General features: G+C 39.2%; 4 protein-coding genes across 11 annotated transcripts; 3 read left to right on the top strand and 1 right to left on the bottom strand.

Moving 5' to 3' along the window:
* Positions 1–19,056: 19,056 nt before the first annotated feature.
* ZFC3H1 (zinc finger C3H1-type containing) lies at positions 19,057–62,182 on the top strand. 6 transcript variants are annotated; one of them, XM_080393832.1, is made up of 35 exons: positions 19,059–19,822; positions 23,653–24,072; positions 27,018–27,076; positions 27,333–27,531; positions 27,737–27,963; positions 29,534–29,657; positions 31,292–31,389; positions 32,366–32,569; positions 33,233–33,397; positions 37,048–37,185; positions 37,593–37,711; positions 38,049–38,195; positions 38,768–38,942; positions 39,134–39,265; positions 39,965–40,513; positions 40,597–40,706; positions 42,017–42,148; positions 43,277–43,398; positions 43,982–44,083; positions 44,451–44,567; positions 45,457–45,640; positions 47,346–47,532; positions 47,958–48,149; positions 50,136–50,373; positions 51,510–51,615; positions 51,693–51,891; positions 52,365–52,459; positions 53,411–53,521; positions 55,877–55,981; positions 56,082–56,247; positions 56,949–57,049; positions 58,255–58,356; positions 58,944–58,983; positions 61,143–61,205; positions 61,331–62,182. In XM_080393832.1, exons 1-35 carry the CDS (start codon positions 19,078–19,080, stop codon positions 61,466–61,468), a joined length of 6,111 nt encoding a protein of 2,036 aa, XP_080249958.1. In that variant the 5' UTR covers positions 19,059–19,077; the 3' UTR covers positions 61,469–62,182. The 6 variants fall into 6 exon arrangements, 3 of the variants coding, with proteins under 3 accessions (XP_080249959.1, XP_080249958.1, XP_080249957.1); XM_080393831.1 differs by having other exon boundaries at positions 27,012–27,076; XR_013929166.1 differs by adding an exon at positions 57,620–57,902 and having other exon boundaries at positions 19,058–19,822; positions 27,012–27,076; positions 58,255–58,983; positions 61,143–61,454.
* A 20,920-nt stretch (positions 62,183–83,102) lies between these two features.
* On the top strand, positions 83,103–95,400 carry LOC308066498 (uncharacterized protein; the record flags this gene model as incomplete). Its single annotated transcript, XM_080393864.1, has 5 exons — positions 83,103–83,275; positions 83,418–83,487; positions 89,067–89,119; positions 90,972–91,182; positions 93,094–95,400. The coding sequence occupies 5 exons, from the start codon at positions 83,103–83,105 to the stop codon at positions 93,172–93,174; spliced, it is 588 nt and encodes a 195-aa protein (XP_080249990.1). The 3' UTR covers positions 93,175–95,400.
* On the bottom strand, positions 83,483–209,897 carry LGR5 (leucine rich repeat containing G protein-coupled receptor 5). 3 transcript variants are annotated; one of them, XM_080393837.1, is made up of 19 exons: positions 204,247–209,897; positions 176,600–196,716; positions 138,457–138,528; positions 125,015–125,086; positions 123,354–123,425; positions 112,380–112,595; positions 109,538–109,609; positions 106,868–106,936; positions 103,510–103,581; positions 102,656–102,727; positions 102,479–102,547; positions 102,258–102,329; positions 99,288–99,353; positions 99,005–99,076; positions 98,051–98,122; positions 95,403–95,528; positions 90,428–90,573; positions 89,340–89,423; positions 83,483–87,524 (listed from the first exon to the last, which is right to left on the bottom strand). In XM_080393837.1, the coding sequence occupies exons 2-19, from the start codon at positions 176,827–176,829 to the stop codon at positions 86,434–86,436; spliced, it is 2,745 nt and encodes a 914-aa protein (XP_080249963.1). In that variant the 5' UTR covers positions 176,830–196,716; positions 204,247–209,897; the 3' UTR covers positions 83,483–86,433. The 3 variants fall into 3 exon arrangements, with proteins under 3 accessions (XP_080249963.1, XP_080249965.1, XP_080249964.1); XM_080393839.1 differs by lacking the exons at positions 176,600–196,716; positions 204,247–209,897 and adding an exon at positions 142,885–143,559; XM_080393838.1 differs by lacking the exon at positions 112,380–112,595 and having other exon boundaries at positions 176,600–209,897.
* A 48,763-nt stretch (positions 209,898–258,660) lies between these two features.
* TSPAN8 (tetraspanin 8) lies at positions 258,661–277,850 on the top strand. Its single transcript, XM_080393862.1, has 8 exons — positions 258,661–262,435; positions 267,206–267,268; positions 269,949–270,077; positions 270,719–270,793; positions 270,879–270,986; positions 272,669–272,815; positions 274,900–274,983; positions 277,559–277,850. Exons 1-8 carry the CDS (start codon positions 262,376–262,378, stop codon positions 277,610–277,612), a joined length of 720 nt encoding a protein of 239 aa, XP_080249988.1. The 5' UTR covers positions 258,661–262,375; the 3' UTR covers positions 277,613–277,850.
* Positions 277,851–288,358: the final 10,508 nt, after the last annotated feature.

Raw genomic sequence — 288,358 nt, 5'->3', positions numbered from 1 at the left:
CCAGCAGAAGGCTACGAAGATCATGAGGAGACTGGAGCATCTCCTTTATGAGGAAAGCCTGAGAGAGCTGGGCCTGTGTAGCCTGGAGAAGAGAATACTGAGAGGGGATCTTATCAATGTCTAAAAATATCTTAATGCTGAGTGTCAAGAGGATGGGCCAGGCTCTTTTCAGTAGTACCTAGTGACAGGACAAGGGACAATGGGCACAAATGGCAACACAAGAAGTTCCATCTGAATATGAGGGAGACTGATGGTGACAGAGCACTGGAACAGGCTGTCCAGAGAGACTGTGGAGTCTCCTTCTCTGGAGATACTCAAGCCCACCTGGATGTGATCCTGTGCAACCTGCTGTAGCAGAGGATTGGCCTAGATGATCTCCAGAGGTCCCTTCCAACCCTGACCATTTTGTGATGTTGTGTCTTTTTACAAGGGCATGTAGTGATAGGACAAGTGATAATGGCTTTGAACTGAAAGAGGGTAGATTTAGATTAGATCAAGGAAGAAATTCTTTCCTGTGAGGATGGTGAGACACTGGAACAGGTTGCCCAGAGAAATTGTGGCTGCCCCATCCCTGGAAGTGTTCAAGGCCAGGTTGGATGGGGCCTAATGGAAGGTGGCCCTGCATGTAGCAGGGTGGTTAGAAATAGATGATCTTTAAGGTCCTTTCCAACCCAAACCATTCTATGGTTCTATAATTCTGTGACTGAGGAAGGATCAGCAGAGTGTCCAGAAAGAGTTGAGAGCTGGCAGCTGAGGCAGATGCTCCTGTGGCATTTAGCTCTCTAGAGTATCAGATGGATCCACAGTGTTAGAGACCTCCGCCCTGCTTGAGAACTTATTGGCATTTGTTAGGTACATGCTGCAGGACTTTGCAATGGCATGGTTCACGTGTGGGGTCAGACCCCCTTCAAGCTTTTGAGCACATCTGGAGGGAAACTGGGAGGTTAGGCTCCTCCAAGAGGAATCTAGCTCATGTACACCAAAACTGCTTTGAGAAATGAATGCTGACATATGGTGGATGAGAACAACCATGGGACTGGCGTCAAAGCTGCATCGTTGTTCTGTATCACTGTACTAGGTAAAACATAGCCTATGTTGACAGAATAATAGATATGCAAGGGAACAGGATTGGCTGGCTTTTGGCTTTAGGTAACTTCTAAATGATTCAGATTAAGTTACATAATCTAAATTATTAAATTACATACATTTTTAGCCTGTGAAAACACATATCCTTCCGCGTCTGCCTCAACACAAGTGGGTATAACTTGTCATACATAATGATTCAAACCAGCAATTTGACCTGTTTAGGCAGACTGAGCAGAAGTGGTGGAACTATGCACATGTGTATTTTCTCTACATAGATCACAGTTAGATTTTAAGATTTTCAGCAACAGAACTACATCAACTTCCCTTTAGGTTATTTATCAGAATTTGACAATTCTAATAAATACAGCTAAAGATTTAAGATTACTAGCTTTTTACTGTGTTTAAAATAATTTGATAGAGATACTGGGGGGGGGGGGGGGGGGGCGGGGGGGAGGGTATGAACCAAAGCTAAATCTAGATATGAAATAAAGTCTTAATAAAAAATATTGTCCTGCAGCTTATTAGTGACTAGGCCTGGATTCTTACAGGTTTGCCAAGCTCCTATTGATTTTAGTTGGAAATGGGTGTCCAAATATCTGTGAAGATATAAGCTGTAGTTCTTTAAAAGGAAAATACTTGAAAATAGAGTCCAGAGGAAGGGCAGATGGGAGCTATGAAATTGTTGAGCTTCATGTAAAACAAGATTGGTGGCTTCAGGTAAAAAAAAAAAAAAAAAAAAAAAGGAGGATTGTAAAGAAAAGAGGCGCAGACAGAATGCCTGGGAAACACTAGTGGAGATAAGCTAGAACATGGCAAGAACCCTCAAGCAGAGTAAGAGGTAGAAAAAGCTTTGCTGAATGACACCAGCAAGAAGAAACACATAGGTAGGAGGGTGGAGGTGGTAACGTGATGAGTGGGTGTACACATGCAAAGTGGATGCTCCAACACACCTCAACACCAATTTTCAGACTTAAATGCAAACAGAGGAAATTCCTTTATTCTGTTTTCTTGTCAGTAAGATAAATGAACTGAGCTCAGAAAGAAAAGAGATTTTTTGGCTGCAGACATGACAGTTTTGTCCAAAAAATTAAATTGAGTGCCTTCACCTTCAAATGATTAAATGGCTTGGAAATCACTGGGCATGTAGAAGACCAGTGTTTACTGGTCTTCAGTTGTCTTCACAGAACTAAGCAGAATAAGGATTTAAATTTGGTTTACTGTTTTTAACTGACAACTTCAACCATCAGACTACTGGCTTTTCTAAGGGATGTCCTTATTGTAAGAGTTTTGTCCATATTTTCTCCTGACTTTAGGAGCTTCCCAACAAAAAAATTAGTTGAAACTGGTATGTTTTGATTTTAGCAGAACAGCACTTCTCAAAAGGAATAAAAAAGTTGGTAAAATTCCTAAACATCTCTTCCTGATAGAGAAACCACACCAGCAGGCTATCAAGTCCAACTATTTGTTGAATTTATGTTTCCTTGTAGAGGTTCAAAAAGTAGAGCATTCTATAAGCCATTGGAATATTAAGAGCAACAGGGAAATATGTGACTCACATTTAAAAAATAATCTCCTAAATAGGATGGTACACTACGCTTTCCTTAGCAGTGGCTCAAGTATCGAAATGCTGTGTCTATATGAATAGCATTTAACTAAGACTTCTGCAAGCAGTTGCTCATCATGCCTATCTGCATCTGAAATAAACCAGCACCGTACTACACAGTGGTTGTCTGCAGGGGTAGTTCTGCCAGTGTAATCAATGGGTGGGTGGTAGTGTTTCACCTGCCAGGTCTCCAGCCAGGGCATGACTTTGTATCTTCTTCTACTTCCTTTCCAACATTTTTTCAATTGCTTTAAGCTACAGTGACTCCAGTTCTCTCCCTTCGCATATGAAGGAAGACAGGATGCTTTTGTAACAAGCCAGACGTACATAAATCACATAAATCGGGGATGAAACCTTTGTGGCTGTACAATGCTGCAATGCCACACAAGTCAGTGAAGATGGGGTGATACAATGTGCAGATCTGACCCAAAAACTCAAAGTAGATGAGGTTAACACTATTAAATGGATGTATTTTCTCACTATTATTTTAAAAGGAGATATACAGTGAGAATTGCTTATTATTAAAGGAGAGAATAGTTCTTGAACAGCACTTAAATGCATATTTTTTTGTTGTTGTTCATTATTAAATTTCCATTTGACTTTTTTTTTCTTCCCAGTTGTCCATGAGAAGTAAATATTTTTTTGTGGTATTTTCTATTAGTGACAGATGTTTTCAGAGTGGTAAATCACAAAATGCCTGGGGTTTAGGTTACCTATCTATCTTGTAGATAGAGCTCCTTTAAACCAGCAGAAGAATTATGCTTAGGAAGACAGCAAAGCTATGGGCCACAAAGCCAGCCTTTGCTGAGCTGATAAAGACAACAGTGAAGAACAGATGACGGTGGCACTGTCCCTACTAGTGTATTTTGCTTTAGTTGCCTAAGCCATTACAGTTTTGACTGTTATTAGATGCATGGATAAAAGTGCTACAATTCATATTTCCAGTGATAAGCGTGTTCATTTCGGTTGAATCGCATGATGAATACTGATGTGCTTCTGATAGTTCTGATAGAAGAAATAAGTAGTTATCACTTCATCCATTACTGAATGTAGTCTTCATTTGTATTTGCTTCAGTTGATTAAAACTAGAGGTACCATAGAGGTTACTGCGTATGTACTAAACTCAGGTCTGAATAGGGAAGTATAGAAGAATAGCTTTCACAACTATTTTCTGCAGTTAGATAGTCTTAGCTTAGATTTATAATCCATTATATAAAATCTAGTGAGGCATGTAAAATGCCTCTTAAATCAACTTCTAAGCAACTTTATTTCACTTTTTTACGTTACTAAAAGGATGGGATAGTGGAAAATGAAGTATCAAATCAATGTGAATTTTAAACTGCATGAATTATATTATGAAGGCACTATTAGTGTAACAGTATGGCTGGATGTTATATGCAACTGAGGGGCAGGAGCATCAATTATGAAGACACAACTTAAGTACTGAGGGTATTCTGTCTTTTTGAATTAGTAACACATACTTGGCATTTCTATAGCAGTTCAATTGTAAGAGGTTAAAAAACTTCACAGACATTACATTTTGGGGAAGTTTAAGGAAGGGAAATAATATTGGTAAATGTCTTGTTCCAAACCACATGGGAAACTTAATCAAGAACAACATAAAACCAGATGATCCACCAGTTCTTTCATACAAAACAAAACATTATATTGAACATTTTATTAAACATTTGTAAAAGATGCTGTGAGCCCTAAGCAAAGTCTCTGGATCCTGTAATAAAATAAATGATAAAATCACCCTTCAATGCTTACCTGTATAACTAAAGTTTATGAGGGAATTATCCTTCTGAAGGCTATACATGAATTCAAATCCACAGCCCAAAGGGACCTTCCACACATTTCATACATTGTACAAGCTTTGTATTGATTTGGTTTCAGGACACAGAAGACCCTACACGTTAGTAGTAGGCTATTAAAAACTACTATAAACAGCAGTGACGTCTCGTGTGTTTTTGAGGAGGATTATTTTTCTTAACTACATTGCAGCATTATTATAAAGAGATAAAGTTTATAATATAAATTAAACCCCATTATTCTTAGATTTACAGTAGATTGTACATAGGTACTTGTAAGGTTATATCTGAAAAAAATTTATCTGTTAAACCAGATAGATATTATTTCCTTGGAGAGATATATATTAGAGAATAACACACTTGTTAAATGCACTACAGATTTAGCTACATTTTGCAGACAGATGAAAGCAGCAAGTTCTCTGTGGCCAAAAAACTGCATTTCATGAGATTTTTGTATCATTAAATACTTTACTTATGCAAGTACAATACTTCTGATTTTGGCAATACAGAATTTTAGTCCTGGTTCACTCAGGAAAACACCTGCAAATCTAACTTTAAACATTGCTAAAGAGCTTAAGACTTTTTCACTTTAGAAACTGGATAATTAAGTACAAAATGTGAGGACACCCTGGAAAACTAAAACTACAGAGTAAGAAAGGAAAGTTTTACCTAAAAGAAGTGTCTATAACAAGGTGCACTCAAAAGTTAAGCAGAAATATCCCTTACCTCTCAAGACTTCTGTTCAGTCCAGATTTAGTAAAACTGGCGTAGAAAAAGTATTGCAAAAGCAAGATGAGTTTAAGTCCAATGACGAAGAATTGCAGATTCCCAATGTTTTCAGCAACAGAAATTTCTCATGAGAAATATGCCTATTCTGCTGCTTTGCTGTGGTATTTTATTCCCATTTTTTCACAAACAGTAAAGTGCTGCCACAGCAAATCACACCGTCACAAAGCAGATGAAAAATGGAGAAATCAAGACGCTAACAAACAGGGTGGAGCCCAATCCACTCTTCTCATGCCAAGAAAGTGTCAAAGATTTGTTTTCTTATTCTCCTGACTTCAGAGATCCACCCAGTGTCATAAATTGGTATTAAAGTTGCAGAGCACCCTATCACTGTACACAACATTCTGAGGTACCACTGTGTTAGTCTCAGAAAAGATTGTATTTTTGACTAGCTGTGAAAAAAAAAAAACAGATGCATTCTTAATCTGTGAAAGGAGTCTGTATTTATTCCCTAGCATGGTCATAACAAAAATAAACAAAATTTGTTTCTCTGCTTTTCCACATAAATCCAAGATACTGCAGTTTTGGGAAGTCTAGGACATCACTATAACAACAAGAAGTTATCTCATGGCTGCCAAGTCTTACTACATTTGGTATTTTTTTCTTGATGACGTAGATGTTAGGTAATACAAAGGCAGAAGAGAGAATGACTGGGATTCAAACAAAATCTTCTCAGGATAAATCTGAAGATATAAATAAAAAATTAATATTTTTAACATTCACGACCATTTTAGTAGAAAGGATTGTTATTTTTTTTGGTACACTTCGCATTCTTCTGTCTTGAGACTTCACCCGGCCTGCTTTTATATTAATTGTTTGAGCCTGCCACCTGTAAGTCTATTCAGCTATCTGGAATTCATCTTAGATATTTAATTTCTCTTATGCCAGTCAGAGTTCGTTGAAACCTTAGGCACACTGGAGCTGTTCCAGTCTTTGTGAGCAAAGTAAATGCAAAAAAACCCTACCCCTTTTTTTGCCTAAAGATTCAAACCCAAAAGAATTTTTGTGAAAGGCTTTGGGTTTGTGTCTTGCTAACAAGGAACTCAAGAACTCTTCCAGAGTCAGTACTGCCACACAGCGAGCTTCTAAATTATTTTTTTTACCTGGAAACAGATCTTATAGTTTCATTAGAAAATGCTCACATCCAAAATATAATATAAAAACAAGTAATGAAAAGTTCTCTATACAATAACCAGGCCACTAGAAGCTTCTGGCTGATGTAAAGTACTGAAACTTCTGCAGAAATGGCTCATGGTATGATGTTGAAGGTTTCATTGTCTTACGACGCTCATGCTGCATACATAGAAGTTACGTTCAGCCTATGGAAGCCACTGTCCTGCCATTAATTAACACAAGATTTCTGCAGTGTATCCCCTCTGTGAAGTCACTTGACATTAAGTAAACTGAAACAACCAGTAACTAAGTTTTTCTTTGTCCATTAACTAAGAGAAGACTTTGACAATAAATTTGTACTGTTAAATAAATAAATAGCACCTGGGTGCAGCTCAGACAATGACGTCTCAGTAATTGACACTGCTTAATTGTAAACTTACTCTCCAGCTGCGTTTGCACTGGTCCAATAAGCTGTTCCCAGGAGATCCCTAGAGAGTGGTCTGGTCCTGAGCACCAGCTGGCCTTGAGGTCAGAGGCTGGACCCAAGCCCACTTATTTAGCAGCACAGGCAAAGTCAAATATTCATCTTATGTGCTTTAAAGTGGGACCTTTGTGAATATTATACCCTCCCACTTTTGTTTTCTTGTTGAGTTATGGCTCCTGAGCTTTCCTGAAGATAGTATAAAGAAAAGATATTTGGAGCTGGACAAAATGCTTCAAATTCTTCAATTTTCCTACACATTCATGGTTCAGATGAAGCTGAAGAGTAACAGTAAAGTGCTGCCAGAAAAGCTGAAAAAGTTGTCCTGGCACTGAGGGTCATGTCACACCTCTTTACATATTTAATTCTCCAGGACTGCAATACCAACACTTTTCAAAGCTACCAACTCGGAAGTAACACGCATACTGCTTTTTTTAATATAACTTTTATAAGGCATTGATTTTTGAAAGTCTGGCTTCCTTGTTGATATGTCTAATAGTATAAATGATATACCTTGGGCAGCTTGGTGGCCCAGGGCCAATGGGATGTCTTTTTCAGCTGACGTGAAAAGACATCCAATGGAAAAAACAAAACCCAAAGAAACAAAATCACATAAAGTCACTGCTGCTGGTTTTGATTGAAAAAAAACAACCACCCAGCTACTCTGGTCTTAGGTCATCCCCTAACTGTTGTTGTTGCCCACCCTGGTGCAGCCCTCCTTTAAAAAGAGAAAACCCAGCATATTTCCAACTCACACAAATGTATTTTCCAACAAAACCTACTCCTGTCAGCAGCCAACATTTCTCTTGCTGTTCTGTCCTTAAGCCTGCAGCATTATGTCCTGCCCCTGCCTATGGAGACCGCCACAGCTGTCTTTCTGTCACAGAACAACCCCTGGCACCCCTCCATGGCATCAGAGATTTTCCCCTACAGAAGCCAGACATAATCTTTTTTGTAGATGGGTCCTGTCCCTGTGGCTCCACAGGGCATCCAGCTTCAGGGTGTGCTGTGTACTGCCACCAAAGGTCTAGAAGCTTATTTATTGCCAACCGTCTCTTCGGTACAAGCTGTAGGACCTGCTGTCCTGACTCGCAGACCTGTACTTGCATAGGAGAAATCAGCTCCCCTGAAGCAATCTGTGTTTACGCTGATTCCTGATATGCCTTTAGGGCTGTGCATAACTGTGGGCAGCTCTGGAAACAGCTCAGCTTCTAAACATCACCCTGTACTCCTATTTGAAATGGCTGCGATGTCAACGCTCTTCTGCAAGCATTGCTATTACTATCTCTTTTAGCAATTGTGAAATGCTAAACTCGTGTTTTTCCTTATGATGATATTGCACAAGAAAATGCCTTAACTGATCAATCAGCAAAGCCAGAGGGCCTTTTGGCCAGCACGCTCCTCAACACACTCTCATCAGCCTTTCCACAGAGCAGTCACCGCCTACTTCTCTTTCAGAACTGCCTGTTTTACAGGACCCAGCCCCAGGAGATGAAAAAGCTGTTTGGCTGTGCCAGTTACACCTCGATTCCTTGTGGCAGTCCCCAGATGGCCACCTTGTTGCAGCTCAGGTTCTCCTCCCTTACCTGGCTGGTGTGACCCACCTGGTGGCTCACACCAGCAAGCGGTGGGTGTTTGCAGCAGTACGACAAGATTGGTTTGCCCCAGATTTCTCTGTAAGGTCAAAACCAAGGCTGCAGCACACCCAAACCCATGGGCTTCCTTTGTAAATTTGTACATGGATTTTACACAGCTGTCCAAATGCTGTAACTAGAAATACATACCTGTAATCATAAACATTTCCTCAGGATGGGTAGAGGCCTACCCATGCAGAAACGCAAAAAAACTTTTGAGACAATGCCTCATTTTGGAATACCTTTTGTACTACACAGCAATGAAGATATTCATTTTACAGGACGAGTTGTCCAGGGGCTCTGTAAAGCCCTAGGAATCTAACAGCATTTCCACCATGGAGCTGCTGAAAGGAAGAATTCTGTTTAAGAAATATACTGGCCAAAATTTGTGAAGAAACAAAATGGCCAAATGCTTTACCTTTGGCCCTTATATACATCAAGAGCACTGTGAATAAAACCCACACACTATCTCCATATGAAGTTGTAATGGTAAAACTCGTAAGGTTATGCATACCCCACCTAAGCCACCACATAAATCCAAGCTATAGATAACCGATGATGTTACATTGAATTACTGCGAGACTCTAAGGAAATGTGTGAGGACTATTCACTCACAAGTAAAAAAAAAACTTCTAGAACCTGCCTGTGAACACGCCACTACTGGGAACCTGTGGACGTGGGTCTACACTGAGGTGACACACAGATGACTCAAGATTAATAGAACGGAACCCATAAAGACAGTCTGTCCTCCAAGAGCAGGAAGTTTTTACATCCTCACATAAAATATTAAAATATCTTTCTTCAGTTGGCCTACCGTTATGCTAAAGACTTAGATGTTTCAAAATGTTGGGTGTGTTCCCATATCCCTCATCACTCTAGTGAAGGTGTCACCATGCTTCCTATAGCATGTCATTTGTCAGTAAAAAGACCAGTATGGAATCTCCAGAGGGCAGAAATTCCTTGTCCAAGGGTCCTGGTTCCAGATGGGATAGAGTTAATTTTTCTTCTTAGTAGCTGGTGCAGTGCTGCATTTTGGATTTAGTATGAGAATGATGTTGGTAACAAATTGATGTTTTAGTTGTTGCTGGGTAATGTTTATAATAAGTCAAGGACTTTTCACTTTCCAGATGGCTGGAGGGGCACAGAAAATTGGGAGGGGACACAGTCAGGACAGCTGACCTGAATTGGCCAAAGGGATAAACCATACAATAGAACATCATGCTGAGTATATGAACTGGGGGGAGCTGGCCAGGGCCTGCGATCGCTGCTGAGGGATCGGCTGGGCATCAGTCAGCGAGTGGTGAGCAGTTGAATTGTGCATCACTTGGGTTTTTCCCTTTTGATTTTATTCCTCTCTCCGTCCTTCTCATTACAATTGGTGGTGGTTGTTGTTATTATTATTATCAGTAACAACAATAATAATAATACATTTTCTTTTGTTTCAATTATGAAATTGTTCTTCTTTCAACCCATGAGTTTTACCTTTTCCCCAGTTCTCCTCCCCATCCCTCTGGGACAGGGGGGAGTGAGTGAGTAGCAGCATGGGACTTAGTTGCCAGCTGGGGTTAAACCACGACACCATGGTCATCCCCACTGACAACAAATGGGAACTGATCCAAGTTGATCCAATATAAATGTGCATGAAGCTCCAACTTCTACCCACCTGGGATTAGTTGCCCCTGGGAACAGTGGTTACTTAAAAGCAAATGCAACATGCTACATGGGACAGAATAATTGAACCAACACTATCAATTTTCAGAATGATAGTAGACATTTATTTGATAACTTACAGAACTGTGAGCTGACATTATCTTCTATGCATTCTTCCTTGGGAGCCTATTTAATTCATGGTACTTTAGCATACCTGTGGCTCCCATGGGACTGGTTTGGATCATGTTATATTTGGTATATAACCTCAGCTGTTCAATATTTGTCATCTCTCACCTGTGAATATTCTCAGAAAAGGCAAGCTATCTCAGACCCTGAAAAATATGGGACTATTATGCTTCCCATGTATGAGGTGGCAAGAACCATTAAATAAATTAGGTTTTAGCTATTATTTGAAGCAAATAGGTAGTAACACTGCAGATTCTTCTTAGAAATAATGACTGAAATGACCTCTAATTGTACAGTCACCCTTCAAAACAGGTTAACACTTGACTTTATGCTGACTCCTAAACATCCACCTTAACTGGAAAATAACGTTTTATCTCTATCCCAGACAATTCTGAAACCATCTGTGATTTGAGTGAACACATTAAAAGAGGCAGCCAAAGCAAAACAACCCAATAACTGGAACCTTTTCTTAAATATGTTATCACAGAGGTGCTACCAACACCACTCAGCTCTGGCCAGTGGCAGGTCCATCTTGGAGCCAGCTGGAATTGGCTCTGTCTAACATGGGGATGGCTTCTGGTATCTTTTCACAGAAGCCACCCCTGCAGCCCCCCTCCTGCTGCCAAAACCTTGCCACATAAACCAAATACAATGCAACAACAGTGAAACTGGTTTACTTGAAATGCTTTTGTCAAAATACCCATGAAGTGAGGTAATACATTCTGTAGTATTTACACTTGAGAAATTGCTATTTAGGTAATATATGGAATTCACTTAAAGTAAGATGGCAAGTAATTTATTTCCTAGCTAACAAAATGCAGTCTCACTTATCCAGAAGTACTCACAATTCTGAAGGACACATTAAGATAAACTTTCTGTCATGGTCAAAAAGGAGGTTATTACTCTTATGTCCTGTGTCTCCAACAGCTCAAATCTTCACTTGTGACAGTAGAAGTAAACAAGCACCTCTTGTAACCCTTCATCCAAAAAGATGTTTTATAAATGCTGTTTTTAAGGTTGCAACAACTAAGTTGTAACTTGGTGTCCAAGACCAATTTTGTTATCCTCTGTTCTAAGTATAGGCTGTAGGAAACACTACTTTAAAAATGTTTATATTGAGGAGTTTTAAGAACTGAAGAACACTGCAGGACATGGTAGGATATTGCTTCTGTATGTTTCTAAAGTGCTTTTAACAAAAAGAAAGGTATTGTACCTTGATGAAGATGAAAACACTATAGTACAGTTTTACCCACCTCATCGGGGAAAAAAAAGTCTCATGAAATTAATGTGAGGTTTATTTTTTCCACTTCTTTCTCCCTCCAACATTTTGTTTGCAATCCAACCCATGGCAGTATTTACTTGCCAAATATGAAAGGTACAGTGGCTTATATTATTTTAAATCATGCTAATTTGAGCCCTTAGTTTCAGATTTTCTGTTTTAAGGAATATTTGAAGTATTTAAAAAGCATTTAGAAAAAACATGAAATGACCAAAATAATGGAACATGTTGCACTTACTCATCTATATATGTAGCTGCTTATCTTTCAAAGTGTAAAACATTACCACAGACATTTGATCTGTTAAATATCTCTAACACAAAGTTGGCTGTAGCATCCACATACTATAAATAATGACTGTCTTAATCTTTTATATCAAGATTAATTAAACTCCAAGATATTTTTATCAGCAAAAATACATGCATATGGTAGAACGGGAAATTAAAGGAAAACACTACAAGATCTTTCTAGTTCTTTATTTTGTTCAGCCATGTACATAGTTTAAAGAATTAAGGAACACCAGTCATCCCATCAATGGGTAAAAAAAGCATTACATACCACAGTCTTTGGGGTTGTTCTGATTTTGGATGGGATAGAGTTAATTTTCTTCCTAGTAGCTGATACAGTGCTGTGTTTGGGATTTAGCATGAAAATAATGTTGATATCACACCAATTTTTAGTGGTTGCTAAGCAGTGCCTACCCTAAGTCAGGGACTTTTCGGTTTCCCATGCTCTGCCCAGGAGCAGCTGCACAAGAAGCCAGGAGGGAGCAGAGCCAGGACAGCTGACCCGAACTATCCAGAGGGATTTTCCACACCATAGAACATCATGCTCAGTGTATAAACTGGGGGGAGTTGGCTGGAGGCTGCCAGATGCTGCTTGAGGACTGGCTGGGCGTCAGTCAGTGGGTGATGAGCAACTGTATTGTGCATCACTTGTTTCTCTTGGATTTCATTCCTCTTTTTTTTGTTATCTCCCTTTTCACTACTACTACTACTATTATTATTATTATTATTAACTTTATTTCCATTATTAAACTGTTCTTATCTCAACCCATGGGTTTTACCTTTTTCCAATTCTCCTCTCCATCCCATTTGGGGGGTGGTGTGGGGGGTGAGTGAGCGGCTGCGTGGTACTTAGTTGCCAGCTGGGGTTAAACCATGACAGGTTAACTTTTGGCTAGATGTACAAATACAATAAAAGCACAAGCTTCAACTACAACACCAACTCGACAGAAAAAGCCAACAGTCGTCTTTGCTTTAAAGAGGGCATGAGTTCTATGGTTCAGTTTCTGACCTTGCTTGCTTACTTCTCCTCAACATGCCATTCATTTCTGTGAGTCCTTACAGAGAGGCTTGTGTAGAGTCTCAAGTAGCAATGCAGGATCCTCACTTGTAAGTGTCTGGTGATAAAGGGTGCTGAGGTTCCCTAGAGGAAACTGCCACAAACATATAACAGGAGGAAGTTAAGTGCTACTTGAGTAAGTGTGTTCCATCTGAAGTTATGTGCAGTGATTGTGTTCCTAAAAATAAAGCCTCTTCCAAAAGAAAAACACTTCTTGTGTGGACTTCGGGAAAGACAGAACTCACAGAACCAGCTCTTCCATCAGACACTATCACTGCCTGAGATGAAAACCTAAAATCACATTTTAACACCTTGTGGATTTTGAAGAAGTAACTTTTCATTAATAGTAACTAATGAAAAAGTTACTTTTCGTTAGTAGTAAAAGAAAAAGAAGTAACTTTTTCATTACTAACTGACAGGTACTGAATAATTAAACAGATTTTTCTCATCGCTGATGTGGATGTCTGAGAGCACATCAATGTGACTAATTCATATTTTATCATTAATTCACCATAAATACCAAAATAAAGATTACAGAACATTTTTGATTTGAAAAGCTTTTATAGTCTTCTGCAAAATACCTCATTTTAATCTCCTATTTCATATAAATACCTCATACTTATATCTTGTATTTTTAACTCATTCAAGGGAAGATTCCTTAAAGCATTTAAGATAATTTGCTCAGATCTATCTCTTGGTGAAATATTATTTGATTTTAAGCTTCTGATGAGGCAAATATTTTGATCTATCATTGTGCAGCTCTGCCTGCTGTTTGTGTGATTCATTGTTCTTTTTCTCAATCTTACCATCTCCTCTAATTTTTACTTCATTTTACTTCATTTAATCCCTTATGTATTTTTTGACACCCCAACTGCAAGTCATGGAGTGTGTTTACAATCCTCCTTGCCAATCTTCTATTATTTTCCCACAACGTAATTCTCAGGAATTCACATACAATCTATACTATTTCAGCAGAATGCCTTCATCATAAAATTTGATGCTCTCAAAACCTATGAAGAAGCGTTTCACAGTCACACACTTTGTCCTCACCATTTCCCCCAATTCAATTTTTAACTGCTTCATGTTTTCTTGATTAGAAAAAAAAAATTCCTCATTATTTAGAGTCCATAGTATTTAAAATTATAGTTGCTTGAATACCGAGAAGGTGACAAACAACAAAAAAAGGTATTGAAGTCTCTTAGTTCCAGAAAGGTTTATTGTAGTGCCATAAAAAAGTTATTGCAGTTCAACCTGTCAGAAGTTTGGGTGGGAAAAACCAGGGAGTACAAATAAGCACTAACTAGTAGCACAGGTATACATGGTGCATATAGTTTATGTATCCAGCTGTGCTGGGTTGGCCCTTGCCAGCAGCTAAGCACCCACACAGCCACTTGCTCACTTCCCCCCACCAGCAGGATGGGGGGTGAACAGGAGGAACAAAAGCGAGAAAACTCATGGATTGAGATAAAACCCAGGGTAACAGGTGAGGCAAAGAGGAAAAAAAAAAAAGCATCGCAAAAGGACTGACTTGCCACCTCCCATAAGCAGACTGATGCCCAGCCAGTCTGAGCAATGGTAAGCCTAAAGACAACTCCCCTACCATCCTTCTTCCTCCACTGATTTCTAGTGCTGAGAATACATGGTTTGGAATGTCCCTTTGGCCAGTTTGGGTCAGCTGTGCTTCCCCATCTCCTGCCCACCCCCAGCCCACTCATGGGGGAATGGGCAGAGTCAAAAACAGAGCGAGCCCTGAGGCTGTGCAGTCAGGGCTCAGCCACAGCCAAAAGAAACCTAACCCTGGTTTAGCCACAGACCCGAAACAGAGCACCATATGGGCTGCGATGAACAAACTCCATCGCAGCCAGACCAAATACACCAATACAAGTTCAATTTAATGTAAAGTGAATTAAGCTTAAACTTGGCTAGCTTGTCTTGTCTTGGTATCAGATAATTGTAATTGACACTTAAAAAGCAGGAACGGAATAAAAATAATCACATATTTAGCCTCAGCCAAACATTACAGTACCAAAAGATGCTGAATGACTTTCATGTTCTGAAATGTGTCCCAGTCCTTAAAGCTCAGATTGTGCTGCTGAAAAACAAGCACACTTGTAAGCATTTAATTTATGTGGTAAACATGGTACTAATTTTCTAACTCAGACTTTGAAAATGTGATTTTTTTTAATGTTTTATGGACCAGAAATGAGGTCACCTAAAGAAAAAATGTCACTGAGACCACTAACTCCAGTATTGTTTTACAACTCTGGATAAAGAGCCAGAGACACACATCATGAGGGAATGAGAATATGGTAATTTTTTGTGTCAGGGATACTCAGACTTTTACAGAAATAATACTGCTAGGATTAAAATAGCTGCACTAATGTTGTAGTTTACGTTTGCAAAATATGCAGATGAGTCTTAGTTGCATTAAAGTTGTGTGACCACCCTGTGACCTTTGGTATTTATTTTTAAATACAGAACTTGTTACCAACTGCACCAGCTGAGTCCTGAGTTGCAGGAAGAGATCTTGAAGATACCTTTTAAATCCAGGAGTCTTATCTGCTTACGTACACAAATATCAGTAATTCAAGTACATCTTCACAGACATGCTATTTCTCTAGTGCCTTTTTGCCCATGTCCAGAGGTGCAGGTAATATGCAGGGAACATGATAAAGAATAAATCAAATTCTGTACTCCAGTATTAAGCACATGCTTTCCTGTATTTTAAATTATTCCATTTCTACTTTACTGAAAACATATTCAGTATTTGACACAAAAATTTGTTCTCCAGCAGCAATACCATCTCCTTTAAAGGCATACAGTGAAATGCAGCCAAGATTTTTTTTTTTACTTTGTCTTAAATTTACACCTTGCAATGAAACCTCACAAAAACCTCTTCGTCTATTACCCATGCCATAAGGAAGGAAATTTCCTAATGTTTTCTCCCTGAATGGCAGCTCCCTCACAGTTTTCGAATGCTTATGGCCTCTTGTTCAAATGTGTAGACACCAAAATCACCAGATCAACACACTTTTTACACATGACATTTTACTCCCTTCACAGAAGAGAATTTAACACTATTAATTTCCCTGTTTATTAACAGTGATGAATAGAGTTGATGATTTCTCTTCTTCCTGAAAATGTAGACATCAAATTACTTCCCTGATAACCCTAGACAAGAGAAAAAAAGCAGGCAGTATCAGATGACTGAAATAAAAGAAGGGACATATGATACCATAGGATATGCAAAACCACTGGAAGGTTCTCAGGATCTTCTTTTGTAGATGGTTAAGTATCTCAGCCAGAAATTTATAATACAGATCATATAGCATTGTTGAATAAATTCAGCACACTTGTTGGACGAACTGTAGGCAAACACACAGTAACAATCTAGAGTGGGAATACCCACAGCAGGTTAATTTCCCATAGAGCTGCTGCTTTTTTGCAAATGCTTTACAGTTCTATAAACATTTTCCTTCCCACTCTAAAAGATGCGGATACTTATTTCCTACTGGTGTGTGAAAACACTTAGAAATAAAGGTAACTGTACAAAGGAAACTGGAACCAGATACATCCGAGGCTCTGGGATGTCCAAGTAGGCAAATGTCTACTGAGAGGGAAATTTCTGCAGCTTAGATGTAGTGATATTAAAAGTTCCTTATAACTACAGCAGGTCAGATTTCAGACACAGACAGAGACATCTAGCATTGTTTAAGAAACCTGTCTGACCTCCAGTTGCTACTTCAGAAAGTTTTCGGTAGGTTCATGTTCTTGTTTCAGCTGGGATAGAGTTAATTTTCTTCTTAGTAACTGGTACGGTGCTGCGTTTTGAATATAGTATGAGAATAATGTCGGTAACACACTGATGTTTTAGCTGTTGCTAAGTTGTTACACTAAGTCAAGGACTTTTCAGTTTCTCAGGCCCTGCCAGTGAGAGGGCTGGAGGGGCACAAGAAATTGGGAAGGGACACAGCCAGGACAGCTGACGTGAACTAGCTGAAGGGATATTCCACACCACAGAACATCATGCCGAGTATATGAACTGGGGGGAGTTGGCCAGGGCCTGCGATCACTGCTCAGGGACTGGCTGGGCATCAATTGGTCAGTGGGTGGTGAGCAGTTGTATTATACATCACTTGTTGGTTTTCCTTTTGGATATTATTCCTCTCTCACTCACTCTCCTTTTCATTACAGCTTTTGTTATTATCCTTGTAATATTTTATTGTAATTATTAAATTTTTCTTCTCCCAACCCATGAGTTTTACCTTTTTCCTGATTCTCCTTCCCATGCTGCTGCAGGCGTGGGAAGTGAGTGAGCAGCTGTGTGGTGCTTAGTTGCCAGCTAAGGTTAAACCCCGACAGTTCTGTGTCATATTTGTCGATGTTTTTAATACTGTGTGATATGTAAAATAGTGTAAGCCACCAATGAAGCATGATTTCTAGAGATAACATCTATTTGAATAGAATAATTGATACAACACACTATTGTAGTATGTGGATACCTGTAAAAAAGGAAAAAAAAGCAAACTTGTAACTTGCTTCATTCTTCTTCATAAATGTTAATAGAATCCACACAGTTTTAAACAGAAGAAATTAGAGAAATTTAGGATGTGATATACAAAATCTGTTACTCTAACCGGAGTTTTGTATGAAGTCAAGTCACTGGAACAGTATCTGTTCTAAATCATGTTGTTTGTCCAGTTAGGTCAAAACAAGAGGATGCAAAGCGTTTTGAGCAAAGAAAAGTAGGTTTGTTTAGCACAAGTGATGCCTTCTAAAAAGTTCAAATCAAGTCTTACAGGGTTTTTCTTCGTGACTGACTTTACAGTATCACATTTTGGACTTTACAAAGCATATGCATTATAGACTCTCCCTGTTCTTGCTGGAAAATCTAGAGAGAAAGGCAAAGAAGAAAAGTAAATAGCAGTATGATACTGAATTTTATTTTTGGTATTTGTGCTTTTGTAGCACATTATTCACAGAAAAAAACCTCCTTCATAATTCACCCTCAAGAAAGGCACAGAAAAAAACCCCTTCATAATTCACCCTCAAGAACAGCACAGAAAGACAGTCTATCTCCGATTTGGACATCCATGGCAAGTCTGCTGGTATTTAGCACACATGATAATTGCAAAGAAAATCCCAGGAGCTGTGCTAGTTTTAGAAGTCAAGTTTTAGGTGCTTTCCAGGACTTTGAAAGGCTTTATTTAAAATAAGGTTTCTCCTTTTCCCCAAGAAAACCATTGGTGCTCACCTGACAGCACCCTGGTATTATGTCCCTGAAACAGACAAGGTAGCACCAGAATACTCAGGTGAGTGAAACGAAAACAAATGATTTAAGCAGTTTATGTCATTGCTTTATCCCCTCTGATGCTTTCACTCGTGTCACAGAAACCGTTAGGGCCAATCTGAACTTCAAAGCAATCACCTGCCAGGAGAACTTCCCAGAAACATCCCTCTTTAAAATTTTCACAGCAGTTTTAACTACTGGGAGGGAGCTGGTGGGTTAATGATGCCTACCAGGGTGCTGGGCACCGCCAGAACACCCGCTGCCTTTCCTTTAGAGGCCTGTGCACCGACTGGGGGGCAGCAGGACACGCCCCCCCCAACGGAGAAAGCGTCTGTGGCTCGGGGAAACCAGCACCCCCATGAGCACCTGCTCCCCAGCAGCGCTGTCGTTGGCTTTGCGCCGGGCGATGCTAAAGGAAGTTGCCATTGCCACTCGTGTTCCAGAGAGCAGCGTAGCCCGCCGACATTCAGCCAGCCACCACCGCTTTACCGCCCCGCCCCTCCAGCCAGCTCGCTTCCCTTCAACAAGATGGCGGCCTTCCCACTCGCCTCCTTTACCGACATGGCGGGTCGAACCCCCATTGGCGCTCGCCCCCGCCCCCGCCCCGCGATAGGCTGAGCCACTGACTTTCCCCGCCCCCTGCCTACACAGCCGCTTCCCGAGTTGGGAACTACATTACCCAGGATACCCCGCGCGGGGGTGTTGCCCCGCCCCCCTTTTTCCCCCGCCCCCCCTTTTTTCCCCCCGCGTAACGCGCCTTCTTTCCTTGCCTGGGCAGAACAGAAGAGACGGGCCGAGGTCTCGCGAGAACTCGCGATGGCCGGGGCAGAGCCGAGCAGCGGTGGGGGGTGGGGGGGCGAGGCGAGGCGCGGGGCCGCCCTGCGCAGGAAACGAAACCGCCCGAGCGGGCGAGGCGGGCCGCGTTCTGCCTCGCCGAGACCCGTTGGCCTGGGCCCCATGGCGGCCGCGGAGGCGGCGGCCGCGCCCGCGGAGGCGGCGCTGGATCCTAGCGGGCTGTCCCCGAAGGAAGAAGGGGAGCTGGAAGACGGCGAAATCAGCGACGATGATAACAACGGCTTCGGGCCCTGCGGCGGCGGCGGCCGCGGCAGCTCCGCGCCCGGCGGCGGCCTCGTCAGCAGCAGGCCCTACTCGAGGCGCAGGCCGCCTCCCGGCCTCCGCGGGGGCATCTCCCTCTCCTCCTCCGGCCGGCCGTTCCCCCGCTCGCGGCACCAGCCCCCGCCGGAGATGGGGCACCTGCACGGCCACGGCGGGTATCGGCCCAAGGACTCGTTCCGCTCCCATCCGCCGCCCATGCCGGCGCCGCGGATGCCGTCGGGCTCGCACTCCGAGACGGGCCCCCGGCTCTCCTTCTGGGAGCGCAGCCACAATGCCCTGGACCGATTCCGCTTTCGAGGCCGGCCTTACAGGGGCGGAGGGCGCTGGGGTGGGAACCGAGGCGGCGGCGATCGGGGAGGCAACCCTCCGGGGAGGCCGCCCGGAGGGGGAGGCGGCGGCGGATTCAGTAGCAGCCAGGGCTGGAGGGAGCTCTCGCCTCGAAAATGTATCCTTGAGACGTGAGAGGGAGCGGAGGCGGGGAGGCCGTGCTGCTGGGGTGGGCCCGGGTGTGTCAGTGCCGCGTTACGTGGCCGAAAGCCCTGGGAAGGGACGCTGTTCCCTCCCGCTCCGGCGCTGGGGCTGCCGTAGGGTAACGGAGAGGGAGGCTCCCCTCCCGGCCCCGGGCGCTGGCAGGCACAGCGGGCCCTGCTGCTCAAGGAGAGGCTGTTGGGAAGCCGGATTACTGCCGCGACCTGGCTTGCGACCTGGCCGATCTGCCCCGTGTAGGGAGAAAGAAAAAGCGTAGCCTGAGACAGAGCTTTAGTCGATTGGATTCCAGGTGGCTGCTTTTTTAGCCCGAAGTGTGAATATTGTGAAGCAGGGTCAGTCTTTGGTGTGGCGTTTTTCGTGTATGTAATTAGTGTCACAGTTGTAAAGCTAAAACCGTAAGCTTGTTAATTTCCCTTATTGGGCAATGAAGGATCCACAGGTTTTTCATTTTCCCTTTCAGCTCTTCAGGGGCTGTTACACGTAGCTAAAACGAGCTTTAAAGCTAAACCAAAGTTGAACCGGGAGTGTATGCACAGAATGTGATTTATATGAGAGTCTGGATAACATAGGAAAGCTCTGTTTCACGGGAAAGCCATATGCAGCACTTCTTACAGGATGTTCTCTACTGATTGCTCTTACAGTTGCTTAGGTGACTTTTAATGGAGTTCTAGTATTACCTCCTTGTAGGAGTAGGAACTCTGGAAGTGATGGAAGAAGCTGTTCTCGTTTTCCAGGTTTGCTGTAGAGAAACATAAAGAATGGACTCCAAATGTAACTTACGAGCAGCCTGGTACTGAAACTTGAGGCAACTGCATTGTTGCCGAACTGAAAGTGTAGGCAAGTAGAAAAAGCACTGAGTGGGAGAACTAGTGGATAAAACCTGTTCTCCAGAATCTTGCAGTGTTTTGTTGTCTTCCACACCAGTAGTCAAAGAATGTGTGTCGTTGGCTTGACTGTGCTGTTTGATCCCAGGAACAGGAATTTTTCCTACTTGTGCTGGCAGTTAGGGCTTTGAAAGCTACTCATTGGATCCTTACGTTATTTTAGATGCAAGATTATTTATCCACGTTACTAGTTTAAAAAAAAAAAAGTGAATGGAATATGTAAGCTAGTGGTAGAGATGCTTTTATATAATCTCATTTGTTGAAGCATTACTGGAGTAAGAACTCTTCATGCAAGGATCTTCTCTCGAGAGGCAGTAAGTGATGATGTGGCTTGCCCAGGGTCGCACAGTAAGATGGTTCTAGTGCTGAAATAGATTTTAAGTCTCTTAATTTGCAATGTTGCTGAGTACCAGAAAATGGCTACTTTCTGTGTAATGAGTAATTGCCAGGGCAAACATATTGGTCATCCTAAACAGACTTGCAGTGCTTGTTGGTATGGATAAAGAATCTCCTTTGTGCTTTTAATTAAAAGAACATTCAGAAACTGGTGATTCCATTTTCAAACCAGAAATGGAAAATGAGGAACTCTTTCCCCTGATACTTTAAGATGCACTACTTAAATGTGGAGAAAGTTCTAATACTGTTGCTCTTTACTAAAGTGGCATTCAGTTGTTTATGGGTTGTGTAGTTAAGGATGGCCCAAGGTTTTCTCTCGATGTAAGGTTTTTTTTCTGTATTTTTCATATCCTTGCCACCTACAGGAGTCTATATTACAGTATTCCTAAATACTAAGGTACCTCCATGTTGGTAATACTAATGAAGTAGGGGTCTAGTTCATGGATGTGTGACTTCAGAAGGGACCTTCTCATCAACTGGTGACAAGGAGGCTTGTGGCCTGGAGTGGTATTCCCCCAGGAGAGTGAAATGTTTAAGTGTCTACTAAGCTTTTTTTATTTATCCTTGAGTTATACATACACTTCTACAAAGCACTGTGCGAAGTACTAAATGGAGTAAATGACACAGTGGAACACTTAAAGAATTCTTGTTACTTTTCTTTGGGCGTTAGCTTTTCATAGGCTTTTCTCTTTTAATTCCTAGCAACTTTAACATGAAGCTGTTGGATAGTCATTCTGCAGAAATTCTTGCGTAGGGAATTGTGGAATTTTGAGTCTGAAATATGGGGTCAAAATATGATTTTCTGTTTCCATTGAATTCTGAACTCTACACAGTGTACATTTTTTTTCTTCACTTTTAACCCCCCCAGTTTCTTCAGTTGGTCTCTTTCTGGTTGTAGGATGAATTTTCACTTGAACTGATCGAAGAAATAACTTATTTTTATGTATATATGCTTGTCTGCCTTTCATAGCACTTCATGTAGTCTTGCAATCTGTGTGTAGAGCCACATAGAAAAAAATTTCTACATATGTGAAGCACAGAATTTTCTGATTAATACCGTTGTGGGAGCTCTAGGAATTGTATTATCCTGAGCAAAAAAATCTCAAAGCTTTGTCTTGTAACCCAACTCTAGATGACTCTAGTACTAAATAATAGTTAGACTTATTTTTATAAATGCTGTTAAATCACTTAATTAGCTTCAGATTTTCCTGTGACTCACAAAATCACTAATGTAGCTGTCTTGTTGGAAGCAGAAATGTGTTGGAAGTGAATTTGACAAATACGTTTATTACATAATTTAGTGTTATACTGCACACAGCTTTTAGTATTTTCAATGTATTTATAGATTGTTTGCCTTCTGGCAAAATATGTAGTTTATTTTTACTAGTTTCTGCTTTTTGTACTGATACCTAAGAAAGTATTGTATAACAAAACTGGTAGTACAGAAGTTGCTTTTGTAGAATACATACCAAGATTCTTTATATTTACATTAGAAGTTAATGTAGCAAAATTAAACATCCGAGTTATTGATACATGTGTGAGCAGAATTCAAATATAAAGTCAACATCCTCTGGATTCAGTATGTCTGCATTCAGAGGATACCTATTTTAGCTTTTAGTTTTACTCCATTTATTGTTTTAGGAGGTGATGCTGATGAAAATGCATAACTGGGTGTGAGTCAGTTGTTACCACAGTGAGGTTGATACTGATGGTCAAGTGAATCAAACCTGACTCGGTATCCTAAAAGATTTCCCCTTGAGCATGATTATTTTACAGGATAGTTTAGCTTTTTGAGTGTCAGGTTAAGGTAAGAGGAAGTGAATCTCTTAATAGTGATATGTTTTATTTTGGTTGTGGTTGTTTAAGAATATTTCCATTGCCTGTGTTGGACAACATGTTGTCAAGAAAATCTATCCCTTGGGCATCCATAGACAACCTTTTCTGAATAATTAGTAATTCCCAAACCACTTTTAGTGTTTTTTTTTTTTTTAATGTTTTGATTACAAGTCTTTTAGCCAGTGTGTAATTGTGCTGTGGCTAGAGTTGGCATTTTATGAAATGATAAAATGAGTGAGAATTAATTTAACCTCCCTTTTTTCAGAATGTCAGATGGGGAGTCAGTACTTGAGTTATGAACTGTGGAACCCTGACTCGCTGTCTGTGACAGCAAACATCTGAGCATTGCAGCTGTTGTTTCTGGGAGGATGGTGTGAGCAAGAAACAAAACTTCACAGCAGTTCATGAAATTCTTGTCACAAGTAGCATATTTTAAATTGCTTGTTTGAGAAAATGTTTAAGCGAGCTGTCAGTATATACCAATGGATAAATCTTTTGCATGCTGCTCATATTTATAAGGGGTATTTTTCAAGCTAGCCTTAAGGTAAAATTAAAATAGATAAGAATGATCTTCAGTTCTATTTGTCATAATTTAGTCTTCAGTGGTAATATCACCACTATTTTAAGGTTATACATGTTCTTGTCTTAATTTTCTTGACCAGTAATTCAGCCAAAACTTTTGGAAGGTCTCCATCTAGAAAGCAGAACTACTCTTCTAAAAATGAAAATTCTGTGGAAGAAAGTTTTGAAGATCTGCTATTGAAGTATAAACAGATACAGTTAGAGCTTGAATACATTAATAAAGATGAAAGACTAGCTCTGAGCAACAGGGAAGAAAACGAACAACAAGATGATAATAGAACAGTGGATGCTGAGGACCAAATAAATGTAGAAAATGACAGTATTACAACGGATGCTATAAAAGAAGTATCTCCTGAGGAGAAAAATCCAGTTATAGCCTTTCAGGCATTTGAACTGAAACCTCTCAGACAAAAACTGCCTACTCCAGCTGAGAGGAGCAGATTAAAAAAAGGCAAAGAAGGAACAAAACAGTCATCACAAAAATCTGAAGTCACAGAATCCGGCCAAGGTAAATACTTGTAAAATTGTTATAGCTTGTGAAGTTATTTTTGCTTGCTATTATCTTTCACATTTATTAGGTGTTGGGGAAAATTTTACTTTAAAATACTAATTTTAGTTAAAATGTCAAATGTTTTAAGTTACAGATTTAATGTACTTAATTCCTTGAATTACATACATGTGATTGGAAGCATATTTTTTGTTTGTTTTTTAACTTACATGGTTTCTTAGACTAACTGATAGTTTGGTAGAAAGCACAGAAACAAGACATGATGGTTTTGATTGCGGTTCACAACACAAATCATTAGCTTTCACTGAAAGTTTTTTCCCTTGTTTTATGCCGAAGCAGAATGTGGGTATTTTGTTAGATGAATGGATAACATTTAGAGACATCTTTTTCTGCGTTTCGCCATTGTTATGTGTTTTCTTCAGTGTAGCAAGACTTCATGAGATATTTTCACCAGAATTATTTTGGTCATTATTGATATTCACAAATAGTGAAGAAATCATGGGCCAGAAACAGAAAAGATTTGTAGAAGAAATGTAGCGGTAGAATAAGTATCTTGTTCAGCTAGTTCTGAAGTGCAGGCTAAAGAGCATAATTGCTCAGATGCGTGAGCCAGTTAGCAAGAAACAAGTTACTGCATCCAGCTGAACCGTGGTAATAGCCCTTGAGCTTACTTTTAAGTTTGCATCAAAATAAGGCAACCAGCTCAAACTGGTTGTGCTTGAGCCTTCATCTAGTTCTAATAAGAGTGTGCTTGTAGATACGGCTTATCTTATGTTAGCTAATTAGTCAACATGTATGAACTATCAATTTGAGTGGGAAGTGACAAAGTAGTAGATGGATGGATTAAGGATACAGGTGAGTAAGTAGTAGGAATATGAAGAAAGGTAGCACTAGAGCACTCATTCAGAATAATTTATACATGACTTCAGAATGAGAATTTAGAAGACAAAGTCTGTAAAACTGAAAGAAGAAACTGATAATTAGTAGCCAAACAACCTTAATTCTAGGTATTTTTCCCCTTCTATATTTCCCATTAATAGAAAAAAAATAGGTTCTGGTGGTGTTTAAGAGGTAATGTAGTTTTTAATGGGAAATATGAGGAATATGGACAGATCTTGACTGTAGAAGAAAAACCAGTAGCCTGCAGGAAGAGAACACAGCAAGACAGGAGTAAAAGAGCTATTAAAAAAGCAACACAATCTCTAAGTAAATCCAACTTTAAAACTTAGAAGCACTGAAGTTGAAAATAGATGGTATAGTATGCACATCAAGAACATCTTAATTTTTGCACACCACTCAAATGTATGACATAGGAATGATCTGGAAGCAGAAGTTAAGTATGAGTGATGGTTTATGATAATGTAAGACAGGCTTCCAAGGTAGAAAAACCCAGCTGATTTGAGTTACTGCAGATCCATGTGTAGCAAATGAATGTATACTGCTTAATTAAGCATATATCGATAAACTAGCAAAACTTGGTTTTCCAATTATATTTATTTTTAAATGGTGTACTGGATGTTTCTCCAGACCCATTTAAGTTGAAGAACTTGTCTTAAAACTCGGGGAAGTTTTTGTCTCTTTCTAGAACTAACTCTGTGTGGTACAGAGGCTTCACAGTATTCCCTGCTTTCCTTACCTTGTTGCCCATTAGTCTGTTCAGCCTGTACGATCCCCTTCTGGTTTGAAAGAGCATTTTGGTTTGTGTAATATGTCCCTACATATGTCTGCATCTCAGAAACGATTGTACCATCCGTGTCTCCTTACTTTCATCCTGTGGACTGGATGGTTAGGATCTTTGCTTAGTGTAAGAACTTTTCTGAATTTGACTTTAGAACACTTTTAGAACAGGTATGGTATTAGATACTATTTTTCTTCCTTTTGTATGTGTGTTGTTAAAAAATGCATGCATGTGCAAGCAGGAAGATCTTCAGTATTTACTACATACCATTTTTGTGGAGGTATAAGGTTTTGGTATATTTTAAACAGTGCCTTTCTGAATGTGGCTTTTCATGAAATGCTAGGAAGAGCTGTATGGAGTACAAACTTATTTTCGACCAATTTGAATTGTGGGAAGGAATCTCTTTGAAGAAAAGGTAATATAGGAATAGGTGTCCAAGCTTCTCACAAAATTTCCTTCCTTGTATACAGATAAACACTATAGATGCATGGTTATATTTAAATAATATAGTTATAATTTTTCCATCAACTATATTAATGGTTATTAGCTAGAATCAGTACATTATATTGTTTATTATCAATAATTAATTGTATAATATACATTACTATGTGTATTATACACAAATAATGTGTATATATTTATGCTATGTGATAATCAGGTCGATACGGCTTTTGGGCAGTCTTAAAAAATTAGTATGTCAACATCTTAATGTTTAGTGGGAAAGCATTACTATTTACTATTCCTTTCCATAGGATAACTATTTTCTGTTTTCCTTTGACATCAAATAAAGCAAGTATGTTCTTGCTACAGCTTTGGGCCTTTATATTTAATTCTGCAGAAGATTGACCAGTTACTCAAAATAGTTGCCAGTGGAACCTGAGATGCTCAGGACAACAGCTGATATGAGATGGTAGCATAAAACAGATGGCAAGAAGTCATCTTTTCCCCCTGTCTCCAAAACTGTTTTCCTCTGCTTCTTGGGGAAGTACCTGTCAACCCTTAAGGCAGAGAATTAATAAAAAATGACAGGTTGTGCCTTAGGATTATGGCATAGTGATGATGTGGATTTCATCAGACATGCCAAGTTTATATTAATGTTTGTAAATGTGATCTTAAAGATGCAACTGCTATTCTGTTTTATACAAGGTACCAATGATACTGATAAAATATGTTTGTGTGGAGTAAATTCTGCACATAATTTTAATGTAGCTCTGTCTCATGAGAAACAGCTCCCTCAAATATGTTATTTTTCTTTTGGAAGGTACAGAAGATAAAGAACAAACCTCAGGGCGAAAGCTTAGCAGTTCAGATGTAACATTTGAAAAGGTAAGAAAGTATTCCTCTGTAGATGAGGCATAATTACAGTACAATACTGCGATGGCTTTTTCCAAATTGCAGTCCAGAAATGTTTCAGTAGTAGAGTCAGTCTGTTCTTAAGGAATGACACTTAGCAGTAAAATAGGATTTTTAAGCTTTCTCTTTGTGAAAATTTTGGGACTGATGTCAAAAGACTTTATTTAAAAAAATAGTTAAATGATGTTTCTTGAGGTTTTTTTGTCTTATCCTTTCTTCTCTTCTGTAGAAGCTGCTTGATGATGAGGAGGAGATGTCTGAATTGCAACTTAGGCTTCTTGCACTTCAGTCTGCTAGTAAAAAATGGCAGCAAAAAGAACAACAGGTGATGAAGGAAAGCAAGGAAAAACTAACAAAAACGAAAAGTGTAACACAGAAAGTCAAAGCCAGTACAAAAGCACATTCAACAAAAAAACCTAGTGCTACAGGTAATAAGTTTAATGTTACTGAAATGTTTATCAATGGCATGACTACTGAAATAAAAAGAAACATATTATGTTATGTGTAGCCTTGGGCAATGAGCCTTTAATCCTTTTAAACCCCCGTACATCTACTTAAGGCTCTTGAAGAATCTTAGGAGTAGGGGGAACAGTTAAGGTAGGGTGAAGTTAATCACAATCTTTTTATTTAAAGCCAAGCAAGGACTGAGGAAACAACAGTCGAAGACATCAAAGAAGATGCAGCAGCAAAAGGAACAAGATAGGCGTCAGAAAGAGGAGGACCAGAGGAAGCAAGAAGAGGAAGAGGAGAGAAGAAAGAGAGAAGAAGAAATCAGAAAAATTAGGGACCTCTCAAATCAGGAAGAGCAATACAATCGGTTTATGAAGCTAGTTGGAGGAAAGAGGAGATCGAGAAGCAGGGTAACAATTTTTTTTACATGGTGTTCAGGTGTTAATTTGGGATTCATGAGTGATTTCTGTCTTGCCCCTCCTGGTTCTAGATTGTGTTGTCTTCCCCCTGTCCCCCCAAAAAAGAAAAGCTCAAAGTATTTCAGTGTTGACAGTGTTTTAATCCCATGCTTGACAGGCATCCCTTTGTGTTTGGTAAGATGAGTTTTATATGAGTTGTACATCTACAAGTCATTGGTAAAACGTTTTCTTCCTAAAGATGTTTTGAACATTGTGATGAAAGAGCAATCTGTAATTTAACAGAAACCTATCAACCAAACTTTCTTGGCTTTCTTCTTTTAGACTGTAGTTTTGTCTCCACACTTTCAAACCTTTTGTATCTATATAACTTCAGTGGCCTGCTTCTTTCAAAATGTCATCTGAGGTTTGGTTTCTTTGTAGTGTTTTTTAACTTGTCAAGGTACAAAATACATTCAGACATGAAAGGAAGATAATTACTTCAGCCTCATTACAAGATAACAGGATTGTGTCAAATTCATGAAGGAATAGAGTTAGTGCAGTGGTCATCATGCTGCACTTGTATGCTGTCTTCACTCTGTCATCTTGAAGCTAGCAAAAGGCACTTGAATTGCTAATGTTCTGTCTCTAAAACATTGGTATATTACAGAAAAAATACTTAATTCAGCATTAATTCTTTCATCATGGAAGCAGTACAGCTGCTGCAGCTAGGTGCTTCAAGTGCTTGGAGCTACTGATGGTATAGGGAGAAATGAAGCTGCAGCGAAGGGAATTGAGACTCCCTACTTGAGGTCATATTATAGAAATGTCCCATTTGTAATGATGAGTTGAAAATTTAAGCTAAAAGTGTTAAACTGTAAAAAGTAGAAATACAGTAGACACTGGTAGCTTTTAGAATGCCTCTGAAAGATAGAAATTGAGGAGTCTAAGAAGTCATACTTACTTGTTGTGCATGTTTTCAGTGTTTGCTGAACATTGATTGGCATCCATATAGCGTTAGGCATTCTCTAAACAATCTATTAGTTGACAGTCTCTGGCATGTTTCAGTTGGTATGTGGCTCTTTCTGGGACAGTAAGTGACTTTTACACCTGAAACATCAGCCTTAGCACAATCGGAACAAGTTTCATGTAAACACACAGTCTTTGTCATAGTGAAGGTGATCCTTGTGCAATTCTGTCTTGGTAACTGCTGTGACAGATTAACAGAAATAATAAATCATTTAATTCTCTTTCAGTGTTTCAGAAATATATAACCATGGCAATCTGCCAGATAATGATGTAAGAGTTGTTTAAAAATTGTTTCTATGTATGATGACAGCCCCCACCCCTCCTCCCCAAAGAGATCCAGTTTTCAGACTGGTAGTTAATTTGTCAAGTCATTACCTGTAATGGATTTGATTAAAAAGCGATCTTCGGTTTGCTCTTTTTGTACAAGTAAGTTGTATTATAAAGCAATTGGAAGACCAAATTGTAAGGGTGTGTTTCTGAAATTTACTTTTAATTGGCTTGTTCTGAAAGAATAACATAGGACCAGCTACATAAAATACACTTTTTTTGTGTTTAGTCTTCAGATACAGACTTGAGATGGTCTTTGGATAAGCAGTCTACAGATAGTGCAGGAGGCATATATCAGTATGATAACTATGACGAAGTTGCTATGGATACAGATAGTGAAACTAACTCTCCAGGTAAGACTTATTTAGTTTTCTTATATGGTGGTTGGTAAAAATAGTTAAAAAGTAGGAAATGAGTCATCATTTTAGAAGGAAAGTCTTCCTTTTGAGATATGGCAGTTACAGAACTAACATTTTAAGGTAAGTTATTCTGTCTTGGTTAAATGCTGATTCTCTTTCCCATCTTTGCTGGAGTTGTATTATGAAGGTCTTAAAGGTTATACTGTTCAGAGTACAGACTTTATTCTTTATATTACCAAGCAGCTGTGTAGAAAGGGCCCCAGGGTGTTGACTGGATAGACAGAAGCTTTGCAAAAAAGCTCCTGGGAGTCCCAATGGACATGAAGAGAAAAGCGAGTCAGCAGTGTGGCTTTGGGTGGTAAAGGCAAACTGCATCCTGGGTTGTAGCACTGTAAATATTAATGGGTGGGTGGGTTTATTAAATACTGATGAGACTGCATCCGTCTTGTGGTTTCATGGTAGGAGAAAGTACATACTACGAATGTAGCAAAGGACCTTCTTGACTAAGTCAATCTGGTTCAGGTCTGTTTTTCATAAAGTTCATTGGTGACTGGAGCAGTTTATTGCAAGATACTGGGAGAGCTGAGTTTGTGTTGAGAAGGCTGAGGAGGGCTTTTGCTGCTGTCTTCAACTGTCTAGTGGCCAGTTACAGAGAAGACAAAGCCAAACTGTACTGTGTGCAACAGAAGGACAAGGCACAGCATTTAAATAGTAGCACATAAATTCTAGTTAGATACAAAGGAAGACTTTCACGGTGTGTGGTCAAAAACTAGAACAGATTAATTAGAAACATTGTGGAACCTCCATCTTCAAATATACTTGGAACTTGACTGGACGAGGTCTTTAGCGATCTGACTTCAGGGGCAGCCCTTCTTTGAGCACCTGTGCTGGGACATATGCCTTCCAGAGGTGTCTTCCAGCCTAAATCATTTACTGACCCTCAGTTTGAGGTGCGTTTAAGGTATTCAGGTTTCCTTGTTCCATCTCAATATTTGAAATGCTGAGAAAGCTTCGTTAAGCATACTGCTTTATTGGCCATTTCTATTCTCTTGCTTTTTATCCTCCATCTCTTTTTTTTTCTTTTCTTTTTTTTTTTTTTCCTTTTTCTCCTTTCTTGTCAGCCTTCCTCATACATTAATTTGCTAGAATACTGCAGCTGCTGTTTTGGACATGTAAGCTACGTGAATCTTCTCTTGATGCAGCATCTCAAGCTCTGGTTTTATGTATCAGAATTCAGTGTCACCTGTGCATTTGGTGTACTTCTCTCCTGATCTGTATTGTATTTTTGGTAGCCAGGAATCAGGAGACTCTGTGTTCAGATACCTAGTTTAAGGTGGTAGATTGTTGCAAATTAAACCAAATGAGGGCTGAGTCATTACCTTAGTAGTACTGTTTGGCTGTACTTAGCATTTTGTATGTAAAATAGAAAAATGACAAGTATCTGCTCTTTTTATATAGATATATGTAAGAAGTAACACCAGACACGACAATGCATTTACCTTTTGAATTGGTGTATAGTAAAAACATTTATCTCCTGCTGCTGCATTAAGTCAGTTGAAGTATAAGCATGAGTTGGTGTTCAGTGAGAAATCTGGCAGGTAATTACACTCAATTTTTTTTAATTACAGCTTCTTCTCCAGTGCAGCCTCCTTTCTTTGAGTGTCCAATAGGCTATTTTCCACCTTCAGTACCACCAATTTCCTTGCCACTGCCACCTCCAGTTCCAGTAAGTAACCTTGAAAGGGTGTTTTTGAAAATGTAGATAATTCTAATTTTGTATGTTATTTAAAATGTTAAAGTTAGGATTAAATTTAGATTCTGTTTTTGATACAGTTCTCTATTTGGTGGTTCCCTTGAACTATCTGATAGACTTGCGGTTGCTTTTCAGAAACTTTTTCAGCTATTTTTTGGCTGATTCAATTCCTGTTTACTGAAAATTCTCCCCGTTGAACTAAAATTTTCTCTTCATTTAGAGCTATGCTGTTTCATAACGGAAAGCAAAAACTTACTGAAGCACGTAAGAAAAATAATGAATTGGCATTGTTAGTGCAGGGCAAGTTTGCCTCTTATCTCTAGGCCATGTATGCAGATATGCTTATTCTCTGACTTGTTACCTGGATGTGGGGAAACAACCAAAACAGTAAGCTCATCATGGTCCTTTTTTCAAACTTTGGCATTTTGACTATATGCTGTCTTCTCATCTAAGAGTCCACATGGAAATTTAATTAGCATTTTTTTTCCCACCACTTTTCTTCACTGAATGATTGTTGTCCTTCTTAGTAAAGCAGTGGAAAGTTGCCACTCTGTGCCATGACATCCTCTGAATTTTTGGCTAAGGGAAAATGTAATTTTGTTAGCTATGACAAATTCACAAAACTATTTAAGGACTGTTTTTTTCAAGCACTGTAAATTTATCTGGCCAGCCATATTTCTGTGGCTAGACTGTCTCTGGTTCTGAATTCTCATTTATGTTTAGTTTGTATGTTTGGATTACTTTAGTATCCAAATGTAACCTTGTTTCCATTATCATCTTTGAGTAATTATTGTTTAGCAGCAGCCTTTGACAGTGATCTAAATCCCCTGCAGTTTAAATTAGTTTTAAACCATGAAATAATTTAGGTCTTGTCCTCTGCTAAATAGTCATAAAGTAGTAATAACTGTCAGGTTTCAGCCTCTTGTGGTTTTGTTTTTTTTCATCTCAGCCTGTACCATCTTTGAGCCAACTTTATGTGGAGGGTATTTCTTGTGTTTCTCTTGAGCCACCTCCACCTCTTCCACCTCTTCCCCCTGAAGAGCCAGAACAGCCACCAAAACCTCCATTTGCCGATGAAGAAGAGGAAGAGGAGATGCTCTTAAGAGAAGAATTACTCAAGTCTCTGGCCAACAAACGAGCTTTTAGATCTGAGGTACTACATTGGTTTTTTTAATGTAAACCTCTAGATGGCAATATTGACGAAAACTTCAATGTGATCTGTTAAGTGAGGCTTTTTTATGCTGCCTTCTGATCATTTTAAAAAAAAAATCAACCAACTCAAACTTTTCATTACCCTTTGCCCTTGCCCCCACAATGAAACAAAAGCTACCCTTTGAGTTATACCTTGCAGTGTCTCTTATTTCTGAAAGAATTATGAAACTTCAAGGTACTGAAAATAGAGTATGTTCAGGGGAATAGGGATTTTATTTTCTGAAGAAAAATGTTTTATCAGCTGTCAGAAAACAAGATGCTTAACTTTGTTTCAACCTTATAGCAAAAGGCGTTAGAGGTTAACTGTTTTCTTTTTTTTTGGAGTGAGAAACAAGGTTTGTGGTTTTGAAAATTCAGGGTGTTTTTGACCTCATTAAAAGGTTGCAGAACCTTTGCAGTTGACTTGTGAGCGACTGGCATATTCTTGTGTGCCTTTTTTGGTATTACTGCAGAATTGCAAGATTTGTCTAATGCTTGGATAGTCTGCCTAAATCACAATTCCAAGTTCTAAAACATGTATGGAACAACCTTATTTATGTTTATGTCTTTTAAAGTAACAGTATATAGTGTGTGTTTTTATGACTGTATCTTTGTTTTTTGTTAGGAAACTTCAAGTAACAGTGGTCCACCTTCCCCTCCTGTTCTGGATAACTTTCAGTCTGTGCCAAGAAGCAATCTGTCTGCTGTCAGTATTAATACTGTGTCTCAGCCACGAGTACAAAATACAAAGTTCATTAGAGTACCAAGGCCTCCACGAGCAGTGATTACAGTAAGGAAATATTGGTGCTTTTTATCAATAAGACACTGAGTGTAAGTTGTCCTCTGTTCAAAAGAACAGCAGACTTAAGATTTTCTAGTGATACAGCACAGAATGGTGGAGCTTCAGCTAAACATGTGAATTATTAGTGACTTTGATAATCCATACGCTCTTATAGAAACAATTTGATGCTGAAGTAAGAATTTACAGCTTGAAAGCATCAACATATGCCAGCAGTAATCTGAACCAAGAGACATATAATTCAACTAATTTCTTTTTCAAATTAGCGTAGACTGAAGGGTGCTATCCAATATTAGCTGAGCCAGTCTAATCACTGTTGCCAAAAAAGGGGTGATCTTGCTTTTTCTTCTGCCTCTGGTCAAATCTCCCTTCTTTTAAACTGGGGTCTAGAGCATCAGTCCTGTTGCTTACCTTACTTAACGTGCTTAACTGGTTAGAAAACTAACTTTGGGAGGTGGGAGGTATTTTGCCTTCTAGGGGGAGTTGAATTTTTTCAGTGAACAGTTTGTGAGCATTCGGAGCTAGCACAAAAGTAGTGGCAGATGGCGTGTCTGTGGGTGAGGGTGGAAGACAGTATTCTCTTCAGGCAGCAGCAGACTTCATTACGTTAGCTCAAGCCATATTCTGTAACTTGACCGAATGGTCATGGGAGGTATGCGCAGCTTGCTTTTGATTTGTGATAGCTGCAGTCTCCTTGGATTGTTGGAAATGTGTTCTAAAAACATATTTGCTTGTGTCATGCCAGACTGGAAGCCCTCCTAATTTATGGCAGTGAACCATACACAGGTGGCCAGTTTGTGATTAACAATGCATCTTACAAAGCTTAGCTTGTTGTAGCTCTTTGCCATGCAGTTTCTCTAATGAATAGTATGATTGAGTCCATACCTTTGCCTTTCTGTCAGTGGAAGCTGTCTGTAATAATTTTTTACTAAAATTTGGAGGAATATATAGTGTCTGTGAGTCTGTTATGGCACTGTCAAGTGTAATTGTAGCTGGCTAACAGTTTTCTTGCTCATAAATACAGACCTTATGATTGCTTGGTCACCTGATGCCATAATGAAAGAAAAAAAGCTTGAGATGGTAAACATGAATGTTCTTTTTTTGGGCATTCTGAGGCCTGCTTTCCTTTCTACAGGAGAATTGTGCTCTTAAGCCTAAAGTGGACATATCTTTTTTTGGCTATACTCATCTTCACGATCTACTTTAAATTCTAGATATAGCTGGAATTTATTGTTCAATTTGGATATACTTATATCCTTTCTATAATAATTATGTTCACTTACATTTTTGAGTGTTCTTATGTTTAAATACTAAACATATTCTGAAAAAAACCCTTAAATTACCCACATATTCTATTGTCCTGAGACTTCATTAACTGCTGCTGCATGAATGAGGGAAAACACGTTACTGGGGAGCTGTTGGTTTGTTTTAGTAACATAATAAATATCTCTTACCAGCTATGCTGTTGAAAGGCATTATGTAAATGTTAAAAAAAACCTACAACTGAAATTCAGTACCTGCTGCTAGTGATAGTTAGCTTAGTTAAAGGTGACAGATTAATACCTTGTATTTGAATTGGCTGTCTTGGCTAGTGTCTCTTTTTACAAGAATGGTTATGGAAACAAAGTGTTTTGCATTTGTTAATTATTTATATATAAATATTCTATTTTAAAAAATTAAGTGTGTGTTTTAAGGAACTTATGGCCAAATAATGTTCACAGAAGCCTAGTCACAAGCTATTTCTGTCCTCTGTGAAAGCAATTTGATGTGAAAATGAAACCAATTACTCATATTAGTTTAAGCTTTTAGAAGCAATTTGTATTGAATGCTTAGGTTTTCTTTTAACTTTTGTAGTATTTGGTTTTTTTTACTAGAGCCTAAAGTGAACTCAGAATATCAGTTCTTAAGTTCAAAACTGAAGTTTTTCTGTGAGTATTTTTGGATATATGCAGAAATCTTAAAATCACAAATGCCTAATAAAGGCAAATTATGGAGGCTTTTGAAATTAATAGTTTTGGGGGCTTGGTAGCTTTTGAATGTTTTGTGTGCTGTACTATATTTCAGAAGAGGTTTTAAATTTACAAACCTTGAGATCTCTTATGTGGAGTTGAGGACCTCTGCATAGTGAAATAGCCTACAGATAGTGGTTTGTTTTTTCAATGACATCTTGTAACCCTTTTTCAAAGTAGTCATGGACACTCAGGGGTCTTTTCACCATGGCTGGAAAATGACTTGGAACATTATGGGGAGATCCTTCATTACAGCTGTAGCTATGGTTCCCCTGCAGTAGCAGCTGATCTTACTGAAGGCAGTGTGATGGTAGTCTGGTGTTCCTTTACTGATTGTTAAATGTTTTGCTGAATCACTTAAAAAAAAAACACCCTAGGAAAAAACACCTGGAGAAAAGCTGACTGACCCTGTTATCAGCTTTTCCCCTAGATGAAAAATGGGGAAGGCAGGCAGTTAGGGACTGTTTATCCTACAGAACTGTGCCAAAAGCAGCTTTGGCCTTTTAATACCAAGAGCCAGTGATAGGCAAGGGTTGTATCTGAAGATGAGAAGGGTGGGGTGCCTTGCCTGATTAATTTGGGTTTCCATGGAGCTACAGCTGGAGAATATTGGTGAGGCAAGGACCAGTGCCTTGTTTTGTTTTCTTGCACCCATATAAGCTGGAGTTTCACCTGCCTGTGCTATGGTGGTGCAAAAATAATGCATCTGTAGTATGTTCAGTAGTAGTAGAGGCAATCCTTCTTTTAAGAAGTCTACAGAAAGAGAATAACAAAAAGAAATGATCATGGAAATTAGGTATTTTTAACTTTTAAAAGTAGGCGATTTTAGTAGGGTGTGTGCTCTAAAAGACACTTAGAGCACTGAAGAGGTCCTGTCCTGAGGTAAAAGTTAAATGTGTGACTGTAGTTGTCCAGACCTAAACTGGGAGATGGGAAGAGCAGTCCTGGAAATGTGAACTGAGCTGCTTCTTTTTGAGCCGTTAACTCCAGCGCATTTGAGCTTGATGTCGGCTGTCTGCTTGTTTCTGCATCTTTCTTTGTGCTGGAATTGGCAGTCATCTGATCTTCAGTGAGCTGTTTCAGTTAGTGATGTTGGCAAAAAGTGGTTAATGTTTCACTTGCTTTTTATGTGCTGTCGGTGTTCTGCCAATTTAACTGCCTGAGCAACTCACTGTAAGGTCAGCTAAGTATAACTGTGGGACAAGAGGCATTGCAATTGTGTGGCTTTGTCTGCCACAGCATTTCTAATGCAGACTTGATTGTTACCTCAGTTATTTAAAAAAATGCTTGCAAATGTCACATAATTTTCATTACAATTGAAATAATTCATGAAGTATAGGAATAAAGGGTTTAAGATTTGTGTGCTAAGGCGGTGGAAATGTAAATATGCTGCAGATACTTGGCAATAGGTTGAAAATGTTGGAGTACCTTTCATGTTGACAGTATCTATCTTGTAGTGGAGGTGCACAAATGCTTAGGTGTGGTTTGTTTTTTTTTTTCTAACAGTGTGGAATTGGTGTGTCATGATAACAAAAGGAGTTAGCCTCCTTTTTCTCTTCTAGTAAGTATGTGCTCAGTTGTATCTGTCTTTAACTTTCTCTTGGTATAAAATGTTTTGCATTTTCCCCACAGCTTCCAAAACACAAGTCTGTTGTGGTTACATTAAATGACTCTGATGACAGCGAGTCTGATGGAGAGCCATCTAATTCAACTAGCAGTGTGTTTGGAGGACTGGAATCTATGATAAAAGAAGCAAGGAGAAATGTTGAGGTAAACACTATCAGCATTTAATAGTTTATTTTATAATGATTTTGCTTTGTATATGGAATTTAAACTTCAGAATTTGGTCAAGAAATTCTGGATTGCATCAGAAATGGACAAGAGTGAGTAGGTTATTCCTGTGTTGACCATTACATTGTAATTTGGATTGCACAACCTAATTCAGATGGTTTTTTTGGTTAAGATGGCATCCTGAAGACAGAATTTGTAATATGTTTTGGTTTAATTTTTTCAGTTAAAATTCAATGCATCTTTAATTACTACCAAAAAATACTGGTGTAAAAGATCTTACTAGGCTTGAACAGATTTAAGTTTGTGCTGAAATGGCTCTTAAAAATAGTCATTAGTAGTATTTTAAACTAGTGTGACTAGTATTGACTTCAACCTCATTGTAACAGGCATCAAAAATCAAAGCCCCTCCGAAATCAGAAAAAGAAAATGATCCAATGAGAACTCCAGAGGCTCTACCAGAAGAAAAGAAGATAGAATACAGACTCTTAAAAGAAGAGATTGCCAGGTACAACTGAGTTTAATTGTTAATGTAAAGGACTATAAAGAACATACATTTTACTAGCCTGTGTTTGTAACTGGAAGGAAATTCTGAGTTTGAAAGTCTTGCCATCATTTTCAGGTTTTTCCCCTGCTCAGTTTTTAGGAAGACAACATAGAAGTCTAGAGAAAGTCTTTGGATTTGAACTGACTTACGCTAGTTGATAGCAGTTGTGCAAAGTTCTTTTTCTTTTAACTTGAAATGTTGTCCTTGTAATTTTTTGAAGGTTTTAAAACCTGGGTGTACACATCAAAATGAATGTTGAAACTACTGAATGTCTTTGCTTTTGACATCTCTGTTTTAGTCGTGAGAAGCAATGCTTAATTAAGTCTGATCCACTGAAGAACAATTCATCTCCTGCAAATTCTGATGGTGAAGTTGATGGAATTGGGAGAATAGCAGTAGTGACAAAGCAAGTCACAGAAGCAGAAGCAAAGCTTAAGAAAAACAGGTGTGCATCTCACTGTTGTAATTCTTACCTTGTTTGCTTAGTAGGATGAAAATAGGAAATAATCTTGTTGAACGTGCAGTATTTGAATTTCAGGAAATGATTGGTTTTCTGTTGTCTGGAACTATTCAGTCTTGAATTCTATTGCTGTTCAAAAGTAATTGTGTTGTAAGTGCCAGTGTGGTGTTCAGTAACTTGAGTATTTGTCATGCTAACCATTTTCAGCTGGTTTATGTTCAGTGACTAGAATATCATCTGTCACCTAACATCTCTGAAGTATGAAAAAACGAGTATGCTTTTCACTACTCAGTACACTTTGAGGGTAGCACATTTCAGTGGGGTATGCCTGACGCATGTAAAGGAATGAGTGCTTCTGCAGAATAGGTATGCTGTTTGAAGCTTTTCCTGTATTTATAGTCTCATGAATGTTAAGACTATCTGGAGAAACAATGTTGTTTATTGATAAGTAAAAAAAGAGCTGGGTTCTTAAATAACTAGGGTTTCGAAAGAACAGCAGTAGCTCTGAGAAACTTACCTTTGGAAAAGATTTCATTATGTGGCTTTTCTGCTTCTAGACTGCTGTTGATGAAGGATGAATCTGTCTTGAAACATTTGTTGCAACAAGAGGCCAAGAAGAGAGAGAATGTTCGAATTGCTGAAAATAAAATTAACAAACTGGTTGAACAGCTACAAGCAACAGAGAAGATACTGAATGCTAACAAGATGTTTCTCAAGAAGCTTCAGGAACAAGTAATTTTAATTTTGAAATGTTTCAGTTTCCTGGAGCTGGAGATCTTGAAATGGGAAGCCTGATTTTTGGAGGCTGTAGGCTTTCTTTGAGTTAATCATTAATTAATTCCCATGTCTTTTGTGATTATATTTTACTGTGTATCCATATCTGAAAATTTGTATCTTACTGTATTATTTGTTTTCTTTTTCAGATTCATAAAGTTCAGCAACGAGTTACAGTAAAAAAAGCTCTGGCATTAAAATATGGGGAAGAACTTGCTCGAGCAAAAGCAGTAGCAAGTAAAGAAATTGGGAAACGAAAACTGGAGCAAGATCATCTTGTAGTAAGTCTGCATGCTTTTAAACCATGCTGTACTTGAAAAGTACTAGTAATTTTGGTTAGGAAACTTAGTTCAAATGGGATTTCAGGAAAATGTGAAAAGCACTGCAAGAATCTTCCTATTGATTTCCTATATTTTTGAGAATTCAACAGAACAAGCATTTATTTATAAAAGAAAACTTCAAAGTCTTCATTTCTGTGCCAGGGGAATGCAATTAATAGATAAATAATAAGAGGGAGCTATATGCCTGTGAATGAATGTAGGAAATAATTTACTGTCTGTAGACGTAGGTGATCTGGTTAAAACTACCTAGCAAAGATGTTGAAGTGGAAGTCTGATCTTGCTTTGAAAAACAAAATAGAGAAAAACAAGGCCAAAATATTTTTGTAAATTATTCTTTCCCGCACCACATGCCTCCCAACGCTATTGTGTATACTTGTTCTATAACTTGCCTTTTAAAACGAGCCAGAACTTCTGTTGAAGCCCTGTACGTTGTGTAGGGTAACTTTTATCAAAAAAATCTGCCATTTGCATTGTGGCAAACACTTGTGGGTTTCCTGCTGTCTGCTGAAATTTTCTGGCAAGAGTTTGAAATTTGTTTTTATAAACTCTGAATTAAATATCTTGCCCATGTTTCATTTACCTCCTGTCAATGGATCAGTAAATGTGAAAATGAAATAAAGGGAATTCTTTTCTTTCCAGCCAAGCAAAATGTTGAAATTGGAGAACTCCCCTGCATCAAGTCCAAAAAAGCATTCAGCAGAATTGATTGCACTAGAGAAAAAACGACTACAGCAACTAGAGTATGAATATGCTCTAAAGATTCAGAAATTGAAAGAGGCCCGCGCACTTCAAACCAAGGAACAATCAAATACTGCACCTCACACAGAAGAGGAATCTGAGTTTTCATTACCTCAGCCATCACTTCATGATCTTACACAGGATAAATTGTCTTTGGACAGTGAAGAAAACTACTTTGATGATGAAGTTCTGTCTAATTCAAACCGAGAACGAAGGAGATCTTTCAGAGAATCTAATTCTTTCACTAAACCAAATCTTAAACACATGGACACTCCAAAACAAGAAACTATAAACAAACTTTCTAAAAAGGCATCAGAAGAACCTGAGCTGTTCCTTGGGTTGAATATCGATGAACTGAAAAAACTTTATGCTAAAGCTGACAGCTTGAAAGAGCTGCTACTGAAAAGTACTGCCTTTGTTGTACCTAAGGAAGATCTGTTGTGTGGTCAGGTAAAAGTTTTAAAACTAAAGGTGAAGATGGCCTTTATTAGCTGGTATTGCACTTACTGTGTATCTGTTTATCTGTTTCCTAGGAAATTTCAGTGGACATGGATTTTGTTACATCTCAAAATAAACAAAGTGAAGTGAAACCATTTCCATTTGGACCGTATCATAGTCCTCTTCTAGTATTTAAATCTTACAGGTATGAAGACTGTAGAGCAGCTCTTTGACTTCTGCATATATGTGTTCTTGTTCAGGTATTCTTTACCACTCTTCTTTGGTATCCAGGCGTGTACAGGAAGACAGGTTCCTCTGAGAATCTTTATTATCCTGAAACAGTTTTGCCTATTGTAGGGAATGGAACAATTGTAGTTACTTTTCCTGGTATGCACGAGTCCCTTGCTTTTATGCAGTTTGCCGCTTTTACATAGTATTGCAGACTGTTCCCTGCAACTGGATTGTTGTTCGATATAGTAATTTAAAAAACGATAGTTAAGCATTTGAAAACAGGATTTTTATGTCCAATATTAAGCAGTCTAAAATCCAGGAAAAAATTAATAAGTGTATTTTAATTATGCAGTCTTTAAACTTGGTTAGGAGTTACGTTGTCTTGAGTTGAGATTGAGCCAGTCATCTATTTTTTTGGATTCCTGCTCAGTGGAAAGAGGCATAACCACATCTTAAAGGAGGCAGCTGCAAGTCTAATCAGTTTGACACATCTCTCTGCTGACTAGAGAGCCATCTAGCTCTTAGCTTCAAGAGTTACCATCACATGTTTGTTCCTACCCATTAAATTTTAGAAAACTAAAGTCTGGAATTTAAACTGGAGCAGTTGAATCCTACCGTGTGCTTTGAGTTTTTTATTTCTATACTGTTAAGTAGCAAAAGATTGAGGATGCTAGTTTTACAGGAGTATTCATTTTAACTACTTGTAGGTTATGACTTCAATTCCTTAAGGAGCTAGACATTCCAAAATTGATATAGTCGAACTTCAGCTAAAGATTTAAAACAAGCATTAGTCTGCTCTGCTCGGATTGGTTTTTGTTTGTTTATGCGTTCTAAAACGTGATGTGAATTTTTTCACTCTTGTTTTCAGGTTAATCTTTAATGGTTCTCTTCATAACTTTTATTTGATATTAATCCTATGCTGACTAGGGCATGAGTGCAGATTTCCTAGAACTAAACTGAAATTCAGTTTTATTAGTTTGCTTTCCCTACTGAATTGTTACTATGCTTTCTGTTTTTATATGAATGAAGATCTGCGCTTAAGGCAGAAGAGAACGCTAGAACAGAATCTGTTTAGATTGAGAACTACTGTTTTATTCCCTCCCTCTCTCACTGTTTTCACCTTCCTCTTAACTCATAGATCAGTGATGGTTTTGGTTAGTAGTGGGGTGTTGGAAATAATGAGATTTAATACAGAGGTAGCGATTATTTATAGAAAGTTTTGTTTAGTAAAACTGATGTCTTACCATGTACACTGTGTCTTAATAATTCACTGTTTCATTTTAGGTTTAGTCCATATTTTCGAACCAAGGAAAAACTGTACCTCAGTTCAGTAACGTATAGCAATATGATTGAGCCAAAACAGTGTTTCTGCCGTTTTGATTTAACAGGCACATGTAATGATGATGACTGTCAGTGGTGAGTTTTTTAAATTTTGTTCATTTGAACTAAACGTCTCTTCTAGGTGTCTGATTCAAAGCTGAAACTACGCATGTTTTTAATTTCTTCAAAAGGTCTGAGTTTATGATCCTTTGCACAAATTCTAGAAAAGTTATTTTTAATGCCTTTATTGCAGATATTTGGTTGGCAGGAAAAACTTTTAAGCCTTGAAGAAAGGAGGCTCTTTAGATGTAAGTTTAGAAAAGCACTTTGGACTCTTAGAGAATATTTCACCTTTTGGTTGCCTTGTAATTCAGATGGGACTCCTCTTGCTTTATAGTCAGTGAAACTTCAGACCGTGATACCTCAGGTAGTGACTGATACTGTTAAGCAACTGAAGATGTATCATACTGCTAACTGAGATAAAGTGTATACCAAATACTGTGTGATTATGTAAAAACAAAACAAAAACACAAAACCCCCCAAATCCTCCCCACCAAAAACCCAACCCTCCACTACTGTAGTAGTTTAAATATATGTAGTAGTTTAAATGTAGCTGGCTAAATGTTGTTACTTTGAAACCTGGTGTGGAGTTACATTAAAAACAGTTTGTTATGTTGAACAGTATATTTAAAAAGCTGGTACAAGAGCAAATGCATGGGAATTGGTCAGGAATAAACTCAGTTTGGAAACCTAACTACTGAAAAATGTAATAGGAGTGGACTTCAGCTCTTTTTTTTTTTTTTTTTTTTTTTTGCTTTTTTCGGTGGCAGACAGCTTATTGGATCAGCTTTTAGCTGTTACCATCAAACCACAGTTTGAATCTTTTTAAATGCAAGGTGATACCTTAACTACCTTGTTGGAACTGGAAAGTTCCAAATACTGTGTTTTTGTGTTGTATGTGAAATGAGCGTGTAAAGGTTTAATTTAAAGAGTAAGGCCATAGTGCAGTAATGAAGACTAGGATTTAAGATACTGATGCAGGCGTAAGTTTAGAGAAGACCCAGATGTATTTAGCAGAAATTTCAAAGTGGGCTATTGTGTTTTTTGTGGGTCTAATTTTCTTCATGCTTCATCCGAGTGTGTACTGAAACCAGTTTTCTAGTTATAAGCCTTATTAAATTGTTGCTGTGATAAATACATTAATTGCTTCTTTGTTTGTTTTAGGCAGCACATGAAAGATTGCACTCTTAACCGTAAGCAGCTGTTTCAGGATATTCTGTCTTACAATTTAGAACTGATTGGCTGTTCCGAAAAAAGCACTGATGAGGAAATCAGCACTGCCACAGGTTTTTGAGTCTTCTGTTCACTTTTGTATGCAGAGATTAATTTCTGAAGGGAATGGCTTTTAATAAAGCTCTGGGTTGCAAGGACTTTTATGTAAAGCAATGTAAAAGATACAGCTACATGAAAAAATAGTTTCTGCAGTTGTCCAATTCAGTCCTTTGCAGTTGGTAGTTACCTTGGTGTCTACAGAAAGGAAAAAAATGATTGACCTATGGAATATTTCACTCAAAGCTTTTACTGGATTCAGGGGATTAGGGAGCAATGAGCATTGAATCTTACCTTCTCCCCTTCCTCATTTCTTTTTATAACTACTGGGCTTGTCTGTTTCAGTGGAGCTGGAATTTTATAACAACACTATTGTTACATATACATATATATATATATACACACACACTATCCATGTAAGCAAGTTACCAAACATAATTTTTTTAGTTTTTAATTTCTTTGTTCTAGTATGTTAAATTACCATACTTCCTGAAGCTGTCATGTTTCATGAATTCAGCATAGGTTGTGCTAAATTGGTGTTAAGTTCCCTATCCGTTTTCATGTAGGTGTTTACCTAAGGTATAAATATTCTTGTTTCAGAAAAATATATTGAAAAGCTTTTTGGTATAAACAGAGACCGTATGTCAGTGGATCAGATGGCTGTTCTTCTGGCCAGCAATGTCAATGAGAGTAAAAGTCACAGTAAGTAAAATGGTAGATTAAATACAATATAAACTTTTTCAGTTATATAAGTATCTTGATGATTTTTGTAAACCAAGATTGTGGTTTTTTGGGTTTTTTTGTGCTTAGTTTATTTATCTCAGTATTATAAATTCTGCTTATGGTAAACTTAAGGCAGCAGAGTTTGTTTTAAGGCAGTAATAGTTTTGGAGTCCAATCTGGAAAAGTGACTTATGCACTTGAGCACAATGGATTTTAAATAAGTAGCATTGAAACTTACACACTTGTGTTGCATTCACAGAATGTTTTTATATAAAACTTTCATTAGCAAAGATGTTTTAATCTTGAATACAGAAAAGTAAAAGAGTTTTTACTACTTTGTTTACAGCACCTCCATTTACAACATGGAAAGATAAAAGGAAATGGAGACCAAAGTACTGGAGAAAACCTCTGTTAGATAGTAGCAGCAGTGAAGAGGAACAGTTGATTGGACCTATTAAATATGGTAATCTGGATGAAAAAAGTACTGCAGGGAAATACCTACCAACCTCTTTCCAACACCTAACTTTTAAAGTTTTTCTTAGAAAAACCAGTTCTTTTAATAGCTCTCTTGGCTTCATATTTCCTGCATGAAAACTTTATAAGAGTTTGGATAAATTTTGATTTGAAGTTGTTGTGTTAAAAGGGGTGTGGAAAAAAACCATGCTAGTATAAAAACCCGTGCTAGTATAATGTGTGACTGGAAGCTAAGGTGAAATTTCTACTTACCCCTTTCTGAAAGGAACATAAGGAACTATTTTCCTAGAATGTTTAAGCTTTGCCCATAGATCACTGGGATTTTTTTTTTTTTAAATTTTCCCTTGCAGGTCTTCTAGCTTTATGTGTTCGGTTATCTCAAATTTGTACAGAGTTAGTATTTAGTGTTGAGGTCAGGAGTTAAAAAAAGCTGCTCATTTGAGACTTGGAAGCTTGCTAGAGTATCGGTAACCTGACAGTGTTTCACTTGTGACTCATGCAGCTGGGAGCTTTAGGGTATGTTGGTGAAGCCAGTAAAAAGGACTTTCAGAGACTCAGAATTGAGATAAATTTTCCTTTGTCAGATATGTCTGTTTCCTAATGCTGCCTAATGTACTGCCTTAATTGGTATCTGTTGATCAAAGCAGCCTTTTTTTACTGCTGTTTATTTCTTGCCTTTGTATTTGAAATGTAACCAGTTTTCTACAGACTTTATGGTTCTAACTTTTAGAGGATATTGAAATAACTGTGTTTTGCTCTGGTCAGTGACTGTACTTGAAATATATAATGCACCCTTTTTGTGAGTTCTGATCTTGCAGGTCACTTGCGTTTTTGAAAAGAAACACTTAAATCCTTTCTTCTTTTTTTTTTGTTTGCAGCTCATCCCACAGAACATAAAAAAAGAGCTCCCGCTCTTGATGCCGTGGTGACTCCAGATGATGTCCGGTATTTTACGAGTGAGACTGATGACATTTCGAACTTGGAGGCAAGTGTCCAAGAAAACCCCTGTGATGTCCAACTTTGGATTAAACTTGCATACAAATACTTGAATCAAAATGAAGGGTAAGTCTGCTACGTTTTATATTTGGTTTTGTGCTTTACCCATGCTGCTGTGATCGAGTTTCTGATGATGTTTCTTCAACAATGCCACAAATAATTTATTACTTGAAACAGGTTAAAAAATAGATTAGATTCCTACTGTATGTGGTCTAGTATGCAAGTAATAAATTACAATGACAGTTTATCTTTAGGTAGGTTCTGATTCAGAATGAATGTTCAAGGAAAGTAGTGTGGGAGAAACTGTTTGAGAAGTGCATGGCTTAATGCGTTACCAAGATTACAGTGGAATATTGTACTTCCATTGATACACTGGACCAATAAACTTAAATCAGTTTCTCCTATACAGAGTGAATGGTTAGAATTATGTTTGAAATTACTTTATTCAGAAAGCTTTCTTACAAGAACCGCTTTGTGATGTGGTTTTATCTCTGTAGAAATGGTCTAGTTGAGCACTCTGTTTCTTGTTTTGTAGTTTTTTAACTCTTGGATTTCTCAGGTTTTCCAGTTTCTGTTCCTTTAAATTATTCTGCAGGGTACCATGTTTTTATTGGCAGTCAGGTAATTTCAGTAGGAATTCTGCCATGATGGTACTGGCTTAAGTAGCTGCAGCAGTGAGAAAAGAGAATGGGGAGGAGCAGGTTTCTTTTAAAAGCCTTGTGTAAATGTGGATAATGGAAAATATTGCAAAAGATAAATTTAGCTCTGTCAGTAGCTGCCTGAACACTAGAAGGTGTAGAACTAGAAAGATCGGTACTCAAAAGAAAATGCTACTAGCAAGGGGCAGGGTGAGAAGAGCACATTTTCTAAATATAAGCATACTTAGAAAAAGACCAAGAGAAGAAGGGGGAAAAATCTAATGGAAGGCAATGCATCTTAAAACAGCCACCTCCTCTCCCCTCCCCTTCCCCAGTACTCTGAAGTAACTGAGTGGTTTAGTAGGTGGCAGTGGTGATAGAAGGGGTTGGGAAGGCATCAGCCTTCTACATGGTTAACTGTGTTATTTGGGATGTGTGGTTTTTTTCCTCTCATAAATATCTATACAATTTCTAAAGGTGTTCCCAAAATAAACATGACCTCAGAAGCTTTCTATGATTTTATCAAAGTTTGTTTGTGAATTAAAGCTCAGCTCTGTGGTTTGCAATATAGTCGGTTATTTCAGCTGATCTTGTGTTACTTTGCTGGTATTATGATAGTTATCTCAAAAAGTAAAATAGCCTTTTTTTCAGTGGCTTAGAGGCAGATAAAAACTGCATGACATGCACAGAATCCTGAAATAAAAGCTTATATGTAGTGGCTGCAGAAAGTAAATCTAATACATAACAAAAATATTCTAACTTTATTAAGCTTTTGAAATTTCTGCTTAAATTTTTTAGTCTGATTTAAGTGCCTTGTATGATGGTAGCTTGAGACTTTTGCTTACAGATGAATCTTATCCTTTTTCAATTAAAATGGAATCTTATTTGAATTGACACTCTTCTCCTAGAAAACTTGTTTTTCCGTGCACTGTGATGATTGCGCCTAATAATGACCTTTGAAGGATGAAAACTTACTAAAACTTTAAAACTTTCATGGTAAAGGTCAGCATATGTGAAAAAACCTGATTTGACTGTATGTCACTTCCATTCTAGTTATAAGCATCCATTTTCATATTTGATATTGTGTGATAATGCTAACACAGTTGATGTGACTACTTTTTAAATTTTTACAGCTCATCATCTGAGTGTTTAGATTCCACTTTAAATGTTTTGGCTCGAGCCCTTGAGAACAACAAAGAAAATCCTGAAATTTGGTGTCATTACCTCAGACTCTTCTCAAAAAGAGGAACCAAGGAGGAGATACAGGAAATGTGTGAAACAGCAGTGGAATATGCTCCCTCTTACCAAATCTGGTGGACTGTAAGTTAAAAAAAGTGTCATGTGAAATGTGCGGTTTTTACTGTTGAAAAACCAGTACATATGATAGGGAAAGTGTGAAATTCAAAGCGCTATAGCTTTCTGAAAAATCCTAAGTTGATCAGAAGATGAAGCCATTTGAAGTTCTGTTTGCAGGGTATTTGTAGGAACCATTGCTTTTCCTTAGGCATTATAAGTTATTGGAAAACAAGGTGCTACATTTCTTATTTTTTGTTACTTAAACTTGCAAAATTTAACTTCAACTATTTGATCTTTAATATTTAAGCAGTGGATTTTGAGGTTTAATTTGAAAAATTGGTGTGAGAGAGGGAAATACAGTTCCTAAAGTGGTGAAAGATGTCAAGCTTAGAATCACAATCTTTGGATAACTAGTATTCTTATTATTAATATGAATTATTTCTCTCTAGTTTTTGAATTTGGAGAATTCCTTTGATGGAAAAGACTACATATGTGGGAGGATGCTACAGTTCCTAATGAAAGTGACAGAGGGAGAAGAAAACCCAAATCTCCTGTCTTTTCAGCTGCTGGAGACTCTCCTGTACAGGGTTCACTTAAGCCTGTTTACTGGAAGACATCAGAATGCTCTTGTTCTGCTGCAGGTAACTTCTAGGTTACCACCCCAGGAATTTTCTTCATACCTTCACTTTTCTAATACCTGTTGCTCCAATAGTGTCAACTTCAGAATAACTGTTCCTTCCCTTATTTGCTGAAGGAATTCTCCTGGAGCCTTCTGTTTTGAAATACGATGCCATTGTAAAATTTGGATACACTCTAGGGGGCTTGTTACCTTGTTTTGCTTTGCTTGTGTAGCTAATAGCCTAGACCACTACATGTCAAAATAATTCCAAGAGAATTACTGTACTACTTTATTTCTGGCAAGCTGTGTAATGCTTTTCTGCAAGGAAGGGCCTGTGAGGAATGTATTGCCTTTGGTACTCAAACGTTTATTGCTACAGAAATTATCAACCGGTAGCTCTTGGGGAAGGACATAGTATGTTATTTATCTAGGAGTGTTGCCCTCCAAAATCTGGAAGACTGTTAAATCAGGCTCTGTTTATCCCATCAGACTGTATTGATCCCATGAACTCCAAAATCTTGGAGTTATCTCGGGCTTTTATTACAACTGGAGAAAAAATTTAGGACACTTACTGTTCTGTGAACGGTAGAAATGGTGAATGAAGGTGAGAGAAACGGAGTGCCGAGTGCTGTTGTGGTTTGAATTAAGGTTGGTTCATTCCTACCAGCAGGTGGCGCCTGTTGCTTGCAGCACCCTAAAACACTTTTCTCAGTTGTGTAGTTCAAGGCTGTAATGCTTTTTTTCTAGCTCCAGTTTAAATAGAAAAATGTAATGCTGTGTTGATTTCCTCCAGAATCTATTCTAAACACAGCAGTGCATGTAACTCTGAATGTTTGACTGAATGAACAAAAAGACAGGGAGAAAAAACACAATTGTGTCAAATTGATGTGGAAATCCAGTGTATATGGGAGAATAACATACACTGGTTTCCCTTACTTTCCACAAAGCATCATTATAAAAGCAAACATATTACTGTATACATTCTGAAATGCATAGTTGAAAAGAATGTTTTGGGGAGATATTATTTAACCATATTTAAGAGAAGTTAATTTCTAACTAAATGCTAATTCAGAGTAAGTAGCAACATGTTGCTCAGAAGATTTGCTTTCAAGTTTTCAGAAGCAAATATTTTGACGGGTGAGTAAGTGGAATTTTTGAAAATTCAGGTTTTGCCCATTACAGGACAAGCGTCCTGCTGAATTTTGCCTAACTTTCAAAGGAATGAAAGTACTTGCAAATTACATTCTTTGATTGTACTGCATTTATCCAGAAAAATGTTGGCACGTCACTGGCTGTGAGATTCTGTTCTGTTTTAGGAGCAGTTGTAATTAGGCTTTGTTTAATTGTATGCTCTAATGATTTTATTTGGCATCTGCCAATTTACTGGGCTATTGTAGTTTTGTATATGACTGGTAGGAAAATTTGAAGCAGTATCCTTGTTTTCAGTAATGATTCCAACATTTTTTTAAACAATATGTATACAGATGGTGGTGCTTTCAGTAGACCTGGATAGCTCTAACTTAGTAGCTGTAAAACTAGAACTTAATAAAAAAACCCAAACCCCAACAAACAAACAAAAAAAAACGCCAAACCCACAAACCCCAGTAGGGTATAGCAAGTTGAATCCAGTTTGTTAATGAGTTGTCGCTAGAGCTAACTTATTATTTCTGTGCAACTGGAAGTAATTGCCCAAGAATTAAGCAGAAAAATGGAGCACATGTTGGGGGATGCATGTCTTCAAAGTCTTACCTCGGTTCACTTTTCCAAATAAAAATCTTCTATACAGTTTTTCTAAACCTTTTATTAGAAATTACAAATATGATTTGAAAACAGTCACACATTTACATAAGGCAGATATAAAAGTGATTGATTTAAAGAATTAGTTCCTGTTACTTCTATGGAAAAGATTTGAGAATATTAAAACTTACTTTTCCTGTTTCCTTTTTTCATTGTTAGATCTTAAAGATTTTATGGTTGAAATACAACATACATTTTTTGATCTTTACAGAATGCTTTAAAATCAGCAAATGAAAAGATAATATCGGAACACCTTACTGCAAGTGACCGGTGCTTGGCTTGGCTGGCTTACATACATCTAACTGAATTCGGCATTCTCCCAGTCAAGTTCTATGATCCAGCTAATGTCAGTCCTTCAAGGATTGTGAACAAAGAGCCATTTTTAATACCATGGCAGACAGTTCAAGATGTGAAGACCGATCCTGATACGCTGTTAGCTTTGTTTGAAGGTAAGATGAAGGGGGTAAACGACTTAATACGTTACTTGCTTTTAGAATTTCAAGGCAGCGCAGTATTGCCAATGACTGTGTTAAGCCATTGGGATTCATCCAGTGAATATTTCACGTTTATTTCAACAGAGCAGTTCAGAAAGTCTGTGTTCTTGGGTAATTAATACATACACTGAGTTTTTCATCTATGGTTCAAAATCATAGCCTTTTCTTTGAACTATGATATTCTATGAAGATAAAGACCAGTGGCTTGTGACAGTATGACATTGCTTCCATAAACCCAAGAAAACTAGCTTTATGGCAAGCCAAGCTTCTGTTGTCATTCTCTCCCTTATCCTCCCTCCCTCCATGGGATATATCTACTGGAAAGTTTCTTTCCTGGAAGATCAGTGTTGCCTTAGAAGAGGCAGGAAAATCTATGTGTTTGTATTCATTCAAAGTTTAAGTAAACTGAATAGTTTTTTTAAACATGTAAAATGAAGATACTAGGAGAAACTGAATTCTTGACTTGTGGTGCTGCCAGAGGTGGACTTCGTAATAGCAATGTATAAATGTCAGTACTTGGTGTGTTAGCCAGCAGTAATATTGAATTGCCACTGAGGCTGTATCTATGCTGCAAGTGGTAATGCAGTGTGGAAATACTCAAGGATAGACTGAGTAGCCCAGCTGTGGGAGTGAAGGTGTCTAGCCATGATAATGGGGTGTTCATTGTTGGGTAGCTTTTTATTATGCTGAGAAGAAATACAATATCCTATATTAGCTTTTGCCTTAATAACTTTCAGCAGCTATGCTGGAAATCCTGGAATATAGTTTTAAATATAGTGATACGCTGCTATTTGTAATATGGCTTTAACATTTTGTTGGCAGGATGTTTTCTGTTTTTTACATGAACAAAGGATGAAACTTGTGGAAGACTTTGGTCTTTGCACTTTGGTGATAAGTGTTAAGAAAGCTTTTCCAAAGATTATCAGCTTCCTTTTTTTAATAATTTGCAAAAGCAGCACTCTTAAATACCTTTCCACACTTAAGTATTTTCATTATTTTAAATGAGACTTTTTTTATTATGTTAAGTCTTATAAATAACTTTGACATTGCTTCAGGTATAAAGGTATTGATTTTATACTTTTGTTTTGAAGATGCAGTCAAAACATGTACTGATGAAAGCCTTGAGGCTGACAAAAGAATAGCTATCTGCTTTCCTCTCTACAGAAACATGATAGCTTTGCTGAAACTTCTTGAAAGGTAAGTTGTTTCAAGACATTTTTAATTTGAGTACTCAACTTTGCTGTCTTGAAAACTTACCTTTACTTTTCTTTAAGGTGGGAGTCTGCTACAGAACTTTGTAGATCTTTATTGGAGCTCTGCCCTAACAACTGTCAGCTCTTGGAGAGTTTGGCCACCTTGTATTTGCAGATGGAGCAGAGTGACAATGCCTACAAAGTGTGGATTGGAGCTTTTGAGAAGAATCCTCAGAATGCAGAAATTTTTTATCAGTTCTGTAAATTCCTTGTTTCACAGGTAATACTCCACTCCAAAACTCACTTTGTTGGTCTATTGGCTTTATAAAGTTTGGAGTTTGTGTGTTGTTTCAAACACTTATCAAATCGATTAATCTTTTTGATATTTTTTGTAATATCTACTACTCTTTATATAGATGGGAAAAGTACAATTGGCAAGATTAGTGACATGACTAAAGATAACTGGAATTAGATAAAATCATAAATATATAGGTCAGATTGTTTTAATCCAGTGTTAATATCCTTAAGCAAGAATAATAGACTTTAACAGTAAACGCTTTAATATGTTTACAGCTTTTTTTCTGCTACCTGCTGACTCACCCAGTTAATCTTCATTCTTTCAAGAATGAAGACAATGGAGCACTGCAGAGATAGACACACCACTTGTTACTTATTGTGCTTAAATTGTTCTTGTCATTTTCAGGTTAATGTTTAATTTTTATTTTATTTTTAAAAAATAAAACCCCAAAACAGGAAAGGTCAAGCAGTATTCTTCCACTGTTGCAAGATTTTGTGGGAGCTTTCTTTGAGAATACATGCCAACAGCATGGTCCCATGGATCTCTTAAGGTACACCTAGAATATTTTTTTCTATTTAAATTTTGATAATACTGGCATTTTTTTTGGAAAAAAAGACAGTCAAAAACTTTTAAACTCATCTGGTTTTAGCTTGGCATGTTTTTCTAAAACTTCAGTGAATTATGATTTGGTAGTTTATAATATTTGTACTTGTTGTTTGTGTATATACACTGAATTGTAAAACCAGAAGGATTTGAAGATGAAACAGCCAGCAGGTTTGAAGTCTGGATTTGGGCAATGAAAATCAATTGTGTGTGCCAAAGTTGTGTTGTGTTGTTTTGTTTTGTCTTCCAAAGCTGTGAGCCTAAAATTGCATCCCTAAAAAGAGCTCAATCCAGCGTTTGAGCATGCTGTTAATCAGCAGATTATTATTACTGCTGAAAAGGCACAGGTTTGTAATTAGCCGGCTGATTTTCCGCTTGACTTTTAGCACCTAATTGGGAGACTTACTGAAGTTTTGAAATATGCAGCTTCCCTATAGTCAAAACAGATGCCTTTGAAGGCCTTCAAAGGAACACCTACTTTGATAAAGCTTATGCAGATGTTTGAAATGTTTTTATTTCCAAATTAGGTGTTAGATTTTATTTGTGCTTAACACTCGTTTACATTAAACTTAGTACTGACAGTGCAGCTTAGCTGATTGTATATAGGTGATTGTACTTGATTTATTTTATGTGGGGTTGGGGAAGTCTGAGATATAAAGCAACATTTAACTTTGTACATAATGAGGAACTACGTGCTTTCTGTATTCAACTATTTTTATATTTCAGTATAATGCTTTTTATATAAATTGTATCTGGATGGAGTTAAATGAAAATCTAGGAAAAGTGCATGTTTTTTTAATGTCCCATGACCTGGACTTCAGAACTAAATGTTACTTCTGCACAGGACTCTTCCATGTAGAGGGATATTCCCGTTTACTACTACTTCTTTCTCTTGTAGATATCTCTTGAATTTTCCAATGCCAATTGAATTTACATCACCTCTCTATAAAGAACATCTTACAGATGATGTTGTAAACCAGCAAATCCCATTTCTGTGGCAGATCTACTGGTGAGACTTTATGAAGTATTTCTGAGAAGCAGCTATTGGGTCTCAGTAAATTGCATTTTCAAAAGCAGAACATTTGTTACTTGCTTAAGGGTATATCACTTTGGGTTCTCTCAGTAAATGATCTGCCATTCCTTAGAGAACCTACCTGCCTGCTGCACGACAGAGACAATTTTATGGAACTGTGAATTGCACAGAAACTTAAATTTTCCACTTGAGAAATCTTTCAGAATTTCTGCCCTATGGAAACAGTAATAGGTGTGTTCATCTCACGAAATTTTCTTTGTTGTTTTACTTTTGTTTTAGGTTGCTACTGCTAGTAGTGTTCCTTTTTTCTCCTGGCTTTCAGTTGTTCCCCTTATATTTTACAACAGTTTCCCCCACTATGTTTAACTTAGTTTAGCCCTGGTCTCCCCACCTTTGCTGACCTACTCTTTCAGCTGCTTGTGGAGCTACTATTAACAGACTATAAAAGTTGGAACTAGCCACTGTAGCAAATACAGCAAAGTGACCTTTTCCTTTGCAAGGGACTGCAAAGGTGACAGATCTTTGTCAGTTATATGCAGGTTTTTTGTTGGTTTTTTTCCCCCCTGTTTCTCCCACCATTCCTTTTGATAGCAGCAGTATCCAGGATTGGCAGGCACCGAAGTATTGGCCATTGGTAACTTCCACTAGTATAACTGTGGTTGCTGAGATGTTGACTTAAGCTGCTTAAGTTTGACACTGAGGTCTGGGTTTGTCCATCTTCACAAGTAGCTATTTGGCTTTTCAGATCAGTAAAAGGGCAAAGATGATAATACTACAGATACTGAGTGAGGATTCCTCAGAACTGCTTCAACACTGTTGCTTATAGTTTTTAATTGGTGGACAGCTTACAAACAGGTAAAATGTGTGGTTTTCAAGAATTCTTATATAAGGTTTAGATTAAGCTATCTTAATGTATTCTTTTTATATTGTCCATTAATACCAATGTAAATTATTTTTTTTATAGAAAATTTTTTCACAAGTTCAATTTTAGGTTTGGTAGTTGCACAGTAGAAACATTGTTAGAAAGACACTTGAGGTCACGCTTAGTCACTCGGGGACCTTAACTTAAGCTTAGTCACTCGGGGACCTTAACTTAAGCTTAGTCACTCGGGGACCTTAACTTACTTAAGCTCAAATGCTCTTGTATTTTAGTATGTGCTTCTAAGGAAAATTAGTGCTTTTGAAGTAAGTACCTAAATTACTTTCAGAGCTAGTAATCGAGTGTCTTTTGTGGCTGAGTTTTGGTACAGTGAGTGCCTGTGTATTTGGGCCTATGTATCTATCTTTCATTTTTTTCAGCTACAGAGGGCAAAAGACAAGTTCACTTTTACCAAGTGAAAATAGAACGAAATCAGCAAAGCCTCAAAGCTCAAGGAGTGATTTTTTACTTGAAAAGATTGCTGTATATCTCTTCATATATGTTTGCACACACATACACATATGCACACGCTGTTCTAGAAACAGTAGCAAATGGGTGATACAGCTTGTGTTCCTGGGCAAAGTGGGAGTAGAATCAGGCAGTCTGATTATGTGACCATAGTCATGGAGGGTTCTGTGGCAAGGTAGCTACATCAGGCCTATCTTATTTTATATTCATGTATTCTTCCTCTTCGTGAGGTGTGTTTTTCTCTGTGACTTACTGAAAGTCTTACCTTTTTTTTTTTCACTGTTACTTTACATTTTGAAATAGGGATTATTCGCTGAATCTTGGTCAAACAATGTGTCTACTTCTCTCTTTGAGGTCCTATATGTTGGTCTGACTATGTTTCTTTGAGGAAATGTGGAACAAAATTAAGGTTGTGGGTTTTTTTTAAACTGTTCTTGTCAGGGCTTTTTCCCTGACATGATTAGCATAGTTCTACCCCAGATCTCCAGTAGTATTTGTTCCAGAACACTTATTTTATTGCAACAGTTTCTGATACCATTTCTCAAGTGGTTTTAATCCAGCTTTGAAATTTATTGTTCTGGAGCTTTCCAAACTCACTCAGGAGTTGTCTCCGTTCTGTAGCAGTCAGAGCCATCTCTATTAGAAGGCTTAATAAATAAAAGGGTACTCTACAGGATTAGAGGACAATTCATAATATTTCATTTCCATTTAAGTTGAGCTGCATTTTAAATTACATGGTTTCTGTGTTACTCCTTACTATCTGCAGTTGAGACTTACCCATTTTAATAAGTTGACTGATAAATCAGTCCATAATACTGCTAAACTGAAAACACTGTTTTTTCTTGCATCTCAGAATGGGGAAGTTCTTCATTGTTTCTTACTCTTAATATGTAAGAACATCCGTTGTTTTTGACATAACCATTTTCAACTTTTAATATTAACAGTTTGTGCCAGTCTCTTCACGCGAGTGTTGGTGAAGCACTGGATGCTTATGAAGCAGCTCTGGGGGCAGTGATGCAGCAGGAGACTGTTCAGAACATCTGGCTGGAGTAAGTTCTTAAGGGAGGAAGGTAAATTAATTTCAAAACTATTAAGTGAAGGCTACCAGAACCATCTTTTTTCTTTTTTTTTTTTTTTTTTTCCTTCCAGTTACCTTGTTTTTATCAATAGCAAAGTTGTTGGATCCAACAACAAAGCTCAAGAATTCAAGCTTTTCACTGACCTAGTGAACAGATGTCTGGTTACAGTCCCCACACGATACCCAATTCCTTTTAGTACTGCAGATTATTGGACCAATTACGAGTTTCATAATAAGGTAAAAAATGTGTCTGTGGACAGTTTTTAATTAGACTGATGACCTTTTAGCAGCTACCCGTATAACTTACCTGTTCAAATACAGCACTAGTAGTATATGAACACTGAGAGACAGGAATTATTAGAAAAAGAAAAAAGTATGAGAAGAGTGGTGTTCTGAGCAGAAGAGTATCTAGCAGTGACCTTTTGAATAAAGGGTGTGTAAGGCAAAGAAACTTTATTATGGTATATTTTAATACTGTGACTACAGCCATTAATGGAAAGAGAAAACGTGTAAGGGAGGGAAGAGGTGGTCGAGCAAGATGGGTCTGCAGAGCTATAACGCTGGCAGATGGAGAACAGTTTTTAAGCTGTCAGTTTTGATCATAGAGATTACAGTGGTTGAGAAACAGAAGAAATAAAGTAGAAGTAAAACCTAGTTGAGCACTTGTACAGACAGAAAAAAATTTTTAGAAATCCTGGGTCCCAATATGCTAACATCCAGTGCATTTCTCTCACTAAAAGCAGGCTAGAAGGACTAAAATATGTGGTGTTAGCAACTTGACACTAACTTTTTATTACACAAAGTGATTTCTGTACTCTTGAGGGATAAGGTTTGTAGGTAGTAACTTAGTCATAATGTTTATGGTTCGTCATTCCATTATTCTTAGCAAAATCAGACAGCGATGAAGTAGATTAATGTTTGTAATTCAAATTCTGCAGGTAATTCTCTTTTATTTGAGCTGCATTCCAAAATCTCAACATTCCAAAACCTTGGAACGGTTTTGTTCTACCATGCCTGCTAATCCTGGACTTGCCCTGAGGTATGTAAAAATACTTGTAATAAAGACAAACAGCTGTTTAACATAACTACTGGGTTTTTTATGCAAGACATGCATGCTTTGCTTTCTACTATAAAAGTAAAACTTCCTCTATTGCTGCATGTTGCTTGAGGCACATTGTGCCTTCTGACACCATCTCGGTCTGTCTTCTGTTTGACAGGGTTCTGTTCTATCTACAGAAAGGTTATAGTTATACAGGAATTAACAGCATTTTACATGATGAGTACAGATGGTCAGAATTTCAAGTGTGTAGAGAAATGTCATATATATATTAAAATCTTGTTGCTACTCCATGATGTATTAAAAGTATAGTTCCAGCATAGAACAAATGAAAACGGATGCACCAGTGCTACCTTGTCTTAACTTGACATTTATTTAGCAGAGAGAACAAATGAAAACGGATGCACCAGTGCTACCTTGTCTTAACTTGACATTTATTTAGCAGAGAGAAACCTACCTTTATTTTGAAAAAAATCGTACAGGAAACAAAGAGTTAACGTAAGATTTGCATTGATTCTTACTTGAATGGTATGTCCAAATGTACTCTTCCAGGATTAGAGTCCATGTTTTACCGTATTCAGCTGCAGTGAACTCACGAGCATTTGATTGAATACTTTTGAAAAGTCCCCAAACACTTACTGCTCATCATCAACAGTGACCCCAAAGAATTCCAAGCAAGACTTGAAATAAGTGTGTGTGGTTGGGGGCATGGGGAGAGTATGACACACCTGCCTTTGGTACATGAAGTTGAATGGCTGCATTTTAAACCAAGTTGCGATTCTGTCTAGATGGAACTTGCAGCTCCCTTAGACAGTGTTGATACTACATGAAATGGGTGAGCAGAACTGACTGAACAGTATCTTCTAGCCACATGACTATAAAACTAGTTAGCCTCCTTTCAAATATGCAGTTACCTTGTGCATGCTGAAAATGGATCTTGTAATGTGTCAAGATGATATTTCCTCTAATTTCACGCTTCTTCATTAGTCTTTGAAAGTATCTTTTTTGTTTTGTTCTGAGAGTGTGTTCAGTTAATACTGTATATGGTGGCTTGGTTTTTTTCCTACTTGGAACTCTTGGCTCAGATTAGGTATAATACACTTTGCGTAATGTGTTTGTATCTTTGGATTGCTTTTCTGTTCCCAGTGATTAGAGCAGTGTTCCTTTCTCATGAATGCCTTTTACAGACTGCTTCTGCGATACTGGGAGGAGAGCAATGTTCAAATTCTGAAACTGCAAGCCAAGATGTTTACATATAATATCCCAACATGCCTGGCCATCTGGAAAATGTAATGCAACAGTCATACATCTGTTTTCATAGATATTGCTTTTGTTTATAAGGTTTACATCACAAAGGTAAATCTGAAACGTCCTTCCAATTGGGCTTGTACTGGAAGTCTCTCTTTCATTAGCTTATTATTTAAACAGTAACTGTTAGAACAGACAGAGGGACTGTCACTTCTTTAAAATGAGAAATTAAATTCCCTCTTGGGGAAACTTACGTGAATGGATACTATGCAGATAAATGATTGATGTATTTACAAGTTGCCTTTTTAATTCAACTATTGACTTCTGTCTCCCCTCTCTACCCCCCCCTTTATATATCACAATAGCAGTAATCTTCATTATCCAGTGATGCTGAACTGATCTTTTTCTTCAGTGTTTGTTCATAATGGGGAACCACTGAAATGTCTTGCTCATGTAAGGTTGTCTTTAAAAAATGGCTATTTTTATCTTTTCACTGTAGATTAACATCATTGGAAGTTAGTCAAGTTTCTTAAGGAATTTGTAATTCCATTCCACAGTCAGTGTTCTGCCAGTAATGGCATTTAAAATAATTCAAGAATAAATATTTTTATATATTTCTTTTCCTCAGAGCCATTGCTGCCGAATGCTTTCTAATGGGACAAAGAGAAGTAAGTCAATACAGCTTACTAAAATGAGTAATTATAAGATTTTGTAGAACTTTTCATACCTTGGCTTTATCTGAAGCAGTGGTTGTCTCTTAAACCCAGCGTTTCTAGACAGTTGTAATACTCCGTGTATAAACACTGAAGCATTTGCCTCAAGTGTAAGAAATGTCTTTGACAATCAAGGTAGAATGGATTATATTGCAAGTAATTGTGTGCACTGTTTGTGTGTATCTTTCCCTTACTGGGGGGGGGGGGGGGCTGTATTCTTCTTCCGCTTTATTTTTCTTCTTACCTGGAGGAGATTGCTAGCACTTCAAAATACAGTAGAGTGAAGGAAGCATTGTTGTGCTGGAAGATGTTAATGACTGTTTTTACAACTAGTTGGAAGGGTGGGTCTGTCAAGCCAGTGTATGTAGAGAGTTTGAGTAGTTCCTGACCTCAGCAAAGACATCAGTTCTTTTTCTCCCCCCAAAATAGCAGGCTTGTTCCTTGGTACTTTGGGGAGTGAAATATTTTTATCGCTCTATATACAAATACAAGAGGTTTGTGGCACAGCAGCTGAGTCGCTTTTCAGTTCAAACAGAATGGATCTTCCTGGTATTGTTGCTGTCACCTTCAAAATATCCTTCTGCCTTTGGAAAGATGGTGTATTGGGGGGCTTACAAGGCCCTGGGTTTGTGACTCACCACTGCTTGTGGTGTTTCTGAGCTGCTACTTTGCTGTGTCTTGTTTTGTGTCATTCCCGTAGTGGCTGATTCTCAGCATCCTTCTCTTCTGTCAGTAGTCTTTTTTTTTTTTTTTGAAACAGTATTAAAGGTTTAACTGAGCCATAGTTAATAGCATGGCTATTGTTAGACTGACGTATGAAATCTTTTCTGTCCTTTTTTTACTGTCTCCTAGAATGTTTAAAAAGAACATCCCCTAAGCAGACAGTCATTTGGTTTGTAAGATCAAATAGTTCAAAGTCAGGAGATATCAAAGGCATGGTTGCCTATTCAACCTTAATTCTGTCTCTGTGTTGATGGTTTGGTGTAATCTGTAATTAGTCGCAGATCCCTGCTTCAGTCATTGTATTAGATGGACTACGTTTTAAGGCGCTGCCTATAGCGAGGCTGATGACTTAAAAAGATCCCTGCTTTGTTTGGTTAGAAAGTTAGAAAACATATTTCAAATGAATCAGAAACAGGGTCCTTAAAGTGAACAATTAAAATGAAGGCATTTGTAGTACATTGTAGCTGGATTACACCCAGAAGAAATCTTGTGAGTTTCTTCTGCAGCCAGTTGACTAACTATACAGTGTGGAATAAAATCACTGAAGTAGGCACACACAGTGCAGTTGAGGTTTTTTGTGGCAATTTAGTTTGGGATGTAGTGAGCACTTACAGCTGTTTACACAAATCAGTGACTGCATCAGATAACTGGATTTTCTAGTAAACAAATAGGCTATTGTTTAAAAACTTACTTGTGATTCAGATTCTGGATTTCCTGTTCCCGGAGAACCCATCATTTTTCCTTGCAGAGGTCATGTAAAGGTTTGCTAAAATAATGTAAAAATGGGTATGAGTATTTAAAATGCCAACAAATAGCTCCCCTAATGACTTTTTGATTAAAGTTGGTACTTTAGATACCAATAGTTGAAGGAGACTAGAGTCTTGCATCCAACATTTTTGTCCTGTTTCCAACCATAAAGTAGTAAAACAATTTTTTTCTTTTTATGAAGTTGCAAAGATTCATAATGATTGTTAAAGCACAGATAGATAGATGCTGAAGGAGAAAAGCCTATGAAACAGTTACTTTCATTGCAGGGTTGGGATGGTAAGCAATAAGCAAGACCTTGAGACTACATAATGAGTGGTGAAAGGAAAATATTCAATAAGCTGCTTCATTCCCTGAGCGTGTTCCATCCTGTGCAATGAATGAGGCAAGAATCTTGTGAAGAAAAATAGAATGTCCTCGTGTAGTTAATCGTGTGCATACAAGGGTCAGAATTAAGGTCAGATATAAACTTGCCTTTGCTTTTAGTAGTGATTTAATGCTTGACTCTTAAACTTTTTTAAAAAAAAGATTTTTAAAAACTATTGCAAGACATTACTGTGCTTCAAAATACTCATTTTGAGTGCATGAAATTGTGCTGACTTTTAATACTTGTGTTTATTTTACAGGTTCATCATTTATATCAGAGAGCCCTTCAGAAGTTACCTCTATGTGCAACACTGTGGAAAGATGTAATGTTTTCTCCTTATGATTTAGTTTGAGGTTTCATATAAATTTTCTGCATATCCCATATCCATAGATGTGGTGATGCCCAAGCTTTGGCTAAATCTTATGTCTGCTTCCCCATCTCTTACAGCAACTCTTGTTTGAAGCATCAGGAGGAGGTAAAACTGATAACCTGAGAAAACTAGTTTCCAAGTGCCAAGAGGTTGGAGTCAGCCTAGATGAGCTTTTAAATTTAAACACTTACAGAACAGAAAGCAAGAATCACTGAACGCTGGGTACGGTCAGCCATAAGTCCTATTAAATGCCAAAATCAGTTGAATGATTCTTCAGGCTGATCCATGCCTAAGATCTGTGTAAGGCAGATGAGTATTGCTGAGCATATCGAGTCTCCAGTCTGCTTTCCTTGAACCTGGAAACAATTAACGTGACCCTCCTCTGGAAAAATGAACTCCCTGTCTGGCCTTGCTTCTGGGCCCTGCCAGATTCTCATAACGTCATCTACGTAAGTATAGTTAATCAAAATGACAGACATTATTTTTTTATGTTTTCTTTTTGTTTTCTGTTTTCTTTATTTTGCTGTTCCTGATTCACTTGACACTCTCGCTGATGCCTGAGAGATCTGTGTTTGGGATTAATTTACTGGGCTGTGTTTACAGTAAAAAGCAAGTAGTCCATTTTGGGGTTTTCCTTTTTTAAACCTTTTTTGAGACTTTTTCATTACAGGATTTAAAACAAAAGCAGCCGCTCTTAAGGAAAGTGTAACTGCCGTGGCCACAAGTATGCTTCTTGCACTTGAAGGCTCTAAGAGGGTTGCTTACTGCCCTTTTCTGCATTGGACTCACGGCAGAGACTATTAAACTTGAAGATTAAAGAAACTATTGCAAATGCCAGTGCATCAGAACCTAAGAGTGGTCAATTATGTGCAATTTTTTGTAAAGAAATTTTAATTTATAATAAAGTTTAACAGTTTAAAGAAATTTAAGATTGATCTGGTTTGTATCGGTACTAACTTACAGTATTACAGGTGTTTTTTACAGAGATATTTTCAATACAAGCTGACCTTTTTATTTTTATTTCTTAAAAAAATAAAATAAAAATCTGTTGTGTTTTGTTATTTTGACCAAAAGGTAGGTGAATGTGGTTGGGCTGCCTGTTGTGGATGCAGAGTAACAATGACTGCATCTTAATGGGTTTCTTCTTCCCCTTGCGTCACGGACACCAATGTTTGTCATGTAACTGCTATTCCCGTTATTAATACCACTTCCATGATGGATAGGACATTTTACATTTTGGCCTTTTCACCTTTAATGAAATGAGGCCCGCTTCCCAAAGTCACTGTGTGTATATTGCAGAGAGATACTGCCAGCCTGCTGAACCAGTGGTGGGGTGGCTCACATGAGGTTGGTTTTCCACCTTCTTTTTCTACCTGTGCGAAATCATATAAAAAGATGGTTGTAGTACCTTTTGTGTAGGTTTATGAAGATGCTACAAAGACAGGGAAGGAGTGGTCTTTATGTTGGAGAATGAGGCAAGGTGGCTTGTGACATACAGTTGGAAGTAAGTTTCAAACCCCTTACGTTAGCTGAAGTTACGTGACAGAGCTGTCGTTAAAGGAAAGTGGGAAATACGGGGTTTCGTCTAGGGGAATGGAAGGTGATTCTGCACATTAAGCCCTTTTAGCAGACAACTGTTACTTACTTTATAATTCATGCTTAAATATAAAACTTCAAATACCCACTTAAATGGGCAACTTTTCCTGCAGGCTACAAAACCAGTATCAGAAAAGCTGACTTTTCTTTGTTGTAATGGAGTGGTATCCTCATTTCTTCAAACTTCTTATGTGGTACAGCTCACTGAAAAAGGTGGTGATAAAAGTGCAGTATTTAATTTTTTTAATTAAAAACCTCAAGTATGGTAAATACTGGCTTACACATTTGCCCAAATATTTTTTCAAAACTTGTCTTTAAAACTTTCCTGATAAACAGTTGATATTTCTTTGCAGCAACACCTGGACACCTGCAGTGTTTTAGTGGGGTACCATTTTACCTATTGTACTGTTAAAAATTAGACAAGCTTAATGCTGTCGAGGGTTACAGCACTCTGTGCTCGTACACATTCCCTAGCTTAGGCTTGTCTTACACTTCGGACTGTTACTTTGCTATCTTTCTTGCCTTGCTGTACAGTGACTTTATAACAAAAGGCAGTGTGTCTTGTTCTAAGGAGGCCTTAAGCTTTACATTTTTGTCAAGGATTAATCGTGTGTACTCTGCATTAATGACTTCTTACACACTTGGGAGATAAGGGGAGGGGGAACCAAACCCCCACAATAATCTGTCCTCTGTTGACCTTAATCCATATTGTTTTAATTAAAATACTCCTGGTTTATATGTGGCGTTTTCACCCAATTTTGCTTGGCCTGATGGTATGCTGAAGTGGCTAATTGTAACAGGAATTGTTCATTCAGGAGCTGGAATGAAGAAGTATGAGGAAGCTGTATAGTCTTCAGAGCAGCAGAAGCACTTTTCACAAAGCAAGAAACAAAAAATACACTGCTGTGTGATGTAGAACTGCCAGGAAGGATTTAGTGCTTCCACAGGGCTGCAGTTACCATTGAATCCTTTCTGTGCTCCACTATTCTGGTAGCTGCAAAGAGAGCATTCTGTTTATGAAACTAACAAGGGGGTTTCTTTGTCATTTGCAAAACTGCATTAATTCATCACCAGGTGGAATGAAATTTAACCAAAAGTATTAAATCAAGCTATTAGTCTCCTAAATTAGTAATCTCACCTGATCGCTAAATAAATTCAGATGATGGGCAATAGTGGTGAATAACTGGGAATAAAGGATAGCTCCAATCAAGCAAAACACTAGCTGCTTAAGAGAAAAATAACTTTAGGAGGAAAGCACGTTAATTTTTAATACCAAACTATGTTGCTACTTGTTCTATGCTCAGAAGGACTGCTTCATGAATAGCGACCTGATTATTTGGCCTTTAAGTCTTTCTGGAAACAGAAGTCTAGGTCTTTAATAGTACTGCACCAAACTAGTATTGCTACAGTATTTTCACTTCCTGGTTATTGCAAAGACACAGCAATGTGAACAAAAAGATTGAGCTGCATTTATTAGGAAGAAAAATACATGGGAATTATGTATGGATTAGTATATTCAGTGAAGATCTACATGAAGGTAATCAGTTTTAGTAATTTTTGTGCTCGTCAAGATAATGATTGATTTATGGGAGGGCATGCTGTTTACTTTTCACAAAAGTTCTGTTTTAACCTAGTTTTGTTATAGACTTGCTCTCCACAACTACAATGCGAAGGCATGTTGGAAAGTAAGTTCAGAGGGAAGCAATAAAGGGAAGTAAGCAGAAAAGTTCTAAAGAATTGCTTAGGTGAGAAGGTAGTTTTAACCTTTCTGAGATTACTGAGACTTGTCTTTTCCTAACTTTTTTTTTAAGTTTTGGGTTAAGAAGTAGTATTTTTCTGCAAGATGTCCTCTTTTTGCTGAGTTCAAGGATGAGCCTATTTGTTCTAGGCCCATTGGTTAATTGTATTGTATATAGCAATATTTATTGGGAGTTAGCAACTCTTTAAAAACAGATGTGGATTCCCTTTCATATTCTGCAGGCCCTGTTTCAGGTGAAAGATTTGAAAACTTGTGTGTTTTGTGTTTCTGTGTAAAGCATTAAAAAGATGCAAGAATTTTCAGTGTCACAGGGATGTTACCTAAAATGAGTGAGCAGGTTTACCTGATCTCAGTAGTAGCAGAGGTGTAAACCCTTTAAGAGAGGTAGAAGAGGCTGGCAAACTATAGAGTTGCAGCGTAAGTATACAGGAAGGTGAGGACGTGAAGACTGAAATGGAGAAGGCTGCTTCAATTGGACAAGGGCGGTATAAACTGAACCACACGCAATCGGCCTGCTGGCTATAGGTGTCAGCTGGGCACCTCTCGTTCTGCTGCTGAGCTTGTGAAAGCTTTTCGGAAGAGCACCGTAGTCGTGTTAAGAAACCTGATGTACTGGCCAGCTTGCTACTGGCTCTAGCTGTTGCCAGCTGCCTCTGGTAAGTCTTGGTGTTCTGAAAGGTGATGGGCAGCTGATGCTCTTACAATCAGAGGTCACTGCCTGGGGGCCTACTTGCCCACCTGTAAATTAGATAAAACAAGAGGTTTTACACTGATGTAAAACCTCTTCTGTGTGCTTCTAGTAATTACTTGTTTTCATTGATTTGTTAATTTCATTGATTTACGTTAATTTCATTTCTGTCATGCTGCTTGTGCTTGGGTGTCCTTGTGCCTCCTGGTATCCAAAGTGTAAAAAGAAGAAAAGGCTTGAACTGTTCCTAGTGGCTGGGTTTGTGAGGCAGGACCCTGGGATGTCCCTTTCCCTTTACTTAGTGAGTCTTCAGTTCATCTGCAAGTTTCTTAAACTTTTGTAAGGGGAAAAGAGGAAAAGGAACAGTGAGTAAGTCAAATGAAAAAACAGGAAGAAAGATCTCACTGTGAGTTACCTCCTTGTAAAGAACATAAGGAGCATTTACTCCTTCCAGCATAATTTATGACAGCTTTATTTTTTCAGCAGTGCATGTTCTAAGGTTATTCATAGCTTCAATTCCACTCTCCGATTTTTCTTGGAGTGAAGCATTGTCAGGTGAGTTATCCCTGCCTCTTTTCTGTTTCACTTTTTTCGAGGTCCCGCTGAATGACTGGCTTTGCTCTCAGCTTGAGGCTGCTTTTAAGCCCTTACTTTTCTCTGGGGTTCGGAATAGAAGGAATTTTCTCCAAGGTCTCAGCTGATCAGTGTCTCAAAGCTAAGCAGCCTTCAGCCGTGAGAGCAGACCTGCCAACAAACATGATCTTCATCACATTTGTACAACTAGTGCTGTTCTGAAACACTGGGCTACTACTGGGAGGCCCAGAGGTGGATGGCTCTGTTGGTGTTGCATGCAGTCGTTCTGGATAACTCTGCCGTGGCTTTATGGCTCTGGAACATTTGGCATGGGTATCTGTGGGTGCAGAAAAGGGATGGGCTCCCATCTGAGGCAAATCCCTAGTTAGCTGAGTGGACAGATGTTCCTGTGGGCAGGGACATCTTTGACTAGATCAGGTTGTTCAAAGCCACATCCAACCAGACCTTGAACGCTTCCAACAATGGGGCAGCCGCAGCTTCTCTGGGCAACTTGTTCCAGTGCCTCACCACCCTCATCGTAAACAATTTCTTCCTTATGTCCAGGCTAAACCTACCCTCTTGTAGGTCAAAACTGTTGCCCCTTGTCCTGTCGCTACAGGCCTTGGTAAAACGTCTCTGTCTTTCTCATAAGCTCAAGTTCTTAAGCCCATGTCAGATGTCAGCGAGACATCTTAACTCCCAGCTGTTGGCCTCCACATGTAGCAAGTTGTTTTGCAGCAGCATCCAGGCTTTTGAATTGAGGTCATAGGTCATATAATTGCACCTACCTGGTTTTTATTTCTGCTCGTAGCCCTGAGTTAATGCTGTTCCCACATGATTTGCATTCTGTGCTTTGATGGTAGATCCTTGAGCTGCTTTATCTTGCCCTTTTCATGCTTCTAGGACATACTGTGAAGACAGGGACAAGCTTTTTTATCTTTTCCATCTAGATTACAAGCCTTGAGTGAGGAGTGGAGGGAGGGAAAGCAAAGCTTTGGCTTAAGTCATTATTTTATTGACAGCTTTTCTTGGTTGGGTTATAGAAAACTGCAAAGATACTAAACATGTATTCACAGAAAGAATAGGACTCTTTACCCAATTAATCTGTGCTGACAGTTAATAGCCTGCCACCTTTTTTTTTTTTTTTTTTTTTGGAAGTACTGATTAATGTTGAGAGTACAAGAGGTGTTAGAGCTGTATATCAGAACCTGAGCAGTACTTACAAGCACGAGTGAATACTGGTATTCAGTATTAAAGATTTCATAACCAATTTCTCTCATACCTGACAACCCACTTAACAGCCACTGTGATGTTGCCCTCTCGTACCAGGTTAGGTGTCTGTAAGGAAGCTAGGCTTGCAGGGGTTGAAGTATGGGCTGGATGAGCAGACAGTGAGGTAGGCTGAAAACTGGGTCCAGAGCGTGGTGATCAGTGGTACAAAGTCTAGCTGGTCAGCCACCGGTGGCGTAGCCCTGGGGTCAGTACTGGTATTTAACATCTTCGTTAACGATCTGGATGATGGAGCAGGGTGTACCTGCAGCACATTCACTGATGACACGAAATTGTGAGGAGTGACTTATATGCCGGAGGGTCATGCTGCCATCCAGATAGATTTTGACAAGTTGGAGAAATGGGCCAACAGGAACCTCATGAAGTTCAACTAAGGGAGGTGCAACACCCTGCACCCAGGGAGAAACACCCCCAGGCACCAGTATAAACTGGAAGGCAGCTTTGTAGAAAAGGCCATGGGGCTCCTGGTGGAGACCAGGTTGAACATGAGCCAGCAATGCTACCTGTGTAGCCAACAGCCCCCTGTACTCCCACCAGGAAGAGCACTGCCAGCAGGCTGAGGGAGGTGATCCTTCTCAGCGCTGATGAGGCCACACCTAGAGCGATGTGTCCAGGTCTTGCTCCCCAGCACGGGAGAGGTATGGAGCTACTGGAGAGAGCCCACTAACTGGCCACAAAGATAATTAAGGGACTGGAGCACCTCACGTATAAGGAAAGGCTGAAAGAGCTGGGACTCTTTAGCTTGAAGAAGGTTTGGGGGAAGATCTTCCTTTTTTTTTCCTCTTTTGTTTTTTTTTCCCTCCCTTTTTTTTTTTCCCCTCCAGACTTTGACTGTGAAGTCACGAAAGATCTTATGCAGCCTTGAAGATTCTCCATAATTATCACCCTGAGGGCCTGGGATTAAAATCCTTTGAAGGATTCTTATTTTCTAGTCCTAAAGATCTGAACAACAGCTACACGGTGAGAAACATGCGAAGCAAATCCAATGAGAAATAGCAGAGGTCTTCCTTGATGCCATTTTTTCCTCATTCTGCCTGTTGTTCATCTGCTGATAATAACTCTAGCATTTGCTAGATAAATTTGCTGATAAATACTCTAGCATTTGATAAATATAGTGGCCAAGTCTCTGTAAGTAGATGCCACAACAGCCTGAAACTTTTGCCTGTTCTTCAGCCCTTACTGCTGGAAAGACTATCCATGCCAGACAAAAACTGCTGGAATTTCCATGCCACCTCTTGCTGATGGCATAATCTGCATTTATCTGACAAAACTGATGAACTACCTAGCATCCTTTTATTTTTTTTAAAAAGAGTATAGCCTCGTTTATATTTTGCTTACTAACTGTAACAAATTGAACGTTCCCCCTTCACCCCAGACTCTAGGTGTGTAGCCAGTGCCAAAGGAAGCCTTCCTGAGACAAGCAGAAGTGGTCTCCTGGGACAAGCAGAAGTGATCAGGTTTGGTGCACTCTGGAGCTGGCTGTTTTAAAATTGCAAACTGTGATAACTGTTACAGAGGTGAAATTATCCTAGTAGAGTTAATGATCATGAGCATGTTTCTCCTAGCAATGTATGGACAGCGATGTATGGATGACTTAAAATGTCCTTGATCAAGGAAAATTCACTTGTAACATGTTTGGGGAAGCAGTTGATGGTCCTGATAGGCAAGATAGGCAAACTCTTCATTGCCACTGCAGTTGCTGTGTTGGTGGTAGTCTTCAAAATCTGAAAGCTGCAAATCTCTAGAGAAATCTTCCCCTCTGAGACACTCTCACAATGATTAAAATGGAGGAGCCCTTCATCCAGAGAGAACTGCCAGAGGCTGGCCTCTAGTGAGGAGGAACGATCGGAAACATGCACAGCAGGGAGCAGTCACAGAAAGCTGCCCCATGGAAGCAGGTAGATCAATGAAGGAAGAAAATTATCACAAAATAAAAGTCTCTTCCTTGCAGAAGCTGGGTTCTTTGTTCCTCAGAACCACTCTGTTAGCTCTTTTACTCTTCTCTAGCAATTTTGGACATTGCCCAGTTTTGGTTTTCCTTTGGTCCATAAAGAAGACCACCTCAAGATTTTGAAAATCATCAAAATATTATATTTATCAAGTAGAGTATTTAATAGGATATCCTTGAATTGAATTTTCTGATAGAAGAAAAAAAACCTAATTCTTGACGTGCCCATCACTAGATCTTTGGGATGGGTTTGTGTCCCTGTTCACCAACCTGCATCTCTCCTTGAGCTGGTCAGACCCTGACTGAGCGCCTTCCACCTCAAAGGTCATTTGAGTTCATGTCCCATGAAATGTCATTCAGGATTACAGGGCAAGAAGGTTTCTGGTTTATGTGAATAAATAAGTCTGATCACCCAGGTTTAAGTCATGGAACAATTCAGCCGAGGAATGGGTGCACTGGTTATCTGATCGACTCTTTAGGATTATGAGCAGACTTCTTCCATATGAATATGGAAACCCAAGCTGATTAATAACGTCATTTCTCCCCACTAGTAATATTTCTGTGAATTTCAAAGACAGGGTTCCCAAGTGATGGTCAGCTAGTCAAAGCAATTGCAAACCGGTTTCCCTTTGCAGTTTTATGTTGACTGACTCTGGTCATATCTCTGCTAGGTAGCTTTCTGTGTTTTGGTTCTGCCTTGGTTTTTGTGCCCTGACAGCCATCAGCTTCCTGAACTGTTGTGGAACAAACAAAACTCCATCCTCTTGGTTCGAAGGACATAATTTGTGTATCGCAGAAAAGCACAGGCTGTTTTACTGACACAGATTTTGGTGGGATAGGAAGAATGCATGCTATTTATATTGTTTTTGGGAATACAGATATTTTTAACAAACTGCATGTAATCAAGCCCATTTATGTTTATGGAACTTCCTTGTAAGTTGTTGCTTAAAACCTCCTTTTCAGCATCTGGCTAATGAAGTAATTTATTTTATTGGTGCTGAGAATCTCAAAAGGAAACAATCTGAATAATTTTGCTAGATGCCATGTCACATATTTGCACCTGAAAGATTTCAAAGATAGTTTCTAAGTAAGTTGAATGTAAGCATCTCTGTCTTTGTGGTATTTAGTTACAAGATAATAAATATGTGGGTTATGTATCCAATGAAAAGGCTGTTGGCTGACTATCTCTACCTCCTTTATCTAACATATTAGAGATACTAGTTATATATCTATCCCGCAATGGGAGTGTAATTGTAGATGTGGTGATGCTCCTAACTAGCCTGGGTAAAGTACAAACAAAGATGCAGCAGCATTGACTTCAAAATTTTTTAGCATTTTTCAAGTCCTTTAGAAATGTGAAGTAGGTTACTGAGGTAGTTACAGTGCATAGCAGTAATGGATCTGTACCTTTCCTGAGGAATCAAGACTAAAACGAGCAGGTGTCCTTACATGTCCTGCTGTTTCACCTGAGACTTGGGATCATCCTACCATTGGTCTCAGGAAGCGGTCAGGAATGAGATGAGAGCAGAAAAGGTCTGTTTTCCAGAATCGGCCAGTATTTCATGTCAGGGGATATCTGTTGCTTTGAAGAACAGTGCAGGGGTGTTAGCTTATCCTTATCTGTAAGGTGGCTTAATGTTTGCAAGGGATCCAAGATCAAAATTTGCCTTAAAAGAGGATATAGACGTTAACTGCTACTTTTCTTTTTTATTGCATACTATTATTTGTTGTCCTACCTGAGTAGCAGATAATAAAGCAGAATATGGCTTGTAACTGAAACTTAACCTTGTAAAATTGTTGGCAATGAATTACCTATGTGTCTGTTTGCTCTCTGTTAATGGGAACATAAAATGCAACCATAAAGTTTGCAGTGCTGCACCTGGGGTACTGGCAGAAGTGACCATGTCATGGCTCAGTAAAATGTTGGCAGAGAGTAAATGGGACAAGCCTTTCAGTGCAGGCAGCATGGCCTGGTCTAGCAGAAAACAGCACAGAAATTACAGGGATGCTGTTGTGTAAGTGACTTGCTTCAAAGAGTCTTAGCTGGGGAAAACTGCAGCTTTGGAAAAGGGAATGATTTTTAACTAATTTCTCACTTCTACTACAGCATCTGATGGCCGTAGGTGATCTGTGAGGAACATTCACTCTTTGAGATGATAATCCTCATTGATTTCTGTATCTGCTCTTTATTTTTGTGACAACTGTGAATCTGTCCCCCATCTGTGATACTTATAGTTAGGTCAGTCCCTTTCCCGGTCAGTTTGAGAAAACTGTGTGGCTGATGGAAGGAGCTCGGGGAACTCCTAAGTACAGGTCTCGAGGGCAAAAATGTTTTGTCTTGTGTTGACCAGAGTTAATATAGCACCAGAAGGAAGGCAGAACTGCTCCTACAAGCTTGTGTGAGGAAGTTTCAGTTACGGTGATGTGATGTGGGAACAGCCCCGATTTTTCAGCCCATCCCCTGTAATCACGTCTGCCCTTCCCACCTGCTTTCACCTTTCCTTCCTGAGGCTTCCTTCTCCCTCTGAAACCTTCTGTGAACTCCCTGTCTCTTCTAGAAGAGACATTAAGGCACCTTTTTCTGCCAGGAGTGGTTGGACAGATTTTGGTAGGAAGGTCACTGCCAGACCTGCACTGTTCAAGTCTCTGTACAGTCAAGAAAAGCCAAACTTTCTCTTCTATCTCCTGCTAAGGCAGCAGGAAAGGGTGGCCGGTGTATTCCTTATGTGGCCCTAGACAGACCAACAAGGCTGGAGCATGCTTTCAGAAGGGCAGTCGCTCTAAATGGTTCGATTACAGACATGATCTGTAATCATCGTTCCTGTAAAGCGATTGAGGGAGGATCAGCTAAAAATCTGCCTACACGAAGGACAAAATCAGTGGCTTAAACGATATGCCCCAAAGTCTTAAGATATCTGAAGCTATGCCTAAAGACACCAGTGCAGGGTATGCCGAAGGTGTGATGAGATGCAGGAGGTGGTGTACAGCAAGACCAGGTTCTGTGGCAGTTGCATGCTCCAGTTCTGTGCAGACAGCACAGACACCTCTGCCTCCTAAGCCAAAGTCTTCAATAGAAGGTAGCGGGCAAGAAGACCGATGTTCCTGGGTACTCTGAGGCACCTATTAAAGAATAAGAATTGGGCTTCCTACTGAAATGATTCTGTTAAAGGAGCCTGTGTGTCTCTGTTACTAGAGAATGAGCCTGGAAAGGTCAGCATCTGTGCCTCAAACTAGCTTTTGGTGTCACCAGTCAATAGGACATTCTGTGCCGTCTTTGAGAGGAGCATGCGGTATGGACGCAGAGACCTATGATAAACTTCATAATATATAGACCAGCGTTTTCAGATACATGTGCAACACTGGGAACTGTCATTCACACCAGCCTTCAGCTTTCCCTCTCCACTGGCAAGGGCTCAGCCTATTTGTAGAAGATAATGTGCTTTTTCTTATCCAGAGGATTTTGTTGGTCTTTGTGGTGCACTCATTCCCTGTCAGTCTGAAACCAAAGGTTTTCGTGGTGTGTGACTGTGCTCCCTACAGCACAAATATATGATAAAAGCATTGTTGGCTATACAAGGCCCTATACTGGAAGAGCATTGTGCAGACACATATTTAAGCAGAAGTTGGACAGCATTATAAAAGCAAGCATGGGTTGGTGACAGTAATTCTCTCTCAGAAAAGGTTAGGCTCTTTTTTTCTTTTTCTTTCCCCCATTCCTTCCTGGATACAGAAAAAACAAGCAGGACTCTTGCCCTTAAACCATTTTTCAGCCAGCCATCCATGGCATATTTTCTGCTAAATTGTCAGAAGCCAAACGTGAGAGAGCTGGATAAAGCTGAAGACTGGATTATGGGCAACAATCTTGTTTAGTATGCAAAGAACTTCTGCTCCTTGTTTTTGTAGTGGGTCTGTTTACTCCAGCTGAGCAATGTCTAGGGGCATGGCATCTGGCACTCACACACCAACTCTGAACGGAGGAGTTTTGACTCGGTAAATAGGAAGTACAGCTTCCACATGTGTTCTGGTTGTAAAGCCCCAGTATAATCTGACGGATTGTCTGGAGAATAGTGTGGAGAGAGAAAGATATCGCACCATAAATAATGTAAGTGGATTTATAATTGCATGATGGGAGATAGGGAAATGACCAGTGGAATTCATCTGGCAGGCAAAAAGGTCAATGTTTTTGTCTGAAATGAGCATGTGAGTGGCCCAGTGTTTGTAAAGTGCCAATGAACACAAAGCCTGTGCTTTTATCACTTGTTCAGCATAATCCTTCCCAAGTGCCATGTTGAGTTATTTTTGAAGGCCCTGTGCCAGGGCTTTAGCAGATAGACCTCAGTCAAAGTTAGGCTCGATTGTTATATTTGTGTGCCTTTCTGCCTTTTTTCTGTCCAACCCTACTGAGCAGTCCAGAGGCTTTCAGTTACGAAAAGTGTTTTTTTGAAATGGAGCAGTGAGAAGCGTTCCAGCCTGGCCTTCTCTCACCAACATGTGGATGGGTGGAGAACATGGAGGTACAATGCCAGGACCCAAGCTCACTCCTGGTGTTGTACACACTCTGATTTCTGGTGTAGTGGAAGTCTTAAATCATGACTGGGACAAATGGCTCCATAGAGAGTCGTCCATAGAAACTTGGAGTCAAGAAGCCTTGATCCAGCCACAGAGCACCCACTGATGGGCTACTGGGCCTTATCCAGGAATGTTTTTTATGTTTGCTAGATTGCAGGCAATTGGACAACGGAGCAACTGGAGTCTCTAAGCAAAGTCAGAAATTCACCCAGCTGCCTGCGATATAGTTCTTCCAGATCTGCTGGACACACTCATAAAATGCTAATCCTAAACCCTGGCCCCTATCCCTCTGTACAGTCTGATTTGTGCCAGAAACTCCAGAAACGCTGGTTGTATTAATGGGATTGGGCAAGACAGGGACCCAAGTGCAGGCTAACAGTTCATCATGCTGTTAGCAGGCTCCCTGGCATGGTTCTGGCTCATACAGCATCTACATTAGTTCACCAAACAGTAACCGGGGCAGATCAGACACTTCCCAATATGTTTTATGGACAAGGAAAAGGCGGCAAGAGGCAGCAGCTGGGCCGCTGGCACTGCCTAAGCCTCTTCCAGCTGCAGCCCTCCAGTGCAGCTCACACCTCCTTTCCCTCAGGTCCTCTGAGCCAGCGTGAAATGCCAACCTTCTCAGGACTGTCGTGATTAAAGGGCAAGTTATATAAAGTTACACAGGGTGAAAGAGGGGATGCTTTCCTAATAAAGTCATTATTTTTCCATATGGCTTATAGAAACTGTTGTAGTGATGGTAATGAAGATCCCAATTTGACTACGTGGTGTTTGCTAGGACACTTTCACTCTTGAGGACTGTACGCTTCTTGTCATCCATCTCTGCTGTAATTTGCGTGCTTGCTGGGCTGCAGTATTTAGGTTGTGCACATGGGCTGCCAGGGGGCTGCTGTACTGTTTTCTCAGCTTCTCCAGCACGCTTTCTAATGCCCCACCTGCCTTCAGATTCTGGAATCAGGAACTGTAATACTTCAACAGGTTCAGGACATCCCTGTCCCGTTTCTACCCTTCCGAATACTCTGGGTTTAAAACTTACCTTTTTAGATAGCTGAAGCAAAAAGAAACGTGCTTTTTGTAGAATAACAAATGCATAAATAAAGTATGAAAAAAGTAAGTCTCAATACACTTGATTTCCTTGATTTCCTGACCATTCTTCCGCACAGACATGAGAGTCCTCTGTACAGGATTCCCTAGCCCCAATTTCACCAGATCTGCTTGGTTGGGGTCTGTTTTCTGTGCCTTTGGTTTTCCCGCCATGATTTTCCTTAGCATGGCTGATGAGATCCTTTTCTCTTGTAATGCTGGGGCCCTTTGATCAGTTTTATTAGTTGATCTCTTCATTGATTATTTCCTTTCTGCAGTTGCAAGTGTTTTGCTATGACTGGCAACTATCCTGCTGATCAAAGATGCTGTGTTTTGGGTGGAAAACCACTGAAGCCTTAAGGGCTCCCATTGCCAGCCTTGTGCCCATCTCCATCACCACCAACACTGGAGAGCCTGGGGCTGTTCCTCCCGCCAGGGGTCCCAAAAACTGGGAGCTTCCTCAAATTGTCCTTCTAAGTCTTCCGGAAGAGGGATGACTTACTGAACCAGAAACTGAAAAGGGAAATAAATGTTCTACAACGGCAGTGAGGCACATTTGGGCACATGGTGGCACTAGGTGCCTGGTGAAACAGGACCAACTTTCCCCAGCTGGCCCTAGCTGCCCCTCGGATCCACATCTCTGATGGAAAAGGCAAAAAGCCTGAGTAACAAACGGCAAGACAAAGTAAGAAATCTAGGTTTCCAATAGGATGTCTGGGAATACTCTTTTAGCAAGTGTCTTCCTCCGTCTGTCATCTGTCATATGGATTCTGCTTCTGGTCATATTACACCCACAAATCCCTTGGGGTAAGCTTTTCCTGTAATGCTTTCTCATGCTTCCCTTGCAAATAAACCCAGGGCACATTCCTGCTAGCTTGTTAAAAGATCTATGACATAGTTATCAAAAATCGTGCTCACATTAAAAAAAATTATTAGTTTTTTAAAAGGTGATGGCTTAATTTTTAGTCTGGGTCCTTCAGAATCTTTTAATGGCTGGTTAACATCACGTTGGCAGCCTAAACTTCTGAGCCATAAAATGTGAAACTTTTAAATTTTTTCCTTATGACAGAGGTATTTCATTTGGGGTAGAAAATCTGAACTACACAAAAGGAGAAATTTGCCAGGGAGCTCTAAGGGGGAAACAGAGCTGAACAATCTTTTTCTAATTATCCTAATAGAGTGCCATTATCAGAAATGCTCTGTGCTCCATTGGGAAAGAAAGTTATGCTAATAGGAAACAAAGACATTTGATCCTTTGTAGATCAAAGCACTTTTATGATGCTGCTGTCATTATGAAAGGCTCTTGGTGTAAGAATGGCACTTAGTGGACAATGGTTCTATTGTTTGTCATTTATTTACCTTCTGAAAAAGAAATAAATCAGACCTAGCATATCATTTATGAGGTTTCAGAGTTGGTGAGAAATGCTTCACTCTACCATGAAGCCACATTTTTTAGGACTATGCTGTAGTTCTCTGCCTACACACGTAAGAAGTTCAGCTGTGCAAAAAAGGAATATTTGGCATGGAAATGAAAGCTTGCTGAAGTCCACTGAAGTATAGAAGGTCCTTGCAAAGCCTCTGAATTCCACACTGGAAACACCTGTGAGCTTTCTTACCCATTTTTCCCCTTCTCTTTATGCTTACTTGCACTCAGAGTTTAGCTCTGAGAGCTTTCAAGCAGCCTCTTTCCTTTTGTATTTATGCAGCACTTAGAGCAGTGGGATGCTGGTCGACGACCAAAGCTCTAAGGTGCTCTCCTAACACAGATAATAATAAACGTAGAGAGAGATCAATACTGAGAACAGTTCACCTGTGGCTCATAAAATGGATTTCTTAGTGTTCTAAAACCCTCTGAGGAGGAAAAAGTGCTTAAAGACCTGGAAATGCCTATGTATACCAGCAGTGTTGTGTGAAGGAGTGTCGAGAATATGGGGAGAGAGAATGTATTTCAAGGGAAAGCCTATCAGTTCTTGTAGGTAGAAAAGCAGTGTACAGGGACAGAACTAAATAATGAATACTGGTAATTTACCTTGACTTAGTTTCTGCTCTGTACAAGCTAGCATCACTCATTCGTGTGTAACTGGAGTGATTAGAAGAAAAAGAGTATTTGAATTTTGAATAGCTTATCAGTTCACCGAATTTAACCCTTGATGAACCCAATAAACCACAATGATTTGTTTTGTTTGTTTTCTGCTGACCCTTGTATAAAGGTGGATTTTTTAATGGTTTCTTTTTTTTTCATGGAAATGTTCTGTTTCTGCGTGAGAATCTTTATCCTCTTTTTTGACTGATCCTCTGCAAATAGTCTCAGACTGTGGGTGCACATACATGTCTTTATCTAAGACTGGAGATCTTTCTCCCCCCTTCTGCAATACCAGTGAAGGGTGCTGCACAGCCCTCCGCTGCCATTTCAGTTTGCCTTTGCTGCTGTTTGGAATGAGACACTTGGTGACAATGAGATATTTAAAATGTTCTTTCTCCAGTTTCTTCACAGGTTGTCTTTTCTTGTGCCTCTTCCAAATTCCACCTGTCAGCCTCTATAGAACCTCTCTGCTGTCTTGAAGATGGGCAAGTTGCTAAGTGCTCTGCTTGCGGTACTTTTAAGCCTGGAGCAAGGAGGGCTCAGGCCTTTCCGTCGTGAAACTTCTTGTTCAGGAAGCTGGGGGGCTGCAGCCAGATGCCTATATATAATAATAATAATAATAATAATAATAATAATAACAACGCTGTGTATCACGTCACTCAAGTCTGCCAATTTTCAGGTAGATAAGCTGTGGACTTCTGCATCATACCTGAGATCTGCTCCCATATTCACACATGGCCCTTTTGGGAGCCGGTCAGTTCAATGTAGACCTCATTGCTTCCCTCCTCAACAGGACGCACCATTGCTTTTTTGGCATAGGCATCATTGCTCGAAGTTTCCTCCAGGTATTCCCTTCATACCACATCAGCACGGCCTGGCAGCTATAGTTCCCTTGATGTATTTGTCGGAAAACGCTCTGGTGAAAGCAAGAGAAGGGCCTGGTCATCGCACATGGCTAAGGAAGTTTTGGTGTCAGGTCTCTGTTCCTTCATAAGATCTTCAAGACTGCTGTTATTTCCAGATCAGCTCAGCGAGAACTGAGACATCTGACTCCCTCTGAAGTGCTTGGCTTCACAAGGTAGGCATCGGAGGGCTCTCTTTCCTAGTTACTCCTTCAATAACAGAGGAATAACTCCTCACAAAGGGTAGGAATGATGTATTAGTTTGCAGTTACCCTATTATGTGATGTAGTCCCTAGACTGGTAACCTGTTTCCCTTTCAAAGTAATCATTTTTGCATACTGGGGTTATTTCCCAAATAACACTTTTATCCAGCCAGTTAGGATCAGTTTATCTCCATTGTGCTCCATCACCCACACCCCCACACCCCACCGCAGACTGGTACTTTGCTCTCCTTATGCAGTTTGCAGGTTATTTCAAGATGGGGGTGTTTAACCCATGCAGGGGACTCCATGTTTCTGCAGGATTTGACCCTGTGCTGCGCATACCCGTGGATCCCTTCTGGCTTCGCTTCATTCTCCTATTAAGATGGTTTTCTTAACTGTAATGATCTGTGCTAGAAGAGTGAGAAAATTTAAGACATTATGACTGATCTTTATATCTTATTTTTCAAAACCTGGGTGGCAGAGAGATGTAGTTGAATAGTTGTCATGCTGTGCACAGGGGAAATTAAAATTCTTAAAATGAATGCAATGAGAAAGGTCTTCATGTCCTCAGAGTACATGGCTCCCTGGAATGGTTTTAGACTGGCTTTGCAGGTAGCAATGCAAACTTGCCCACAAAAGCAGGTGAAAAATTTTCAGCCGACTGCCCTGTGACTGCAGTTGTTGTATATTACTGTAACGTATGACTGGGTAACTCCCGTCACTGCCTCTGCATCAGCCTATTCTGTACTGATGATGGTACCATTTCCAAGTGTGCAGGACACCAAGACCTACAGCCTATACCATCAATAGGTCTAGTAATTCATATCATTATTCTGCAGTTTGGGAAGAAAGTTTCTTGAAACTAGGAGCTGATATAGACTCCCCTTCACCGGAATAAATGCAAGCAAGAATGCATGTCCCCAAAACTGCAAAGCTTTCTGGAATCTAAACCGATATGTGAGAAGCACATCTTGGCTATTACTTAGCCAGCAGCACGAGAGGAGTGGGACAGAGGAGGTAGAGGTGGCAGTGGGGAAGTAGCAGCGTCACCCAGAGCAGCAGCTTTTGTATGAACAGGAGGGCAACGGTGTCGGGTGAATCTGTGGCTGAACAGAGAAATTGTCCAGTTGCCTTCAAGGCGACAGCATTTTGAAGTGAGCCACAAAGGAACGGGATAGTGCCAAAAAGGTATACTCACTGAGTATGTCCCCTCCGCACCGGGCTTACACAGTCAGCGTATTTCATCATATCAGGACATTTGAAAATATAAACAGGAGTTTCTGCACAGACACATGGGGATTCCTGTTCTCCAGCAGGAAAGGCTGATTGACTTTAATTGTTGCTGGAGTTTATACTGTAAATGAAGTTCCTAAATCCTGCCCATGGTGCAGAGAACTAGCTCCTGGCCTTAAGAAATTCATACTGAACTTGCATGACATTAAATGGACTCTCATGAACGTAGTCCTATTTTTGCCTTTTAAAATATTAAGTTAGCAAATTGGGTCAGAATGAAAAGTGCTAGATTAAAGACTGTTCCTGCAAGTTGTGAAATGAAATGCTTTCTTGCAGGGTAGGTCTTGTGAACTTTGGCCTGCTATTTGTCTTGTATTTTGGGATAGGACCTAGTGTGATGGATTTTAGATCTTCAAGTGTGAACATAAGTGATGACTGTTCTGGCAGCTGGAGCATCTTAAGCCTCTCTGTATTCCACAGACTGGAGATAGGTGTGGGCTGGTGTTAAATTTGCTTGCAAAATGGAGACAAGTCCAGTGGAAAATTTGATGTTTATTGTTTTCTTCAAGCTTCCTACGATTTTCAAGCAGCTGTAGGTGAAACTAGAGGTAAGTATATAAACCCTGTTTTTAAAGAAATGGCTGTCTTATTCAGTGCTACAAATAAGCTTTCCACCTTGCTGATCGATCACACTGAATTTAACAGGTATTAAATATGCCACGTCATCACCAAACAAAAGAGCAAACGTAGAACTATGGCTACCTTTTTTCTTAGAAGGCCAGGAGAGCTCCTTCTTGAAGGAAAAGGTCAGTTCATGAACTGGAAATGCTGATAATAAATGCGGTGACATCTATAGATGGTCCTGAGAAGCTGTTGTTATGCATGGAACCAAATTAATAACTGCAGACATCTGTCAAAACATAAGTGATTACATACCAAGAATGACACTAGACGATAAAGGAGATGTTTGAAACTTCCTTGAAGTATTGGTTTTGAGACTTTTAAGGCCAGTTGGAGAAGACTCTTAGTATGTGCATGCATAATACTTAGTGGAAGTCTTTAAATTCACAATGGGCAGTTTTTTCCCTTGTTAATGAAGCATATTTTTTGCTTGACAAGTGGAAAATGTTGCCACCTGTAAAAAGATTAAATAGGGATTTTAAGTGGACTCTTTGTGACTTCAGTTTTTTAGAAATCCTGGCTGTGGGCCAGCTCTCAAGAGGAATATTCTTAATGTTTGTTTTTTCCTGTGACTGAGATCGGACCCTTAGATAATTTTGACAATGCCACAACAAATTGTTTTATGGGGGGAAAATACTCATATTTCCTATGTCTCCAGAGTCACTGGAGCACAAGTCTGTGATTCTCATTATGTGAACAAGATGTTCTTAATGTTGGCGCTGCCTTTTCTTTCCATTACGCTTGCAAGTGTTAGGTATAACACATGGATTTCCTTCTACTTTATTAGCATGGGTAAATTTGAAATTTTCTTTAAAATTTCTGGAACTCTGTTCAAGCAAAGACAGATAAAGAGTTGAATCAATTTCCTAGGCTCAGTTTAGATAATATACAATAATAGCCACATTATTTTTTTACAATAACAACGTGGCGGAAGGAGAGATTTGTCCCCTGGTTGGCATTTTACGTAAAGAGAACACAAGGCACTTATTTTGTTTGGTGGAGATGCTGGTCTATACTTTGCTGGTGGAAGCAGTGCAGCTCTGCTGGAGTTTGAGAGCTATGTTCTCCTGCAGTACCTGAGCATCTGCACGACTACCGTGCCTCGTGGATCTGGAAAGGTTTTTTTAACACTGTTGCTGCTGCTGTGATCCTAGTTCAGGTCTTCTGTTACTAGCTTTCCCATACTCGTGTTCTTACTCTTCTGTCTCCACTTTCTTGTCTTCCAGTGCTTTCCTGAAGAAAGAACATTAGTTTTGCTACAAACATTTTTCATTACTTGAGCTTTTCATAAGTGGTTGAGTAATGAGGTTTTCAGCAAGACCTTGACTTCCATACTGCAGCCTAAACGGATGACAGAGAAATGGCGGACGATGAGATTATTAGACCAGTGTTTCATACAACAGCCGTAAGAAATAAGTGGTGCTCAAGACTGTAAAGCTGGAATTCCTATTACAGAGCACATGGATAGGAGATAGTTTGATACTTTGTGCTGTGGCAGCAGCTTTCTTGCTGTCCAGTATATGTAGGCCACTTAGGCAGAAAGCAAACGCGGAGCAGCAACAACAGCAAGGAAGTGGTTGGTCTCAATTCATGATCAAGTATGACCACCAGGTTACCCAGGGATGTTCTCTGCCATTCTGGGAATGAGGTCTGAAGCCACAGGCCCAGCTGATACAGCATTTCATGTGCAACATCATTCTCTGTGCTTCTCTGCTAGTGTCTGCTAAGGCTTGGCCTTTATCCCCATCCACCTTTCTTATAGGTGACCCCATCTTCTTTATGGCTTTCACTTGTACCTCTGACTAGCTCTTTTTCCTTGCCCATTCACATATCTCCAACTTCCCTGAGAACAAGTTCCCAGATACAACTCAGTAATGTACCTAGCGTACCAGAGCAGTGAGCTGGTGGCTCGCTCCATCTGCTCCACCTAAATAACCCATCACATGAGCCTGCAGTAAACTCTCCTACAGGTGTTATTGCAGATAACACTATATGTCTGTGGCACGAGTGCTTTAAGGAAGAAGTCACCTGTACTTACGTGCGATAGTGCATTGCCCAGAACATCCAAGTTGTGACCACAAGTACTACTGCTCACTATTTGGTACATAAATTAATAAAAATCTTTCTTCCACGTACCAAGTCCCTTCTGCAGTGAGGCTTTCTCCAACAGCCCATTCATTCTTCGTAGTTAATTCTTTTCCCCTTCCGTGTTCAAGCCACAGTATTCCCCTTCTCAGATAACACAATTTCATTCTTCTCCTTTATGGCCCCCAGCTCTAATACTGCTTATGCTGTTTGGTACAAGTAAGTGCATGTGAAAGCATCTTTACTGCCTGGTTTTTTTACCATTTAAATCTTCTCAGCCATTACACCACTTCCATCCTTTTCTATCCACTTTGAGCTCTTCATCCTTCACAAAACTTCACCACCCTTCTTAATATCCCATAAAACTGCCTACTGTATCCTCTCTTGAAGCCTTCTCTCCTCCCTGGCTTATGAACTCCCCTGTGCTATCTTTGTCACGCTTCTGTTTTTTTTACTCCTAAAGATAATTAATGCCTTTCTCATCCCCACTCACTGCTGGTTCTGTCCCACCTCAGTAAGGCTATTCTGAAACTCGCCCAACAAAATTACTTCTCTGCGGGCCCTTCTGGCTGAAGTGACCCCATCCTCTCTAACCTCCTCATCTACGCTGAGAACCTACACACTCCCTGCTAAGATCAATTTACATCTAGGATCATTTTACTTATTTTTCAAAATCTTTCTAATTTGTTACTTACCATATGGAACGAATTCCTGACCAAACAATTGCTTTCTCAAGAGCTTTTACGTCATTGGTGTTTTACCTCTTTCCCTCAAATACTTCACAGAGATGACTTACAGTCTCTGACAAACGAAGCACATGTAACTGCCCTGTGCTGCTGTCCCTCCTAACGGAACGCATCCATTGTCTTGCCTTTCCTCGATGCCTAGATGACGACATGACTGTGCTTAGCTGCTGCTTGTCTTTAGTTCAACTGAGCCGTAACTTCCAGCGCAGCCTGAGCAACCTGACTCTTGCCAAGTCCCATGTTTTAGGGCCCCCCTTTCACTGGCCCTTAGCATCTGCATCCTATGGATTTCATACATGATGTGCTACTGCCTCTCTCCATGTATCAGATGAACTTTTCCAGCTGTTTGGTAATCCCCCGTCCTGCTTCACCTGCCACATAAGGGATAGGGGAGAAAATAGGGAAGCATGTGGGAGAATTTGCTGCCTCACCAGAAGCAGCAGCCTAGTGCAGCAGAACCTCATCCCTTACGTGGTTCAGTGCGGTCTGAGACCTGCTGTTCATGCATGCGTGCTCGTCGTCTGGCCTGGTGCATGCCCGTGTCACACAGTCGGAGGTGCCAGTCTCGCAGGTGGCAATGGTGAGCGGCCGTCACTGAGATATGGACAGCGTGCACAGGGAGCAGTATCTGTTGATAAGGGTCTGTGAGCAAAGTTTTGGTGAAAAACTTAGTCTGTCTTGAAATTAAACACTATTCTTTTTTTTTTTTTTTTTTCTCCCAGGACACCTAACGGAGCATGCAACCTGCAATTTATACTTCACCGAGAACTCTGGAAAACTAGGGAAGTTAGTGTAAGTATTACAATAACTTTGGAAGGAGTAATTGAGGATGCACGCCATTTTGTGAGGTGTTAGGTCCTGATTAAATGCTCTTTACTGTGTAGTCACATTTTATTACAACTTACGTATGTTTTGCACACTGATAGAAAAGAAAGCATGTCACCTATTTACAATCACTACACATTTACATTATATTATTTACAGATAATGAATTTAGTAATATATATGAGCAGAAAATATAGTAAATATCAATATGAAACTGTACAGGGCTTAATCTCATGTCCTTTACTGTGGTTGCATTTCACTGTAATAATAAATACAGTTCTATATTTACACATTTTACTTTAAAAATCTATTAAATGATTTTAACAATTTCAAGTTTACAATATCCGATCAAAATATTTCAAACATGCTTACAAAAATAAGACACAAAGCCTTTAGGACTTTCTGCAAGCTAAAACAGTTCTGATAAAACAGGCTTTCTTTAACTAGTCTTTAGAATTATAACATTATTTTGCTTCTCAAATCACTTTACAAACTTCTTAAATATAGCGAGCTGAAAGGAATTTCACTGACATAAGCAGTGCAGCACAGATGGACCCCAGTTAAATTAAAGCTAAGTAAACATGGTAATAGCTATTGTGCAATGGTTGACTGATCGTCTGTTTAATCCAAAGTGGTTTCAGGCATTGTTCTACAGCTGTACGCTGCACTGCTTAAAAAGCCACAGGAGATAAAGGATTAAGATAAGCACTCAGCTGACTTTATCATACATAATTTCGGCACCGGTTCATTTTCTTTTCCTGAAGGATGAACACGTCAGCCAAAGTCAACTGATGCCATCTGTAACTGCAAATCTAAAAATACGCCAGTGTGAATGGACAAGAAAATCAAGGCATATCTATCGTTGGCAACAAATTCTTCATTGTGAAAATCCATCCTGAGTCCCAGGAAGTTTTATATACAGTAACAGATGAACAACAGAGATCATCTGTAACTGATTACCTTAATTACTGGGCTAGCCTAATCTTGGTAATGTTAAAAAATTAGTCTCATTCACCTGGAGGTTGAATGGCCATTAACTGAGCAGTGAGGACTAGGCTATTAAATGTTACTCCTCGGGGAGCTATTTTTAACAACAAAAAAAAAGGAAACTTGTGCACTTTCATGTCTTAAATGATCAGCTTACTTGAGCAGAAGGTGCCAGGCCTGAGAAAAGGATACTGGAATATCCCCTGATGGCTTGGTCGAGGTCAAAGACTGCTATTCTAGGGAAGTGAAGGTGGCTGCGTTGTCTGAGATATTTTGACTTGACAAAGACCTGAAATCTCTTCTCTCTAACTGGGATGCTTCTGATGTGTAAACATACCTGCACTGATTCCGCAAAGTATTAACAGATTTAAAGCCAGAGAGGAACGCTGCGCTAATCTAATCTAAACCAAAGCCATTAGAAGGCCCTGAATTCCAATAGCTGCTCCAATACATTTTTTGGCAATATATCCAGTTTGAATTTAGAGATTTTTGATGACAGAGTTCCACTAGCTGATGACTGTCACTGCCAACAATTCACACCTTTATTTCTATGCTGCATATCCCTAATGTCTAATTCCGATCTATTTTACCAGATTCTTCTTTTGAATGAGTAGTCCTCCGCTCTCAAACTTCTGTTTCTCAAAGTAGCTGCTTATAAACTGTGATCAAATCACTTCTTTCTTAAGCTGTTTTAAGTTTATGATATTCATATCCTTTTCAATTTCACAATCTTCTTTACAGCATGTGAATGCAAGAACTGTTTGAAATATCCCAGTAGTGCTTGCATCAGTGCTAAGAACACAGATCATACAGTCTCTTCACTCCTTGATATTGCCTTGGCTAAGGATATTGGCTGTCCTTGGCCAAAAGGACACAGTGGCCTCTATATCTTCAACTGGCTAGTGACCACGAACTAGAAGGTTTCTAGAATCACTGTTTCGCAGGACAGAGATCATGCCATGAACAGGACGACATTTTTTTGTTCCTAGACAAATTACCTTAAGTGAATGTTTCTATGTGAGTGCCTTTAGTGTCCTTTAATTGCCCTAAGCATGCCAGTCTTTTTTTTATTGATGACTTTCTGTATAGTATTTTCCACCCTCAAATTCTATAAGTCATCTGATAATTTTATCAGCAGTAATTCTGGGAGTAATTCTACTGGCATAGTAGCAATTCAGGACTAAACTGTGCAGAACCTCACTAGAAAAATATCCACATGACAATAGCTTGCCATTTACACTTACATTTCAAGCACTTAACAGGATCTTAATTAACTTCTTTCACATCACGTTAATTCTGTAGGTTTAGCTGACAATTAAAAATGCTTTATCAAGTCAGATGGCTTCTAAAAACCAAACCAAATGTCAGTTAAACTATTAAATCAGTTTTATCAAACATGGAACTTCATCAAAATCTATTCTGCAGAAACCTTTAGGACTTGAACAGGACTACTCTTCCATTTAGACACCTTGCTGAATGCAGGCCATACAGAGATGCTTATAAAAACAACCATGGCACTGAAAACCTATTATTAAAACCAAATTACAATAAACAGGAATAAACCCACCAGTCCCTGAAAACAAACTGTATCAGGTGATGCTTTGAAAAAAAGTCTTACCAATTTAATATGCTATTTTTGCTCTTCACCAACTGATGCCCTTTCTGAGTAGTTCTACTTTAAAAGAGAGCAGCTGATACAACTGGACAAAATGCAGAAGCTTTCAGTTTCTTCATCCCAGCATTTCCAAAGTAGGCTGAGAAGGCTCATGTATTGGATTTTCAGCCTGCTGCAAGTTTTGTCATTGTCTGTTTTCTGACGTGTGTAACAATAATTCAGAGGCACTCTCTAGCTTATATGCACACATCAATACTTGCTTTCAGGATTAAAAACTTTGTAAACAGATATTTTCTTTACTGCCACTGAAACTAGCGACATGGAACAAACGCAACTGATGAAAGATTGCAGCTTTCTGTCATTTGGTACGACGATGGCATTAGTGAATTGCTGGTAGGCATATCATATGATATGCTGGCACTTGTGAAGGTTACCAATGCTTGTGTTGAGTCACAAGATTGTTTTTCTATGTCTTCGGAATTCACAGAGATCAGGCTAGCATGTTTTGATCTCCTCCATAACAAAGTTTGCTTTCGCAGACTTCCCAAGTCCTCCTTAAAGTGTGGATTGAAAAGTATATAAAGGAGTGGGTTTAGACATGCAGGCAGTGGGACAATCACTAGCAGTATTGACTTAATCACTTCTGGGCTGATAAAAGTGAGGTTTAGTAAGGAGGAAAAAGATAAGAAGGCCACAGGGCAATAAAGAATGCAATTAGTGAAAAGTAGCAAGGCTATATGTTTGACCATAGAGCAATCCCAAATGCTGTCTAGTTCTCCCTTTTCTAAACTACAGTAGAGCTTTGTGTAAGCAATAGTCATTACCAGAAAACAAAGGGAGTTCAGCAATACCAGCGCTACCATGTAGCCCATAGCAGTGGGTTCTCCAAACGGTAGTGGCAAACAAAGTGGAGAAACCCCATACTCACTTCTAGTGAGGAGTGGTATCGCTGCAATGATTAGTGCCAACATAAAGCAAAAGAAAATGGAAAATTTTACACTAGCAATGGAGGATTTTGTTTCGAACTTTGTAGCGTGTTTCACAGAGAATGCACGTTCAAGTGCAGCTAAGGTAAGAAGGAAAATGGAAGCCTCTGAAGCAAAAATGGAGAGAAGGCCAGTTATTTGGCAACCAATTCCACTTTCCCACCGTGCTCCGTACTGAGCAAAGCTCCCAAAAGTTGATGCATCCACGCTAGCCAGCACTCCGCTGGCCAGACCCATCAAGGCATTTACAATAGCTATTAAACCAATCAAAAGTTTTATGGAGGACATACACAATGGAGATCTGAAAACTGTAGCAGACACCAGTGCATTGCAAATGAAGGTCAAACCCACTATGGTCCACACTCCAATTCTGATCAGCCAGCTACCAAACAGATGGTCACATGGTTTGAAGGGACCTGAAATGACAAAATAGAAAGGGCAAGGGAAACCCATGTAAACTGAAAAGTAATTTTGTGCTTTCTAAGATGTTAAATTTCATGTGTCTTGCAGGTTCTCAGCACAGCCAAGCAGTGAATTTCAGTCCAAAAGGGGAGCTGGAAATTTGCTTTTCCTTTGGAGTAATCTGAGACGTTGACAACATGCTGCTAAATGCATGCTGCATGTTGCATTACTGGTGCACATGAGTCTTTGTTCCTCAACTCGAACAGTCTATGGGTTTCTTTTTGTGCCTAGCAGTACAAGTGCAATGTGAACTTTCTGTAGTTTCCAGAAATTCTGAGATGTTTGTCGGTGTGTAAAAAACAAAAGCTGAAAAAAACCACCTCTCACTAAACTAGGACAAGCTGCTAATGAGTCCTGGTGAAGTGTGACGTAATGGGTACAGACAGATGCACTTTGGCCGCCTTTTAACATGTCATTACGCAGTCCAAGAAAATTGAGGCTGCCTTTGCATTTGGAAGTGCTGCCTTTTTGGAGGGTCTTCTGGTGACTTGTGGCTAAAGTCAGGTCATTATGATAGAAGCCTGCTGTGTATTCTCATAGAATTGAGGTGCATATATTGTGCCATTGAAGCTGAATGCTCTGCAGTCTGAGAAACATTATTTATCTTGGTATGAGCCAGCTATACTCCTTCAAAGCAAGTCCGTCACAGTGGTCTGTGCTTCTCCATGAAGACACAAAGCCCTCAGCTGAGATGCACTCCATATGACTGCAGCTGTTGCCATCAAGTAGGCTTCTATTGTGTCAGTTTGCATGTTTTTCTAAGATACCATTAGGAAGATCAGCATGGAAGCTAAATTTTCTCTTGGGTCTGGTGATAACCTGCCTTGGAGACAGCAATGTTTTTGTGAACTCGGTAGTTATATTTAGGCCATAGGAGAATATGTGATGGTCAAATAATTCTAAATTCTTTGGCTTCCTGCCTTTTCTATTCCTCTTTACATAACTTTAAAAATTTTGTTATTATTTGCTGTTACAAACAAGGATCTTGGCTTGGAATGAATGCTGACTTACGAGTTGTCACTTGGGGTTTTTTGTTCATGTTTCACAATGAAAGACTGGCTAGGGAAAATGTTTGCTGAATCAAGCAAGTAAAACTTATGACCATGGCTGTTAAAGCTAGAAGTGACCTTTCAAAGACATGTTTCTTTCCTTGCCTTAAAGGAAAGTTTCAGTGGAATTGGTGGCTTGTAGCTTTGCAATTCAATCAATGCATTTTTTTTCCTTTCTGCCACACTGTGAAGCCAGGGATGCACCATTCCATAAGAAAAATGACAGTGCTGGGGGTCCTTTGCGATGGACTGTGTACACCAGTACAGTAGTGCTTGGTATTTCCTAGACATTGAACTAAACTGTGTGTTGTTCAGGAATCTCAGTTTTAGAATAACTCAGTGAAGTTCACATGAATTACTTCAGGTTTGCAAAAGACTGAACAGATTCTGCTCCCCTTTATCATCTGTGTCTTGGTAGAACAGTCTTTGCTCTCTCATTCCCTTAAGGGGATCAGTTCCTGTGAAAAGGGGCCCAGAGTGAGGATCTGCTTCAGGACTGGGTAAAACTTTTGTTATGTTCCTATATGGATTTAGTAGCTGCATAGTGTTCTGGACTGCAATGCAAAATGTTATGTTACTGTGCCAAGTATTTGTATTAATCTCATCAATTTATTGCAAAACATCATGTTACAATCCTAGTATCAGATTCAGAGTTTGCGCTGCATCTAGAATATCTGGTAATACTGTGCTTGGACTCCTATCTGTCTGGCAGTTTCATACCTGGAGAAGGTGAGCATTGCACTGAATGATGAGCTTTCAAATCTTCTTCAAAGTCAAGAAAAAAATCTTCAAAGTCACGCTCATCTGTGGGAGAGAAAATACCCAGATTTGATATTGTAATTTTCAGGAAAACTTCTTTTAGTACAAATTGCAAAAATATCTGTGGTATTTAAGGCCTGGTCTTGTCCCTTTGCCCGCCAAACTGCGAGCAGAAGCAGATGCATGCCTACCTGGTTTTGAAATACTGTACTCAGGATTATTTAAAAGGTTACATCACTTCTCTGAAAATAATCACTTACAGATACGGTCTCTATTACCTAATTTGCAGTGTGACGACTGCCTAGGAAGGAGTTCAAAATATGAATTCTGCTGTTGCACCAGGCTACTAAGAATTAACCCAAGTTTTTCTGTGTTCCTCACGTCAACACCTTACCACATATTCTTGGCTCTATTTTTGCTGGGGCTAGCCCTGAACTGAGACTTAGTTTGCAGGAGCAGAGATGGTACAGAAAGCAGCAGGATGGTATAACATGTATAAGTGCACCTACGTAACAGGTAACAGGTCAATTAACAGACCTTGTGCTGAAGGGGAAGAAAAATATAGTAGTCATCTGTCCTGGAGAGCAGATGCCCTCTCTGGTACCCAGGAAGTGCTGGGAAGAAAAATATCAACAGCTATGCCAAAGTAGCCATGTAAGCTCCACGACTCATCCTGAAGCATGTGGGCAGCAGGAGAGCCAAGGGTGCATTGCTGTTTCCAAGACCGCCGAAAAACTAGATCTTTGCTGGCCTGCTCTTGGGTGGGGTTACATACCAGCACCACTTCCCGGTCTCTGACATAAAGGGAAGATTTCACTTCCCACATTATTATAATTATTTAGATGGAAAGATGAACAAGTGAGATTTCTGAAGAAAAGGCAGACTTGAAAAAATGAGTTTGCTAAGTATAAGAATGCTTGAATAACATATTATCAGGCAAGAGAGAGGGAAAGGCTGCCTCCGTGACTGTAAAAGAGTATTGGAGTTGTTTAACATCACGGGCTGCTCACAGCCTTCAGGTATATTTAAAAGCCAATGATGACAATTACCGTGAATTTGTAACAACCCAGCATCCTTTCTGTGAAAATCGTCAATGCTGCTATTCTCATCTTTGTTCCATTGGCTGGAAATTTTGTAGTGGCTCTCACAAACTCCAAAGGCACAGCACTGATAAGCATAAGGCATTTCCATGACCCTGTAGAAGAAAAAAAGGAAGCATGCCATGATACTAGTTTAGCACCAGAGTTACTGGATTGTACTACTCCTCAACTGTTAGCACAAAGGAACTTGGTGAAATAACCACGACTGAAATACCTAGGGGTAAAAATCAGTCATCGTAATACAAAATGAGGACTCAGAAATAAAATTCCGCATCACAAATGCAGGTGATTTCTAGGCTAATTTTAGTAAAGGCACAATGAAGTTTTCTTATGCATTTTCATGGGAGATATGAAGGTAGGAGACGTGTGCCTTGCTGATGAGCGAATGTTACTCTTAGAGCTGTATTTCTGTTATATGATTTTGAATGATTTTACAGTGTAACTCAACAGTTTCTCTATGTTACTTTCTTAATGTTTTCTCTTAAAAAAGCAGATCCAAAGATCACAACTGCATCCACCTTCCTAACAGGCAATACCAAAACGTAACTTCCCAAATGGAATTTCTGCAGTTTTGGGAGGATGAGATCTTTTGGAATTCAAACTTCATCCACATCTTTCCACATCCAACTGTTCTCACAGTAAGACGGCAAAAAAGAGATTGTCTCTCGTGCATGGATCAAGAAAGCAGTGTTCTAAACCACGAGGTGAATGAATCGGGCACTGTGTGTGAAAACAGATATCACTGAGGAAAATATTTTACTTTATTAATTGTCTTAGAAATGAGCATGGTCATTGCAGGACACTGGATGCTCATTCCTAACTCTTTTAAGATCATTGTTATTCCTAACACATAGCTGAGTATAGGTCAGTGAGTCTCAATGATTTTGAGGGTTTCTGTTGTCAGAAAATTGCTCATTTCTGGTATATTCTGAACTTAATTCCTTTGGAGATGTGCAAATGCTGGGGTAGCAAAGAACTACATATATCCAAGTTCTGTAGAGTACTGCTTCTATTCCTTAAAAAATATTTTATGCTTTGGAAGCAGAGATACTTAATTTGCAGAGTTCACCAATAGTACACAGTAAAACCTAACAACTCACCTTAATTCCAAAAGCCCAATAAATGAAAAAATTAAAAGATAAAGAAATGGTTAGAAGTTATTCTGACTTAAAAGGAATAAAACAGAACTAGGTCCTCCTATCACATTACTTTCAACAGGCTAATCACATAAATTAACATAATGAGCATTGCAAGCAACGTCTAACCCCCTGAAAAATCCTCAAAGAAATCAGTCTGAATCGAGCCCAGTGCCAACAGGACTTAAAACTTGCGTGCCAGTCAGAAGCTTGGTACAAAGGGAAACAAACAGAACCCCAAGCTCTAAAGTGATTTTTAAATTAGTGCATTCTGGGGTATTTAGATTCTATATACTTACAATATTGTTGCTAATTCCCAACAGAAATACAAAAGGTACAGATACTGTACCCAATACAAAAAGCTACGTAAGGTATTTTGAAGGTACTCAGTCCAATAAAAGTTCAAGATAAACCAAGATCTAACTATCAAGCAACCTCATGCCAGCAGATTTAAATATTTAATTTCTAACTAATTTCTGTGTATGCCATCTTTGAAAATAAGGAATTGTCTTGATTAAACATTTTGAACTTATTTCCCAGAAGCGATTTTAAATATATTATTATCATTAAACCCATAGGTTACTAGACTAACAATCTCAATCCCCAACTAGAAATGCCCCTTTTCTGAAAAAAAATCCCCATAAACACCAAAAAATTATGAGAAGATACACTGACAGTTCTGGAAGGTTATCACTGCCACTTGTGGCTTCAGACCTTTTGGAAGACATTGACACAGCTGGGGCTTTTTTAGGCTCAGGGGACTAACGGAGATGTATTCCCTGGTTATTCCAGCAGCCCTCTGTGCTTAATAATGACAGATGTCCAGACGCCGCTGCACTCCGACCAGCCTGCTGGTCTGTCATACGCTGGAAGTGAGGACCTCTCACATTGTACTGGTCCACTGCTTCAAGGAAATAGCCAACCCCTTAAAACCCCACTTTTGAATTATCTTTAAAGAGGAAGACTCCCATTTCTTAAGCTCTCTCTAGATCTTTCTAGCACCCTTTCTTAAACTGAACACTTTGAGTTTCTTTCCCTTGAGTTACTAAGTAATACATACAGGTCTCAAACTGGTGAATGCTTCTGAATCTGTGTGCGAAGTGTAACTGCACAGAATGACTGGGACCCAGAACACAGAGGACAAAACATTCTTTGCAATGCAGAAAAAATAGTATCAGCGTTTCTTGGTGACAGAGGAATTTCTTTCTTGCAAAAGACACATTTAACAGCAACAACAACAAAAAACCACAAAACCCCCCCAAGCACAACTGTCAGCTATATAGTGCTGGAAGCAGTCCTTTTTACAAATGATGCTTATTTGATGAGGGTGATTAGATTTGGACTTTGTCAAATTAAACTCTTTTAGAAACACTGGCTGAATTTATTTTTATATTCTGCTTATCTTACTGATGATATCTAGCCTTGAGAATTTTCTTCCTGCAGCAAGTAATGCCTCTTTTTTTTTTTTCCTGTTTTTAGATTAAGCAGCAGAGATCACAAGCTCATTTTCCACCTCACAAAGGTGTGGGGCTGATGGTGAATGGGAAGGGACAGTTATGAAGAAAATACGAGCAAATCACGGAGTTCTTTACAGCGCTGAGTCAAAGCATCAGATAAAGAAGGAAGGAGTGGCTGGCAGCCTGACTTTACTGCCCCAAAGCTTGCCATAGCAGGCTCAGCTCAGCTCTGTAGAGCATTCTCATGCCATTGCTGAAGGTGGGGCAGAGGATGCTCGGCTCTTTGATGTGTCTGTGTATTGAACAGCAATGACCCCTTTAGATAAGCAGGAAGCTTTTACACAGGAATTTGTTTAATGTTGTAACCCAGTCCAGTTCCAACAGTTACAAAGGGTGAAATTTCCTTTTGTTTTAGATCTCCGTTCAAGTTTGGGGCTTCATGCATTGCCTGCGCGGTGATCCTGTGTAAAGTCCTGGCCTCATTTTGATTTACGGTCAAAGCCCTATAGACTCCAGGTCAGAATTTTACCCCATTCTCTCCTGACTGGCTATAACTGGTTCTTACAGATGTTAATCAACTCTAGATAAATTAATCATGCTTTTTGCACCTTTTTTGAAGACTTAAGCTACTGTCTGACACATCCTTGCTAACTACTTACCCAGACTAACTACACTGTAGTTGCATTTCAGCAATGTACATAATTTTACTGGTGGAAACGTCATATGAAGCGTAATTTTGATAAGAGAATTAAAAAATCTAATCTTACATAATTCAGTTGAATAGTGGCTTATTCTAGGACTACTGCAGCACCTCTCATGCCTTTGGCCATGGTATATACATCACTATATATTTGCTACGTTGAAGTAATCTATTTTCTTGTGTTCACATTCTTTTAAAGAACCTTCAGGTATTTTAGAATTGTCACCTGCCTCAAAATGTGGGCAAAGTCAGTAAGAGAAGAAAAATTATGGCAGAAGCTCAGTCTTAGCCATTCATGATTTCTTATGGTACTTGCTTCTGAGAGCAATCTGAAGGTCTCTAGTGTAAGAGAGGTGTGAGGCCTCTAGAACTTTGAATGTCCATGTTATAAAGTACCTACACTGTGATGAAGTCACTGCCCAATCTGTTCTGTGACAAACTAAAAATACATGGTTTAAGACTTTTAAGGCATTGTTTTGTAACCTTGGAACCACTTTTTGCAGCTCTTGTCTCAGTTTATATCAACGTGCCATCATAGAAGTGTTCTAGTGTGGATCTCTCCAGTACTGTACACAGAGGTTTAATCAACGCTGCACTTCTGCTGATGACTCCCTTACTGATAACTCCAAACACTCCACCCCTTTTCATTAGTGGTAATGTCTTCTTGAGTTGTCTCCTGGCTAAGACTCATGGGACTTTTCCAGTGCAAAGGGCCAATCTAGTAAAGACATAAAGATGGAACCTCCACCCTTGGAGATATTCAAAAGCTGTCTGGACACGGTCCCGGGCAACTGCTCCAGATGAACCTGCTTTACCAGGGGTGGCTGGACAAGATGACCTCCAGAGGTCCCTTCCAACCCCAACCAGTCTATGATTCTGAAATTATGTGCACAGTTTAATTGTTTTGAATTCTATGATTTCAAACCTTTTACAGTAAAACATACACAAAAAACATGTTGCACTTGGCATCCTCTAATTAAAATATAAAAATCAAGGCAGAGTTAGGGGACACTCCCAAGTACCCTGAAGTCAGAGGCAAAACTGTCTTTACTGTGATTTCTCTATAGTCATCTAGTGACTGGCAGAGCTGCAAATGATCTCTAGAGAACATTTCCTTCCTTTATCACAGAGCATCCAGCAGAAAATTACCAGCATCAAAATGTTTTAGTAATAATGGCAAAGTATTATCTGAATCTTAATCAAAGGATTACAGAAAAAACATGTTCAAACAAAAGAGGTCAAATGTTTTGGAACTTCAGGAGTATATTCTTCCCTTGGTATTTGCTGTGTTCCATTAAAAATAATGGAAGTTCTGTAAGCACAATCCAGTAGAAGAAGGACATATCACTAAGCTTCTAGCAATATTGTTTTAACAGCTTTTGAAACATATCACTAGGAAGCAGATGTGGCTCGTATTAAGAAAGTACTGGAGTTAATATTTCAAAACTCTTCATAGTTCCTTCAGGTAAAAGTAAGCATAATAAAAAAGTTATCATTTTTGTCATATTTGCTTTAGTTTTAATAGCACACATCAAAGACTGACAATACGAAGTAACATGCGTTACACACTGACACACCTTCCATTGCACATGAACACAAATGTGACTTATTAGTTTTAATGATATACTCACTTGAGTTCTGGAAAATTTTCAGATGATATCAAACTTTGTAGGGCATGATTTCCTGTTAATTTTAAATGAGTTAAACCATGTAGCCCCGTCACAGGAAAGGAGGACAAAAGGTTGGATGACACATCCCTGCATAACAGCAAATAAAAATCAGCTTACAGGTTTTAATTTTTTTTCCTTCAGCACTAGAAGCGTCATGTTGGAAAAACAGGTTAGACTTTTCTAACTCTATCAAAAATGACTGCATTGAACAGAGGCCCCAGTCAGCAGAGTGAAGCTGCAGCACCACTCAGGAGTCTGCACCTATGTGCCTAGCAGAAAGCTAACAGCAATATCGAGCGGTTAGCTAAGTCTGTTGTCAGATTTGGACTCCAAGCATTCGCAGTGCCAGTTTTGAGACTAGCAAGTGAATTTAAAATCTGTTAATTAGATTGTTTGAATTAAAGAGAGCCAGCACCAGAACAGCCTCCCATGGTTTAAGAGATCCAGTGGGATGCTGGATGGCGTGGCTGCCATGAAAACTCCACAGGGAGCAGATCAGGTGTATGGGGAAGATGTGTTACAGGGTAGGGCAGGTCTGGGCTGGAGCAGGTTCAGGTGACAGTTCTAAGCTGAGCTTTGTCTGAGGAGCTGAGGGAAGACAGTGCAGATGGATGCAAATACATAATTTGGTGAAGGTAAAACAGGCGAACGAAAAAAGAGACAGCGGTCAAGGAGATGTGGTAAAGTAATCAGGCAGGAAGTCCAGAGGTATTCTGTTCTCTGTTTCTCACTCTCTTCCATTTATTCTATGAACATTTCAGTCCTCTTCACAATTGTCTACACTGAAATACTTAAGTGTGTATATATATATATATATAAAAAAATAAAAATAAGGTCAACAGTCAGTAAGGAGGAAGAAGGGAGTCTAATGCTGCTGAAATGCTTTTATGCCCAAGGCTGAACAGCAAAGTTCCTGTCTCTTGGACTATCTGCTGAAATCTAAGGGCTAGACATAAGATAAAGTATGTTGATGGACTGGTCTTCTGTCTGTCTGGTTTAGCGTGTGTCCTCTTGCTCCCAACATAATTAACTACCAAAGGTGAAATTCTGGTTCTACCGCAATGGTAAAAATGACCGCTGACTGTGGTTAGGGACTAGCGTTTCAGGGAACACTGTGTTACGGTGCGTGGGTTAAAGAGCTTTTCTCTTTAACCCTCTCTGACTGTTCTGTGCTAGTGACCAAATGTACAACTTATTGCTTACCTCACACAATAGGAAAGTTCTGAGGGTGGCCCCAAAAGGGATGTCATGGACAACACTGTCTTTATGGACATTTTTCAGTGCACCATTCAGAGGGCTTTGCACATGGAAAGAAATGAATATCGCTTTCCAAATTTAGGTTTCCCAGCAGCTACTGGATTATTTGTGAGCGAATGCGCAGCAAGGTATCTGTGACAGCCATACAGCAGGACGACTCCAGAGGCATTTTTTTTCATGTTTTCCCCAAACAACCAATGCCTCAGGGATTCACCTCTGTTCTGGTTTCAGCTGGGATGAATTTAATTTTCTTCTTAGTAGCTGGTGCCATGCTGTGTTTTGGATTTGGTACGAGAACAATGTTGATAACACATGGATGGTTTTGGTTGCTGCTGGGTAACGTTTGTATGAATTCAAGGACTTTTCAGTTACTCAAGGCCTGCTAGCGAGAGGGCTTGAGAGGCACAGGCAACTGGCAGGGGGGACAGCCAGGACCTGACCTGAACTGGCCAAAGGGATATTCCATACCATGGGACATCATGCTGAGTATATAGGCTGGAGGAAAGGAAGGAAATGGGGGGGACATTTGGCGTTATGGCATTTGTCTTCCCAAACAACCATCATCCGTGATGGAGCCCTGCTTGCCTGGGGATGGCTGAACAAGTACTTGCCTGCCAATGGGAAGTAGTGAATTAATTCCTTGCTTTGTTTTGCTTGTGTGTGGGGCTTTTGCTTTACCTATTAAACTGTCTTTATCTCAGCCCAAGAGTTTTCTCACCTTTACTCTTCCAATTCTCTCCCCCATCCCACTGTAGGGGTAATGAGTGAGCAGCTGGGTGGGGCTTAGTCACCAGCCAGGGTTAAACCATGACAACCTTGAAGAGGCATTAAAATGACAGTGGGAAGTAGGAAAAAGTAAGGACTGAGAAGTGTTTGTGAACAAGGCCTGAAAAATTGGCTGCTGATGTTTTGATCGTTAACTACTCTGGCTGAACTGACGAAAGAAGAAAGACTATTTTGTCAAATGAGGAGTGACGAAATAAAGATGCATACTGGAAAATGCTTCTTACTTATTTTTTAATCCAGTTCCTTAGTCCTGAAACACAGCTAACAGGAAATACTCCCCACTGCTACAAGTGACTAAACTACTAACAAATTGAATGAAGAAAGGCAGATGCACTGATACTCTTCATGGACCTCAAATGACTCTGATTACATAGTGTTATATGCAGTTTTGCCATAATACCTACGGGAATTGGTGAAGTACAAGAAAGCAGGCATTTAGATATGGATTCAACAGACCAGAATACAGAAATCCTCAGTTTCTGCTGGGACAGCAAGTTATTAAATTTCTGTATGCTTTTGCAAGAAAAATGTGAAAACTGAAATGTAAAAGATATACAAATACTTACAGTTTGATCAGAGATGGTAAAGAGGAGAAGGCATTGGGGTGAATAATTTTAATTTTGTTCCAAGCTAAATCCCTACAAGAAAAGTGAGTGGAAAATTACATACCCACTGAGTGAATATGGAAGTTTTCATACACTTGATTAGGAGGCCTAAATATAAAAAAGGTATTAATTACATGCAAATATTTGCAATATGCTTCTGCATATCTCATAGTGCAAAATCTTTTTTCCATTTTAAAATTATGTTAGTTAATGGTGTTAGTTATTAAACAGACAAACTTTCTGAAAACATCTTAATGCCTTCTACAGTCTAAGACAGTTATTTTCATTCTGCTTCCAGCTTCCTAAGGCATCAGAAAGAAGGGTGGGGTACATGGACTACTTCTAAGAGGTCCTCATGATGTGACTAAGAAAATCCATTGTCAGTAAACTTAACTTCCTAATCTCAATCTTCACTGACCCCAGAAAAAATCAAAAAGATTGAAAGCAACTCGTAAAAAAAGTATGGATTTGATCCTGTGAAAACTTAAAATCATGAGTAATTTCTTGAAAAATTTACTCTGCTAGCACATCTGTCTGTGTGAAAACTAGAAGCCTGCACATGACTGGACTCTATTTCTTAAGAAACTGTTCTCTGTAAAAAGATTTCATGTTCCCTAAGGCTAATTATTATGTGAACCTGCCAACAGATATCAGCTCTGGCTCAGTATCTTTCTCCACCTCCATCAGAAACATTTAGAAGTAACAGCTTTTATAGCTGTAAGTTTGCATCTTTGAATTAACTGCTGCAGATGCTAAACTTCACGTTTGTTTTCCTTTCACAGTTATAACCTAATGGGTGAAAGATCAAAGTGAGGAAAAACAGGAACAAGGTTGTTTTGGGGTATATAGTGAGCAAACAGTACATAGCACATGTTTTTTGGAACCTGGGTGAATGGCTATTAGGGCTGTACTCACAGAGATCGAAGAGCAGCCAGCTGCCGAAACGTGTCTGCTTTGATTTCACCAATTTCATTGTGATGCAAGTCACTGAAATAGCAATAAGAATCTCCTCAGTTTCAAAAACACCTGGAGGACACTTTGGGGTGTTTTAGATTGTCTGTGATCTACTTCAATATAGTGTTAAGGGTATATATTTGGGACATGTCAAACCAGCCAGCAATAACCAAGCTAATGATGCTCAACCACATTTGTATATAGATGCTTCTTTTTAGGCTTTTTAGGGTAGTTTGATGCTTACATTTTTTGGAGTTTTTTACATGCAGTAAAACAGGGTAAATCTTCCAGCAGGTTATAAGACAGATCCCTGTAATACACAAGAAAAGTAAAAATTATCATCAAAGTAACATTAAAAGAAAAGGATCTTTCATTTTCTACCTTCATGCTCAATTTAAAATAACTTTGTTTTATCCACATTCACAGAAGAATAGAAATGTGCAAACTCATTTATCATCTCTCATATGTCAGATTTTGGTTTCTAACTGAGGAGACGAGAAGAGGAGAAAAGACAAGATGTATTAACTCCATATCCTACTTTTGCAAATCTCTTGCATTGTCTGAAGACTTCCTGCCTAAAGCGTAGGCTTCTGCGGAGTGTTTTACAGTAATGATATTGGCTATCTGCTTATAAGGAGTATTGGATTTACATCACAGACTTCATATTCATCATGTTTAAATTCTGACAAATATCTAAACCATTTAAAATAATCTACAAAATACATATATCTATATTTTTTTCAGAGAAGACCCTGTATTTCTCTGGTAACAATCACAATGGACTGTAATCAACTTTCCATTATACACTTTTAATTAGGTACTATTGCCTCTGATCCTTAGGCTGTTATAACTGAGGGAAATGGTTAAAAAAATATTGGAACTGGCTTTGAAATCAATCACTACATCGGGGAAAAAAAACTTAAAAAGACTTGAGCCAAAACTCAACAAATTACAGAATAACTGAAACATCTGGACTGATTTATAGTATAATATAACTAATCAAAACCAAACCCAGGCAATTTGCAAAAATTGGAAGGGGAAAAAAAAAAAAAACGAACCAAACACCCACCCCCACCACCCAACAGTCTTATCCTATGTTGCTCAGGGAAAACTGAATGGGAAATTTTCTAGTAAAAGAATACAGAAAAAATAACTTATGCCTATAATTAGAATAAATGTCCTGTTCCACAGTTATCCAATATTATCATGTAAAAGAGTAATCTCTTTTCACTCCTGTTTCAAATTCTTTAAAACTGGTTCATCTTCACCTGTTTAATTCCTTGGTAAAAATATATTTTCACTGTTACTGTTCCAACAGGGCCATTTAGACTATTATATATTTGATCTGTGGAAGTGGTGCAAGTAATGGCCGTGTGTGTTTTTAAGGTATACTACTCTGCTTTTAATACGGACAAAGCCTATCATCAATATATGTATATATTTTGTTATAGCAGGAAAGATTATGGCCTCTGTTTTTTACTTTTCACAGGTACTCTGTGGTCCAAATCAGGCATGACAGGAGAATTCAAGTGAGCTGCAGGCTTTAGGGCCAAGGTAGAAAATGTTTGGTATGTCTGGTGGACTGTGGTTATTCTGTCACGCACAGATTTGTGACTTAGGTCTTCTTAAAAGTATGGTATCAGCTTATATTTTGTACATACTGACACTCCCTTGTCACACACAGGAAAAAGAAAACAAACAACAAACCCCAGACCCTTCTCCCCTTGGTTTCTGTTAAGAGCTCCAGGAAATATTTTACTTGTTTAAGGACTTTTTTCCCACTCTGTTAATACATGAGGCTCTTGGCAGCACCAGAGAGCAAGTGGGTTTAGTTCCCCTGCTGAGCTGCATACCCAGCTGTGCTGAGGGCAGCCTCTTGGGGACTGTTGGGACTGCATTCTCACGTACACCTTTACTGCAGGAGCGCAGACACCCAGGAAGCCTCTGTGCATATTCATTCACATTTGGAAGTACTGGTGGCTAGGTAGGATGCACAAATTGTCTTTCAAAGCAGGGTTTGTGCATGCATTTGAGCCAGGAAGCCCCTTCAAGATTGCAGCGTCCAAGAAACTTGTGGAGTTCAGTGCACTGTCATGCTTCATGGCACCAGCAAAACTCACGTGCAAACCGAAATATGGGCTTGTCAGGCTCATTCCAATCTGATGGGAATGGGGAAAGAGCAACTGAGTACATGAAATTGCTGTTAAACTGGCTCCTCAACCTTTTAAATATCAGCTCTAATAATACAGGGTGATACTAAAAAAAAAGTGAATTTCCAATGGACAGTCCTAGTCTACTCTGAACCGTAAAATTTATTAATTACTATAGTATTTATTTGCCTTCTGTTTTGATATTATTTATTGTTTTTTAATAATACAGGACATATTTAAACAAGTCTGTGTGCAGACTTTCTTCTGGCAACACACTTTCAGTCTTTTATCATTCTGGAAAGAATTATATCAAGTCAACTAAAACTTAATTTTTTATGGAAATGTTCATGACATCCACGCTGGTATTCAAATAATGTGTTATAATTAATGCTATTTCAATGTTGGCCAGAGAACTAATACCAAATACATTCCTAGTGATGTAATACATAGAGGAAAGTGCTGTTGGCTCATTCTCAAAGAAGCAGACACAATGATTACTTTCGTTAGTGATTAAGCAAACTCCAAGGAAATTTCCAAGCTAAAACAGTATTGAATATTTAAAACTATTCCCCAACTATGCTAAGGAATAGTCTATTAAAATTTCAGTCAGCTACTTATGTCTGGTTGGAAAAGAAACTACAAGAGGAGCATAAGGACACAAAACTGCACTCCCTACCCAATTGTAATTTCCATTCGCTTCACTGCATTATCTGCCTCAGTAAGGAAAAAAAAACCCAGACTACTGCAGGAGAGACAGAATGAATGAAAATCAGGCAGTTCTGCTGTTTTTTGAAAAAAAAAAAACAATTTTTGAACAAGAACTCTTTTACCCTTTCCTAAAAATATGCAAAGTAATTATCTTTTTCAGCAACATATGGGAAATACTGATAAGTGGGTTGTGAACATTTTGAGTAACACGGCAGCACACTCCCCGAGATGAATTTCTAAGAAGTAACATGATATACAGAAGTAGCAGTAATTGGGTAATTTTGAAATCATAATGATTTCATTTGTCCATTAATCTCGTGCATTAGTGTAAAGTTAAGGATCTTACTGAAACGTACAGCACTTGGAGATTAGGTAACTGGTCACAAGCTGATTTGGGGAGAGAGGTGATCTGTGCTCCTGTGAGTGTCCTGTTTAAAGTATTTATTAAAAGAAAAAAAAAAAAGATAAATTTTTAAAGATTGCAAAACAAGTATATTTTTTTAGGACATTATATATTCCTTAGAATAAGACAGCATCCAAAAAAAAAAAAAAGCAAAAATACTTCTCTAGCACTTACAAACTCTCCAGACTTGTGGTCCCTGTCAGATCAGGAAACTCTGTTATCTGTGAAGCACCGTTTAAAGTCCTAGAATTTAAAAGCACCATTTCAATACAATTGTTGTGAGGGAAGTGTGGGAAAACTCTTAATATTGCAATGTATAAAGACAATTAGATAAAAAAAATAAACACATACAGAGTTCTGAGTTCTGGTAAGTGTTGAAAAGCAGATTTTCCAACAAGCTGGATAGGGTTATCATAAAAATGTCTGCAAAAAGAGGATAAAAAGACATTTTATGAAAAATATTTTAGACAATTCTAAATATATGACATGATTATACAATAAGCAAATGAGTAAACTCTCTATGATGAATCACAGGCTATGCACCTCTGGTTATAGCAGAGGTATACCTCAGGGATTTTCTCACCCACCAATATATATACACCAATCACATTTCACATTTTAAATACGCAAGTAGTAACTGTTCTCTTGATTGTAAAGCCAGAAGCCAGTCAACAAATTATTCCCTCTTCCTCCCAGGTTTGCAAAGACAGAAATCCAAATATGAAGAACTTTGTTATGAACTAAGACAAATTTACGGTTAGCAGGTGAAAAAGTCAGAACAGATTCCCTTGCACTGTTAAAGTCATGCTGCTTTTGCTCATAGATGAGTCACTATTTTTCTTACATTTATTTTACAGTATCTTATTTTGAGGTTTGCCCATTGAATGCATCCTCATGTATGACCATGGGAACTCAGACTGGAATCCATCAAGAGTAATTTTTTGCTAGCTTCTACATCGCCAGTAATGCTAGGAGACTAGAAGAAATAGTTCAAATAAAAGGTCAAAGCCAGAGACCACTCCTCACTTCGCTTAAATAGAGCATGCAAACTGCCATTCTTCCCATGAAGTTGGCAAGACATAAGCCTGTTTGCTTGTATAATGATGTGCTTACAAGCAGAGCTATTTGACAATTAGCCACAAATATGATACTTAGTTTCACATTCTCTAATAAGAAGAGTCATTGAAAAGACTCTTATCACTTACATTGTAATAAGTGATGGATTACCCACAAATGCACGCTCAGGTATTGACTTGATGTTATTGCTATGAAATCCCCTACAAAAGGAAAAACGGTTTACACATTAAGAAAAAGAAAGTGAAGGCATAATCTGTATTCCCAATGCACAGTAATTTTTTTTGTTTGTGATAAAAGTGTCTGTATGTATGTCCTGGTTTACTGGAATAAGGCAGAACTGAAAAAAGCGAAAGAAAAGCAATGAAAAAGCTGGTATTCTCCACTTTTCTAAATGAAGAAAACCATTCAGATGAAGTAAACTGCAAAATGGCATTTTAAAATTCAGCCCTCAGCAGGAAACTGCTTCTTAGCTGTATGTCATGTATCTACAAATCTATGTGAGTATGTATATAGATAGAATGTAAATACACACACATATATGAACTAATAACATTAATACTTCAATATTAATAATTAAATAAAGCAAGCTAGTATCTATATTTCCCCCCGTATTTGTTAAACTATAACTATTTCTTTTGCTGGGATAATAATGGATTGCACAAATTTATCAAGTAAATGATTTTATACATTATATTGTAATATGTTAAGTTTCCCATAGCCACCTTTTTGTTAAAGTGTTTTAAATGTGGACATGAACGAACTATTCAATGTAGTTGTGCTGGCCGGATAGAAGGCCAAATCTCTGTCTCATCATTAATTACTGCACTTTATTTATATGAGTAATTCTCCATTGTGAAAAACAAAAGCAACAACTAAGATTTCAAAAGAACAATGATGATTTGTGTGGGAAACTCCCATTAGTTCAGTCAGGTATGAAAAAGGCTTCCCAGCTTAAATTTATGCACTTAGAAAGCCTTAAATTGTTCACTGATGCAAGCACACTTGGCCATTACTTGAACAGGTCCCACATTATTGGTTTTACTTGTTTAGGCATTGTGCTACTGCTGATGAGCTACAGAGCAAGGCTCTAAATCCCAACTTCTTTTGTATGCAATAAAAACTGCATCACATGCAGACACAGACTCTAAACAATATGAGGATCCCATTTAATCTAGAACCAGTAAACAGACTGGTTTGGTGGCTGTATGGAATGGGTTTCCTTGCATGGCAGAAAAAGCTAAGAAAAAGGCATGACTGCTTCCCAGGGCAGTATCTGGCCCCTCATTGTTGCAGTGCTCTCCCAACTATCCAGTTGCAATAAGGTCTTTTACCATCTCATACCAGCGTACTCTTCATACAGTCCCTCTGCTGCCTTTGCCTCATCTCACCTCATCCAGAGCATGCATGCTCACTCTTCTCTCTGCTTCTTCCTCTCTCTCCACTTCTTCCTTGGCTGCTCTCTCTTCATCGCCTGCCCAACATCTTAACCAGCCACAGCTGCATCTTATCTACACCAGCCAACCCACCGCCCCTGAAGCCAGCCCACAGCTGTATATTATCAATGCTAATTAACCCAGCTTCATTCCTCTACACCTCATCACCATGTTGACTTGAGTTAGTGTGAGGGAGCAGCCCCATCATCACTCTGATGAAGAGCTGACTCCAGTGCATTATGCACAGAGAGCCTGAAGCACTTCTGAGCTGGTCAGAAGAGAGCATGCTCATGGCTGCAGCCTGTGTCCTGGGGCACTCTTCCCAAGTGATACAAACCCATCTGAACCGAAGGCACTTTACAGCCTGCCAGTTCACATACCGAGCCAAAGAGCAGTAAAATCTATCTGCACCCCTGGGTAAAAAGACTTTATTTATTAAGCCCACACTGGGAAAAATGCTTCTACAGGTATCTTCAAAATCTAGTCTGGAAAACATTACATAAGCATTGACTTTGAGTAGCAGCTATACCCACTTACTTTGGAGAGATAACTACTCCTACAGCTGAGACCTTATAGTACAGAGCATCTGGGACAATGGTGTCCCTGTAGCATCAAACAGATATGTCTCTGACTCGCTGGTCACTTGCCAGCAGATGTCCAGCTCTGGCTTGCTGCCATGGATGCTTCCAAGCTGTAGACAAAAAGTCAGTCTGTGTTTTCAGCCCGGGCACAAATTCTGAGAGAGAAATGAGGTCTCATCCAGAAACACCCTTACTATGGTGGTCCTGCAGTGAGATAAATCCCTGTGGGCCTGGGCTCCTGGGCTCCCACTTGGATGGGAACAGCAGGGCGTGCACAACCTCTTGTACTTATGAGGTCAGCCTCCAGAGCCCAAAGCAAGCACTGAAGCACATAGTCTCATGGTCCGTGTTGGATTTGGGATGTCAGGTTGCAATTTCACACTCCAAAGATTTCTTGCACCCAGGAGCTTATCTAAAACAATAACTGATACATAGAGGTGAAGCCCTGTGGGGGCCAGTAAGTAATCTGAAGCACATCAGGCACTTTGCTGGACTGGGCAAGGTGCATTTACTGCAAACCTGCGTTAACCATGTTTGGCTACTGACTCCAGAGGTCAGCAAAAATGCAATCCTTTGAGGCCACTAGATTTCATACCAACTATTTTAGCCAAAAGATGACAAAACTGCAGCTGAGAACGGATGGGCTAGGAAATTCATAGCCCCACTCCCTCCTCCAGAGCCACAGTCTGCCAACACTGCAGGTGCTGAGCTGGAGTCCACACTACCTGGGGATCCCTGCTTTGGAAAAAATCCTAGGTAGCTACTTAAAGCATCTTTAAGATCAGTTTGTGACGTAGCAGGAGTACAACCATGTCCAAATAGTATATTAAAAAAATATTAAAAAAAAAATGCTGATGGAACCAGGAACACGGTAAGTTATTCAAATGGAAATAATTCTGAACATATGCATTGATGTGTACACTGTGTGTATGATGTGTGAATATAATTTCATTCATTTTTTTATAACTGAAACTTAGCTCTTTTCATTGGTCTGTGCATCCAGAAGTGCTGTATTTATAGCATACAAAGGACTATTTATATTGAAAAGAAACTGCTATAGTTTAATAGGGGGGAGGGAGGGAAGGAGGTAAAGACATAAAAACCTGTTGGACTAATAAAGGGTGCCACGCCTTCTTCTTCTTAAGACTAGAAACTGTGACAGTCTGGATTGTTTGCAAAATCCAACTGCTGTGTTTGGGACTTAAATTAACTGTGTTTATTATTTACTGTATTCCAAGGATGAAGTTCCTGGAAAAAAACCCACTGAACAATGCAGTATAAAAGCAAATGTTGTCAGAACTTGAATGCTCTAAACTGAATGTTGAAAATTATCTTTTATGCATGTTGGCATGTTTATTAGTTCTTCCTAGGATATCAGTTTTTAAGGATTACTGATAAAATCACCAGCATTAAAAAAAATAATCACAGACTAGACAAAACATCCTCCTTCCTAATATCAGCTCTGTACTTACAGTTCTTTCAGGTTGGTTAGTGTCCTGATAGCGGTGGGGAACTCGTCCAGACTGTTGTAATTTAAATCTCTGTGTGAAAATAGATCGCATTATTTAGGTTATTCACTGCATAACGGATAACACAGAATTGTTGGAATTTGTAATGAAATATCATCTTCCATGTGTTGAATAAATACATACAGCCCAAAGCCAGGAAATCCTCAAAAGTGTATGGATGTTTTCCAGCAAACTCTATTTAAGGCACATTGTCATTCCTATTTTTTATCAGCATCCTATTTTTAGTTATATCTTAGCTATTCTGCAATAAAGAAAACTTAAGTGGATTCAGATACTACTAAGGGATTTGCTGTTTTGTAAATTGCCCATCCTTTTCATTTCTTTGAAAGTATTAATGGGAAAAAAAAAATCATACAGAATATTCAACAACTTGGTAGGGCAAGCTGCATTTTACATGGCTAATACATCTCACTATAAAGGCTTCATTCGCCTCTGACTCACTGTCTAGCTGTATTAGTCTTTCTTTTTTCCTTTTTGCTGATGAAAAAATCTCTGAAGAGATTTTTCCCAATAGTGAAGTGGTAAAAATAAGAGATACTGGGGTTTGGAAGGTAAAAATGATTGGCAGAAATCTTCCTTGGGCTAAAACAAGTGTGAAAACATACAGTAAGTTCATTAAATTACTGTTAAATGTATTGTTATTTTAAGATTCATCAGTATTCATATGGAGAATGTTTCTAACCACACAAATTGTAAAAACAGTAGTTTAGCTAGGGTAGCGACCTCTGCTTTAAGAACTGCTTGTGCTGCGGGTAATTAGACTTTATTCTGGTAGGCTGAAATGGACTATAACCTGCTTCTGCCCTCAGCATGACATGTACATCCTTTCGCACTCAGGAGACGCTGAAATTAAAATTGAGGTATGCCAGTTTAGTGTGATGCTCTCTGGTGCTGCTTTGTGAAGAATATAGTCTGAAAAACTTGAGCAAAAGCCCTTCTGAACAGTCAAAACACAAATCACAGTTTACAATAGATTGAAATTGAAATAGTATCAGGCTGAAGTAATGCAGGCAGGAAACTGCTGTCTGAACTCAACAAGGCTTTCCTTCCTGCTTGTAAATCTCTCTCTCCTGTTTATTGACAGAAAGAGATTACAGGCATGTACAGTTTGGTTTTGCCCTCCAGTGATATGTGATTTCCAGACCTATGCATTGATGCAAACAAATGATCTTAAAGCTGGCGTCCAACGCTTATACTAAGATCTCTTTGGATTATCTTGAAACTATCTGGAAACTGGTCTATACAGTATGGAATTACTGTGCTTGAGGCAAGTGCTGCATTCTCTTATTGCAGTGAAGTGGCTGCACCTACACTTATCCCCAGCTTCCTGACTGTCCTTTATGTTTTCATCTCTCTCATGCCAGGTGGCTGGGACTGGGTTTGCAATTACTTATTCCATTGTTCTGTTTTTCCCCATTTTTGACCAAGTGCCATGTGAATCTCACTTAAAAAAACAAACCAAAACAATTACATTTTCCTTCTCCCTTTCCCGTCCCCCGTTCCGGAGCTACACTAAGGGACTTCCTCTAAACTCACAGCCGGCTAAAAGTCAAAATTGTAAAATTGTAATTCAGTGGCAAGGGATCAATGTAATCAAAACTAGTGACAAAAAAAAAAAAAAAAAAGCCCCAAACTTCTTGCTTTCTGATCTTAATGAAACATGAAAGTGGGCAGTACATAGTTCTGTGGATGAGTAAAACAAATAGTCACCTTTAGACGGGCATTCTTAATGTTTGAAACTTTGTCTATTTGTTCCTCTCAACAGGCCTTTTAGCCTCTGTCCTGGTTGGGTAAAATATCAGAAATCTCTGAAGATGATGCAGCTGAGTGTGGCAGGTGCCAGGGGGAAGGACATACAAGGTTTTATTGTCCCTGTAGCATTTTTGGGGTCTGTGGGCTACTCTAGCAGACATCTTTATTTGACTAACCCTAGAGAAATAGTTTGCACTAACCATCAGCACTGTGTTCCTGTTTGGTGTTCTGTAGAATTATTTTTTGTTGGAAAATTCAAGAAAATTTGAATGGGTCTGAACAGAACTATGGTGAATACTTGAGGAAATGTCAATCTTTGCCAGTGCTATTCTTTATCAGACCTCTTTAAAGACAAAACCTGAAACATTCCTCTTCCCCCCCCTTGTAAAACACATGCATTATCTGGCTACCTGGTACTTTTGCTTTTTCCAGGGATAAAAAAAACCCCAAACAATCTCATTTTATAACTCTTCTCTGTGATGAGATAGTTTCTTAATGTTAAAGCTCTTCATTGCAACTATTTCCCAATGCAGCTATTAGCTTTATTGATTAAACAAGACAAACAAATCTCTAAACTAGGAAAATATAACTGTTTATGAATAGCCATTTCTTTTTCAGTGCTTAATACAGTTTTCAACTGTCCTTCAAACAATTTATCAATGGACAATGCTTATTAAAAAGGCAAACTAATTTCTAGTAAAAAATGGGATTTGCTACATAGAGTCATTGTAAACCATTACTTAGATCCTGTAGTGATTAGGCAAGCCAAAAGACACATTTGGCTTTTAGGCTATTTTTATTCTGTCAGAATATTAATGAAAACACTCTAAAAAAAAGGAAACAAATAAGAGGTCAACTCACAAAGTCTCTAGGCTGTGGAGCCCATCAAAGCATTTCTTTCCCAGGGAGTAGATTCTATTGTTATGGAGATGTCTGCAGGGGAACATTAAGCACACAGTCAGGAAAGCACACTGCACACAGTGGACTTAAGCAAAACATTTTGATGGTTAAATCAAAAGGAACTTATTTTCAGGCATGCACTGATTATATGCAAGTCATGCTTTTGCAAAAGCATGTTTAGGAGGCACCTCTACCACCCTCCATGCCTTTCTCTTGGTATCTCCCCACCCATGCAGGCTTCCATTTGGTTTCGTAGAAGGAATTTGTTTTAAAACCACCTAGATTGTTTAAAAACGGTATGTCCTGGAGCTCCAGGTTGGGTTTGTATATTGAACACTGGGTAACTGTAGATGTCTTCTCAGTGGTGGTTATTTAACATGTTGTCTTAAAAACTGTGTGTGGGGTGTGAGGTGTATATTTGGAAGATGTATATTCTGAGAGCATTAGAGGGTATGGCACAGAACAGGCACAGGTGAGGAGATGGTTAACATAGCAGACAAGAAATGGGCATTAGGCTTGCAGAATGAAAGAAGACACAAAGCCATAGGACAAAAAAGTCAGCTTCACTGAGATGAGTAAACTAACCAATCTTGTAAGTGCTGTAACTTGACTTCCTTTGAAATGATAAAAATCAACTACTTTCTCAAATGTTTCGCAAATGAAAGTAATTTTCTTATATATTTAAACCAGCCCCCTGCACAAAGGCTCAGAGTACTGCCTATTTCTAAGTCTTTTAAACCAACATGGAAAAAACCTAGTCTGTGAGTTAATGTGAGAAGATACAACTTGGAGCCAGTTCAGGGTTGTTTTTTTTAAAGGATGCCCTTTTTTCCCAGCAGAGTTTTCCTTTTACTTTATTCTTGACACTCTACCCTTATAGTGGAGGGAAACTACAGGAGTAGCACCTTAGAAGAAAAGAAGGGCTGTGAAAGAGGGGCTGCCAGGCACTTTCCTTTCAATGCTTCATTCTGCTCTGAAAATAGCGTTAAAGATCAGAGGGAGGGTCTCTGCATGTTCTGCAGAACCTACAGAAACTGAGTCTACCTGCCCATAGAAGGCAGGGATTCTAACGGCAAAATGCAAATGTTCTGTGGGGTTTTCCTTTCCAAGGAAGAAACTTAATCAACCCTTTTTTTTTTTTTTTTTTTTTTTACTACACTGACTTTTAATTGCTTTAGTTAGCATGAACAGCACACCTCTGAACTCCAATTATGTTTGGATGTCTAATGATAAAGCTTCAAACCTGCTCCAATTTGCCATGCATTTTTGCACTGGATTGAAAATTTGCCAGGCTGTATAAAATAGCAAACAAAAGAACACAGAGCTACACATAAAGATTTTGATGGGCCAAAAATATCAGATGTTGTCGATCATGAGGAATGATTCAATTATTAATCAATATGAAGCCCAGGAGATTAGAAATAAGCAAGCCAGATCTAAAATAAGAAAATTTAACTGAGCAGAAGCAATCAGGGCATGAAAAGAAATTATTTTCTTCTGCATTTCTTAACTGTCCTCTTATCGCTGTATTACTGGCTGGGATCTAGAGAGCAACATTCAAGACAGTGTTTTGTCTTTAGCATGGCTGAGATAAGTCTAGAAGCTCAGTCAAATGACAAATCCATCTACTCTTTAACTTGAATGGGTTTGATACTTCATGTAAACAGAAGACAAAGGTTTTGCCACACAAAGCAGCTGTGACCCCCATTTTTGATGTCCTATATGCTTATAAGAATACATCAAGCACTAGGCAGAGATGGTGATTATAACTGCCAATAAAGAACCCTGGCGTATGTCAGGTTCAATGCTTAGACTGGTGCTAGAATATGCTAAAATACACTGTTTTACAGACTATGGTTTCAGACAGCTTGTAAAGCTTGAATATGTTATTTTCTCTTTAATAATGCTAGCATTTTCCAAAGTTATCCTGAAATAACTTCTCCACCTCAGTTTCTCCAGCCAGTCTAGATTTTTTTCTACTTGGTACATTCCCAGAAGATAAAAAGCTGAAACTGTGTTCCACAGTGTACCTTCCAGATTTTGGTGTGAACTATGCAAGTTTCATTTTGTTGAACTGCTATGCAAACATAAAAACACAAACCTACATATACTTTCTATGAAGGGAAATGCATAATTTTTCTGCTGGACAGCATTCTTTCCAAGTCATCCAGAAAGGCTTCAGTTCATTTCCTGTTTCTAATCTTCCCTCATTCAGCCTTAGAGTCTTACAGGGCACACAATTCATGCCTTCCTGTTTGTTTTGCTGACCAGATAAGGTGATTTTTTAATTCCCTTACATAGCTCTTTATTGGAGACGGAAACTTTTAAGCTGGATCAAAACAAGTGCTAGATCAAAACTAGAAAATGCTAGTTTAACTGTAGGAAGATGTAAAAAATCTGTTTCTCCAAGATGATTTTTTTTAAAACTTTAGTTTGTAGTACATATACAGTCCAGAAAACTTAAAAAAGAACATTTTCTGCAACAAATGAAACGGAACTTTTGGTAAAGGGGTATCACTAAGCCTAGTGCAGATGGAGAAGGAAAAGTGCAGATTCCTAGCCCCAAGGTATCAATTTAATATTAAGACTGTAAGATAAAAGAGACGTTTAATTAACCCATCTATATACCTATTTACCTGTCATTTGCCAGCTGGGGAGGGAACAGGGAAATATTTAATTATTAAAGGTTGTCTCAAGCAACATTTAAACTAAACATTGCATCTTCAAGTAATTTATCACAAAGAGGTCAAAGCCCTGCAAAGAAGCTGAGATTGTGTCTAAAAAAGCAATCAGTAAGACTTACAGAACTACCAAACTAGAGAGGTTTCCAAAAGCATAGTCTGGTATGTAATGAATTTTATTCAGTGCCAATGTCATTGCCTGAAGTGCTGGTAAACTTCTAAAAGCTTGGACGGGAATTTCTGTCAAAGAATTATCATCTAGCCACAGGTGTCTAAGGGAGACCAAGCCATTGAAGCAGTTCGGGGGCACATAGTTGATGTGGTTGGCATCCAGACGTCTAGGAGAAAAAGAAATAGAGAAAATTGACTCTGAGAAAAGAACAGTGGACTTAACACAATGGCCATCAGAAGTTATCACCAAGAATACAACTCCAAAGCATGGACATGGGTTGCCACATTCATTTTTAATTTCCCAGAGATTCTACATTTCCATCTTGCTTGCAGCCTCACCCCTGAGACCTCAAATCATGTTTACAAGTCTCCTTGTCAGCTGTTTCTCCATGGACAGCTCTCCTTTGGAGCCACCAGCTCAGTGAGAGCACACACTGATAATTTTTGAGCAGAGCCTCTCTACAGACCAGGTATGAATTTGATTTCCTTTTCCAATTATTTGAAAGTATGGAATAAAAAAGCGCAAGAAACTCATCCACAGATTCTCTTTCAGAACCTATAAATCACTGAGCTGCAAGATGATTTGTGTTTCTCTACATTAGACACCTATTGTAAAAGCCACAAATAAAACTCACTTCCGAGTCTTTGTTCCCATTTTACTTTTTCTTAAATATTGTTTATTCTAGTGATTCTAATGAGCCCTAGAGTTGACAATTTTTAGTAGGGGAGCAATATGTATTTTTAAATAGAGATTAGTGTTGCTAATGCAATGTATTTATTTTGAAAAAGAAGTTATTAAATACACTTCAGTTGCTGCAGAGCCAACAGAGGGAGCCCAACTGCACATCATACCTCTTCAGAATCTGCAGGTGATATCTTGCTCTCACACTTGTGTGAATAAGGATTAAATCTACTGAATCTTTTGCAGATGTGGTGATAGAAATATTATGTCATATATTCACTGGCTTTTGCTTTTGCTGTTTTGCTTTCCCATTGTGACGCTTTCAAGGAAAGATTTAGAAGTCTATTTAGAAGTAGATTTTGGAAACTTTGTGAAGCATCCAGGTGGTGATCTGTACCCTGATACACTTTTCCTGCTTTTAATGCATTGTACTGACTTGCACCTTGTTCAGAAAACGAAAGCCACGTTCTGAAACTTTTCTTGAAGATGTCTGTACAGAGGAGTAATTAAGTGAACGGTGAAACAGAAATAAATTTAAATAGATGTTTGAAAACACTACAGAACAAACAAACAGCCACACCCAGGGTACAAAGCAGTAATTCTGTACAACCTAAATTTGGTCTGTTTGAGAGAAATGCCATACTCTTTGTGGCGGGTATACTAATCCCTTTATTTAAAGCTGCTTTCTCATTTGCAGTCATGTAAAATGTCAGGTCCATTCTATCTTCTGCTCCATGCTGCTCCTACCTACTGCACAAGAACAAATAATGACTGCTAAGGCTCTGTGCCAGGCTGGCAAATAACTGAGACAAGGTCAGTTGGAACAAATTTATAAAGTTCAGTGTCAAAGCCCTTGTACAATTAAATTTTCAATATAATAACTGACATGGCAGGCAGCAGAGACAGAGCTTCCAAAATAACTCAAGGGTCTGTCAACAAATGGGTGAGGCTGGAAATGTTTAGAAATACTCATGCTGTACCTCCCCCATTCCCCGGGCAACAACCATGCTACGCCTGTGTTTTCAAATAAGGTATAATTTGAATGAGTAGATGAGGTTTCTTTGTGTTCAGTCAGAAGTAAATTTCTTCCCTGGGTGATGCTGGTATGTAAACTAAGAAGTTACAGTTGCCTTAGTTTGACAGTTACATTGATTAAAGAATGGAGGCTTTATTCAAACTGTGTTACTGTATTACATTTAACATCTTGTTGAATAGGAAGCCTGCCTGTGCAGCTCTGATGTCCCTGTTGATTCCCCAGGAGTTACTCACAGGATGCCTGGCTGCACAGTGAAGCCAACAGCCGGTTGTTTGTGTGCGATCCTGTGGCTGAAATGGCACTATTTCTGCTGTCGTCAAAGAGACCAGGATTTTTACCTTACCAATATTTGGTAGCAAATCAAGGAACTGATTTTCTTTATAGCTGAAGTTTCCAAATATAAACCCACCACTGGCTATGTAAACAGAATACAAAACATAGAAAGAAAATCAGAACTGCCGTAACATAAATGAAATTCTAGGCAGTTGAATTACTGTTTAATTAAAGCTTGGAAGAAATCAAGAAGCTACAACTTGTGCTGCAGGTCCTATAACTGGACTATGTATCCTCCAAGTGCTCATAAGAATGACTGTCTAAAGTGCTCTTTTGTTATCTAATCTTTTTCAAATTTCCAAGTACTGTCTTCCCTCTTGCAGATATTAAAAAGGCTTCAGCAGCAGTTATGTTTCCTGCCATACTGCAGGTAATGCAAACGGATGTATAAAGCATTGATCAAAATTGCTGGTTGTGGCCAATTGTTTTACATGTGTTGATCAAAGTTTTGGCACTTCCAGAACTAAATCCATTAGCTCATGAACATGACCCTATTTATAATTGAAAGTATATAGATAACATGTGGTGAGTTTGAAAGCTGCTATTATATTCCAGAGAGCGCTAGTTTAGGGAAGCAGAAATGCTTGATCTTTTCTGATAGGCAGCATGTAAATAAAACGGCCAGTATGAAATTCACCATAAGCTCACTTAAAATGTCTAAACCTTTCAAAGCAAATGCTTGAGCTATGTGGACTGTATCCCACTGGCGTTTCCTGTGACATACTGTGAATGGTATGACCATGTGCATAGATTATGAAAAGATATTATTCATACAGAATTGTAAACAGGACTAATTTATTGGTACTCTAAAATGAGTGAAGCTAGATGTTTGAAAAACATTTGAGTTGCACTTTTTGATCAATTAAATATGACTGGATACTTAGTTTTATGCCACCGGTAGGTTTCTAAGGGAGTATGTATTTTTTTCCTTTTTCTGAGTCTTGTCTCAGGAACAAGTCCAGCTACAACCTGGATGTACCTTGTGATCAAGGAATTCCTAAATATCTTGTTGTAATGCCTTGCTCATTCATTCATCTTTAAATCAAATGTTAGGGATGGTATTGGGAAGGAGATTTCTCCCAGGTCGTCCTCTCCTCTGAAATAAATAGCTATTACATGACTCTTCTTGCAATGGATGAGGGCCTGAATACAATGAAGGGACCAAAGGGGATGACCACAGACAAAGAAGTCAAGGACAAAATGTTTCTTGACATTTAAGTTTAAAATAGAAGAGGTAAAACCAAATGAAAAGGGGCTACACATAACAGGCAGGGGAGGCAGAGAAGTGAGAGCACATGAGGACTGATCGGGAGCATGGTGGATTAAAGACGGGGCGCACTCCTCCCGCTCCTATCATGTTCCTCTTCTGACCCGGCTCTGTTACGCAGGGAGCCACAGCCAAGCCTTGCCACAAGACATGGGGTAATGACGGGCAGGAGTTGGGGACAGAGCCTGTCTGGGGACGATATAATGGGCAGCAGGGAGTCACCTGCAGCCCCACCACCTCTGCTAGCACGTGGTGACATGGACCCTATCATGTTTTTTTTCACAGGAGTTTGACTAAAGCCTCATTTAAGTAATGGCAAGTGACATAGAAGCTGGCTCTGAGAAGTGGATGCAATGAAAATATAGCTGGCTATTGCGAGCCATGTTTTTCAAACATGGCCCTTTATGCAGGATATCCCCTTCAGTCCACAGGGGAAAAGGCTAGGATTATTGTAAAAGCTTGATTACAACACATCGGCACAGTAGTTCCCAGAGCTCGCTTTCAATTTTGCCCTTGTATGGTCTTCTACAGGACTGATACAAAGCACCCTGTGTGGCAACAGCAAGACCAAACCAGAAAAGTTACGAGTCACAGTTTAGCAGCTTTTGTTTCCGTCCCACTGCTCAGTCCTACATGAGGACATCTCTGCAGCTCTGGGAGTTTCAATCCTTAGTGCTTCTCTTCATACCCAAACCCGCTGCTCAGGCGTTCTGGCAAACCTGCATTCGAGATGGTGGGCCAGGATGCCAGCACGCTGTGTCCAGTGGAACAGCCATTGGCAGTGCTACGTTTATAGAAAGATTGGCTCTGATGCTGGGTGGGAAAAAGTCAGGGCCAGCAGGAGTTGTTGGGTTATCCCAGGAATCTGGCTGCAGACTCAGATCAGGACTCCACAGCGCATCTGGTGTGGCTGGGAACGCTTCCAGATCCTGCAGCCAACTGGCTTGGAGTGGCCTGTGTGACGCTAGTGACCTCTCCTAGCCTCCCAAGCGAGGTGGCTGTACGTAAAGCGCCTACTGGGGACAGTCCCAGGGGCGTGCAAACTGCCAGATGGCTCTCGGGAACAGTTCAGGCAAATGTTAGTTGGCACGGGTCAAAAGTGTGCCAAGGACCCTGTTAACAGCGCAGGAGGACAGACAGTCATGCTCAGTGCCTGGGAGCACTCTGAAGCACTGTTTGCTTCGCTAGGCTGGCTGCAGCCACAGCCTGTCACTGTATGGTGCCCAGGAGGAGCTCCTTGGAAATCTGCTGTGAGCCCCTGTACTGCTGAACACTCGAACAGTGGCTTCTTGTCCTCTTCCCACGTGTGGTGTACGTCCTGGTGGGCTTCAGCCATGCAGGATGATTTTTGGCTAGCAGTTCTGAGGTTGAGAAATTTGTTCGCCCCTTACAAATGTGATAAAAAAAGCCCCTGTTTTGAGATTACTCAGAAGACAAAAGAGTCAAATGCCTAGTAGCTAGTGGCCTGGAATTGCTGCTCTAGCTCAGCCTATTTACACCACCCTGTGAAAGCAGCTGGCCTTACAGCTGGCTGAGCCGGGGACTGCACCCCAAAAAAATAGTTGCACACGGATTTTAAGAAACCTTATACCTCTATCCTTCTCCCAGCTGCTTATCAAGCTAGAAACGTGTCTGTGACCGAGAGGGGTGGTATGACGTTGTAGTAGTGCTCCGTGTTTCAGTTACTCTTCTACCTAGTGCACCCCAGGACTCTAGTAGCTTGGGTGGTTAAGATGTGCAATAAAATGAGGAGACTGCAATGGTGAGTTTTGAGACATCTTTGCATAAGTGTACAGACACCTGCATGGGTACACACAACCTTGATTTAAGCTGTGGGAAATGCCTCCTCACGGAGTTTGTGGGCACCTGTTGAGGTACTGGGTTTCCTAAGAAGGGTAATGCCTTCTGCAGGCTTCATTATCATGGGGTGTGACATGGAAAACCACAACTAAAGCTCCTGTCTTTTCATGAAAACAGTTCTCTTGGGAGAGTGTGATTTCATCAGTTGTTTTGTCATTTAACTGAAAATCAGAAATATTAACGCAAGCATGAAAACGGAAAAAAATTGTTTGAAGTTAACATTTCTGAAAAAAAAGGCAAACTGCCTGAACTGGAAGCTTTTCAGGACTCTGTGCCTTCAAAGTCTTGAACTCTATGTTTGGATTCAGAATCTAAAGATTAAGAATGGAAACTTCTCTTGAAATGTCAAATATTTGGAGAAGTAGGGAGAAGATGAAATATCCATTTGCTGACCTGTTCCAGCCAGGAAATTATTAAAAACATCCAATATGATTTCTAGATAATCTTTCAGGTAAAACTCAGTGTCACTACTAGGTGCTCCAGTATTAATAAAATATATTAAAAATAAAATCTAAGTGAATTAGAAATTATTAGGAAATTTTAAACAAACTTCATTGATACTTGTTACTTGTAAAGTCAAATTAAGTTGCTTCAGTAAATTCCAATTTTGCAGGTTGCCCAGGGAGAAAATACGGGGTTTTTTTCCCTCTGTCAACTGCTGCCAGTGCTTTGGAAGATGGGCTATGCTGTATTCTGCCCCATTTCCCACTATTAAAGTACAAGTCCTGTTAAATTTTACAGGAATGAAAGCAGGTGATACAGTAAATAATGCTTGCTTTTAAATGGTCTTGATGACTGGTTTGGCATGGGCAATGAGATAGTACCCGATCTGTTCTTGATTTTTACTGTTTCTTTGTCTGACAATGCAGCAGTAAAAGCTGCTCATTAACAATGATGTCTAAACAAGAAATAAACAGGTAGTGAAGTTTCATCTGTAGTATTCACTGCAAAGGGTTGTATTACAATAGTCCCAGTAAAAGAACAGCAGAAGCTTTGCTTTTCTATCAGCAACACCAATTATGCTTTCCTTCTATATTTAGCAACATTCACAAATGGAGATCTGCAACTTACCGCTTGCTAGTAATAAAAAATCTGTGTTAATGTGTTCAGGGAAAAAATAAATTTATTGGTATGTATTGTTATGTCATTGACTGTTTTTCCAGTCCCTTCTTGTTCAAAAATAGTTAAATTATATGCCAATTCTGGTACATAAGGGATGTAATTAGAAATTGCTAGAGAAAAAAAGACACCTATTTAAACAAATACATACATTAAATGAAAATAGCTGGGACAGAAAACAAGCTGTTAATAAGGATACTTGAGAAACAAATCAATATACATATGTAAAAGTTTTTTTGACTATACAGGTATATTAAAAGGCTCCTTGATTTAAAAGCAGAATGGAGGTATTGATGCTGTGGGAAACACAAAATCCAGAGACCATCCGCTTATAGTCAGTTCTAAAGAAATACATTTGCTCAAGCTGAGTAACAGGGAAGACAGCATTCAAGTGGCTTTCAGACCCTGCTGCCAAGATTTAAGTTGTGACACCTCAGTGATTGTGTGTTCCTCCCTTTCAATCATAGTACCTGTGAACTTATTTTTCTCTTCTTGTCTTAACAGAACTAAATGCCATTTGAATTGTTAGGACTAGTAATTGAGATAATTTGTTGAAGATATCTTTCTGCTGAACTTGGAGATCAAAACCACATCTCAAAATCAACATGTTCTGGTTACTTCCTTAAATCCTCCTGCCACAAAGGGAACTGGAGTCCTGTGCAATCACTGTCCAAGCTCATAGCTGAACTTACTTATTGATCAAAGTACCTGGGCACTGTTGTTGCCTATTGAACTACAAAGACTTTTATAAATGGGAGAAGATTTTAATAGTGTTTAACCTTATTTTTTCTTCAGTGGCAGAAATAAACATATTGTTATTTGTTTTGAGGCAGCAGTATAAGGGTTTTCTCATAGATTTTTGCGGTTGAATATGAAATTCATGAATTCTAGGGTTTTTTGGTTAATTTTTTTGTGCCTATTTCTCATTTTATAGTATTTCTTGGATAAAGTTTAAAGAAGACTGGTCTATTCTAGAAGTAGGTCAAACCTTAAGAATTTTATGAATATTTATCACTCAAATTTGTCAAGCCATTCTGCATGCCAGCAATATTACAACTTGGATAAGAAAGTGTAAGAAATTGTTACTTTTTCCTGCAATGCATCAGTTCTTGTTCAATGTACCACAGGTCATTTAACATAGATTAATGTATCTATTAATACTGATACCTATAGTCAGCCTGGAACTAGATAATAAGGACAGCATATAATCCAGAAATACCTTTTTGTGCAAAAATTTGTGATGAATTTGCATTCCAAGTAAACATGGAAAACTTGCGCGTGCATATATATGCACCTGTGTATTGTGCATGTACACACACACACAGTTATATATGTATATTTATATAAAAATGATTTTAACGTAATCGTCTTCACATTGATTAAGGCAGTTACTATGAATTGCCCCTTTACATGACTGCCTTTCTTGAGTAAAACCACAAAAGGCAGAGATTTGAGTCCTGTCACCAGTTTTCAGTTTTTTGCATCTATACTAACCTAAAGCAAAGGGTTAATGAGGCTTTCAGAAATTTTGCCACCTGCGTAGTTAAACATAATAAATACAAGAAGTTGCTGTCTTACAGGAATTGCCTTTGTGAAGGCTTTTAACCTCTTAATTACACTCTTGAAAAGACTCCTGCTATTTCAAAGGTTTCAAGAAATAATTCCTATTGTAAATCAGAAGCCAATGCAAGAACCACCTTGTGAACAGAAAATTCCGAGAGTATATGAGACAAGAAATTGAATCTGTGCACCACTTTATCTGACAGGCACAACCCCGTTTAAGCAAACAAAAGAATAATAGTTTTCTTTTCCTAAAGAAGTCTCTCTTGCTGGTGATCGTCTTTCAGGTGATAGTAGCTTTTCTGTACAACTCCTATCATTCCATCTTGGGTCTGCTACACAGCTGTCTAAAGGTTTCCACTGACCACTCCTCCCTCTGTTTTAATTCTGTCACAAAATATCAGTCCTTTACATAGACTGCACAAACTATGTTTAGTTTACTTCTTCAACTTCTTCACCCAAGGAAAAAAATGTTTGCAACAAAGACTGAGTGAGACTGTCATTTTGTTTAGAAACTGTGCTGAAAATTCAACAGTCTCTTTCAGAGCAACAAAGGAACTCTTGTTTGCTTGGCTTATCGTGTTTTGGTCCAGCATGTGTATAGAGTGATGTGATCTCAGCAAGATTTTTTTTGTTTGTTTAGCAGAAAGAAAATCTAATATAGTCACTAGACCAACATTTTCTCATGGCTTTTTCAAAGATCAAAGGAAAGAACCGTAACCTCAAAAGCATATGGCTAAGATATTTCAGTCTGTGTCTGGTCAATAAAGAAAAAAGGTACTGACCAAATAACAATTAAAAGATAATTAATTCTTAGGGCTGTTTCACCTTTAGAAACCTTAATGAATGCTTTGTATATTAAGGAGGTAAATGTTGTTCAAGATGGACATAAAACCTGGGAGCTAATACAATGTAATGTGTGTCTGTGTAGTGGTAAGTTATACACAGATGACATAATTTTGCTGAAAATCAATTCATTACATTAATTCTGTTCTTCAGATTTTGGCTGAATTAAATATATGCAAAAGATGTTAACCTTCTGGTGCAACTTCTTGATACACAAAAAAGAAGAGTATATTCAACACAGTGCATTTCTCAACCAATACATCTTAACTTGGACATCTTGGTATAGGTGATCACTTGATTCCTGCCATTGTTAAGACTTTTACCAGTGACGCTGGTGATCAGTGCACACTACAGCAACATTTTTTGTGACAGCTATTTGAACTTCCAAATTTGGATCTTGGAACTTGTTAGGAAAATAGTTTTATTTCAAAGTAATTCTGTGAAAAAGATGGCCAACTAAAGCACAGAGAGTCAGCTGACATTTTTCTCTGTCCAAACAACCTGCCTGCCTATCTTCAATCATCTAGATATTTTATGCTGCACATTCAAAATCAGTAGATCCTTTAGAAAATTTAGTCATTTTTTTGGTATCAGGTTAGAATGGAATTCTACGGATAATTCAGAAACATACTCTATTTACTGCATGCTGCATTGAGACAGCAAGAGTGGCCTTGTGGTTGCAAACTCTGAACAGCATGTGCAGCAGAAGGAACTCATGATACTTAATTGACTGAACAAAAACATGGCAGATAAATGTAGGTACAGTCAGGTGTCAAGTGAGGCACTTAGGGAAAAGGCAATTCAAACTTTACATGCCAAACTCTTGAGTAGCTACTAACATGCTAGAAAGAGATCCCACAGTTGTAATAAGCATGAAAATAACAGCTCAGTGTTGAGTACAGGTTAAAAATATTAAGCAAAACAAAGTTTGGGGAGTTAGTAGGAAAGCGAACAAAAAAGCTTCCATATTTCCCCTCTATAAATCCATGGTGTGCCAATGCTTTAAACATGTTGTGCAGGTCTGAGCCCTCCTTGACTCATCTCAAATCAAATATACGGGAACTGAAAAGAAGTTCGGTAAGAGTGACAAGGATGACCAGAGGAAAGGAATAGCTCCCACATGAGAAACAGTCCTAACAGCCTACATCTGATAAACATGACTAATGGAGGTGCAACAGAGGTTATAAATCTGGTGTTCAACAATACGGAACTACTGTTTCCACTTTCTTCTGATGCTGCACTTATGGGACATCAAATGCGATGAGAAGTTCCAAGTAAATAACAGGAGGTACTTCACCATGCTACACAGGGCTAGCTGATCAGCAGATACACTGCCACAAAAAAATCTGAGTTTTACACTGCGTCAAAAAGCGGTTATACAAACTCATAGAACACCACTCCTTAAGAGATATTAAATTCAAAGAAGCCGCAATAGGCTCAGCGAGTCCCTGAGTGCAAACCTCCACCAGCTGTGACTGTTTACCAAAGCAATATTATTATATTCTTTGCCTTCTAGTTTTCCTTTGGCATCTGCTGTTGAAGACAGTATACTGGGCTAGGTCAACTTTCAGCGCAACCTGGTACAACCATCCTTATGTATGGGGCAGAAGCACATCAAAATAATTTATTCGTACCACAAAGCAGCCAATCCTCACTCCTGGTCTAGCAGTTCTGGCAGGAGTTCTGTTAAAACTGAGGCTTGTGGACTGAGTCAGCACAGCACAGTCAAGAACTATAAATACGGAGACCTGCCTGAAGCACAGAATATAATTAAGCATCCCCTAGTACACTTTGTTTCATGAGTTAATAGTGTTTTCCATACTGCTTAAACAGAAAAAAATTACACCAAATGAAAAAAACCAAGGGAGTCATTTGGGATTCTTTCTTTTCCCTGGTAAAGAATCTTAACAAGAAACCATGGGAAAGACCAGTGCTCAAGGGACTATATTCTTCTTGACAGACAGAAAGCATTGCAGGGCAAGGAGTGTCTTCTCAGACGGTGAACCAGTTTATAACACTGCAAAGAAGCTGCTGGTGTCATGAAACTACTGGAATGAAATCAGTCACTTTTGATGTTTAATTGAGAGTACAATTCTCTCGAAAAGAGAGTTAAAAGAAAATGTTGATTCAGCCATTATTAAATGATATTAACAGGTAATTAATAGGTAATCATACATTATTGTTCATGCAAGGTTACAAGTTGTTTTATCAAGTATACTTACAGAGACTGCAGGCTGCGCAAGTTCTGGAGTGCTTCAGTAGGAACCTGGCGTAGCTGGTTATTCTGCAGCATCCTACATTTTGGGTAGCACAAAACCCAGAATCAACTCAGTAAAGATAATTTCCTTCTATTGTAAATTTTCTTCCAAGCTTACCTCCTTTGTACTGGTTCTACTTCGAGATTACAAAGGAAAGTATACAAATCCTCCACCCCTGTCAAATGCCAGTTCTCTTCAAAGTAAACAAATACTTACAGCATATTAGCTTTGTAAACAGCTACACATCAGCTTTGAGCAGGATTTTCAAAGCAGCTGAGGAAGTCAAAAGAATAAATCCGATTTGCTCTCAATAGGGCTTGAGCCCCTAATTGCCTCCAGTGATTCTGAAATTGTCATCCTCGTGTACTGATTTTGTTTTCCTTCTGAAGTGCTTCACTTTCTTATTCTGATAAAGCTGAGAAGGACTGACTTTTCAAATCCTTACTCAGCAAAATGCTACTATGGCAAACAGAATTTTTACCTGTATAAGGAATTTATGATTTGGTTTGAATATATTTTTCTATGTAAAAACTGCTGAATTTTTCCCAATGAAATCAGTTTTCTCAAACGGATAGTTGATAGCAATGACCTGACAAATATCTTTTCTGAAATACCACATCATTTAGCTTGCAAACACTCAAAAATCACTTTTGATTCCAAAAGAATCTTTTCCTCCCTTTGAATATGGTTTCATTCATACTGCCTCATATCCTCGTTTGGACCAACTCCTGCATATATAAAAGGATTCTCTGCGGACAAAACTGAAGCAGTACATGCTGCCTTCAAAATAAGGCATACTTGATGGGACACTGTAAATCATTTTTGGCAGGCCTAAATCTCCTTAGGCCAACATGAGCTACAGCTGGCCAACTTAAGAGTAGATGGAGTGGGAAGCTCTTCATACTTCTTTCCCACTTAGGTATTTTTTCAGTAGAGCTTTGTATACTCTTACAGTAGCATCTGGCTTGGTTTGATGCTGCCTAGGAGGTTGGCGTTCTTGCCAGTAATGCAGCTTCTGTGAACTTTACATAGGCAAAGACACCCTCTAGTATAAATACCGTGAGATGTGGCCTGCTAATAATTTTATTAACTATATGTACTGTTTTACTACTCCAAATAATACAAGGTTTTGTCATATTTTTTGTAATTTAACTTATAGTAATTACATCACAAAGAACAAGATATAAAATATGAACTCCATTTTAAATTACATGGTGTTCTACAATAATGTTTTTTCCCTCTGGCTCTCAAGAAAAGAAAAAGGTAATCTGCCCCAGTTTTGTGTGATCATGAAAAGTTCACTAAGTTTTTTAGACTTGAAATCAGAACTTTTGAGACAAAGAAACTATTAACTGAACCAATTTTTACCTTTGATATTGTACATCATCTACTTGATGAGCAAGTTGGTTTTAGAATGCCATTAATGTTTTCCAACCTTTGTGTTTAGGGTATTTTCTATACGAAAAAACAAAGATTTAATGATGTTCATATGTATCTTCAATTGAATTGTTCAAAATGAGCTGATCAAAATATGTAATTTACTTGATCAAAACTTCACTGGTTAATTACTTCCCTGGAGCATTTAGGAAATCAGAAATATATCAAACAACACACAGTTTACTTACAGCACTTTAAGACTGAAAAGGCCAGCAAATGCTCCCTTAGGAATGTATGTCAAGCCATTTCCTGCAAGACGTCTGTAAAGTTTGAAAAAGGAAAAGAAAAAGAGTGAATACTTTTTCTCTTCATGTGGAATTAATTTGGTTGTTAAAAAGTGCAACACAGTTACATTTGAGCGACTGATGCCAGAGGCAGTAGTTTAATAGCCTTGTTTTGTCATTAATACACTTTTAAAAGAAAGCAAAAACTAAAAAAAAAAAAAAAAAAAAAAGAGAAGTCCTTAACTGTACAGTTGATTTACTGACAGCTGGACTGCACTGCAGAGGCAAAATGTGATTTCATTGCAAATTGACCTTATGGTTTAGAATGCACATTGAATTCTTCATATTGTTCTTTTTAAGGATTAATCTTCAGCAACTAAAATACAGATATACTGACAACAATTAGCATCACTGGATTTAAAGGCATGCACTTTCAGAATTGTCCATGTGTGATGTCTGTGAATATTAAACTCATTTGCACTATCAAAATACATCCACATATTAATGATCACAGTCTACTTTGAAATAACTACACATAAAATTGCTGTACTGGTGGAATCATAGTTTTCCCTGTGTAATAGGCTGGCATAAAGGGTATTTGCTTAAATATATGAGGCTTTCCCCCCTAATTCTATTGCACCTTCCTTCTCAGAATGCCTGAAAGTATTTTACAAAGCTAGGTAAGTACAACAAATACCTCTGGTAAAGCATGTTACTCTCGAGAGAAAAAGACTGCATTCTGTCAGGTTTGTGTTTAGGAAAGAGGCCATGTATTTGATGTGAAATAATGGTATTTCCATGTTCTCCATCAGTGCAACTCCAGAGCATCTTGCATCTAGCCTCTTGACATCTCAGTTCAGCATGAATGTACCCTAGATGGAAAATGGACTGGTAGCGGTCAGATTCGCAGCCAAGTTACACTGTGACACTAGAGCCACAGTGTCTCCTCTTAGCTGGCAACAAATGCGGGTTGATAAGATGTAACCCTCTTTGCAGACCACATTAAGCCAGGGGGAATTGGTATTTCTCATCATCTAAGATACTGCACGACAAAACTGTAGACAGTTGTGATAGACCAGCTGATGTGATAACAGAGTTGACATTTCACTTGGCCTCTGGCCCCTTAGGAAAGACCACAGGACTAGATCCAGAAAATTCCTTAGGTGTCAAGCTGCCAGAGAGGAATCTACAGCACTGAAGTCAGCACCAGTTGCCAATACTGTTCATGGAAGAGGCCAAGTGCTTATGACTGCAGTCCCAAAGATCCAGCACTGACTGACCCTTAAACACTGTCTTCCTAAGGAGTTTAGCTGCCCCAGGCTACCTACAGGGTCCTGTGCACACCTTCTCTTTAGATACCTCTTTCATACAAAAAAAATAAAAATTGGGCCGTAAAGAAAGAAAACATTATTCTAGATCCCAGCTCCAAAGACTTTTCAGACATTTTCAATTTGTGGAAAAGGCTCCTCCCTGTACACACACACCCCTGCTGAATGACGTGACCTGTAACTCCGAGCAAGTGGCTCATCCTCTTTCCATTCAACGAATTTAAATGTGCTCTGCAGAGGCGCTCAGCTTCAGACGGAGCTGCTGAGCTAGTCTCTCACTCTGAAATACACTGGAGTCTGATGTCCAGACATCTGAGAATCAGGCATATGCACCCAAATTCCTGCAGGCAGATGAGTGAGTCAAACCTGGCTCACTCTTGCTCCAAGGTGAGGCAGTCACAGGGTAAGCCTATTTTTTTTTTCAGATGTGTGAAATCCTCAATTATTAAATATGTCTTGTACAACACCTTAGACAGATGAAACCATGTTAATCTTCTTTTTGGTAGACATAGCTTCTGCATTTACTTCTCACGAGTTTTTCAAACCTCAGGTCGCTCTTCAAGTTCTGCTTTGACTATTTTTCAGTTTGGAAAGAGCTCGCACCAATTTTGCAGATGGTGGTTAATACTATATTATATGATACTCCTCTCCTTATGGAGCAGAAGATCTTGCTCATCATGTAGAGGGCTACATCAAATGTATCACAAATGCCAAAATACACGTACATCCATGTAGTTCTCTCACCAAGCAAACTGACAATGACAGAAAAGGTAGACAGACATCTGGCAAGAACTATTTTCTATGTAATGATGTTGTCTGACCTTCAGGTACCATATTAAATTCTTCCACATGACACCTTTTTCATGATTTTCTGTGGAACTGTGGAACTAACTTCAGGCAAACCTATCTTTTCCCAGCACGCTCCATGAGACCACTTCTGACCACTGGCACAACAGTAGCATCTTCTCAGCCCTTTGGAATTCCCCAGCATTATGGTATTTGGTAAAAATCAGCAAAAATGGTTCATTTGGATCATCTAATTGTTTCAATATTCTTGGATGAAAGTTAGCACAACAGTTCTTTAAGGCATGCTGCAAAGCTCATTAAGTTTGGCTTATTTGTTCCTGACCATTTTTAATGCCTTCCTTGCAGGTTTTTCCTGCTATTACTGTGTTTCTATTCTCAGTCTTGGCATAGGGGAAAATGAATCCCCTTGTTGACACTACAGTACCTATCAAGTATCTATCAGGGCTTACTCTCCTCCACTTCAGGGATTTTGTTTTCCATTACTCTAAATTATTTGAGGAAAGCTGCCCAGTTATTTTACTGAACCTTGGATGGACTTTGGGAAGTGATTTTAGTCAGGATGGGTAAATGTTGCTTTCCCTGAACAGATGAGGATGGACATACTATCTGTCTCTACAGTTCAGTATTAGTTAATCATTTCTGAGAGCAGGAATGGACTAGCTTGTTTATAGCACTTACATAACCAAATGGCTGGCTTCTATTGTTTGAACAACTTTGACTTTCAATTTTTAAGTTATTTCTTTGAATTCCAGCATTTCTGACATTATTTTAGAAATACCTCATTAGGCACATTCAGGCTCAAATGTATCACCTCTCTTTAATGAAAAAAGTAATCAAGAGGACACAGTGTTACTGACTTTGGACCATATTTTTTGAGGTACATTATTCTAGAACTAGATTTTACTTATGCTGCTTCATATAATCTTGCAAATTCATGGAGGTTGGAAAAGTTTATGGTGAAGTGTTACCACATGCTTCCCTCAGTACCGGCTTCCTGCCACTGTTGGAGTCAGGATACTGGGATACTTTTGACTTAAGCATAGGTTAAGTTTTTATACTACTGCATGTTTCCTTCTAAAAGATGTAAAATAAATGAGCTGAAAAGAAAGTATGTTGCCTCCATCCTTTCAAACGGCAGTTATTTATAAAATATCTTTCAACGCAGTCCAGCCCAGCTAGCAATCTCTGCGCACTGTCTTGAATAGCTGCAGTGCTGCAGGTCAAGTTCATGGTCTACGGTCGTATCTGAGAGAAGACATGTCTATGCTCTCCCTTGAATGTTCCCCATCTGTTTACCCTTTTGGTGTATTCTGACCTCTTCTGCAGCGTCAAGAGTTTTGAGAAATGGTGGTGACCAGGTCAGGAGAACATTCCCAAAGACAATACAAATAATGAGACGCTCACAGAAGGCTCTCAAAATGATCCGAAACTTTTTTTCTTGCAATTGTTGCTTGTGTCTGAAAAGAAAAACTTCATTCCTCAGCAAGAAGCAAATAAACATGAAGTTGTGACTGAGCACAGTCAACTTTTCCTTCATGTTTCTAGTACAATGTTTTTTCTTTGCCAGCTCAAAACTGCTTTGTGTGCGGATGTTTTCCGCACCAGGACAAGCCTTGCCTGGTACCAAGTGTCTCCTCATTACCTGCTGGGATGGCCGGGTGAACTTGAAACACTAAAAAGTCTTCTCTCTGCAGTTAACAAGCTGTGGCATTTAATAAAAGAAAGCAACTCTCCACTGACTGTGGAAAGAACCCGTGTCAAATCTAACCCAGCTACTCCTCATTGTCTGCAGTACGATAGGGGTTGTGACTGTGTTTCTTCTTTGCCCGAGTAAGATCTAGTTGAGCAAATGCTGAATAAGCACCCGTAAAGTGTATTTCAAAATCTAGTAGTATCAAAGCTATAGGAAGGACATGAAAGGAAGGCAACAGTCTCCTTGGGAAAAAGCATACGTTTACATTAATTAATATTCATGCTGTGTTCTAACAGAATTAGCACAGTGGAAATTTCTGGAACAACATACTGATCATATCTTGCAAGGTGCTCAAGTGTAGGAGAATAGATGGGCTGATCTTGGTGTGGCTCAACATATGACAGGAAGAAGCAGTGTGAAAGTAGTCAAACTCCACTGTTAAGAAGTGAAAATCCAGTGAAATCTGTTGTAATTCTATTTCAGAACAGATACAGTTAGGTAGAACTTCATTACACTCAAATTCGTGATAAATATATCAGACTTAGTATCATGCCAATAAACTACAATATCAATACCAGACCGACTCAATGTTTCTAAACTAGTGCCAGCACATGCCCCTTAATACAGATTAGGTTATACAGCATTCCATCATTTGTGTTGCACTATATTTAATCAGTCCGCATGTATCTATACAGAATGTAATTGTGGGTGCAATCTTAAATCATCCTTAATCTGTGCAAAGATACTGAGTGATTTCTACAAAAATAATTCCATTAATTACTATTTTGCCTTAATGTCCCTTTGACTCTGCATTTTACTTCCCTGTTCACTAACTGGTTTGCTGATTTTATTTAAGGAATGAGAGTAAAGACCACACATGCTAGGAGAATGCTATCATGAATTTGCTTACATATATCTATAGGTATGTTTAAAGATGAGTAGGCTAACATCAATAATGTCACAAAAATTCAGTCAGCTTTATGTTTGCCGGTTTTCTTGGAAAACAGATGTTTCATTCCATATTTGCTACATTACATGCTACAACTAACAAGCTCTCCAGAAAGGAAACAGAAAAACGAAATGTACAGAAAAACCTAGAGACTGGTGAAAAAAACTTTGCTTTTGTGAAAAGAAACTGAAAGTACAGAAGGCCTGGGACAGTGAAAAACCCCAACAGCTGGGACAGTTCTGCTGCTATGTGGCACTAATCTTCCTGAATTTGGTGCTAAACTACTAGGATGTCATGCAGAAAATTCCATTAAAATTCATGTAATAATGGATTGTGTCTTTTATACCTTGGGTACAGATAAGAAATTATCTTTTGTAATTTGAAACTTCTGTCTTAGAAGCCTGATTCACCTCTCCAACTGCCATAATTGTTCTGAATAACTGATAAAGATCCGTGGTGAAATCTTAGTCTCATTGATGTCTGTGGAAGCATTTGTGCTGACACAAGTAGAAATAGGACTCTCATTTGCATCCTACCTGGGTATCGTATTTGCCAGTAATTTACTGAAGAGTTGTACCAGTAGCACTAGTACCAATACTAAAACTATTATCTTGTTTCTAATAAAGGAAATGGGTGTTTGTAGAGGAGCAACAGGGAAGTTTAACAGGAAAACATAAATTTCCAAATATTTTTCTAAACCAACTTGTTCTGGATATAAAAAAATGCCTCTGTTCAAGAATTACCGATCTCTAATCCTTTGTTGCAATTTTGTTTCTTGTCAAACTTAACCAAAGATACACAAGCAGACAGCTACGCATATATTTAGCCCAAATATATAAAAATATAGCCAATATAGAACTCATATATCCCTATGACCGTAATTTTTTTCAGCTTACGTATACGTTTATAGATCAGTAACACAACATGTTCTTGCTTCTTACATGAAAAATACTTTGATAATATGGATATTCTTCAAGCACTTACTCAAAGTCAACTAAAATTTTGATATAAGAGTTTGATTTGATATTTATTAGTGATTATTTTGGGGCCAATGCAATAGAAATGTATGCATTAATGGATGATTAATTACTATGTTAATTAATTAACGGATGATATCAACATATGTATTTCAAAATGTTTTTGAGATATTACTTTGTTAGACTAGCAATTTAAGTGTTACTCTGTATTTCAATTATCTTTTTATATTTCAAACTGTCATGTTAATTAAAACTGTAATCATTATAGTAATATAAAAATAAATGTGGGTCAAATGATATATTAAAAAATCTGATGCTCAGAGAGATCAAAGAAGAAAATGTAAAGATATTCTCCTTTCTTTAAAAAAGGGGAGGAGAGCGTGCAAGTCGTAATTGGGCTGTATATTATATTTATTGCTACTTACAGTTTAGTTGGAAATTCAAACATAACACAGTCTGCTCTTGCTTTAGGGCCTAATTGCCTTTTAAAATGCATGTGCCAAATTCTCATAGGGTGCAAACTGGAATAACTCCAACTGACCTCAAGCAGTTGGAACGAAATCAGTGTGTATTTGATCTTGAACCGGCTTTGATAAAACAGATCATAGATTTTTGTCAGTTAAGGGTATAGTCTAAAATGTAGTATTTCTTCCTCCACTTATAAAAGGTAGGGACTCTTTCTGCAGCCGGCATGAGTGTGATCCGATAACTGCTAAAGACAACTGATCTCACCTTTCATAAAGCCGTCCACGGCCAGCGCTGAGAACAAGCTGTTTTGCTCTCAGCACTGCAGAAAGCAGCACCCTTCTACAGGGCTCCAACAGAGTCCTTCTGCTGAAGAGGTAGCCAGGCACTGACCTTCTGACTGTAGGAAAGCCAACTGTTGGGAGGTACTCCAACATCAGCCAGGAAATGCCATGCTGATTCCCAGCAGTGGATCCCAAGGATACAACCAATAAGAGACATAACTTTACTTCTGTGTTTGAGGAATGTTCTCACCAAATCACTAATCCCAGAACAACCTGTAATTTGTTAAAATTCCTTTCTCAGTGTTTAAATGTTACAGCAAGATGAAGCAAAAAATAGTGGACCATATACATCACATTTCCTAGGCTGGGGTCTTCCAAGTGTCATTTACACTTCTGATGCTGGTTTTGGTTTTCTCCCAGTAGTGCCAGTATCACCAGAAAGAGTAAGAACTAATAATAATAATCATTAATAACAGGAAATGGCAGAAGTCTACAGCAGTACAACACAACATGATCAAACTGTCAATAATGAAAAATGTATTAGCTGTTTTGTCATTCCTGGGTGATAAGCAAGGGACATAAATTGTGTAGATCAAATTTTCGAGGTTACTACCATTTTCTGAGTGGTACAATGAAGCAACACCAAAGAATTACTGGAAAAATTATTGCTACTTCTGTTTGGAAACTCAAAAAACCAACTTAGAGAGAAGTTGGTTTTATTGAGCTTGTGAACCTATTAGATATAAATGTGATATTGGGTTAACTCATTACCCATTATCCTAAGGAAGTGGAAAACTGAACCGTGTAAGTATCAGAAGTATTCAATGCACTGAAATCAAGCAATCTACAAACAAGCTGAACTTCCACTGACAAAAAAGGAAATTATTTCTGTGTGCTTGCTACTGCACTGCACACAGGGTGTTTAAGACTTAAATTAAAATCCAGCCTCAGGATCTACAGATATATAGGACGTTTGATAAAACACTGTTTCACCTTGGTTTAATTAAGTATAATGTCACTATCTGTATTGATAGCAAAACACAAAAAACTCTTTCTATGACTCCTTTTGATATTCTAAACTAGTTCCTAACTAATACTGCTGGATAATAAATTACGAGTTCCAGAAAGCATTTACAAGCTACAAGCCAAAAATAAACTTCAACCCATGCTCGGTAAGACCAATGCAGCAGCACTGACAAGGTTTCTTGGATATCAACCTAGAACATTTGTTTCCGCTTGCATGTGTCTCTTTACTCTTCTCACTTCTCTTTTATCTTCTTCCTCAATCTTCTCCCCTTCTGCCCCTTTACACCACAGATGTACAGCAGTTCCAGTGTCAAGGCTGCTCTGTGAAATTTGCTGTAACATTTCCAGAGTAACTATCTGTCAGCACAAGCTATTCAACAAGCAATGCAAGCAGCTCTAATTTAGTAAGGCATTTGCTCTGTTGTTTCTCTTTTTTTTTTTTTTTTTTGTTCCTCATCTTGTCATTCTTGATAAGAGAGCAAAAAAAGGCAGTTTGGAGGGTGTCAGGCTGACACATCCACATGGGAGAGTTCTTTGTTGTTGCTTGCTTTGGTGGCATCAAAGGGACAGCAACAAAGGCAGTGACAGTTCTAGAACACCAGGGCCCTTGTTTTGTGAATGTAGAGCTTACAAGTTTTTATCTTGTACAGTCAGAATTTTCTGTGTTTGTTCTTTTCTAGTAAATCAAACTAACCATATACGCATAAAGTAGGGAAGAAAACTACTGTAATTGCTTCTGACCGATTAACTAGATAAACATCTCACTGTTTTTACCAATGTATGGGTAATTTCAAGCTGACCCAGTGCACTGGCCTCTGTCAGGACTTTGAGTGCCTCCCTTGCTGTATTAAAGCAAAGCTGGGGAGCCACAGCCCTGAGTTATCACCAAGACTGTCTTATGGCACCGCTTGCCTGGCTGGTGCCTCTCACTGACAAACACCACATACCCAACACAGTGGCATAGTCTGAATAGGTAAGTCTCCACATGTATGCACGTATGAAGTGAAGAGACCAAATTCACAATTTATGTGAATAAATAAAATTCACAACTTATGTGTTAGGTTGTGTGCAGCTCTGAAATTACCTATGGGATCGTAAGTCATTTAGCAATGGAAGTTACTGCTGAAACTTTAGTTGACAGAGGTGGCACAACCAAATTACCACCAGGAACAGCTCCACTAAACCTGCTGTGCAAGAACTGTAAACCGGTATTTAAGTGACTTCTAAAGGAAGCTTGTGTGGACAGCTGAAGACCACTAGATGATACTCTATTTTTACTACTGTTGTTCATGTCAGTTGCAGGTATTTTTACTTTTTTGCCCTGGAGGTTTTAAAATCTATGCAGATTAATGTTTGGGAATGATTTTAGTATTTAAGCATCCTGTCCAAAGATTGCTGAAGTAAATTACAAGATTCCCTCACTTTCTCTAATGCTTTGGAGTATGGCTGCAGCACTTTCACGTTTTCTACTAGCTTACATAATAGTAAAAATGTACAGAATCAGTCTTCAGTGCTGGCCACAATGTGCCTGCACCAGCACAAAAATAAAAGACTGTGAAAGACCCCAGGAGCTAACGCTCTCAGTTTTCAAACATGTAAATGACCGGAGAGCTCAGTCCCACCGCTCAAAGTCAGTGGGGAAAAGAACACCTAACTCCCATTAACAGTTTTGAAAACCTCTTTGCAGGAAGGAAGAACAAACAGAGAGAGAAGTAAAGGGAAAACAATATATAGGAACAGCTGGTAACGGATTGTGCCTGGTAATTTAGGACTAAATTTTCATGTATACAGAGGCCTCCTGACCACTTCTGCAGTGTAAAGGGATTTCCACATAAATCATGGTGAGATTCACATAATACGTCTGGTTTTTATCGTATCTGTAATTCTGCACTTCAGTATTGCAATAAATGCATTTTTAAAGGCACTTTTGCCTGAGTAACCACTGTATTAACACCGTGATCAATCTCAAAAACTTTGTAAATATATTTAATTCCCTTCAAGGTTATTTTAAGAAGCACCACAGGTGTGACTAAACTTTCTTGCACCTGTATGAAGGCTGCAATTAGTTTAAGGTAGATTTGTTGCTTGATTTTGTGAAATGGAACTTATTTGGAACTGTCTTACTCTGTAGGTAAAATAATTGTAATAAATCAGTCCTTTGTTGCTGTTTTAATAAAACCCCTATTTTAAGTAAAAATAGTGATGTACTACAAATCACTTGGAGTTTTGCTTATCTGTGGAATGTTCCAGTGTTTAAAATTAAAATAAAAGCCTCATATATGTGCATGTGTGGGTGTGTGTTCACATATTTAGGCATATGCATATGCATATGTATGTATGTATGGAGATATATCTAGCTGGAGATATTTGTACTTAGGTCTGATTCAAATAGTTAAATTATTATTGGCTTTCTTCCTCACTCTTCATAGAGACGTTAATTTATAAGATAAAACAGATTCAGGCACTGCTTTGAAGTGTTACTAATGACAAAATGCTATGTCTACACTCAGATGGAGTTGCCTCTTAAACTCTTAAGAAACCCATCATAGGTAATTTTTTACACTTTTAAAAAACCCTTGTTTTCATGCATTACTCTAACTTACTGCTTTATTAATATGGGCATTTTACACATTGTAGAATGACATGCGTCTAGAAATACTCTGCATAAGATTGAGTCTTGGACTCAGTCAGACTGATAAATATCTGCAGTTATTTGGAATTTATAATGAAGAATTTAACTTAATGGTGTTGTACAAGTTCATGCAGAGCAACTTGCTGATAATCAAGCAGCCAAAGCATATTTCTTTCTTGGTGGGAGTTCTATCACACGCACTTTAAGAGAAAATCAGGCCTGAAAGGCCCATCATTTTCACATAAAACCCCCCAAACAATAATAAAATCTTGCTCAAAACTAAACTTTTTAGGAGCTAGAACAGTTCAGTTTTCAAAGTACCACAATATTGCCCACAATTTTTAAAGGTCCGTATACCTCAAAAATACAGCATAGTTTCAATATGTTGTACTTCGGTGATCAAACTCTTTGGTTAAGGATAAATACCAGGCATGATCACTAGGACTGCCAGAATTCTTCCTGCAGAGGTGTCTAACCTTGGCTGGAAGAGTGGATCAGATTCAGCCTAGAAGGTCAGAACTGGCTGAACAGACTCAGCTTATACATCCTCGCTTTGGAGTCAAAACAATCGGTTTAACTGTCTTAAAAAAATCTCAGTGCTTTTGGGTATTGAGTTATCAGTATTGCCAAACCATGCATCTAGGACATAACATCCAAGCTAAAACTCAGTGGATCAGTCGTTAGCTTTTATCAGATTTTTGAACCAGCCTTCTAATAAAGGGATTAGTAACGCTTTTTTTTCAACACTAAAAAACCATAAAAAACTCATTTTAAGCTCCTGCTGTTGTATTTCAAAGAGCAGACAGACATTTCTAAGATGTACTTTTATTTCATGGAAACATTGCTTTGGTATAAAGTTGTCATAAATTCTTATTTTTACAATGTCTGCCTTATAGGCCAACTTATATTTTGCAATACTCCCATTTAACTGAGCCACATAAACAAAACAAAGAATTCCCAGATAAGCTGGCAATAAAAATCATGTGGCAATGCCTGGATGGGCAAAACAATTTTCATATGTACAATCACTGCTCAGAAATGAACATAGGGAAACATGGGAACTACAATGGCTGCTACCCCCTACTTTAAAATTGAATACCCAATTCCCCTTTCATTGTCTATATTTTTTTCAGTGTAATACTGGACTGAATTGTATTACATGCCTCTGAACACTGAAGAATCTCTCAGCACAATGGGTTTGAATCTGCATTAAGAAGAGGTAATCAGTTGCCTCATCTCTTCAAAGGCTTCTATGCTTATTTGAAGAGTGAATACAAACTGCAAGAGTTTCAAAAACAGTATCACAATTAGTAAGAAATGGAAATGATTGGCTTCTGTGAACCAAATGGAGGATCTGACTAGTGTATTCGTAAAATGAAACAAAGTAAATAAAGAAATAATCTTCTGGTACTATCAGCAATGAAGGACTGGATTTACTTAATTTGGAACAGAGGGCTGTAAGGATAACAGTTTAATACTTCTGGTGGAAAAAGTAGGCCCAACACAAGAATAAGGTAAGAACACTTTCAAAGGTCTTGATCAGGAAGATGAAGTAGATTGCTGAACAGTCTCTCAAGCCATGACCTAAGTATTACTATTTGGGTCATCTAACTTTGGACTGTAAAATGAAAGAGTGAAGATAACTTGGCTTAATGTATTAGAATTTCCTTCCAGGAAAAGCCCAAACTTTTGTTTTTCTTCTTTTCATTAATGGCTGGAGAGAAATCATTGTGTTGCAAGTTTTCAGTAGGGTCATTATAGTTGACAGGAGACTGGACAAGCAAACATGAACATGAGGCAAAAATCCACAAGCAGGGTCTTTGCGGCGTGATTCACTTCACACGCACATGATACGTACGGCTACCACTTGGTGTGTGACATCTCTTGGTGTGTAACATATCTATATGTTATTTGAAAGTTGCACCAACAGCAATATAGATAATGATAACCAAATAAAAGATGTATGTAAAGGAAGAGAGAGAATTTAAAGAAATAATACCTTCTAAATATGAATGCTGCCAGTAATAAAAATAAGGCAGGACAGGAAAACGTGCTTGCAAATAGGGCATTGTTCAAAGTTAGCATTACAAAATAGTTTTAATTTCTTTTTCTTTTTCATAGATGCCAGCTGGAAAGACCAAGTGGCAAAATTCAAACGAGTGTTAGCAAGAACACCAAAAGCTGTCAGGGCAATACCCACCTAAACGGCAGAGGACTGTACACGTCACAGCTTAAAAAGATTGTTGTCTTTGCAAGAACAGCAGCACGATGACTTTGCGTGTCTTATATGGGTTTTATGGTGTGTTAGCAGCTGGAAGTACTATTTAAAAAGGAGGCTTTCACTTTTAAAAACTTATAAACCACATTTCAGAAAAGGCTGGATAACGAGACAATTCTTTTAATCAGCTTGTAGAGGTACTCATGCAAATGCCAGTGCCACCTTTTTCCCACAAGATCTATGGTGCATCAGTTATAGAGTCTCCATCACTCCTCAGGAACCAAAATTTTCTTTTAAGCCTGGGCCATTATAATTAGGGTCACTGCCAAATCCAGGTCTCACGAATGCACAATACTTTTCACTTTTGGTTAGTCACCATCACGTCAAAACAGCATTCCTCTTTTGATGTTGTGCTTGATTAGCTAGTTGTTGCAATGTACTTTTTCCTCTCAGTAAACGTACTAGATAGCACAACTAAGCTTTTTGCAGGATTCTGCATTTTACAGTCAGCCTTCAGGGACGCTAAATGTAACAGTAAGGAAACAGTAATTAAAAGTGATTAGGACAAGAAGCCTTGATACTATGAAATGTGGACTCAATTGTCCTTGACACAGGCAGAACAAGGCTGCAGGTTTTGGTTTTGATTATAGCTTTACTTGCATTTTAATAAACATGCGCCAGTATTCAAACTTTTAATATCCTGCTGCTTAACTATTTCCAAAAAGCAATCCAGCTCTTTTAAACAGCCCTTGTTTAAAAATTTTAATTTGTTTGGCTCTGTCTCTGCTTAGAGAAGTTGTAGCCTCATGGTAACTCTTTTTACAAGTTCATTTCCAGAATCACAAGCAATTGTGGTGGTTTGTTTTTTTTTTTTTTTTTTTCAACTAAGTGTTTCCGCATGTGCCAAAAGTGTCAGGCTGACAGCCTTCCTGCACTGTTTTATCTGGTTCCCACAGTACGTATGAGAGACAAGCACAGGAATGTGTCTAGTACTGACTATGCCCATCGAGGATACAATGATACTTACAGCTCTTCCAGGAAGCGGAGATTGTGCACAGGGTTTGAGGGCAGCTTAGTAATGTTGTTCATACTGAGATCACTGTAGGGGAAAACAGACAGAGACTTAATATGGCATGCCACAACTGTGGTGTCCAGCTGTTCATTCCACACATTTTTAAGTACTACATTAACAAAAAATAGTTCCTCTGCCAGAATTGATGAATTGTTATCCAGTTAGCATGTTAAACATTATTTTGTATGAACACAGCTTTGTCAACCCAAATACAGGCTGTAGCATGTTCTTAATTTCCAAAGATTTGGGAATGTTTTATCAGGCTCTATAAATCAGGTGGAACACTAAACAAACCTTTCAGTTCACATAATTTTAATAAACCACTCTACTGTACAAATTTACTTGGAGTAGTAAAGGAAAACTACTATGACTTTTGTTGTAGCACCGTAGCACACTTGGTTTACTAAAGCAGACAGGCAAAAACGTACAGATATAAACTATCTATCTGCATCATTCTTTACATTTCATGAATATGGATACATTTTGGGTTTGCTGTACAACCTGCTGCACGGTCATACTGATTTGCCTTGCCTTACATTAGGCACATCAGGTGTCCCCAAAATCCAACTTACTTGAGTCAAAGAAATGACATATTTTCAGATAATAAACATCCCCTTTTTAGAGTGCTCTTTTTTTGCAGGTACTCAAATTGCATTATATAAGTGAAATGAACCATAAAACAAGGGTGTAATGTGATCCTGCTCTGTAGCACACTTCCTGATGGGGTTCCACGGTAGTTCCTGGCACAGGAAACAACTAGCCATATCAGCTCTGCCACAGTTCATTCAAGCTATGTTTTAGACTAAATTTCATATAATGCCATTTTATTCTTAACATGCTTTTTCATTGTTTTCCATTGTCTTCCCCATGCCCTACAGTATCATTATAATTGTTTTGCATTAAGTATAAGAACTGTAAAAAGACTGCATAATACAATCCTGTGTGGAAGATGCGACTTACACACCTACCAAAACTCCTGTAACTGTTAAAATAAAAATATCAGAGGCACGTATTTTATGCAAATGTTACGTGATAATTTAATAATGGGCACTATTTAAACATATATATGTTTGTAGCAGCGCTTATAGTTTCCAGCTACATTGGGTAGTATTTACATAACTTTATTTCTTCCAGCTGTTGAGAGCTTACAAGGTAAATAAGTTATCTGTACTTTGGTGGGTACACGTCCTATTCCTATTCCATCTAGTTCTTATTACTCACAGTCTGTTTCACATTACAGAATATATGCTTTTAGTCAGCATAGTTAATTTTGATGTTTGACCTTTTGCTGAATTTTAAAATGTATAATTTAAAAATGTACTTCACATAGAGATTTTGAAATAAAGGAAATGTGTTAATACTTTACAACAATTATCAAATAATTGTTGGCTAAGGTCTCTGCATTCACTTCAAAATCAAGGTATAATTTGAGAACCGTGTACTTATTAAATTCATTCTTTACTGTAATACTTTATCACCTAATTCTTTCATACTGTTTAGCAGGTTATTACCCTTTCACTTTGATAAAGACTCAAAGAATTTATTCTGGCAAAGGAACAAAAACATGGATTTATTTGGCAAAAGAAAAACTCATCCAGGTAGTGAATCATATGCTACTGACTATCAAGGTAAGTCCAGTATTTTAACAATTATCATTTTGATCATGAGATTTTCAATACGTGTCTTAATGGGTTTTTGTAAACACAACGTATCACACTTTAGACTTCAAAAGCCAGCCTTGGTGGAACATGGGAGTGATTCATCTTCAGATAGACACATTCTGCAAAACCAGCACTAAACAGTGCTCAGGGAAACCTGAAGCCTGTTTTTCTAGCATATTAATTTATATTAGTAGTCAGCAGTACCTGTCTGCTTGTATCACCCACAGGACCCCATGATGACACCAGTCACAAGCAATCTACAGACCAGACCCTAACATCTTAAGAGGATCAGAATAAGATAAGGTGGCTTTCATTACATGCTTTGATACACAATGAGAAAATCAACAATGCCTGCACTTCTCTTAAAAACATCTTTCAACCCGAGAGGTGGATTTACCGACATTGAACTCCAATGTCCTAGTCTCCATTTTGAACTCCACCTGTAGTAAAGTATGTGCCTACATCACATGATGGAGGAGAACCTCCCCAGTCTACATTGCAGCAATTGTTAGCTTTTTAAAAATTTAACAGTTCAATAATCTCATTCTGTTAGACAGGTTCTTTTTTTCCCAGATTATTCTTTTCTTGCCACATAAAGTACAAAGATGTTTTTGTCAACAGAACTACTAAACATTACCTATGCATATTTTGTAGAATCATAGAAATATTTAGGTTGGAAAAGACCCTTAAGATCAAGTCCAATCATTAACCTAACACTACCAAGTCCACCACTAAACCGTGTCCCTAAATGCCATGCCTACGCATCTTTTAAATACCACCAGGGATGGTGGAAGTAACAGAAATTATTTCCAATACCACTACGGATGGTGGAAGTAACAGTAATTATTTCCAAATTTCAACAATAACATTGTTCGTAACTAGTTTTTAACACACTAGTAACTAACACACAGACCATTCCAGTCTGTGTTGGTGATGTGTTATTGTTATAGCTATAAGGGTTTAAGGATATAAGAGAGACTACTGAAGGGAGTGTTAATATCTTTGATTAGGCTAGCTGATACAGCTGGAAACCCAGAAACTTTCAGGCACAAAAATCCAAAACCTCTACTTCTTCCCACTGTACCAGCTGGTTAAATAGGTGACATTATTTCTGTCTAAAAACCTCACATTGGTTAGATTGGCAAAGCAGTAGTTCATCTGTGCTTACATTTTTTAGATAATCTTCTGGGTCAGAATCACCACAGATGCATTTAATCCGATTTTTGTTCACTGAATTAAGTAAGGGACTTATGAGAGAAGTCCCATGACCAAGAGCTACTTCTGGGGGCATGTTGGAGATGTGAAACAAGCAAAAAGAGTTAATGCAATGCAATCAGTCACTGGATCTCATGTCAGTAATACTTTAAAGTTTGAGCTGCCAAGTAGAAATCCCTCACGGTGCTCCAGAGAGAAATAAAGGAGGTTATCAACAAACTTGCGAGCCTTTGGACCATACTGCCAAGAAGATATAGCTAGTATGAGATTTATGGCCATTAGCTAGATCAAGCACAGCTAACAGCCAGAGAGAGCTAGTAGGTAAACGGTAGGCTTACATATTATTACTATGAAAAACAGTAACAATTGTGATAGGGTATGTCTTATGTCCTGCACCTGCAATGGTTTTTTTCCAAACGGTTCATCAAAGAGGTTTTCTGATTTCTCCTTTCAGTGCTAGCCTGTCAAAATCTGCAATCTGCTCTCTCTAGAAAAGAGAAGGGGATGAAAATGGCTTGCACATCAGGATTTGTAGTGTAATGGTGAAAAACATTAAAATCAAAGTACCCTATCTTTAACTATCCTCAGCAGAATGGTTCTGATATTAAATCAGATCCATTCCCCAATTTCCTTTCTATGCCAGTGCACATATATGCAGAACCAAATTAGCTGAAACTGCAAACGTTTCTTGCCAAACCTGGTAGACTGTCACAAGCTACAGTGATGAAAAACTTAAAATTATTAGAATACTGAAAATCTTCAAATAAGTTAGTATAACAGAACCACTCCTGTAATTCACCACCAAAACATGTGCAGACCCCACCCATGTCAGTAGAAGTGGCATTCTAAGAGTATATTCTGAGTTTTAAAATGCTCCTAATGTGAACAGCAATAGTACCAGATCTACATTTATAAAAACTACCTGCACCATGAGCTGATGTACTGTATTGGAAAAGCGATACATTATTTTGAACAGTCAGATGAACACATCGTCTGTTCTCCCACCAGCATTCCTGCAGCCTGTTTCCAACTGCCAACTACAAAAGCAACATAACAGCGAACAAAACTTCCAGCTTTCCAAAAGATAAGAAGTTTTGCTTCAATGACTGCATTGGCAACACAGCTCACTATAATGTTATTTTAATTATACTCTGTGCCAATCAATCACCACGCTGTGTCTCTGGTGCCTTGCAGAAGGAATCCTATCTGTGACGGAATCTTTGAAGAACGGAAAATATTGTGAACTGCACCATGCACCTATCTGTTTTTTCTTGGTTACTGTATGGGCAAATTTTGAGCATTTGCAAAACACACTCCAAGAAGGCAAATACAACAGGTCTTTTTTTCACCCCTGTTTTGTTGTTCATGCATGTAAGTGCTGAAAAGATATCGAGTTACCACCTTGAAAGTGAGTTGTTCACAATGAATTCCCGAAAGCCACTAAAACAAGTTAGAGTGAACTAGTTCTTAACATATAATAGATGAATCTGGAGGCTAAGTTACCAACCTGTTATTAGTGGCTATTACATGAGATGTTTCACTGACTATTCATCTTGTAAGATCAGTTTTCCATATTATATTCATGTCCTTTGAAAGAGAATAAAAATATGTTTTGGGATATATGCAAGGCTTCTATTGGCTTTCAGCAACCTGTTAATCTACTACTAGGCTAAACTTCTATCATACGGAATGGTACAAACTTGTCTACCCATTGCAGGGCTGATAGAATCATCCAATACCAAAGACAATTAATTTTGTAGCCTATCTTTTTTCCAACAGTTGCAACCTGTTTGGTTTTTATAAAATTATTAAGACTTATTATTAGGATTATTATTATGAATCTTCTAGGCCTGCTTTAGTCCAACAAGATGTATTAATGATTATTTTTATGGAAGTCTTTGAAAGAGAAAGGACTCACATAAAAATACTGACAATAGACTAAATGCACGCCCTGAGTTCTTTACCAGCTGCTAACAGCTCCTAAACTAAGACCATTTCTTTAATCCATCTACAATTTGACATTATCTTACATGTAATAATATAAAAGAACGAAAAGGGGTGAGAATTACTACTGCTCTTCCCTTGCTGTGCCTATCTTTTTAACACAGCACTCTTGCTTCTGCTGTTGGCAGAATACTTTACTAGGTCCACTATATGATGGAAGAATATGCTAGCTATTAAGTGCATGTTTCATTATGGATATTAAAAATAACTTAACCTGCTATAGCTACTTAAAGGAGATAAATCTATTTGCCAACACTGTAGTAGTAGTAGTAGTAGTAGTAGTAGTAGTTCCTATTTCTTACAATTAAATTCCTATCACATGGTTTCATTCGAGGGTTTTAATAAATAAATAGAATAAGAATTACCATCATTTTACAGAAGGGAAACTAAGACACCTAATGGTGAAGTGACATGCTCACAGCCAAACAGTAGGTTGTATGCCATGGAGGAATCAAACACTGATGAATTATTTGTCCAGTGCCCTTTTCATTAGATCACATTGTCTGCCTCATGGCATTTACACCGGTTTTCCAAATGGTGATGCATGAGCTGTCAATAGGCTCAGAAGACAATGACCATATTTTCATTTTAATGGTCCTAGATTACATTATCTTCCCAAATCAACATGAAAATCGGTAGACGTGTATTTGCATGTTTAATACACCCATGCAGAGCGGCATGGGGCAGAGTATAAGCATACATAAATAAGCATTGTAAGCACTTCCTGACAATTAAATCACAGCATTTCTTCTCACAACTAGCTTCAAACTTAATTTGTTGTTCTTTGAAGGATGCTAGTATAATTCACATTAGAAGCACCATATCTTTGTGTTTGGAAAAATCTTATGGAAAAAAGTGGTAGCTTTGCTGGAAGAAGCAGTAAAGAGAAAGAGTTATAACAGACATTACATGGAATAGGTAATCTCTCTTATCAGGGTATTCACAATAAATAACCAGTGGCAACAGCATGGATATTTCTGCCCTTCTGCATGTTGATAATGACAAGTTCTAAAATTAAATATTTAAAAACCCATTATCCTTGGTCATATTATTTGTAATAGCTAATTACCAGCAACTAATACCATTCTATGCTTTTAAAATTAACACAGAAGTGATGCAAGGCTTAAAAAGGACTGCTTGTTACTTATTTTTTACAGAAAATTTCTGTTACTTGACATTGAAGTTCATAGTTTCCAGAGACCAAACACCTTTGTATTAAAACATGCCCTGCAAAAAGCAAATGACATTTTGTAGTTAATGAGAAAAGACCCTGCAGTAAGACAGTATATGTGCCTGTGCACCTCACAAAGAGCTTTATTCCAGTAAATGGACAGTATTCCCACTGTCCCCCTTGCACTGTCCTTTCCTTCCTTGGCACACCAGTGAGATGCTTGTTCCAGCACTGCATTTTGCTTTCAGAAGATATAACCACTGCAATTCCAAATAGATATCTGTGGGAAGGATCAAGCACCTTGAACTTAGGAAAGCCTCAGGGGTAATTCAGCAAGGTCAGGAGGGCTATGTCTACACCTCGTTGCTGCTGTCGCATACTGGCCCATAACCTGTTGGGTGAATATTAAACATCAGATCCCAGCAAACCAGGCTGATAGGCCATGTCTGGATTCAACACAACTTAAAAAAATGCTTTAGCCAAAATTCTGCACTCCCAACACCTGTCAGTGGGTTCCTCTAATGTCACCAGCCACCAAAATACAGCCTATTACTGCAGATGCTCTGTAACAGTCATTTTAAACAGAATGCATTACTCTTGAACATAGTAGGCAATTCTGTCATATAAACTGCCATCAAAGACTTACTTAAATCTAGACTGCAGAACATTTGTAAAGCAAACAGTACGTGCATGATTAATCTTTTCAAGAAACAATTTTGCCATTCAGTTTATCCAAGACTCCAGCAGAGGGAGCAGGCCAGAGCAAACAATTAGGGTCAAAGAGAAAGTAAAGATCAAAGATCAGATCAAGCACACACAGTGCTGAATTAATCTGACAAGTACCTGACATTTCATTTTAGGTACAAAGATTCTGGCTCTCTGCTTTTTTTGTATCTCACATTCACAATGCTCCCTAGATGAAATCCTCCATTTACTTTCAAAGCTGATTCATGGATGTTCATTTGGCACTGAAGACTCAGTTTGCTAAGTAATAATTACCAGGGTAAGTTACAAAAACATTCCAACATGTCAATCATTTACTGTACTTAACTCCCATATTTTAAAGCTTAAATAAGTAAAGGAATATTTTATAGTACAGAAGCCAGCAGGAGCAATTAAAAAGAGGACTGAATGGAATTCCTCTTCCTCCCATGCCCACAGACTGTATTAGTATTATTTCACTTTGTGAGTTATTACTTGTTTCTGCTGCACTAATTCAAATAGAATATAGGAGTACTGCATATCTGATTCATCTTGTTCAAATACCAAAAAAAACCCCACCCCACAACAAGAAAAGATATCAGTTTTCACTGTAATTTATAAAGACAACTACTAGAATATTTGTTCTGCTCTTCATCATTACCTGTTTGTTTATCAGGTACTGTTTACCTTATTTTTGACAAAGAACAGTATGGTTAATTGAGAAAAGATATTTATTAGAAGTGATCAAGTCTAGGAAAAAAAGCCCTTGGTCTCTCTTAGTTTCAGAATATTTTCTGCAGCTCTAGAAGTTGCTTATTTTTGCAACTATTTGTTACAAAAATGACAAAAACATAGGAAAACATCTTTCTTTCTGAATTAATGGACACATTCATCCATTTTAGAAACTGTGAGTCCAATTTCCTTCTAATTCCAAGTCTACAATTTCATCCCTCTGAACTCAACGAAGCTGTTCCTAAATTATGGTTATTTATATGAGAGGAGAATATCTATGAAAAGCACAGTATAGTTTGCTTGTTAGCATACTAATTTTGATTACAGCAGAAATTAATTCAAAATATATCTGAGTGTAGACAAAGACTCAAAATACAACCCTAAAGTCATGAAATACAACTTTCCTAAATCAAGTATTATGGGCCACAGAGCCAACTGGGCTGAATACCCAATGGGAAGTTATGCACAGCACAGATTGTTACACAAACCAATTTTAAAACTCATCCTCACAAAAATATCCAATATTACTTCAGTGAGGCTGCTAAGGGTGGAAATGAATCAGCTTGATTTCATTTGTAACAAGATACACTGTGAGTTATTTATTCTGCTGGTCTTAAATTGCCTCAACTCAATTCCACAGCATGGATCTGAAGAATTAAAAAGCAAACAGCTTTGAGAGCATCTGCTACAAACACATTGATGGTGTAAGTCTGAGTATCTGGAAATCTGTGCATAACAGACCTGCATTTAGAGCAGGAAACATATATCCTACAATGCACAGTGCGAAGGTCCCCAAGGTACAGATGAGTGCGCTGGGTCCAGAGCTGGAAGTTACATTACCATGTTAGGTGCCCTCAGAAAGGCTAATTATCTCAGGTACAGCAGGATGCTGCTACGACTGTACTAATTTCCCAGTGCAGGGTCTCTGCACAATGCTGCTTTGTGTGATGTAATGTAGCAGTTGTCATATATATAAACCCAGTATTCCCAAATTGGTTCACTGCAAAATACACATACTCTAGAGTAGAGGAAATTCTGGCTTGGTAAAGGAAATGGCAAAAACGGTTCAGCAAAGACAAGAGTCCACCTCTTCAATCCCGACTGATCTTTTTATCTCAGAATAGTTTTCAGTAAAATTCTGGTTAGCTTCTTCACTACTTTTATTCTATAGGTTCCCATTTTGCTATGCATTGGTGCTGATTCATAGACTCACAGAATCATCTAGGTTGGAAAAGACCTTTAAGATCTTCAGATCCAACTGTTAATCTAATACTGCCAGGTCCACCACTAAACCATGTCCCTGTGCGACACACCTACATCTCTTCCAAATACCTCCAGGGATGGTGACTCAACCACTTCCCTGGGCAGCCTGTCCCAATGCTTGACAACCCATTTGGTGAATAAATTTTTCCTAATATTCAATCCAAACCTCCCTTGACACAACTTGAGGCCACTTCCTCTTATCCTATCAGTTCTTACTTGGGAGAAGAGACCAACACGCACCTCGCTAAAGCCTTTCAGGTAGTTCTAGAGAGCGATAAGGTCTCCCCTGAACCTCCTCCTCTTCACGCTAAACAACACCAGCTCCCTCAGCTGCTCCTCATAGGACTTGTGCTCCAGACCCTTCAACCAGCCTCGTTGCCCGTCTCTGGACACATTCCAGCACCTCCGTGTCTTCCTTGTGTTGAGGGGCCCAAAACGGAACACAGGATTCAAGGTGCAGCCTCACCAGTGTCGAGTGGAGGTATACAATCACTGCCCTTGTCCTGCTGGCCACACTGTTTGTGATACAAGCCAGGATGCTGTTGGCTTTCTTGGCCACCTGGGCACACTGCCAGCTCATATTCAGCTGACCGTCGATCAACACCCCTGGGTCCTTTCCCACCAGGCAGCTTTCCAGCCACTCTTCCCCAAGCCTGTAGAATTGCACGGGGTTGTTGTGACCCAGGTGCAGGACCTGACACTTCGCCTTGTCGAACCTCATACAGTTGGCTTCAGCCCACTGATCCAGCCGGTCCAGATCCCTCTGTAGAGCCTTCCCACCCTCAAGCAGATCAACACTCACAGATGACTGGACTTGTTTTAACACAGCAGTGTCACTTCGGCTTTTATTGTAGTTTAGTTTTACCTTGTGTTGTTGAAGAGTAATTGAAGAGTATCAGCAGAGAAAATGATGCTGTATCACATCTACTAGAGCTCTACTCTGGATTACTACTTTGATCAACTCTGTGTTGTTCCTTATCTGAAATAATTTTTTACAGAATCTTCTCTTTATTGCATGGACAGCCCAACTGATGTCGTATTACCAGCACACTTAGTTTTGTCCAGCGTTGCTACCAAAAGAATTGCTCCTGATCTCCTCCCCACCCCAGCACTGCCCATTCCTTTTGAGGATGCTGTTGAACCACAGTTGGCAACTGATCTGGATTAAAACAAATCCAGTAGGAAAAAAAAATGGTTTTAATCCACTTCAGTTCCCTGAGCTGGTTCATTGCGTTGCTGTTTGTGCCACCACAAACTGAAGTATAGAGGTGAAACAAACAAGGAAGGTGAAGTAGAACTGTTTTTTCCAGTTGGCAGCATTGGCTTAGAGTAGTGCAGGGTGATCCTATACCTAGGATGTAAATACTGTAAATCTTCTTCAGATATACAAAGTTGTAGATTATTTTTATACACACATCTTCCCTTTATGCCTGACAAAGCCTGTTTGCTGAAATACAATGGGCCTCCAGATCTGCCAGCTCTTGGCTGGCTGACAGCCTCTTCCAACACCTCCTACAGAGCTCAGAGAAATGACAAAGCTGTCAGATTTTTCACTGACAGACTGAACGCCCAAACTTCTGCAACAGTAAGCACCAGAAAATATGTATAGCCTGATTCTTACAAAGATAATGCATTTAAAAACACTGTATTTCTCCATCAGGTAAATTCTATTTTGCTTAAGTTTTCAAAATTCTTTCATCATGAGATATCTTCATGTGGGCTGCTATGAAATAGTCTGAATATACATAAACACCACATCCTTAAATCTTATACTGACATCACATGTACCTGGTCTCCACACATTTTGTTTGCTTGTAGCTAAATAGCTGTCCTTCAGATAGGCAGACTACAGCTTTAAACAGTTCAGGTCAAGGAGCAGGATTGAGATAACTTACCCCACCATGGAGAAATCTTCGGCAAAGACCTCATGTGTCAGATCGGGCTGGCATGTATTTTTCATGTGGTTATAGCAACACAATCTTCGGTGAAAGGGGCTATGCTCCTTCTAGTATAAAAGTATAAAATATTTCCCTTTCCAATACTTAAATTACTGGGATCAGAGCTGTACAATTAATACATGGAAGCAGAATACTTCAGGACTATTTCTACTGAGATCAGCTGGACTGTTCAGAGGATAAGCTAATATTTATATGAGTAGAGGCAGCAGACTCTGATGCAGAATAAATGATCCCTGTTTCCTTCCTTTTATTCACAGTGTTTACATAGTCCACTGTTTGGCAACCTCATTTTGAGGCCAGTGACCCAACACTTCTTGTGATTGTTACTGAAAATCTCTTCAGGGCAAGCAATTAACTGGTGCTGTTCAAATTCACTGATGTGTCCCAGTTTCAGGTTTCAAACATCAGTTTTGGGTCTTCCTGGAGAAAATACTGAACATTACAAAACATCAGTAGCTAAAACAAACTAAAACAAGCCTTTAACAAATGTAAACTGTTGCTGCCAAATGTATTGCACCTGTGTGCATATGTAGATCTCCTATGATGAAGTGCATCTCCTATATTACACCTGTCTGCTCTGCTTTTTTTGCACATGAAATGAATTTTCCAAGATCTCTTTTCTTTAGCTATTCCAAATGCTATAAAAATGCTGGAAAGAATCAGTTGCCCTATTATTTACATGTCTTAAAACTTGTAACACAGCAAGTCAATGTCAGCACTAGAACAGTGCCTGGGGGTAAACACCTGGCTCCACTGATGCCGGTAGGAAAACTCCCATTGACTCCCATGGGAGGAGGACGTCATCCCAGGCCTATGAGTGCCTAATGCCAGGTTCTACCCAATAGGCAGTATTTTACAGTTCTGGAAATCATGTAACAGCACATCACTTTGCCTGGAGTCGTGAATGTAGTACTGCTGGGTTCACTGGAAAGATTTCTACATATTTTTTCCAGCCCTTTCATCGTTTCTAAAATCTGTTGAGTTAAAGGTGGGATGCCGTTAGTTTGGGTCACTGAGAGAGGGAAGTGTGATATTTTCTGCGGACAGAATCATCCTTATACCTTTTTTTCAAGTGAGTAGGTTCAAAAATCTAAGGAAGTGGTTTATTTCAGTTTCTTTTACTTCTGTATTGTTCACTGTTACAGCCTTTCTTTCTTTTCTGTTTGGTTGTCATGCATGCTCCAATTATTCAGGTATTTAACTTTTCACTCCTGGTATCCTGCTTCCAAAGCAGTGTGCTGATTCTCCTCATTTTTCTTTTCTTGCCCTCTCTTTTCCATAGCCTTTGCTCATTTTTTCTTTCATATGAAGTTCAGCGTTCCAGTCAGCTCCATCAGGAAACCAGAAGGACTACTCACAATAATCTGCATGGTGATTGTTCTTTTCTAGGCGAAGATGAATCAACATTTTGGAACTAAAAGGCTTAGGCAATCTCTCTTACAGGCTTAATTTGTCTTGAGATGAACAAGACGCACAAATGAACACAGCAACACCCACCTCCTACATGACAGCAACTGCTGATGACCACTAGTCTCACCTTGCACAAGAGTGCACAAGACAGCACCTGCCACATATTGCTACTGTTAAACTCCTCCCCAAAATGGTGACAAAACAGATGCCAGCTTGAAAATGGTGCAGGTGGAAATGAAATAGAGGACAGAAATAGTCAAGGCACTCACTAAGCAGAAGCAGATCTTCTGCTGAGAGGTGTTATCCTATTTTCCACACTCTGCAGAATCCAGTCAGCCTTGCTTTCCCTTCATGGGGGGTTTGAAGTTGGTGGGATGCAGACTAGTGTTCTTCACACCACACGCAAGGTATAAAGAGACTACCTCAGCTCACATGCTAGCTTTGTTCTCCTGTCCAATGTGGGGAGTGATGTTAGGATTACAGAGTTGAAGGATGCCCCTCTCAGTCATGGTGTTGGCATTTGGATCTCAACTTTCACATACCTGTGGCAGACTGGAGAAGACAGCACCACATGGCTCTACATGCATTAATACTGTTGCTATTAAAAGGACGGCAAAGAGGGGTTTGTTGGCATTCATTCTGCCTGAAAAACACAAACCTGTTGGGAACTTCCTGAATAAAGCCCCAGTATATCCTTGCATGATCCACCGGAGATTCCAGAGAGATCACATCTCCAGAACCATCCAGTGGGTTCTGCCACTTTTTAATTTGTGCACTTTTATTAAGCCCTTCAGAATTCTCATCTTAAATCCTGCAGATTCAGCACAGCACAGGAAAAAAACAGGACTTCAAGTCATCCTGATCTTAAATTAAAACCCTTTTAACAAAAACATGATCATCTAAGGTGTCTTTTTTTCTAACCTAATCCCATAATGGACATTTTTTAATAAAGGCATGCGACTTGAAAATGAGCTTTTAAATAACCAGAGAAAAGAAAGAACATAGAAACAGGATTTACAATGTCTGTGGAAAAAAGACAGGGCATTATTTTAAATAATTATACTCAAAGCTCAGGTGATTTGTCTTGTCACATGTGTAATGTATGAGGTTACTTTCCTTTAAAAGCCAGTATTAAAGAAGGAACCGGTAGCATCGTTAACAAATGCTACAGGGCAGAGAGTCTTTTCTGGGCAATTTTTCAATTCAGTAAAATTTTCAAACTTGTATTTCACCATTTCCAGCTCTGATATTAAAAATCTATTAGCAGAAAGCCTATTGAAAAGCTGACCATGAGCACAAGAGACTTTTTCTGGAAACACTTCTATTCAGTTCTCATGCCCGAACAAAAGCAGATTGGCACATTCAGTTATAGACAAACGCCTTTGAAAGGGACCTCCCCCCCCTTTCCCATAGCCACGCGTTTCAGGGCTCTATATGCTGAAGGAAGCCAGTGAAAGGTTTGAAGGGGTGGGGAGACCAAGGGCTTCCACCGAGATCCTTCAAAGTCCTCATCTTCTATAGTGGGAGGATTTCCCTCTAAATCCCTTTCAATAGCATATTGATGGCTTTGAAAGCTTAAATGGCATTTGTCAACCATCAGTAAATCTTGAAAACTGTTTCTGCAAATAGCCCAACTCTGAGTCTCAGCTTTTCCCATTAATCTGTACGTAAGGCCACTGAAGACTTTTTCAGAGCCTAGATAATGCCTGGATTAAAAGGTCCATTCAGAAGGGAAAACTTTAGCATTCACCTTGTGTACATAGCCATTTCACCAGTGGTATTCATGGGTTGTTATTTCAACTCTGCATTTGTCCTGCAAACAAGACATTTTGCCACAAAGACTTGGTAGAGACATTCTTCAGTGAATTACTGAAACCTAGCCTTGCTATTTGTCATGGCTTGTTATTTTTATCAAGTGTAATCAGTTCAAAAAGGAACCCCAGACTGACATCTTTACAATTACATTACTATTTTAAGAGTGGAAGGTATGTTTCTTCTAATGTAACAATGAAACTGATTAAAGCACAACCTGATTGCTTTATCTAATGAAACAGTCTAAAGTTTCCTTTAATCAGATGTCAGAAGACTTTTCGTTTGTTTTATATTGAAAGGCAAGAATTTTATAAAAATCATTATTCAACAATTTTACTTTATAAAAACTTCACACACTTAGAGGGCTTAATAATTTATAATATGCTACATACTACCTTGTGTTTGTATTTTAGGCCAACACTGTATTATTTTACCTTTCTCCGAATAAAGCAAACGGATAGACTTTAAAGCCTCAGAACCTCTGCCCCTTAAACACACAAACTCTTCTTTTAGGCTGTTCTTATATCCTAATAATGTTTGTGTTCTCTGCATTTTGCATCGAGTAAGTTATTGTATCAAAGCTAAGGTATAAGCTATTTAGAAGGACACAAGGCATTCCATTATTATTATTAATAATATTATTATATCAGGTTAAAATGTTTATGCATCATAGAAAAGAAGAAAAACAGAACAAGATCACATATTGGAGACTCTAGGCAAATTTGGAGGTGCCAGTGATGCAATGCTAGGCAAATTTTTTAATACTGTTAAAAATATATTAAAAAAAGACCCCTGTCAAATTTCCCCAATCCAGACAGATCACATTGTTTGAACAAATGAACCTTTCCACCATACTGGACAACTTACTGTGAACATCAAGAATGCCCAATCCTCACAAGGATACACAAAGATTACCCTTCCCTCTAGTACTGTTGAAAGGGATAAACTTAGTTAAGGATTTATATATGTGAAATCACATGAACTATGGCTGAAGGCCACACCTTGCATCTGCCTCTTTCATTTGCCTTATTGTCCATCTATGCGGTCATGTCCTACCCATTTTTTACTATCAATGGAAGAGACCTCATAATTTAAATATGAAAACTCTCCACAGCTTGGACACGGCATAACAGATCATTCACGCTCAGCCCAACTCACTGTAAAACTAATATGAAGCCTATCACAGAAGTTTAAACAGAAGAGTTTTTCTACTCCAACTCTGCCCCTTTCCCCCACTACAAGTTACTGTGTTAATAATACTGCAATTCTTCATGTGTCTTAAAGATTTCTAGGGGAAATATGCCATGGTTCTTGGCTGATTAAAAGTAAACTAGGCCAGATTTTTTTTATCTGTGGGCCACTTCTTGAGACAACTGAGGGTATCCTGCCTGGCTTCCAACCAAAACTCTCCACACAGTAGGGGATGCACTTTCTGTAGAGGCTGTATCAAATGTACCCCCTGGGGACACATCAGATAACTTGCAGCACCTTAAACGGCATAAGGCTGGTATGTGTGAGCATCTAAATGAAGTTCCAGCTGCATTAAAGAATGGAGACTCAATTTAGCTTCCTTAACATAGGGATCTAGAGTCATTTGAAACATCCTTGGTTACCCGAGACATCCATGTGGGCCTGGCAAATATATTTATTATGACCTATGACATGACCTGCTGCCTTTTGAAGGGACAACTGAACGCCAGCTAGGACACCCTAAGGCAAGTTGGGTGCACTAGATAGATGCCTATGCTTAGGTGATTGCATTGACCTCTGACGCTGTGATTCAGCTCCTAACACCACTAAGTTAGCTGTTTGCATGTGAAACAGGCTTCTGGGCTCCTAGTGTAGGCAGATAAATCTAGAAAGATTTATATCATCTTCAGATAGGTGACTTTTTGGTCAGTGCTCTCCAATGACTTAGGACTACACTGACTGTTGGGAGAGTGAGACATTGCTTACTCTATACAGCTGCATTTTAGATCAGCGTGTGAGTCTGGAGCTGAATAGTAGTTCAGACTCCAGGAGCAACTAAATCACAAGATAAAATGTATGCACAATATTTGTACTAGTGGTGGCACAAGGAATGAGATGATGAAATATGCTTCCTTGATTCCTTCTCCACAGCAATACAATTTAAGTTTTCTGACATGCAAAGCATACTCTAATGCCTGGTTGCTTTCTCAAGCTTTTATTTTAATGAAAGAAACTAGTTTTCTTTATGTGGGAAAGTAAGAAGCTGTCTTTACTTTTGCCAGTATATGTTAAGCATTGCAACTTGATTGTTGGGCTTTCTTTTTTAAAATGTGAATGGGTAAGTCTTCCTAAAAATACAGATTACTTAGTAAGTATGGTTTACTAAAAATTACTAAAAACCTAATGAAAGCGAATGCACTTTAGGCTGTAATAACACTTCAATCACTTTTGAAATATTTCTTCTCTGTAACTCAGGATGTGTTCATGAAAGTAGAGCGTAGGGAGCACAGCTTCACATGAATTTCTATCTTGTAGTCAGACTTCTCTAGGTTCAATGAGATGGAGCAGGTTTCTCTCCCATGCAGATTTTTAGGTGTCTCTAGATAAAAACCATCCTTTTTGGTAACGTTAGTGATCAGGTAAGGTCAGGCTCAGTGCTTTGCTGATGGTTTCCAGATGGCTCAGAACATGGGTAGAGCTCACACACATCTTCCTAAAAAACTCTACATAGATGTGACTTCATATGTGTGTTGAATCCTTTGGGACTAGAAATGAGTGATACCACAAAAGTGTGAAGTACTCCTTGTAGAACTATTTTTCTGTACTATGTTGAGAGTCGTCTATTTCCATATTACCATGACAATGTCATCTTTAAAACCCTTGGGTTTATAGTGAACAGAATGCTATGGAAGAAGGACAACTTTCATAACTGGGGTCAGTGTTTTCCTCCTGTAAGTCATGGCTACTCTGAATTCCTCATGGTTTTCATTCTGAGAAGCTCTAAGGATTTAGTAAATGAATTTCCGTGCAATTTGAAGAGGGACAAAAGCAATCCCCTGTCCTTCCTCAGGTTTGTGAATGACAGCTGTAGAAACTGCACTCTAGCTCACATCCTACAGAAAATGTGATGCAATTCAAAAGTCTGAGACAGAATCGCTGTCTCTGCTCTTGAGAGTGCCCGGGGAGCGACTTCTGCCCATCCATACTCAAGAAGGATATGTCTTGGCAAGGTGTGGAGGGATAATATTCTGGGCTGAAGTGATTATGTGCTTGCTGGCTTTTCCCTCCTGCACATTTTGTACAGCAATATTCCATTATACACTACTTTTCAAACAACAACATAAAGAGTTAACTACTGTTGAGGAGTTGAGGAGACCGTAAAGTGGGAGATGAACTAATTTTGCTGTGACACTAAGCAATGCAATAAGGAAATGGAAGAAAATACAGGAGTGAATCTGAAATCAATGCTTTATCTATGAGGTGGTGCTGCCTTCTTAGGCAAAACAAATCAGTATTCCCAGGCTAACTGCAGCTCTCAGTGGTTTTACAATGAATGCTTCTACTTTTCTTTATAACTCTTCCATCAATTTTTATTTTTGTGACCATGTTCTCACATTCAAACTAACATAGCTTTTGCAGCTGACATCATGTGGGCTGGAATACAAACATTGCAGATGTTCACAATGCCAACATATTTTAGGACATACACAACTGAAAAATCTGTTATATACTTCAGTTTAAGGGTGCTATCATACAGGAACATGGCGGGGGGTGGTGGTGTCCCCCAAATACTACTCAATGCATCTTGCTGGCAGGGGAAATTAATTTTCCAAACTCAGTCTTTAAAGGATATTATTTTTTTTTAATAGGAGCGTCTTTGAGATAGAACATATGCCCCTGTTTCTCTATCCACACCATAAAATGTTTTTCCCATTCATCAGAAATAGCTGTTCTTTTCCTGCAAAAGCTTTTACAGAGCCTGCCTCTGTATTTTAACTGTTCCTAACACAGTCAATGCACAATCCCAGTTATGGCTGCGGACTACAATACAACCACAACACAAATGATAAAATAGAGTCCTTATGTTTATCTGACTTTTAAAATATAATTTTCAAAATACAAAGCACTATGTAGGCAGAATTATTAAGCAGGCTGGCTGTAGCTGTAACTGTCTGCTGAACTACACAATTCATGCAAAAGATGGGGAAAACTGGGGAAGATGTTATCCTTAACCTTCATTTAGTACAGCCTAAGGTTACATGATTCTCCTCTGCGTTAGTATTGCATAGCACAGAAGTATGTACAATTGTGAGGCGCTAATGCTCATGGAAGTTCTGTCTGGCCTCTGCAAGGAATGGTTAATTTAGGCCCTTAATGCCCCTACGCCACCACTGAAATATCTTCTATATCCTTGTAAGTCAAGTCTGTGAAAGTGAGATAGCTAAAAGCTGAACAATGCAGCCCAGTAATTTCTTCATGTGTGATGGACAATTTAGAGATCTGTTCCCTTATGATAATAGGCACGTTACTCACAGAGCACCAGACTGCTGATCGGCAGCAAACATAAAAAATTACAGGGACACATATTATTTGAAAACTTCTTAGTTTAATACTAGTTAAGATGGCCAATAAATATTTCCAAAGCAATCTTCATTTTAAAGACAAAGATTAAAAATGGGGGATTCTGCAGCCTATGGACTTGAGTAAGGCTGAGTAACTGTCTGCCTGGGTAAAGGTGGCAGTTCTGTGTCCTGACATTTTCATTATGTCTGTATATCAAGCGTTTTACAGTGAAACTTTGTATCTTTCAAGGCATCTTGATTTATAGTTAAATGGAATGGCCAAAGCCAAGGAGTAACAGCTCCCAGAAAACTTAGCTGAGGCATAGCACACCTTGGCACGTGCATCAGGCTAACAGTCACAGCCCAGACCCACAGAACTGCACAGTTATTACCTAACAGAATCAGGAAACGGAGATATCCAGTAATTTGGCTTTGTCTGGCATTTTTGATTTCACTGTGTGGCCTTAGAAACCCTGATCTTAAAGCCTTATGCTAGCAGCAGATCCAGACTGTAATTAACCATGGAATTATTCCAATGCGATGTGGAGAAAGATACCAAAATACCTTGTGAAATCAAACAGGACCTCAGAGAACAGCAGACATACTGTTCATATGGGACATGTTTTTTCCATAAAAAAGAATGGAACCTAAATATACTAAAACTCATGTGAAATTAATCTTCAGAAATGTTTAGCTGCGTAGTATCATAGATCATGGTGTACAATGACATCCCAGCCCATAAAACCACCTTAATCGGGGCCTCTCTCCTATGGCACCATCCTATTTTCAACTAACAATGCTTTCAGATGAGCCGAAAAGGGGTGTTTTGCTCCTACCATTACAATTTCTGCTCTTCTTTTCTTCACCCTTTTCAAAAACATGAAAGCATTGGATTGCTAATTACTTTTATCCAGCCTATAGGAAAATTAGTTTATCTTCCTGATCAAAGCAAATTAGGCAGATCATGGCTGATTAGAATGCAACAGTAAAATCTCCATACTTTCTATTCCACCCCCTTTTCTCTCAGAAATGGGGCCTGTGTCAAATATGTAGGTATTTCCCACGGCCAGTCTGGACTCTGTTTCCAACGGGCTCTGGGGCTGGGACAATGGTTCTTACACAGACACTGAAGTCCTTTAGTTCAGTCATTGTGCAAGGGAAGAACTGGTAACCCCTTAGCTAGCATGTGATGAAACATCTAGATTTACATATTTCCCTAATTGCATTTTTTGAATGTGAGTGAGATTTATCTGACCAGAGTTAAATGCCTCCTTTATTCCACTACCCAAAATACAAACCTATGCTCTCCAGGCAGAGCTGCATTTGGTTCTGATCTGAACATTAAAATTTTGGTTTTCACTATAGTGGGACAAAGCAATGTCTACCTTTACTTCTCAAAGCAGATCTAAAGGCTAGTTGCTTCCAAGGTGGCTGCTGCACTACATTGCAAAACTGAATACCATTACTCCTTCTAACTGCTACAAGCAGCATTTTCTATCACTCCAGTATTTTACTATTCGCTTTTTACCCTTCATAACTCATTGCCCTTCAATTTGTGTTCTATGGCTTTAACAGATGAAAGCCAAGCTATACTGCTACTTTATTTATAACCAATTACTATAAATTAACAGTAAATCTCACATTTAGCTCCATTTAAACATCACTATGCAGCTGCCTATTTGAAAATAAAATGGTTGCCTTCTTTCACTTCAGTGGGCACAATACAAAACATCCATTGAGCTTTTCCTTTATTGCAGCTGCCAATGCCCAGCCGACTTTTAACAAACCAACCAAGCGGAATAACAATGCAGCTGCAACATTTTATGGTATTTCTGTTCCTTCTCTTTTGAGGCTGAAGGTGTTAATTAGGAATCAAAGAATACAACCCTGCCAGCTTTCTTTCACAAACTATACACTAGCCACTGCAGTTTTCAGAAGAAAAATAAATCTAATAAAGGGACAAAAATGTTGTTTGTCACACCAGTAACATGTATTTAAGACCCTTTGATCACCAGCTTTTTATGTAGTCTTGTCAGACAGGCCGAAAATATTTTTTCCTCTCTTTTCTCCTTCCTTTAGGCTTTTCTGAATACTGATTCTAGGGTTGTCTGGAAAGGTAAAAAACCTGATAGTAACTGGAATGCTTTACAGGTTAAAATGGCTTTGCTGAGCAAGCCAGCTTTAAATCACATCAAATCATAACTGTTCACTTTTCTGATTTAAGTTGTTTCGAAATACAAATGATCTGTCCCTGTTGCGATTCTGTGTATCATTTAATATGTCAATCATTTAAATATATGCGGGGGGTTTAATATTAATACATCAATTGTTTTGCAGAATCTCATTTTAAACCACAAAAATGACAGTTTACAGATGTTGTAAAATACCCATTACATACATATTTTCACACATGTACCACACAACATATATTCAATATTTTATTTACACTTAAGAATCATAATCATATTAGAGTATCATGTATTCAAAGTAGCAGCATGAAGTCATTACCTATAATCTTTAGTCAAAGTTAAAACCTTAAAATAGGTTTATTAAGTTAGCACAACTGAGAATTAGTCAAGCTTGCTAGCTTACCCAGCAAGAGCTTTCACTGTTAAATGCACAAATCATGCCAAAATCCATTAATCCTGCCAGGGAATGGCAGAAAGAAGCTCTGGTTGTTGATTTAATGATAATGAATTGAACAGGCTCTTAAGGCTACCTGCAGAGTTTTCTAAACTGTAAAACAAATAAAAGTAAATTTTAAGAAACACTTTTTACAGAAGTATATAAAACAGTTTTCTTTGTTTTAAATACTGTGTAGGAGAAGCAATGTTTTAAAATGAAATTCTGTTTCTCTTGCTGTAAGTTTAATATAAATCCTTTTAATGCTATATGTATGGAATGTGATTATAAAACATATTTTGGGGATTTGTTATTTGGTAATCAAGAAATATAGAACTGGCTTGAAAATGTTAAAATACAAATCTCAGTAACAAACCAAAGTTCTGATCAATGTCATATTGTACGTCTCATGTAAAGTGCAGTCTTTGGCTACTGTTAACAGACACACAATGAGATGATTCATAGTTAGAAAGGTGTATTTTCTTTAGTGCTCCAAGTGTACCATTTCTTCCATCCCTGAATTTGAGAACGCTTACAGTTTTTTAAAAACACAAACATGTCTAGCCTTTGGATTTTTTGGATAAAGTGATATATGAGATAATAAACCTATTAAACATGACTGCAGTATTTTTATCTGTTTTACTTGTTCAGCATTGGTTTGGTATTCGGAGTGGCTTGATTTTCAAAGCAATCAATGGCAGCTGGGAGACAGAAGAGACTAATCCCTTTCCGCATATGGAATAAGGTAAAACCAGCAAATATATTTGAAATTGGCTACTGCAATCACTTCTTACGATGCTTTTTTCCTGTTATTGCATCATGATAGTGCCACCGTGTCTAAAGGAATGAAATTATTCTTGTGGAAAGATGTCAAGTATATACATAAAAGCTCTCCTGCTCTTCATAGGGTCAATAATAATTATTAGAGTCTTGTTGCTAATAATTTGTTGAAGTTGTTCTCTGTGCTCTGGATGATATATTTCATAGCTATTGAAGAGTAAGGTGGCATTTTCAACTGTAAGCTTGTATCTGACGAGTCTTCTTTCACTCTCTTAAACATGGTCTCGTGTGGTCAACAGGCTAAGAACATATGCCTTGGGTGAAGTTTACATTAAGCAGACAAAACACTTCACATGTGGGTGTTTTGACAGGGAGTGGAGGGGGTATTTTTCTCCAGTTTTGGGAAAGATTTTTACCCAGTCATTACTTTAAATTATTTGGTGCATAAACTTCGTATTTGACTCACAAATTCAAGGACTGCTCTGTGTGATTGTTTTTAGAAAGCTATGTCTGGGTGAAAAAGTTTCTCTCGGTTGACTAATAAATTGAACCACAGTAAAGGAACTCAAGTTCTATGAGAATACCTGCTCAGTTTTGCTGAGTTTCAGACTCATCAGGAATAGTCTAAAGAATTTATATTGTGCTTATTATAAGTATCTTCAATAGATTTTTTACAAAAAGCTGTTTATCGACTACACCCAATTAATCAAGGCAAAGGATTTTTGCTAATGAGCATATGACTACAACTAAATCAAAGATAAGAAAATTCCATCCCTGTGGTTTTCTGTACGTTCATTTTTGCATTGGAAACTGCAATGGTACAAGGATACTTGAAAAGTTTTCCACTCCCTTTCAGCTGCTCACTGAACTCCCAGTCAAGTTGTCCCTGTCCCCTCAGCTGTGCTGGTTTGGCTGTTTATGTGGCTACATTCTAAAACCGATCAGTGAAACAGGATATGTATTTTTCAAAGACCAGAAATGTGTTTCTTTTTAAACTGGATTATTTCACAGATCTGCTTAGGAGCACAGCCCAACAAACAGCTGAGTCAGCACAGCCAAAAAGAGAGGAAGCCTAGAGCAGGAGGGTGGGAACACTGACTTCGAGGGGGGGAAAGCCAGCCCTAACATCTAAAACTGTCTCTGTTGCAGTGGGACTCTTAATATGGAAGCACATTTTTTCTGAGCTTCCTATTCCAACTCTGATCTGCCAGAAAATTCTGTGCACTATCTTCTTCCAATTCTGTGAATTCAGAAACTTCACTAGCAAAGACAAGCAGCTCCGACTCAAAGAATTCAGCTGCAGAAAGCAAGTTCTTTTCCCAGTGCCCTGCCCTGCTAAGTGAAATCAGCAATTGTGCTTCAGCTGGGAGCGCCTGGAGTCAGCACATGTGCTGGCACCTTGGAAGATCACTTTTGGTGGTCTACCTCTCCTAAATTGTTTTTCCTTATAGATCTAGCAAGTCCTAAATCTGTTACCTTTCACAGCTTGGAGAAAAAGTCCATTTTGGTTTCCTATGCTTTTGTATGAGGAGATTCTGTTCTGATGGAACCAGAAGAGAAAGCATATAGATAAAATGTATCAGAAAAAACCCCATATAAATCAAGCTTTTCCTGCCCCCCTTCTCATCTTTTTCACTAAGCCACCAATGTTATAAGATTTCATGGCCTACCCTCAAATACAATTTTGGATCAAACCCAGCATGCCCACTACATCCTCATTCTGTTGTCCTTTCAGGCACAGTAATTACAGCAAAGAACGAAATTGGCTCTCAAAGTTGGCTTCTGCAGTGGCACTGATTTTTGATTACTCTGTATTTTTTTATTTTAGTAAGCAAAGAATTGGAGGGAAAAAAAGAAATTTCGTATTGACTGAACATCCATGATTTGAGAACTCTAGTTTAAAGGACTTTTTTAAAACTTACCGTAAGAGCATAAAACAACAACAATAAAAAAAGATTAAGATTGGTTTGTTTAGAAAGAAGATGAATACAATGGTTAGACTATAGATATATCTCTTCATCAAAATGAGAAACAATCCTCTTCATAATAAAGAGATTCCTGTACTAAATATTAAATACTGATAGCTTTATTAAAAAGCACTCTATCTGTACCTGTAAAAACTGTTGCCTTGAGACAGCTGAAATAGCTGAAATTTTGACAGCATTTAGGAAAGGTCAGTGTGCTCTCAGGAGTAAGAATTTTTACAAGTATATTAAAATACCATGGAACAGGGATTTGTTTTCATTTATAAGGTAGCAGTTAAATATCTTCCAAAGCACCTAGGTGCGGCTGCTGTTAGAATGAGATATAATCACCTTGGTCTCACCCATTTTGCAATCTCTTACTTTGCCCTTCAGAATACAGGTTGCCTAATAATTCAACTCTGATTTTGCCCATTTTAATTGCTTTATAATTTGTAGACTCTTCAATAATTTGATTTTATTTCATCAGAGCTTACACAGTTCAGTGATAACAGGACCACTCACTTTTCAGATTTATTTGAGAATAACCACTTCCACAAAGAGGATGGACCTAGGAACACAACAGAAGTCTAGTCAGTGATCTGAGGATTGAATTCAGACAGCTGTCTTATTCCGTAATGCCTGTACACTTCCAGTCATTCTCTTGCTGTTCATCAGTACAGTTATATAGGTTTGCAGATTTTAAAAGTGGCTGCCAGGCACATTTACATGATACAGCACATAAAAAATAATGTAAAAAATAAGTATACAGGCTCACACAATATCTGTATGCATTCTACTAATTGCAACTCAGAAAGGAAATAATCTGCTTCATTTTATCAGTTAATGTCTTAAGATGTGAGAGCTGTAATTCAGACTCAATAGCCAGAAAAATCTTATGAAAAACTTGTTCCCAGATCTGGAATAGTAAGCTGAGAAGCTTCAAAAAGCTTTGTTTTCCAGTGTAAGGCATCTCTTTCCTACTTTAATAGGTTAAATATGGTAAGGATAGAGGTCTTAAAAGCGGTATAGGCACTTAGAGATGCAGACAGCAAACACAAGCTTACTAGGAAGGGACCAGGCACTAAGTAGATGACATGGAGGTGATAGTTGCCCCTGTTGTTTTCCTGATGTCACACCAGTCACACCATGATCTGTCTTTCCTTCCAAATACAAAACAGCTAGATCTGCAGCTGTATCCAAAAGTATGTAACTGCCAAACTCCCTTGAAGATAGGATACCTAGGAAAAATCTAATGTATAACAGAACTTCAAGAGTATTTCCACTTTGACACTATGAAAAATTCAGATACCGAGGAAAAATACATTTATTTTTACATCTTAATATATTTCACACTTTAAAGGTAAGCCTTAATGAGTATATGGAGGTTCTGCACTGTACAGCACTGCAGCTGAAATCATTAACCTGAAGATGCACACATTTGCATTAGCCTGCATATATTTATGTCTCCAGAAAACATAATATGTATAATAAAACCAATCATTTTACCTTGACCTACAACTAGCAAAGCTTGTAGTTACATTGTCAGGTCTTCTACACGTGGAAGTTTAAGAACACAGATGTAAGGTTTTTAAGATCCCAGAAAAGCCAATGATTTCAACTACTGAAATAAATGGATAGTTCTGACAGATCTCCACCATTTTTAACAGAACTGGGGAACAGTGCTTCACTGACCCAGCTGTGGATCAGTCCAAATGGGGCTCACTTGCCTCTAAGTAGCCCTCCCTAGGACAAGGCAATGTTATACAGCAAACCCTCAGAAGTCAGAGAAAGACATTTCACATTCTCTGCATGACAGTTCTGACTAGTGGAGCAGTTCCCAGGACATCTATGAGCTGACTGCTTTTCTAAGCAGGCTTAAAACTCTCTGCTACTTTCTTTGTGAGCAGGGTTGCTGTCCTAAGTAATCTATAAAATAAAATATTTTAAAATGACAAAAGGTACCCCAACCAACCCCTGGATTTTAGAAGCAGCATAAACTCTACGCCTTGCTGAATTCTGCTTAATTAGTATCTTTCAAAATCAACTGCATCATGTGCTTTGTGAAATACTAAAAGAGTAGCACGAGGTACAGAACTGGTATTAAAATCAACTTTTCATTCATTTTAGTACCACTGAGCCTTATGTATATACTTATACTGTGACATCTCAAACATCTTTCTCTACAGCAGGACGCTTAAATGTTATTTATTTATTTAGAGAAAACTGCAAGTTTGTTTCATGTCATATGTTTGAAGATATTACATAGTCTAATCTGTACTTTCATTTGTCTAGTTGGAATTTTTATCCACCAATACTGTGTCAGGTGTTAATATGTTAATACTCAATATATTATGTTAATGTAATCTGTTCTCTGAATGCTTTACAACAATTTTAAAATTAGTTTATGATCTCATGCCAGCAGTAAACCTAACCATCATTTTTCCTATCAGAACATTTAATTATGTATTTTTACTAAATTTGGCAGTTGGAGACAAACCTGTCAACATGATTATTATGAATACGACAGAAATAAAAAAATATTAATAGGAAATAAAACTCTTGATTTCACATAAGCTGCATTATCTATTCTGATGAATGACGGCACAGAAGGAAAGACATGCCTGAATGTTATTGGGGTTTCTTTCTCCACATTTAAAACCCTGTGCACTGAGATCAATCTCTCTGCACAGTTATTTCTTTACACTTGCCCTGACACAAGACAAAATATTCAAAACCTGTCTTTTTTTACTAGAAGTGAAAAACATATATATGACATCACTACAATACTTAACAATTATATGCTCTGAAGTAGCACTGTAGAATCATCTTCAAAGCCTTGTTCTCATACTGGAACTATTGACAAATTCTATTTCATATTTTATCTTCGTCAACAACAGTGCCATAGCACACAAAGAAAAACTTTGAGCTCCCTTTGTTCTGTGTCATTCTTCCTACCTGGTGCAGCCTTGGGCTGTTTATTTCAGGTCGGCTTATATAGTCTTGATCCGTGTGTTCCCGAAGTGCACCCAAGGTCACGGCAGTAGCAACAGGCCTGCTCTAATTGCACCCAAGTGGACTGACTCAGGCATTTGCCTGTCATACTGTTTGAAGACCACAGTTTGCCTAACAAGCCAGGAGCTGCTCCATGAGTTAAACAGCATACAAATACACTAGTTGCTTTATCAACTCTTTATACCCATCTTCTAGAGTCACACTGCCTAGTACTGGTCCAAGGCACTTCATTGTGAACAGTCTTGATAGCACAGAAGAACACTCAGATTAACATCTGAACCTGCTAATAAATGTTAGATTACCAAATGTTTTAATTGCTGCAATTGCTTCTGATAAACAATGCCTTTTCACACATGGAGAACAAACAGAAGGCTTATTTCACGTCTGATTTTTGTTTCATTCTGTTACAGCTAGACATGTATTTAAATTTATCTTCAACGTAGTAGTGATACTACTGACAGAAAGAATACAGGCATAATGCGTTGCTGCTAAGGTGTATTTTTCTCTCCCTTTATGTCTTTCTGTTATAATTCTCCTGTGGCTAGGACATCCATCCATTTACCAAATTCATATTGTTACATGATGATACACAGAGTCATTATTTGTTTGGTCTAATCTTGGTCAGTACATCACAGCAACCACCTTAATGCTGCCTTGTAAAAGCTGTGAACAATTTAACAGAAGCTCTTCATGATGAGATAATCAAAACCACTAATGAATGTAATTTACAACTAATTACTATAATTGTGTACTTAGGTAATTATTTATTCACCAAATATGAAAAACAAATCTGTGTATTCAACATACAGTGATATAGATGGGGAATAAAGAGTAACTTCCCTTATATTAGACTCACCACGACCAAACAGACACCTCTACAATAAAATTAACTGTGACATATTAGAAGCTCAATCTATATGATTAAAAGGAGTCTCAGTTCTAGTTTCATAGGGAATCAAATTGGATCTTAATTAGTTTTCAAAAACCCTTATCAGAGGAGATTAAACTAGCACCATGTTGAGCATGCAGCATTTCCCTATATACTGCCCACACAAAGATACAACACTGTAAATAATACCATCCAGTGAATCTGGACATTACAGATCCCTTGTGAAATCTGATGCTCTTACAGCACTGCTCTATGGTAAGACAGGCAGGAACACAGAGCTATATGACTGCAAGATGCTGTATCCATGATTGATGATAAATGTAGAAAACAGACCACATCTGGCTTCAGGTTTAAGGGATTCTTCACAGATTGACTGGAGGCAGCCATCAAAGGCAGAACAGCTGAGGCACCAATATGTACAGAAATGTGATTTTGATAACTCTATTTGATGTGATGGTTCTTTGGAATGAATGTATCACAGCGCTGTGTAAGCATCTTCCAAAAAAACCAAAAAAACAAAAAAACCCAACCTCTTTTCACTGAATGCTATCAATGACAACAACAAAAAACCTGAAAGACAAAAGAACATCTCTCCTTCCTCAAACTGTTGGAAAGCCTGTACAGTTGACCACAACTCCCTGACATGATACCACACAACTCTTGCTAGAGTCTACATCCTGACACAAACAAGGCAATAATGATCACTGGACCGTATACCTAACATCTTTTTTTTTTTTTCTAAAAAAATATTGACTTTATTTCAGAAAGACAGGCACCATGCACAGTAATGACATATCAGAAGCTTTTCTGTCAAGAGCTGGCATATTAAAACTGAAGTGAATACTTCATTTTAATTACATTAGTTAATGCTTTTCCAGGATCTTCAAATTTTTCAAATTAAATTTATTTTAGCAGTACCAATTCCACACAATCAAGCTAGCTCCATTAGTATAAGCAGAGCAAAAATTACCTGAAGTCTTTCTTGGCATGTCTATTAAATTACACACATGGCATGACAGACAGAGATGAACCTGGCACTGGGTCTTATTTTTCCATTCATTGTAATGGTTTATTTTAAATATTCCATCCAAACAACCTATTAAATATGTCTGCTACAATATTCTTCCACATATATCTGTTTCTACACAATGTTTTTTTTCTATTCCAGATGAAAGGTTTTCACCTTATCAGTATTCGGTAAGCATTTGTTTTATTCTAAAAACATGTACTTCAAGATTTCAAGAATATGTTCAGCTATGTTCCGCACTGTCTCTGGGCTTCAGACAGGCAGGATGTTCCAAGGTGCTTGTCCTGCCCTTTCTTTTCACATCTCCTCTCTTGGCCAGAAAGAAGTAAAGTTCTGGTACTCGGCAGTTCACACTATTCTGCACGTGTACAGGCAACAAGTAAGAGGCAACGTGAAGCCTCCATATGTTGAAGAACTTACAAAACTTCCCAGATGCTATTCTCAAGTCATGAGCTTTCACATTGTCCCTTTTCAGTGCTAGGCCTAAATAACACCACATAAAGCCCTTACTCTGCTACAAATAATTCTTCCATAGTTCTCCACACTCAATTTTTAAATGCACACAGCGGCAGTACTGCAAACCTTACTCTTTACCCTGTCACAACTATATACTTAGGTGTTACCTCCACTAGAGCCAGTTAGTAACAAACGTTTCTGATAATAACTATGCCAAGGTAATCGTACCCTACAAAGTCTTACTGCAGACACACGGCACAAAAGTAAATGGTGATTTGCATTACTGCCACTTCTGAGTGTTTAAAATTGGTTGAGCTGCCTGATGAGAGCCACATTTCACTACTCTACAGCACCAATACAGCTGGATTCCCAAGCTACCTGCCGCCTCCTCACAATGCACTTTTTGCTTCTCTGCTAATCTTCCTGTAATTGTGTGTGCCGGTTGCAGGTTAGAGTCAATATAGTGAGGTTTTATGTAGGGAAACTGTAGGACTGGAATTTACTACCCGAGACCCTTGTCAGGCCGCAGGGTTGAACCTGCACTTCTTTTGGCCCTTTTCCAAATCCTTGTCTTTGCACAACTTCAGCATGAGTGCTGGCAGTACTTCCATATTGCACCAAGCATATGGATCCTGTATTTTCTTGTCAGCAGGTCAAATACTGCATTCAGACACCTGCATAAATTTCACTTGTTCCAATAAGAATCTTCTATATCACAGAGTTCAGCCCACATAGACAGCCATGAGCAAAACTGAAAGGTAGGCATACACCCTTATGAAGAGAAGAAAATCCTTTGGGATTTCACCTTATTTTACCATGTCATACTCAAATTAGCACCTCATTAAGTGTTTTTAATCTACAGATCTCCAGCATTTATCAGCTATTACCAAATGAGTCAAACTCAGACACAGGTCGTTGTTCCAGCCATCACATATATAGGGCAAGACTACAGGAAAGTTACTCGATTTGCTTAAATGTGTGAAATACTTCATCACCTGTACCCATGAGCAGAACTCAAAGATCTCTCTACCTGAATCCCACCTACAACTACCTGATCATATTCCCTGTTCCCAGAAGTAGTTCCTGCCCTTTTCTCATGCTTCCAAAATGGCAATGTCTGTGAACCAAGGTGTTCAAGAAACACAAGAAACTTTAGTTTCTATGCCTTCATAAGCCCGAATCTCATTTCTGGACACTGGACAACTTGGTCTGCTCTCCACCATAAAACATAACTGCAACCTCATCATGTGTGAGACCAACAGGAAAAAGATTTAATTTCTGAGGCAGCCTCCATGCCAAACTGATCAAGCCCAAAGGCACGTTACTCATCAAGGTAGTTCAGAACAGGTAACTTTCAGTGATGGGTGAGAGGGAGCTCTGCCTTACCTTACTCTCTTCCTTTGCCAGCTATGACCTACTTCTCCCCTCAGGGTATACAGAGACTCATTTACAAACTCAGTGAATGACAAATCAGTGCTGTTACTGTTCCCTTAATGCTGACATCATCTCACATCTGTTCTCTCATTCACTCAGACTAGCATTTATATTATCACAGGATTCAGAAGACACGGTATAACTGGCATCATAAGATGCCTACTGCTGCAAAAACAAGGGCTAGGAAAGTTTTATTTCTGAGTAATACCAGTGATGTAACTATTCCATCCTCAGGCAAGGCAGACTGAAGTGTTTGGTAGAGGAGCTAACAGCAAAAACCTGAAGAAAATAGAGGAGTAGTAGTACTGAACAGCAGCTTTAATTTTCTGCCTCCTACCTTCCCTTCATAAATACCAGCATCAAATTATTTACTTTTCATGGAAAAAGTTATGATGCAAGCACAAAAAAAAATCGTAAGACTTAAAGGGTTAATTTTATACACAATCATTACACAAATTAAGTCCCAATCCAGCAAATACTTCTGCATTACTTAAGTACTTAATGCTTAAGTTTGGTAACCTCAGTAAACATAGTTAAACTCAATAAAAAAGAAAGCATTTATTCAAGTGTCTGCAAAAGAGGGGAGAGATTTTGTGTGGTGAGAGCTATAGTTTGTACTGCTTTAGGCTGACAGATACTTTTTTTATTTGTCCAAAGCCTATCCTTACACACACATCTACAAACGCACAATACCATACCTCACGTGCCAAAAGACTATACTTTATACTGTAATCCAAAAAGTTTTAGCATTTTTTATCAAAAAAGTCCTTAAAATTACTTAATTGCAGTTATAGAACTTAATACTGTTGAAAGTCAGTGCATTCCAGATTAAACTAAATATTAATTTCATGTAAGATTTTGAAAATTTTTGAAAGAAAGGCTTTTAAACTATTTATTATATACATAATGCTTTAGGCTGTGTAATGAGACAATGTAGCAGAACATCTTAGAGAAACTATTCCACACAAACAATTTGATGTGTGGGGAAGAGGCCAATTGTTTTAGAATTATTCAAAGCCATGATCAGACAAACATTTGCACATGTGATTTCAGTGGAACACCCCTGACACTAAAGTTTACTATCTGGGTAAGTACTTGCAGGACTGGAGCCAAATCACACAACTGAGCCCAAAGAACCCATTTGTTACCAATAAAATGTTAATTTGGGAGCGGCTGATTATTATAACTGTCATTGTTGGGTAACACTACACTTCAGGTAATTGTTTTTTGTAGCAGTATCTAGCAATGAAAATAGAAGTTGTCCTTTTTGGATGGACCTTAGTGCTGTGGCTGCCACCCCCAAAACCCAAAGCTCATAGCTAAAAATTAGTAAAACATAGCAAAATAATAAAACTGGAAGGTGACACAGAATGCATTGTCTGAGCAAAGGCTGTATCAGGCTGGGGACATACTGTACTCGTTTCTGGAGATCTGCACTGCTATCCCATTTCATGCCTGGTTGGAGTTCCAGGTATTGCTGGTACCTAGTATAATACTAGCTGGCTTGTGTTCTCTCAGCTTGAGTGATGACATCTCTCTGAGCAGCAGCTTATGGAGGTCTTTTTCATCTCCATGGCAAAGACATTCCAGGATGTTTTTTCTATTCGGGTGCTGCTGCTGTAGTACTCATTCCAAGGTCTGTAATTCAAAAATTCCAAGCTGCTGTCCATAGGCTTTTAGAAAAAGAAAAAAAAAATGATTCTTGGGACTAAAACCAGGGGTACCATAAGTCACTGTCATATATAGTCAAAGCTGTTTATTGTCTTAGTTTTGTGGACTTTTCATTTCAACCTTGATTCCGAGAGAGAGAAGAGGGCAGTACTCCAACAAGTAACAGTAACATAATTTCAGGCCCCACACCTCCCCAGCTACATTTATTTATTTTATAATTTTCTAGGCATTAGATTTATCACATCTGATCAGTAAAATTGTACAGAAGCTTCTCAAGTCTTCTCAGCAAACAGTAGAGAGCATGCAGCAAAAGGATTTGCCACATGAATTGCTAAATCTCTGAGGACTAAGAATGCTTTGATCACATCTCATTCTTTTTAAAGATGTTAGGGTATTTTCTTCTAACTGATGCCTAAAGCTGTTTTGGTACGCCAAAAAAGACATCATGTTCTGCCCTCAGCCAGTTTACTTGGAGCCAAAGGAACCACACCTTATTTACTATGATTTTTACTGGGAAAAGGATCAGGTCTGCTGGACAGTTCAAGGAAGGAAGTCAGGGAAAAGTACCATAAATTGTACCAATCCAGACCATTTAAATAACCAACAGGGAATTAAGAAAGCCGTGCATGTAGATGAAATATTATCTCAGCCAATAAACAGAATAAAAGAAAGTGATCTGGACTGCTGCAAAATTAGTAACAATTTTAAGCATCTGAAATGACATCGGAGAAAAGACTGGGTTAACAAGGGAACACTTGAGGAAAGTCTAATCTCTGCTGGCATGCTGACTGGGAAGGTCAGCCCAGTGCACGCGTTCTCAGCTGGAGTCAGGCTCCCTCTGCCCTGCCAATTGTCCTATGCACTCCATATATGAAACCAAACTGAAGGTGCCTTCACCCTGCCAGCTCCTTATATTCTACCAGCTTAAAGACGGCTTCCTTTTCCCTGTCAATTTATGCAGCGTTTCCACTGAGCAAATGCTACAAAGGACAGAGGTAGTGTGTGTGTCTTTCCCCCCCTTGTAAGCAGCACAAGGCTCTTTAGGAAGCAGTGTAAAGAGTTACTTTTAGCGCTGTATTCTCAAGCGGGAAGAGTGACATTCTCCTTTTAAAAAAATTTTTAATACAATTTTTTCACAAGGAAACTGACTTTCAGTTGACAAGTTATGATTTGAAATTTAAAGCAAATCACTTGAAAACTGGTAAACATGAACTTTACATAGTTTGTTACTTCTTCAGTTTTTATGTACCTCTGATTTATATAGGTGTACATTTTATCTTTGTATACCTACCATTGTCATGAGTAGAGAGGAAATACTCAGTTTTCTTTCCAAAAGGGGGATTTGATACTAAATTCTAAATCCAGAACCTGGATTCACCTTCATCCTCAACTGGGACAAGACAAGATTATTAACAGAAACCACACAGCAATCAATTTTTTTTCAACTAGAAAGGCAAAAATGGTTTATAAAGTTTGTAGCTATGTAAAGAAGTACTTTTAAAGAAGAAGCAGATATTTTACTAACTACCTAACACCTAAATCTTGTCAAGGGATCTGGAAGTTGTAAGAGACTTCATAAAGCTTACTTCTTCATAAGAAGGTACTTTGCTGTTTGATCTCTTTGAAAAACCATGGTCTTTCCCAAGATACCTTAGATGAGGATGCAGACAAGACTTGAGTTTGCACTGTGAGATCAGAACAAATAAAACAGTGGAAATTTACCTCAAAGGGTTGGTCTTAGTGGTTTTGGGTACTTCTGACACAGAAACAACTATATCTCTTATTTCAGAAGTGTAATTAATTTTTGGAGATATACTTCTTAGCCTTCAAGAAGTAAATATTTTTTTCTCCCAAATTATTTGTCTTTTTTTTTGTATGTGTTTAGTAGTCTTAAACATTTTCAGATACCCTATAGAGTTTTGAGTGTGCTCTACAGAGTATTTATCACCCAATACAATATTATGGCAATGAATGAAGCAGAAGAAAATTTATTCCAAGACCATTATGTTTGGAACCTTATATGCACTGATTTTTTCTTCATAGATTTTACGGTAATACTGTAAATGTTATCGTAGATTAAGAAAAATATTTTTTCAATTAGTTCTATGAAGAATTAAAAATTATATGAATCAGATCTTCCCAAATATTACTATGCATATTTATAGTGTACGCAAAATTAAACTTCTTAAATGCGAACACGTAGCCCAAATAACTAAGTAAACTACAATTTAAAAGGCAACATACTATATGCTGCAATACTTATGCTGCATGTCTATGTCAATCTAAGCTAGTAACATTATTTTAAGTGGAATATTAAGCAGAATGTTTTCATATTCTACTCAGTTTACAACTGAGAGTTGTTCATCACATAGAACACAACATCTGAACTACTAGACAGCCCTGGCACTTACAACAAATTTACTCTTCGGTGCTATCCAGGCGTGTAACAGAGACCCTCAAAATCTTTAAGAGCTATCTTCGATACTGGCATCACATGAGACATGAAAACAGATTTTATTTTATACACATTATAGCAAATATTCTTGAACAGGAGTTGCCAGATTTTACATTCTCTTTAATGAATAATTATTTAGGAGAAGTAAGGTGGGCCTGTGGTTAAAGAAAGGAGTTTGGATAAGGCATTCTGTCTTTAATTACCAGCTTTGTCATAAACTTTAACTGAGTAAGCCTTTCTTTGCCTCAGTTTTCCACATCACAGTAAATGGTAACAATATTTCACCAACTCACAGGCTTGGTTTGAGAATTAATGAGGGTCCCATGTGCAAAAGACCTGTAGAACCTGGCTTCTTCTTTTCACTGTGTACTGATAGGGAAATGACATGTTCTTAATTTGAAACAGAGACTCAGTGCTGCCCTTCATCAGCACATGGAATTCTAATTTGTTCAACAGAAATTGCATTAAATACATTGAGTACATTATTTAGCCTAAAAGTAAATGAGGAAAAAGGAACAGAAAGAAACTCCTGAATTTTCCTTGTCTGTCCTTAAGAAGTCTAACAGTTTACGGCAGCAGACACATAATCATAAATAAAAAGATTTTTTTGATGGGAGGCAAGATATCCTGCCTGGGAATATAAATAAGAATGAAGAATTGTGTAGCAGGTCCATCTGTAGACTACATTTAGCTCTGCCGCAAGAGCACCATCATAAAAACCATGCAAAATTCAGTCACCATAATATATCATGCTCTGTACACACTTGTCCCAACATAAAACAAATCTTAATGGCCTCGACATTTCAACTTTTCACACAATTTCCAGTGCATACCAAGAAAATCTTTACCTTTTGGGTTTTTTTTCCTATGCGTGTCCAGGTAAGATAAAAATGACAGAAAATTAGGTAAAAACTTTTTGAGCCCAAACGTAACACAAGGTAGTACCACAGACCATTTTTGATCAGATATGTCTACTGTACAAGAACAGAATCAACTAGAGTAGATGGAGGTTTTGCTGGAAAGAGAGTTAATGTGAGTACACAGTTTTAATCTCCTGCTTTGATCTGAAGTAAAAATTGTTGCAGCGCAAAAAGACATTTCTGTTTTTCTGGGGAAAAGAACAGAAAAAAATAATTAAGGAGCATCTTGTTGCCCACTACCAAGCTCAAGGAGGTAAACATCTCCGTAACAAGCAGGTGTGTTTTAAAATTTGCCACTGCTTAGCCATCTACAGACAATAAGACTTGACAGTTCTTTATTGGAAGGCAGGCAGGAGCTACAAGTCTGCATAATTAGGCAATAACTAATCAATCCAAGGATAACAGCATGGTAAATTTAGAAAAGGGTCAGTGTAGCTACCTATGTGTATGAACCGATATTTTACACTGTTATACTGCCTGTGCGCGGACTGGGTATGCCTGTCCCAGTGGTGTTTTTTTACTTCAGGGTATAAGCTACTGAACAACACGGAATTCTTGACTGGAGAAAGACATTCCCCTGCTGAAGGACAAGAGGATTTAAAAACAAAAGTGCAGACCAGATCACAGTCCTACCGAGAAGCAGGTTACTGGAAGTATGTATCTTTTCAATGGCAGAAGACCACAGCAGCGGTATTTTTGACATCATCATGCATATTTATGTGTTTTGGTTTTTTGGTTGGTTTTTTTTTTTTTTTAGCATTCCTGCAAGCAACCAAGAATTTAGGGCATCTACTTCTTGGCACAGGCTATGCACAGCTTACGTATGCCTTTATACCTTCATTAACTATCTCTCTGCTTATTACTTTCCAAGGCACCAGAAAACATTGCGTCTTGTGTATACCCCAAATCCTGACCTGCTACTTTTGAAATCAGTGGCAGACCTTGAATGTGTCATATTGTTTTCTTCATTATGTATAGCTGAAGTTTTGCTGTACTGTAAGCGGTCATTCAGTAATGCTGACTCCTGCCTCGTAACACTACTAATAGCTTTGACTTTTAAATGTTTATGACAAAATAAGCTAAAACTGATCTTATTAAGGTAATTTCAGAACAGTATTTACATGTATAATATGCAGAAAAGTCAGCTGCACATCCTCTTTCTAAACTAATGCTACTTTCACTAAACTAAACTTTCTCCTAACATATAGTTAGTAGTTAAGATTTTATTGGTTACACTTCATTTCTACTTTGCCTATGCTGTCACATTGTACTTCTCTGAGGCCATTTCTAGGTTAGTTTCATCTGCTTTCTCAGATACAACATATGTTTTATGTTCTTTGAAGTATGGTATTAACAGATAAGTGAGTTCAGAATTATCACTTCAGTACCCCAGACACACAGTACCCTGGAAGCATCTTTACAGTAACCATAGCAGCAAGCATGTCAACAGCATGTCAAAGTAGACAGACAGACAAGCACATTCAGAAACAGATGCACCGTACGCTGAATATGGAAGATAAGCATGAAATTAACAAGCTACTGGACATGCAACCACAAAGAAGTGTGTATAAAATCAGCAAGGAGGGCACTAAAATAACACTTGTACTTGTACTGCACCAAGACTTTCAACACACAAACCCAAGAGAGGCTAAACGATGACCCTTCTGCCAAAGAGAAGGAAACAAAGAAAAAGTTTCCACACGATTCTGGGTGTTTCCTAATACAGAACTTCTCCGCTCACGCCGTCACTGTCCCTACGCGGTGCACGTAACGCAGCGCGCCCAGACGCAGCGGAGCTCCCCGCGCCGCAGCCCGGCCCGGCGGCGATGCCCGGTACTCGGAGGCAGCGGGCGGGGGGCGCCGGCCCGGGCCCGGCTCGGCCACAGGCACCTGCCCGCCGCGGCGGCAGCGCGGGGCTCCGCACCGTGCTCCGAGCGCCGCCCGCCTCCCGGGAGCTCGCTTTATTTATTGCCTTTCCTCAACCCGAGGGGAGATCTGTTAAAGATTAAATTGGCAGCAACCGCAGTTCAAAGCCCTGTCCCGGGAAGCAAAGGTGAAGATAACGTCCCTGCAGATCGAATCGAGTTTCTGCTGTTGCAATCGCTTTTAATTACCCTCTAAACGGCACATCACACAGCGATCCTCCAGGCGCCGGACCGGGCACAGAGATAGCGAGATACCCATAAACGCTTTACAACCCGCCCGCTGATTAAAAACCGATTAGAATCTTATTTGAAGTCGGGTGTTGCCTCCAGGCAGCGGCGCGGCAGCGCACCGACCCCGCGCTCCTCCAGTCACCGCCGGGGGCCGGCCCGGGCCCTCCCGCGGGGCCGCCCCGCCGCTGCCGGCGCAGGGGCGGCCGCCGGTGCCCCCTCCCCGGCCCGCCCGCGCCGGCTGCCCACACTTACAGGTAGGAAGTGAAGACGCTGAGGTTGGTGGGCACGGCCGTGAGCCCCAGGTCGGAGCAGTCGGCGCGGACGAGCACGCCCTCCTGCTCGCAGCGGCACGGCGCTGGGCAGCCCCGCGGGCGCTGCCCGCCGCCCCGCGCCCCCCGCCGCAGTCCCGGCAGGCAGACGAGGAGGAGGAGGAGGAGGAGGAGGAGGAGGAGGGGGGCGCGGGCAGCGCGGCACGTCGCCATGGGGCCCGGGGGATACCTAGAGCTGCGGGGCGGCCGCTCTCGTGCCCCGCGGCGCGGCGGGGGCGAAAGGCGGGCGCCCGTCTGGGCTCGGGGAGCTGCTGCGGCCGCCGCCGCCGCGCCGCTGTCTGTGGTAGCATCTCAGCTTACACGCTGCTTTAAAGCCCTGGAGCCGGCACCGCGCGCCCGCTGACGCCGCCCCAGCCTTGCCCGCCGTAGCGCGGCGGGCCCTGCCCGCGCCGCCGTAGGAGCGGACGGGCGGGGGCGGCCGCGGGCCCGGCGGGCGGAGGGGAGGCGGAGGCGGGGGGGCTCCCCCCTCCCCCCCGCCTCCGCCTCCCCGCCGCCCGCCGGCCCGGGGCTGCTGCGCCTCTGGTCTCGCCTCAGGGCGGTGATCACCCCTCAGGGCAGGGGCCCGCGCAGTGGACGTTTCTGGAAGGCTGCGGGACGGGCGTGACGGGCGGGACGCCCCCTACCACCACCCCCGCCATTCCATTTGAAATCAGCGCGTCGGTTGGGGCGGGGAAGGGGGGACGGTGCTGAGCCGGTGGGGTTAGCGGGGTGTCTCTGGGGTGCTGGGGCAGAGGCTTGGGTGCACTTTCGGGCGGGAAGGGAGCTCTAACCCAGGCCTTAATTCCAGCCAGGAAACCCGCCCGTCAGCTAGCAGCTGCCCGGTGCAGAGTGAACCATTTGGAGATGGGGATCCACTCGCTTCCCTGGATCCCACTTGGTTAAATCGCGGGCTTGCTGAGGGGAAGGAGCCCGGCTGCCAAGGGAAACTGCCTTTGCAGCACGCCTGGTGTTGAAAGCTCTTGAGCTGTCCCTCGCCCAGCGCCCAGCGTCTTGTCAGAGGTTTCCGCTCCTTATCAGGCAAAAACTGGCCTTCGCATTGCTCTTCTGTGGCCGAGTATGCCAAAGCCAATGATGAGGGAAAGGTGAGGACGCCGATTTCTTAAAACCTTTTTGTTTCCCTCCAGTTTTCAGTGTGAACAAAGTGGACCGCAAGCTCCAGACTTGAGACTAGCTGCTGGTTTAATAACCCGCTCCCAGCCCCAATTCCTGTTTAGACTGGTGACTAAATTGTTGGTCAGGCTACTCGGTATGCATTGGAGAGCATTAGTTAAAGGTTTTCTGCTACACTCTCTTTGAATTTACAATTAAGTTTGAAATGAGAGCCTAATGAAAAGGCTGACAAAATGCATGCTTTTATATTCTACCCAGTTTATAATCCCTATTCCCACCTCTGGACCATCATTTGATGTAATCTGAGCTGCAGAAGGATCTTGTACTGGAGCTCAAGTGCTTTATTTAAAATAATAAAAAAGGAATCTGCTGTCTGGCTGGTTAGACAGGCCAGAATGTTTTGTATATCTAGGCCTGTGGGGCTGCTGGGAAGCTTTTCCCCAAGCATCGCCTTATCCTAAGCTAATAAAAACAATGGTTGAAAGCATAGATTGTCCAGAAGAAATGCCTGAGGAGAAAAATTCTGCAGGAAGTGGAGTTTTCATTATGTACCGTGATACCTGTCAAGGAGATCTGTTCCCGAAAACCTTTGACTGTTACTTACTCATGTCTAGTATCACTGCAAAACAGCAATACTTTTGTCACTGAATTTCATGGTTTTTAAGAAGTTTCATTCTGTGCTGAATAGGTACATGTTAATGGTTTGATAAATTTGAATACTTCACTTTCTTTTAGGGTGAAATAGTTTCTGTTGGGCATCTGTACTGCAAGATGGAGTCCTTATTGTGTGCTGCCAAAAGTCAGAATAGTTGTAGTTAACAAATAAGCAAATATTTTTCATAACTGTATTGAAACAGTATTTATATAACCTGGGACTATTGCACACATAATTTGTTTGTTCTAGAAAGCAAAGTGTATACTGTTTGTTCATTTTGTGTTGAGAATTTATCAGCTTGTGCAAGTTATCTGAAGTTAGACATAGATTAATTAGTAGTGAGGGTTTAACTGTAAAAATCCTCCTTTGAATGTTTATTTTGCAAAAGTGCATTTGTTCAGCTAGCAACTTTCTTTGAAATGTGTAATGTACTTCCATTTTACTTAAAGATTTTGTGAAAGAAGAGTAGCTTGAAGATTAAAAGGATTTGGTAGGAATGGATATGGATAATTCCTATCTTTGTACATTTAAATTAGGCTGTACAATTTCCATTTCATGTTTCTCATAGATCTCTGGTTCTGCATAAAGAGAAAAGGAAAAACATTTGTCAGTTTGGTAACATCTCTAGGAGGTGCTGTTACTGTTCCAAAAGGCTACTGTAACTGTAAGATTTCCTGCAGGTTCTGACAGCTCAGCATAATGTCCTGGTCGCTTGAAGTGACATCCATGGTACAGCCATCCGTGGTCTTCAGCTTTTGTCAAGGTAGCAAACAAACCCCTTAGGGATCTCAGCAGAGAGCTCTCTAATCTCTTCCTGACTTCTGGATACTCAGGCAAAAAACCCTGTCTTCTGAAAGTGAAATATACTGTGACAACCCTCCAGCTTAAATTTTATCAGTATAAAAGATATCTTTATGGAATGTTGTGTATGAAAAAACAAAATGATATGTTGCATTATATATTGTTAGCACACAAAAGCGTACCAATTCATGTCAAGAATGCACAGCAGATATATATTTAACATGCATCTTTTAGTTCATTACTTACAGCATGACAGATTTTAGATGTTATGTGAAATCTGATTTTAAAATAATGGACTGTAAAAAGAAAATCAGGTATCCAAAATATTCACTGCTATTTCTGTTTTGTAAGCTTAAACTGGATGAACTGATTTTAAAAAAGAGTGTGGCTACAGGATTTAACAATGGAAATTTATGCTGAATTGATCGGTTGTCCCAGCCAAAATGGAGTTTGAAGCAGAAACATTAACAGATCCTGCACCAGCTTAAATATTAAGGCAAGTCCAATACAGCACTGAAGTAAAAAGCATAGCAACAAAGGACAAGGTAGTTTACAGTTGACTGTAGCTTGTTTTTCCCTTTTCTGGCTATGGATGAAGGGTAAGTTCCTAGAAGGCACTACAACCATGCGGTTAGGCTGCAGAGAAAATAAAGCTCTTGTGCAGGGTGGAATTTCTTTTTCTGCCCATTGGGAGAAGAAATTCTTCATTGGATGTGTTGAAGTCATATATTGAAAGAGTAGCCTTTAGGCTGTGCTACTGTAGAGTGGTACTGCAGCTGCCCACTGATCTGTGCAGAAGGATCCTTTCCTTTTTGCATGACACTTGATTTGTCCTTTCATTCTGGTTAGCCCTAGAGCATGGTGCACATATTTTAAGATTTATCACTATATAGGGTTATTATACATACAGCAGAAGGTTATTTATATACTGTGTTCATTTGATTCCATATTTACCTATCAATATATGTTGACATTCATTTGCTTCTTGTATCTATCATGTTTCACTGAGGATCTTAACCTAATGTGTATGTACATCACTGTATTAAGCCATGCAATGTTCTTCAGACCAAGGCAAGCACCGTTTCTGTTTTACATAGTGATAAATGCTGGTACCTGAAATGTAGGATGATTAGGGTAGAGTCACTTCTAGAACCAGAAAGAAATACCCTTGCTCAATTTACCACATGGCTACAGCTTGTCAGTCGCAATAATATTATGGATTATGTGTCATCAACTTGTTTTTGTTCAGGTTTTCATGCATGCCATATCATGCATCTTTAGAAATTGTCTTTTTATATTGGTTCTTTTGTTTGGCACAGTGCCACCTAGCTGCACTCTTCCCTCAACAGTTCTGTAGTTAGTATGCCGATTGTGACCAAGATGAAACATTTGACAGGTAAGATTTACTTGGGTTCACCTGAAATATTATTCAGTAGTCAAGTTGCTGATGGGAAAAAGGGACAAAAATAGAAGAACCTTATTACTGTCACAATTCATACAGTGACAGTTGACTTATCCATGTAATTTTGAAGCAAATGCTGGTATGAACTTTATTTTTAGTCTGAAAATATCTGATAGGAAAGCTTGCAACATTAGTGGAAAAGTCAGGATTGCCCAGGCACGTTTTAATAGCTAGGCATTCGGGAGAAGAAACAAGGAAAAAATGTAAATACGTAGGATGCAGATTTACTGAATGTTTGTTTGGAGGGAATGAAAGCTGAGCATTACAGCAATTCCCTGTTTAGGAAATAAAATCCATGTGTTAAAGTGAAGATGTGGAAATAAACTATGTGAAGAGAACCTTCTATTATTTTGAGTTGAGGTGGATGTGACAGGGAATTACAGCCAGGCTGCAAAAGCATTAAATGGGTATTCCACCAACATAAGAATTGGGCACTTTAAACAATACTTTATATGATGCTTTTTAACTCTTTAACATTTACTGGTTTGTTGCCTTATCCTTGTAGGTCTCACGTAAAGCCAAAAGAAGAAAGAAGAGAACGCGTAAGCTAGGTCTAAAGGTACATGAAGAATGGTAAGGCATTAGATGATGAATAATACTTTTTATCAGAAGGGCTAATATTTGAAAACAGACAAGAGCTCTCATTTTGGCTCATCAGTCTTTTTTCTCAAGCTGTATCTAACTGCACATTCAAAGTTTTTCTTAATTGTACAGCTACGATACAGTTTCTTAAGAACTGTACCACATGGGAGTGTGGCAGCAAGGCAGGTCAAGTCACCTGTAGCATTCCTCTAGTCGGGTATTTATATTGTAGTCTTAACTGTGCCTTCTGCTGATCAATAAATCATTGCAACAGGTCTCTGAACTGATTTGTCCTGATTTTACATGCACAGAAAGCCACGTAGTAGGTTTGAACTCAAATGGCAAGTGAGCTCAATTGTTTCTCAGAAGAACTGAAAGAAGGATGTGAATTTTGGAAGGATATGTTGTGTTGGATGAACCCCTTTCACTGTTTCCTGAATTGCGTATTCTTGGGACTCTACTTTCTCACCTCACAAAAGTAATCAATAGCTACTTCTTCCATATATAGCACGTGTCAGAGCTGAACATTTAAAAATGCATTATTGTGCATTATAGCACAGTGATAAGTCCAGAGAGTGCTACATTCTGTGGCGCTGGTCAGTGGGACTTTGAAGAAGGTCTCCAAAATATTGTTCATTTAATGCAACAAAGTTCAGGAGTCCTGTGGAAAGTCAATACCTCCACATCTGTGAGGAAGTGAACTCCAGTTCATAGAGGGCTGCAGGTGGTTTTTTTTTCCTTAACACTTGTAAAACATAAAACCTTTGAATATGTGTGCGCGTGGAGGCACATGATCTATTTCTGTGTCCTCTATGTGCTGTGGTGATCTGCATTCTTCTCTGGGTAAAAGACAAGAGTTGATACATACCACGTGCAAGCATAGAATAATTTCTTAATTTAGCAGTTTGTGTAGAAATTCTGTCCAATCCTTTCATCCTTCCTTCTCTCACTGTGTCTGTGTGGCAAACACCCTGGGGTTCCTGTGGTTTTTGAAGTGTATTTACATGATACTGTATAATGAGTGATTGCATTGTTTTGTAGTTGTCTGAAGGAGGTCACAATAATGAATTTTTTCTTCTTTTTCTTTTTTTGTAGTGGTTGTAATAGTTTCAGTCACTTTGGGATGAGCTGCCATGCAAAATAAATGTATCTAAGAAGCACAGAATTGTAACAAATTGTCAAAAGGCTTTAAATATGGTGTAATACCTTGTTTTCCTGTAAATTCCTCTCTAGAAGGGGGGAGGGGTCTGTATTTTTATTTCTGTCTGTGTATTTGGCCTCTGAGGTGTAAGCAGACAGAGCAGATTTCTTTGCAGAGAGGGAAGTCAAGAATCTTCCATTAGTAAGACCAAAAGATTTCAAACATCTCTATCATCTTGATAGCAGTGCTTTTCCTGTTCCTGACTAGGAATTCGGAAAAATCAAGCAGGAAATACCTTATCGGACTCCATTTTTCTACAAGTTTCTGAAAACTATTTGCATATTTCCTCAGGCAAAATTAATCAATAAAGCTTTTTAGTACATACTTAATCAGAATAGATGCTGAAGTGTCTTACGTTTTTGTGACTCACGTGCTTCATCCTCACTTTGTACCACGGTGATAAACTGGCAGGACATGTTACCCACCTCTGTTGACTCTCTTGAGTTGATACAGTCCCTTCTGCAGTAATGCAAAATGACACAAAGGGAGGGAAGGAGCAAAATACAGGTTTGTGACCTTCAACACATGCACAAAGCCTCCGCCAGAGCCTGCCAGTGGCACAGGTCATGTAGAATGCTTATATGGGTGTACAAGACATGCTGTTTCTTCTGCGTGGCTGGCAATCACGCAGGGCCCCTGCTGTAGGTGGAAGAAAGGAACTGTTCAAGAATTTGGACAGAGCAACCAGCAGGGATGAAAAGTGGAATTGTGCGCTTACAGCTGCCAAGGAGCTTATGCAGCCTTATGCAGGGGAGCATGGAGCAAAGGAAGAATGACTGCAGCACAGACGTTTATAGGAGGATGAGAGCACCTGAGTTGGCGGAGCCCTTGTATTTGAACAAAGAGAACAGGGACACAAATAGGAGGTTTCGAGCAGGGGAATGACAGGGAGTTTTTTTTACAGCGAAGAGGAGGGAAGGTGGCACACAAAAAATTTGCAGGAGAAAAGGCAAGAAGCCTTGGTACCTGCAATAAACTAAGCCAGCTGAAATACACAACTCTGAAGTTTATATGACCTTTCTTCTACAAGCACTGCCCCTCATAGTGTTAATACTCTGTGAGTTGCTATATATTTGCACTAAATGTTTCTGAAAGATACAGAGATACATTTGTGGGCTGAATGTCAGAATTGGGGACTTACAGAACATTAACATATTTGTAACATGCATTGCATTGCTCTTCTGTTCCTTGGCAAGGCTGGTTAGCTGGCTTGAGGGCAGGAACGTTTATTTTAGGATTTGTTTGCCTTTGAGGCAAGCAACTTATTTGAAATAGTTTTATATTTATAAACCTCGCCTTAACAGAGTGTCAGCATAGACCCATGACACATAACATCTTTACAAAAGCGGAGAGCAGGGTGTTGCATCTTGTAGCTTCATCTTCCATCACTGAAGACAGAGGTACCTGCGGAAGGCACTTGCTGGCCTCTGGCTTCAAGCTGTGAGTATTCTTATCTCTGCCCATGGAGATCACACAGGGAACCTTAAAGATTCTTATAAGGCTAATAGAGTTGCCCATCCTGGATGGTTTGAATATCCCTCCAGCTGCTGTCATTAACCTTGAAATTTCCAAATGCATGGTTGCTGCAGGAATTTCTTTTTAAAGTGTGTCTGAAGTTCAAATTCGTAGTTCATAGACTGGGTCATGGAAGCCAATATATCTATTTCTGTTAATAACTCAGGCCTCTGAGGGTTTGGCAACTTTTGTTTAGTAGTTAATGGAGACAGTAGGAGATGAGGGGAGAGTGTTCATACCACCCAAATTTAATCTCTCAGGCATCTCTCTGAAGCTGATTAAGAGTAATAGACTCCTCTAGAAAGTGGTTCAAAGCACCCATGTTAATTATTTTATGTATTTGTGGATAGTTAAATCAAGGTTGCTGTGCAAAAGTATCCTTGCATTGATTATGATTAGAGTTGCTGCTACAGTACAGCACAGCCTTGAGAAGTTATATGCAGGAAAGAGGAAACTCTGGCAAACAAGGACTAATATGAAAAGGCCAGGCTTAGTATATTCTGTTTACAAACATTTTTTGGTCTGCATTTGGCTCAATATATGAGCCCATGAGACAGGTAAAACAGAAGATTGAAAGTAAATCAGTGCTAATCATTTTAGTCTAATGCCACTTGGAATGTGTCCGAAGCAGCAGTAGTATAGAAAGCAGCGTTTGGTCAAGTTTAATTTTTCTCTGAAATATTTCTATGGTAAAAACAGATGGAATTTAAAAAAATACAAATGAAAGAAAATGACAAAAGGAGAAAGCAATACATTGTGTTGAAAAATAATTACTTCTGAGTTTGACCATTTGGAGTGGATTTAAAAGAACCAAGTCAAAACCAGTGTATTTTTACTTTTTTCACTTTAGTTGCCATTATAGGTTTTCCTTTTCAGGGAACACAACTTCATCTGTGGAACAAATACACACTTAATGCCCTTAATATTAAGAATAATAATGATTAATGCAGAATTTTAGAAAATGTTATTATGGAAAGAAGTTAAATGTGTCAGGTCTGTTGGTCTGATGATTTTACAGAGTATTTCTTTGAACATGGGAGCTTAATAGAATTGCAATGATTTGGGGAGAGAAGACAACTCGTAAGGGATGCTGCGTTGCTCGTGGGTGGCGATGCAGAATTCAGCTGTCCTCTTATTCTGCTTTAGACTTCTGTCCTTTCAACAGCTTGCAGCTTGACCCATTTGTAACAGAGAGCAAAATCTGCCCCTTCCATACAGTGTTTTAGGATTTGTCAGGTAATGCATTATGATATGTATATGTATGTGTGTATACAGTAGCATTGTATTCAACTTTTTTTAGGGCAGGAGTATATTATTCACAGGTGAATTTCAGTCAGATCAGATACTACTCTTTAGTAATGCTCATTTGTGCCCAGAAATCTTCAGAATGTGGTATTCCTATTTATTTACATATTCAAACTGTAACTGCTAATTTTGAGACACTAGTAGTTTTTGCTGTTCTAACTTTGCACAACTTAATTACAAATTGAGAACAACTTAAAAACGGTTTGAAAAGTTAGACTAAGTAAGCTATTTTGAAATCCTAAATTCAGATTTGCAGTGGTGATCAAAGATTATTTATGGTATATTTTACTTTGGAGCTTTAACATTTAGAATTTCCTCCAGTTTTACAGTTGTCCAGCAGTATATCAGCGAAGTTTTTTATGCTGCGTTTTTTAAGAGAACCTTCCTCCATACAGTAAGAGCTCATACTTTATATTTCTTAAGAATATGTATCTGAGAGACAACATTAATTTCAACATTAAGTGACTTTTATCATTAAATTATTTTGAGGTGTAGAAGTTCAGAGTAATCTGGTAAGACTAAGCTTCATCTCTTACAATTGCTGTGGGTTGATAGATGCAAAGAAAACTTATTAACAGGTACATAGATGTTTCTCAAGTTCAGCTTTTATTTATTGCGGTCTGTCCAAATAATAGAGGCTTTTTTGTTGGTTCCATTGCGTTTAGCATACAAAGTTATTCTTCTTATTTCTATCTCAGTACCTCACCAGAGTAAAACCTAACAAGTTTAGAATTGTATTCAGATGAATTGCAACTGTTTACAGACGTTTCTGTAAAAACATATCCATAACACATGAAAAATATGGTACCTTTTATTAATGTTTTCACAAGAGTTATTAACATGAGTTATAACAGAGCTGTTAAGAAAAAAACACAACAACCCAGAACAACCCAAACAATTAAATTTCAATAAGACATTAAAAGGGCAAACTACTCTTTGGAAGAGTGACAGGTATATATAATAAATTTATTTCCTGTACATTACGCAGCTTCTTTGGGACTCTTCATATGGACAAAGCGCGTATATTTGTGTGCAAGGTTGGAGTCTAAAGCTGTGATTGAACTGAAGATGAAGCAGTAAGTGAAGACATTATTTTGACTTTTGAAAAAGCAGTGACATACAAAGAGGCATATGAGGCCAAGGGTTAATTAAAAGATTCCAAGCGTATCTACAAGTTGATCTGTCAAGAAGTTGAATGGATTCCCGTGCATTTGTATATTCACACCAAGGATGTTTTTTTACTGCTTATTACTGGAAGGTATAGATTTTATTTGTTGTTTTGCCAAACGCACGCACATCCAAGAGATAAATGCGTATGCTTGAATTAAAAAGTAACTTGGCTACCGTCTCTCATCAACGCTTGAGTTTATCTGCATGGAAGCTGTACGCGTGGTGTTGCCTTCCTGCCTTCGCTCACTGGCCAGAAGAGAGGACCAAGCTAAAAGCGGGGGCTCCCTCTGCTGGCTGCTGCCGCTCTCGGAGCCTGCTCCGGCACGGCCAGCAGGCGCTCCAGGCAACTGAGAAGACATGAGTTGTAGCTTGTTTCAAACAATTACACTTTGAGGCAAAAATGTAACCAAGTGGCTATTAAAATAGTTTTAATCGAGCCTTGAAAATAGAGCAGCAATATAAAACTTGCATTTGAAATGTCCAGGCACTCTGAAGTACTCATAGTTTTATCATGAAAGGGCATCAGACAGACCAGAAAAGAAAATACTAGGCAGGAACAAGTTTTGCTTTCTGTGATTTCAGGTACGAAAAGAGATAGAGGGAGTGGAAAAGCAAGGGTGCAGTCTAACCAATCCTAGATCCTGTGTAAAACTCAACAGAAAACTACTATAGAATCATGGAGTCACAGAATCATTTAGCTTAAAAAAGACCTTTGAGATCATCAGTTCCAACCGTTAGAGCCAGGACTGCCAAGTCCACCACTAAACCATGTCACTAAGCCCTGCATCTACACGTTTTTAAATACCTCCAGGGGTGATGATTCTACCACTTCCTTGGGCAGCCTGTTCCAATGCTTGACCACTCTTTCAGTGAAGAAATTTTTCCTAATATCCTATCTTAACCTCCCCTGGCATAACTTGAGGCCATTTCCTCTTGTCCTGTTGCTTGTTACCTGGGAGAAGAGAACAACCTCCACCTGCCTACAGTCTCCTTTCAGGTAGTTATAGATAAGTGATAAGGTCCCCCCTGAGTCTCCTTCAGGCTAAACAACCCCAGTTCCCTCAGCCACTCCTCATAAGTCTTGTTATCTAGACATTTCACTATTCCAGTATACTTCATATTCCATGTCTCAATTCTTCTTGGCTATCTCCGGAGCCTGGGGCATGATTTATTTCAAGATACTTTGGTTTCTTGTCAGATCTCAACCGGATAAGGTCTTGAGCAACCTGATCTGGAGTTGGTCCTTGAGCTGGAGGTTGAACCAGATAACCTCTGTAAGTCCTTCCAGCGTACATTGTTCTGTTTCTGTCCTAAATGTGAGAGAAAGGTTAAAGTTGTGAAAAAGAGTTTGTATAATATAGCCTTTAACCCCATATTCATCTTGAAAGGCCTTTTATATTCCAAGGTAAGAAATGGCATTCTACCTGTGTAAAGAAAGGGACCTGGATCCACCTTCTGCAGTTTCACCCTTGGCATACTGCCAGGCCTCTGCAGGAGAAGTGTTGTGGTACAGGTGCAAAGTACAAGGCTGCAGATTAGGGAGCTCCTCAGGAAGTGAGGAAAATGACTGAATGTCCCCTGTACCGATAGCTATAAATAAAGCTGTGGAAACCCACATACAAATGATTTCAAAAGGAATCCTGGACATCATCTCTTAGATTGAGGGCTCACGTGGTCACCTCTGACATGCCTGTACAATGAGGGAAGGCCGCACCGGCTATATGAAAGTAAGGAATGCTTTTAACACCCTCTCTGTGTTGTGACCAACAGCTACCACAGAGCTGTTTGGCACAACCATTCACGGGAGAGAGAGTGGATGAATGTGAACTCTCCGTCCTTCCCCAAAGTCCTGAACGGCAGAACATGTGTCATATGAAAGAGAAGTTTAAATGCCAGAGGAAAATAGGGAAACATACAATATTCATGAGAGACAGAAGCTGTTTTAGAAGATGATTCAGAGTATAAGCCACAATCTAGGTGTTCTTGACTTTTTCCCTCAGTAGAGCTTATCTCCTTCTATCAACAATTAAAGCAGCCTAGCAAGTCTGGTCTTTGAAGGTTAAACATAGCCTTTGTGAATACTTCCTTCCCTCACTCCGGTCTCCAGTCTGATTTTCTCAGCTCTTTAGGCCATGGATGGACATGGAGTTTGCTTTTTATCCGATCAGTTTGAATGGTATGTGAAAAAGTGGTGAGATGGATTTGCTGCAACAGATTCCCATCACCCTGCCATGAACATGCCAGATGAAAGATTTGTTTGAGGCCTGTGTTGTGATTTCAGTTAAAGGTAGCTATCAAAAAAACCGGACTATGCTTTTTCTAATAATCTTCTGGAAAACTGCCTTTACAAACATGATACCAGAATTATTATGAGACATATTTCAGGATGGACTTTTTTTCTGGCATTACTACAGCCCAATATACAAAGGGCAATTCTGAAAGAACAATCTGAAATTTTAAAAAACAGGGTGACCACATAAATCATATGTTAGCAGTGATGATCCCAGCTACAATGTAAGTTGATATAAGGAGGAAGGTTAAAAAGCACTCTGGTAATTCTATGATGATAGTCCTGATGAGGACACTGTATTCACAGTTAGTCCTCCCTGGTCAAAATACCCTTGATTTACTAGGCAGTTTTTCAAGAAATAGAAAAAAATCGTAGTCAGAAGCTACAGACATAACCTGGAGAAGCCTTGTGATTCTTTTTATAGGTTGCCCCTCTATTTTACCAGGAGGAACTGGCATTGACAGTGTCTTTGGCAAAACTGGCTTTGAAGTCAGTGTGTGTTTTACAGGTTTGGTTCGGTGATACTTGCTGAAAATGCTGAATCAATGGTGTAGTCCAAGGGATTAATTGTAGTACTGGCATGTGCCCCTGACTGAGCCTGTCAGAAGAGTGAAGGAAGGTGTGTAGCTGATATTGCCATTCTTTCCAGGTGCTGTTGTAATATTTGTCACAATAGAGCTTAGATTGGCTTTGTAGCATGTTGTACATTTACTTAACATAATTTCAGTTATAATAACACATCTGTAACTTTTTTATTCTTTTGATACTTAAATGAGCTTGACAGTAGTAATACATAGAAACAGGAAAATAGTCCTTCAGGTTTGTGAACAATCTGTCTCTTCAGTGTTTCAGCAGTCACACAGAGGTCGCCAGGACAACAGAATGCAGATAGTTAGACTTTGTATGATACACATACAGAGTCAATAAACTGGTGATTTTTAAAAATAGCTGCTTTTATGTGATTACTTTAGGAGCACCCCATATAATAACATTTATTAGATGGCTGTGCACAATTCACTTGCATTCCCTGTTAAGGGACTCTCAGTAGACACTGTTTACCACTCTAAACTCTATGCATGCAAATGAATGGAGAAAAAACCTGCTTTGCAAGCATTCTTACATTAAGAACTTCTCTGTCCTTTATACCTGGCTTTGAAACACATGATGGAGAATACTGGTCTTTGAGGGGTGAGGTTTCAAGACTTGTTTTTTCTGCCACAAGAGAAAAAAAAAAAAAGTCTGTTAGTTGAGCTAGGATGTAGTTATGAATGGTAGAGGCACCAGCTCACATTGAGCTGAATATAAGTTCAGGGACTCACTCCCTTCCACGGTTATCTTAACTCTATAGCTGTAGGGACTAATCTTTCAGTTCTTACTCTATTTTGCTAATTTTAATTTAAGTCAGCGGAAATTTTGACTCACAAGAGCTATATCATGACACAGAACAGGGTTTTTTATATGCCTTTATATATGAGTATTGATATAGCTGACCTGGCTTTGAGACAGTGGATACATCTTCCAGGACAAAGGCAAAGCTGATCTAGCCCAAGTCATGTGAATAGCCAAGTAGCTGCATTAGATGGTACTGCACAGCACAGATGTGCTTGAAGAATCAAGGCCATTGCTGAACAGAAATTGCTTTCTGAAACCAAAAAAGGGCATGGCTTTAGCCATTAGGTTTATTAGGCTTTTTATTTTCTAGCACATTTTCAATATATTGGCAAACAGATTATGCTGTTGATATGGATGTGTGAATTTTCAAGATGTAAAAATATGAATATGATTACCCTACTCTCATTTCGGTCTGAGTTCTAGCCTATTTGATCCTATCACAAAATGCAAAAGAAAAAAAATCTTTCATATGCTGCCTAAAAAATCCTAGGAGAAGCATGCATTGTTCATTAAAATACAGTCTATAGTCTATGAAATCTATTTTTTTTAATATCTTCATTTTATATTAGGTGTATTTGTTGTACAAGCACAAATTCTTTTAAAATAATTTCTTCTACACATTATGTTTGTCTTCTGTAATAATAACATGGGAGAATGTTTGCTGAAATGTACTGAATCCCAGCCTGTAGCTTGTGCCTTTGCAGTCATCAAGTAGGTGTTCCAGTTTATGAATAATAGGTTTTATGGAGCAGGCGGGTGAACCAGCACCGCTGGCTTGCCTCAGTAACTTCAAAGGAAAATTCTTTTTTTTCCAGAAAAGACAGAAAGATCACATTTGGAGGCTGAAAGGGTGCACTGCACCCTTTAGCCAAGACAAAGAGAATTAGCCAGCATCTGAGAGATCTCTTTGTCAAATTACTAAAATAGAAATACAAAGAAAATGTGAAGTTGTAAGTAGCATGGATAAAGTTACTTATAGGCAAAGTGGCTCTATTATTGTTTCCAGATGTAAATTTTGAAACGCAGAAAAGGCTGTTAGCATTTGGGTCCATTAAAAGCAGTATAATTCAGGACTCATTCAACCTCATATACTTCCCCTTGGATGAGAAGAGGAAGACAGGAATGAGAACCTAGTGCAGCTGAAGGCACTAGACATGGATGGAGCCATAACATGGAGCTTGGGTAGGATGTGTTACTTGAATAGCAGCATCTGGACACACACGCACCAGCACAAATTACTGACAGTTTTATTCCATGGCCAAAAAGAAATTGGAAAAAAATTTCTCTCAATCAGACTTTTTTCTTGCAGCATCAAACCTAACATGCAGGTTACTATTTTCAAAGGAGATGAAGGGAGATACACCTTCCTATTTCCCACTGGAATTCAGAGACAACTCCTCACCTTGTAGGTGACTCTAAGGACAATTACTGTGAATAAAGGCAGGGTGCCCACTCAAAATGGCACATTTATCCTTCTATTGTTTGCTTCCACTGTGTGCTGACCTTTGCCAGCTTACTGTGGTGAGTCTAGCGATGAGTGGTATCCCTAGATGGCAGTTCTCATGTAACCCTGAGAGATACAGGACTCATGGGCTATAGTTATGGGCTCCTTCAGAGTTCGTGAAGGCACTCAAACCTTCAGGGTAAGAAACCCTGAAGCGTAAAATCAAACAGAAAGCGAGCCAGTGCAGGCCGAAATACAAACTGATGTACCACCAGTCAGGCCTTAGGAAGCAGCCTGCAGCCTGTCCTTCAGCACTCGTGTATGAGCAGCAGGCAGACGGGAGCTGGAGCACACAGTGCTTGCAGCTCTTGCAAAGGCGGCAGAGCCCTTGCCGGTATGTTATAGCTGCTTTTCTCTTTCTGGAGAGCCAACAAATTCAGCGAGAGTGGTTTGGTTTATTGTCAGTCTTGCACAATAGCATTTCTAATGGAGCTCCAGCTGTGGAGCATCTTTTACTGGTGATGCTGGTGAGCATAAAATTGAGAGAACCTGTCCTGACTTTTACATTTCAGGCCTAGTTTGGAGGGTTGGCATTTACAGGAGGAAGAACAAGCGTATTTTAACTTGTAAACTGAGTAAAATTGATACAAAATCTATGACATCACTGGAAAATAAAAGTACTGAAAGACCACCCTTTTATAGAGGAGTATTTTAGTATGCAACTGCATAGTGAGATAGGTTTAAATCTGTGAATTCCCTCAGGACACTGACTTTTTATATCTTTCTCACTAAGGAATATATAGGACCCAGTTCTTCTGTGACTGTACACTCACAATTACTGTAGTTTTCAAGGGGGTGCTACATGTGGAACTCAGTAACTCAAATTATAGTACTCTTGTAAAAAGATCTCTACTGAAGTGTTTCAGCTTTTAAAGTTTCTCCCTTGTTTCTGCACATAAATTTCTATGAAGGCAGATTTTGTCTGTAAATGGATGCAGCCAAATGTGTAGGCAATGCATATACATTACTTAACCAAAATAAAATTTTCATGAGTAGAATTTATTTTGGCTTTTCTTTATCCTGACAGTGTTACTGTTTTAAAAATATTTAACTCAAAAGCACAAACTATAATTCACATGAAACCCTCAGGAAGTGCAATAATACACCACAGGAGAAGAGACTAAAAATCATTAATTAATAATTCATAGCATTTCAGTAGATATAGTAATATCTGCTACTAAATTAATAGAACAAGCAACTTTACAAAAAGCACAACAAAAATATTATACCACCACTGGCTCTCCTGAAATCTTCCTTGGATGACCTTTGATGTGGGATTTTCACAAAGCAAGCCAGAGGTCATGACATACCTGACTCCATCCTTTTGCTATTTCTTGTATGCAATTAGCTAAAGAAATCTTTCATTTCTTAGTAAAATTATAATTCTACTGTTAACATAAATCCCACTGAAGCTGGTGGAATAGTTTACACTGAATTCAGTAGGTCCTCACCGGTTCCTCAGTCATACCAAATATCACTGTCTTTTTTCTCAAAATAAGGCTGTGCTTGAGGATGCAATTGCAGCACTTGCTGGTGAAAAATTTAGGCTCATAAAATATATGGCTATCAGGCTTCACCTTGTGAAAACCTGGCCTACAATGCAAAGGGATAGGGAAAATTAAAGGCACTTAATACTGTTCTGATTTAAAGATGGGCATGCATAACTCGTTTGTGGCTTTACTTCAGTCGACACCCTGCACTTCTGTGCATAAAGTCATCCAAGAGTCACAACTAAAAGGGGCATATTCTAGGGGGCCACAATTCCTTTGACACCTCTTTAAAGTTAAATACAAGTCGCAACTGAGAGAATCTGGTAAACCTGATGCAAAAATATCTGGAGTCTACTAAGTACCTTCAGATGCTAATAGGCATTTCTGGAATTAAATCTTTCTAAACCAAGCTATTTTGCATTACTACCACTTAGCTCCCTAAGCTGAAGTTGAAGATTGCTGAAACTGCATTGAACTGAGTTACCTAATTCCTGAAGAAGCAGCAGCCAAAAAAGCTATTTTCCACCATTACCTGCATCTGGTGCTGCCTAAAATTCTTTCAAGTGCGATCCTGATCGGCCTTGAAGCTGTCCCCAGGCCCATGCAGAAGTGCCCCCGGGTGGGTGAGAGGCCCCTCTTCTCCCACCTGAGTTCTGCTGGGTTGCAGGCGTTTGGAATACTGCCCCCCATCCAAAGCCAAGCTCGTATTTGCACTCAGTAGTGAGGCCCTGACCACCCACCTTCTAGGGCAATGCCAGTGCCACTGTCCCGTTGGCACCACAGTATTCTGCCAGGAAGCAAGAAGGAGCTCCAGGCGCTCTGGTGTCACTGGCTGTCACTTGCCCTAAGGTGGTGGCAGCTCCAGCTGCGTGCATGCCCAGAAGAGGCTGCTGGGAACACAAGAGGTTGCTGTCAAAAGGAAACCATAAACTTTGACTTTGCAGCTTACCAAGTCAGGGAGGCCAGGGCTCCTGGATCAGGAAAGCACACACCTATGCCTACTAATGCCAGCTACAGATCTAACCTCGGAGTAACTGCTTTGTCTGATGGCGGCAGAAAATTATCACACTGTGTGCGAGTTGTGTATCCTTTGTTTGGGAAAGTGCAGGTATCCTATAAGCAGAAATGTTTCGTAGGGAAATAAGAACAGTTCTGTACAATACACTTCAAAATATTCAGTTAATTCAGATACTGCTTGGATTTAACAGAACAAGTAGGCTACAAGGCTGATTGTATATAGACAGGTTTTCCTTCTAGACCATTATATTTTATTGCATGTAAATTAACTTCATTTTTTCAGAGTTTAAAATTACTTTTCTTCCTGGGAAAGCTTTCAAGATTTTGATGATTCTGTCCATCCCTTGCCAGGGCAATACGTTGAAGTTTCAGAATGGTTGTGAATTTGACTATGGCTTTGACATGAATTATTCTTTTCTATTTTTTATAAATGTATAATTCCATTTTTAAGGTGTATTATTTCAGCTGTTACTGCCTTACATTTTGAAAGTAAAGTTTTGAAAGGAAAACTGATTAAAGAGAGAATTAGTTAGAAAACCATCTAAATAACTCTTCTTAATACTTTTGAAATGTTTCCCTTTTTTTTTATAAGAAATTCAGTGCAGCTGGCTCATCTTCCCCAAACAATTTCAGTTTAAATCATTTTGTATCTTGTGGCAAATGTAGATTTCTTAAAATTTTCCATTCAACAGCATTCCTAATCCTGGAGGAGTAGGGACTCATTATTTCTTTCAACGTGATGATGGATAGGCAGTCTGCTTTTTTACTTTTAAAGTGTTATCCGATGGTTAGAAACATAAACATAATACAATATCTTAAAACCCACGAATGCCTTAGTTATTTAACAGAAGAATGAAGCAAAAAATGTCATTATGTTTTTTCCCAGCATTGAGACACCATGCAGTCACTTTATCACAATCACATAGGATTTACACTGGTGACATCACGCGAGTGTTTTATCATATGTATCAATATTAGTTTCCAAAGAGATGTTTTTCTGGGTTTTTTTTTAAATGTCAGGGGTCTGTTAGTGTCAGTCTTCTAACACAAAATGTAAAGGAATTCACTAGGTGAAAAAAAGACTTATAATGAGATGAAACGTTCAGTTTTAAGTTTGCAGAGAACGCTTCAAGCATTTTATATTTTACAAACATTGTTAAAATCCCATCTGGTGTTTGTGAAGTATTTTACTGTCTCCTGCTGGGCCAGGCAGACATTGGTTTTCATGTCTGTATGTTTCCAAAACATTAGGAAAAAAATTGAATGGACCTGGACCAAGTGCAGCAAAATGATAGAATACCATATTTCTATTCTTCTGCATTTGGGAATGGAGACAAATATCCCTGATTCCAGAAAAGATCCATCAGTTCCCATAATGGAACTTCTTGTGAAAACTGCAAAGGAGTAAATTTCTCTAAGTAGTTCAACATTCAACATCTTGCACATGATAGATTTTTATGAGCAATAAATATATAATTTCTGTTTCAATTATATACTTCATTTTCAAGGGAATTCATTTAAAAAATATGAAAGCCAGATGAAAATGTGTTCCATTTTGATACATGCATTTTTCCTTTATGCAATTGACTTTACTTATTAATTGGGTGCGAAAAAAAAAATAAATACCAAAACAGAAATGCAAAGTCCTCCTAATTTTGTATTCCTGGAGCCAGCATCACGAATACCAATGAGCCATTTTCTCTGAAGTCTATGGGAATGGACCCATTTCTGGTCTTACACCACTGCATCTGCAACTGGTATAGTTTTTAATTATTTTAATTTGTTTACTGAAGCAATAAGAAGAGAGAAAAGAGAATCAGTTTAGAAGGGGGAAGGGTCACTGGATCTGCCTTAGCTGTTGTTTATAGAAGGGAGGTAATTACCTGAAATGACACGACAATGTTAGCATAGCTACTGCATACAACTGCTTTTTAATGGCTTAAGAAATTTAAGTATTTCCAAACACATTTGTTGCACTGAAGATCCTAGAAAGCCTTTCCTATGTTCACTGATAATTCTTAGAAAATGTAGATACATTGCCAAAACAAATAAAAAAATGTTAGAGGACCAGAAGTATAAAAATAAACTGATCACTTTTTAAGGTGCAGTGGTCATACCGTTGGAATACCAGATGGAATTTTCCACAGCACTTCTGTGCCTCTTACCTGATAAATGGCTGGCATTATATCATAAAACCTTTTCTGTGCATGCTTTTGATTGTGTATTTGCTATTTTCTTAAATGACAGACTTTTGATAGGACTGTAATTCTTGCTGTATTTGTTCATACTTCGTTCCTCCACACGTGATTTGCACACGTAAGGCCCATCTTCCTGCCGGGGAAGATGGGAAGCAGGTATACATGCAGGCACACATTTCATATAAACTCCATGTGTGAGCAACCCAAGGGGTTGGTTGTGTGTGCAGATACTCAGTAGGTGCATCCCCACTTCCATACTGTCACAGCTCTCATGAAACACATTGTCCCTCTCATTCCAGGCCCTCAACGCTCTCTCTTTGCTGCTATCATGCATGCCCATTCTTAGAGCTGAAAAGCAAAGTTGAGAATGTGAGGTCAGCAGATCATCTGATGCATATATAAACCCCACGGAAATTAGATTCCTCTCTGCTTCTCACTTTCTCTGACCAGTGTAAAAACCCACTTCCTTTGCTATTTAAAATGGTTATTTTCAAATAATGATCTAAGTAAACATTGTTATAGCAATCTTAAACATCATGATAATCAGCATTCTGGATAAATGGCATTTATTTCTATTTGAGGCACTTTGCTGAGTCTGTATACACAGAGTTTGATAACAGTTTTATGTGCAGCAGCAAATGCGAACTGTTAACTCTCTGGGAAACAGGGCAGAGGGATGGAGAAGCTCAGCTGAGCTAATTGCTCTGCCCTCCCTAAGGCAGATGTGCAATACAGGTATTTGCTCCATGAAGATCTGAATGTCTGATAAATGAACTGGAGCAGGACTTAGAGAAAGGTAAGAAGCTGAGGGGGTGTAGGAATTGTTAAAGTTTGTAACAGCGAGGAGACAATTGCCTCTTCCAGCCCCTTTACCCTTTTTTAGGGGATACGGTGGTCAGTAGTGAGCTGGTGACCAGCTGTGGAGGGGGGAGCAGGGATGGGAGGAGTGATGGGAGAAAGGAGGCCAACTGCAGCTCTCCAGCAGGTGGGAATGATTATGAAAAGAATGACGGCCTGTACTGTACAAGTTATTGATGGTTGTTCCCAGAGGAGTTGAGTTAATAAAGCTGCAGCCAAAATAAACCACATCCCTTGCATCTTGTCTTTCTTCCTGCGTGTCCGGAACAACGCAATGAAACTCTATTGCCTCCCCTTCCCCCCATGCCTCTCCCAACATGCTGAAGTTTTCTTCTACTCTGTTCTTTGCAGCTGTCATGGAAGGATTTAAATTTTGTTTTCTGTTAAAAGTACAAAAATATGAACATCGAGTAGATCCTGATTCCATTTTCTAAAAGGAAATACACGCTCAAAGTGAGAAAAGGAGCGGAAAGCAAATGAACAGAAATATTACCTGCTTGATGTAACAGTGTGTTGGTTTTGCCTTTAGCATCTCTTCCTAGGTCTGTGCTAAGCTGCGTTTCTCTAGGCTGGGCAGAAATCACTGTGTTTGCACTATACAGTCCGTGAGGGGAGCTAGCACCCGGCAAACAGGTGATGGTCTTTTGAAGTGATTGTTCTTTTTAACAGTAAGGACTTGTAGAAAAGGAGGTGTTCTGAACAAGAGTAATTGTAGAATGGAATTCATCAAAAGGCTGAATTCCTAAAGTCCAAATTCCAGCCTTCTCAGTGTTTCCTGTTGATCTAGAGCTATTTTTTTTCTATCATGTCCTCCCGGTAAAAGTATATACATTGTCCATTTTATAGACAAAGTCGCTTTCTAGGTATTTTCCACAACAAACAGTAGTTGGCAACACTGATCCTACATCAAGATTTTCCATTTGCTTTTACAGCTCCAGTCTAAATTTTCATTATTTTCATCACTGATGCTAAAAGACATTCTTCCGTATGACTTGTGTTCCAAGCCCTATTAGTATGGAAGAACATTTGAATCAGTGGGGACTGAATGACTGGCTTCAACACCATGTCTATTATTTAATAGCTTTGGCTTGCTATTTCCTCAAAAAAAAAAGTTTGTCTGCTTCCAAGTCTATCATAGGAGCCATGTGTGCCAGAATACTGCTTTATGTAGACATCAAACTCTGACACTGTTGCCCTGGATATGATTCTTTGCACAATTATTTGTATAGTCCATCTAGGAACTGGCCCATTACTGGAGTTTCAAAGCTTTTCTGGAGTATTTAAAACCAGAAAGATCTGTAAAAATATAAGCTTCTCTTCTTTCCTTTTTCTTTGTCCAGGGTGTAGGAAAAATATCTTCGTTAGCTAATGGCTTGCCTGAATGGACATTTGTATACCTGTGTATGTGATTGTGTCTGTATTCATGCTGAGAACTCATAGTGAAAAGTATATTGACTATACATTTATTTGTGAAGGTGCTGACATTTCTGCTTATTCTCCTGTGGAATCACAGTTAGTGACTAACAATCAAGGTTAGTGTTTCACAGGCAGGGGGGCTGTAACATTCATGAGGAGGTCATCAGCCAGAAGTGGGGTTATGTCCCTGAAACTAGATGTGCTGATATAAAAGCTTGGGAGCAGCTCATCTGGGTCAAACTATTGTTAAATGACATTTGAGTGGAAGATAATATATAGGTAGGTTTATTTGTTTGTTGGTAAAGAATCTTCCTCTAAGACCATGAGGCAAAGTATTGAAAATTTAGAAAAACAGGCATGGGCTGCACAGCTGTTTACTAGCAAGTCAGGCATTTTGTGTGCAGTGGTTAGTTGCTGTTTGGATATCTGCTGTTACTGTAAAGTCATTACAACTTCCTGTAACAGTACTTCTCAGTCTTTTAGAAGTTGAGCTCACTTTCAAAATGAAATCAATCAAACCCATTGCTTTTCCACGAGCTTTTAAAGTCAAACACCTTAGCATATGTATATTCTAGTTTATCCTTATTACATGCCATTTTTCCTGCTTCCTCTCAGAAACACTGGGTTAAGGATTCCTACTGAAGTGCTTTGTACATGCATCAGTAGTGAATAGTGAGCAGTATTGGCATTAGCACCTCTTGTAATCAGTGGATTTCGTGCATGTCTAAGAGTATAAGTTGCAGGTAGACCCTTCTGAACCAATTGCTCCATTGTTTGTGGGCACCTTTCACAAGCACAAGAGTTAGAGCTTTGATTTTTAATAATGGCAGCTCAGCCTCTGTTTAGGAGAGTTGCCCACCAAAGTATGTCCATATTTTAATGAATGTTCTACATATTGAGAAATGTTATTCTATAATAACTAGCTTAGCATAAGGCAAGTGGAAAACTCTTTTCACACATAAGACCTTTTACAAAGATAAAACATTTTGTGGACTGCAGAATTTTTGCAGTCTTGGTGGCAATCTTGGATAAGGTTAAAATGAGGGTATTTGTTTCTGTTGACTGATTTCCAATATTAATTTAGACCTAATCATACTTAACCCTAATCATCTTGATCTCTGTTTCCCAAGGAGAGGTGGAAAATTACCTTAAACCCCCTGTTGTCACCCTGAGTTTTGCTTGGTTTGCAAACATAAGAGATAGACTCTGTTTTTTTTTCAGGGTTCTCTGATGTGAAAGCCTTCAAGGACCAAATCACTGGACTTGGGAGTTCATGTTCTATAAAGTATGATTGTATTACTAAAGCTTTAGATATCAAATGTTTTGAATTTGTTGAGGTACAATTTTTCCTAATAGCTACAGATGCTTGGTATCACAGAATCACAGAATGGTTGGGGTTGGAAGTGGCTTCTGGAGATCTAGTCCAACCCCCTGCTAAAGCAGGCTCCCCTAGGGCAGGTTGCACAGGATCATGTCCAGGCAGGTTTTGAATGTCTCCAGGGAAGGAGACTCCACAGCCTCTCTGGGCAGCCTGTTCCAGTGCTCCATCACCCTCAAAGTAACGAAGCTTCTCCTCATATTCAGATGGAACTTTCCGTGTGGCCGTTTGTGCCCGTTGCCCCTTGTTCTGTCACTGGGCTCCACTGAAAAGAGCATATTGGAAGTTTGGCTAGTGGATTCGATGACTGGGGATAATTGAGTAGGCCAGATGTGGATCTTTGCTACCCTGCCCCAACCTCCAAATTTTGTACACAGCAAGATCTGCCCCAACATTAATAACCACAACAAAGCCCAACGTTCATTTCATCAATTGTTTTTAAGCAACTGGGTCAATGGTATTTTTAACAATGTGAATAGTGGGCATTTAAATTGCTTTCACAAAAGTGGTTAACACATTGTACCACTAATTATATGATTACAGGGGAGCTATTTATCAATTTACTTTTACAGGAACTGTTTATTTTGGACTTAACCTTTGAGTTTTGCTGTAGCTTGAAACAGAGCCTCTCACAGAAGGAAGTTGTTAGTAGTGGCTAGTTTATAGAGGTTGGGGCCCAACAAAAATACCTCAGAATCATCCAAGGCCAGACAAGAGGTTTTGTGAAGGTCTCCTAATTCCACACATGAAACACGAGTTAAGTTTCAGTTAAAAAGTGACCAGATTTTTTATTTTTAAATATTCATCTTTCTTAAAATTTGGGTTTCAGGTCTTGGAAGCATAACTGACTAGTGACACGTAGAAGAGGACAGGCAATCTTTGCTGTATCTACCTCAGTTCACTTCCCTCCTCATACAACAACCCTACTCTTTGGTTTTTAGCAGCTATAACGAATAAAGATAGTCAGCTTTGCTCATGCTCTCTGGCTTGTACTGGCTTTGAGTGAAAAGATTTTGCTATGGAAAGAGCAATAAATGAAGAAGCCTTTTTTATAGAGGTCTGTATAAGGGCTATAATGTCTCTAGATCTCCTGGTAGGTCTGCTAGTGATGGCATGAGGAGTTTTGCATGATAGGTGAGATATAAACGTTGCACCAAAAGTGAGCACAGTGCTCAAGTGGAGTAAGAATGTGGAACAATGAGGGTATTAGAGGGAACAACGTGTACTAAACTTATAGCTGGAATGGCATTAACAAACACAAGCTGGCCTTTTTTTTGCAAGTTAATTCAGGATTATATGGAACGGACTATTCTCAAACCTGGGAACTTACACCCTGTACTCTGTTTGGAGGATCTGCATATGCAGAATAAATACAGGGCAGCATGCCCTGAGTTTGCCTGCAGAAGCAAGTTGCATTGGTTTAACTTAAAATTTTAAGTAGATTTCAGTTAAACACCCTGTGAGGACATGGCTCCCTTAGTTTAAGTATTAGATAGATTCCTGACTAACTGACCTGAAGTGGCAAGGTTTGCAATGCTTTTTGTATAAGAAGCCTCCCAGAGTACTGTCAGTACTACCAAGCTGAGCCTAAAAGAAAAGCGTAGAATTTATTCACAGACTGTTATTTAAAAAGTGTCTTTGAACACACTTCTACTCTCATAAGAGTTGAGCAATTTGTCCAGTTCAGAGCCTAAGGACCAGCCCTACTGAAGGCTGTTTAAAAATTTGGCAACATGCCCCTAGACTGGATCCCACATCCTGAGGAGGGTGGTAGTGTTAGCTGTGCTGAGCATGGGGGGAGAGGATGAACCAAGAACATCTGCAAAAGGCCTGTGCAGGGGACTTTCCACACAGGGCCAGAAGGACATCTTATGAATCTTGATTCTCTCCTGAAGGAGTCAGTTTGACTTACAGCTGCAAAAGATGTATCCTTCTACCTTTGGATGCCTGGTCTAGAATACTTTTCGTGGGAGACTCTCAAAGTTCAGTGTGTTACTTTGATTACACATCTGCTGATAGTGCAACAGCCTTCTGCTTCTCTTAATAGACTGACAACTTGAGGACTAACAATCTGAGGACTTGAAAGAGCTGGGATCACTGCTGTTGGCTTGAGGGGCAAATCTGGATGCAGGAAAGTGGACTCTGAAGTGAGCATCACAGCCTTGGTCTCTTGAAGATCACAATAGGGACTTGGCCATAACACATTGAGGCTCCAAGTTCAGGCTGCGTACTTCAGTTTCATTCTCCCAGGGTGCTGTGGTGGTGATGGTGCAGACCTGCATGTTGTTCCAAATTGAGATGTCACGTAATGTGGCAGGGGCACTTACTAAGATTCATGAATCTCATATAACCAAGGGCAGGAAATGCACATTTCTTACTTGCCAAAAGATGCCTTTAAATTACACCCTGCCCATACTATTGAAGTTGGGACACCATCCAGAAAAGCATTCAAAATTCATTGATCCAAAAAGGCCAAGAAGAAACCTGTTTCTGTACCTTCTGTTTAGGACACATACCTCATAGTGATGACTTGATTGTTGTCTCTATTCCAGCCTCAGGAGCAAGCACCAGAACCTAGAATACCCCATCTGGTTAACAAGTGGCCTGTATTGCTCCCATTCAGAAAAATACTCTCTGCTGTAAACTGCTGCATCACAACTGATCTTTTTTGCATTATAAGCCTCCATATTATCCATCAGAGGTAGAATCTGAGTCCTCTCAAAATTTGTCCTTAAGCTGTTAAATTTGCATTTCTCACTTCATGGGTAAATGCTATTAGATCTGTAAAATCGGGTGCTCCCACCTCTGGCTATTAAAAAAAAAATAAACTTGATGGCTCACAACTGCTGCACCTAGAAAGTCCAATTCCATGAATATGTGTTAAATGTCTCCCTGAATGTCTGTTCAGTTACTCAGAAATTTTAAGCTAGTGGAACACGTTTTTTTCTTGATCCTCACCATATCTAGGCTGGCAATGGCAGAGAAAGCACTGACTCAGATATATATACTGAGTGAATTTAAGCAACTTCAAGATTGGGCAACAACTGGTGGGTTGTATTTGGATCCCAATTTTGATCTAAGGGTCTCAGTTCCAACTTCAGTCCTGCTTTAAATGCCTGCATCCTTTCTGGATACAGCGCAAAATCTTTAGCGAATGCTAGTGCCTCTGTTCAAGTGTGCTTTTGCATGGAGCCCCTGTGGAAAAGATGATACTCTTTAGTCTTCGTCAGACTCCATACTATGGTGTGTGTTGTCTCTTTTTCACCTTTGAGTAAACAAAACGTATAGGTTCATGATGGTGTGTACAGATCTCAAATGTAACTTTCTTCTCTCCCTGCTCTTAGGGCTCAGATACTCTAAACAAAGGGTTTGGGGTTTTTTGATTTCTTCGGTGTGATTTTGTTAAGGTCTTGTTATTACTTTTGTGAAATAAGGTATAAGTTAGTAGACTGTAACATATGTGTTTCTGTGCATGTTAATTAGATTTTGCAAAGCTAATAAATCTAATCTCAAACACCACAAAATCCCCACTTTTAGCGCATACTAATCTGAGATTTGTAGCAGGAATGAAAGGGAAAGAAAAGGCAATTGTTACAAAAATACACAGGGACTTTCTTCTGAAGAATGTTGACCTAGAAGCTGTGTAAACATATTTCTTTTGTTAGAAGGAATGTTCTAAAAAGTGAATACAATAGTTCTATATTTTCTCAGGGGAAACTTCAAGTAATCATATTTCTACTATTCAAAATTATATTGGTATACATTAAAATGGAAAAAGTGGTACACTCAGTAATTTGCAAATAATATTCCTGCTTTTAAATTTTCCTGTAAATCTCTCTCTCCTTTCAAAACAGAACTTACAGTTAGTCTGTCAAGATCATTAAAGCATTAAACAGCTATTATTGACTTTTTTGGTTGCTCTCTGATGCTAAACACTAGAAAACATGAAAGCAGTTGATTTGAGGTTTAAGAGCTTACAGCTCAGATTCACTTTATAAAACTATTGCCCACAGAAAATAAAGAAGTAGATGTTGTCTGCTGTTAAATATTGAGTGAATAATTTCAGCCTGTAAAATATGAGTGGTAAGGGAACAGATATTTGAGGCATAGAAAAGACTGCAGATAGATAGGTGGCTTGGGTTTAGTCCCTCATTTTGAGAGAGGATCATGTCTGATTTTTACACTGTTTACCATCCATTCATTTCTAACCCAAAATTAAAACTCACTTAAATGTTGAGGTCAGTCTGTTAAGAGGATTCATCAGATGGATATCCATAAAACCATGTGCCAGAGAAGTCAGCTCTGACACAGCTTTTCAGCAGCTCACGGGGTTGATCTGGGCAGACAGAAATCCTGTGACTGACAATCCTTTTGCTGGAAGGACTACCCAACGTGCAGCACTGATGGCAGAGAATCTGCTGTTGGTAGTTGCACTGCTCCTCACAGTCTGCCCAGTGGTGTTGACAGCAGTTGAGGGAATCAGATTCCCTGGCCCACAGCGCCCTGTGTAGTGCCGCTCCATTCTGAGGGGAGAAAAGGAAGAGTTAATTTTAGCCTAACATGCAAAACTTTTCTTTTTGTGGAGTGCATGAAGCATGAACTCAGTGGGAGGTCCATGAAACAGAGCTTGACTCGGCCCCATTAGCATTCTGGTCATATTTTAGGACAACATGGGCAGACTTAGAGCTTTTGGAAACATTGTTTCTCTCTCATCTAAATCCGCTCCACAGAGTTCTGTGTAGAGAGAGGGTGTTGTTCCATGCCAAGGCTGGAGCGTTTCAATTTCCCGGCTGTGTACTTTCTATTTAATTATTCTTCCTCCTCCTTCCCGCCCTGATAGTTTTTAGAAATCAATGAGAAAAATTGAAGGCAATTAAGTAAGTTTAGGATTTACTTCTACCAAGTTGTTCTTTTAGTGTCTGCTCATTGACAAAGTCATAGGGAGCTTCATGACCTTGCTTCCTCTGCGGGGAGGGAAGAAGACCTGTGCCCGTTGTTCCCACCACCGCACGCTGAAGCAGGCTGTGGTGTCTTTGGCACAGCCCGGCCCTTCGCCCAGGTGAGTTCAGTACCTGGCAGGGTCCATAAGCAAGCAAGGGCATGCCTAGAGCAACTCTTGTAGCAGAAGCCAATTGTCCTCCATACAAATGACCCCTACTGCAGGTTCTTTTAAAATAATGATTTATTTCTCATTTCTGTAGTGATGAAAATTTTGTATTTTTCACTTTTCAGTTTCTGAATACTGCATGAAGTATATTGCATTGACTGAATTGATTGATTGACTTAAGAAACTGAAATGGTGTTCTGCTGTTGTGATCAGAAGACATGAAATATCGTGTATCATAGTAAAGGTTCATTTTGTTTAATACTTCCTGCAGCCAACTTGAACTAAGCTTTCGAGTTCCTTAGATAGTTTTTTTTCCTGTGAGGCAAAACTATTGATGCAATTGAGTTAGCACTAAGCAGAAAATAAAATATTCAGAACTGGTTTTGGGCTTATGCTCACTAGAACCACAATTATGTCTCTAAATGAGAAATTGATTTTGAAACAAACCACAGGTTTTAATAACTCACAATGTTCCCTGTGTGGGGAGTGTTGTAACTAATTTGCACCTCTCAGTTCAAGGCAGAAGTGCCTTAAATAAGGATCAGAAAAGGATCTGGCTGCAAAGGCTGGCTCTGTACTTTCCCAAAGTTTGGGAGTGTTTAGATCTTGGAACTTGATTTTGGTCAGGCTTGTTCTTTGATATCCTTAGATGAAAGTCAGCCTATAAATGTGAAGAGCAAATTCTTCTGCCCGGGTTACACCAGTGTTACCGAATGAATGCCAGTGCGGTCGCATGCTGTAACAGGGTGGAAAATTTGGCCCAGAGTGTTTACTGTAAGTAGCAATAAGGAGAAGAAACCTATTGAAGAGAAGAAACAAAAACCTGTAAATGGTCAGGCAGCAGGCCTCTTGCTAACTTTACTTGCCAAACTGATGATTTATACCAATATCAACTTTTTATACAACCAAGCCAAATTCACTGCATAAATCATTTTACTGCAACAATCCTGCCTCCCCTGCCCTTTGCCTTTTCCAAGAGATTGAAGGGCACATATAAACTGCTAGAAGAACTGAAGTTGTTTAGCTATCTGTATTTGGTATCCATCCAGGCTTATTTATTACATAAAGAGAAAATAAAAACAGCTAAACATTTTAAAAGGATAGAGAAATTTTAATTGTGAAATATCCAGGGGCTTTATTGTAGACTTACGGGTCCACATTACTCACTCCTAATAGCAAATGATGGAAGTGAAAAATGAAGGGGTTTAATGCCTTAGTTATGGGTTGGCAGTGGACAGATATGTGGTGCTTATTCTCTGGCTGGCGTGGCATGGCATCGGCATTGGGTTCCTACTAAAACAATAAAGCGGAAAGTCAAACAACAGTCATGTCAAATTAAACCTCTTTTTGTTTAATTTTTCAAAGTGATTCATTTAACTGGTTGGCAGAGAGTCAAACTGATAGCTAACAATAGTTCATTTATTTAATGTCGCTTTTAGTACCCTGTAGCCACTCGACTGCTTCAGAACTTATCTTCTATAATTCTCTTTGAGCTGTGAAGATAGGCCAGAAAACTGGAGTCAGTCAGGTGTACCTGAAGGCACAGCTCACATGGTGGGGCAGTTTGTGCTTTGTGAACCATAGAATTGAGAAGGGATTTTCAAGAACAGTTAAAGCTTACTTTTAATCTGAAAACTGAATAAAACTGATATCACTATGTGCCATGTTTGCTGACTCGCAACAATTCAAAAGGTAAAAAAGCTCAGTTTACAGAGAAAAAAAATGTGTTGTGTGAAGTGCCAATGCTGCAAATACCCTGTGAGAGCAAATAATGACAATGAGATTTTTCCTGACTACATTTTCTCACCAGTTATAAAGGTTTGGGGATGGTGAGTTGGTCTCTTGGTGGTTTCCATGAAATTCTGTTTTCTTCAGTAGGGAGAAAAAAAAAAAAAAAGTCTATTTAGAATTAGCAAACAGCTCTGCAGTTTTCCACAAATAGGAGTAAATCTAAACATAAGCACTTTTTAGTGATGGTTCTATGGGGCTTATAGAAATAAAGTTAAGCAAAGGTTATTATGTCAATAAAGTCAGTAGATACAAACCTAATAATCAGAGAGGAAGCAGATCACTTGAGTAGGAAAATAATATTTACAATAAGTGTGAGTGTTGATAGCAGTTTTTTCTGTTCTATTTAATAGAATTTTGTGTGACTCTTGCATGTGTTTGATCAAGGAGCTCTGGCACAGGTTGTTCACCCAATGAAAACAAGTGTAGTGTATGACAGTTCTCTGGCATTTTAAAATTGTATGTCATGCAGTATAACTGTATACAGAAACACTACAGTGAGCAGGAAAATATGAGCAGCCTGTACATGGAAGACATCTGTTTAAATCCCATGTATAATTTTTGTTTGTTTGTTTGTTATAAAGGGCTGGATAATTTTGATCTTGAGTTTCAGTTTTTACGTTTTTCATGTAAACTTTTTCATATATTCATGCTCAGACAAGGTGATTGTGATAAAAGAAAACATTTTCAAACCTATGAACCATGGATTATATATTAAATAAACTTTTCTATTATTCAGTTCTGGTGAGGATTATATACGCTTGCAAGGGACAAGTTTTCTCAAAAGCCAAGTAGCCCTTTCAACTCTGTTTCTGTAAGTATGCCCTGTCTATGCCAAAAGTTCTTGTGCCTGTTACTCACTTGTAGTTTTGCGCAGGTCTTCTACCAGAGACGGTTATTTTAGAATAATTTTCAAATGCTGATTTTGTTAAAGAAGCATAGTTATGTGTGATTCAACTTCTCTTTATGAAAATATAATCATTCTGATAGAATAAAAGCACTTTTTCATAAAATAGGTATAGCTGTTGCTAAGTAGAAGGATTCTATCAAAAAGGACTGGAGAAAGAGCATTGGTCCATCATCCCTAAATCTCTGGGGCTATTTTTATGTGATCTTTGTGTTAAAGCCTGTAAATTTTCCTCTCTGAATTTCCTCTCTGAAAACATATACTTGTGATTATTCCTTGTGCTACTGCATCTTTAATGTATTGGGGAAGGTTTATGTTCTCTGCCATCCTGGAGAGCCAAGCAAATGAGAATTTCCGGTGAGTAGGGGTCTCTAAGTCAAATCGGGAGTGGATTCCCATCAGAAGGAATCCTTCAACCTAAGGGGGTAAAGAAACAATGTATTATCAAGAAAAATTGACATTATAGAAACAATACAATGTATTGTCTGGTGGTTTTCAGAGTGATATGAAATAGAATGGAGAAAAACAGATTCTAAATGTGTATTACTCACTGCACTGTAGTAAGTGTATCATGAGTAATCTGGTGAGAGTGCCAGAAAGGTTACCACTATTGAAAATATACCCATTACGATGAGGATCAAGAACCGCTCTGCTATAATAGAGGCCCCACACTGCCATGGACTTTAAAATAGAAAATCATTTAATAAATGTAAAATCAATACAAAATTGTTTAGGGTTAACATAAAAGCGATGTAAAACCCAAAATGAGCATAAATTTATTGTTATTTCTTAACAGTGTTATTTATATTGTACCAGCAGTGATGGAGATGTTATGTAGATATATGTATAAATAACATTTTCTCCCAAAAATTAAATCTAAATGCCTATGTACGGAAAAAGCAAAACCACAGGAAGGGAGGTGCCAGGATTGTTCATGCCAATGAAAAAATGTCCTACTATGTGTGGTACTGGTGGTGTTGGCATGGGGCTTACAGGACATTTTATACTGTTGAAATGTGTACTTTGAAAATATATCCCAGAAGGTAAAATCCAGTCATGAAATTGAGTTTTACCTTTGACGTCAAAAGGGCCATGGTTTCACTCAGGTAGGTAGTTCTGTCAAAATACAAGAAAACATATGCCTGGGGAGAGTATTAGCCAATAACTGAGAGGAAAGTAATAAAATTTTATAGTTCATTTTCTTGAAAGCTCTTTTAGTTCTGGAAAAAACAGGAGTCAGTATCAAGGTTATGCTTAAAAGTTACAGCCTAAAATATGTGTTTCACCTTCCACAGTTAAAAAGTGGACAAAGTTCGATCAGCTTTTGGGCTGAAATCACTTCACTTAAATGAAAGGCAGGGAGACATCCCATTATAGGATCACATTAAGAGGCAGGAATTTTAGTTCACAACTTATGAATTTTGGTTTCCACAGACTTCATGCATAAGCATGCAAAGGTGACAAAAGAGAATAATTGCTGTAAGGAGGCAGCTTCTACACTGGTGTATGGGCTGTGCTTTATTCCGTGCAATGTGATACTTCCCGGACACTGCTGGTGTCAAAACATTTAGAAAACTGAATTTAAGTCAAACATCTCCCCAGAAGCCTGATTTTTTTTTTTTCATATTTCCCACAATTTTAAACAAAAGTGCAAGGAATCTCATTTTCCCCCACTCTTACATGCAGAAAAATATAATTGCTTACTGAAATAATATGGTTCATTGCTTATACTAGAGAAAAAAAGAATTAGTGGAATATGTCATTATGACAGGCTTTTATTTTGCAGATGTATTTTAGGAAACACCATTCTGAAGTCAGAGTTAAATCTCTATGCTGTTATGGCACACGCATTTCTTCACCAACAATTTCTGAGATGACTGGAGGGCACTAGAAAGGCTTATAAGCTTATAAGTAGTTGAAGCAGTCTTTATTTAAGGAAGACATTGTAGAAAGTAACCTTGGACTGGGCAATTGGAAGTTCAGTTAGAGGATGCAGAGATTCAGACCTGTAAATGGACTTAGAATTTCAAAAGGCCAGACTTTACTGAGTTACAAGTACAGGTACATGCCTGTGATGAGTAAGCTGATGTACAGAAATTACCTGTAAGCAAACCTCAATATGAAAAAAGACATTATCTCAAACCTCACTGGAAGCAGTCTGTTGCCTTGCATTTGACCACCAGACGGGCATAGATGGCCACAGGGAAGCAGCTGACAAAGTATAGGTTAAGATGGTGATTACTCTGCAACAATTAATCACTGTGTTGATGCATTAAACACAAGGATAGAGCTACCTAGGGATGAAGACAGAAGCTAAAGACCTAAAATAAGTAGCTGAATGGTAAAGAGGTTAAAGAAACTATAGCTATTGACAAAAAAGGAAAAAATTATTTGCTCTGCTTTTTTCATAGTAAGTTGACTAATATTAGCTACAAAAGTAAAGTATAACCAGGAATGACATAATGGAAATAACTATAACAGAGGTAAAAAAATATTACAAATGATTTTACTGAAAGGGTAACAGACTCAACAGTGGCTGTCCTCTTTCAGATTTGCACTGAAATACAGGTCTAATAGTAATTATTTGAAATCAATCCTACTGAGTTAGAGATAGTACTAGAACTGAAGACAAGCGTTTTGCATATATTTGTGTAAGGAGAGGAAACTACTGTATGCAACTGCAGACTTGTGAGTCTGGATCATTAATACATCTAGTTTTAAAATAGGTTTTGAAGGGAAAGACCATTAAAGCTACAGATAAAGGGAAGTGGAATATCGGTTTACCAAAGCAGGATACGCTAAACTAACTTGATCTTCCCTCTTTTCTTTTCTTTTCAATAGGATGACTTAATTCTCTAGAGAAAGGAAATGAAAGGAATATATTCTGCCTGTCCTTCTACAATGCACTCATTATGCTGTTGAAAAGAAAACTACTTACTTGCTTGGAGAAAGTGGAATTTAAGAGTGCAACAGTAAGATGACCATGGTAGATGATTTAGGGCAATATTGAAAAAAGAACCATTAGGCTGGGGGTGTAGGTAGTTATGACTGATCCTTAAGAAGGTGTATTAGGAGAAATCTTTTCATTGGTAGTCTTAAAAGAAGTGGGATTGAAACTTCCTGATAGTACAGTATTGGGAAACAGGTAACTGAGAAAAGGCTCAGGATAGCCGATGAAAAGAGCTGCACTGCCTTGAGGACTGGGGAACCAAACATGAGAATCAGCAGTAAGAATTGCAAATCATTGCAGAAAGATACAATAGAGAAAATACAAAATCTTGTGAGCTGAGGACTCATCAGATGAAACCAGAGATTATGAGAGGCCTGATTATCAGATGGCTAGAAAACACCACTCGTTTTAAGTATGAACTTTGGGTCTTATTATGCCTTCCTCTGCTGCGCTAAAAATCAATTTATCAAAAATGTCTTCCCCACATGGGTACTTGTAGAACATGATCCAGTCACTTCCTTAATTAACTAAAGGAATAGAGCTTTTGTCACCTCTCTGGCTACAAAAGAATGATTCCCAGACCCCTAGCTATTCTTTCCGAGTCCCTGCCATCAAAATCCCTTTAGAAGTGCAGGCAGCAGCGTGTTTCAGCAATAACCTCATTAATACCATATTACTAAGAATTTACTATTCCTGAGACACATCTCTCTGTTCAAGGATTATATTCTCTGTCTATACCATATAGAAAACATATAGTAGTTAATAATTATGATTTTGACAAGTTTTCCAGTGATGCTGTGGTTTAGGATAGTATCCTCATTGTTCTGAATTTGACTTGCTGTCTTCATTCCTAATTAACTCTGTCCTTGTGTTTAGTCATACTAAATAACTTGTTTCTTTACCAAGCAATAAAGACCAGCCTGTATAGACGTGGGTTTTTTAAACTACTTTTATCTGTTATTCCTGTAACAAGCAGGAGGTTGTCTACAAATAGATGTGATAAATAAAATACCACCTTAAATATAGAGGGAATTTTCTTGGCTTTGTTAGAAGTTGACCCTACCAGTGACAAAGTGAGGATCCCTGTTTACAGACACTTTTTTTTTGGGGGGGGGTTTAGATCTATAATTTAAATAAGAAAATGTTTATGTACCAATTAACTATATATCTATATTTATCACTTTCTTTTGTATACATATATATATCTGTATATGTATATGTACATGTATATATATCTCTGGAGGACATACATAGCTATGTATTTATGTATTTTATGCATACATCATTAAAAAAAACAGCATTGGTGTGTGTAAGTCTTCATACAGTTACCCCCATTATAAAGCACCAAGATTAAGATAATTTGATCTTGTTTATTAGTAAATTTCTAGCACTATGAATAATGAAATTATTTAGTAGGTCCTTAACAAATAATTACTGTAAGTTAGTTCTATGTGAATTGAAAAAAGGAACAGTAAGTTACTATGAACTGAACTTAAGGCTAGAATAGCAAGAAACATACACCATGTAGAAATAGAAACCTTGCCTTCAAAATTAAATCCTGTATACTTAACACCATTGTAAAAGCTGTTTTACTGTATGGAACTGCAACTTGAAGACATATCAAGCTGCTGCTATCTGAACTCCACTTCTTTATAAACTGTAGCTCTATATAGGCAGGTGCACTTAAACCAGTGGCCAAAACATAATTACAAATGAAAGGCTCTGGAGACAGGTGAAATGGAAAATGAGAGGAAGGCAAAGTGTACTTAACAGTGTAACAAGGCGAGCATTGGCTTGGAATACCTTTTGCCACAGTGCCCAGAGTACCTGAGAAATGTAGACACCTTTGCTGTTTGCTGCTCCAAAGGGGAGCAGAAGCAAGCTGAGATAGATAGCAGTGGTAGAGCCATTGGGAGTTTACAGATATCCTTGCTGGCAGAGGAAACAAAGTGATTTTCTCTGCCCAGATGTTTCCCACTGCCCCAGCTCTTCCTGGGTATATGAAGAAGGTAAACAGTAAGGCTGCAGATGAATAGCACTCCCTGCAACTGATGCCATATACAGCAGATCTGCATGATCTGTGCCTAACATTTTTCCTAGGCAAGCGGCATCAACTTAAACAAACCACACCATAGGTTACAAAAGAAAGGGGGAAACAACCATTAAAAGAGCATCTGGAGAAAAAAGACTGTCACATGGAAGTCAGAAATGAAGGGCTTATGTTTCATGTCAGACAAGGAGGCACATCTAACCAACCAGCTTACTGTCAACCAAATGCCACTGTATTGTCTGTGTCCATGGTTCAGCATGTCCATGGTTCATACATTTCTCCCTAAATACTCACTTCCTATCACCATGAATGACATCGACAATGTAACAGAAATAAAATACGGTGTTCTTCTGGATACCAAACTGGAGCTATAAGACATGAAATGGGTTAGGCCCTTCAGTTATAGAAATGTAATACATGATTGAGGGACTCATTATCTCCTAGTCCAAGCAATGGATCCTGGAAAAAACAACCCAGCCTTCCCATGCAATTAAAATGGGAAACAGCCACAACAAAGACTTAACTTCAGAATAACAGTTTTGCTGGCATTATGCACTGTGAGAGTTATATATTAGTTAGACAATTCAAAACCTGGCTATACTTTTGAGCTGGTGTCCAAAACGTACTTCGGAAATAATTTTCCATGTTAAATATAAAGTTACTAAGCAGTTCATTACTGTCAAAGCCATTCAACACAGACATCCTTGACTCTAATGCAAATCTCCTGAGGGATATATTTATGGCAAAATACACGTGAAGCATTCATTTCTGAGCATCCCTGTAAGCCATCTGCAGCAGGAACATTTCACGGAACTTTCCACTGCACATTGCTTTCCTACCCTCTCGGTGGTTTCTTTTATGTCGTTATGGCTCAGTGACTGTTAGGTGAGGGAACTGGATATAATGCTGTTGCTCTAATTAGACTGTGGTGATCAGTCAGTGGAAATTGCCTTGCTTTTCTTGCACTGCTTCATTCACCTTCCTGTTTGAGCTTGTAAATCTTCCCTGTCAGCTTCTGTATTCCATCTTTCCATGCACTTCAAAAGTTGAGGTTGGGATGAGGATTACTATCTCCAGAACTGCTTGGGTATACAAAGCTTTCTCTTTTATTTTTATTTTTTCTTTCAAAAATACCACATTTTGTTAAGAAAACATAGTGACATTCTTTGTATTTAGCTAAATTCTATTGTTCTTAGTGAGGACAGTATGCACTAACGGTGATAAAATCTCACCCACTCTAAGATCCCTTGGCCCCAAATCATTTCCTCTACCATAATCCTTAGGAGTGAATATTTTGAGTTAGCTGCCTTTATGTGAACAAACCTCTACCAGTTTTAAACTGCTTTGCTGCTCAAAAGAGCTTGAATCTGGCCTTTGAATTATACATGTAGTTTTGCATGTGCAGTTCTTCTTGTGCCTACTCTTGATATTATTGGGTTTTTTTTTCTCTGTCTTATTGAAGCAAAATCCAATTGAATGTTTCAGAATAAGCCCTGGTATTTTCAAACGCCATGTTTACAAGCACGCGAATCACACTCTATATCAAATAGAGCAGCTGGACTTGACACTACAAAGCGCAGATTTGACTGAGGGTCAAAACAGAAGACCTGTTGCACATAATTTCTGTCAACTAATGTAATGCAACATTTTTCAAGTGAGGAACATTTGCATGTTCAATGCCTTTAAATACATAAATGTGAGGGAGGAGGGTGAAAGAACCATTGTGCTCTTCTGTTTTTAACTGACTTCTATGCAAGTCCAGGGAGGATTAAGCCCTTTTGTGAAAGCCACTTCTACTGGCATAACTTTGTAAGTATGAGCTATAAAACTATAAAACATTTTAAAACAAAGAGCATGGAGTTGATATGCAGTGTTTGTAAATCATATGTATCAAAGAAAAAAGTGTCAAGATGTGTTTAAAAAAAATAAACACATAGATAATTCAGAGGCATGTCTTCAGTTTTAAAATGTTTTTTTTTAAAAAAAAAAAGATTCCAGTTTGTAATTAAAAAATGTGTATGAAGAAAACTTTTTTTATTGTTCTTGGAACTAACAGAGAGTGATAATTTTTTACTCATTTAAAATCTTCTTTTAAAATCTTGAACAAGTCAATTTTAGCTGTTTGCTTTCTGCCACTGAATTCAACCTGTATTAACAGGCCCAGTAGCAAACAAGTTTTTTCCACTCAGTTATTTGAATAATGAAGAGTAAAAGTTCTATAGACAACTTCTGTAAATTTAATAATTTACAGAATAATCTAAAATAAAACAAGAAACCTAATGTTGACTTAAACTTAAAAATACTGGGCGGGGGGGGGGGGGGGGGGGGGGGCGGGGGGAAGTAATGCTAAATTACTTCCCTGATTAGAAGTAGAACTCCAGACTTTTTACTTGAGACTACAGAGCAAAGGAAGCTTAAATGAAAATGTTCAAATGATGAAAACATTAGGGAAGTTACCAAAATATTCAGGAAAAAAGCAAAAATTACCCAGTAAGTGGATGTTATAACTTATTTCTTCCTCTCTGATGATTTCCCTTATGATTGTAATGAATTTAAGTTCTGTATAGTGCTGACTATCAACATTTTAATAGTTAAGGAAAGGAAGCCAGAGTCTCTGGTGGCCATCCTACATAATTTCACTGCAAAGTGCTTTTTCAGTTGTTAATGTTTCTAATCAAAGTTTGTCAAGTGATGCAGCCTGATACAGTTGGGAAAAGCTCCCTATAAAACTTGCAAAACCAGTCCATTTGTTATCTTTCGCACCTCTCTTTGAAACTTACTCTTGCTATGTCTGCAAAAAAAGTATCAGTGGGTAGACTGCTGGGGTGCAACCATAACTGCCTAGCAGACATCTATTTGTTTCACTTCTTAACACCACCTGAAATTTTTCCTAGCCTTTTGTCATCTCTATCACTTTTCTCTTCCTTTTGGAGCAAGGTTTTGGGATGAGAGACTCTTTCTGCTCTGTGTTCTGTAGTCACGGTCCACGGCTAGGGCTCCTACTTGCTATGCTAATGCAAGTGAATTAGTAATAATCTTTCAGTCTTTCTGTTCATTCTGTTCCATCAGTAGATACCGCCCTTCTCACATCTGTTGAGTATCTTATTTTTCTTTGCCAGTGATGCTTTGGGTGGTATAGTGATATAGTATTTTATTTTCCCAAAGATAAGTAAACGAGATTCAGCAAAGCATGTAAGCAGACTGCACTTCAAGCATGTAAACCATATCTGCTAGGAACCATTCCAATATAAGGTTTCAGTGCATAGTTATGTACTGTGCTAAGCAGTGATAACAGACGTTTGGTTAAAGTTCAGCATGAACTTCAGGACTTTGCTGTCCTGGGGTCTTTCTATGCTTAAAAGCCATTAGAATCCTAGGATGTGGAAGTGTACTGTCAGTTCAGGCCCTTTACCCACAAGACCTTATGCAGTAAGTATGTTTTTCACTGCGCAAGATGGAGGAAGAGGGCACTGATGTTTGTTGACATGATAACAAAGGAAAATAAATTTGTTAGGAAAATAAATTGAGACCAACCACCCTGTAACTCCTGTGTCTGTTTTCAGAGTCTACAGGACATGGGAAGAAAATACAAACTGTTTGCTTCCTCTTTCCAAAACTGTATCCGAGTGCTGCATGAGTAAATCTCCAGACTTCAGGGATCTTTATAAGAAGTGGATTTTTTAAGCATTTTTCAGCTTAGATCACCTGAGAGAGTAGTCAGGCAAGTGGCTGTCACACTTCACGTACTGTTGAAGAAGCTACCGTTGTGAAGCTTTGTGAGCTTATGCTCTTGCCTCATATGTATCACACAAGAAATTAAAAAGGCTGGAACACTTTATATACTTCATAAAATCTTTTAAAATTTTTCTTTTTTCTTTGCTTAGAACACAGTTCTTATCCGTAAAGTAGAATAAGTAAAAACAAATATGAAATTATCCATCACATGGATATAAAACAGTGAGTTGTACTTCCAGTTTCTTTCAGCACTCAGAGAAAAAAAATTAATCTCATAATAATGAAATCCTGAAGTGTGCATCACAAGACTGATTAGTCTTCCTGGTCGTAAAGCTCAACAGTAAAATTATGTCCTCAGGGAGGTAGTGAGTCTCCTCATGCAGGGCATAATCCCAAATATCATTCATATGAGTCAGATCTGATTAGCTTAGGTGAATGATAAACTCATTTTATATTTAAATAACAGCACTAATAAAAAAATGTATGAAGGCAAAAGATTGAGAAGATGAGGCTGCAGGCAACTGAAAGGGAAAAAAAAAAATCATACTTCTGTTTTTCAGAATATATTTGGGTGTGCAAAACACACCTGAAACCTTGTATATGCTATCTGTCTTTAGAATCAGACATATGAAAACTTGCCATTAGCAAAAAGAATAGTCTAGAAAGTATATAAACAATTGAATACTGCCTTTGATTTCGAGAGTGTGTCAATACTTTTGCAAACCCAATGAAACTCTTACTCATCATTATCATTGATGTGAAAGGAATAAATAATGAAAGCTATGTACTTGTACAGATTTGAATGCACAGATTTTAGCTGACCATGAAGTGGACTAGCACAAAGACAGATCCTGAGGAGCTACAGTACAGGATAAAGAGGTATGAATGGTGGAACAGTCTGGGAGAACCAGAGATGAGTGTTTGTGGTTTTGTGTGAGACTTCTTTTCCCTATTTGTTTCATCATACGAGGAGATAGAGTGTTTTAAAAGATAGTCAAATGATCAAGGAGGAAAGGCCTGGAACACTACCAAAGAAATTGGACTGGAAGCTTAATTAGGAAGTCAGGATCTAGACACTGCTGACATCACTAATGAAAGTCTATATTCCCTAATGTTTTTATAATTATATTTCATTGTGGATCCAGTACCAAGTCACACAATGCTTCAGTGCTCAATTACTTCAAGAGATGACTGTTTTTTCAGGTTAAAAAATTGATTCATTTTGTACAATATCATTGATATTGCTCAAACTTTGAATGTTACCAGTCAAATTCTGCTGGTTTTACTTGGAAAAAGTAGCTGCCTTTTTGTCACGGTTGGCTTTGGGTTATTCTGTTTTGACAGTACTAGAAAAGGGTGTAAAATAATGAACAGAAAATTGCTGTATAGTCATTTTGCAGCCTTTACCTAAGTGTTTATATTTCTCTTTCATCTTATTATTCATCATCACTGTGTATTATTGTGTAAGAGTACTTGGACATCATCTAAATGTATAGTTACATAAGGTAGGCTTTTGTAAGACAAAAATCTCTGTAGTCTTAGCTCTGGAGAGAGGGTGTGAATGAAGAAGCATGTCTCTGAAATATAAAGGCATGAAAACTCGCTTGGGGGACAGTATAAAGTTAGAGGACATACTGGTCATCCATGAAACTCTCATAGAGCAACATACAGAAAAAGGCCAAATAAAAAACGTGGGGTTTCTTCAGAGTGGGGAAAAGGTGAGGCAGATATCCATGCCTAGGGGACAGGTGTGTGGATCTGACTTTATACAGTAGATGCTCAGTCAGTAAAAATATAACTCCAAGGCTCTGAATCCAGTTTGGTATAATTATCTCTATGCAGCCAGAGTTAAGCCTCTTACTGCAAATCTCATTGCCTCTAGGTTTTCTTGGGAACTTAGACCTGAATTCTGAATACCGTTCAGTAACTACCCAAAATGTAGTTCCTGCAGTGCTTAAGGCATGTGTTGGATATAGGAAAGCTATTCTGTTAATGGCAGTTTCTTGCTGTGGTAACTCTTGTGGGGAATAAAATGATGTAATGGTGTCGTGAATCAGTCCCATAGTTAGCACATGTAGTTAGCCTATTATATGGTGTCTTTGAACAAATGTCACATTATTTTATTAATACTTCTTTTTTGATTGCTAGTCTTATGGATGGCGAACTATGGAAGGCAGCTAAAGGTCATCTTAATTACGTTTCACATTTAAGGGCCTGCTTTTGCAGGAATTATGGCAAGAGAAATGTTGGCAAGTTCACAACTGCAAGATTGGGCAATAAAGGAATTAAAAAGATTTGTAAAAAAACAGTGACTAAGTGCCTATTTCACTGCCTGTTGTGTCCTGTTATATCTAGAGAATGGAAAAAGGAAATTCCATATTGACTAGATTGAGCTGTACTTGCCATCTCAGTAATGAATCCATCATGCAATTCCTTTAAATGAAACCTCAGTTTAACTGCACAACTGTTTCTTTTTACTTTCACACTGTAAAAATTCAGAACAGCAAATGTCCAGGAAAATACATTCATTGGAAAGAAGCTACCAAAGTCTGTGCATTTGACTGTCATCTGCAGCTTATTTCACACATCCCCCAAAAGCAAGAAGTCAAAAATGGAAACTGCACGGGTGGTTTATTACTCAGCATTGGGCTCCAAGTGTGTCTTCTTGATGCAATTGTCTTCTTGATACAAAACAGACTGATTTTTTTTTTCTCAATTCTGTAATTATCTGAACTCATTAGATTTCAGAAAATATGAAAACATTTCAGATTGTGCATACCCTCCCACATGCCCTTATATTTAAATTTTGGGCCTGGGTCTTCTCTTCCTAGTAACCAATGTAGTAATTTACAGCTTTGCAGCTGTAGGAGGGTATAATAAGTAAACAGATTCTGATTTGCATAGGCCCTCCATTACGCTGAATCTGAAGTATTTTAACAGAATATGAGACCTGCATACTTTAATTTCCGATGAAGTCCTTTTCCATGATCAGTACTGTCTAAAGTAGTTTTTTAGTAAATGTTCAATGCAGTGATGTAAATAGTAATAATTTCTCTGGAAAAAAAAGGAAACTTCTTTGTGCCAGTCTCTTTTTAGAGAGAGCTGTCTGCTCAGTTCCTATGTCACTGCAGTTCCTGTGGGGAGTGTTTTAACTGAGATAGTGCAGTTATTCTATTCACACAACACAATGACAGACAGATTAATACTGTTGTGCAATATTCATATAGTGTGCTATAATCAGCATGCGTCCCTGAACATGGTTCTGCCAGAAGAAGAAATTCTCGATGCCTTGTTGAGTAGCATTTGCTACTCTCAGAATCTGGTGTGTATGTGAAGGTTCGGGATATATTAAGAGAAAAAGGCAAAAAGGCAGGCAAACAAAATAAAAAAGACGCTTTAAACTTCTTTTTCACCCCCTTTCACCAGAAGTTTGGTTTTAAGTGTGTTTCATTTTACTAGAACACTAGCTTTAGACTGAAATTTAGCAGCTCACATTAGAAATCAGGAGTCAATGACCAACTCTTCTGTGTTGGGGATGAGGAAAGATGGAGAGGATTGATTCTTACACTTGCATAGTCTTTCCTGTAGTTCTCTTGATTCTGCGTAGCTGCTTATCCCTCAATATTAGCAATAAAGACTGTTCCAGCCTTCACAAAATATTGTCCAAATATCTGTTTCTGAGTAGGTCATTAATTTGCGGGAACTTGCCGGCTATACTGCACAGCAGGCAGGAAAAATGTTGTGCTGCTTGGGTGTGATGCCAGCAATAACTAGCAATTCACAGCTATGGTTTTTCACCAAGTTATTATAATTTTTACTTTACTAGGGGAAAGAAAATAATACTAAGAATGAATATTTTAATAACATTTACCCATTACCAAATAATTCTGGAGTTTTCTTTGGAAAAGGAGCCTGGAACATTTCTTATTGGCTGGAAATTTCCACTTACTTCCTTGGGACTTCCAGCCATGATAAAAATACGGTATCTGTATACCTATGTGGCAAAGCTCATCCGCCTTTCCTGATAGGATGCATTCTTTATCCAACGTAGACATCTCGCCATTGTATCATGGTGTTTATGAGGTTTTTGGCACAGGTTCCTTCCCAGTTCCATTCTGTAGATTGCTTTGGGCACTCCTGAAGGTAGGTGTTCCAATACTCAGTTAACCTCCTGAAAATGTCACTGCTTCTTAGCATCGTAACTGTTAGTTATAACGTGTTTAGTATAATGTTGTTTGTCTCAATTTAGCATTGTTACCTTTGTCTGGTCAAGGGAAATCTAGAGCAGGATCATGAGGAAAAGACTACAACATCCATGGGGAAAAGTGCTAGTCAGATTTGTATAGTATTTCCTTTCCCTATGTAATTGTAGTTTTAATCACTGCTTGACCATGTAATTCATTTGCAGTTCTTGTTATAAAATGCCATTTTATGTTAGTTCATGGGGAGATACTTATCACTTCCAGATTTGATACCATTTCAGACTCACATTAACTTGTGGATGTACTACTTATTACATGGACTCCAGACTCAGAATGTACCCATCAAAAGTAACTCAGTTTTTCTGGGATCTCAGTGCACATTAGAAATGCAAAGCTTCCCAGTAATATCATGGAGATGAGTTTTGCATTTCTGGGATATGTATTTTCCTGTAGATCCTTTCTAAAATATTACCTGTCCAGGCACATAAGAGATCCAGTGTTTCAGGCACTGCTTCACTTCTACACTTTCTTTGGGCAATGTTTATTGTTTAAATTATAAGATTCTTGGTATATGGTCTTTGATTTTTTTTTTTAAGGTGCTTAAAGTTAAGCCCTGAAGTCTTCTTTTTGCACCAGTTCAGTTTTCTAGTGACCTAGATCACTGGGAGTTTTGGACAGCCATGTATTTGGAAAATTCAAGCCAATGCCCAAACACAGCCTCAGAAGTTTAAATTCCTATTTTTAAAAACTTTGAGCCCATTATCTATAGAGTTTGACTTATGCAGAGGGACCTCTCTGTGTTCTCCTGCTGTTAGATAATGAAAAATATATGAAACAGTAAAGAAGATACAGGAAGGGATTGTGTGGTTGGGTTTGCATTTTGCCCTGATTTTTTGTTAATGCTAGGGATTGAGAATGGAAGATGTTAGTGCCTCAAGGAAGAGACAGAGATTACCAGCTGCAGAATTTATAGGATGAGTATTATCCTCTAGAGCATTTATGACAGAAGGCAGTTTTGGCTGAAATGTTACTCACACTCCTAGAAGAGAAGCTGGGATGACTGGAGGTGCAACCATAGGTCAAGTTCAACATCAGGGATGGATGTGGGATGTGATGGAACAGGAGAAGATGACACAGGTAACCAAGGAGGTGCAGATAACTTCTGGTGATGTGGATGGGGAAAACAGCTAGGTGGAAAGGGACATCCAAAGAAATATCCAACAAGAAAGACTGCCTAACAGAAGAGCAGTAGGGTAACAGAAAACAGCTGCTACACAAAAGAAAACATGGAAGATGGAATGGGAAGGAGGAAGAGGGGAAGACAGCATTGCTGCAAGAAAATAAGGTATGGTTATGAAGGATAGCTGCAGATCAGAACCAAAGGGAGAAAATAGGTGATACATGTCTGATTTGAAAGAGAAATGCAGATGAGATGAAATTAGTTTTAAACAAATGGAAGAACCCTCTTCATGGCTTCATGGAAAATAAGGAGGTTTGTGTGACTGGTATTCCTCATTGAGAAGAATCAACAGCCTTGTCACCAGAACAAGCTCAGAGGACAAAGTGGCATACTCTTTTTTGGGATCTGGGATGCCTGTAAATAGAGAGAAAAATAGCAAAAATAATTTATGGTGGGAAAAATAAATTGCTATGTTAGCACTAGGCCAGCCAGGTAGCATCCTGAGAGAAGCAAAACAGGGGACCTCAGTGGCACTGCTATCTTTTCTAGTAAAAGAGACAGAGGTTATGATAACATAAAAAACTGGGATACTGGGTCAGTTTGTGGGTTCTGGCTTACGGAAGTAAGTTGTTAATTCACAAGAAAAGTTTTAAACAGATAGATGCAGAGAGAAGGTTGAGAGATGCTTATGTAATCTCCAAGTCTTTCTTATTTCTTATTTCAATATTTCTTATTTCACAGCAACAGTGAAAGTCAGTGAAGTGTAGAAAAAAAAGCAGTTAAAGGGTAGAAAGTTATTGTAAAAGAAAAGGACATCAAAAGGAATAAAGTATTAATAATGAGTAGAGTCATATTCAAGTGAGTGCTGCAGCTAAATTCATGTAATCTAGCTACAGAATTGCATGAAATCATAAAGAAACAACTGAAACAGGTAAGGGTTGAAAGAAGTAAGGTAAGGAACCTCAAAAAGAAAGTGGATGAATATGAACAACTGATGCTTTACATGAAATTAAGTATTACAGAAAATAAAAAGAGGCATAACAGAGGAGTCAGATGAACCAAGAAATACCTGTTGAAGGGTATGCATCATTCAGAGAAGAAAGTAAGATAAATGCACTGGGCAGGCATTGTACATGTTTACATGCAGAATGCTGTAAAACAATGAGAAAAAGGGGCATGCATAGAAGACAGGAGATACTCAATCTTGGGAAGAAATAAAGATGATTATTCTGTGAACAGATATTTAAGATCAGTTTTACATGTTGAGAGTTTTCCCTTTAACATTAATGTAGAAATAATTTTACTAGACATTGTGTTGGGGACATTAATTTCCCTGACACAAATTGGAGTGCAAACGCTATTGGTAATTGTAAGACCACCAGTAGTGTGTTGTACTGAGAGGAGAACAATGCAGCACATTTGGGGGTGGATTTTATTTATTATTTTCACTATTGAAAGTGGTACAAAAGTCTGGAGGATGATCAAGAGGTTTTGTGATGCCACAAAGTGAAGAGGTATTGCCAATATCCAGCAGGAACAGATTATCATATGAGAAGCATTGGATTACTTTGACAATTACAATGATAGAAATGAATGAATGTTATGAGGAAAATGTACAAATGTTTTTGAAATAAGCCAGGGGTTCATTAGCCAAAAATAATAGACACATCGAAAGAGGTGTATGTGCTATCCCAAGGCTGAGAAGAATAGGGAAGACTAGCTGATCACAGGGCCACCCCACAAAGCTGAAGAAGGCACAAGGGAGTATAGGCTGTGTAAGGTGAGATATTTCTGAGAGAAGGGGAGGAAGGCGATCCTCGGCGGCCACTGAGCAGTTGCGCTCACTGTGTTCAGGGAAGCGAGCTGCCCTGGAACAGAGGAGGGATAGTTGACTGATGGGGAGTCAGAGGCTCTGCTTTGTGGGAGAGTTTAAAATAAATTCTCTAGAAGACTGAAAGGGAATTTCATGGTAAATACATCATGTGTTCAGATCAAGCTGGGAACAAGAAGAAATATTTTAGCCACCCTAAGTGCAAGATTGTGGAGCAGCCCTCCTAGTGCAATAGTGCAGGCAAGTCACTAGCAGTTTTCAGATGGAGCTTAATGAATGGGAACTGCCTGGCATGAAGGGGACTCTGTAACCCAGATGTTCCTGTCCTCCAGCAGGTCATCCAGGACCCCCAGTTCCACCTGTGGATCAGGAGCTCAGGGCAGGCACAGGCTGGGACCCATGGCTGACTGCAGCCATGTTGTCAGCAGCCCTGTGACCAGCCCAGGCCCTGCAGAGCCTGGTGGGGCTGTTTGGATGGCCTCTGGCTCTGCTGCTTTCCCTTACCACCTTCAGCCATCACCAGGGGGTTGGCAATGCTGTCACTGTCACCACCATAGCCCTGCTTGGGGGCTGTAGGCCTGCACCCACCAGAAGGCCACTGCCTGGCCTGTGCCTGGGTTGCCTGCAGCTCCTGGCTTGTCCTGAAGTGGACAGGCCCAATCCAGCTGCTCCCTGGCAATTCCCTTCCGTCCTTAAGGCTACCATTCCAGAACAAGGCAAACGTGTGATGATCGTGTAATCTAAGGACTGCTAAAAAGCCTGTGATGGCATTGATCCAGGTCTTGATATCCTAAAAAAAATATAATTACTAAGTAATTATGCACTGGTGATTGTGCATGGTTGTCTGTAATGCACTAGTTGTAATTTCTTCAGTGGCTTCATGGTCTTTCTGAGGAGATGGATATCAGTGTACATATTTTCTGGTTGGAGAAATAGAGCCAGGTACTCAAAGGCCACCCAGCAAAGCGGGGGCAGAGACTGAAGCAGAACTGACCTATTCCTGAATTTGCTTGGGGTCTGTCCAACATCTGCTTAGAGATACCTCAGAAAAACTTCATTTCTTATGGTGGCCTGTTTTACGATGTGTAAAAACCAGGCCTATAGGCTGCACTAATGCTTTGCCCAGTGCCTAAAATGCTAAATAACCTGTCACAGACATCAGATTTCAGTTTAAAAGATGTCTGCTTTTTGATGGAAATACCTAGAATGGAAGATCAATAATAATAGTGTTGGTTACAGTACTGAAAATATCTTTTAAAAAGTTTAGAACAATCAGTCATTGCTCTAATGGCCAAATTGGCCTGGATGATCCCAACAAATGAAACTAGTACTTGTATTTGGTTCAGACTTTTGAATGCTCATTTCTCTTGCATTTTCATGAAGGCAAAAGTTTTTCCTGTCTCTTCCACTTAGGCAATTAACATTTTTCCAGTGCTGTAATAGAGGACTGCATCAGATCCTGTGACTGGAAATAGGCATCTGTCCTCTCAAGCGACACAACATATTGTCTGTTTTGCATGTGGTTAAAAGTAAGAGCTATATCCACTAATATGCTTGCTGATGCCAGGGATGCTTCCCTTGCAGCATGACTCAGTGCTGGGGAGTACATGCCCTGAATTGCAGGTTTTAAAAAATCTGGTCACAACATATTGTACAAGGACTCAGTTGGTTAAGTTTTCCATTTTTTTTTTAGTGGACTAAGTATCAGATCCTTTGGTAATTTAAATAAGTGTAGCTTTTGGAATGGCTTACGCCAGCTGGCAATCTGTCTCTGTCTCTCCTAATAATGTCCGACCTCAGTTCACTCTGGTATTCAGAATACTCCAAATGGATTATCTTGGAAGTTATTGCAAGGTGAATAGGCTCCTAACACACACAGAGTTATGCAAGACAAATGTGGTACTTACCAATTTTTTCTGGCTGAGCTTGACACCTTTGAAACCCAACATTTATAATAAAAGTGTTGGCAAAGCCATTAAATACAGAATTGTATTTAATGTAGAGGTGTTAGACTAAATATATTAGCATGTATATAAGAAGAGTGAATAAAATGGTAGCTTTTCTCCAGATGAAACTAAAATCCTGTAAAGAGAAAATCAAGGCCTTTGTAATGAAGTATGGCATCCAGGGCAACTTTTTTAGATGTATGGAATGCTTTACCTACAACAGGCTTGACTAAATCCTTCTGTCTGCTTATGTGGTATAAAGTGAACTTAAAATAACTGGCATAACCATCAGGCGTTTTCCTGCTGCAAGGGAATCCTTTGCTGCAAAAAGATCATGGCAGTATGGAAGTATCTTGTCCATTGATCGCCCTTGATATAAATGATAGACATTTGCCATATGTAGACAGTGGTACAGGCTGACCCTGAGGTATGTTTGCTGAGACACTTAATTGAGTGGAAAAATAAATAAAACCCTAAACACAGATCTCCTGGGATTAAGGAAATACAATCAGCTTTTTTTGCAGCCCTTTTCTCCACCATCTCCAAATATAGACCAACAAGAGTGGAAAATCTAATTCTTAGTGCAAATATATTCAGTATGCAAAATTGGTATGTGCCTATATATTGGTAGGTTAACCACTTTGCATGCTTTTCTGGGTCTTTTAGATGTATGTACTCAGACAGCTATTTATGTGCTGGGATTTTTCTCATAATTTAGGGGTGCATAAGCTCATATTGCCAGTTTGAAAATGTAAATCCATTTATATAAACATATGCAGCCAATACGGAATTCTGTACATGTGACAGCACTGAAACCATGAGTGAACCAGCCAAGATGACCAAAGTTAAGTCTGATAGTGTATAAACTCAGCAGGATTCTAGACAAAATCACCAGAGACTTTAAAATAAAGCAAGGAAATAATTATCTTGGATGATCTTGAAAGTATATAATACCAGCAATGTCAGTTGTTCATTCTATAGTCATCATGGACATCCCAAATTCCCTATGAATATCCAGCCATGTCCCATTTTAAAACAAACTGTCCCTCCCATAATTATTCTTTATAACTATTAATATGTGTTCTCAAACACACACACTCATTTATACGTAGACAGATATCTATGATCTATGCTTACCCTTGTGCTGCTGATTTAAAAATGAAATATTTAAATTCAACTGTTGTCTCCTTTGTTAAAATAGTTCGATAGTTGAATACTTGAATGTTGTAGCTTTTAAGAAACTGTATGAAACTAAACCATCATGTAGCCACATGTCCGATAAACAAAGATTCTGGGTTTATGTACAAATAATTTTTGTGATGTCACTGATATGACATGACTTGGTTAGAACAAAGTTTGGGAGCAGCCTTATAGTCTTAATTCCATTCATTAAAACTTCAAAAGAAACTAGGAGATATTTGGGATGAGTGACACTACAGGAACAAGTTTACTCAGATGTCATTTACCCTCAAGTGTCATTTTGCTGGCATAGATGGCGATTTAGATTATCATTGCCTTGTAGCATGTAAATACTGAAATTGTAATTCACACAAAAATTATTTTTTTTTCTCATAGGATTAATGTAAGAATAATATTAAAGAAGGAGGAAGTAGTAGGTTATCTGGTATGCTCCTACTCCCTTGCATCTGGAGATTTTAGTTTTCGTATACTGAAAGCATTTGTGATGTTTTTTATGAAATTTAAGTGGTGGAAGAAGAGTCTGAATGAGGAAGTAAGACAGGGCACAGAGGATCTTGGGGAGAAAGCCAGGGTCCAGAAAGTCTAGTATGAAGCCCATTTGCTTGTTGGAATAACTGCTATTTGTAGCTGAGAAAGCTCATCGAGTTCCAAATATTTGGCTGCAGTTCTCTTTCCATAAACATTGGAGTCACATCATAGATGTCTACAGGGCTCAGCCACACCTCTTCTGCCTTTGCCTCAGAATCCCTGCCTCTAGTGATGCAGCCAACACAACAATCCAGAACACTCTCCTTATCATTCCTAATTCCTCCTTTTAAAGTATGCTCTGGGGCTGCAACAGACAAAGTCTCTCCCCCTGCCTTTCTCCAACTCAGGGTTGCTGACCTCTTTGGACATTGTCATATGAGGGTTTTTTTATGCTTCATGAGAGCCTGAGCTTAACCTATGTGTTGATAAAAATAGCTAGTGATGTTTTAACTTTCAGATAGAGTTCGAAGCTTTAGGGGCTATTTCCACCCTGTTGACCTATTTAGCCTAAACAGATTGCCAAAACTTCAGGAATGCCAAAGGCTGTGCTAGCTAGTTCCATTTGGGTCTCCCACCCAAACAAAAGGGTGGAGAATTCCAGACGCAGTGTGATTCAGGAAGGCCAAAAAGCCTGTAAGACTCCATGAAAAATATTTATTTTTCATTTTTTAAGCCAATCTAGAGGAAACAGCACATCCTTTTTGCCTTGAACTTGGACGTGAGAGAAATTTGAACCACCACTGAAGGTGGAAATTCTGCGTACCTGATCTTGTGTTTTTAAGCATAACCACAATGGTTTTAGTGGAGTGTTTTGGTTAAAACAGAGGTCATGCATGGTAAAATGCAGTGACAGCTCTTTCCCTGTGTGTTGGCAATGTATGTGCAGGTAGTGTTACTTGTAGTTACCCTGTGAAAAGCAAATCCTAGGAGGTACTTGCCAGTACTGATAGCAAGACAGTCTTTCAATTACTCTGCGTTTTAGGTGTAACATACATGTAAACTCAGCTTGTCACCAGTGTTAACTGACAGACTTTGCTGAAAGGGGCTGGTCTCATGCCTTCCCTGATACCCGTTGGAGAACTCCTAGGAAACATTTCATTACATCCTGACCAGACACATAGCAAAAACATTTCTTTAGAGCATAGTGGAGGCAGTGACTACAAATTACCTATAGGAGGTTTTCCTTATACAGATTTGCACTAGTTTTGGCTGAGATGGAGTTAAATTTCTTCGTATTAGCTTGTAGGGGGCTATGTTTTGGATTTATGATGAAAACAATAACACAGGAATATTTTGGTTACTGCTGAGTAATGCTTACGCAGTGTCAAGGCCTTGACTGCCCTGCCAGTGAGCAGGCTGGGGGTGCGCAAGACACTGGAAGGGGACATAGCCAGGACAGGTGACCCCAACTGACCAAAGGGATATTCCACACCATATGGCATCATGCTCAGCAATGAAAGCTGGGAGCGGGTGGAGGCTGGTGGGGGCTGACATTTCTCAGGAACTGGCTAGCAGCAGTTGGTTGGTGATGAGCAATTGTTTTCTTTTGCATCAGCTTGTTTTTCTGGGTTGTCAGTTTTTCCCCTCCAATTTTTCAAACAATTAAATTGTCTTTATCTCAACCCACAGGTTTTCTCACTTTTACTCTTCTGATTCTCCCACTCATCCTGCTGTAGGGTCATGAGTGAGTGGCTGCATGGTGCTTAGCTGCCTAACAGCGTTAAACCACAGCAAGATTTGAACTGCCACATAAGCCCATTTGCCTCTCTTCTGAATCCCTGGAAATCATAGTTCAGAACGTGGTTTGGGTACTCATCATGAATGCGCATCTACAGTGCTTAATTGGCCTTGTTTCTGCTCCGCTGTACTCCTAAACAGTTTTATTCCAATAGTAGCAGAGAAAAATAATAGATCAAGTGGATGAAATTCACCTGACTCAATATAAACATCTACAATAAAAAAAAATCCCTTTTGGCTCCCTTTGTAGTCAATGGAGAGAAACAAACATTTGTAGAGTATGATTTGTCTCATTCTGAGGTAGGTGTCTAAACTACTTTAGAAGAATCATGTCCTCAAAATGCCTGATTCTCTGCATAATGAGAGCCACTGGTGACAACTTCAGGTGTAGGTTTCTTCACTTTAGAAACCCTTATCCAAATGGAGATTAAGTGAATCTCACCTGAGGAGATTCTAAGAACAGATAAACTACCACATAAGGCCAGACTCTCTGGCTTGGTACAACCAATGACTGATGCCTGAGACAACATACTTAAAGAATAATGGAGGACCAAGGCAAGTATTATCTTTCCTTGTTACTCTCCCCCAGATCCTGTTAGTCAGAAGATTCCAGTCTCCATGTGCCAGTTTCCCCCCCTGTCATTGCTTATTGTAGCTTTTAGTGATGCTTTCTATGCACTTGTCTAGGCCAGTGAATTAATGTGTCCCACTAACCCTCCCCATCACAGTCTCCTCTGAGGCTTCAGGATTTTTATCAAGGATTAAGAGTGTCCTACTATTCCTCATCTCTCCATGCATGGAAACTGTTTCAATCTAATCACTCTGACATTTTTATCTGTATTTTCTCTATTTCTATTATATCCTTTGGGAACCAGAACTGTGTGTCGTATTCAACATGCATATACTGCATGGTTCGTATTGATGCATTTTGTTCTCAATTACCTTCCCAATATTTCCTAATGTTCTAGCTGTCTTTTTGATCACTAATGAACATTACACTATTTTTGTAGGTACTTATTCACCATCACCCCAGAACTGGTTTCCTTAACAGTAAGAATTAATAAATTAATGAACCATAAGGAACTTTTCCTCTGTGCATTGCTTTGTGCTTGTCAATAGTAAACTTCAAATTCCATTTTCTTTCTTAACCCTAGAATATTCTGAAATTCTTCTGAAATTCTTTTCATTTATCTTGATTATGGCTACTGTGGTTTATTTTATATGATAGTCTTGCTGCCTTCTTGTTCATCCATTTCCTGTGTAAATGTGTTAAACCAAACTGATTCCAGAATAGACTAACATAGGACAACAGAGATATACTCCTATAAAAAGTGACCTCTTAGCCTCAGTCTTTGCTTTGTCTATTTTAAGCAGTTGCTTATCGTGTAACAGCTGAGATTTTTTGAAGTTTCTTTGATAAAGAATCTCACCAAAATCTGTTAAATTTTATGGTCACTCTTTGCCAGTTAGAGATTAAAAGGGTTTTTTACCACAAAGAGGGAAAGTGAATTCTGAAATACACGTTTTATTAGCAGAGAACTGGGGTATTAAGCTGTGGAGGAAAAGCACAGAGGATCATTTTATAATGAATAACAAAGGAATTCTGTGGAAAAGGGAAAGAACAGGGCAGCGGGAAAGGTAATTGCTTTCATCATATGATAAATTAGTTTAAATAGTTTGCGATTCTAGTACTTGGAAAGAGCAAGATTCAAAGAAGGAATCTTCCTTCTCCCTCTGTTTCAAGCCTGCTGCTTTAGAGTCTGTCTGCTTCCAATGTGAAGCTGTAGCACACCACACAAAGTATAAATATGGATTCCTTCAGGGGCTGGTGACATTTTGTTGGAAGACACAGATATGTTTCTTGCAGATTTGTGATCTGCAAGAATTCCATGTGTGCCAGTACATTGGGGACTATGCCATAGATCACAGTGCAAAATTGCCAGTTCACTATTTATTTACCTGGGTTAATAGAAACAAAAGAATATTGAACTGTAATTAAACTGAACTTGGAAAAGGATTTATGAAACCTTGTCAACTGTATTACCCAACACAATACTATTTGTGGGAGAACAAAGATTGTTCATTTAGAATATGTTGAAACCATAAGTGAAATCACCTTACAAATATTTTTCTCCTTGAACGGATAACATCTGACAGACGGGAAGGCAATGCCTAACCCACTATTAAACATTACCAGGTTACCATTATAGATAATTAGCAAGGCATTACCCATGATCCTCTGAAGACAATCCTTTTCTGGCTGCCACCCAGGCCTGCTGCAGTATAGGCTCACTAACTCCCAAAGGCTGACAAGAGTTTTTTTCCTGCAAGAAGCATCTTGTGAAAGAAGCCTGGTGAAGGTGATACATGTGTTGTCACTCCAGCTTTAGGAGATCAATTTGATCACATTAGCTGGCAGCACTTCTAAAGTTTGTGTCAATGTCAGGGAAATTTCTGCATTAATTTTCAAAACATAACTCTGTATACTAATTGCTTTTTCTCTTTGACAGATACCTAAGTTTAATTAAGTTTGAAACCTGTGCCTGTGTTGAGAACTCATCAATAGATCATGAAAATCAGGTCAGAGTTTGAAAAAATACAAGAGTTTTTTCAGTCTTGAGGAGAAGAGTTTAACATCTAAGATCTGGATGACAGGGCAGAATGTTCCCTCACCACGTTAGCTGGTGACGTAAAAGAGGGAGGAATGGCTGACGCACCAGGGTCTTATTGGACTTCTGTATGAGGATAGCCTCACAGTAATGCTGAACATGTTTATGTGGGAGGTGTGTGTTTCTTCTTTGGACTGTGCAGAAATGGCCCACTTCCTGACCTGGAAGATGCTGGCAGGGGCCCATACAACTGCTGAAATGAATGAAGCACCATGCTTTAATCCACAATGACATAAGTTGATCAGTGAAAAGGAGAGTCAGAGGCTTTCAAGCTGGTAGGTCTCAGGTAGCTGTGGCATGTGGATGGATCATGCAGTAAGCCTGTCAGACCTTTATCACACACAACTTGAGAACAGTCCAGCAAATATCAACACTGACCACTTCAGACAGTAAAGGAACATAAACAAGTATTGCTAAAGTTCTGTTTCTTACAGGGTTTTTGACTCACAGTGATGTTTCTGATGCACACCCTGGTATTTAAGCCCCCACAAAACTTGTCTGTGGGTGCCACCTTCATTATAAAGCTAGAGCATAAAGACACCTTCCCCATCCTCCTCTATGTAATAATCTAATTGGTGTGAATTTTCAGCCTGGAGGTGCAGAAAATCTGGATTCAGGTGCTCTTCATCTTGGGGACAGGCAGATTCAGATCTCCCACTAGGGTGCCTTAATCCTTGGCTGTGAGGAAGCATAGGGAAGTGTTCTTAGTCCATTTTGTCAAAGTAAATGCAAAAAAAGGAGCCAAGATTCATTGGGCCAGAAAAAAAGAGGGTGATCTGGGCAATCTTCTGAAGGAGGGGAGTCCTGGACTCTTGATCTTTATTTCAGAGAACTGGTCCTGTGTATTATATCAAGAAGTCACTGGATAAAATGAACTGAATTGAAAAAAACCCAAAACAAACCCTTTTCGGGGGCCTAAGACTTTTTGGATCTAATCATAGGTCCTTTCATTGCTAACTTTTATGGCACTATATGGCTTTGATGACCCTGTTGTGAATTCCCTTCATTTTACTGTAGCAAGCATGGTGGCCTCTTACTATAACTTTCTTTCCAAGAACAATGACATGACTGTAAGCTGCGCATGTACATGCAGAATGTGTGGCACACTTTTTAACCTCGCTTCCCAGAGCAGAGGTATTATTCTTACTTTGGCTTGCTTATTAAGTTCACTAATGGGTGGGAGAAGAATAATGGAATCCTGGAGATCTGGCTCATGACATACAGCTGTGTGCTGTGAGTAAAGCCCCCTTGGAGATATCATTTGGGGCCAATTTCTTTATTTTGCAGTCAGGCAAAACTCCCATTGACGTCAATGGGAATTTTCCTTCCATAAAAAAAGGGGACTCAGGTTTGGCCCTGATTTTTTTGTCAGCTCGGGTCACTTCAGGTAGTGCCAGTATTCGGAACACCCGTTGGTGGGTAGAAAGCTTCTGCAATGTACTTAAGATATACTTAGGTTGGCATAAAAAGGTAAAAGTAAGGAAAAACATCAGCCAGCTTTTTTTCAGTATTCCCAAATGTATCTTGTATGAATAGCTGGACCCCCTCAGATGCATAAGGATAGCAGGTATGTTGAATTTAGTCTTTCAAAAATGGTTTTTAAATCAGACATCTGGTAATAGCTTGTAAATAGAAATGTTAATAAAAATACATTATATTCAAGGTTATTGACATGTGAACTGCTTACTCCACCCCAAGTTTAGCAAAAGTAAATGTTACCCATTTTCACATAACTTTTTAGCCAAAGTCTTTTAAGCATATAACTTTACAGTTTTCATAAAAAGGGCATAAAAATGAAAAATGTGTTTTGCAATGAATCTGCCACTGATACGAGTGTTCAATTAAATGGACCGTGCAAGAAAAGAGGAAAGATTTGCTACTGGGATATTGCCAATGATATCCTTTGACACTTCTATGGTCTCATGTGTTCCTGATCAAGCAGCACAGAGCACTGGAAAATCCCAAACCAATAAGCTTGAAACCAGAGCAGTCTGCATACGTTTGATACGCAGTCAGAAGAGACTGATTTTAAATGATTGGCACTGAACTATGGCCTTTCTATTAACTTACCTTAAACCATTTTTGCCCTTTTCTTGACACAGAACTTCACCAACTCTAGTTATACTCTGGAAAATTGCATGTTTCTACTTAGACAACAGATTAAAACTGTGTTTTCACTAGTGGCAGCCATTTGGAATTCTTTCCTACCGCACTCTATCCCATTGCGCTTTAAATCTTCTCTTCTGGACGCATACAAGAGTCATACTTCTGTAAAATCTAGTTACCAAATTTGGTAATTTATCATTGGCATTCCCCAAAGAAATATGTAACTGGTTTTAGTCAAGTTCCTAAATGTATGTATTTTGTTCCCATCACAGAAATGTCAGTGTTCCTGACGCAATTCGGTATGGTTCCCTGTGTAAGATCAAGGTTGCCATGCGTGCTGTACTGCAGGTGCAGAGACAAGAGCATCAGCTCTGCTATCTTGTCCTTTATCTCCAGATCCAACCCTCTTTCCTGTTCCCAGGATGCTTGTCCTTCTGTGCAGCTGGTTTGAGGATGGATGAGCATGAAACAAGGACTGATAGCTGATTCGCCTTGGCTGTTGTTTAAACAGTAGCCAATGGATGCCGAGATTGTCACAGGTCATAGAGTTGCCTTCTGCATTTGTGGTGCCGGTTCTGAGGAGTAAGGAAAGGAAGCTCAAGGGAAGAAAAGACAGGATGTCTTCTGGTGGCAGAAAACCTGCCTGCAATCTGACCCGGATACCTATGTTGGGTTCCTGTAATTTCTCTATCTGTGATATTTTTGATTTTGTTGCAACCTCCTGAACACCGGCTACGGAGAGTGCCACTGGTTTTGGGAGACAGCTCCTCTGCAGTTCCCTCATTGGGACAGCAATGACTCATTCTGCTGAAGAAAGAAAAGGCAACCCTATGAAACAGATGCATAAATGTTTCCATTATTTACTCTGTCACACACTCATACACATAGAAAGATGCATTTAGAGCACAGTAGCAGCTCTTAACAAAGGACGTTTCAGTAATACTTTTCATTGTAAAGCTAAAAAGTGAAAGTGCATCACAAATACATTTGCATTCTTGCCACTCACTGCCTTACCTTCCATAAAGCTGAGGTCTTTCTTTTCCAGTGCTACAGATCTGGCACCACTTATAATGACTAAATTCTCTTAAAGAAAAAATAAGAAAGAGAGAAAAAGAATTATTTAGTTGTGTGCAAGGAATGTACAAACTACTGGAAGAATTTTATAACTGCATAACACAACGTAACAGTTGTGTTAAGTCTTAATTATGCCAGTCTTCAGGATAAAAAAAAAGTCTCATATGGAATTCAACTTCTTACTTGCTGTCCCATGTAATTGCATTCTCATCTGTGCAGATGCTGTTTAGTTCTAAGTATAAAAATACTATCAGATTTATTTTTCATATGCCAGAAATCCTGTTTCCATCAGCTCAAAATTCATCTGCTATGATTGAATTTATTTTCTTGTGCATGAGGGAAGATATGTAGCTCATTTGTCAAACAAGTGACATGTAAAGGACTCTTCCAAACACGTCCAATTCAGATATATCTTGGTCTTTGTTGGTGAAGAATGCAGTTGTTCAAGATCTGGCTCTCTTCATGGAAACTCACTCAAGTTCTATTTTTGGCTGCATTGACCACCACATCCCCAGAAGGCACATTAACTTGCTACCCTGCGTACAGACAGTTGATCTCTACAGTAGAGAAAACGTGACAGGTGTCAATCTCAGGGAGAAGTGCCATGGCAGACCTTGTGATTGGTAAACGTGTTTCGTCCTCTGAACAGGACGACCTTGTCCATGCTCCTCCTGGGAAAAGTCTTCCCTGTGCTAAGCCCTGTATCATACCTTAACATTATCTGGGAGAGTATTAATTGTCTTATGTCAAAACTGGGAAGTATTTGGACAATTATATTTAACAGATGATCCTGGGAAATTGTTCACAGTGATGTCCTGACTGTAACCTGTTTACTAGCATAAACATAGTTCCAAAACTTCTAAAATCCACCCCATTAAACCTGGAACACCATGGGGTAAGCTTGAATTGGTTTGCATGGCAAGCACACATTTTAGGGTGTTACAAGTTCTCGTTGGTCTTTATGACTTGAAGTCTCACTGAATATTGCCATTTAGTGGTAATTTGGGAATGGAGGAAAAATGCTGAAGACAAGTAAGCACACCATTAAGAAATAAACTCAAATCTTTGAAAATGTTGAATAAACCTATCTATGTAACTTCTAAACCAAATGGCGGACATGTCTCTGGACTGCTGAAATAACATTATTGGTCTGTTTTTTCCCATAACTTAATTCCCATGTCTAACCAGGAATAACTCAGTGCAGCTGAAATTCAGGAGCTGAAAAGACTGGGACTAATCCCAGTAAAGTTACTTGCCTCATGCCAGCCAATGACTTCAGAACAATGAGTCATTTGAATTGCATCATCAGTGTCCAAACCACCTTCTGTTTCATTGACCTCTTGGAAAAGTGAAGGTTTCTTGTTGGGCTAAGTACTTTGTATTTCTTTCTTTGTTACAGTGTGTGTGTGTTTATCTACGAGATGTATAGAAGACTATAAAGAACTGAATCATCAAACTCTAGACAAAATTAATAGTGGTGTTCAGAACAAAGCAAGATGACTGGCAAACATACAACCCCTGCTAATTTCTTTGCAGTCCAAGTGGGAAAATAAACAGAGATGGCATTACAATCTGAAACAAAAAAACAGATATGTTTTGCATATTGCTATGTAGACACCTTCAGAAATGAAAACTTGGCATTCTCACATTTGTTGAAGCAAAGTGAAAATACAAATCTGTACTAGCAACTATATTATTATATTTTCCTGAATTATTACAGACCTTTCATCTGTTATATGATGAACTTCTTTAAGAGAGAAACAAACAATCCAATAACATAATTTGTGCAATTTCATGGCGCTAATTTCCTTTCTTGTGAAGTGGTCAAGAACAGTGTGTTTATTCTGTTTTGGTTACGGAGCATTTTGGCAAAAGTTTAATTTTGGAATAATTTCCTTGACATGTGATTTACCAGTATAAAGCAGAATGAAGAAGAATAAAGAGGAATTTCCATCTGGAATGTTTCTTTTTGGTGCTACCACTTATTCTGTGACAATCAGCAACTATTCAAAACCTTCCTTGGGTACAAGCAGTGAATGGTATTTGCATGTTAATACATAATTTATTTTATTTTATTTATTAAAAATGGTGTGGGATTTTTTACATGCAAGCTTGAGGTAACAGATCACAGTGATTTTATGAAATGTTTTTAGATAAATAATCTAAAACTTTTCTTAATCTGCATGAGACCTAGGCTTTAGGAAATGAAAGGAACTTCATGAGGTCACCTATTCTGAAGAATGTCTTTGCAGCATCAGGATCAGGGCAAAAAGTGCTCCTGGAATTCCTTCTTAGCGGAAGATAATGTTTCAGGGTATCATTGGTGGGGAAAAGCCATGCATGGTACATTGATATGCAACATTCCTGCAAAATACCTCTGCATCACATTAAATCCCACATTAGGCCAGTATAATTTGTGTGATGTATGGGTTTGAGTAGGCCTCTGCACAGTTTAAAATAGATGTATAGAGCAGTGTTTTCTTTACTTGTCAGGAGAGCTGTTGAAAAAAGTACCCCATAATGGCAGGAAATGGGAATAAAGTGGGGATGTGATTGCATGTAAGGACAGAAATCCCTAGTAAACACCGTACTCTGAGACTGAGAGGCTATGGACCTGTTATTAAGCCCATCAAAGTTAACAGGAGCAGTTCGGACCACGAGAATGAGTACAATTCACATATGGACTTGGACTCTGTGAACAAGTTTGCATAAAACAAGAGCAAACCTGAAACCCTGAGAAAAAAATTTGAACTGAACCAAGCCTTTTCCTGAGGGTTGGAAAAAATTTGATTAATTGTTTAATTTTCACATTCCTCATCTTTTCCATTTTCAGCTGGGATAAAAAGTGGACAAGAGAGTATTTTGTGGTATTTTTACTGGCCGGAGTGAAGCTGAAGAGGTATTAGAGGTAATCTCATGAGAAATTTTGACCTTGCAAGATTTCCGATTGATTTCCAGAGCCAAAAGATTCAGATACATTTGGATAGACTTTGAACAAACATCCAAACTTCTGCATGCTTGTCTGAGCTGAAGATCCAAATGTTTTGATACACCCTCCTGCCTCTCCTTGACAAACACACATACACATTGTGCAGGTATTTGCATGTGTTATTTGTGAAACTTGGGAAAATACGTGTACATTAGAGGGGTTTCTGGGCTGAAGTGCTAATTCATTTCTGGAAATAAAAGTTGATATAAAACATAAGTGCTAAGTACTCCAGAAAGTACATTATGAAAAATAGTTGATCTATATGCAGCCGTCAGTCTCATTAGGAAGTGAGAAAGAGATGGCATGGAAAAAATTAACTTGTCAACATAGCCATATGTAATTTTCAAAGAGCACAATGTGAACACAAGATGTTGCTCTGACCATTCAGATAAATCAGAAAGCTGTGAATTGTTTCAGAGATTTATTGATTTAATTACTGATCATAACACAATGTGTTTGTTCTAAAGTAATCCTATAAAAAGGAAAAACATGATGTATTTATGCAGCTCTTGGACAGAAAAGCAGATCCTTTGAAACTGGTGAACTATGGACTGCACATAAATCATGCATTTACACTGTAAAGCTTTCAAAAATTTTCTATAGAGAAGAGCAGCCTCAACAGGGCATGTTAAATGATAGAGATTCCAATGGAACGGAGAGCTTTTTGACCTCAGAGTAGCTGAAGATTTCTCTACGAGTGTAGTCATCACTAAAAGCTGAAACAGCAAAAGAACACACTGACCAGGAAGATGATTTAGCATGGTAAAATCACTGGCATTTTCAGCTTTGCACACAGACAGCACCTAAAAGTAACTACCCTGCAAAACTTGTACTGAGACTGGGGAAGCCTGAAGAGAATTACCTGATGCTCCTATCTGAATATTTGCCAGCATTTCAGTATTTAAACACCCTGATCAGAAAAACTCATTAGAGTCAAGCACAAGCTAAAGTCTCCTGAGGCAGTTCACATGCCGAAGGTTATAGATGTGCTTAAGTGCTGCCTTGGGCAGGTCTGCATATATATGGAAGCCAGTATACTGGAGCAGTACTGGGAAATGAGAAAACAGATGTACAATTATGGATAAGACGCGGAAAAAAAAAAAAAAAGAAAAAGCAAATAACCACAACATAGTGGAAGCAAGTCACAATGATCAAATTCACTGCCTTATGATGGATCCCTTTGTCTAAGACAGATTTTCCTCCTCTGGACATGCTGCCGAAAAACCTTAGTTGGGTTGTCCAAAGAACCCACCAAGGCACTTGAGAGGGTTTTTTTTTGCCATAACAGCACCATGTAGCTTACACATATATTTAAACAATACTTGTAATCCAGAAATTTCAAGGGTCTTGATTTTCAGGGACTTGGTTCATCCAGAATGGGACCAGAGTAAGCTTGTGTATGCTCGCTTGTGAGCAGTCAGGGTACAAGGCCCAGTGAAATGGGAACTGGAGTGAATTAAACTTAGTGTTTTAAACTAAAAAGTATCACCTCCTGTAAGGGACAGGGAAGGATCTTATCAAAGCCACAAGGGTTCCTGTTTACCTGACTTTTGGTCCATATTCTACACAGAGGGAGATGAAATTAAGCATAAATGAATGTGATTTCTTTGGGACAAAATTTAATTTTGCAGGCTGTCCACTGGAAAAATTAACCTCTAAGCTAAATCTCTGGGATTTAATTTGGGCCTGATCTTTATTGGTCCTTAAGGAATAAAACTTAGTAACATCTAAAACAGTGTAACCTACATCTCCCTCAGAGCTGGAATAAACAGAAATTTTAATGATCTATAAAGTTTTATGAGTGACTGAACTTTAGTCAGTAGTGTTTCAGTGGGATTTCTAGAAACATCAAAAGAATAAAAAATCCAAATATAACACCATTCCACTTTGGTGGCTAAGAGTTAATAAAGTTACAACCTCTTCCATACTCTGTCATTTAACTCCATATCATAACTCTTGTTACACTAAGGTTCATTGCCAAGAAGTCATAGTAGTAGGAGCAGCAAATGAAAAATTGCCAGAAAGACCACAGTTTTGTTAGGCAAAACAGTTCAGCTACAAGATTTTGGCCGCTGTGAAAGAAGGGGAGGTGGCCAAAACTACTTGAGTATAACAGCCTCCCCATATTCTGCAATTATACGACAATGAGTCTAGTCATTAATACCCATTAGCTGTCTCAAAGTCCTGAGCAATCTAGTGCTATAACTGCTCCCGGAGCACATCAAGCCGAGAGCCTAAAGAGGTTCCCAAGACCTAAGCAAACAGAATAATAATGATAGCTGGGAATAAATGCCTTTGTTCAGTAAAATCAATCATTGCAATGCTAGAGTCTGTGACCAGGTCACTACCTTAAAGGCAGATCCTGGCTGTGGCAGCTAAGCAACCATAATGGAAAAGCTCATATGCAGAGGGCATGAAGCAGTGCTTTCATAACGCGTAACTAGGCCAAGGGAGCAAGACGAGTGACAAGCTCAGCTGGAACTGGCCAGCATGTTGCTGGTGTAAGCTGGAATACTACTGTGGCTATAGGATACTGTCATTATCTAGGGGTGACATTCTCTGACTGGCAGAAGAGGAAATGAGAAGAGAAGGAGGATAATGTGTAAGGCAGAGAAAGCCGACGAAGAAGCAGGATAATCTGAGACTAACACAGCACTGCCCCAGAAACTGAGCTTTTCTTGCTGGGAAGAGATGCAGTTATATGGAAACCCTTGCTCGGTAGCTGAGCATGGGCAGTGGTAACCACACACACCTGCCGCTGCAGCCATTAGTAGGCTTAAGGCCTCAGAGACATGCCTGCAGAGCTGGGGATTGTCTGCTTTCTGTAAGGTACTTGCTACTGATTTCCATGGGAGGTTAGGCATCTAAACATTAAGTTAAGCACCTAAGGCCTTTCATGGACCTGGTCCCTCACCCTTACAAAAATAAGGTGATTTGGATTCCTTAGTAAACATTCCTCAGTAACAATTCCAGAGAGATTCCTCTCAGTCACTACTACCGCTTCTGTAAGTAGCAGGGGTTCCCCGGTGGTGTGCAGGTTGGAGGCAGACAGCAAAGGATACAATTCCTCTCCATGTCGTGGTTGGTGAACTCAGTGGGAGCCAGATGAAAGGATAAAACAAGTATAAAGTGAACAAGGCTTAGCAGGTATGCTTTTGCTTGGCCAGTGCAGGAAGGGAGTTACGGGATTTATTTTTCTGTCCCCAGACACAGAAGCCTGCAGGGGAGGTTAAATTAAGAATTCTCCATAGTAGTTTTCCTTATGCATAGGGGACAGGCAGATGAAAGCACAGACATGGCTAAGAAAGAAGTAAACGTGATGATCAAGGCTGTCATTTTTGTCAGATCACAGGCAGGAGCTGACAGTTTGATAGGCCAATATATTTGACAGATAGGGTGAGGCTAAAAGTGAAGGATTTAAAGGCAAAGATAAGATGCCTGTGTCAGAAAATGCGAAGCCACTGGAAGGACACAAGGAGAGTGGTGATGCAGCCAAAGCAATGAGCCAGGAACGTGGTTCTAATCTCAGTGTTTTGAATGGAAGTGAAGGCAGCAGTAGTGCTGGAACATGGCTGGAGACCAGATTATTACAGACGAAGTGCAAAATGATGGGATCCTGCTATGACCCTTAGCCGGCTGCTAAGAGAAAGGATGAATCTGTGAGCTATTATGCAGGAGGAGGCACATAGACTTGGATCATACAGTGACTAAAAGAGGGCGCAAAATCTGAAACGGTCCCCGATCATGGGCTGGAGGAAGTGTGAGGTTAAGACAGTAGAAATATCAGGGAAAATGGACAGAAGATTTAGTTTTAACCGTTACTGATTGTCAGAGATGTGGAAGTGAAGAGTTAGAATGAAAATTACATGGAAGAAGATAGTGAGAGATTTGGGAATTGTTTGCAGAGTTAAATTTTTAGGAGAAGGGCATCTACAAATGGGATAGAACTAAGATCTTTAAAGAAATCTTTCTGCCCCTCTCTCTCTCTTCTGACATCTAGGCAGTTGGGAAATTTGGGATCACCAATAGCAATTCTTCCTTTCTTTGCTTACTAAAGCATTTTTTTTTTAGGTTTTTTATGTTTTTCTCACTTCTACAATAGGTTGTGCACTGGGTACAGCCAGTTGGCTCAGCTCCAGATGTCCCAGGAACTGGTATGGGTTACTGGCAATATACTGGACATAACAAACCTTGTGAGTTTTATGAAAAAGGACAACACTTTCACTGCAGTGGCAAGACCCATCCCAAAACGTGGCAGTCTACTGGATGCACAATGGGACCAGTCTTCTATGGGTTTGGTATAAAACAATGTGCATATATGGCAAGGCCCTGGGGATTCTTAAAGCAGCTTTATGTGACTTCTTTAATTTTCACAGTGAGATAATCCTGTGCTTCTCTATATGGTGAGAAATGAGAGTTCTGATGGGACTTACCAGATTGACAAACCAGGAAATACTTGATGGACATGCCATTCTTATCAAAACCACCAGTTTTGCAGCCAGGTTGGATTAAATCCCAACAGCATGCCATGGTTCAGCTTTTCTGTACTTCCCCCGCACCCCACTCTGTCATTCTTACTTATTGATGGACATGACACCTTCCCTGCCAGCCTCAAGGGGAGAGGGGCGGTAAGGGCTTCTGTGCGCTTTTCTGCTCAATCTTTTAATCCCAGACTGGCAGAACTTAGTCTCTGATGCGAGAAACCTGGGGGAGCTGGCCTTCAAACTTGCTCCAGGACCCATCTCATGACAGGCTTTAACTCCATCAAAGCCTATCAACAATTTTCTCACAGATTTCTGCAGAGAAACTGAGGCCAAAAGCCAAATAAACTATTTGAAGAGATGGTAGTGATTCCTTTCCCTACTAAATTTCTAGCCAATGTCTAAAAACCAGGGTGATGGCTGAAGTGCTGAGAGTAATAAACAGAACATCTTACTGATCATTTTGGCTTAAGAGGAAAAGCAAAGCAGTAAGTTTTTGTATGCTTGAAATAATTATTAACAGTTTTTATTAGGAAGGGAGCAAACTTGTTCAGCTTCTTTTATAGTAAACATGTCTGATGGAGCGGAGGGAAAGGAGGGAAAATCATGCATATTTTTTATACAGTTTGGTTGGATAGCTGGCAAGTGCACCTGTAGGGCATATGTGAATGTATAAACCCACACATGTTCACTTAAAAGCACACCGTCAGCTTGCTTCAGAGCTTTTGTTTGCTCTTTAATCTGCATTATTTTAATACCCTCTTAGAAGCTTAAAAAACTTTATTTATTTCCCTATTGATTTCCTTCTTCTCTTTCCCCTTGTCAAGCCCTTTCTGTGTGTGTTTGTTTTGCTGTGTTTTGAGTGGAGATAAAATTAACACAGCTGGTCTTATTTAGCAGCCCAAACAACTTCAATTTGTACCACGCTTTATCAGGTCAGTGAGAGCAAGGGCGAGAGTGTCAGCGGACAGTGAGCTGAGTGGGCACGCTGTGGGAGTGCTGTGCTTAGACGGGCCTTTAATGGGACACCAAAACAATGCAGTTCCTGTTTTGGTCACCTGGGCCTGGCAGAGTGGACAGACACATTACAGAGGTTCCAGTTCCTGTAAAAATGTGAGTAGCCGCTTGCTGCCCTTTCTTGAACAAAATGGATGAATTAAAAAACCACAATGGCCTTCATCTTAGTGTGTGCAGTCAGGGTAACACCACTCTAACGGTATAAAAAGACCTGATGTTAGTGTAACTAAGTGTGTGAACCCCTATTTTCTATTCTTACTGACTGCTATCTTAAATTCTTACTGCTCTTATGAGCATGGGCCTATTTGCAGTGATGCAGAGCTCCACGCATTGCCCTGGGGAGAGAGGCTGCCTGTCCTTGCCATCACCTCAGGGTGCTGCAGGCAGCAGATGCACTAGCAGAAGCAGCCTGGTGGAAGACACCCAGTGAAAGCCCCCTGCTCCTTGCCCTCCTTGTATGTGGGGAAATAAAGGTGCAAAAAGGAGATTGCCAGAAAAGCAGTGATGGTAGGGAGCCATTCTGAGTACTGGGCTTTCCAGGTAGACTGAAGTGGGGAGAAAGGAAAGAGCAGAGAAGCAGGAGAAGGGGAGTTTTCTCGTCAACCTACTGTGCAATAGCTCCACTGTGGGACCTCCAGCTACCTTGAGAGACTTAGCTCTGGTCACTGCTCACTCCGCCATTGCCTTTAGGATCTGTTCCCGAACAGATTAGTTTAGCTGCTGACTCTCATTTTTAGGTATTTGATCAAGTGAGGAGAGTAGAGGGAAAGGAACAGATGTTCAAGGATCAAATGATGTTTCTGTCTTCAGCTTTGCAGGCTTTGTAAAAATCTAATAACCTCTCTTTAAAGTTCCACGTGGATGAAAGGATTTTGTGATTTCACCAAAGTTTCACTCAAACGGAAGGAGCATCACCTTTGACAGCTTGCTTAACACTGTGTGAAAGCAAGCGGGCCTGGCACTGGCACTGTGCTGTTGTTTCTTCTTCCTGATGGTGTGGTGGGATCAGCTTGCAAACAAATCCTTGCAAACAGAAAGTGCAGGAAGGTCTTATTAATCAAAGCACCAGGCTAAAACACAAAATAATCTGCACAAAAGCGTCAGATCTGGTGTTTCATCTGTTTTTGAGAAAGGACAGGATTGCTGTCCTTCAGAACATGACTCTCTGAAGGCTGCCACAAAAGAGCAGAATCTGGTTTCAGCAGTAGCTGTGGCTACAAAAGCAGTACGACATACCAGGGTGTAAAGAGAAATTCACACCCAGCCCACCACTGGATTAAGCTTTTTATGTTCCCACATAGCGTTCAGCTATTCTCCCGTACTTCTGGTGTAAAGAAATATAATACATCAAGACAAAAAAAACCCACTCCAAAATGCCGAGACGAGAAGCCACCCTTAGACGGACGGGGGTCAGATGTGGCTGGTCCTCCCTCTGCGCTGAGCAGCTCCGGGCAGGGCTTTCCTACCTGGGCTGGTGGGATGCCATTTCAGGGCTTCCTTCTGCCATCTTCTGCCTCTTAGCAGTATTGCGAGCCAGGGAACAAACGCTTGAGCCTCCTGCACAGGTCTTGGGTGGGTGTGCAGGACCTGGGCTTTTGCCCAAGGGCAGAAGATCCAACTATAGTCATCCACCGGTAAATAACTGAAAATAACTTGTTCACAATAGTAATTATACTTTATTGAAATGATGCTCTAAAGTGCTTCTAGGCATCCCTGCCTGAGCATCTGGTGTCTGAGCACATCCATGAAGATATTGCCTGCGGGGTTTTCACTTGGACCTTGTGCTGCTGGCTGCCCCTTTTCCTGTTGAAAGAGGAGCTCTGTCCACACCAGCCAGGTAAGGTGCCCAGCGTCTCTGCAAGTAAGTGTACAGGTCACATTCTCTGAGACAACCAAGAGGGTGGACAAAGAACGAAGCAAGAAATCATCTACTTCACAGTGTTAGTAGGTGGCTGCACTCTCCCAGAAGTGCTCAGGTGTTTTGCTTCCTCCAAACAAAAATGCATTCAGTGACCTTGTACCTTCACCGTGTGTGTCTCAGGAGATTGTTGCTTCTCTGACAGGCCTGGCTTACAGCCCCCTTGATTTGCTCTGACCAGCTAACAGTCACACTGAGCACTGCCTTATGCCTGGGTTTTAGATAGGGATTGCCTCTTTGGGCTGCTGTAGCAGAATTATATACAGTAAATGTTATTATCCCTGATCAGCTGTCATGGAGTGAAGACTGTGAGGGACCCTCCTTTGCCCCTCTTTCTCTGAAACTTCCAGACTGAAGTATAACGCTTACTCAATAAAGTGGAAGGTTACTAAACGGAAACCTCCCAAAGAGGACAAGTTTGCGTGTGTGTGGAGACCTATGTCCCTTCTGAAGACGACCCCACTCTGCTTTTGTTGCTGATGCATTTACTCTTAGCCAAGCAGCTTTCTGGATATGCCTGCCCACCCCCCCACCCCCACCACATTAGTCCCCACCATTGCTAGGTCAGGTATGAATATTTGAAAATATTTTGCATATATAAATGCAGCGTTATTTCCTTCCAGCTGTATCCATCCACCACACTGCCAGCTATCTCACAGCATCTGGGACTTGCATTGCATTCTGCTGCATTTGTTTTTTGTATCCACTAGTAGTTTTCATGTTTTGAGAAAATTCTCAGCTACAAGCTCTATATACACATATGTGCTGTGAGGCATTTACTGCTGGCATTTAAACAACAGTAACAGTGACAGCTACTAATTTATGTTCCTGCTGTTTGGGTCTAAGCTACAGTACTACCTGAGAAGGTGGAAGGAGTCCAGCTATTTTCTGCTTTTTCCTAAGAAGCTGATTTATAGTTTCTCATATGTCTTTCCCCATCTCATACTGGCCCTGGATATGTCTCTCTCTTGTCTCTATTTACAAATGTTGTCCCAGAAGTATAAGATTAAAACAGTGGTCACTCTATTCACCTCTGACTTGGTGTTATGGATGTAGAAGTCCCTTTCCTGCCAACTTCTATGAAAAACTGCATCTAAAAGCTCATATATGATGGCTTTCCTGGAAAAATGCTGCTTCTCATTTCCTTCTTTTGTTACATTTTTGTCCCTGCACAAAATAATTAATACTTTATCTTCTGCTTTCTCTCACCTTCTACTCATCTTTGTTTCATTTCTGACTTTTCAAGTTTGTTTTGGAATAGAAAGGTCTTTCTTTTAGCTCTTTCCAAAACTTTGTGTACTACATTTCATGAATGGTTGTGACTTTTACAGAGTCCAGCTTTTTTTTGTGTGTGTGATTTTGCAGTGCTAAGGTTTTCAATAAAATTCCTCTCACCACAGAAGTTTAGTTAAGTAAAAAATTGACTTTTTTTCCAGTTCTGCTTGGGGTTACTTTTATGTGTTGTTAAGCACATCTAATTAACATTGGCACAATAATTTTGTTGTAAAAGTGGAAGCAATACAAGCTAAGTAATCCTTGCCTAAGATCTCAAAATACAGAGAATGTTGGGGTTTTGTGGTTGTACTGTAATTTATTTTAACAGAAAACAATTTACTCCACCAAATCTTTTTGGGCATTCTTAACCTGCAATGTTTGTTTCCTTGCTTATGAATAAAAATATTTACTACATCAATTATATGCTATTTTTGTGTGGTTAGGGGGAGTCTCTCTGCAGCCCTGAGCAAGAAGCTGGGTTTATTGTGCCTGGCTGCCCAAGCAGCCCAGGGAGCAATGAACCTCTCCAAGAAAAACTCTGGGCACAGAGCTGGTCACTGGGGGTTCAGCAGAGCTTTGAAACAGCACAGGTGCAGGAGACTTTCGAGGCCAAAGTCTGAAGTAACATAAAGACTGCTGCCAGCAGTAGAAAGATGTTATTTACACACTGAGGAGCAAGACATAACCAACAGACAAAAAGCCTCCAAGAAATGAATTAAAAGGTGGGGAAGGTGTAAAGCATTATGATAAACCTATATTTAGTTTATAATTTCTGGGAAAATATTATCTTACTGAAACTTGCTAAAATATGCTGTATCAGTGGCACCCTAGGAACAAAGCTGGATACCTGCTGGAAAGAGAGTTTAGTATAAGAACGTTTTGTTTGCTGGAGTGTTCCTTTTCCTTCCTGTTTTTTCAGCAAATGTGTGCATAACAGTACACACCGTATTGTAGCTTAATCAGTAATGTACCAGGCACCAACAGTTATGCATCATCACACACATGTTCTTATCATCTCTCAAGGTGTGTTTGTAGATAATTTGTAGTGTAAATGTGAGTGAATTCTCCATCATTACAAATCCCACATACTAGTTATTGTTATCTACAAAAATTATTTATTAACAGAGTAAGGGAGGAGAAAGGCTGGGTGCAGTTTCAAACCAGGGTTTCTTTTGCTTAACCTTAGGTTACTTGACTCAAATACTGAGGGGTGCAAATGTGTATCTAAAGCTGTGCTTTATTGCCTTAACCATGAAGAAGCTCAGGAGCATTTTAAAGTGGCTATCTCTGATGTCTTATGGATAATTTACTGTATAGCACAGTCCAAGTATAACCCCCATCTTTCTTTGTTTCCCTTGCTCTAAGTAGCCCACAGTATTCTTCCTTCCCCTGATTTCCCTGGTATTTTCTTTGTCATTGATTCTCTGCCACGTTTCTGTTTTCCTATTCTCTCCCCGACTCCTGATTCTGGAGCGGAGAGTTTGCTTTCAAGAAGTGTAAGGGTTGAAAAAGCCTGCTTCGAGTGCTGCGGTATTCCAGCAGTTAGGGTCACTATTGCTCGCTTGGCCGTGCCCCAAAAGACTTTCTATAACCAAAGCTGGTGCCAGAGTAGTTCCGCCAGTCTGGTGAATGTAGAGGATTCCTCTGTGCATAGAGGACACTTGGTTTGCTATTTAACTACCTTTAAGTTTTCTCATGAAATCTGCAATGGTGCCCAAACAAGCCTAATGCGGTTAAGTATTCAGCCCAATGATCTCACATCCTGCACAGCAGTTGAAGACTCATAAACACATTTTATGTCTGTATTGGTATGTTGTCATAATTTGGGAGACACATTGCCTGGAAACACAATAGTTGGTTATGAAAGTCTAGTTTGATGCTGGGAGATCTCAGCCAGATGTTACATTCCAGTAATCAAAAATAAGTTATTGCAGAAGCAAATAGAAAGTAGTGAAAGCCTAACTTTATATAGCTCTGGTTTTTTCTTTTTCTTAAAAATGTGAATTTATTTTGGTCTTTAAAAGCAGGGACTACTTGGAGAAGACAATGATGACTAGGAGACTACGAGGAGAAGAAATCAAAATAATTGTAAAATCAGTAGATCTAGTCAGGGAAGAAACTTCATATTATGTATTAGCTTAGAATGTATATCTGATTAGAGCTGTACATGCATTGAGTAGATCAGAGCTCCAAGAAAAAGATTTATAGTCTGCAGAATAAACTGGTGCAGGTGTACAGATAGATATAGAAAATATGGTAGAGAAAAGGTTTCAAAGAAAACTCAGAATTTGCAGATACCTACTGCACAAGGCAATCCTCAAGGCTGTTGTTCTAAATAAGTTGACCCAGGGAAGTATAGAAGAAAAATGTAAAGGAACAGAGAATCAACTGAAAGACACAGAGGTAATTAAAGGATGAATTTTCTGGGCCATGAAATGAAGAACAGAAAGGGAGAGAAGATGGGAAAGAAGGATTTTGGGGAGAATAGCTAGCTTCACAAAAGACAGGAGGAAGAATGGAGATATCTGGCAGCTATGATCTGGGGAAGAAGATGAAAAACAGAGAGAACTTGTCCCTCTGGAAAAGGGATGTGAGAAGAGAACTGGCGGTGGGGAAATGGAGGGCAAACAATCTTGTTGGAAGTAAAGGAAGATTAACCCACCTCCCTGAAAAGCAAGACCCTTACTGGAACAAACTGGAAGTCAGTGTGCTGGGCAGAGGTGAATACTTAAAGCTGGAAGCTCAGGGATCTTCACAACATTCAAGAACCGATTCCAAGCAACATGCATACCTATGGTAGTTGAATCCCACAACCGATCCATGAGTAGTTTACTGTCCTAGAGAGTAAACTAATACAGAACTAACCTTATTTTCCTACTAGTCACCTGGATTGTGCTTTCTTATTTCCACAGGGTCCTAGCTTCAGGAAAAGTAGATTATGTTTGCACACCCTACCTTCATACTCCTCCGTAATGCACTGTCCCCTGAGACTGGGGATTCTTCCCTTGCCTCCCTTCAAGGCTGAGATTTGCTTAGACACCAAGTTCTGCTTTTCAGGAAAGTACTTCAGCTAATATTCAGAAAATCACCATCACTGGCCTTGTCCTGAAAGATGTAAAATATGCTTGATAAGACAACCACTTCTGCAAACAATGGTAATGCAGAAATGCAGGAGCTCTTCCCTGTCCCATCTCTGTAAAGCATGTGATGGGATGCCACATAGGGTTGTCTGTTAAACCAGTGAAGATGGACATCCAAAAAAGTGCACTGTGGTGGGTAAGGAGATGCTTAAACTAGAGATGTCATCAGGTAGTGTTGGAAAGGAAGATACTGGCATTAAAAGAAGTTAGTTTATTCTAGAGGAGCATGGCAGGAGCAGCAAAGGAACAGCAAAGGAGCAGTTTGGACCTTTGGTTTTTTGACATTTTCACCGTAGTGTAGAGAATAGAGGAGGACTGATCGGAAATGCTAATGACACAAAGGTTTGTGAGATGATCAAAATATGAACGATTAAGATATACAGAAAAACTGAATGGCCTGAGGACTGGGGGATTAGAGTGGGATGGATTTCTGCAAAAGATAATGTCAAGTATTTAGCTTGGACCGGGATAAGAAAAAAACCACCTATTATAAACCAAAACCTAATCAGGTAAAATCAACTGAGGATGTGAACTTGGGCATATTATTTACCAGGATAAGTATGCACTGCTGATGTGATACAGCCAAGAAAGACAGCTATGGCCAGGAAAGAAATTATCTGTAGAAAGAGGGATGGCTATTTTTCAGACCTCATCTGGAACTCCATGTCCTACATGAGGCTCCCTTATTCAGGAAAGATAAATTCAAACAGAACAGGCGCGGAGAGAAATGTTTCAGTTCAGCAATGGAATGGCTAGCATCTTGTGAGTTGAAACTAGAAGGACATGGCATCTTTTTAGCAAAGCAGTCTTTCACTTCATAAAGGTGTTACAGAAAGAAAGTAACCATTTAAGCTAAAAGACAGGGTTGTCAGAATAGACAGAAATGAACGGTATAAATGTAACCCTGCCATGTGCACATTCAGAATGGAAATTAGAACTTTCCTAACCAGTATAGCAACAGAAGTAGAGAAAGTAAAAAAAAAACCAAACTGCTAAAGTGGAAGTTGATAAAAAAGGATATAACATGATGTCTGCAATAACAAGAGACTGGTTTATGTGACTCAGGAGTACTCACTGAGCTCAAAGGCCGGTTTCTTAAATTAGATGTACTTTTATAGTTCATGAAATCAGCATACCTATGGCACTGAAGTGTTGTCTAGCTAAATGAGACTGGATTCATATGTTCAGGTGAGGAGAGAGCATTAAGATCATCTATTCTGAACTCTAATATAATGCAGCCCGTAGAAACCCACTCATTCATTTTTGCTCCAGGCTCAATGCATCTCTTTGATCTACAGCATATCTTTTCAGAAAGGTATTCAGATTTAATTTAAATGCTTCAAGTGAAGTAGAATCCACCACATTTAACATCTATTGAAACTGCAGTGCAGATGGGGTTTGAGAGAACAGCTTCTGACCTTCATGATTTTTTTTCTCTTTTTTGCCATTGTTGACAGGCTTTATGAGGAAATACATCAGATGGATCATTGTGGAAGATATTAAACTTCCTACATCTATTCTGATCTGATGAATTCCTTTTCAATAGTCTCAGGAGGAGTTAACGGCCTGTGGTATGTTCTTTCTGCTATTGAGCCCAATTTTGGAATCAGTGAAGTTATTTCCATTTATACCAGGTAAGAATCTGATCCTTTATGCATATGATTAACAGACTTCCTGGGATGAGTAAATATTTTCTAAGTAATCCAACAGGCTGGAAAATAGCTATAAATCTTATCTTTGAGTAAAACCAGCAGACTTTCTTTTATGGTACACTTTTATGGTACGCAGAGCACAACATTTAATTTCTTATGCAGATAGAAAGCTCTTAGGGTAGTATCTATTTCCTTTAATATTAGCTTCCTAAGACCGACACATAATCTGAGCTAATCCTTTAAATTCTCTTTATAGTTGGAAAAAAGAGATAAATACTTGCCAACAGTAAGCTATTTCACCTGTTTTATATACTTGTGATGGACCTCTTCAGATTAGAAAACTAACTTAAATTACAGACTTACCTTTTAAGTGGCTGCAATTAAGTGAAAGGAATCCTTTTCATAAAGTCTGGAAAATAAATACCTTTGTCACAGGGGATTCTGGGTGGTTGTCGTAGAATAAATTTGGAGTGGTGCAGTGATAAGACTAAATCAAAATAGCAGTACTCAGATGCAAACAGAGGTCTGATTTCTGCGTGATGGGGTGAAAGGACAGGAAAGGAAGTAATTCAGATCGGGGAATACATTTGACTCCTCAATAAGAGCTACAAGCCTTAAAAGCCAAGTATGGACCTGAAACCAAGCACAGCTAAATAGTGATTAGATCCATGGTTATTCTTCTCTTGCAACATTTCTGTTTGGTTGTAGTATTTTACTGGCACCACTTCCAGAGAACTTGGGCACCCTGGAACGCAGTCCCGTGCAACCAGCAGTGCAGGCTGGAGGATGCTTCCACTATGTATGACATCTTGTGATAACAAGCTCATTGTTTGTAGCACTGTGGTTATGCCTTATTTTCAGCACCCAAACACTCTTTCAAGAGCAAAGTGCAATGGTGCCAGACTTTGAACTAAATCTCAGACTAAGCAAAATCCTTGCCCAAATGACCTTTTTTATGTATAGTCAGCACACTGTTAAGCATGTCTTTTATATGGATACTTTGAATATGTTTAATCTGTACTATCGTGCTATGAAAAGAAAGACGATGTGTCCAAAGTCTGCTCTTAGCTACAGCAGTCAGCACAACCATCTGGAGGTCAAGTATTTTTAGAGGTCTGACTTGGATTAGAGTATGACCCCCATGCGCATGAATCATCACAAGGATTAATGAAGTGTATAAAGTGTGTGTGTGCTTGTTAATCTCATCCATGGACATGACAAAGGAAGAAATTCTTCACTTTGAGATAGTAAATGGTTTAGCTAAGAGAAGACACAAAGCCTAACCATATGCTGATGGGGAGCCTACAGCTTAATGGAACAGTGTCTTTTGTTACCTTAACAGTTAAGAGCTACAGTGATGGTGCTTAAAGGAGGCATGACAGGAAAATAATTCTGTTTCACTTTTAGCCATGTAGTTTTCCTCTTCTTTCCTTTGGCATCCCCATCTGTTTTTTAAATGCTATCTGTTGTATAGATTCTCTTTTAAATTAAAACTTAAGTTTCATCATTTGCATTGATTTTAGTTCTCACTTCCTGTAAGTTTTAATGTTTTAAATGTTATCTGTTGTATAGATTCTATTTTACATTAAAACTTGAGTTTCATCATTTGCATTGATTTTAGTTTTCACTTCCTGTAAGTTTCTCTGGCTCATGCCATGGATGTAAACACGGTTGCTCAAGATTTGGCTTTGTCTTGGCCAAATACTTTCATAGGGTCATCTATTTCTCACAGCAACTCTGATAACATACAACAGGAAGTTTACTAATTCAATTTTGACTTGATTTGCTGCATTAGTTCTTTAACTGGGACATCTGCCATTCCAGCTGTCTACCCAGGGCAGATACTCTGAGGCAAAGTAGTTGCATAAAGATTATCACCCCTGGCCCTGCAGAGGGGGTTTCTAAAGTTTCACAGTCAGCTCTGGGACAAACTGTGCAGAACTTTGAAATCCTTCATGGATGGTAGCAATCAGAGGCTCATCTTCAGAAGCTCACCCCTTCTGGTATTGTACTGTTTGACACAGAATGAGTCAAGGGGATCAGAGAGCAAGTCAGGAAGCACATCATGGCCTCCAAAAGTCTGAGCTGGTCTTTGAGAACTTCTGTAGGTACAAAGCCCCCGGGTTTGTTCCAGTATGCATCTTCTTTCTTCCTATCTCAGTAAAGAAGGGTTTTGGACACTTGTAGCATTGAAGAAAATCATCTTTATGCAACAGCCAAGAGTATCCTAGCTCCATGTGTTTGTCTGTTCAGAGGGAGGTAATCCCAGAAAACTTATGAAAGCTGAAAGAAGGGGAATTATTTTTACAGTAGTGGTTAACATTTGAAGCTTAGCACTGGATGGTACTGAGATTCCTCTGAAATCAGCTCAGCACTCAGCTCTGATTACAGTTTTGGGAGGCCAACAGTCCCTCAGCATGGGCTTCTTAGCTTTTCTGAGGACTGGGCTCTTTATGGCACCTTTCTTCAATGGCTTCAGTAGGAAATTAGTTTTTAGTACAAATGTGAATTGCACATGTGCAAGTTATAAATCTGGATCATTGCCAGTAGGTAAAGTCACTAACTCTGCTATTTGGTAGTTACTATAAGTTCTCAGTAATACTCTTCAGTTCTCTTCCTGTCCTTTCAGCTACAGCAAAACATTTGGAAGGAAAAGAGCCTTTTTATGTATAGAGGGGATAAATGAATAGCACTTGTGGGACAAAGATGAGTGGGAATGAAAATACAAGGTTTTTTCAGCAAATGTTTATAGCCTGCAAATGATAGAATTTTCATATTCAAGCTTTGTGAAAAACAGCACTCAGGAGCAGAAATGAAAGGTTTGTGTGTGAGAGGATTAAATGGAAAAAGCAACACAACTTTCTGAAATAGAAAATACCCCAGTGTCCACAGAGTGCTGCAGAGCAGCAAAGTTTAATGTCAGTGGGATTGTGAAGGTCAGTGAGCAGATGAGGGTTGATGGAAACTCTTCTCCGGACTGTGAAAAGACTGTACACATCTGGTAGAATAGTCCCAGAGGATCCCTGAGTTTCAGGGGGCTGTGAAGCCTGTTGCTCACTTGCTGTATAGTGCTATTTTGATAGCATCACTTTGTCTACAGCAAGAGAAAAAGAAAGAAACTCTCATTCAACTTCCAGAGCGTGGATGTTTTACCCCAGATGAGACTTAAGGAATTAATAACGTTGAGAGCTAAAGCTTGCTTACTTATATTTGTTTTTTGATTTTTGTATGTGTTTACTTACTTTGCCAAACAGAGGTATGCCTCAGTGAAAGTGGGGATTGAGTGTCATATTATCCTGAAATAGAAGAAATACACTTGTCAAAATAAATATCAGATCTGCATTTCTGGAGCAAAATTTCATGACAGCTGTTAGGCACTTCCCGTGTACTAATTCTAAACATAACTGGTGACCACATTGCCTGCCTGCCCATATAATGTAGAGTTTTCATGTAAGACATTAAGAAAACATCTTTATAGTGAATAATATAATTATAGTTACATAACTGATGTCTCTAAAACAACAACAGAATAACCTAGCTCTCATTTTCTAGTGCATGAGTATCTGATTTTTGCATCACAAAACAAATGCATACCTGTCTGGGCCTCATATTGTTGGGACATTTCCCACCCATGGCTGGAGGGCAGCAGGGAAAATTCAGGGAGAAAGTGTCACATTTTTCTGGCAGGTTTATTCTTTTTCCCTGGGAAAAATTAGGGCAGGGAGGAAGGTTAGATATAAAATTTCTAATCTGTACTGACAGCAACTTGCCTTATAAACTTCTTTTGATTTACATAGGCATAAACAAAATCAGAATCAAGTTCCTGGTGTTTAGACCTGAATATGAAATATGCATGTCCTTCTCCAGGAGAAACACTCCTAGATCAGCTCACCCCTGCTTGAAAAAGAAGGTGATATTCTAAAGATGCAGCTGAAACCTTTTGATTCTTCCTTGACAAAGGCTGTTCTCTATATTTTTAGGGCATCTTTCTTCACAGCAATCTGTACTTTACAGCACAGACAGTTCAAGATATGCTGCAAATGCCAGGGGTTAAAGAATACCACCTCTTATGTTAGTAACAGCTCCCATACATTGAGCTGTCTCTACATAGTACAAACCTACAAGAATCATATTCAATATGGGTTCTTTAGCAAGCATTTTTGTTTGACAAAGTTAGGCTTAATAATATACTTACAGGCAAGATAGTGAAACCCTTACTGACACTGATTACCGTGTTAATCCAAGGTGAATTCATTTTGAAACCAGCAAAATATTTTAAACCCAGAGACATATAGTTTAAATGAATCCTGACCAGGCACTGGGAAATAGGAAATCCCTGACATAAGCCCTGACATAAAAGCACACTTAGTTCATGAAGTACATAAATGAGCAAAAAGGATGTAACAGAGCCAAGAAGGCTAGCAGTAAATGAAAAGGTCTGGGGAGGCAGGGAAGGTGAAAAGAGAAATATGTGGATTAGGTATGTGAGTTTATTTGTACGTAAGGACTTCTTTTATTTTGATACAAGCCAAATATCAATGAAAGCTCAAAAAAAAGCATTTCAGAGAGTTTTCAGATGGAAGGCTTAGAAGAGAACCGGTGGTGTATGGCAAGAGGAGGCTGCATCCTCTGGGAGGGAGAGTGGACCACAGGCAGACCCGCTGCATGCGGTTTGTTTTCTGGTGGAAGAGTTGTTGCTTTAGGGGAAGTGAGAGTGTTCAAGACACTAGACCTTACTAAAGCAGGAACATGTGAGTGATGTTGGCACCAGGCCATGGAGCACCTGGATAGGAGTTCAGCACAGAGCTGGCTGGGGCTTTTCTGATGAAACTCCTTTGTCAGAACAGGAACTTTTTGTGGAGACATATCCCCATTTAAACTCTCTCCACGGGGAAAATATTTCCATGAAAAGTGTGGTCAGAGGGAGGGCAAGACACACCTCTGACCAACGGCCCAGTGGCCAGCACACTCACCTGGGCCACAGGAGTCCCCCAGCGAGTGCCCATTCTGGGATGAACGGAGTGTCATACATCCATGCTACCTTTCTCCAGGTCTTGTGAAGGGGGCAGAGCACCAGGTTAACCCAGCTATACATTTCTCAGCCTGGAGTTGAGACCGGCATGAGACACAGGATTTGCCTGTTCCTGAGTGTACAGGCATGGCTGGGACATCTAGGTTTGTTTTGATGGTCAGGCCACTGCCTCGTCCAGGCTGGTTGCTCACCAACTCATGTGTTGGGCTGTGTCTTTTCTTTAAAGAACTTACATTTTTATTGGCTGGAGCACAGAAGAATATAGGCATCATGAAAAAAGGGTTTACATTGTTAACGGCTGTAAATACCTACTATTTCAAAATGAAAGTAAAATCCCTAACAGGCAAGAAATCAATTCTCAGTATGGCATTAACAGGAGCCCAGTTCACTCCTGTAGCCCATAGGAAACAAAGAGGCTCCAGATCCTGCTCTGAGACACAGCCTCGTTCATCCTCGTAACAGTGCAGGGTGTGTTAGGAGGGAGGAAGAGAAAGGAAAGACGTCCATAGCAGTATTTGGCACCAAGGGACCACAGTGGACTGCTTTCTAGGTGGATTCTAGCTCACTCTGAAGTGGAACTGAGGAGGTGCTGGGGTCACTGTACTGCTGAGCTGCAACAAATCAGTGCCTCTCAGAGACTGGCCTTGTTGTTTTGGGCTGTGCACCAGCTTTGGGTTGGGTCAGGGCAAAGCCATATCAGGCCAAAAACTGTGCAGATGTGCCCACAGGCCAGATCCTTGTTTCTCATTATTGTTCCCACTGGTCACATTCTCCAGACAACTATTAAGGCCAGATCCTCATTTCCTTTTATTTCTTTTTGTGTCAGTCTACTAAAGTAAATGAATCCTAAAGGGGAAAGAACCATGTTCTTCCTTTAGAGCACTAGAAAAGCAGAAAGGGTCTGCTGTGAAACAGAGATACTGTCATGCTGGGGAGGCTCTTGGGTGGGATCCATCCCATATGACTTCAGTTTCCTGGCCTCACTTTTTGGTCAGTGGAAAGAAACAGGCAGTTTAAGGGCACAGTTCACTTGACCTGTTTTCATCCCTATCTTAGGATAAACTAAATCGCTCCCTAGCAGTCTCCATTCCTCTGCAGAAGCTGTGAAGACACCCTGGACAGTTGACTTAGCCAGCCATACACATGACTAGCACTGGCTGAAAATAGTCTTATTCCTTTTCATGGGGTCAATTGCAGGATCAGGCTTGGACTTAATCATAGCCATCTAAGCCGCATGAGGCAGAGCAGCTGCAAAAAGCTTATCTGCTCATAATCAATATTGTTGATCACAAGTCATCTACCCAAAATTATGAAAACTGTGTAAGCCTCATGGGATTAAATGCAATACCACTGTCTTCTCTCTTCTATTTTTTATTCAGCCTTTGAAGTTTTCAGGTATCTTTTTGCCATGCTTTCTACTCCTACCCTTCATCTCAAGGTCTAGATGAAAGTATATTTTAAAATAAGGACAAGGAATCTTGTAATTGTTTGACTCTGGAAGCTGGGTATAAACTCAGCAGCCATGTCAGTGCCACATGCATTCCAATGTGAATTAATTCTCCATAAAAAAGATCTGTTAGAACACTGTAGTCTTTTGCTAAGAGTCAGACGTGGGAGTATACTTCAGTTTTACAATTGAAGTATTACTACTTAATATGATATTGCAGTAAGATCTAGTTTTTAAGGTTGAACCCAAGACCTGAGGTGTAGTAGAATTCCTGCAATCTCAGTCAGATGCAGTGCTACAAATACTTTCAAGAACAAAATCAGATGCTGTCATTTCCCACTGTTTGAAGGTGTTTGTCCTACTGTTTGAAGTGCAAACATGTCTTCTTTAGACAGTATTCCCCATTTAGATGACTGACAGAATGCTATCAAGGCTGATGGCACACAGCATTTGTTTCACCTGACATCGTGGGTGAGCAACTTATTGCGAAAGCATGAAAAATCTCTTATACTTTGCCCTATTGTTTAAACAGATTAATCGGAAAATGCAGAAACTTGTATTGCTTACAGACCTCAGGGCAACAGGTCAGGTTGCAAGAGGTGAAATATCCCTTCAGCTGAAGGAAGAATGCTGTGGCAACTTGACATCTGTCTCTGCACAGTTCATAGGCTGTCCCTACTGATTCAACAGATCCAGAGATCTACTGATCTCTTTGAGGTTGCAAGCTCCATGCTGAATATAGCTCTTACCCGTCTTCTCTGCTGTGTGTTTATCACTGCACCAAGCAAAAATTCCAGTGGCTAACAAACTTCTATTATCCAGTCTCCACATCCCACTGTTCAAAGAGCACGCTGCTACCTAGGACAAACCAGTTTTTCAAGTCCAGCCCTGAATGTATGACTGGCTATAAAGTGAATCATCTGATACGGGGCTTTGGTCACCACCTGACCATGAAACACACCTCACAAGGGGAATTGGAGGTTGTAAAAAAACAAGAAAAAGACTGAAAGGCTCGGGGGAGAAGGAAGATAAAAACATTATAAAACCAACTGCCGCTGCTTGGGAAGTGTCAAGGGGGAGATGATTCACTCCAGGTTCATTATAGGTGTACTGGCAGTTTTGCCTGCCAAAATATGCCTCTCCCTTTCTGGTTTCTTGTGTGACACAGTGGGCAAAGTCAGCATGTCATCACAGCTGCCCTGTTGTTGTGGGGAGCGGTGTGTGCTGCATCAGAGGCTCCCACCCTGCGCCGCACCCAGGCTGCGCACTGATAATCTCCTCCTCTATTCTGTAAAGAGGAGCAGTAAGTGAATGGGGTTTAACAGCTTCTTTAATAGCAAAAGCTTTTGAGCAGTTTGTGGCACAGGCTTTGTTATTGGTAGGGCATAGCTGATCGTCTAAACAGTTAGTGGAGGGGTAATGGGTGCGAATTCACATGCAAGCAAATAGAGGCTAAATTTCTCATGGCACTGCTGGCATTCATAAGCCTCTGCAATTATCTGCATGACCTTCATACTTGTAGGTACAACTGCAAATGTAATTTGTACCATAATTGTGGCTTTCCCCTTCCCCAAGACGTATAAAAGTGTACTGTGTAGCCAGGAAATAAGAAATCATCAACTCATACAGAAGATTTAACCTGAGAATCTGTCACTTCATGAATTGCTTGTTTGCTTTTAATCTGAGATGACATTTTTTACTTGGATACCATTAAATATAGTTATGAAACATATAGTGATTGTAGTGAATTCAGATACTGAGTTTCTATTCAGCAGCGATATTTAGCACACTGGAAACCCACCAGAAAATGCATTTACCTTTGACATTACTTTCTAGTTGCCATCATAGATAAGAAGCTAGGAAAGCCTCGTTTTTCTTTTTTCAAAGAGATCAGTGAATATATAAAATGCAGGGAGATTCTTCAAGATTTAGGACGAACAGGGATCTTATCAGAACTTGCTTGTGGTTAATGTTCAATAGCTGTATTTAAAAAAAAAAAAAAGTAAAAAAAAAAAATAATCCCAGAAGTTCTGGCAAATTTCTTCAACAGACACAGCCGTAAGTATAAAACTGTGATGAAAACAGGTTTCCAACCTAAATCATATCTATGCTCAGCTGTTTAAATTTCCTATCCTGAATGAGAAACTCAACTGTGCTGGTCTTACATCTCCTGAGGATGGAGGCTGGAGAAGAGTCCAGAGATGCTGTGAAGCTCTTTGCCCCCAGACTAGCCTGGGGTCCTCCGACAGCCCAGCACTGTGTACTGCTCTGGGAGTCACTTCAAGACATTGCTGGTGCAGACCCCTACCTGCCCAGAATCCAAGAGTGCTGTGGAGGACAGTGGGGAAGTGAAGAGGGAGCAGGCCTCTTGTGCATGAAAGGTCCTTGCACGCCAGCCTTTTTCAAAGGTCTGGTGTGTGAATGCTCAAGCTTGCTGCCTGTATTTTTACTGCCCTAGTGCAGTTTCTCTCAGACATTTCCGACTGAGTGCCTGGGCTAAGCATCTCACAGACAACAGTGCTACAGCTCAAGCCTTGTTTAATGAGTATCTACTGTGCATGAAGATTTATAGCTGTGTAGTTTTTGGTGTACGAAATGCTGTTTCTGAACTCCGTTTATGATAAACTTAGTTTACTGCAATTGCATGGTCTGATTGACTGCAGACTTACCTCTTTCAAATCCTGTGTCATCTGTGATTCCCTCATTACCCTTCACGGCCCTTTTCATACAGTTTTATATGGCCCTTTAAACTTCTCTCATGATTCATCTGTGGCTATGGCATCCCTCCATAAAGACACCCACATTTCTCATCTTACTTATTTGTTGAGTGCTTTAGATCTAAACCATACCACACAGTTGTTCCTCCCAATCCTTACAAAATCTGTATTTCATGAGCGCAATTATTTTTAGGAACAGTCTCAGATTCAGGGTGGATATTGCGAAATAAGCTAGTCAGACAGCCGATCTCCTAAAGTTAGAAAAAATAGCATTACTCCAGAAAGTCAAAGGCAGGTATAGAGACAATCATAAAAATGGGATTGGTTGATGTCTGTTTAAATATAATTAGTGAAAGTGAATGAAGATATTGCAACATTACACCTTCATCAAAAACTTCTTTAGAGAGCAGCTAGAGGAAGTTGTTCCAAATGTAATATAGAATTTTTCCCTGCATCCTACAAGAGCCAGGCTCTAGGTTACATCTTTTTGTCACCATCTACAGGTGTGTTATATACTAGCACTTATACTGGCACTTCCCTTTTATTTTTTTTTTATTTTTTTTTTTTTTTAAATACAGACAGAAGAATTGAAGAAGGGGAACTGACAGTGAAGACTGAAAAGTAGCCTTGGGCCACAGGGGCTTCATAAATCAGTTCAGTCCAGCATGTCCTTAATCTCTCACATTTAAATCCTTCATGCTCACCTGCAAAATGAAGCTTCTTTTTTTTATGACGAGCTCAGGGGAACCTGTCCAACCCTCATCCCCCCAAAGACTGCTATACCAGGCTTCTCCAGAAAATGGGCTGATAGAAAAAACAGAGCAATGATACCTTTATTTTCCCCTCAGGATTCCCAGTTTGAGGAGCACAAAAGAAAACAAACAAGACATAAAACAAAACTAATGAAACAGGTTTATTGCCTTTCTTCTGGGACAAATCTAGCTCCTGTTGCTGAGATATATCCTGCATCTGAAGCCAGCACTGTGATTGCTGTGCTGGTGTTCACAACACTTTTGGAAATCTGCACAGTAGGACATTTTGTGCACCACAGTGCTCAGATTCCTGGGGTCCTGATTTGGTGATGGAGACAGAAAGTATCTGAGGTAGACACTGAGAGGGAGAAAATGGCAGCAGATTGCTTGCCCCTCCTCTGCTGGGATAACACAGACCCATCCCTTAATGCCAGTTGGATGTCTGGAGTAGGAGGGTGAACACGATCAACATGTTGGACACAAAAGAGTAAACCCTGTAACTTAAAAGCATTAAGAAATGCATTCATTTCCACCTCTTAAAAGTAGGTCTGTGAAGTGGTTTTATGCTCACTTCCCCTTTCTCTTCAAATGACAGATTTTGCTGCATGATCTATTTACTTTTGAGGTGTAGAAGAAGACTAACAGAACCATAGGAAAGTACAGAGATGCAGTAACAGTTTGGAGACTCAGTGATAACACCTGGTAGTGCTTCCCCAATGCTCTGGTTAATATTTACCTGTGGTATAGGAACTATTTAAATAATTGTCGATGCCTTGGTCACAATTTTTGCTTTCAGTAGCAGAGCACGTTGTATCTGGCATGGTTTGAGAAGTTTTCTGAAGACACAGGGACAACTTTTACATCGAGGTCAAACTTTTAGAAAGGCTTCTTCTGTAGTGCTTGCTTTTATCTCAGCTTGTTGAAAATGGCGGGTGTAAGTGGCTGCATGAAGTACTCCATGTTCATCTTCAACTTCCTATTTTGGGTAAGTTGGTGTTTAAATTGTTATTAGTGATGCATGAAATGTGTTCAACATTATCTGAATGCTGTAGCTGCTGTTGTTGAAGGAACTGTAAAGAAAATAGAACATAAGTGGAACCAGAGTACGATTCTAAATCAATGAGGGGAGAATATGCCTAACTTTTTCCATTCCCTTTGTCTTTTTCCTTCAAAATAGCTTTCCCTCTCCACATTCAAAAGTAGACCAGCCATGTGCCTGTCTCCCTACCCATATTGTGCCACTCATATCAAGGGACATAACTCATTTCAGCCAGAAGATAACAGATTCTTCACTTACGATGCATTGTTCTCTTGCTTTTATTGTGTGCTGCTTGCATCCAAACGACATAGTCCTGAAAATGTAGTTGCAACAGAAGATACGGAAAACTCACTTGCATTTTTAACCTCCTAATTGATAAATGGTTTTCATATCCTTCTTTGTGGTTCTTTGCTTTATGTTCAGTGTCATAATTAGTTTCTGATGGTGGACAGTAAACATTTGTAAAATGGTATGGGCTGACAGCACTGCCCATAGCTGTGTCAAGGCAGATACAGCACAGGGCAGCAGGCAGGTTTCTAGGTGTTGTTTGAACCATATTTGTCTATTTATCATATCTTAGCTGGTTTGAAAGAATTTCAGGTCCTGGAAGGTCTGGAAAGGTTTGAGTTAAAGAACATTTCTCTCATGGTTCAAACCCATTGTCAGCTTTCCTGACAGAAATGTGTCAGGTTCACCAGAGGTTCACTGAAACCAGACGCGGAACTGCTAGCCGCATTATGGGCTTTGCCTCAAGGGATTTTTTTCAAGTGAAAAGGTGACACCATTCAAAAGGGACCACAGACAGTGGCCTTGGAAAATTTGTGGCTAGCCAAAATGAGAAGAATTAGCAAAATTCTTTGAATTTCTTTGTGAACCTCACAAAGAAATTCCTAACAGGCCAGTGATGGTTTGGACTGCCTTCCCCTTCTTCTTCCTCCACCTCCATCAAGGCAGACTGAAGATATTTGACATCTGGGTTGAAGTTTTTGTGCAACGATGCTTAAAAGAGTCCATAAGTTTCTGACTTGGAATTACTGCCCCTCAGGAAGTTTTTCCTGTTCACATTCATCTGTATATACTGTAAGCTAAAACACAGGCAAACATCTCAGACTAGCATTAGAAAAGCTCCAAACTGCTTCTGGAACAAACATGTGAATAATGCCCCATATCAAAGCCTCCAGTGGCACCATGGGTTTCCTAGGAAAAAAACTCAGGATGCAATCCTGGGGGAGTCTTGAAAGCTCAGGAAACAAACAGGCATGGAACAAACTTCCCAAACATATCTTTATGCCAACAGTAGGAAAATGCATACTCTATTCTGGGGAAGAAAATGCTGAGAGCATTTGCTGTGCATGTGACAGCCTGGATGGGATAGAATGGGACAGGAATGCAGCTACAGTTACTTATTTTGAAGGAAAGGGTTTAGCACTACCAAGACAGGGAAGAACAGATGTGGTGCAAACAGGAATATGGGCCAATGGAGTACAATGAAGCTGAATTCTTTGATTCACATTCCTCTCTAATTCCTGGAAATCATTAAATTGCTGTAGTAAAGTACAGGCAACAGTGATGTCTTTTCAGCCACTGATCCCAGAGCTGCTTTCCCTGGTGCACGTGGCAGCTGGCAAGTAGAAAATTAAACCGATAGTGGGAAATGAAGGTGACTTTAACCTTAACTAGGTAAGGGCAATGGTTGTATATTTACCTGACATCCTTTCATTTTAAGCCCTTTGCAGTCTCTCTGGGAGTTTCCCCTCTTAGGGGGCTCGGGAATGGGCTTTCCAGCCTTCTGATGCCTTTTTCTAAGCAGCTCTTACAACATAGCTGTTGTATATAGTCTAAGCCAGCTCTGCAGAGTGGCTTTGTCTTCACTATGTGATTTGTGCCCCCTGGGAATCCACAGACCCATAGTGTGTCCATAGAGTTTTGCATTCTTCCAGTTTGGTGAAAGCAAGCTAAGTGTGGGCTTTTGAAGACCTATACTTTGGAGCTGGGTGCTTATATGGACCTTTTTATAGCCCTTGAATTAATCCTTAAATCAGTTTTGTGCATTAAACCTGATATGTAGGTCAGATATTTCCTCTTTCCCTTCTTCAGAGTTTGCAGGACACCCAGTCTCACCTGCTGCCCTCATTTTGTCAGCTTCTGCTACATCTTGCAAAATTGTAGAATTACCACCTTTTTTTGCACTAAATATTGGTGTTGATCCTAGTTTGAGGTGACCTGATTAGTCACAGAGCGATCTTTCATCAGTTGTTGATACCAAAGTTGCAGTCCCATCTACAACCGAAGTGGCTCTTCCCCATACTTGACATCTGAACATCTCAGTCCCTGAAAGCAGCAACAGAAGCATAGATGGTATGCTGAGCCATCAACTGCATTCCCTGTAGGACCTTCCTAGCACTGTTAATTTCAAGTATCTCAAGGAAGTATTTCAGTCAAATGTTTTCCTTAACAGGAGCAACTTTGTAGAGAGCTCCTTCTGATACCTGTTAACTGGTTGCTTAGAAAGTGTGTGCCAGTGGAGGGAATTCCCCATAGGTTTGTGTTCCTGTGTCTGAGAAATGTAGTCTTGATATACTGCAGGTGACAGCAGGCTCATCTGAGGTGATATTAATTTAACTAGGATGCATTTCTTCATCACACCAAGACTGAAGAGCTCAAGAACAGAAGCACCGATTGAATTGAGGGACAACAGTCTCGTTCCTGGTCAGCTTGTGAGACTGTGATGAGGTCACTAATGCTTGGTCAAGGATTGAGGCAAAAGTACAATAGCCGTCTGCTTTTGGGAAAATGGGTGAGGATCTTTTCAAAGCAGCTCTTTCTATTCCATTGGAAAATACTGGCTCATTAAAAATGAAACTTCCTGAAATTAAAGTTTCTTTAGTCAAAACTTTAAGAAAATTTAATAATTAGCATGAAGTATTCCAGGAAACTTGAAATGTTCAACTTAGACTCTTTGGGAACGGACCTTTGTGATTTGTTACTTGAAAACTTTTCTTGATGTGTTCTTGTACACTTCATATATTATGAAAATAAACAGAAACAAAACATTAAGATTTTAATGACATGGCTCTTTTCTTATCAGCCTAGACCAACTCTATTTTTATCATAAAAATATATACACCTTACTAAAAATTTTAATTTATAAATGATGTTTCTTTTTTGAATGGAGGAAATACTGTAGCATTCCCATCTGATTGGTAAGTTCCTGTACATTCAGCTATACTTACCTCTACTACCATGCTGTATTTTTATGAGAGGTCCTATGTAACAAATAAGGCAGTGAGCCAAACTCTATTTGTAGCAATAGCTGCTTCAGTGGAAATTTTCACATTAGTGAGCCCATGTTGTCTGGTGTGTAGCCACATGGCTCACATAGTGCTGCTGAACGATACCCAAATAGAGTCATATGATACCATCAGTTTCTAGGCAGATTCAGTGGGATTCAGAAGGTTTCAGTGGAGAGTTCTAGTTAAATTTGATAACATGATATAGCTGTCATCGATTGTACAGCTTTCCTTTTCATGTTTAAAATGTACTTATAGGAGCTTTACTTAAAGCAGGAAAATGTGTGGTACTCATGTCTGAGTGCTGGCTCTGTTCCATATTAAATAATCTGCTAAAGTCGTTATGGTCTTTGATGCTAAATATTATATGAAACCTTTTGCGGGGAAAGTATTTTTTAAGAAAAATTATCTAAAACATATAAAAATAGCTCTTTTAATTTTAAAAGTTTAGGTCAATCCTAGTCTTCATGGGAAGCTTATAACAACATTTCAGTACCATTTATGACTTGGATGTTAATGACATACAAGAAGATAATTCCAAATCTGACTAGTCTCTGGTCCCCAGTGATGTCTCTTTCCTACCAGTCATCTCAATAGGCACAATCCTTACACCTGACTAGCCTCTTAATTACCTGTCTCCAGCACTTAATAAAGAGAAAATCTGTGTAATTATCATCACAGACAAGGTTAGGAATAGAGTGACTGGTGCATAGTGGAATGATACCTCGATGATCAATGAAACAGGAGCACAACTAGTGATTAGGGAACATGTTTGGACCTGGGATTCATCTACCCTGACTTCAGCATCTTAAAGCAAGTCGTCCCAGTCTAACTTGCACACATACATGACCGAGTATGGTTGTTTTCTGTAAAAATGTAATGGAAATAATAACTATAGTAATTTTATAGGAGGAATATTCTAAGGAGTAGAGATCACCAAATATTGTTGCAATAGAAACAGTAGACTTTATTTAGAACTTTTCCTGATAATAAGACTTAGAGAATAAGTCTGAATAATTCTAGAAACAATATTTATGCAAACATCCCTTATCAAATCTCATGTGTTTCCATTATACAAGAAACAATGTTCTTAACAGCCATGTTATATACATACAATAGCAATTTATATTCCTCTCTCATTTGACAGAATTTCTGTGTGCATCCCAACCACATGTATAAATCATCAAGGTTATACAGAGTCCTCTGAGGTAGAAACATCAGGGATTTGGTGCATAACTGAAGATTTAACTACTTTTATGAAGTTTCCTGGATATGAATCAATATTCTATTCTCCAGCAATTCATGTTTCTTTCACTTTGCCAGCCAAATGATTTCAGAATTTTGGCCAGCATCTGGTACGATTTGGATGCTGAACATTCATCTAAAATTGCTAATCTTTCTAAATACTCTCCATTTTCTCCTGCAGGTGTGTGGTTTGGTTATTTTGGGAGTTTCTGTATGGATACGTGTTAGCAAAGATGCTCAGCAGGTAAATGTAGCATTTATATGAGAACCATGTAAAATGTGGAAGCTACTATATATACTTTCATTTCTCATTCTCATTTCCCCAAATTTGTTATGTTTTTGTTGAGGTGGTTTGTGTGGGTAAAGATCAATGCATATTAAACAAGGTGGTGCAGGTAGTCAGATAAAGTGATTGACGTAAGCACAGACATGTGACTACAAGAAATGTCTTCTAGTGTTATTAATGTAGGTTCTTGCAGATGCACACAGATTTCTGTTGGAAAACATGTCTCTCTCTCCTCTAATGAAAAATAATGATGGATTTTTTATTGATTTCAGTGTTACAGAGAATAATGAGGAGCCATGCAACTTAGACTTTTTAATGTATTTCCCTATTAGACTACTATAGTCATATATATCTATATATCTATATCTAGGGTTACTTCCATATATTTCTAGGGAATATTTTTACCTTTCTCAGTATCTTCAATAGCACAATTCTTATTTCCCCAGTAACTTTGAAAGGGAACAAGGATTTTTCTCTTCTATTTTGAGTGGCTCCTTAAAAACACCTTATCTTTTTCCCCTCAAATTTATACAGAAAGACCCAAAAATCTTTTTTTTTTTTTTCAGATTAAAATATCCTAACAACCCTCCTGGAGGGGAAAAGGGGAAAGTCCCCAAGTTCTGCTCCTGGATTTTATCTGGGTTATTAGATAACTTCAGAATTTATGACTTTCCTTTCCTGCAAAGCTAGGGAAAATACAATTTCAAGGACCCCTTGATCTTGCAGCCGTGCAGCAGAGGCTGGTCCTGTTGGTGCAAAGGCCCTTTGGCCCTGTGGGCTTTTTGCCAAGCATGCTCCCAGTGGCACTGGCCTCTGACTTGCAGCATGTTTTCCACCACCACTGAGTGAAGCTGATTTCACAGCTCATAGATGCTCCCCTGAAAGGCACTGTGCCATCTTTGTCTATTGGTGCTTTGTTGTACCAACAGGAAGAACAGTAAACTCCAAGGTTTAAACAGTATATTTCTTGTGAATTTGGGCCATAGAAACCTAAATGAATGTGAAAATTTAATTTGCACATTTCTATTTCCAAAAAGGCTTTCTGGCCATGGAAATTAAAAAATGGCCAGGTGTGGCATGGAAACATTTTTCTTCAGCTTTCAGATTAAGCCTTTAGTATAGATTAAGTTGCAAATCTTCAGATCACTCTGCTGCTGCTTTACCGCAGTTCGTTAGTTAAGAACAATAATTTTTAGGTCAGTATTCTCCCATCGGGAAATAAAACAATGGTGGAGATAAGAGAATAGCTTTATATATTTCCTGCCATTTGGCTGATGACGCTGTTGCCCTTAGCCAGTTCCAGATGCCCTATGTCTGGCAGAGGAAGGATGCAACAGAATTCAGTTCACGATGACATTGTGTCACAGGGTAAATTAGGTCATGGTGGAGAGCTCTGCCATTCTCTGCTGTGGAAGAGGAAGAATTACAACTTTCACTCCTCAATCAACATTTTACAAGAAGCTAAAATTGCCATACTTGCTGGTTGACCATCTCTAGTATGATGACTCAGATGGTACAAAGGAGTTCGGAAAACCATAACCACTATTATACTTTCTTATTTTTGGGGAGATTTCCTATTCAGAAAAGCATACTTCAGTGTGTTCCAAACTGGTTTTCTTACGTGACACTTAGTACTCCCCAAAACCTGTGAATTAAGAGTAGAGACCAAAACTGAAAGTTTTTTCTCACATTTTTGCCTCTAGACAGGCAAAGTTCCCATTCAAATCCAATGTATGTTTTGCTTGAGTAATAATTGAACAGACCATAAGGATTTGGCTGTAGATGAATAGAGCTTTCTAAGAATAAATAACAGGAGGTTCAGTCCAGCTTGGAAGGGGAAAGAACAACACATTCTTCAAATTATACTTGTCTATATACCTTTGCAATTTCCATCAGAAGATAAATGTGACAACTTCCAGACATTTTTGCTAATCTTGGCACCAGCCACACTGGAAAATATTCTTTGAACATTTTTCCCTATTTTGGCCTTTGGCCTTAGGCAGTCCTATGGGAGCTGAATAATTTGATATTTAATAATATTGAGGTATATGAATTGTTTTGTTGAATGTCCCACACATCAAAATACAGTCCTCATCTATGAGGGTATTATTAGAGATCATGCCTAAAAAAAAAAAAAAAGAAAAAAAAAGCTGTTTTGGAAAATACATCTATTTCTCTAGTATATCCAGCATCACTCTGAGAAGTGTTCTCTCAGGAACTGCCACAGAGTATGTTTCTGGCCTTCTAATGACAAACAGAGGTTTTGTTTCTTTAACATTTGGTTAATGTAGGGGAGATTTCAAGACAATCAATTTTGCTACTTCCAGTAAAAAGCAAAGATTCATCGACTGAAAACAAATGAAAGCCACTTTAAAGATGAAATCTTTATTTACTCTGCAAAGTTGACTTTAATCTTCTGCAGAACCAAAGACTGTGAAAATCCAAGTTCTACAGAGCTCCCCAACCAAACATTTAAGAAAGGAGCATTAGAGACTTGCCTATTTATGGATCAGAATTTCTCCGTGGTTGATAATCAATATATTTATCAGTTATAAAGAAATTATCTTGTTTTGAGTAATACAGAAGTTTTTAGGAGGAGCTTCTTATAGCTGAAAGATTTTTTTCCCTCTCTTTTCAGGAGCTGGATATAGACGCCAGCCTGTTTGCAGGGGTTGATCTGCTGATAGCTGTGGGCTCCATCATTACGGTCCTTGGTTTTCTGGGGTGCTGCGGTGCCATAAAGGAGAGCCGGTGCATGCTGCTATTGGTAGGAAAGAAAAACATTTGGCTACTTTTAACAGGCCACAGTTACATTTGATGGATAAAGTCCTTGCAAGTGGTATCAAATGAAGATGGGGACCTTTTCGATTAATCAAACGCTTGATTATGATCATGTGTTCTCATTACTTACCTTGTGCTTGAGCCGCTTCTGAATTCTAGTGCAGAAAAACTGATGGGTGGTCTCATCAAGATGACAGGATCCAGAGAGCTTCAAGCATGTCACTAGTTTTTTGGGCATCCAGGCATCACTGAAGTTCCCTTCACCAGTTCTCCCCCACTACCCATCCCATTTAATTTTGTAAATTTCCAGTTGCTCCCTTTGCTGGTCTTCCTAGAACGTACGTACTGCCTATACTCCTGCCCAACATGTCTCACCTATGCACTGCCCATCATGCCACTACTCTGGTGTGCACCTTGTTTTGATCACCAGCTGAACACACTCTGTCTTGAGCACACCCTTTTCTCATCGTCAAAGACAAAATTAACTGGAGCAGCTCTGACTGGAACTTCAGTTCATTCTACCTACACGGTTATTCAAGCACATGAAAGTTTAGCATTCACTAGAAGAAACTGTCTCATCTTGGCAAAAAGTGCTATGGTTTTCTCCCCCTTTTGTTTTCTTTCTAGTTTTTTATTGGACTGCTTCTGATCCTGATCCTTCAGATCACAGGAGGTGTTTTAGGAGCAGTGTACAGATCTCAGGTAGGGTATTATTCTGCATTGTCATTGATGTCTTCCCAGAGTTTTGTTTCTACCCTGAAAACTAATAAAATATTTGAACTTGCAGATTGAAACATCCCTTAACAAGACTCTCCTTGAGAAGGTGAATGAATTGCAAAGCTCTACAGGAGAAGCTAAAGTGTTTCAAGAGAAGTTCCAGAAGTTTGAGAAAATGGTAATTAAAATCTAACAGAGGGCAGGGGTTGTTGCTATCTGTTCTACCTCTAGCATTTGGCTGTGCTTAATTTTATGGCTACTCCACCATATATTTGAATTCTATTCCCTGGGGATGGGGAAGAGTCTGACTTAAATGCAAGTTAAAACACTACACAGGGGGCTTCTGCTCTCTTGATAACAGCATGGACTTTCTGTGCTGATTTCTTTGTGCAATAGTGTTTATAAGTCCAATGGAGCAAAGACACACAACATGCAAGTGAGACTGACAGCTAAGCTGTTTCATGGGAGGGATGGCTGCTTCTTTGTTACAGCTTTCCATTCTGAAGGGATATTGTTCCTTCATTGCACCCCAGCTAAGAGCTATCCAGTACTTTTAAGGCAAGATTACATCAAGGATAAGGAAAACCTCAGGAGCGTATTTCATTTGGAATATCCTATTGCTACGCAGTCTTTAAATGCCACACTTTATTGTGTAAAAAGGAGGAAGAAAATACGTTGAAAGGGAAGTTTGTTTTCACTGTGCTTATACTTATCCTGGCTTCCTCCACCTGCAGGACCCCAAAAGATGGACACTTAGTGCCAGATTGCTCCTGGGTATCACATAGAGAATACCCTTGAATCTCACTATATCATTGATGGTGCAGACCCTTGCCCCTCCCACTAGTACCTGTATCTATACGCTGGCATAGTTCTTGCTGTTATTTTTTGCTTTAGTCCCTAATAGGTGATGGCTTTGAATGGGTAGGTTTGAACAATTCCTATTTTTTTAAAGGCTGCTGCTATGAAAGAAAAGGAAGCAAGAAACAATATTTGGGTGGCTTATATTACTTCCACTTCCACTTCCCCATTCTACCTCCAGCTTTGTCCTCTGCTTCTGAGCCAGTTTATTTCTTCTGATAGAATAAACAGTCCCCTGGAGATATGATTGAAGGGTGAGCAAAATGAAAAATCCCATAATTACTGTATTAATTTTTAAATAGACCAGGATTGTTTTATGATGTCCCACGGCTTTTGCTTTTATACAAAATTATGTGAACATTTCCAGCTGGTTTTTGAAAGGGGGAAAACCTCAAGCCCAAGTCTGCACCTCTGAGGTTTAGTGGCTTGAATAAAGTGGAACATGAAGTGAAACTGCACCTGGTTTAGGTTTCACAAACCCCAAATGGAGCCCTGGCCTCCTCAGTCCATTTCTAATTTAAAGGGCTAACCGTCATTCAAAGTGGTTATTTTTCTAGATTTCAGAGTTTTATGTGCCTGAATTTTACATTTTCAGCCTGGCTTTTCAGGATGTGAGATGTGGATGTTACTCAGCTGTTACTTACCTTCTGCAAATATAACCTGCAGAAAGAAGACTTGATTCTCAAAAAATACTATGCCCGGTGTTGCTCCATGTTCTACTTCCATTGACAATTACTAGCTTTATAGTATGTTAATGTTTTCTCAGCAGTGTATGCTGAAAATCTTGTCTTTTTTTCTCTTTTTTTTTTTAAACTTGTGCACTTATATTTTTATAAATGGTGTGGAAATGTAAAGGGTGTTTGAGACATACTGATTTGGGACATGGGAAAAGATAAAAGAAAATTTCTCCTTCGTTGTTACTCTCCGCTCCTTTGCCTACTCTCCTTGAACTGCAAATCACCACCTTTTTTCCTCATCTCCCCATTTCCTCCTTTCTTACAGAACCATTGCTGCGGTTTGCTGAATGGACCTGCAGACTGGGGAAACAATTTTCAGGTTCTTGGTGGCAATAAAATCTGTGAATGTGAACTAGAGGACAGAGAATCAGACCTCTGCATCTACTTTAAAGGCAAATACATTTTTAAAAAGGTGAGAAAAATACAATATTCCACTCTTCTTTCCAACAAGAGGTTTTAACCCAAGGTTGTCTTTGGTGACTGGCATAGTCAGCAGTTCTGTACCTTTCTAAAAAGGCAAAGTTTTGCCTTCTCTTTATTAGTGAGAATTGCCCCTGTGCCATCTGTTATGCAAGTCCTGTGCGTACATGAAATAATAAACTGCTGGTTCCTCTCCCTGGGATGTCTCTATTTCAGCTGTGCAGTGCAGTCCCCTTAAAACCTCAGCAGTCAGCATGGTTACTATGGGTGAAAACTATTATGGCTTTGGGGTCAGGGTATGCTTTTGGGTCAGAATAGCATGTCAGCTACCCTTTGACTCTCCTTCCTCCCTCAGAAGGTTACGTTCCCACCCAGGCTCATTCTGGTGGTAGACATGTTGATTCAGAGGCTTTCAAACGGCTAAGGGATGTTGAAAAATGAACACATTAAATGCAAGACCTTTGGGGTTTTACAGTCCTTTAATAAAAAACCACACACTCATTTTGCAGGATCTGCTGGAAGAAAACCTTACATGTAGTAGGCTTCATGGCAGCATACTCAATGTGTAATTTCCTACAACTACAGCTTTTTGAAAAGCTTGTGGCAGTTAATATAATAATAAGGTAAAAATGTCTGGTGACAGACAACAAGCAAGCATACTCAAAAATTGGTAGGTGGGCAGCAGAGATCTAATTTCAAAATTTATCTGTCTCCTTATGTGGAAATTTGGACTCCATGCATACAAAGAAAAATATGAAAAAAAGTGGAAAACTTTCAGACAATAACTGCACTTTTAGAATGGTAGTAGTACAAAGTTTGCCAATCTGCACCTAGCACAAAGCAGATTTTAGCAAATGTCCATTCTGGTCGTATACTTTTCTAAGTACAAAGCTCCTTAGCCACGTCCTGCCTGAACACTTAATTTCCCCCCTGTGTAGTCCCACAGAAGCAAATACCATTTTAAAGCAAGGGAACAGTCTGGTTAAGTAAAGGATGCCAGAACCCAATCTGGAAATAAGATGTATTCAAAGAGTCTGTTTTGGCCACATTTTAATGTCTTTTTGGCCTCAGGCAAACCCTCAAAGGACAAATGAGAAGCCATCAGCAAAATTACTGCAGGTGCAAGATGTCGCTCACATGAGCACACAGATTTCATGGTGATGTTAGACATTAGTACAGACATACAACTCTTGTGATCCAGGACAAAGGATTTGAAATTCAGTGCAGTTCTGAGTCACCTTAAATGACAGGATTTTTAGAAGGACTAGAAAGAGAAGACCCATGTGTTTATTGTGAGGGAGGAAATATGGTGAAAGAATATAACTAGATTTGGGGGGAAGGCAGTTGTAGTGTTGGAACACTACTGTAATTTTGATGGATTTAAGCCATACTTGGCTTTCCCTACAGTTTGCAGGAGTATCGTCAATGCCTGGAGAAGATGTAGTCATTATAACAACAGATGTATGTGTTTAGCAAAAATGAGAGTAGCTCTGCATAGAGCTTCAGATATGATCACTCTCCTCCTCCTCAGGCCCAGCCCAAGACCACCAAACATTGGTCACAAATAATTTTTAAGCTGGGTTGTGTATCCAAATACTGTTAGTTGAGCCCAATTCTAATAATAAACTTTGAAGTTTCAAATCCAAAGATCAGATTAGTGGAAAACTGAAGTTCTCATTCAGATCTGGTTATTGATGCATTGGCTCTTTCCTAGCAGCGCATGGTTATCAAGTGAAAGTAAGAATAAATGCTTCTTTCCTTGTCAGCTGAAAATCATGCAAATGTTAGGCCTTACAACTGTATGTCTTCATTTGGAATTGTACTCTTTTGTCATTGGCTACTAAATTTGTCTTCGTATTTGGGAAGGCAAAGACTAGATATCTTTCTCAGAGCACAAGGTACACGTAGCTGTGTTCTTTGTGTTTGTTAGCAACAAGCCAGGGTAAATTCAAATAGCCTTTCTTTAACAGAGAGAGAGAGAGAGAGCATGAAAGGAATTATTTTAGAAGATGCATTCCTAATAACCTTAGGATAATATTGCTTACCTATAATTAATCATTTTGTCTTATTTTTCAGCCTTGTGGAGATGTGATTATTGAATTCCTTGAAGACCATCTGCTCATAATTACGGGGATTGCCTTTGGACTGGCTGTTATTGAGGTACCAGTATACAACATTAAAATATTTAGTAGCTGACAAGCAATATGTTCTACTTAGAAATACACTGGGAATGGGATTAAAACACCTGGCATGCTCAATTAATAGACAGGGGAAAACCACCTCTCACCTTAGTTATAATTTTACTGTTATTTCATATAAATGGTATACAGCTGGCAAAGCCGCAATCTTCAGGTGGGATCAGACCACCCTGCTGCCTGTATAAGTGTATCACATGGGACTTTTTCTGCAAAGATTTGACAGTCCTGGAGCCAGGCTGTGCCTTCACAGCAAGCCCTGTGGACAGAGGGGTGTGTGGATACCCAGCCCCAGGCAGACACAAGGCAGAATAGCTGGTCTTTTCCTCCTCTTTTCCTTCTCTGCTTGGGGAAAAAGTCATCTCATAAGAAAACTTCACCCCTAAACTGCATATTCTTATGGTACAAATTATATACAAATAATTATGGTACAAAATTATTATTCTGTGGCATAATTTATCCATCAAGATGGTGCATGAATGTACCTGAGTGCACACTTGTGATGCTCCATATTTTTCTGTGTGTAGAAAAAACAGAGCATGTGAGCTCTTTATTTTAATTGCTTCATCATACACTGAAGAATAACACACAAAATTTTCTCTCAAGTGAGGAGGAAAACCAGTGAGGTTATCTAGTCAACTAGTTGACAAATGATAGGCTTCATTTAGGAGAAAATTACAAAGAAACAGGGGATTTCATCATGCTGATTTCTTCGGTCATTTTCTTTCTTTTCACTATTCCTCTGTGGTTTCCCTCCTCCCCCACCCCCCGCCAATGGATGTTTGAGGGAAAAGCAGAAATGACGAAGATTGCTGTGCAAAGTTCAGTCTGTTATTCCAAGTAAAAACTTCTTAACATCATTGGCAGAGGATTGCTCCTCGTGGTAGAAGAGCGGGCAAGAGACCTAACTCAAAAATACATTTCCAGGAAAATAGTAGTAAGTGGGGAAGAGTTAGGCAGCTGCAGCACTGGGAGAGGACAGGCCACTAACTTCTTACTTGGCACAGCCTTCTTCTTATTTAAGGTGCTGTATGTGGGGGTTCAGGTCTCTCATCTGACATTGGTGGGGAAATAGGTGAAATGCACCAATATTAAAAGGCCTCTAAAAATGTAATAGAAATGTAAAATTGCATCTGTATCCTGAAGGTAAGTTATAAGTCACTTTGCTCTAGTTACTGCAGTTACACGAATTGTGGCCTTTAGTTCATTAGCCACCATTCTTCCCTGTTCTCCAGCTGGCCTTTTCTGTGATGGCTACCTCTCCCAGTCATAAAAGGATTAGAAAGCAACATGAATACACAGTACGAGCCTCAGCTGGTACAAATTGTCAGCTGGCAATTTACACTTGATAAATATTTAGCCTTTCCAAAGATACTAAAATCAAATAATTGCATATCAAAAGCAAAGTGCTCAACCATCTCTGCTCTGGAAAACATCTGATTAAATGAAGTGGACAAAAAAAAGTGCTCTTCCACAGCATTCCCCCATGTGCCTGCTCCCCTATGCCACTTGTGGGCTGTTAATGCTGTATTATGGGAAAGTATACTGAGAAGAAGGGCCCAGTTTCACTTGGGCACAAGTGAAAATGTGGGCCTGGTATGTCAGGGAAGCCCTGTTGGCTTATTCCAGCTGTGAGTCCATCCCCTTGTCTTAGCTGTAGCCCTGTGTCCTGTATGCTCTCCATTGTCTCTTCCTTAAATAAATGAATCATGCTGGTGTTCATGGCTTCCTAAGCATCAACTGGACAGTTTCCACTTTTGCGAAACACCTTCAGAGACTGGTGAATTTTAAATCCAGAAGGAAGCTTTCTGATCTTCTGATCTTGCCAGCTGTCTCTCACAGGCTGTGGAATTTCACCCAGTAATTCTCATTACAGAAGGTGACCCTACTGAATTTTATATTTCAAGCAACAGCTTCTTTAGAGGACTCAGTGTTTCTATCCCAAATCTATTACTGATTTGTTACATTACATAAGATTTGTTGCATGATCATTTGCTAATCGGTATGGTGGGGTACGTGTATAGATGTGTGCCTGCATACATATACACATGTATGCCTTTACACATATTTACACATAAGAATGACAGCGGAAAAGAAGGGAGATTTCAAAGAGAAACAACCCTTAGAATACACAATGAAATCAGAAAGTTCCTCCAAATTTTTTAGAAAATAAAATATTGAATATTTGTCTGAATTTCTTGAAATTCTCAGTGTTTGCTGCTCCATTTCAGCTAACAATTGCATTTTAAACCTCCAGAGTTATAGGGTTCCCTGTCCACAGAGGCAATCCATCTTCTAAACAAATTGAAGTTTTCCATCATGTCTGCAGTCTTACCTGTGGTACATACTGATTTCATTAAAATGGCTATAATCTAGAGTCATGTTCTTTAAGAATTACAATGGAAAAAATCTTCTGTAAGCAGATTTAGCCTGCATGTAAATCCAAGACATTTGCAAACAAAATGTTCCCACTGTGTATCAGTTGTATCTTGGGATTTCCAGGACTGCCAAGTAATACCAGAAATGTCTTTGTTTTACAGATTCTTGGTTTGGGGTTTTCTATGAGCCTGTACTGCCAGATCCAGAGAAAATGAAACTATGGAAGTGTCAGAACGATGTCACCAGCCAAATCAAAACCTTTGTAGATAGAAGGGTATTTGGCTTGGCATATTCAGATAAATATATGCATGTCCTATGCAGCTGTTCTGATGAAAACGGCAGCCCTTGTGCACATGGACGCTTCATAATTTACAAAAGGACCTCCTTATACTTTGTAAGGTTTAATTATGTGAATGTGAATTTTTATTTGCAATAAACATCTTTCTTAGTGTTTCTGAGGAGTTTATTTCATCTGAAGACAGCATCTAAGTCATGTTGAGATCCCAAGTTCACCATGGGTGTTAACGCCACCCATAGCAAAGTCACCATCAACAGCTGTAAATGATCTTGCAGTGGCTGACTGGTCTGGAGAAGCACATGCCCCCGGGCAGCTTTGCTTGCAGGGCAGGGTATTTTCATTACGAGTGTCACAGGTCAATTTGACACTTAATATGGTATACATGGTCAGGGCTTTGTTACTTGTGAGAAGCACGGGGACTAACTCTCATCCAAATAGGAAAGCCGCATCTCCCTTCAGGGACATTTAAATGAATATCCTAGCAGCTGAGAGGGTCACTCTCAGGCCCAAATGATGCTTAGATTGCATGCGAGAGTTGTATTTAGTGGCACATGTTTTGCAAATAAGCATCGGTGTGAAATCCAAGCCCATGTGGAGGCAAGCCGTACACAGAAGTCATGTGGGTGAGACTTCACCCGGAGCAGGATGAGCAGCGGGCTTGCCAGCAGCGGCTGGACGACAGAGGGCACGGATGGTAACTCAGCAGCAGCAATACAAAGCATATCTGCCTTTGGATCGACCAGCGCTTGCAAGTTTTGGGGTCCTGAGGCACTGACAGCCCTGCCTGTCCCTGACCTGTCCCAACCCAGGTCCCTGGGGCTCTCCCCACCCTGCCTACAGCCTGGGACCCCATGTCAGCCCCCTGGGGCTGTCAGCCCCTGCCCCAGTGATACCGCAGCAGGGCCAGTCTCCAGCTCCCCACAGCCCTGCCCTGCTCGGCCATGAAGTCCCACAAAGCTGGGCCCACCCATGGGCTGGCCTCAGCCCATCCCCCGGGAGGTGCTCGATGCCAGGGGCTGGGTCTGCCCCAGTGCCCCTGTGGCTGCCCTGCCCATGGCTGGGGGGGTGCGAGGGTCCCCAGCTGCCAGGCCTGGCCCTGCTACCGCAGGGGAGCTCATGTGGTCATGGCCCCCAGGGAGCTGCTGGCCCAGGTGGCTCCCTGACAGAAAGTAGATAGCTTCAGGAGGCACATTTTTTAAAAGGTATTTAGATGTCTAACGATGCCCATAGGGATGTGCTGAGGTTCTCCACAGCCCGCCGACAGCCTCATTGCTGTGTGTTGGGGGCTAGCTGTTTTCGCTAGTCCTGCTGGGCACCCGTCTTCATCTCTAGGAGCAACTTTAAACACCTTCAGACAGCTGCTCTGAAAAGAAAACCACATACCATGCTCTTCTACCTTAAAATCCCTCAAGTGCCCACGACTGTTTCAAAGCACACCCAGGCTGCTCCCATCTTGACATAGCCATGTGACTGTGGCTTATAAATACATTACAAGCTTTTCCTGAGCAGAGGCCTTTGCCCGTGCCTTACACTGATGGGGTTGGTTAGAGGTGAAATTTGTCTGCAGCAACAACTTTCATTTAAAACACACCCAGAGGAAAAGTTTCTGCCCTGTCCCCACGCCCTTTCCCTCAGACCCTTTCTCTCAGACCATCGAGCCAAGCAGTGAGAGCTGCTTTCAGAAATTTGTGTGTCTCCCAGGAAAGCCATCAAGCTACAGACAGTTCTGGCACTTGCTCTTCCCTCTGCTGAGCCTCAGAAACTGTGCCAGAAGAATTCAGACTTTGTTGGACCAAGGAAAAAGCATGACTCCATAACCCAGCCGTACTCACTGGACGGAGAAATGCTGGCTTCTGATTCCTCCACCTCCCCAGACTGTTTTTTGTCTTACATGTCTTACCCATGATTTGAAATCCTGGGAGCTGAGCCCAAAACACTCAGATCATGGGATGGCAGTGGGACATTTGGATTATTACTGCAGAAAAAAATTGGGAGTGGAAGGGCAAAATGCAGAGAGGATTGTATCTTCCTCTTCCTCCTTCCCATGGGAAGGAATGTTCTCATTTCTGAATGAAGGACCAGAGGGTGTCCCATAGAGAGGGGACTTAGAGCTCTGCATGCCTGATGGTTTTATATGAAGGGGAAGTTACTGCTCACCCTTGCTGCCAGAAGTAGCTAGCTTCAGGCAGCTGTAAATTTGAATATTACTTCTATGTTTTTGTGATAAGCATTGACACGAGACTGGCACAGTGTACGCTGGCTTGGACACCAGCCTGGTCCAGTATGTTACTCTGGGGGAGACAGCTGTATAAAAGCAAGCTGTTAATACATCTAAATTTTGGTTGTCTTAGCCTGGTTTTGCATATAGCCTTCAAAATATCCTCCCCCTTCATCAAAATAATGATCTATGATACATTAGACTTTTTGTTAAAACTGTGGTGCCATTAAAATCAACAGCAAAATGTCTTCAGCAAGGAACTTAGACACAAGAGTTTCACTTGGAGCTAAGGTGAATAGTTCCTCTGTTTATTTTAGGCAATTTGTCTTTATTTCCTAAAGCTCTAAGGAAGAAAACTGAAGTACTATGATTATGTGCTACCATGACTTTTTCAATGGGATTAAACCAATGAAGTCAGTCAGAATATTACAACTTGTTGCAGAAGTAGGTTTGCCTCTAAAACACATCTATTGCCTTTGATGTTGCAAAACTTGTTTTACTCATTCTGTAGCCTCCTGAAGTTTTCTCCTCTGTTTTTTTTTTTTTCAAAGGAAACAGCAAAATACCAAGCACAAAACAAAGAGAAATCTGTCTGGATCGGATTCATCTGGCCACATGCAAAACTCTACAAAGCAGAAATTCATGTCATAGAATCACAGAATGGTTTAGGTTGGAAGGGACCTTTAAAGATCATTTAGTCCACATCCACTGCCATGTCTGAGCTAATCATTTGGACTCCCCTTATAATCAACGAAGAGAAATAAGCACATCTAGGATTTGAGCCATCTCATTCTAAAACAGATGTCCAGCGAGGTTAGATGAGTCATTTGCACTGCAGATAGGTGAAGTTTGGAGTGAATGAATCTCACCCTACAATACTGAACTTGTTAAAACCAATAGAAGCAATGGTCAGTCAGGAAAGAGCATTAGTGTAATATTCCATGAAGCTGCATTGATTATTCATTGATTCATTGACCTTTTTGCTCAGCCACAATCCAGCCTGCGAGGAAATGAGCCCTACTTACTCTCTGGGCTGGTAGGACGAGAACTATCTGCTGTGCAGCGATGTCCCTCTCAGAGCCATGATGCTGTAACAGAGATCTCGGCACCAGTCCTTCATGGAGTTCTCTTGGTATTTTTATCAGAGAACATTTTGAGTTTGCAGTTGACTCAAAATAAAAACGGGACATTTTTCTGAGCCCACATACACTTTTTAATCATGATGTCTGGAATTGCTGAAATGAAATTTGACAATAAATCCTCGATAGAACAATAAAACCATAAGAGTTTTCTTTTGTGGGGTGTTGGGGAAGGTTGGTTTTGTTTTTTCACAACGATCTCATCCAAGGTTATGTACCTCTCAATGTTACCCAATAAAATCAAGCATACAGAGGAAAGACACATGGCCAAGACTTTAGTGCTTTGGAATAGCAAAGGGAGAAAAAGCATGTATCATTATAATCTTAAACAGTATAGGAGAAGAGTGGTATGAAGAAAGACAACATGTCCCTGCCTTTGCTAGGGGAGCGAATTCCCAACTTAAACCCAAGTCTTTTTAACACAAACCGGTCAAAGCCAAACAGCTATTTAGTGGCAACAGATAAGATATCGCACCTGGGTCAAACTGTCTCCAAAGAATGATTTGTTTCATCATTTAAGGGATTTCAGGGGAATGTGTTGTTCTCAGTAGGGATTGCATTTGGGGGGAAAATACAGCATGAGTAGAAAAAGAAAAAAAGTTATAGTTTATAGTAATATGAGTCAGTAAAGCAATGTCAGGAATGCCATAAACAACAAAGGGATTATTTATAAGTCCATTACTGGAAATAAAAAACAAAAAAGAAAAAAAGAGAGGCATATAGACAAACAAAAATTGCATCTGATTTTGAAAAATGAAAGAAGAATGAAGCAAAACAGGACAGGTTAATTTGAAAGAAAAAAGAATAAAGCTATCGAGCTTATCAAGATCTAAGGGTCTGCTGCACTCAGCTCAATGTGAGGGGAATTTGGCCCCAACCCACCTTTGTGTCCTGGCTGTCATGCTGAAAGCCAATTCAACCTGTTCTTCATGCCATGCCAAATCTGCCCCAAATCTGGCTGGCTGTTAGGGCCCCTAAGGAACCTGTGTCACAGCTGAAGCTCATCAGAGAAGAGCTAGTAGCCAAAGGGTACCCCAAGAGACAGCTCTGCTAGTCGTACAGTCCCTGGGCATGCCTGGAGAATGAGCCTGAGGAGCTGGAACTGCTGGCTTTCCCTCCAGGAAGGACACCGGGGTGCTGCAGATCTGGCCCAAGTATGTTTAGAGACGTCATTAAGTGATGCAGCAGGGTTTATTTTTAAATTAAGATGGAGGATTATCAGTTTAAGTTCTGAAATAGGTTTAAAACCACAAAATTAAAAGCCAGTCCTTTGGCTGTGCTGTAAGACCTGTCCTAACTGCTTAGCCAAAGGTTTTCTGGCATGGGAGAAATTCAGCTGATTTAGGCTGGATTCAGCCCTCCTCAGCTGAGGGGATATTTGACTCTGGGTTGTTCGGGTCAGCCAGTCATAAAACAAATACCTAATGCTGCTCCAGACCAGAATCAAAACCTCCCCCTGCAAAGACTGAGGCTGGGGAAGCTGCCTGGACACAGCTGCTCCAGGAGGGAACCAGGCTGTGCCGTTCTAGGGAAACTTTACATTAGGACTTCATTCAGGGACCAAAGGGAGGCTTGGATCTCTTCTGGCTTTATCCATAGCAATTTGATTATTCTTGATAATTATATCTCAAGAAAACTGGCAGGTTTTCTTCTCACCCCTGTCAATAGCAATATTCTCATCCTTTCACTGAAGGGCTCTCTTTTTGTGCAGTGGTTTGGATTAAATTGCTTTTTTGTTTTTTTCAAGTCTTTCTTTTTTGAACTGAAAGCTGACCCTTGGTGTATTTTGCAAAATGCTGAGCCTGCTTGGGTTTCTTGGGGAGATAGAGGGGTGATGTCATTCACCACTTGATAGGGTTGAATCCTTTATCTATCTGAACTTGGAACACTGGGGAGGAATGGGAAAATTGTTCCTCACCCTTTTTGTCTCAAATCCACTTACAAATTCTTTCTCTTTGTAGAGAATAACAAGTCTCCACAGCAGTATCTCCTTACACCTAGATTTTATAAAATTTGCTCAAGCAGTCCAGAATTCTTTAAAAGACAGGAACCAGAGATATGGAAAAGGCATGAAGGAATAAGAGGCAAGAGAGGTCCTTGGGCACTAATAGGGATAAGAGACATATAATATTTTTCCTTCCTAATCTGTGAGGAGAGCACATTCAGCTAGTATAATTCATCAGAGAGACTCCAGTTTCTTCACCTACATTAATCTGTGCAAGATTGGAAAAGGCTGTTGGGTCCATTTTTTTTTCATAAAAACGGAACTAAACTGTGCTAATGGACTTGCACACATAAGGCTATGGAAGAAACTGGTAAGAAAACCAGTCATCAAATATGGACAAACCCCAGTGCTCTCTCAAATAACTTCATAAAACACTCTTCAGGCATTACAGCGTACCAGCTCTTTACACTGCAAGTCTGTGATCTTGCGGACATAAGGAGGTTAATTAGTGGAGTGGATTCCAGGGGTTGTATTAAAAGGTCCAAAATGTCAGTAGTTTCACATCTGCTATTAAATGAACATAATGTGTTTCTAAGCTGTTTCAAACCGTGCTTTTGTGGTGTTTGTTATCTAAAAGATTTGTCAGATCAGCTACACCCAGGCTGATATATGAATACTGACTATTTTGTTGCTGTAATGCATTTTCTTGCTAAAGTTTCAGCTGAATATATTACTTCACTGTAATACAAATGTTTCCTAAGCTTGATTTAATCTTATTCATGAATTAAAGCAACAGCTACACTCTGAACCATTAAATCTATCATTACTCAACTTGACATTAAGTTCTTTGTTATTACAGTTAATTCAGACCAGGAAAGATCTTCTGTAGGTTTGATTCTGCTGTGGATGAGAAAGGAATTAAATGTACTTACTACTGTCTCTGTTAAAAAAAAAACAGATTAGAATATATTGAGTTTTGTTCAAAAATATTTGTCAAAACCATCTTTGACTAAGGCTCAGTATCTATATCACTGATTAGCAGTATATTAAGACTAACAAATATTAGGAAGTGGAGCCATGGAAATGAATGTTGGCTGTTCATCAGGCCCTCCATTATTTATTTCTGTTCCCTGCCTGGACAAGTGTTTACTGCTGTAAATACTGTTGAGGTCCCCTGGAGCAGGATTAAAATAAACTTTTTCAAGAAAACAAGTGACTAAGGAAATAGTTTAATAAAAAGTATATAGTAATGGTGTGAACAGGAGTAGGAATGAATATACCAAAGAGATATACCAACACTGCATTACTGCATAGGGAAGAAATTGCAATCATTGCTCCTGTTGCTGTAGCAAAGGAGTTGGGAGCATACTGCCTTGATACCTGGGTTATTGCACCTCCATATATGTTTACAGACAGGAAAAAAGAGGGGGTGAGGAGTAAGGATCATGTGCCAACAAGGCTCAGAACATCACAAAAGGAAGAAAATGAGAATGAGATATCTAACAGCAACTGGTAGAGGAATCCAGGGAACCAAAATGCAAATGAGATGAACTGGAATGCAATCAGAGCAACAAGATGGAAGTTTACAATCCAACCTGATGGGAAGCATGATGGATCTCTGGAGCCTCTTGCAAACTGGTCAAGGACTGGACTGTTGCTCAGGACAAATGAGAAACTACAGACTACTGAACACAACTGAGTGTGCTGAAAGGGGAAGGAAATGAGGGCTTGTTTTGTAGTGGCTGGATTTAAAAAATGTCCTCTGCTCTAAGGGACATTCCAGATTCTGAAAGGATTCATCACATTAAGTACAGAAAATTGTCTGCCAGATAGTTTTGTGTACTGTGATTGTGGTACAAAGGATACATATGTGCTATCTCTGACATGCTTAATACCGTAGCACAAATGATTATGATGAATTGCCTTCTCCCTGTGATTTAGGATTCTGCGATCATTCTACACATGGATTCTTATGGTGACATGGGGAACTTCCTGCTATGGCCTTTTTCATATTATTACTCAGTCTTTCAGCCTGTGGAATAAGGACTTGAATCAATAGAATAAAAAGGCCATTCTGGAGTTCAGTGTGGTGAACTTGTTTAAACATAATTTAAAAAATATATATACAAAGAAATATACAAAACATCTGAGAAAAAAAAATATTGCCTGTGGCTTTAGCATAAGAGATGTGCTACAGATGCAAAAAGTTGTGGACAAAAGACTTCAAGAGCAGTTTTTCAGAACTAAAATTGGCTCTGCTTCAAATATTCTTGAAAGACTAATTTTTTTGGATGGCATGGACCATAAGTTGACGTTAATAATGCAAGTCAATTTTAATAATGCGTGGCTATAACTGCAATAACCACAACAATGTAATGTAAAAGGAACAACTGCCATGGATTTCATGCTGATGTGGAGAATTTTGTGAGCAGGTGGAGTGGGTTTTATATCTTCCAAGAGGGACACTTGATGTATTTCTGGTCATATGGCAGCCAGTCCTGAAGCTTGAAATGATAGGTGATATAGATGGTATAAACTTTTTGTGCTTGAAGATCTGTGCTTTGAATTTATGCCTATTGTCTGATGGCTATCACTTTAAGTTATGTTTGAATAGAAATGTATTACAGAGTCTGGAACTACGTAGGCAGAGATGAAAACTATGTACAAAGAGATGAAAACAGAAATGAATATTGATGCTTACTCAAGAAATGCAAGCCATCAGACTGAATATTTAGAGAGGGGAACATGGTTCACTTACTACTGCATACTATGAACTACGACCATCACATCACAAACATGCTAATGTCTCCAAATAGAGAGAATGTAGAATTTCTCTGATCTTGTCTGGACTTTGGTGGATCTATTCATAAAATTAAAGTTGGATAAATTAAGTGGGATTCAGTCACCTAATAAAGCATGTAGTGCCTTTTAGACTGCTACAATGTTCGGCCTCTTTCTTTCTCACCTTAGCAGAGCTAAAGTGAGACAACTTACTCTAAGGCTCTTGATTCGCTAGAAAAGGACTTGTTATCACTTGACTACCAGTTATGTGGGTCATTGAAACAGGCTGCTTACATAGAAAAATTAGAAGTCTAGAAAAGTTCGGTTTATGCTGGAAACAGAACGATTGTGTGAAATGCTGCTATGAGTTAGATATCCAGGTAATGTGCTGTTAGAAATGCTAATAGAGCTACACTGACTTCACAGCAGGCTGGAAATAAAAGCACAGTATATAGTCTGTGTTCTGAAGCAGTTGACCCAACTATAAGACTGAGAAACAGACACAAATGCTCTTGCGGATCTTGTGGACTTAGTGAGTTGTTCTTATGACAAGATTAATTTTATAGACAGCCAAAAGAGAATGAAGGCTACAAGGAAGGGAATAGCTAAAATATTTTAAGGCTACAAAGTGCAGTTCAGCTGTGCTTTATATTTTGAGACTTTGTCATGCACCTGGAAGCAAGATTATGTTGTCATGGAAAATGCTGGGCAGTTTGAAAACAAGGTGATACAAGAAAGCAAGGCAGCAAGGGCTACCTTAATTAATTCAAGCATCGGAACAGGCTGCCTAGGGAGGTGGTGAAATCACCACCCCTGGAGGTGTTTAACAAATGCATAGATGTGGTGCTCTAGGCACATGGTTTGATAATGAACTTGGCAGTCCTGGGGTAGTGGTTGGACTTGATGATATCAAAGGTCTTTTCCAATCTAAATTATTCTTTGATTCTTTGATTCTAAAGTTCATGGGTTGTCCTGAGGCTTGTCCATATGTCAAGGACAGTTTTTTCCAGCATTAGAGCTGTAGAACACGTGGAGAATTTGTGACCCCAGACTTTTACGTTCAATTCGTTCTCCAGGGTATTATCTTACAAGTATCTTCTATGTGATATATGTCTTATTACTCTAACCAATGTGCCTGCTGTCAGGCACAAGTACAGCTCAACACCTGAGCCACATTTCAATGCTTAGCATCTACCTGCAGCCAAGAAATGTTCACCCCACTGGAGTATGGATTAGCACTGCACGTGGAAAATAAGCTTTCACAGTCACTTTATAATTTGTTATTCTGATTTTTCTGTATAATTTTGCAAATGTTAGAGGGCAGAACTAAGAGTTAAGGAGTGTGGGGGGTAGGTGAGGTGTCGGCCGATGACATGGATTTGCAGAACAGTGAACTAATAAGATATCAACATAATTTCACAGATTTTTAAACCATGTGTTGCTATTCTTTTCTGAAACTGCAGAATTCTTCAGAAGATGGTACTTGTTAATTGTAAACATGCTGCCAAAGCAGCAAGTGATGGTTTCTTAGGAATGTATCTATTTTTTTCTAATAAAAATTGAAGAGTATCAGGTTGGTGGACAGACAACATTCACAGGCCGGAGAGCTCAAAGTAGCAACAAAGAGTGCCACATCATGATCTTAGGAAACGGAAACCTGTTTTGCCCTATTTACCCTGATTTAGATTTATTTACCCTGATTAAGGAATCTTTGGGAGTCAACACTAAAAAAAGTGAGTTAGTGTTTAGGGCAACAGTGCTGTGCCATTTGTGGAATAATAATGTTCTCTTTAACACAGAAAATCTCATTCACCCAGGAGACAAAACGGGGCCAAATCCTCATCTGATGTCAATCAGCATGATTCCTTTGCCATTAGCACAGCTCCAATGTGTTCGGTGGAGCAATACCAGTTTACTTCTGCTGAGGGCTTTGGCCTTCTGTCTCATAGCTCAAAGAAATTAAGATGCCTTCCAAGTCTTCTTGCTGAAGCCATGTGCAGTTTGTATCTTGTTGCAAGAAGCCTGTTCAGATATGTTTTTCCTTTCTGTTTCAAATGATTTTGAACATTCATCTTATGAGTTTAACAGAATATGTCTAATTTTCATCAAACCGTGGAAAACCAAAAAATGTTCACAGGTTTACGCCAATAACCCATTTTGCTCAAAAAAATAATAATGTACTTAAGCTAAATTTACTTTGCAGAAACGGTTTCTCTTTATTTTTTCTTTTGTAAAAAAAATTGTAATGAAAAGTGAAAAAAGTTAACATATGAGCCATTTTACACCTTATTAATAACATTTTGACAGCCCTGCTTTGAAGGTCTTTTCAAAATAATGTGAAAATCCAAGCAAATTATGTCAATGTTATTTTAAAGTAGAAAGGCACCCTTTTTTCATCTTCGTTTTTTCCTTGGTCATGTTTGAAGCGGTCTGTCTGAAATTTGGAAAACACTGTAACTTCACAGTTAAAGATATACTTCTGTTCTTATTGAAACTAACAGTTTCCTATATTAATTGAAGACCTCAGCTCATTACCTTATCTCACAAATCAGGTAAAATATAATGCTCCTGCAAGACAGG

This window comes from Falco punctatus (genome assembly GCF_963210335.1).
Source record: "Falco punctatus genome assembly, chromosome: 6".
Taxonomy (NCBI): Eukaryota; Metazoa; Chordata; class Aves; order Falconiformes; family Falconidae; genus Falco; species Falco punctatus.
Note: the sequence above shows the minus strand (reverse complement) of the source record. Positions and strands in the feature narration are given on the sequence as shown.

Excerpts from the sequence above, each read along its gene's own strand:
- TSPAN8 (XM_080393862.1), top strand. The coding sequence starts at position 262,376 with ATGGCGGGTGTAAGTGGCTGCATGAAGTACTCCATGTTCATCTTCAAC. Across the intron at positions 267,269-269,948 it reads TTAGCAAAGATGCTCAGCAG|GAGCTGGATATAGACGCCAG; the intron begins GTAAATGTAGCA and ends CTCTCTTTTCAG. Across the intron at positions 270,987-272,668 it reads TCCAGAAGTTTGAGAAAATG|AACCATTGCTGCGGTTTGCT; the intron begins GTAATTAAAATC and ends CCTTTCTTACAG.
- LGR5 (XM_080393837.1), bottom strand. The coding sequence starts at position 176,829 with ATGGCGACGTGCCGCGCTGCCCGCGCCCCCCTCCTCCTCCTCCTCCTC. Across the intron at positions 138,529-176,599 it reads AGCGTCTTCACTTCCTACCT|TGATCTCAGTATGAACAACA; the intron begins GTAAGTGTGGGC and ends TTTCCCCTACAG. Across the intron at positions 125,087-138,456 it reads CTCCGCTTCCTGGAAGAGCT|ACGTCTTGCAGGAAATGGCT; the intron begins GTAAGTATCATT and ends CAAACTTTACAG.
- ZFC3H1 (XM_080393831.1), top strand. The coding sequence starts at position 19,078 with ATGGCCGGGGCAGAGCCGAGCAGCGGTGGGGGGTGGGGGGGCGAGGCG. Across the intron at positions 40,707-42,016 it reads CTAGTATTTAAATCTTACAG|GTTTAGTCCATATTTTCGAA; the intron begins GTATGAAGACTG and ends GTTTCATTTTAG. Across the intron at positions 57,050-58,254 it reads AATCCTGGACTTGCCCTGAG|ACTGCTTCTGCGATACTGGG; the intron begins GTATGTAAAAAT and ends TGCCTTTTACAG.